The sequence below is a fragment of the Pteronotus mesoamericanus genome, unplaced genomic scaffold (assembly GCF_021234165.1).
Source record: "Pteronotus mesoamericanus isolate MK-2021 breed Mesoamerican mustached bat unplaced genomic scaffold, CSHL_Meso_final contig_32, whole genome shotgun sequence".
Lineage (NCBI taxonomy): Eukaryota > Metazoa > Chordata > Mammalia > Chiroptera > Mormoopidae > Pteronotus > Pteronotus mesoamericanus.
This window is the reverse complement of record NW_026555134.1, coordinates 10,128,120-10,381,028: the sequence shown is the minus strand read 5'-3', so window position 1 is coordinate 10,381,028 and position 252,909 is coordinate 10,128,120. Positions and strand designations below refer to the sequence as shown.

General features: G+C 35.6%; 1 protein-coding gene across 1 annotated transcript; it reads left to right on the top strand.

Moving 5' to 3' along the window:
- The first annotated feature begins 56,602 nt into the window (after positions 1–56,602).
- Positions 56,603–224,831, top strand: PDGFC (platelet derived growth factor C). Its single transcript, XM_054576081.1, has 7 exons — positions 56,603–56,656; positions 57,313–57,541; positions 145,575–145,770; positions 173,418–173,598; positions 212,208–212,415; positions 217,080–217,297; positions 223,233–224,831. The coding sequence occupies exons 2-7, from the start codon at positions 57,424–57,426 to the stop codon at positions 223,347–223,349; spliced, it is 1,038 nt and encodes a 345-aa protein (XP_054432056.1). The 5' UTR covers positions 56,603–56,656; positions 57,313–57,423; the 3' UTR covers positions 223,350–224,831.
- The last annotated feature ends 28,078 nt before the right edge of the window (positions 224,832–252,909 follow it).

The window sequence follows — 252,909 nt, the reverse complement described above, 5'->3', positions numbered from 1 at the left end:
TTTTTGTCTGTTGATGTTGTCCAAGCACCTGGAATAGTGGTGAAAAAATGAGTAACGCTTGGCCTAGTTACTTTATTTCTTTAAATTTCATGATTTTTGTATTAGTAAAATGAAAATGACTACATAATTCGCTTGATTGTTCTAAGAACTGAACGGGTTGATTTATGTTAAATATCTGGTATCAATACATACAAGAGGGGCCATAAATAATTACTTTCCCTCTTTTAATTTTTTTTCTATTTGCTAATGGAATGACAGATTTTTAATTAATGGGATCCTGATGTGCATTTTTTCTACCTTTTTGTTCCTTTATATTTATGTGGAGACACTCTGTAGGCCTATCTTAAGACACTCACTAGGAACCCTATTTCCTATGCACCCCTGCTTCCCGTAGTCTTTAATATATTAATTTTATTTTTCTTGTTCAGAAATTTAAACACTGTCCTAAATATCTTAGTAGTAGATTAAGAAATAAAATATTTTAAGATTATAAATTAGTCTCACCAAATCATTTGTTCATATGATATAAGCACTTACCACCATTGCTGCTTACTGCTTATATAGCTATAAAACATGTCTTAAATATATAAATTTACTTCTTTTCTATTTTCTCTATTTATGAATCATATTTATTCTTTAGTGAAAGCCTGAATTGTGATAGTTATTCATGAGAGTTTTCACTAAAACTTTAGTCCATAATGCCATTATAAGCATCAAATATGTTTTTTAAAAAGCATGTTCACCTGTTTTAGATGTTTTTCTCCAAATCATCCTCTTTAAAATATCTCAAAAATAAATAATTGAAATATAAATAAAGAGAAGATTACAGCTGAGGATGATTAAAATAATTGGTCAGCTATTTGACATCTGTTAAGTACTATTGATAAATTTTAAAAGACAGCAAAACTTGTATTGAGAAATGTTAATGACTAGCCCATCTTAATGTATTAGAATAATGAAAATAATATTTTATAACCTGAAATCAGTTCCATATGTTTTTCAGACACAGCATGTTATCCTTAAAATATTCTCCAATACCTAATTATTTTAAAACTAACTTTTAATCAATAATGGCCACTTTTTATTGATTACTTGTTATTTAAAAGAAATATCATTTATAATATACTTAAAAAACTTCAATATATCTTTGCAAGTTATTTCATACACACATTTTTTTATTAGAAATCAGAGGTCAAGAAAGGGAAGAGAAGAGATTTTTTTTCATTTTTAATGTCCTATCACAACATTAAGATTCTGGTTCTAGTTACACAGGGGAGAGTGGAAGCAGATTAGGCTTTAGACATGGACATGGCTTGTACAAAATTCTGGCTGCAGATTAGGATCTTGAAATCAAAGAGGCTGTTCTAGTACTAGATACAGGCCCTTACTTCCAATTCTAAGTTGATCCAAAAGATTAACTAATATGTGAATTATTTTTCACTTAATTTTTTCTGTTCAACATAATAATAGCAATAATAATTATTATCATTATTGATTGAGTTTATACTATTTTCCAGATACTACAGGAAACACATCAAATTTATTTTCTTCTCAACAACTTTATGGGGTCAATCCTATTCTTATTAAAATTTAACAATAAAGATCCAGAGGTGTCATGTAAGTTCTCCAAAGTCACTTTGCTAATAAACAATTGAGAGTGTTATATATCTAATTATTTCTAATTTGGGAAACTGGACTCTTAAAATATTTTTTGTGTGAATGCAAATTGTTTATTCAATAATATCTCATGACACCCATAAATACATTAATATACAACCTAAATACCACATTAATTGTAATAATATGAGAAGATAAAAGAAGAAATGTAAATAAGATATTCTGACTTATGAATATAAACATTATAGGAAACAGTTCAGAACAACCAAAGGCCCACTGTAATGTCTGCCAATCCATCAGCCCTTATTCCCATGGGGTGGAACTATCTGTGATTGGAGGTCTACGGGCTCAAAATAGACATTAAGATTTTAATATTTTATTCTGAGTATTCACTGCAAAGTACCTACAAGGTACAATAGAGCTTTTAGATAGATTAGACATATGTCATAAATTTTTAGCAAAAAAAGAGGGAAAAAAGTGACTCACCATAATGACGCAAGGCTAAGATCGACATCAATTATATCAAAATCACCGATTTCAGCCAAAACTCTTCACATCCAGATAGATATGACAAAGCAACTGTCATCCACAGATATGTTTGTGTGAGTTATTAATTCTTTTATTTTATAGTTAGCATGTGATTGTCAGCTCATTCAGGACTGTTTGAAGCCAAACATTTTCCCTGAAGCAATAACAACAGTTATTGAGGCAGAAGCAGATGACTAGTAACTCAGGGCCACAAATCGTCTAGTCAAACAGAAATCTCTTCCAAAAGTATTTGCAGTTTTTACCAAGTCTGAGCTAAGTTATAGTGACCTCTTTTGACAAGCTTTGAATCTGTCCATCGGCTTTGTTGCAGATCTGGGAAGAGGTCACATCCTCCCATAGCCAGGATTGGAAGGTTTATATGTTTAAGACAACATGCTCTCTTCTGTTGTTCAAGGCAGATATGTCATATCAGCTTAAAAAGCAATCCTAAAATCTTTCTTTTTTAAATCTTGTGAACAATGCCAATTAATTCAACTCAATTTACCATAGTTTATTTTTTTGAGGGGGGGGATTTTTTTTTTTTTTTTTTGCAAATTTATAAAAGCTAGGATCTCGTAATTGAAAGTTTATGAAGGTGAAAATGATAGCGTGCTAACAATAATATTAGACTATTTTTAAAGAAAATTCTTCATTAAGACTGAAGGACTATAACATAGTTTCATTATTATTTGAAGGAAATAAAGAATTTTTCTTTGATTAGAAACATGTTTTGGATGTCTATGGGACAAACTTTGTATAGGCAACTAAAATATAAAAACAAGTAAGAAATGGTACCTACACTAACGTGATCCAAAGTAGGGGGAATAGATGGATGTTCAAAATAATGTGATTAAGTGTTATCGCACTGGAAAGTACTGAACATTCTGGAAGCCCATAATAGCACTCTAGGGTAATCACGTTTTCCCAAATAAGGTGGCTGGGATGAATCTTGTAAAATAATTAGGGTTTAACTGGATAAAAATTCTTCTGGTGCAGAGATTTTTTTTCTAAACACACAGACTAGACTGGGTTGTCTATGGGCATTAGAACTGAGTGTGAGCTAAATAGGTATTCAAAACTTCAGTATGGCTGGATCACTGTAGGAACATGGAAGAAGATAAAACCAAAGAGGTAAATGAGATCAGGTAATAAAAAATATTGAATGCCATGCTAAGAGTTTATTATTACTTTATTCTGAAGACTATGAGAGCCACTGAAGAATTTTAAGTAGCAGATAAAACATGACCAGATTTACATTTTAAAAGTGTGATTAGCAAAAGAGCGTGTTGATTTTGAATTGTTTCCATATACTAAAGAATTTCATTAAACTAGATTAAGCAAACAATGCAATGAATTTGCCCTGAGAGTAAATCTCTTTCAAAGTAACTTATTGTGATTCTCAAATAACACACAATTGTTATTTCAATTTTGTGCTATATTAATTCCTTTTTGGTATTTTTATTAAACAGCTGTAAAACTGATTTAAATGGTTATTTGTGAATTTTTTTTTAGAAATTGAAGTTGCTCCATTAATGACATATTCTAACTCTATAAAGAAAGATTTTTAAAAAATTACTTCTTTTTTTCTAATATAGACTATAATGACATGTATTTAGGAAAATACACATAAAAAGAGGTGAATATGATACTTGAGTTTATGCCTCTTAAAAAAGTATGGGTTTCTGTGTTTTAGTGTGTTGTCAGAAGAAATATAGGAATTTCCAGGAAAAACCCTTTATCACCATCCCATTTTGGTTAGTATAATTCCCAGGGAAACTATGTACAATTGATTAGTTATTTACACTGAAAACCAAGACAGAAGGTGTCTCAACCAGATGCCAAATCAGGTACAGTGCTATTGATGGACTAGCTACAAGCAATAGTGGTTTTATGAGGCTAGTGAAAGAGTGTATTTTAAAATTTACAATAGATGGCATTAGGTTCAGTTTCACTGATTTCATTATGAACACTTAAATGCTGCTTTGAACAAATTTGTAGATCCAAGTGGGAATTGATATGGAAAAAGATGGAAAAAAAAAACAAGAAGGAGGGATTATGCCTAATTTAAAAAGGTTGAAAGAACATGGAATGTTAACATGTGAATAAACCTCAGTAAATTTAATATTATTTCCATTGTTTTTGAATAAATGTGTTTTATTATCTCCACATTGATAAATAGGCAAAAATGCATTTCAAGAATTCTCTTCATTTTTATAATTTATCAGGATGACATTATATTGTGGGAAAAAAGAGGGCATTATTGATTTGAGAGCTTTGCCAGACACAAAATAATAATTGAAGAATTTTTCTAATACGACAGATATAGGTATATATATTTTTCTTCAGCTAATTCAACCGTAAGGATCTCTTTTACTTATAAAAGAACAAAATATAAAAAAATTCTTCAATCTTGGGGAATACATTTCTGTATTAGAGTTATTTTGTCTCATTTTTGTTATTTGAGAAGATGGAAAAAGTTAATGACTAACAGGAAATTCTACAAACTTAGCTCCCAAGGTTACTACTAATGAATCCTCTTTCTAAAAAATTACCCCTTTAGTGCTGTGGACATGTGAATGCGCGTGCACATGCTGTTTTGAGAACTTAAGCTGAGGGCCTGGGGCCAAGGGGTACAGTTTAAAGAGAAGTAGGAAGTTGAATACTCTAGGAAAAGGATTGCTTTTACAAGAGGGCTCTGTGGGGAGCAGATTTTATCCTGCAAGACAATGCATCCTGAAAGGAGAACCTGCATGAGGAAATTGGAACGATGACACCCTATGCCATGGCTTTCATGGTGGAACTGTCCTTATGGGCTTTGTAACCATAATATGGGAAAAAGCATAGTGCACTTATGTCTTGTGTCCCTTTAAGGAAAAGACTGTGCCAGAGGAACAGGAAGCCAGGAGAGAATGCATCTTACACTCACTCTGTAACAGTTTACCATCCTGGAGGCTTCCAAACAGAGCCGCTCACTCTATGGGTCACAGCTTGCCAGGCTTACAGTTGACAGAATTCATTTTTAACTTCTCACTACCTTAGTAAGGCGTTCCCAGGTATGAATAAGGAAATAAAGATGAATTCTTACGATGACACAAGAAGACATTTCAATGAAATCATCAGAGAACAATAAGTTTAAAAATTTTTAAACATCAAAGTGGTTTTTTTGTATATAAAAGAGGAAATTTTAAAATAAATTGCTAAAAACAAATCATCAATTAGGAAAGTCAAAGGTCAGACTCCTCACTAACTTTCATGCATCAGATGCTAGAGCTAAGACATGTATAGCACAATTTCTATTAATGAAAAGAGAAGTACATAATTCTGTAATTATGGTGGGGGATTTTTTAACATACCTCTTTCAAAAATTGTCAGATCAAGTGGGAACAAAAAGTGAAAGATAGAATTTGTTGGCTTCTTCCCCCCCTTCTTTTTTTTTTTATTAAAAAGATATATGATTCTCTTTGCATCTGAGCTGATTAATGGCGACTGAAATATAAAGTAACTGAAAACACATCAGTTTTGTACCTCTACTTTCCTCCTTTCCACTTTCCCATCTCTGTCTGGTTTGGGACTACATGATGCTGAGAATAGAATTTGAATGACAGAATCAACACGTGACCTAATATAGAGAGAATATTATGATTAATAAAAGAAACCAATTTAAAATCCACATATGGTCTTATCTAAAACACAAATTCTTTGTTCCTGCAATAGTAGATAATGAATAGTTGTAAGGCCATAATGGATAATTTAACTAATTTCAGAAAAAAATGAATCTATAGAAGCTTCATTTTCAAGCTAAAATTTAATAAACTAAAATTTAGTTGTAAGTGACTGGAAACATATACACACATAAAGCTCTCCATTTCTAAAATTAAAAACACACTTCTAAATACAACTTGGGTTAAAAGGATATCAAAACTAAAAATATGAGCTTTAGGAATTAATTATGGATATCTATATTTCAAAAGTAATGGATTTAGACCAAAGCAGTATTGAGAAGTAAATTTATAACTATAAATGCATTTAAAGAACACAAGACTATTTTAAATAAATGGATTAAAAATTCAATCTAAGGAGTTACATAAAAATAAGAACATAATGAAATCAAAAGCAAAATGAAAATAAATAACAAATAAATTAAACCAGTTAAGTAAAATAACCTGGCAAAGTCTTAATTTGTATCAAAACAAAAGATATTAAAGACATTCCATATTATTAGTAAAAAAGACAAGAGACATAAAATACAAAAGATAAGGAATAAATTTATATGCAATAAATGACATTCAAGGAGATATATAAGTGACCACAATTAACTCCAGAAGATAGAAGACACAAAATCAATACCCACAGACTATATTGGAAAGCGCACTGGATTTTCTATTGCAGGGGTTAACAAACCATTTCCTGTAAACCATTTCTCTGTTGCAAATACAGCCATTCCATGCCATTGCAGCATGAAAGCAGTCATAGGAAATTATTGGGTGTGGCTATCTAAAAAAAGAGAAAGGGGCAAGAATATGGACTTGGCCTTTGAGCCCCTGTCTAATGTCAGTCAGATCATTGTCACTGTTTTCTAAGGTGTCCTCTGTATTTCAGAGGAGAAATCTGGGGTTGCATATTCCAGAATCCACCTACCAGTATGATTCTGGCTTAGAGTCTACCAAAGAGAGGAATCACATGAGAGAAATGGTGGAAGCGTAGCAGAAAGCCATCACTGTTCAGAGTAAATTTCAGACAGTCTACCAGTACTTGCGCCTGTGTGGGTTGTTTGCCATCTTCTGGGATTTAGGTAGTAAACCCATTCGGGTCTCTCAAGTTACATCCTCAAGCTTAGACATTTTCATTTTGAACTCCATTTTTTTTTTTGCTTTATTTTCTTTCTTATTTGTTTAAAACTCAAGGAAAGAAGAATGGTGACATTTCAAAGGGAGAACCTCAAGATATCAACAAGTGGCCTATTGAAAGGTGGCTGACTCCCATGTTACTAGGTACAAAGTCACAGCAGCATTCCCTATGTGCCACCTGGTTCCTCCATAATACAAGTGGGCATGCCTACCATTGTTCTTCCTTCTTAGGAATTTTACTGATATTATGGATCCCTACACTTTTGTGGGTTTCCTTTTCCACCCTTTGGAACATATGGGTTTTATCAAGGCTTCTGGATCATCCAGTCCAACTAGCATAATGACACTAATCTAGGCAACCAATGCAATGTTCTGTGGGATATCCAGAGGGTACAGACCTCTTAGGTCTATATCATGGTGTTGCACAAGAGAGTTAACCTAGATCTAGGACAAAACTCTAAATGTCTATAAATATCTATTCCAAATAAGTTTGAACTCCTCGTGATCCTTATTTCTAATAAAAATGGAAAAAAACACATTTATTAAATCAATTGCCACACCATGCACCTGTTATTCTATTCTAGCAAAGAGGACCACATCCGGGCCAGAAGCTACACCTTGGACTACTACTTGGTTGACTTTGCAGTCACCCTCTGTCATGCTCCGGTCAGGCAGATGATCCAACTCTGAAACTGCATATTAGCATCTGCTTTTTTGAACATTCCTGGCACAAACCTCTGCAGTTTGGCTTCCCTCTGAAGTCAACTCTAAGTTCAAGATTAGCTTGCCAGACGTTTGCGAAGTAGTGCTCTTGGGAACCCATGACTGTAGGAGAGAGAGAAAGGAAACAGAATTAGGCAGAGAGGGAGAAGTTAAGCTGTAGTGCTGTCCCAACAAAAGGATCTGTGGGCTCCATGGAGAGGTCTGGAGCTGGAATGGCCTTTCAGAATTGTCCTGATTTAGAGGAGACACTAGACCCTATTGCCCCTTTGCTGATCAATCGCTGGATACAGACTAACCTCAGAGATAGGTGTGATCTTGAATGAGCCAGTTTTCTTCAGTCAAGGCCAATTCCCATAAAAGGCTGAGAGTTGAGAACCAATCATTCCCAGAAGCTGAAAGAATGTCTCTAACTTATTAAGGTTAATGTGAATTGCACATCAGAGAATCCCTTAGAATCAGATGACAGTGTATGGGGGCTATTTCTGGGCTTTCTAGTCTGTTGCATTACTCACTTTTTCTATCTTTGCACAAATATCACATTGTTTTAATTACTGTAGCTTTATAATGGCTCTTGATATTTAGTAGTGCTTAGCATTGTTTTTATCTTCAGTATTGGTATTGTTGGTTCTTTCCATGTACATTTTAGGATAAGCCTATCATTTTTTTAATTTAAAAAAACCTGCTGGGGTTTTGGTTGTGATTGCACTAATATCTTCACAATACTGTACTTTCCAATGAACATAAATTATCTTTTAACTTATTAGTCTTCTTTAATCCTAATAAGAATTTTAGTTTTTAGTGTAAAGACTTTTATTTTGATAAATTAATTCCTAGACATTTGATATTTGTTGAAGTAATTGTAATGATGTTATTATTTGTTTCTCTTTTTTTGTTTTGCTGCTGTAATGCAAATAAGTTTTCTAAATAGGATACATATCCAATAATCTCATTAAATTTACTTATTAATTCTAATTGTAAGCTTTTTATAATTTCTAGGCACAGAATTATCCTGTCTATGAATAGTAATTTTATTTCATCTTTTCCAATTAGTATACCTTTTTTTTCTTGCTTTATTTACTGGCTTAATTTCCAGCACAATATTGAATGAAATGATAGTGAAATGCCTGTTTCATTTCTGATTTCAAGAAAAACAAATTTTAAAGACATCTTTTTAATATTTCACCATTGTGTAAGATGTTTGTGTGAGGTTTATAAAATGTTCTTGCAGATTACTTATAGATTAAGGTATTTCCCTTCTATTAGTAGTACTCTAAGTTTTAATCATGAATATGTGCTGAATTTTGTCAAATTACTTTTCTAAATCTATAAAAATAATTATGTGTTTTCTCCTCTTCCCCACTTTATTTTTAGTGTGGTAAATTACTGATTGATTTTTTTACTGTTAAATTAACTTTATATATGGAAAAACCCCACCTGTTATTGGTGTATGTGTCTATATCTTTATGTAAATGTATATCAATATACTGAATTCTAATTGCTGATTTTTATTAAGGATTTGCCCATCAATGTTCACGATTAGTCTATAATGTTCCTTTCTTTTAATTTCCATGCTAGTGTTTTGAATCAAGGGTTGGATTTTACACTTATAAAAAACACAGGGACAATTCCCTTGTTTATTTGCTGGAAGAATTTGTATCTGACTTGTGTTATTTCTTATTTACATTTCTTCTTTAAAAGTTTGGAAAGGTACACCAATGATACACTTATTCTGGGCCTGGGGTTTTTACTGTGAAAAGGGTTTTTGTAATAACATACTCAGTTTTAACTTTTACATTATCAAAGGGTAATATTCCATCCTTATCTATGGAGTGTACTCATGTTATCTACCAAGTTATGTATTGAATGTGTTCTATGAACCATGGTGATGGAGGTAGATGATACAGTGGTGATTTTGTGAGCCTAGAGGTGAGATGCGTGGGCCTACTCTTGTGGCAGGTATGTTCTAGAAGGGGAGATGAACTTTAGTCAGTAATAGAGCAATAAATAAAAATTTTCATTTTGATGACCTCTAAGTAGTAGCTGATTGTGCCATGAGAGTTGATTATGGGAAGATCTGATATCATCTAAGCATATTAGGAACAACTTTCATGAGGAAATAATATTTGTAAATAATTAAATATTTTAACTTATCTTTATATCTTTTAGTTATTCTTTTCATCTTTAAAAATATTCTGTTAACATAGCTGCTCCTCCACGTAACTGCTTCTCCCAGGTGGGCTGTAAATGCAGCCAACTCTAGTACTGTCTGAAATACATGTCTTAGAAGGAAAGCCCATCCCCCTCGCCAAAAGAAGGAAAGCCCAATTCCCCATAGGGGGTTCCACTTCTCCAGGCTTAAGTGAAAAAGCTGGGTTTCATATTATCTTATTGCCATTGCTTCTCCCTGCCACATGGTGTCTCTGTTGATAACCGGTGGTGTCCATGAATTCCCAAAGAAGGATTCTACCCTCTGAGAATTACATGAAAAGACCATCTTCACCCCTTCAGTTGGCATAATCCAGGTGCTGTGCTCCTTTCCCTCAGCCATATTCAGCCATTACCCTGACTCCGAGAGTGCTGTTTCAAAATTTTTTCAGCAACTCTCTTTGCAGTTGTGAACAAGTCTGGAACCTTCCTTTCATTACTTTAAAACTCGAAGGGCCACTTTCCAGTTCATCCACGCACCCTCATAAGCATTGTCAGAATAAACCTCCTGGGTCAACAGCATCCAAAACACAAAAGATGCCTGTAGAGCCCTTTTCCCAGATCAACGAAGTTACTCTGTTTTCTCAGAAAGAAATGGGCATCTATTTTCAGATCTCAACGGAAATTTATGTTGTGAAGGATTACTGAGGTAGCTTTCCAGCCCTTCTCTCACTAGATCAAAGAAATGGAAAAATAAGCACAAGTTTAATTAGGAGGATTATATATACAATAAAATGTTCTTTAATTACACACCTTTCTTTTGTTCTACTTAACATTCATGTGGAGAAAAAAAATAATAATCAGTTATAATCTTGTGGAAATACCTTCACGCATCTAATTACAACAATCACACTGCCCTCTGGGCTTTTCTTCTCTATTATGAGCAACACGATTCTTCAAACCTTTTTTTCAGGTTACTATTTTCTATTCCTTTATTCATTTTTCTCATTCTTTCATGATCTTTTCCAGTTTGTCTACGTCCTTTAAAAAGTGTAGTGACCAAAAGTAGCCCCGATATCCTAATAAGGAGCTCATGAATGCATAATATAGCAGAAAGATTACTACCAAATGTCCCATAAATTATTCTTTTAAATAAATTCCAGAATCATAATGGCTAGGGTTCAGCATCAAGACTCCAGATTTTTCTTTTATATTTTTGTCTACTTGGTTCATTTATACCTACTGAATTTTACCCTGCTTTAGAAACCAATATTTGTGTTAAAATCACTTTCATTCTTATTTTAACATTTCAGAAAATTGCAAGATTTCCAAATGCCATTATTCCACATTTCAATCCCTTTATATGCATTAGATTGATTATCCAGTAGTTTCTGTTTATTGACTTTTCAAATAACTAATTATGTACTCCTCTCAATATCCTAGCCTTTATAAATAAAAATACAATTTAGGCAATAACTGACAATAACCTTTTGATTCTGGGCAAATTTGATGACATTTTATCCAACTTTAGCAATACTGCAATAATTTTGTACCAAAGACCCATGTCTATTTTACTTCTATCAACAAAGTGATATTTCTAAAGAGAATCTTAGTCTTTAGTTTTGTATGCCAAGGCAGCTAAGGTATTGGAAGCGAGTAAGTAGGCCAAACAATTTCTTCATAATCTTTATAGCACTATCATTTTACGTGATATCATGTGTATAAATTCTAAAACATATGATCATACAACGCAGAATTCAACAAAACTTATTATATTGTTATTCTATATATTTTTTGAACATATGAATCATAAAATGACAGTAGAAATCATCAAATAGTGTCCTACAATGAGGAACATTAGGTCTAAGCAACTTAAGCCAAAATCAATTAGTGATTGAAACTGGATTAAAAAAGTTTTTGTTTTTGTTTTTTTTGATGCAAAATCTAAGGTACTTTCTTCTACATAAAACCATTTACTAAGTTTGCTATTTCAATAACTTTTAATGAAATACAGAGTTGTATATAAGTAATATATACAAGTTTTTAGTCTATGAATTTGAGTCTAACTTAAGTACCAAAGAGTTGTAACTTTACAGCAGGGAAAAATAAAACAAAACAAAACACTTTATTAGTATTGGTTAGTTTGTTGTAAATATTACTTGTAATTAGAGCTAGATGAACTTTGATATGTATACTCAAAGAATGTAATAATAAACATTGTAATTATTGGTTGATAGTTGGGGTAGTTTTTTATCTCAGTCCCAAATCGATCCTTCTGTAGTGAGCACTGTGAAGCTATAGCTGGAACTCTGCAGATTTTATGTCACTGACTTTTTTCTTCCTTTTTACCAGCAACTGCCTTTTAGTTTCTATGAAGAGAAGGGACTAGACGAAAGTTAGGAGCCGGGAGGTGGGCGGAGGGACTTCTCCACTGCTGTTTGCTTGCTGTGCCTGCCACCATCACCACGGCAGTGCCCGCTGGCTTCAGCATTCAGCGTTTTCAGCTTCTCTGCTCCTGCTGAGAGCGGTCTCCGCCACCAGGCAGTGCCCTGTCCTCCGCAGTCTGCCTCAGGGTTTGGGTACCACACTCTCTTTCCTTTGCTCCTCAGCTCTGGGGTGGGGACTACTTCCTGCTCTTGCTCATGCAGTTTGCTTTCCCTTCACTTCTAAACCCTCCAACACCGGGGCAGCAAATTCCTATATTAAATCCCCACTATTTAAAAGCTTCTAACCCCTGACAAGTAAGGTTACCTACATCAAAAAGAAGACATTTTTCTTAATTATTCCAAATTTATACTATCAAATTCAGAATTCTCTACCAGTAGAGAGTATGAGGAAGAAAGAGAGAGACAGATGATTGGAGACTTAATGTCTAAATTTCTATGTTCCTTGGAAATAACTCTGCTGCAAATAACTCATTGTAAGAAATAACATACTTTATGCCAGAATTAGATTCTAAAGTGTGGTGCAAAACAGAAATAAGGTCCAATCAAATTATTCTCAAGGAGCTCTTAATAGTTCATTAGTATATCACATGTAGTTTTGTGTAAAGTACTGTATGTAAAATATACATACAAAATGTGTATAAAATGCACAGTATATTTTAATAGTACCCATGCAAAATATAATTTAAATATTTTTTGTTTTTTTAACATTAAAGTATTTATATAATTGTGAGAGGATTTAAAAATTAAAATGTCATTATGTTCCCTAGGATATAGTTTTAGAATCCAAGAAGCATGTCAATTAGCCAAGTTTTAGTTGTCTATAAATATGACAGTTTAAAAATGCTTATCTAAACATAGAAGTTCTTGTACTAATTGGCAATGACTAATGTACTTCCTCTAGCATATGTATTTTGTAAGAATTCCCAAGAGAATTTAATAGCTAGAGTGAATATAATAAATGCATATAACTTTATATTAATTCATAAAGAGTATACAGTATTACTCTGGAAATGCTTATAAAAACACTTCTATTTTCAAAGTGTTGTTATACAAGTGTGCAACCCAGGCATATGCCCCGACCTGCAATCAAATCAATGACCTTTCGTTTTGCGGGACGATGCCCAACCAATAAAGCCACACTGGCTAGGCTGGAAGTTGAGTTTTTTAAGTGCAAGTTTTTATAGACAGGAATCTTTCTATATAGCCTCGAGTATGATGATATATATATTTTTATATATATTTCATATATATAAAAATTTTATCCAGGTGAATTTATAAATATAATTTTATGCATAATTTTTATAAACTATTTTATTTTCTCTCAGAATTTACTTCACTATCTGTCATGCTTTTTGTATGTTCATTTGATCATGTTATGCCTTATGCATTTATTTATATATGCTCTACTGTAAGATTATAGAAAAACTATTTTTCCAAACTAATAATATAACCAGTTACTGTAAATGGTTGTTTATACAAAACAGCTTGGAAAAGAATTAACATATCAGGACAGCATAAATTTATTTTCAATTATTAAAATGTATTCCTTTCCTTGATCTAATTTTCTTATTAAAGTGGTTTACTGTGATGTTTGTATTGGTGAGACTGCCCTGACTAGTCTATTAAATCCCATTTGTATGTGATTATAATCTAACTACTGTCCTGGACCATGAGCTTTGTTACAGTGAGGAGGGTATTTGAGAGGATTATTAGTAAATAATCCACACCAAAAATTCTCTTCTCACAAATACCCACAATAGAAAAAAAATAGAGTGGTTATTTGAATTACCTTTACTGGTATATAAAAAGTCTTTGCTGCTTTGCATACTTTGCTTGGCACAACCTTTGAATTAAAATGTCATGTGCTTAATTAATAAGCTTAGTCCTTAAAATTCATTAAGCTTCAGACTTGAAACACAGGGTCCTTGATTGATTAGGAAGCTCTAGCCCAGCTAATAGTCTCCCGATCTTACAGTCCTGGGAAAAATGTGACAGAGATGAGATCCAAGCCTTTTCCTTCACTTTCTCTCTATATTACTTTGCTCTCCACCAGGACACCCAAAGCACGGGGCAGCTAGACTGTGCTTCTAGTACTTCCTGGCCATGCCTATTGTCCTAGGTGGTGCTCTAGGCGCTGGCATGACCCTTCTGTCCCATTTATTCCCAGCCACATTCTTTAAAACTCAAGCAGCCTGTCACAGCTGGAGGTAAGTAACCTGATAAAAGAATTCATACAGAAGAATGTAGATGAAAACTACCCCAAGACTTTACAACATAAAAACTGATGTTTAGAAATATGATTTGGGATAAAGTAATAAATTCCTAATGGTGAAATTTTAGTTAGTACAGCATGCCAGTTGGAAATCAATTGGCAAGGAGAAAGGGGGACATTGTGTTTTTATCATATATACATATGCTTTTTAATATCCTGCTTTTGGGCTTTGAAAAGTAGTATCAGAGACAGCAAGAGGGGAAAGACCTCTGTGAGAGGGAACAAGAGGAAAGATCTTTGTGAGGGGCTATGAGCTTAGAGTTTGACATTTTTTATTTCACTTTGAACAGTTTCTTCAATAATTCAGGTATAAAAAGTGTCATCTTTTAGCTGAGGAAGGTGAGCCAGAAACAAAGTAAATTTAATATCACTTCAAAGAAAGACATGGACGATAGTCTTCACCATAAAATAATGTGATTATTTTTTGTTTGGCCACCACAAACCATATTGTGTTTTTAACCAGTTAAAGATGGAATTTTGGCATGATTTTATAAAACTTGGGCCAGATTAGCTTATTTTATTTGGATCCCTGGTTATCTCAAGAGCTGGAATTCAGGGACAGCCCATTTGTGAAACTTTCTAATTATCTTCAGAGCCTGAACTAAGCCCTATATATCTTTACGAGAATTGCTTATCTTAGAATCTTGGCTTTTTGTAAAGAAATGGATAGTTATCTTCAAGAACAAATATGTAGAACATAATTATATTCAGTAATCTACCTAAGACTCACAGTAATAATTCTGATGCTTGACATGTTAAGAATTTTTATTGTCATAAAATAATTTACTATTAATGTAAAAAGTGATGAGCTATCATACAATATATATAAAGCAAGATTTTCTCATTTTAAAGGGGGCAACAGTGAATAATTCTGCAACTTTGAATTTTTTTTAGGATTTTATAAAAATATTAAATGTTCCTGGGCTTGACTATGTAATGGTGAATACAGATTAATGATTATCTTTGTTTTTAAAATTGGATTAGCTCTATTACATTTTACCATTACAAGTGTGTATACCTGGTTCCACTTCCAGAGAGCTGCCTTTGTTAGGTGTTGATCAAAGTTATTTTTATGATTTAAGAAAGTGCCTCATCATAAGGAGGAATGCTTTGCCTGTGAGTTCCTTTTGCTGCATTCTTTTTTAGTTTCCTGAGGATCCCAATAAAAGAAGCCTGGTTTCCATGTTTAAAGGATGTGTGTGCTCAAACAATTATAGCAAATGATTAACTTGTTTAATTAAACAAAACAATTTGGAAAATCATTAATATATCATAATTATCTTTTCCTGAAAATAAACTTACAATGACTTAATTGTTGTTCTGGCATTGAATAAAAAGCAAAAGCTCAGAGTGCTGACCTCCACACCTCAGAAGTTAGGCACATTGTAATCAATGTTGCCCGAATAAATTTTATTAAAAAATGTAAAAGTTAGGCACATTTTGATATGATGAATCTGCAAGGAAGTAAATATTGAATTGAGGACTCAAAAATGACTTCTTTGTGGCCTGATGTGCCCTCATGTGAAAGCCCAAGTATCTTGTTGAAAGGGCAAATTATGATTGAGTAGGTTTGGGGTTGAGCCCAGGAATCTGCTTTTCAAATTAAAAAAAAACCATCTGAGCCCGACGTGGCTGATCCATGGAACACAGTTTGAGTAGGACTTTTTAGAACAGTGTTACCCATAGAAGTTTCTGCAATGAGAGAAATGTTTAATATCTGTGCTTTCCAGTATGATAGATGTAAGGCAGAGTTGGCAAACAAGCACTTGAAATGTGGCAAGTGAGAATGAGTTTTTAATTTTAGTGTAAATTAAATATAAATTGCCATGTGTGTCTAGTGACTATCTTATTGAACATTACTGTTCTAGACTTCCTAAGAGTTAATGTGATAACCCTAGACACCTCAGTGTCTGAAAACTGAATGAAGGTAATTCAACAAATATATGTGATGTCTCAATAATCGGCTTTCTCTGATAAGAGGCATGTCTTCTAAATTACAGAGACAAATTGACATTTTCAAAGTAACCTCTCAGAATAAAGTTTGTGCAATAAAAAATGTGCATTCTCAACAGGGATGATACTACCCTCAATAGGGTGAATATTGGTTTTTGAGGAGAGGCAAAGATACCATTTAGATATGACAATGATTTGGGACCCCCAAAGTTCAATCTTACCTAACAAAATCTTATTTCTTAGTGTTTAGTTTCTCTCATGAGGAAGAATTTTATATTGAATTTAATTTTTCTCTCTAGAGAGGAAATAGGTAAAAAAGATTGAGAAACTCTTATAGAGTGAAGATCATGGTTAACTGTACCTGAATTTGAATCAGTTAATTTATTTTACAAGTCTCCAAATCACTTATGAAATAATTTCACTCTGACTCTTTTAAGAGGCAACTTACTGTAAGTGGGACTTGATTTCTTTATTTCTTTAATAAAACTTGTGGAGAAATTCTCATTTTTTCCTTTAAAGAAACAAAAGATACCAGGGGCAAGAAGAATACTCCATTAGTGTAGTCTTTTGAAAAACATCATGATACATTAACAAAAACTTAAAAGTCAGTTGCAATTTTTTGATGCTTAAATGTACTTGAGAAGACCCAAGATCAGTACTAAGATGCTCACCTCCTTGCTTGAAACTTGGATTTTGTGTAATTGTTAGAAGGCCTACGTGCTCAGCCTATGCAAGCTAGAACACACTTAGTGACAGTCTCATGTGGAAAATACCTAAATTTGAACTATCAATGAGCTGGAATGTGAAGTCAATGTAGTGCTGTGGCAAAGAAAAAAATCTCTCATGCATCACGGAAAGGAATATTGAAATGTCCATTCCATCACTGTAATTGGATAGCCTGCTGAATGATATTTTTCTAACTATGGCCCAAAGGGAAAATAATTTCTAGAATAGGTGAGAATGTGACTTATTCTATGCAGATCATTGTCATCATGTTCTTATGGACATCTGATAGATATTATGACCTACAGTTAGTAGTGTGCTAGTAAATGTTTAACAACCAGCTCTTTAAGGAGGAAAGCATTCCTAACTTATAACATGTGCCAGCTTACATAAAAGAGTCCCGGTATATGCCTGGCATTACACCTTGATTATGGAATTTCATATGTATGGTATCACCAAATTCTATTGTATGTCTATCATATAGATACAATAGATACAAATCTACCATATAGATACAATAGATATAAATGATCTCAGAAGAATAAATAATGATGCTGGCAGTAAAATAATTAAAAAGGGATGAGTTATAATTATTTATTGCATTTGATTTTAGTATCACTTACTTACTTGTAAGTTTACATAAATTAGTTTTTGCTAATGGATCTGTTTAACAACTGTCTCACAAAATATCTGACAATAATTTAACAATCGGCTCTCATGAGTATGGGCTTCAGGATGCCACTGCTTATGACAATAATGAGAGGCAATGAATTGAGGATAGATTTACACTGAGATATCTGTAGGATTCATGCATCTCTAAGACTTTGTTTTTTTCATGGGAAAGGCTATGTATGAGACCCACAGATTAGTGGCTTTACCAACCAATAAACGTATTAGGTTGGCTTTATAATCATGATCCAGTCCCCTTAATATATTATTTATTTCAGCAGAAGAAAAATGTTATGTTTTATTTGTTTATCATATTCTTTAGCTTATTTATATTTTATATTTCTTTTTTGTTCTCAAAAGTTTTTAATGAAAAATGACTCTAGTTGTTCTCTGTATCATCAAATATATTATTAGAAATAGTTGTATCCAAAGTATAAGACTTTTTCCTGCATAGCACATAGAAAAAAAGCATAAGATCAAAATAATAGATGAGGTTTATATCATATTTTATGATTTACAAAGTGTATAGTTCAATGGTATACTATAGATAGTTCATTCAGATAAATTTTTATTTAAACACAGATCTCATATCCATTTTTAGTATTTTTGTCTTAGAGTGGGAAATTCATTCCCAAGCATATTTATTCAACATTTATCATGGGTAAAAACATGTCATATTAAATTAAAAAGGAGGAACGCTAATTATTTGTAATGTCACACAAATAAGAAAACAAGGAATGTATTTGAATATGGTCTATGTTTCAAAGTCTTGAGAGCCATAAATTTTAGGCCAGGAAGTTTTTATTTATATATTGAGGTGAAAAGAAAGTATAATCTGTCTTTCTGTTCCCCTCCCGCCAACCACCACTACAATTATCATTTGATAATAATGAGTTTTACTTGTACCTCTGGTTCTTAGGACAAATGGTGGTGATATAAAGAAAAAAGTCTAGGAAAGATTATCTTGATTCACATAATAAGAAAATTACTAAAAAGTAAATTTTAAAATAACAGTATGGAAAAAAAGAGAAAGGTTTAGAAGACTGGAAGGGAGTGTGGAGGGTCTCTGGAGAGAAAAAAGAAAACTAAAGACTTGTATAAACTTAGAAAATTTCGTAGGTCCTAGATGTTTTTCAGTAAAACTTCTTATGACTCTGCATTTTCACTTTTACAATTATACATAGCTTTCCTTGCATGTGTTAACCTCCCATGCGAGCTTTGATGGAAACGCCAGGGAAGGCAGATAGCTATGACATGAGCATGTTATGTCAATCTTCTCTAATTCTTTATCATTCATACCCATTGAAATCCAGAATTAACTCTCTTCTGGGATATTTGCAATCTGCGGAAAATTTGACTAAAGTAATTATCATTGAAAAAGATAAGAACTTTATTACACTGAGCTATAAAATAAAATACCTTAAGATAGTTCTATTCTTGTGAATCTTGCATTCTTAATAATTTTTAAATCTTCAAATAGCCCAATCTTCTGACCTCCCTCCTATTCTCCATATAGCAAAGGATTCAGTGTCAGCTGGGAAAATAGTAGCTAAGCTGCTGACTGAATCACACTGCACTTTAAAACACACTTCAGCAGTTTTGCTTTGTCTTTTGACCTAGAAATCTCTTCAAAAGTTTTCTGCTCTGATAATCTATTCCAAATTTCCTGCCTACCTGTGAAAGATTTCTGCAACATATTTTGCAGCCTTTTCCATTCATGTGTGAGCTCACAAAAATCTCTGTTTAAAATACGACACTGGTGAAAGCTATGAAGAAAACAGCTATTGTTTGGACTGGAAATGTCTGCAGCCAAGAATAGCAATGATGTCTCTGGTGCCGTTTCTATCATCAGTATTCTTATTCCTGGCAACATAACATCAGAATTGGGGGATTTTATTGAACAAAGGAAAATTGAATTAATGAGCCAACAAAAATGGTCAACCTCAGAGACTATAGATGTAGTTGGAAAAAATATACCAAAGAATAAATGTGTGTAGTACTGTTTGTGTATCACATAGCTATTCTAAAAGATGTCACTATCAACCTTTTGAATAAACAAAACACAGGTTAAGAGTGGGTACTACAACCGCCTTTTCTGAAAAGAGATTTGGACATGATCCCAGTGAATATATTGCCTAGCGAGAAGGAAGGATTTTCCTTAATCACTAACATTTTAAACCCAAAGCCATTCTACTGACTCTTCAGAGCCTTCTGATACCTATTTAATTCATTTATACTAGTTGTGATTGTGCATGCTGAGTGCACAATAGTTCTAAGTAGCATTAGCCAAAAGCAAAATGTTGAAAGATGTGTAAGTGTGCATTGGTCTACCTGATTGAACCGTAATTTTAATACTGATTAATACTGATTTTGCTCTGTAGTGAGTTAAGGAGCAGAAGACATAGGTATTTCTCAATAAGACCAAGCAGAACTTAACACTGGGAAACAGGGATAGATCTTCAGCTAGGGCAAATAGTATAGCAAAAGTCAGACCTGTGAAAAAGTTTCGACTGACTCACATGCATAACCTCCCCAAAATGGGTATAATACAGTATACTTTTGAGTGTTTAGTTTCATGCTTCAATTGAGTTGAGATACTCCAAAATGCAGTTCTGGGTGATTATGCATACTTTGTTGAAATTTTATAGCTGGGTTAGTTATACTTGAATTAAATAGAGCACCGAGACACTCTGGGGTTATGGAGTATGTTCGTTTCACGTGTACTTGCCCAGTTCTGTGCCTCACTGTGGAAACTTGACATAATGGTGTTGTTGGAAAAAAAGAAGAGAAGCGTAAACAATCCAAAAACAGTGCACATGACTAGCATTTTAGGAGCGTTGTAGTCTAATCCTAATTTTAGGACTCCTCTTATTTGAAACAATTCACATTTGCCATAGTTTTCTTCTCTGTTGGTTGAGGAGAATGGTGTCATCCTAAACTTAGCATATGAAACAATGCACCAAAAATGTAACAATTGCCACTGAAATTAGAATGTGCTAAATACGATGCAAAGCATTTGGACGTATTATTAATTCCTCTATTTTCACTTTAAGAGTTAAGTTTTCTATGAGAATAAATTTACACTTAACCTCCAGCTTTTCACACGTGTGCCTTAGCATCATCCAGAGGGTGAATATTAAAAATAAAAGTCTCTGAGCTCCATGCCTTAACGATTTTGACTTAGTGCATCTGAGATGAGCACCCTGAGTGGTTCAGTTGTAGACAGTGCACAGACCACTCAGCCAACACTGCACATTGACCAGCTCTGCTGCAGGATGTGTGCAGCTCATTTTCAGCGCAGCTGTTGCTCTCCATAATGGCAGGAATTACTCTGTAATGAGTGTATGTGTTAAAGGAATCACATTGGGATTTAATTAATCTGGTTTGATATCTGATAAGAATATGAAGCATTATGAGAAAAATTTTGCATATTGGTCTTACCATGGAAATAATTCTTTTTATCCCCATTACCAAGTTCCACCTTCTAGTACATAAAGAAAAAATGGATTAAGTTTGATGAATGTTGAAGTATTTTTATTGATAATATTTTTCTACTCAAGACAATTTTCTTGTTTTTTGAAAATGCTGGAAAAATATATAAAGATTATGGACTTAAATAAATCAACATCTGCTAATGTGTTCCCCTTATTGTCAGATGTGTGAGTGTGTATGTTAAAGAGAGATAGAGATAGAGATAGAAATGAGATAGAGATATAGAGATAAATAGAGAAGAAAAAGAGTATTCTTTGTTGCAACAATGGAATACATAGAGAATCATGTTTGGAGGCCATGCAGCTAGAAACAGTCCTCACATTCTAACATAGGACCACATCCCAAAATTTAGGAAGACCATCAGCAAATGATAGGTGCCACAAAGTGTAGCAAATGTTTACTACACAAATCTCGACAAATCAGTAAGAGTAGTTAGTCCAGCACGTAAAGTCCTCTCATGACTAAGTTTTTGCCAAAGGGCATTGATATTATAATACATACCGTATTACAAGGTTCAGTGCCCAAAGATGGTGCTATGAATATGGAAAAGGAGGGGTTAACAAGGTAATATAGAAGGAGAAGAATCTTAAAATTATTAAAAACCTCTGGCTTTTGTATGTGGTCCGCCTTTTGGCTAAGTGGAACTGTTCCATTCTATTTATTCAAGTTTAGCTAACTGTATTGAGGCTCCAGATTTTTTTTTCTTCTGGAATTAAGATAGAAACAGATCATTAGATAGTATCCTCATCAGTGGCCAATTTCTAAATCTGACTGTGCAATATTAATTTTATAAAACTTCAAAGAACATATACCTAAAGAACATACAACACTCTATCTGTTTAATATTGTGGGTATTATGTAATAATTTCCCGAATTTGTTGGTGTAAACTTATGCTGCTTTCCTTTTAGAATTTTAGGGACCAAGGGATGTCATGGTGTTTTTTCCTTTCATTACAAAGTCACATTACAAAGATATGTACAAGACTGTTATCTGCAATGAACATTTAAAAAACACAAATTCATTAGACACCAGAAGACTCTGCCTATAAGCTTTTGGGAAAATACCTGAGAATTATTCCTATATACCTCCTTCCCACCATTATTATTCTCCCACTTACATATGAACATCGTATACCACAGGGCACATACAATGTCTTCTGCAATCTTATATAATTTCCCTTCCTTGTACCTTTTTTCTATTGCCCTTTCTTGGCATGGAGACACAAATCAGTCCTATTATTTTCACTAAATATTTATTAATTGATAAATGTAATTTACTCCTTTTTAAATAAAAAAATGTGAAAGCAGTTATCGACTTTATAATCAGATCTTTAAAGACACATTTGAATATGAGATATTTATAATTTTAGAAGTCAACTGGCATTTTATAAAGTTAGATATGCTTTTCTAATTTGATAGCTTCCGGAGGAAAATATTTCAATTCATTAATTATTTAAACTACTGGCAGAAAAGTCTTATTTTTACTAGAAATGACCCCCTTCTCCCTCTCTGTTGTCTCTTCATTAAAATAGGAGTTTTGGTTGATTGTATTTAAGTTTGAAAGTATTTTTACTGAGTCATTCAAAAAGAATGTTGGACTCCTTTGAATTCTAACAAATTTAAATATTTCAAATATATAAGTAAACCATTAGTTTCCTTGTAAATTGGCAAGATTTTGATCTTATAATCTAAATATAAATGGAATTACACAAGTGATATACAAGATAGGGACAAAACTCTGTAATAATAAATTATAATTAGTAAAATAATAGAGAAACACTTTCTTTTTCACACAGGTCTGGGTATGTGTGGGGTGGAGGGGGGGACTGGTAAAATTAGTGTATGTAAAACCAAGAAATTTTCTAATAAAATTCATGAATAACAATGAAAGAGCTGCTGAACTATGTTGAAAAGACACATTTCTATTGTTATAGTGTTTTTAAAACAATTTATATTGTTTTATATCTCTTTTAAATGCTCATTTCTAACATTCTGAATAGAATTCTAAAGAACACTTTGCATATTAACATCTTCAGACTCTTGCCCAGGAAGACTCCATATAGAACGTAGTATCAAAGTAAAATATGTAATTAATACAAAGGGAAGGAATTTCTAAAATGCCTGGACTTTAGTTTCAAAAGCTTAAGCTCTTTCTGCTCATTCTATAGCTCCTTCTGCCATGGTGACGGGCAGCAGCAGGGTGAGCAAGTTCAGTTTTCCTCAGTCCTACAACTCACAAGACTCAGGTTTCCTTGCGTTTGCATGAATATGTGGACATAATCTTGGCAATTCTATTTCACATCCCCTGAGTTTTAAACTGATGCAAACTCAGAAGAATAAGCCAACATATTCACAAACTGAGTAAACTTGAGGGGAAAAGAATTCCTAAACACTCAAAAACTAAACTCATACTACTTTTCTCAAGAATTCTTAAGAGATCTCTTTTTCTTCTGTACTTCTGGCTATGCTAGAAAAAAAAGTTATTAGTAGACCATCTTTACTTGAAGGCATTTTTTCCTAAGCATCAATATTGGTACTTCCTACCCTTCCTCACAAACACTATTGACTCAAGGCAATGTCTATTTTAGCCAAAAGAGTGTATTTATTACTCTTTATATTGATATGAAAATTGAAAGGAAAAACTGGAACTTCCAGCTTTTTTCTTCACTATACCACAAGAGAAAACTTTTTACCCACATAAAAAAGAATTACTTACGCATTTACATTTTATGTTACTTTGGTAAGTTTTTAAGTATGACATTTTATGCAGGATATATATGTCTTCTTCATTTATTCAAAAAAGCATATCAAGCATCTAGAATCTAGGCACTGCGAAGTACCTTGGGAAAAATGCAAAGATGTATATGTGTTATTCATGAATTTATTTAGCAGTTATTACTGAGGGTGCATAATGGGCCAACTCTCAGAAAGAGGCACTAGAACAGATACCCAATTATGATAAGGAAGAGCTGCTGCTTGCAAGGTTTTTAATGTGTAAGTAAATTTTAATGGGGGTGTTAATTGATGTGGGTAAGTGAAAGAGTCCATTATAAGGGGAGGGGTTATGATTGATTAAAGATGACTGCCAATGCAAATTCTTTTTCAATCTTTCTTTGAGAAGTAGCCTTTACCACTTAGTACACATCCCTTTAGACTTGTACCATTAGTACAATAATGCAGCTCTTTCTTTCGGAAAGTTTGTTGGTTAATGTTTTATTCTAGGGCTGTGGCTCTGTCAAAATTCCTTTTGGGCCTTGTCCCTCTCCCTAGACTTAGTAACAAGTGCTTTATGCTTATCAGCCCTTCCTGGGGCAAAGTCCTTTGTCACTGTTCCTTAGACATTTATCCAACCAAAAAAGATTGGAAACCACAGGAATCCAATCAGAAAGCTTTACAAAATCTGTGATTGTCACAAACTTGATTTGTTTTTGCCGTAGGCTGTGTCATTAGCATTAACCAGCTTTTGTGGCTCAAGGGATTCCTCAGCTTTATCTTTGACTAACTAGAAATGAGAAACCATTTTATTTTCCAACCTTCCAGGTTTCCTTAGACTGTCTGTGTTCCCTCATGAACAGTATAGATCTTTTCTGAGCTTGTTCTTTCTTGTATTAGCTTTAGAAATATATCAAGTGACAATCAACTTCAAACACCAAATATGTTAAGTACATTCTCAGCCTCCCAAGTATTTTCATTCAAAAGTTCAGCCAAATATTTTCTTATTGCATAACATGAGCTGCCACTTTTCTAGCCTCTTATAAAAGTTTCTTTGCAACACACCAACCAGCCCCAAGCCAATGACAGAACTATCCATTTTTTGTTGTCATTGTGAAAAACACTTCACTTCTATTTACCAATATTTGCCAGCTTTAAGTAGATTATGCTCCATTAAAAAAAGAAAAAGAAAAAATAACTTCAAAATCTTAATGACTTACATTACAAATACTTACATCTGATTAACTTTTCTTGTTGTCAGCCCTGGATTGCATGCTCCAGCGGTATTTCTGGCTGAGAATTAGATGTGTCCTCCACAAGGTGGCAGAGAGTTGTAATGCCTTTGAAAGTTCAGAATTGTCAAAATGTCACTTCTGCCACATCCCGTTGCTAAAGCTAGTTTTATGACAAAGCCCAACATTGATGTAGCACAAAAAAGTCCTCTTCTCTCAGTGGCAAGAGGTTGAATAATTGTTTTAAAAAAATAACAATTTATCACAGTTATTAAACTTTATTTTCCTTACTAAGATGTGAATCAATGAAAAGTAAGGATGATGTATAAATATGCATACTATGTAACTAATTATTTGATGCTAAAATACCTTCTGTTTCTGTTTTTTACAGAAGAATTTAAATATACTAGTTATTATTTTGAAATCGAGCAGAAACATACTACTCCTTGCACTCCCTATAAGTGTCTTTATTAAAATAGTGTACTAATTTTCCTACTATACATATCCTGAAGTAAATGAACACGCAATACATGCAATAATGACATTTATATCTGGCACAACACAAGTCATGTGTTACTCATGATTAAGATATTTGTGAGAACACACAGCACTTTCTTGATGTATAATGTCAAAACCTAAAAAAGTGAATGTATCACTCCTTTGAACAAATTTTAATATAAGTAAATCACCAAAGTGCTGCACTGAAGTATATTTAGCAAATAAGTTGGATTTTACCCACCATAATATTATCAAGCTGCCTGTCAAAGGGGTGTACCCAGGCTTTCCTATTGAAACCTAAGAAAAACAAGTTTTCCTGCAACATGACCACTTCCCACCCTCCATCCTCTCCTCCCAGTGTCAGTAGTGGGGAGTTTGGAATTCTTTTGAATTCTATAAATTTTTAGTCTCTATCCTTCAAATAATATTTACATACAAGGGTCAAACTTAGAACAGTCATCCTGAAGCTTACTGCCAAAGAGGAAGTGTGAATCGCGGCAGAATGTGCTTCTCTGACGAGAGGAATTTAGCTTATCCGTTCTCAGCACCTTTAAAAATCTCACTCAGCACCTGATAGTCATTTCAGAATGTTAACAGATCTCTGGCGCTCTGCAGTGAGCAACTGTATCTGTGCCATTAGCCTTGTACATGTGTCCTAATATTCAGCCATTCTATGGCCATTATGTTATCCATCTGTCAGATCTCATAAAACTGCAGGGATAAGAGTAAAAGATTCAATGCTTCTGAGGAAATTTTATACCAGCTGCTGATGTCAGTTTTGCACCTGTTCACTTTATAACAAGCTCAAATTTATAAGGAGAGGTATGTATGACTACTTTCAAGGCAAAGAGTAGGGCCATTTGTTCCAGTGTTAGGATTGTCTCCTCGGTTCTTTAGGGTTACAGCGCAGTCTCGCTCACTCATCACAGCAGTTTGACCTGCACTTGGATGTGAGCCATAAAATAGTGGCATGAGGAATGAAGTCAATTGCACAAAACTTTAATTCTTAGAGACATGTCCTTCACCTGAAGTCCCTTCTTGTTCATAAATCAAAGTTAAGTCTAAGACCCAAAGGTGATCTAAGATCCAAATAAATTAAGCCTGGATTGTCAGACGTTAAGCCCAGTTTTCTGCTCTTTTTTCCATTTTCCTCATGTATGAAGGAGAGCTTCTGTCTAAAGACAAATGACTTTTGTCTGAAAACAAGTGACAGAATTAAGTACCATGAAATAGAAAAAAAAATTAAGAACAGCTGAATGCCTATTAGAATGGCTAAAATCCAAAGCACTGACAGTACCAAATGTTGACAAAGATTTAGAATAACAGGAACTCTCATGCATTCCGGTGGGAATGCAAAATGATACAGCCACTTTGAAAGACAGTTTGGCAGTTTCTCACAAAACTAAACTCATACCATATGATCCATCAATCTTGTTCCTTGGTTTTTACCTAAATGAGTTGGTAACGTATGTCCACACCAAAAAAATCTGCCCATGAATATTTAAAGCAGCTTCATTTATAATTGCCAAAATGAGGAAGCAACCAAGATGTCTTTTAATAAGTAATGGATAAACTGCCGTACATCTGTACAATGGAATATGATTCAACAATAAAAAGAATTTAGTTATTCAGCCACGAAAAGACATGGAAGAATCTTAAATACATCTTGCTAAGTGAAAGAAGACAATCTGAAAAGACTACATACTGTTTCATTCCAACTATATACCTAATTGGAGAAGGTAAAACTATGGAGACGGGAAAAAAATAAGTGGTTGTCAGGGTTTTGGGAGGACGTAGGGAAGGAGGGATAAATAGGCAGAGCAGGTGGAATTTTTAGGCCAGTGAATTTATTCTGTATAATACTGTAATAGTGAATATGTTCATAACACAACAGAAAGAGTGAACCCTAATGTATAACAATACAGGGAACCCTAATGTAACCTATGAAGTTTAGTTAGTAATAATATAGCAATATTGGTTCATCAGTTATAACAAATAATTATACACTTCTTACGCACTACAGCATTTGGTACACTAACGTTGAGATATTAATAAAAGGGGAAACTCTGGGGAAGAGGTATATGAAAACTGTACTGTGTGCTCAATTTTTCTGTAAACAAAAAATTACTCAAAAATCCATTAATTTAGAAAAAATAAGAAGATAGAGCTGTGCAGAAAATTAATGAATTAACAATATGTGGCATTATGAGTTAAACTTAATTGAACTAATTCTAGATTATATATGATGATAAATTTCATTACACATTACTTTTCATTTCATATCCATCTCAGAAATATTCATTAAAAAGTTTAAAAGTATGGATACTGACACAGTGTTTGCTGCATTTAAAAGCTGTGTATTTTGAAAATAGTTTGTTCTCTAAAGAACCATACATTTTGAAAAGTAAATATTGTTTTTAAAAATAATTTAAATTAAAGATGTCTTTAAGTAGTTATTAATACTGCATACTACCATTTCCTTAGTTAATGGTACCTATTATCTTTTGTCTAGACCACATTCACTTATTGGTTCAGCATACACTGATTACTTACTCTGTGCTAGGCATTGTCCTAGATATTTTAGTAGAACAAGAGATGGAGATAAATGAAGCAAGACCTCTGAGCTCAGGAAACACACAGTCTAATGAGTCAAAGTGGGTTCAATTTTATAATAAACAATGACAAAATATCAGCAGCTGAACACAACAAAGGTTAATTGCCAGTTAATATCCCAGCTAATGTGGATCAATGTGTATGTGGTAGGGTGTAAAAGTTCTTAAGAGGAACAATGCTCCATGCAGTGACTCAGAAATTAGTGCTCTTTCTAGCTAGTGGCTCTGTCATCTTCAACATGTGGTCTTAAAAATTGCAATAAATGGGAAAAAGAAAGATAGAATATGGAAGAATGTGCAAGGGATTTTATAGCCCAGCCTATTAGTTATGTACATTATATGGTCCCAACCTAACTACAAATAAAATCTTACTATTTGGCCAGGAAGAGATAAAATGGGTTGATAAACTATTTCCTCTGTCACATGGACCTATAAGGAAATATTTATAATACAATGTGGTATGTGATATGGCAGAGATATGTGTGAAAATATTTTATTCAGTAGGGGAATTCCCAAAGACTTTAAATTAAAACTCACATAATTCAACTAACTTTTCTCAAAAAATAAATATGTTAGAGAAGGTATGTTTTTGGAAATTGTAACTCTCCCAACTATTTTAGCACCATTTCGCTTGAAACTTCCCATTCATTTTCTCAACCTAGGTCCAATATTTTCAAATTTTCCCTTTTAAAAGAATTAGCAAGATAAGTCATATTGTGTTGACCTTCTAGGCATTTCCAAAGTTTGGGAACATGTTATTCAGCAAATGCAATAATGTCACACCTTCAAATGACCTCCGGATGGTACCATTAAAGGATGAAAAAATATCGGACCTAATAAAATTATGTGATCAAATACAGCCCCGTATCCCCAAATCACCCATAGGCCATAAGAAATTCATATGGTCCTGACTAAATATGGATGGATGGACAGCATACCTACTTGGCAGCCAAACCTGTGCCACCATATCGCACTGGTATTAGCATTCCTCTGCCTGATAGCTTTAAACTGTGTGACATTGATAAATATATTTTAATTTTTTTCAGATTCTCAGTACCTCAAAGTGTGACATTATTAATATTTTAACTATTTAAAATCACGTAATAAATTTTGCATGAAATGTGACCAATTTTAAGAACCAGTCAGGTTCAATAGCCTCATAAGCTACAGATCAACCTGTGACAACTTTTCTATGCTTAACCACTTCCAACTCCTTCCCCATATTATCCACAGAGAATTATAAATGAGAAGTACACATCCCATCATATTATTCCTCTAAGTAAAACTCTTTAATACCACTGGCTTTACTACCTGTAAGACAAAGATCAAACTCTAAAGATTTTAAATACAATTTCATACAGCCAACATTTAACTAGATGGCAAGTATTTGGGAGAAACAAAACTTAAAAACTCTTCACAATCTTTGCAAACCTTACTCTTACATCTATATTTTCTACCACTATCCACCTTTCGCTGCAGCCAAGCTAGCAGCTAGTTACTCCCTGACCATGAAATTTTTTTCCTATCTCTTTGCCTCTGAACATGCTGTCTCAGCCAGAGTTTAATGTGGTAAACAGATATTTTAAGTAGAAAGGGATTTAACACAGGAAATTAAGAGCTTACAAAATGATGGAAGGGCTGGGGAAGGAGACATGGGGTTGCTACTGGACTGTTGAGTTCAAAGACAGACCTGATGCTGTTAAAGCGGCCCAGGTATGCTGATCTGTTTCCTGAAAATACTCTAACTGCCTTTAGATCCACAGGGCAGTCTAGCTGCTACAACTCTCTTGTGCTCTAACCTCTCTGTGGCTTTCTTTGCTAGTTAACATGGCAGCAAGAAAACAGCTTCTATTGCAGAACTGTCCAAACTTCACATGAATATATCTCAAAGGCAGGGCAGCTGGAGCCATTGGTGACCTGTTCTCCTGGCAGCTGGGAGGTCTGAGCAGTGTGCCACCATGGATGCCACGGGCACCTTAATTCTTTTTATCTAGGAGGCAAGAGGACGAAGGCAGGACTCTGAAGAAGATTGTTTTTGTAAAGAAATAGCCATCTCCCATGTTAGTAAGAAGTGGGGTGTTTGGTGAATGTCTTTGGTGGCAGAGTCTCTTCTCTTGTCTGAGTGTTGTGTATGTAAATCTGCAACATCACAGACACAATGCCAGCACAGCCATTTGTCACTTTCTCATCACCTTAACAGTGCATTATATTACCTTATGCTGTCTTTGTGATCCGTTAAGAGGCCTTTAATTACTTAACTTACAGGCAATACAGTCTATTCATAAATGACTTACCAGCAGTTGATACTATGTTCTACCTTCCTCCTTGGCATCAACACATTTTTCTGATCAAATCACTTAATGATGCTCTGTTCTATACTGTCTGCCTATTCCAACTGGGTGCCTTACTCTTACCAGACCATGCTTTTGTTCACGTGCTTCCCTTGGCCTGAAATGGGCTTACCCATGTCATGCCTATTTGGGATTCTATTAATTTCTTGCTGATTTAACATAAAACACTAACATCAATTTTTTATATATATACATATATGTATATATATAAAAAATTAATACTAAGCCACTACAATGAGAGTATTGACACTGTAATAAGTGACATTGTAGATAAGATTTGTCCTGGTACAAGAAAACATAAGATGTCCTAAATATCATACAGTTTGTGGTTTGAAATAAACCGGATTGAGGCTTTCTCAAATATGACTGCAGTCCTAAAAATTTGCAACATATTTCCAAAAACAAGTGGCACAACTGAAACAATCATTTCTAAAACATTAATCATGAGAAATAAATTTTGATCCACCATGATACAGGACAAAATATACTAATTTTCTATTCTCTCTATAGCAGATGTTAATTACAAAATTACAGTTATATCTAAATGGCCCAGAACAGTCAGTGGAGCCTAGGCGACATTTTTGCACTTCACATAGCAGGGTGCTGGAACACCCAGGAAGGGTATATCCCGGTTCTCTAAAGTAGATTTCCTATATAGAAAGACCAGCTCTTTTGCTACAGCTTAATGGCCAAAATGTAATCACTTGGCCATAACTAGTTGCAGGGAAGGATGGAGAATGTCACTTGGCCATAACTAGTTGCAGGGAAGGATGGAGAATGTGTAGACTTTTTCCTGGACTATACTAAGCCACTAAACATCATGGTTGTTATTATTAAGAAAGGAAGGGAGACTAGATATTCATATACTGCTAGCAATCTCTGCAACAGCACATTCACCTTATCTTTTGAGAAACTATTGCTGTTATTACCCTTTATTTCCAAGAATTAGTTTAGGTCTTGGGGCTCCAGTTTCTTCCTGGTTTCTGCTCCATTGCCTTAACCTGATTTTTTGTTTGTTTGTTCCAAAGAAGAGCTTCTGGTGATTCTTTTGGACATCTGCCTTACTTCTGATTTGGCTTCTTCACAAGATGGCCTCTCAGATTGTAGCCTCATCTTGGCTCTGCCACTGAAGCCTCCAGTCAAGCGCTCCTGCTCCCCATTTCTACACCTAGCTCACTTACTTAATGCTTAAGCCTGCACCTACCACTTTGGCTCCCTTCTTTTTTCTTCAGGAGGAGAGATCATCCATTAATCATCTAAGCTTTTGCAATGCAAAGTGGAACCCTAATTTTTCAAGCCTTTTAGAAATTTTACACAAAATAACCTTTCATTTTTCAGAACAATTTCTCAGTGACTACATGAATTTATTCTTTCATCACTGTATCACAAAATATGTATTGAGGACCTACCATGTGCCCGGCATTGAATAGCAGAAGATTCGTTTTCCTCCATATTGCCATAAATTTACGAAACACACTCTCAGGATGCAGTGGCAAGAATGGGTTAGTAGCAGGTAAATTCTTTCCCACCAGCACACTTTGCCACGTGAAACAAGGGATCACTGTGTACTTTCACAGTGCTTCCCAGTCTAATATTTCCATATTTCAAAAAAGTTATAGCACATTTCCTTATTTATCTCCCTAACTCTTTCAACTCCTGGGTTTCAGTTGTTGGCAGGTATACTTTGGCACTTTCAGTGGGTAGTCTTATACACCTTCCAGCAGGAATAGCTTCAAAGAATTAGCCTATTTACTGTTACCGATTGTGCAACCCATCATTTTTGACAGCCATAACACTACTTCCTGGAATTATGAGAACACATTGTACTTAACTGGCAATTGATGGAAGAAATATAAAAACAATCTCCCAAGAAAATAATGTGTGATAAATTTAAAATAATTTTAAGTGTTTTTATATCAAATGCTATCTAAATATATTTCAATAATCTAGAGGATACAGTGGCAGAGAATATTTTTAGAAAGAAAAAGGTAACTTAATATAGGCCTTTGTTTCAATGAGGTCAAATTCTTGGCAAATCACCAAAGGTGTGAATTCTGATAAGTGCTTCCAACCAAATCAGAAGGTAAAGATTGGTATCTGCCGAAAGGGGTTCTTTTTATAATCTAAAAATCTAAAAGGTTAATTTTGAATTTCTTAACCCTGTTCTTTTATCCAAAGTTTAGAAAATAAAATAGAATATCAAAAACGTGCTTTCTCTTAGGACCTTGAAGGCTCCCCTCTTTTCCCCTCCTTTCCTTCATCATCAAATTTACCCTAACAATAATCTATACTTTTTTCACCCATTTTGTTATGACATTAATTTTTGTCACCTTTACAACTTGGTATGTAGTATCACCCAAATATTAGCTAGAGTAGAACAAGCTCTGCTGCAGGAATTAAATTTTTAAACTGTAGTGAATTCTCTCTCTCTCTCTCTCTCTCTCACACACACACACACACACACGCACACACATCCTGTATTTCTTGCCAAATTAACTCCCTTCCAGTGAGTCAGGGACCTAGAATGTTTCCATCTAGAATCTTTATACACAGCCACCACAATCACAATGGGTGGAAAGGTGTGAGCTGGAGCACTATGCAACAGATTTTCATTGCCTCATCCAGAAGTAATATGTGGAAGTCATTTCTGCTCAGAGTTTATTGGTCATAACTAATTACGTGGCTTTGACTCTCTGCAAGATATTTGGTAAGCATAGTGTTCCACAAATTCAGAAATAAAATAATTGAATATTAAAAAGCTTTGGTAATGTTTACCATACCACTGCATTGAAACCAACCTGATTATTTTTAAATATAACAATACTTTCCTAATGTCTTATATTTATTAATTTTATTATCATTGTCTTCCTGCATTTTTTCTGTTTGAAAATTTGGATTCATTCAGAAGTTCTTTCTAACCCTTGGCCAAAGTGGCAGGCTTATTTAAAAAACACCCTCACTCCCTCCCACCCCCCAACACACACGCATACACACACAGAGAAAGTTGCCTTGGCTTCTGTGGCCCGCACCTCATATAATTCATCTAGTTTCTTTTTCTGTCCCCTCAGTTCTAAACCTACTGGTTATCATTTGGTGTCTCTGGTTGCTATGGAGAACTGAAGCCATCTACCCTCATACTCAGGAAGAGTGCTGAAAGCAGAAACCACGCTCTATATTAATGACGATTTGCTAATTTACTGTCTTTATGATCCTTACTTTACTTCCTCTGCAGACTCTTATTCAGGCACATGGTCTGACAGTTTCATTACAAGAACTTTCTGAAAGACCCTTCAGCTTTTCAGTGGAAAGCACCAAGAGTGTGAGTCCAAAGATTCTTTGAGTCCCTCTCCTCAAAATCTTTACTTTGCTTTTTCCATTCATCCTGGACTAGCGTATGTGATTTTTACCCAATCCTAATCAAGATCCTGAATTGAAAGACGTACCTTAAACCAAATTTCTCATTGTCAGTAAACTCTGATCTTATCTTCTTCTGCCTCTAGACCTTCCCAAAGCTCTGAGGTGGCGAGGTCCTTCCTTACACAGTAAGCAATAAACACAGCCTTATTTTACCAAACAGATCATGTTGGTAATATTTGGAGAGCCAGGAAACTATGTATTTCTTATCTTGCTTCTGTCTCTTTGCCTCATTAATGTAGACTGAATCTTTGTTTAAAAGTGATTTCTTTATTTAATAATTTTAATTTCACTTCTAATCCCATCTATTATCTTTTTAACGTTTTTATCATCATCATCATTTTTGGCTCTACACTTTGTAGCCAAGAGTTGGTCTACTCCAGCCTCTACCATTCACAAATCCAGCTCTCAGAACTCAAACTTGAATTTACCTCCCCAGGTAATTGCTTTTCTAAGAGGACAGGACAGACCATTTATTTGCATTAACGATCCCATGTTTCTCCCTGTTACCTGTAGTGGGGTTGAATAGTGCCTCCTAAATACCTCATTCACCTGGAACCTCAGAATGTCGCCTTATTCAGAAATCATTATTTTGCATATAGTTAAAGATTGAAAGGAGATCAAACTAGATTAAAACGGGTCCTAAAATGCAAGACTTTTGTTATTATAAGAATAGAAGAAGACATTCAGAGACACAAAAGAAAAACAAAGAAGATAATGTGAAGACAGAGGCAGAAGTTGGAGTGATACATCTATAAACCATGAAACATCAAGGATTACCAAGAGCCACCTGAAGCTAGGAAGAAACTACTAAGTATTTTTCCCTCAAGCCTTCTGAAGGAGCATGGACCTGCTGACACCTGATTTGGAACTTCTGATCTTCAGAACAGTGAGAGAATAAATGTCTGTTGTTTTAGCCCAACAATTTTGTGGTAAGTTGTCACGACAGCCCTAGAAAACTAATACAGATTTTGACCTAAACTAGAAAAAGTTCCAATCATCTTTTTTTCTCTTCCTCGTCCATTCTCATCCCTAATTTCTTCCATGGCAAAAAATTGCTGCCAAATTGCATACATTTTACTTCTTAGTGGTACCTTCTTCTCAGTTTCTACCTTTTACAACATTCCTCATAGTTCTGTTAGAGTAAATCATAACCTTGCTCTTATGGTATAAGTAAAAATTTCAAAACTTCCCATGATTTTCCTTTCCTTGTGAGTTAAATAAAAATTCTTCGGTTGACATTCAAGATCCTTGAATTTCTCAGCAAGATTCCCCACTATTCTAACCTAAGATTGATTCTTTTTGTTTCCTTTTTATGAGTATTCTATACTCTGCTACAATTTGTGGAAATGTAATATGCCCATTAATTTATATCTGATTCTTCCAATATAAAATATTAGCTAATTTAAAAATGCAATAGCTTATTTACCTTTAAAGGAGTTTATGTTTTGCCTTGTAATATATCTCTATACATGTCTTCCCCTTGCCCTGTTCAACTAGACTATAATTTCTCTCCAAACAATTCTATATTTTTACTTCTTATTTTTCATGCATATAGCAGGTTTGTGAATTAAGCTGGAATTTGTTGAATTAACTTGAATTTGTTAACTGATTTGGAATTGTTAAACTTAAAGACTATGTAAGGTCGAAAACTTGACAGAGGTGGGAGTGAGGGAGGCAGCAGGGTTAGCAAGCCACTGACATCAATCTCATGTAAGGCGTACACACGGAGGACAAAAATACTCTCAACACTTACAATTTTTTTTTCTTAAGTAAGTTAAGGCAACCTCAGTGTTTACTGAGATATCCTCTTAATCTTTGCGAATATGAAGACACTTTTTAAAAGTTAAATGGCGTGACTTTTAACCTCTAGTCTGCATTGTGGAGACTAGAGGACACCCTCTGGATTACATGATTCTGATTCTACAAAAAATATGAGTTATTTTACAATTCTGTAATTATAGATGGCTGATAGCAATGCCGAATAATTTTATACATGCAAATTCTGTCTGTCCGGGAGACATTCAATTGACAATTGTCCACCATCATGGAAATATGAAGTTTACCTCCATTTGCAAATCATTTCAATATTCCTGATTTAATAAATATGTCTATTCTTTCGATTTGTTTGAACCAGTTATATCTGCCTGGTTTCCTTATTGATTATGAGTTTAATGAACAACATGTATTCGTGTTTAGGTCTCTATGAGACTCATGATTTTACCCTTGTTAGAAAATTAACTTTTAACTGAAACAAATACCTGTTTTCATTCTTTCTGGTGTTATTATAAATTCTGGCTACCATACTGTTAGTAAACATCAGAAAAACTGGAAATAACAAGAAAAGAGTCACTGAAATCACAAGAAAACAGCAAAGCCTGACATATAATGACCGCTTGAAAAATTTGGGGAAATTTAGGGTGGAGAAGAGTAATCTAAAAGTGAAATGACCCTTGTTCTTAAAAAACCTAAAGGACTACCATGTGGAAAAGTGACTGGTCAGGTTTTATGAGTTTCAAGAGGATAAATCTAAAAAATTGGGTGAGTGCACAGAGGTCAGCTTGGATTCAGTGTAAATTCAAACTTGCCAGCAATTAGAACAATACAGAAATGGTTTTGCAGGTTTGAGATATTGGAATTTCTTTTTCTTCAGGGTGTTCAAGCAGAGTTTGGACAGATTCTCATAAGGATTCTTTTACTGTTGATTAAGTTATTGGCTATAAAACTGGACAAGGTGCCTGTGGAGGGTTTCAACCCAGAGTTACTGTTTTCGTAATTCAATTCAATTCCAGTTGTATATATGCATTGGAGCTCCTGAAACACTAGCACCATCCCAACTATGCTCTTCCAAAGTTGCTGTAAGTCTTTTAGTAGCCAGAAGTTAAGATGAGGCTTTTCCTATTGTCTGGGAGTTTTGGCATAAGGACCCTAGATGGGGGGGATTTAAGATAGTCACTTGTAGAGAATGGAGTGCTTGTCAGCTTGCCAGGGACATAGAAATCTATCTCTGCACCCAGCTGAGAGCTCATGAAGCTACAGAAACTCAGGCCTTCTCTTCAGACCCAGTACCAAAGTTCTTGGGAGTTTGTGATCTCTGGGGCTTTGGGGGTGCGGGGTTGGTTGCGACAGGGGTGATTGATTCTTTCCTGGGAGAGTCGAAGTCCAGGATTGGAGTTACTTGAAAATCAGAGCAAAGATTGTGGCTGTCAGGGGAGGGGTCAATCCTTAAAGAATTTGGTGGGCAAAAAAAGTGTAATATTTCCCAATGCCAGAGGCAATAGCCTGGAAGGTAGCCAGGTATGAGTCATTGGGAAGGAACGTTACAACAGGGGCTGCTCCTCTGTGAATACAGTTGGGGCAAGAGTTGAGTGGCAATTGTAAGGAAAATGTGAGCCAGAAAATTCACTGCTTGAGTGAGGAAACAGCCGAATGCTTGAAAAGGGAGGCAGAGAGGGGAAAGGAGACTTCCCACATCCAATAGGAGAGAAACGTTATTTGGGCACATGCCATGACAGAAGGCCCATATTCCAGATTACAAGAGCACTAGTCCCTTAAGGGTATGTGCTTTCCCTCTCATTCCTCCCCCTCTTTCCTCATCCTGGAGAGCCATCTGCTACAAGGTGAGCAGAGGCAGTAATGCGGAAGCAAGTTGGGGAAAGAGTGGGGCACATATTTACCCCCATGCTAAGCTGCAGAATTCATGGGCTGGGTCTAAGCTGGTTCAGGGAGAGGCTTGGAGAAACTGAAATTATGACATGAGATTGGAGCAACATTATAAGGACTAAAAATGATATCGTACTAATATTTAAATGACTCTGCCTGAAATATTATGCAGAAGCAAGAGAGAGGAGTCTAAAAGGTCTCTAGAGCTAAAGTGGGAGACAAAAGTTGTTTTCAGCTCGCACCCCAACAAGGGCTGCTAATTTCATTAACCTGTTTTCAGTTGTCACAGCCAACTTCCCTTTGCAAATATAAGTTACTCATTCCTGGTCACTCTTCACAGTTTGAATAGATCTGGTGATAAAATGACCTATTTCATAATTTGAGTTTTTTAATCATTTAGCTAACACAGAACTCATAGTTTTAAATTGTTAAAGAAATTTTTTTTCATGGTCTAGTTTTCCCTCTTTTCTGCCTTTGTCTTCTCAAATATAAAGTGTCATAAATTTTGGAGATTGGTTACTTGAGTACATCAGTTCATCTCATGTGTTGGTGCTTGGCTAGAGGATTTTTTTCTCCTTGACCGCATCTTTCACCAGTGACACTCCACTCTCTCTCTGCTTCCAGCCTGGAACACAAATAAGGAGTTGGGAAGAAAAAATTAATATCATAAACAGGCTATTTTAAAAAATAAATTGAAGGTGGAGGAAGACATGTTTAATATAATACTGGAACCACACAGTGTAAGAGGTGTTCTAGTCAGAGGTTAAGTTTTCCGTTTAGAATCTCGTTTTCTTTGAAATAATCCATCTAGAGGCTTGATGACTTGGAAACCCTCAGTTCTAATTCTTTCCCCTCCCTCTCCTCCCCCTCCACCAGGCTGGGAGGCTGGGGTCATGGATTAGGGGAAGAGGTGGCTGAAGGCCAGGAGGGCTGCTGCTCGTGAAGGAACTGGAAGACTTAGGGAATACATGGGAAGAGAGATGAAAAGAGAGGGTTCAAGGGAGTCCTTGTTATTAGTTGCACCCCCTAGAACCAAGGCTCCAAGCCTGGAAACTGAACAGAAACAGTGTAGAAAGAAACTGGCACCGTCAAAAAGTCTCGGCCTCTTTTGGACTTTGCATGGGTCCCATCTGTCCTATCTGAACCTTCTCTGATTCGGTCTCCACACTACAACTGGCACATCTTAAAAAACATTCAAATTAAGCCATTCTTCCTACTTCTTCTCAAAAGCTAGTTTAGGTATGAAAATACTGTTTACCTTTAGAAAGGTAACCCCTTTCTCAGGAACCAATAATACTGCATATATTTGTCCCAGTACTCTCAACAAGCCATGCTTTCTTCTTGCCTCTGGGCCCTAACAGTATTTTTTTTTTTTTTTTCTGATTGGGTTTTTGCTTATCCCACCTCCCTCCCGCCCCATATTTCTTTATCTACCATAAATTATTGATATTTCTGTTTAGAGGCACCTCCGCTTGGAATACTACCTCTGCCCCCAATCTCAATTAAGTTTCCTTTCTGTGTTCTACGGTTGCGGGCTTCTTTTCTCTAACAGAATGTGATACATTATGCTAAAGTGTCCGAGTCTTCCACCTGCCCTCAGGCTCTGTAAGAGTGAGATAAGCTAGTAAGAAGCTAGGACAATCCCTTGGCAACTGGAATGGGGAAACTGAGACAGCTGCACAAACTGAGCAATTTACAGCCAGGTACAGAAGGTCACCCGCGTGGAAAGTCCCAGATGCCTAGCAATGGGCAAACTGGTGCCTGCCCTTGCCCCCAGGGTGACCTCCCCTGCCCTGGCATATCACTCTGGGCCAGCACAGTGCAGACCTGCTCTGGGCCAGTGTCCTCTTCAGGAACAGGGCAGGGAGCTTTATACCACTGGTTGGTCCTTGGTTCTGTAGGGGAGAAACAAACTTTCTTCTACCCTCAAGGTTCTTCTGGCTGCTCTAATAATCAAATAGATATAAGACGAATTAGCAAGAAAAAAGTAACCAAATATAATACATACATATGGATGGGAACCCCATATTCGTGGGAGTCAGAGACGCTACGTACAGAAGAAGTTCAGAGGTAGAAAGGAAACATGGGTATGTAAAATATTCTGAGCTAAGGAGGAAGGAAAGTGACTTGGGGCTTCAAAGGTTCATTACAAGATGATAAGAATAACAAAAGCTTAGTAAAGAGATGTTTGTCCTGCTCTATAGCTAGATCAGAAGAGGTTATCTCTGATAATTGCTTATTATGGGCAAGACCAATAATTCAAGTTCTCACAGGTAGTTAAGGGAGAGGCATAAGTTTCTCTTGGTCCTGCGGCTATAGTTGCCTTTAGCTCAAAACAATCTGTCATACCACAGAGGTGTATCTTGGGGTGACCCATTCTGAACTCCCACAGAAATTATCACATGCCTGTCACTTACTAGATACTCCCAGTATTATCAGTGAATGATTGAATATTAAGGTTTACTAAAAGACACAATATTTGTAAATTGGGTTTCTGGACCCATTTTTAGCAGGCAGAGGGGTTCTCCTGACAGCAACAAACAATTCTTGGAAGCAAGAAAGGTGACAGAGAAATCAACTCAATTTTGACACTCTTTACCTGGACATAAAATCATATTCCACAAGCTAAGGACTCAATCCTTCAAGACTGCGCCCCACTTTTCTCCCTTCCCCACACCCTTCAGATGCCAGTCACAATACCAGGCTATTAACAGTGCTTCTTACTTACCAGATTGTTAAGGACCCTATCCTTGAACTTCAGACTTTAATTTAAAGTCCAGATTCTGACTGAGTGGCTATAAATCAGAGGTTCTCGCAACCCCCTTCTTGGATTCGATGAATTTGCTAGAGTGGCTCCCAGAACTCATAGAAGCATTTTACTTACTAGATTATTGATTTTTTGCAAAAGGCTATATAACTCAGGAACAGCCAGAAGAAAGATGCACGGGGCTAAGTATGTAGGCAATGCTTCCATGCCCTATCAACATGTGACACTCTCCCTGCATCTCCGTTTGTTCACACTCAGAAAACTCTTCAAACCTTCTCCTTTTGGGTTTTTATGGAGTCTTCATTACATAGGCATGATTGATAAAAATCATTGGCCATTGGTCACTGATTCAACCTCCAGCCCATCTTCCTTCCCAGGAGATCAAGGGGTGGGACTGTTCATCCTTGTAATTATCAGTTGGGTTTCCTGGTAACTATCCCTCATCCTTAGGTGCTCCCCAAAACTCATCTCATTAGCATAATGGAAGACACATTTGTTTCTCTCAATACTTCAGAAATTCCAAGAGTTCTTGGTAGCTGTGAGATAGGAACTGTGGGTAGAGACAAATATCATAAATCATAAATCACAATTTGATTGTTAAAACTAGAATTATGATTTGTGGTTCTTGTCTTTTGAAACAGAATCAGTGTCAGTTTTCCAACAGTTTTTAAAAAAATTCTAAAGTTTGACCTCAGTATTTATTTGATCAGATACAAGGAACTTCATCTGTGTCCCTGCAATTGCTTATACTTCTTTTACAAACATCTACATTTTATTTTAAAATTTTAGTTGTGAACCTGTTCCATCACTAGACTTCAACACATAAGAATTATCATGTTTTCTTCACCCTGGTACTGGGCTATTCACATAGTAGGCATTCAATAAGTGCTTGCAAATGTTTAGGGAACCTCTTACATGAAATATTTCTTTCAGAAAAGTGATCCCTCTAGTGGTTAACTGATATCAGAACATGTTTTTATTTTGATAAAAACTCTGAAGTTACGAACCAGCTCAGCAAAAAATGTAAAGTGAGAATTAAATTTTGGCCTGTCTATCTTATTATATGATAGTAGCAATATCTTATCCTTTGTACACTTCTTTATAAATAAGAAATAAAAATGTAAAAATAATTTATTAATATACTTTAAAGTATTTTTTGATCTCTTAATATATACCTAATGAGCAATAATAATTCTTTATTTAATATTTAAAATGAAAAATTAAAATTTGTGGGTAAATTAATACATGTTTCAAAATAAAAAAAGCTTACCATCAAAATTTTAAATAATATTATTGTTTTTCATACATTATTGTGCCCCTGGCAACAGGGAGCATGACAGCTCAATGACATACATTTCCTATTTGGAATCTATTAGGTTTTGGATGCATTTATAAGATTTGGTCTGTTAACATTTGACTTAATGTCATGAGTTTAAAAAAAACAACATTTTAAGTCGTTTCCTGTTCATGTGAGCGGAGCCTACCAATCGCTGAAAAACTGTTATTTCATCAAAAACATTCCTGGCAATATTTGCATTGTCTACCTGGGGATAAAGGAGGTGACAAAACAAGAGAGACTCCTATTCAAATACGTGTTACTTTCAAGATATGCTATTTGGGTAGTTTCATGATATTATAATAATAATTTACATATCTAATACAACATGACTATAAATTAATATGGTAATTTTGTTTTTAATTAACATCTATCCAAAACTACTTTGTTATACACAAAAGTGTTCTTTAGATATGTCATGTATACTAATAGGGCTGAGAGTTTGCTCAAAACATACTTTTTAAAGCATATTATATTTGTATTAAAATATATATTTGGATATTAGCTCACATGTATATGCATTTATTTATTTAGCAAAAATTTAATGAACATCTACAATGTGCCTGACTTTGTGAGACAACTCCTATCTCAAGAATCTGGGGTTTAGGTTGGGTAAAAAAACACATATGCACTGGAGGTGTTGCTCAGTGGATTGAGTGCCAGCCTGTGAACCAAAGGGTCCCTGGTTTGATTCCCAGTCAGGGCACATGCGTGGGTTGCAGGCCAGGTCCCCAGTTAGGGGCACGTGAGAGGCAACCACACATTAATGTTTCTCTCCCTCTCTTTCTCCCTTCCCTCCCCTCTCTCTAAAAATAAATAAATAAAATCTTTAAAAAATATATAAATAGATAATCGTAACATAATGTGGTAATCAAAGTGATGAAGATGTTCACAAGCTCTTATGGGATCCCAAAGGAAAGTTATCTAACTCATAATGAGAATTTATAGACATGACCCAGGGAGGAAAAGGGGAGGAGAAAATTAGTACAAGAATGAGGGCAAGAAAGAACTGGATGTGTAGGAGAAAATACTTGCAGATTGATATTGCTGGAACCTAATGCCAAAGCAGCTGTGTTGAAAGATAAAGAAAGAGATAGACAAACTGATCGTGAAGATGATATCATATTATTTTGTAGTGATGGGGAACAGTTGAAGAATTTCAAGAAGGAATGACACGGTCAAATTTGGAAAGAAGTGTGAATTTGAGCAAGATAAGACCAGAAACAGTAAAACCAATTAAGAGGCAGCTAAAATAACTCAGGCAAAGATAATGAAGGCCTTAAATAGAACAATTATAATAGGACTAGAAGGGAGAGGTGAATTGAAGAAATACTTAAAAAATCAAATTGACAGTGCCAGAGCTGTGAAGGAGAAGGAGGAATTGAGGATAATTACTTAGATTCGAGCTTGGGTGATAAACCAGCTACAATACATTATTTTACAAGACAGAAAACCTGTTTCAAACTGGTTTAAAAATAAGTGAGATTAGTAAAAAGTTAAAATTAAAAAGTGAACTTAACTAGATCAACAAGCTCAATAACAAAAATTGACATTTTTATTTACTAGGAACACACAATTAGAAAAAGAATTAAAAAGATATATTCCAATAATTCCATATATAGTAGCATTTTAAAACAAGAAAGCATTAGTGGGAAATTTTACAAAATCTGTGTAAATCCTGTAGAATGAAAGCTACAAAACATAAATAGATGGAGAGACAGCATACTTACATCAAATATATCCATTGTACATTGCAATTCCTCTTTATGATTCTTTTTGTGTTAAGATGAAAATAAATATCAAATAAGTGGCAGAGCTACATGTAAGCCAGATGAGGCTGCCTCCACAGCCTATGTACTTAATAATGATTGAAGTATATTTAGAGGAAAACAAACATCGTGGTTTATTAGCCATAGAAACTCAGCTTATTTGTATTGTTGAAAATGGCAAAATGAGAAGCATATGACTTTAAACAGTTTTTAAAAATTTGATGTCTAATTTTCAAGAACAATTCTAAAAAAAGGTAGACAGTCATATTTTAAATTTATGCATAAATGATGGGTGCTCTCCTTTCTATATGTCTAGTAGTCACCATAGTAGCAGATTCAGGGTCTCCTCTATGAGCCTCCTGGTGTTATGAATGTGAATAAGAACACATTAGAGTCATAGAAAGGCAAAGAACAAATCCACAGCAGAACATCATGAAATATTTTAATTGTAGGGTTTTTAATTTACATTTAAACATAGGAAATATTAATATTTATTATATTATTATGTAATGATAAAGAAATATTTCCTTTTGTATCTAGAAAATATTCATATTAATATAATACAATTTGCATATGAATAGAAGAATAGACAGAGCCATCAATCACTATCCTTTCACAGCACTCTGTGGAGTTCAAACTATATAGTCTTGCCATTGCAGAATGACCAGCACAGCCCAAAGCCCAAATTGGCCATTGTTATTTTGTAACTCATTTATATAAAAGTCAATGACCAAAGGCAACATAAAAATCCTAAATTGTTAATCATCTGAAGAATAATTTGGATAATAGATTTTTCTAAACAAATGGATATTTTGATTATAAGATCTATGTTTTCCTCCCTAAGGAGCTTTCTCCTTTTCTTTCTTAGATTCTATGTTTTTCCTTCCCTTCTGAGTAAGTTTTTTTTTGTTGTTGTTTCTTTGCTTTATGCATTTTAAAATCGTTTTTACCATCTACTCTATGGGGCCTCCAGTCAGAAATGTCTTTAAGACTCAAGTAGAATATCTTTAAGAAATAATGTCTACTTGACGGTATATCCAGCTCTGGAAGGTATCTGGACTAAAGTTGGTTTCCCCTAAAGCAAAAAAATTCTTTAACAAACAATTCTTTCCCCACAAGAAAGAATAGGAAAAAAAAAAAAATTTCTGGCAGAGAGTAAAAGAATTAGATATTAAACCTGAAAATATTCCAAATGCAAAGAATCTTGAAATCAACTAAACTTTCATTTTTCAAGTTATGGAAACTGAGAATGAGAAAAGTTGACTGCTAAAGACATATATCTATTTGAGGTAGAACTTAGAATTTCTGATTGTGAGCTATTACCATTTGTACCACGATATTCTTAAATAAATTAACACCCTGGGCCAACGATTAATACATTTTAAAACATTTTAAAAACTTTTAAAATTAAATTAATAATGTAGATTCACTTCTAGTTTCAGAAATGTGTGCTGCCTTTCTCTTATAAAACTTTGTGCCTGATCAGATTAGGGAATGGCATTTAAATGGAGCAGTGGTTGAAAACTCCATACCATGTCAGCAGCAAATGCATTTCAGCATATGAAATGTATCATATATGCTACTACAGGACAAAAGAAATATCATTATAAGCTGCATTTTCATATCACAATACATAGAATCAATTTTTATGAGCTTGGAGTCATTAGAGTACTAGTTATATTTTATCTGAGATCATTAAAGCAGTTTATTATTCCTATGCTATCAATTAATTAAATTTCTTAGAATAAAATCTCAGTATTTATCCTATTTTTAAAGTAATGAAATGGTGCCAGATAAGAAAGAAAATATAACGGGGCATGTTTGGTTCATTTCATGGCAGTTTCTTCATTTTTTTAAGATAGTAATTCGGAGCTGTAGTCTAAGATTTCATAGTAAAGTTAATTGCAAAAAGCACGTGAGTTGCAAAATGAACTGTCAGTTCATTAGTTTACTTTGCATGTGAATATTCATAAAACAGAAACACTTTATGTCCCATTTTAGCTTAGTGGCTCTTAAAATTTCTTCTACCCAGGCAGCCGTAGTTGGCAATTATTATATCAAAACCACATGCTTTCACACACATACATATTTTAAACTGTAACATATAAATTTTAGAATTTAAAAGAAAAAAAGACTTGCATTTGACATCATATTTTCAAAATATGAAGAAGATGCTTTCATGGAAGTCATTTTCCAAAATGATGACATCTTGGATAGGATATAAGAGATTGACTATTAAATAGACAAAGACTTATGAACCATATGCTACGTAAGATTTCTCTATCAAAAAAAATTAACTCTATTTAAACCATTCAGGCAATACGAGTATGGGCTGTTTGCCAGGCCTTTGAAATAACCTTGTAATATTGGAATAAATGTTGTTGAAGTATTTTTGAAAAGAGAGATTCTGCATTTCTTCCATTTTAGAAGGTGCCTATCTGGTCTTTTCAGCTCATCAGATTAAAAAGAAGTTATATAAATAATTGTCACTTAGGTGTGAATTTAGAGATTAGTACAGCTTGACTGCTGTTCTTCATAATTTAGTGCTTCCTTTTACAAGATCCCCAACTTTGAGTGAGAGCCAAGCAAGAAAATGAACTCCACATGGCTCCAGTCACCCTAATTATGTCAGAAGTAGCTGTTCTTCCTTCTATTTTCTTCGATGAAGATTTATCATGGATGTATCTGCATTTGGCTACTTCACATTTTGTTAATGTCATTCAACATCTATTAAAAGATGTGTTAAACAGGGAACTCCACACATACAGAGGGAGTTACTACAGTCAGGATGGGGGTGGAGGGCAGGGATGGCGAACAGATAATAAAAAAAAGAAAGCAAAATTTCTGCCATCAAAGAGTACATATCAGCAAAACTAAAGACTATAGCCATTAATGTTGTCAATGAGGTTTAGGATTTGTCCTGGAAAATTTTGAGAAGGATGAGAGCCTGATATTAATAGTTAGTGACAGGGAGAGAGGGGGGGAGAGAGAGAGAGAGAGAGAGAGAGGTAAAGTCTTTTTTATCTAATCAAAAATTATTTAGTGTTATTTTCATTTTCAGACACCACTGATTATAAAATTCCTCCCTATGATTATTTGACATAACAACAACCTTTTGGAAAGAAAAAAAAATAGTTGCTAAATTTCTCTTGACATGGAATGAAAGACGTTGGAAATGTTAAATACACAGGCAAAGATTTTTTCATAATTCAGAAAATGCAATGACACAATTGATTACATATACTTCATGTTTAAGAGAAGCAGGACATTATGCCAAAGGCTGTACACACATTGTCTCATTTAATTGCCACAGATTTCTGAGGTAGGTTCTATTATTATGAATATTAGGAAAAAGAAGATATACAGTTGTTATATGGAAAATAATACAATAAAATAAATAATACAAGAGTGAACTCTCTGTTCCATGTTCTCACAGCTGTAAGCCTACTTTTGCCCCACCCTGTATGTTTCCTCAACTGGTAAGAGACTAACATGTTACCATTTATTTCTGACTTCAGTGGTTGGATCATAACTGGGAGTCAACGCTGACTCCAAATACTGGTTGAACACTATCTGAAGAAGAGCAATGGTCAAGGGCATGGAATGTAGAGATAGACCCCTTGAGTTTAAAACACAGCTCTGCTGCTTCCCCCTTGTATGGTTTTATGCAATTTGCTTAGCCTCTCAATATCTCATTTTCTCCTCTGTAAAATCTATTGAATATAACTATCTCATGGTTTTTTTTTTTTTTTGCAAAAATGAAGGAATGAATAGGCATAAAGTCCATAAAATAGTTACCATGATTATTTGTTAAGTGCTGTGAAAAAGATAAAAACTAAAGTCAAATAAAATGAGTTCTATATTGAGTTATGTATCATTGTGGAAGGAGCATAAGAAAAGAAGTGAAGGCAGCAAGTATGAGTCCATAAATTGAAGTGTGTCAGGAAACTAGAAGACACTTGGAGTGTGAAACCTGGGTAGGTAAGGAAGAATAGATCATGCCTATAGGAGTGTAAATTATATTCTACAGGCAAGGGTGGGGAAGCTAAAACTTTTAGAGCAGGGCACGGGATTGCGATCAGATTTCTGTGTTAAATACATCCAATTGGCTATCTAAGGACAGTTTGAGGAACACAGAGTAGAGTAGGCAGAGAGCAGCCAGAAGGCCTTTGTGTAAGGAAGAGATAATACAAGAAGACAGGGGTTATAGTTGAAGTGGAAACAAATGCAAATCAAGATTTATTGGATGTGCAAAATAAGGGGGGACTCCTCGAGGGCAGCGACCATGTATTTTTACTCACCTTGCAACTCCTTGGACACAACAGCATGTATTAATGTTCCCCATAGGTTGCAATTTAGGTCAAGTCCTTGGTAAATCTCTAAATTAGTGGTAACAGGAACTCTTGTCTCCTACTTCTTTCTCCTTCAACAAAAGGATAATAAGTCATCTCACTGACTATTTTTTTTCCTACTGTTGTCCTTCAGAAACTTATTTGAATACATATTCTGTGTTTTCTTCATCATAGGTTGTCAGAACCAGCAACATAATAATGGTGATTTTTATGGCAAGGTTTTATTGCTAAAAATAAGGGCAAACAGATCCTTTTTCCTCTATATAGTTTCAGAAGATTCATTTTTCATTCCTATAGCCACTGAATAGGGTATTCAATCTAAGACACAGTGACATTTTCATTGACTGAATGCCTAGTTCCTGTATGCTTGGGGCACCGTCCTTTTGATGTCAGATGAAATCAGAATGATTTACTATTAGTTGTTGTCAATAGAATTTTAAGTTACATATTTATGACTAGAATTCTGTGGAGTTATAAACACCAAACACTTAATGTGTTTTAAAAGTTTGTTTTAAAAAAGTGTGTTTTAAAAGCTTGAGATGTATTTCTTGAGTCACTGTACACTTAGCGCTGTGTTAGATGATATGGGGAAAAGAAAACATAATGGTTAAAATTGCCCACTCTGGAGCCAACTACCTACATTCAAATTCTGGCTTTAATACTTACAAATGGTGCGGCCTTAAGGGTGTTACAAAACTTTTCTGGGGTTCATTTTCTCATCTTTAAAATGAAGATTGTATTAATATATACTCATAGAGTTGTAGTTAATTAACTTAACAATAGTTTAGTAGCAGGAGAGGCTCTGCTATTGTACAATACTTTTTTTGTGAATATCTCAATTAAAAAGTTAGTAATATGACACAGCTCCACAGATATAAAATGAAAGCAAGGAGTCTGCTAGAGTTCACAGGATAGGTGACAGCTGATTCATATACCTGACTAAATAGATTCTGAGGAATGGGAAATTTTTCTCCCCAAGGAGGGTTTAGAATGCTTGCTGGTGTATACTGCGACGATAATCTTTGAACAAAAATCTAGAGGGGCAGGAAAAAAGATATTAGAAAGTGCTTTGTAGTCTTATTGTAGTGTTTTTGTTTGTTTGGTTTTGTTTTTTCACGAATGCATACTATAATTGTTACTGGCATTTGGGGTTCTTGGGTTCCACAAGCTAGGAATCATGAACCAGAAAATTTCCAGACAAATTTTATTAAGCTTATACTTGAGCACAGGGGAGGCAGTAGAAAGGGAAGGAAGGCTTGCAGAACTGACTCCACCACCCCAGAGACTTTGTTGGGCTGCTTCTATAAACTAAAAACAAGGCAGGCTGCAGTGACAAGGTGGGCTTGTGAAAAAAAGGCTTGAGATCAGTTCAGGGAGTGGAACTTCCCACCTGAGGGTGGGGCTGTTTCCTCCTTCTGTTGGGTTGCTTAGCAACTATCTCCCCACTTGCTATGCAAAGGCCAAGATGTGGGTGGGATTGCTCACTACTGACACCCAGCAAGGCCCTGCAGTGGTCAAACCTTGATCAACTGCTCATGCGGAATAGTGGTTTTGACATCTGCAAGGAGGTAAGCAGTTAGAAGGGAGGTAGAATAACTACATTTTTTTGTAGGGAGTGGAGGGGTGATCAGCTCATCTGGTGTTCCTTCTGGCCATCTGGCATTCCTTCCCCCCGGGGCCCAAATCCCTATGCTGTCTTGCAATCATTTGCTTCAATTAATATGAATGATAGTAGCTATAATATTTAGCTGTTTCACATTTCTCTATTTAGTTGTATGTGTGTTTAAAATGCCATTCGTGAAAAAAAAGGAAGTAAAGAGTTTTTTACACTTACCGTCCAGCAGGACATAAAAGACACCACGAGAGTCTTTTCATAGAATTTCCATTGATGTCTTTTGCTCGCCTGAGGGCTTAACAAGCCACTAGCTAGTTCATTTAGCAGTCTGTGCTTTGAGTAACTCCAACCAATCTTAAAATTTTTGTAAAATTATCAATGAAGATGCAAACAAACCCACAGACCAGGAATTTTAAATTAGAAACATGTGGAATTGATATGCAATGGAATTGTATAAAGAAGAGGGGCCTAGACTCTGACATCTATAGTTAATCAAAAATTGATTCTTCAAAGGGAGCAACTGGGAAAACAGTGTATTTCTTCCCCGCCCTGATGCTTTAATTCAGTAGCAATTATGAGTGGGGAAGGAGGAATGATAATTCATTCCTTTTGTCCTCAAAGACAAGAAGATAGAATCTTTGAAATAACTGCCCACAGATGATCGAGACTAAGGCATCAGCTGGATGACTAACTTTGGCCAGCATGAACAGGAGAGTCATGCTGACCCACACTTTGGGTGGGCTGAGACCTCACAGCCAGCTCTCCGATGCCTTAGTCACCACCACTGTCTCAAGTAACCCATATTCTCTATGGCCCAAATATTTTATTTAAGCTCTTCCGGGAAGAGAGCTGTCTAGTGTTGTATTTGTGTTCTGGAACAAATGGAAAAGTCCATCTGTGTACCCCATAATATCCCTCAAGTTAAGCACAGGGGAAGGCAGTCGTTGTAAAGAAAATTTAGAGGAGAAGCAAAAGAAAAGCTTCAAATAAGAATGTTTTTGTCCAAACTCTGATACTTCAAAGTGTCAAATTAAAAGCACAAGAGTAGAAGTGGAAGACCTGGAGTCAAACATTAACTATGACTGTCATTAACAGTGTTGCTCTTGGGAAAACTCAGTCTCCTCTTTGAGCTTCAGTTTCTCTGATATAAATTGGGGGAAGTTCTGACCTTTCTCCAATGTAGGTGGGGATATTAATTAGGAAAATATATTTAAGTTATCTAATATTTCTTGCAACATGATAGGTGCTTCAAAAAGTAGATTTGAACATGAATGATTCTCCCCTCATTTTAACTTTCCTTAGTTGACTTTTGTTTAACTATAAGTCATTTTGAGTTGCCTGCCAGAGGAAAAAGGTTTTTATCTTTTAATTTCATGGAGGGTAGTGAAAGAAGATTCATATGATGAGAAAAGAGACAATATAATACAGGGAGATGAGGAAAACATAAGAGCAAATTGAGATGATAAAAATAAAATTTTGGAAAAGAAAATGATGCCTAATAACATTGCAAGACTGTTTTAAGATAAAAGAGAGCAAGCACCTTTCTAACTACAAAGATGGTAAAGACAGCAAATAGAGCAATAATTATAGAAAAGGGCATGAACATATATTGAACACTCTGGAATTTTAAAAGCAGTTGAGGGCGCCTTTAATGTTAGATTAGTTAAGTCTTATTTTTCTTTTGGCTAACGAACAACACTTTTTGAATGTTCATTAAGTAGTGTGCTGAAACTATCCACCTCGTTTACAAAGGGTAGTGCCAAAGGAAGGACTGCATTTGAAACAATGATCACAAAGTGAAAGGGTCCTTCTCCCATGACCTTTGCAATAAGAGGGTCACTTTCTGAGAAAGGCAGATCTGTAGCTGTGTCTTGACCTCTCAACTGTGATTTGTCACAATGCGGACAACAGCTTTCATATCCTATGCATAATTTCAAGGGAGAGAAAAATGACATCTTATTGACCAGAGGATATGACCAAACATAGTGTCTGGTTGCTGTCCACATTTTTAGGGATGCCCCTTGCTCTTAGGGTTGTTTCACATTCCTCCTGTGTGATCCTGTAGAACAGTAGGAGATTGGTCATCTGTTCTTAGCTCTTAACAATTTCATTTCCTTATTCTTTACAACTAATTTATAGCTGTTTTCCTTACCTTGGGACCACACTTTGCCTCTTATGATGTTGTTACCATGATACCAAAAAATTTTAAAAATTAAAATGTGAATGCCCACGCATAATTTATTTAGTTCCCTTGAATTCAATAAACGGAACTAATACTTGCTCTAATCAGTGATTTCTAAACTTGTTTTCCTCTCCTCCTTTTTGGTTATTAGTAGAACTTGTCTTTCCATACCATAATAATAACAGATAAAAGGCTACCTTGACTGGAGAAGTTTAGGGAGAAGTTCATCACCTTTGACAGCCACCAACACACCTTTAAGTTGAGGTTGGAAATTGTTGTTCTAGTCATGTATTATCATAGAGGCATAATTAAGTTAAAAAATATATTGCCATCATTATCTGTAATAGCTCAGAGAATTAAAAAATTCTGTAGCTGTAAGAGGATTAAGACCAAATCCTGCGTACCTTTCTCCTGGAGAGGAAAGAGGCAGAAAGGGTTTCTAGATCAAGGTTGTTGTTTTTGTTAGTGGTAAAGCCATACCAAATCCCTGGTCTTCCATTTCCCAGTGAAACGATCTTTTGTTGTGGTGATGGTTCAAAGGTTACCAGGGCTCCTCTTTCTTTGGGGCTCTTTCTGACTACTTACTCCTTCTGAATTCTGAGTCAGACATGCACTTCCGAGATTTTGAAAAAATTGTTTTGCATATTCAATCATGCTTTCCGAAAAGAAGCAGTAACTTTGCTTCAATAGGGAAAACCACAAAGGGCCACATAAAGGCCAGTCCTTGTCACCCAGTTCTCCTAACCACACATCTCTAACTTCTGCTCCCCTAACTTTCTCCCTCCACAAAGTCAAAATTAAAAGTGTGTCTGCTCCTTTGGAAGCAGGGCCTGCCTTTGGCACAGCCCTTTAACATTTGCCAGAGCAAGTAAGCCTTTTTCAGACTAGGAGCTATTACATTGGGAGGTAAAGATGACTGATCTAGAAGAATAGAACATAAGAAAAAGAGTGTTTTATTATTTTTAGGTAGGAAAAACAGACTATTAATATATCCTAGATGGAGAGATTGCAAAGCCATACGTTTCTCAAGATGGATTGGTTGGAAAGGGGAGAGAGAAAAAGATAACTCTAAGAGAGACTCTTCATATCTTTTTTTTTTTTTTCCTGGAAGAGCTTTTATTCCTGCTGTGATCAGTGGGCACTTAATTTGCTTACTAATGCTACCCCCAGCCTCATTTAAATATATGTATAAATGTTGCTTATTAGCCATTCTGGAAACGTAGTGGACATTAAGTAGATCAGAACTTTTTGAACTTCAGAAACTCATGCTTAATTATCTCCCACAAAAAAACTAAAATATCCTAGAAAAAGTCTTTAAATAATTTTGCACATATACTTTGTGAGTTTGTGCGTGTGTGTGTGTGTGTGTGTGTTGGGACTGAATCAGAAGAAGAGAGAGCCAGAAAACTTGTAACATCTGATTTTCTGAGGGAAAAATACGTTTTGGCGATTCTTGCCCTCCTGGGTGTTAAAGGACTACCTAAATGAGTACTTTGCTTTAAATCTTATTCCATTTAAAAAAAAAATTTAGTAGTGACACCACCCACCCTCCCCAAAATTATTGTTAAGAATGAAATACATTCACCATGTGCTTCAACAGAAATTTGTAGGTAACACTCTTCAGGCATTCAGCCAGAGTGGGCACTCCTTCCTAAGGTTTCAGAAAACATGAAAACCACAAAGAATGTTCACAATTATTTTCTCTTGGTTGGCAGAACAGATGCCTTTCCTCAAGGAAAGTGCTATATGCCAAAACAAAGCCATATTCATTAAAAATATATTGTTTACTAATTGCGCAGACTCCAAATTATATAAAATTTATTTTCAATTCAAGGGGCTTACTTTTCTAAGAAAGTTTTATAAGCAAAATAGTACAGGAAGACAGGCAGAGGATAAAGTATTAAAAGAAATCAACTATACTAAGAGCTAGAGCAGTTTAAGAAACAACAATGCAAGTGCATTGAAAGGAAATCAGGCAATGTGGACGTGATTTTGTCTAGACGTCATGGCTGGCTTTATTTATAAGGGGATTGTCAAATCAATCTGTAGAATATGGATGAGGTAAAACACAGAGATAGGGTATTATTCTAGATCATCTGTAACTTTTCAAATACAACCTTCATGCTGAAATTCCAGGGAGAATGTAAGTGACTCCAATAAAGAAACCTGTCAGTCAGTCAAGGGTATTTATTTATTATCCCCCTGGGCTAGGCACTATTCTAGCTAATATGAGGCGATACAAAATAAAGAGTAGTCGTCATCCTTATAATCTTTTATGAACAAATGGATTTAATCTACAGACACACACACACACACACACACAACACACACACACAAACATTCTATGTGGGTGGTAAGAAACTCAAGCATATGGGCATACCATAGTCTTATTTAGAAAAATCCTGATTGAAAAATTAAACTTACAAAATTAGAAAATCTGGGGAGTAATTAATTTTATTACAAATTGGTCATGCCTTGCATAAGGATATTTGGGTCAACGATGGACTGGATATATATGACAGATTATAATGGAACTAAAACATTCCTATTGCCTAGCAACATGGCAGCTGTTATAAAGTCATAGGAAAATGCAATTATTCACAGTTTGTAGTGATGCTGGTACAAACAAACCTATTGTAATGACAGTCATAAAAGTATAGCACATACAATTATGTCCAGTACATGATACTTGATGATGAAAATAAATGACTATGTTACTGGTTTATGTATTCATCATACTACATTTTTATCAGTATTTAAGAGTTTGCTCTTTCTACTTACAAAAGCCAAGTTTACCATAAAACATGTTGTGCTATGAGGGCAGCAGCCTCGTAACGTTTCTGTTTACTGAATTTCTTGATTGCATCATTTTCTCTTGTATTTACCTTAATGTCCATTCTTTTGTACAGTAGCATGCTATACAGGCTTGTAGGCTCTACCAGTAGGCTCTAACCATACAGCCTAGGTGTGTAGTAGGCTATATCATCTAGGTTTGTGTACGTGCACTCAATGATGTTTACACAGTGATGGAATTGCATAATGACTCTTTTCTCAGAATGTATACTGGTTGTTAAGCGGCACAGACTATATACATTAAAAGGCATTCATGAAGCATGTCTTTTATGTAACAAGTCGAATTCTCTGTTAAAACTGGAAACACTCCCACTCTCCTTCACAAATCTACAAAACGCTTTTGGAACACATTTATTGCTCAAATATGGATTCACATTGATGTTGAGAAGCTGCAAAAGTGAATAAAATAGCAAGGCTGTGTCCTCTAAACTGCAGGTTCTTTGAGTCAAAGACTGGAACTTATATATTTGCCTTGATATCCTGTGCTCTGTCAAGATAGAAATGGTAAGAAGAAGAATGTATGAATGGGATAGATGAGTAAAGGTTTCAAATTGGAGCTGAGCTTGGTAGAGTTTTAAGAGGAGAAAAAGAGAAGAGGATGTCACAAGCAGGGCGGTCAGGCTGGTTGGTCTTGGTTGGGTGTTCAAACATAGGAAGAAGGTTTGGCGTCTTGAGCAAGACCGAGGAAGGGTCAGCTATTGGTTTGGTACAGTAAGAGGTGGCCCCTGCCTAAGCATCCCTGGATCCTTTTTCAGCGTAGTTCTTCTCAATACTCAGTAAATGACCTTGCAAGGTCAGAAAGGGCAAATCCTTAAAAAAGAGACATTGGTTGGAACTCCACCCCTATTTCAGCATATATATCCTTCCTTCCAACTCCTTCTGGAGCACCATCCCTGGTAGAACTGTTTGCATTGACTTAACCAGGGGTGGGGTGATATTTCTGATTTCCCTGACGTAATTTTAGTGTGGCCCAGCTAGAACGCAAATTTTAGAGGACAGGGACTTTTCACTCTCACAGTCTCAGCTCCTAGGAGTGTCCCATACATAGGCATTCAATACACAGTATTTGTTAACTAAATGAACGTTATTATTTTGGGCGTTCGTCTTTACTTTTGCTTTATCGACCTTAATGCAGAGAGCTGGACACTAGAGGGAAATCTTTGAATTCCAGTTTTCATTCTTCCTTTGGCGCAGAAACTCTGGCCAAGCCCTTTGGGAATGGGGATCCCCTTGGAATTTAATGACAAGTCTCGGCCACAGGGGGCGGGGAAGAAGGAAAGTTGCAGAAAGTTCTTCCTCGGTTCTTTTTGCTTTTGTAGCACCCTTCACCATCCATCTTGTTCTTTATTTGGGGTTAGGGGCGTCCTGTATAGAAAGGAAACCAGGGGCCACTGTTCTGACTGCATTCTTCTCCGGGACCCTTTGGGTTCTGCCTGCAGGAGCCCCGCGGTAACCCCTGACCGTGCCAGCACCTGTTGGACGGCCACTTGGTGGCCCTAGCCAGTGCCAGAGGACGCGACCCGGGGGTCCCCCCACCCCTCTCCGTAGGCGGCGACCCCCGCCCTTCCCCTTCGGCCGCCTGCCGGAGAGCGGCTCAGCCTCCCGGCTCGCCGGCCGCTCACTCCGCCCGGGCAGGGCCCACCGCCCCCTCCTCCCGACTCCGCCGGCAGGGGGAAGGTAGAGAAGGGGAGGGGACAAGCCGGAGCCTTGGCCCGCCCGGCCTTCTCTCTCTACCCGGTGCTGAGACGCGGCACCGAGCCCCGTGGTTTGCACGGAGCCTGAAGCATTTGGGGGAGAGCGCCAGGAACTACCGGAGCCCCGCCGTGACCCCGACCTGCCGAATTTCCCTGGGCTTCGAGAAGCGAGGGAAGCACCCCAAACAAGGTGAACTTTGATCGCGGAAAACTCAAGCCAGGTGCCGGGATCCGTGCTGCGGAGGTCGGGGCCGGGATCAGGCTGATCACGGGGCTGGGAAGCGGGAGCCCCGCGGCCTCCCTCCGCCCGCGCCCAGGGCGGCCTCGGCCCGGCGGCCCCCCCACCCCTTCCCGGCCCCGCTCCGGCTCCTCTGCCCCGGGGACCCGCCGCGGCGCTCTCGCCTTGTTTCTTCCCCCTCCCCCTTCGGGGGTGGGGGTGGGGCGGGGGAGAGGGGCGCCCGGAGAGCCGCATCTATTGGCAGCTTTGTGATTGATCAGAAAGTGCTCGCCGCCAACTTGGCTTCGAGGCTGTCTACGCGCGACCCTTGAGTTTTCGCCTCTGTCCAGTCCCCCAAACTGACAGGTGCTCCCAGCAACTTGCTGGTGACTTCTTCGCGCTGCCCCGGCTCCCCCGCGTCCCCACCCCCCTCTTTCCTCCCTCGACTTCACCCCCACCCCCACTACTTCGGCACAGCTCAGGATTTGTTTAAACCTTGGGAAACTGGTTCAGGTCCAGGTTTTGCTTTGATCCTTTTCAAAAACTGGAGACACAGAAGAGGGCTCTAGGAAAAAGTTTTGGATGGGATTATGTGGAAACTACCCTGCGATTCTCTGCTGCCAGAGCAGGCTCGGAGCTTCCACCCCAGTGCAGCCTTCCCCTGGCGGTGGTGAAAGAGACTCGGGAGTCGCTGCTTCCCAAGTGCCCGCCGTGAGTGAGCTCTCGCCCCAGTCAGCCAAATGCTCCTCTTCGGGCTTTTCCTGCTGATGTCTGCCCTGGCCGGCCAGAGACACGGGACTCAGGCTGAGTCTAACCTGAGTAGTAAATTCCAGTTCTCCAGCAACAAGGAACAGAACGGTGAGTCTGTCCCCCCAGTCTCCCCCTTCTCTCCCCCTTCTCGTGTCTTGCTCTGTGTGTGTGTGTGTGTGTGTGTGTGTGTGTGTTACGTTGGCATTGTGCGTTGGTGTGTGATGTGCACCAGCCTGCGAGGGTAGAAGCGTTCCGTACCCATGCAAATACGCGCTGCGTTCATGGGCACGGGCTTTTAGAGGTTACGTGCAGTTTGCAACTTCGGGAGCTGCCACAAAGCTCTAGCAGGGCAACAGGAGTGCCAGTGCAGCCCCAGCGAGAGAGAGGACCTCCTGCGAGCGATCGTGAAGTTCAAACGCACACTGCAGGACCTCTCATTGCCAGAGTTATAAGTTCAAGAACTGCCTCTAAAAACGAATCCAAAATGAATGAGTCTTGGCATGTTTGACTTTACTCGTTTTTTTTTTTTTTTTTTTTAAATTCGGGAGGGGGCTGTTTCAGGAAATGTATCAGCCGCATTAATTGAAGCACTTTTAAGTAGAAAGGCATCAATCAGTAAGTAGATAGGAAATATAGAGGTCAAGAGGCCGAGTGGACGCTTTTAGGGAGAATTTTAAAAAATGTATTTCTCTTGTGCTTCTTTTTTTTTTTTTAATGTGCCTTTGTGTGTACTCTGAAGTCCTTACGTTACTGGTGGTGTGTTTTTATATGTGTTAGTGAATGACTGCTATTTTGTGTGTGCGGGAAACGACTTAATCCTGCATAGGAAATGAGAATTACTTTCAGCTTTCAAGTGTACCTGAAATGTTTAGAAAACTCTCAGATGCAAGTTCCCTTGGGCTGGGATTGCACAGAGCTGGAGAAAGGCTCCTTTCATAAAGCCAAGGGCAGCTTCAGGGTGTGTAATTTGCTTAGCCTCTGAACCCATATGATTTACATCATTCAATTTCTAAACTCTTTTTCTCTTGATCTACCATTATGAAGTCATTTTTGAGAATACCTTGTAAATAGAAATTTTATACTGCACATGAAACCGCAATGTTAATGTAGCCTGTCTAAAATTAGAATATTAAATACCCTGTTTACAAGTGGTGGCTCTTAGTGTTATTTGAAAAGAAATGTACATGTGTTTAGTGCTTTGTGTGTCATCCATTGCAAGTGCAAAAATGCTGTCACCTCATTAGCCAGGCAAAATGAACACAAACAGCATACCTAGAAAATCAGAATGGTGTGTACTGTATTTTTAAGTCACAGAAACTTTTTCTTTATGTATTGGGGTGTTTCCAAGTTTTAACTTTGAATTTAAACTCTTTAAAGTATTCATCTTTAGGAAAGCACAGGAAGTTCTAGAGTACAAAAATAAGGATTCCCGGGACCTTTGTACACATTATTTGTACTTGTTGTATGTGAAGCAATCTATGGTGTCACATTTATCAGACAAGTTAATGTGGGTGCGTCTTACAACTTGCTAATATGATGGCACATGGCACCTGCAGGCTGCTTGAGTTGCTGATCAAAGGGCAGCCAAAGGATCTATCTCTAATCACAGGAGCTGCAGAGGACTGGGAGAAAGTGATCAAAGGAGCCATAGCACCAGCTGTACCCTGGCAGGAAACAGATCAGACCAACCTTTGTTCTTTCTCATGTAAAATAAATGTCCAGTTCAAAATATTGCTTCTTCCTAGACAAGTGTCTCCTGGATGACAATGCCCAACATTCCTGGCTTCTAACTTTTATTTTTTTATTGTTCCTGTCCCATATCATTTCTCCTGCTGCCCTGACTTATCAAGCCTGTCCTGGCATCTGTCATCTTCCTGCTGATTCCCTTTGCTACTGTGCCTCTCATTGTCCTTTCTGTGTCATTATTTCTTGTTATCCACATAGCATGATCACTTAGTAATAGGCCCCAGAGCTCTCAAGTGGTCATTGGCCGCTTTATGGAGTAGGTTTACGCCCTTCCGAGAGGTGAGTTCATTAAGCCAGGCCACACACATTCTGTTGCCATCAGAGGCTGGGCCATTGCCATTCCTAAGATGCACGTGCTAAAAATAGCCTGGTTGTTTCCTAATCTGTGGGCAGAGGATTGGGCTATGTTTAGCTCTTAGGAGGCTGGCAGCAGGAAGTAACTAGAAGTAGAGAAACGACTCACCTTGTAGTTTTTAGCCTAAGGAGAAGTGGGGCAGCCCAGCACTAGGGGGCAATAGAGAGCTATTTTCCTGCACATGCTCAGGTTGATTTTTGTCCCTCAAGGTACCAAGATTTGAGGATAACAAGTAGGTGCTGAAGAACATCCCCTTGGAATGGGAATAAATTTGCTAGAACCTCTCTTTTTGTGTGTGGCTTTCAAATTTTCCATTCCTTTATGTGGGTATTTTTTGCCTTCATATTGAATTATGGTTGATTTTTTTAATGGAACTATTTGCTCTCCTCACTTTAGATTGTTGGCTAATTCTCTAAGTACAAACCCACCTGAAGATGTCACATAGAAAAATTCTATTAGCTCAGTTTGTGCATTGCATTATTCTGTGAAAGGTTTTCTAAGTGCTAAATATGAAATGTCCACCTCGATCATTTGTGACTGTAGTTCATTCCCGCTTTCAAGGACTCCTCCCCAATGATACTCTCTTTCCTAGAGCATTCCAAAGTCTTAAATGATGTTGACTCAATCAAATCCCCAGGTCTGCTCAGTTTCAATATTAACTTGGTATCTCGAGTGGTGTTATACAATATAAATGAACAAACAAAACAGAAAGACTGGTAGATACAGAGAACAGAGTGATGATTGCCAGAGGGGAGGGGAGTTGGGGGACTGGGTGAAAAAAGGTGAAGGCATTTAAAAGTGCAGATTGGTAGTTACAAAGTAGTCATGGGGATGCAAAGTACAACATAGGAAATGGAGTCAATAATATTGTAATAACTGTGTACGGTGCCAGGTGGGTACTGGAAATATAGAGGGGTATATTTTGTAGAGAGTATGATTATCTAATCACTATGTTCTACATCCCAAACTAATAGTAAAAAAAGAGAGGAAAAACGAGGTGTTATAAATTAAAATTGATTGTTATAGCCAATGTTACATATTTGGATGTAGACTGGAATATGTGGCGGTGCTTCAGAATTAGTTTTGAGGGATGTGTCATTTATTCTCTTATCAGTTACCTGGGTTTTGATGTAATACTGTATTGTGATTCCTGCCACTTTACTTTAAAAATAACTTTATTATATGACATTATAAGTTGTCTTTGTGTCATTCATTCTCAACCTTACTTCCAATCCTGAGTCTCACATATAAACCAATAGTATCCAGATTTAGCTTAAAGAAGGAAATGAAAGAAAAGGACACTTACTTATGATGGATTTTTGGTCTGCACTTCCTGCATGACCTTGGGAAAAACGACTGTTATCCGGGTGCACTCATTTTAGAGGAGAGTGCCTACCATGAAACAAGTTAGTTCTAGGATGACATTCTGAGTTGCAGCAGAAAGAATCACATACATCAAAAATAAAAATGATCCAACGCTTACTTAATCTATTGCTTATAGTCCAAATGAACACCAATCACAAAGTTGTTAATGGAGTCAGGCCTCATCTACCTTGCACTGCTGGTGAGTGATTTTAATTTACCAACAGACCCAAAACATGCTTCTCAGCATTCTTATTTTCTTTAACCATTTTGAGTGAAGATTCGGAATACCCCTCTGTTAGTTAGGGTTGTCTTATAAACATCACTTATTGTGTGTGCTTTTTCCTTAAAGACTTTTGTGGCCTGCCTACCGGCCATTGGAGACAAATGGACCCCTAGTCGTGCCTTTCTGAGGACATGTGTTTTGTGTTTATGGCTTCTCTGTCTCTTCTCTTTCAGTGCCAGCCTTCTCTTTCTCCCACTGCCTATGTTTCTGTATCTAACCAGACTGCACCCATTCCCCAGCCCTGTTTAGGTGGCAGCTCCGTTTTACTGAAAACCAGATAATTACAGTTCCTAGAATAGTGTCCAAGAGTAAATAGTCTCTGACTGAGGACAAAAGGGACTTCCCTATCAATTAGTCTATAAGTTGTACTGTGTGACCTTTGTGACATTTATTTTTGTTGTAGAGACTGTTTTTTTGGTCTTTTTTTTTTTTTATGAAAAGCAACTTCCTCCTTGTTCTCTGCTCTTTTTGAGATAGTTGAGGAAGTTGAAGAAATAAAGCGTCATTATATAATGAAGATTTTTTTTTCAGGATAGGTGGCAAAAAAAGCCCTGTTGTATTTTATGGTAACTTTTTCTTCCCTTCTAATTGTTTTGTTTTACATGTAATCTGATATACTTTGTATTGCCCTCTAAATGGTAACCAGAAAGTACAAAGGTCTGGAAGAAGCTTCAGGGACTAGACTATCATGTGTTAAGTAGCTGTAGATAGATGCTAGGGTTCCATACTAAACTATTTGGTAGAGCTCTGTCTCAGGCACCAAAATTCTAGCTTTGTCTATTCTTATCTCATCCTTCATGAACCTTATTTCTTGCATACCTTTCTTATATTCTCTTTGACTGCATGGTTTTTCTAACTTTGTACTGCTAAACTTATGTTTTATTTCCAAACTTGCACAGTTTTTGTAGAAATAGAATTCTAATGATAATGTGACATGTGTTAAAGAAATTATAATTGAATTAATGGATTCATAACGTCTACATTTCCCTACCCCACCCTTGGCAAATGTTTTGAAGACTGGTAAAACTTTCTTCATGGGTTTCTATTTGTATCAAACCAAATAGTGGAAGTCATAATAAAAGTCATTTCATTTACATAGTCTAACTTTATGTTTCTGCTTGTTTTATTTGAAAACATTATACATAGCCAGGATATCTTCATATAACTTTTTATAATTTCTATATAACTCATTTATTAAACAACTAATGTGCATTATATTTCCACAACTGCCTCCAACTGCTTTTTCTTTTTCAAACTTCTCTTTCCTGCCACCTACGGACACCTCCAGTGGTTGAATTTCAGTTGGTTTGCCTGTGGCTTGAAGGCCATGGACTAAGGAGGGGTATGACCTCTTTCAAGCCTCCTTCTTGCAGCTTCTTTGGGTCTAGCTCTTTTAAGGGTATGTGAGATGGGGAAGGGGGACATGGCGCACGTGGCACTGAATTGCAACCCTCAGCTGATTGTTCCTGCTTCCCTGGGCGACACCAATCAGCTCCTTTTGCATAGGTTGCACCTTCCTGTCATTTAGATTAGATGAGTCTCCTTTTCAGAAAGGTCTTTTTTTTTTTTTTTTGACCACTTAGCCTAGATTAGCCTCTCCTCGCTATCCCATAAAGGTTAATTAACTACATAGCACTTACCATTCTTTGATATTCTCCTTGGTGTTAATTAATTAACTGTGAACCTACCTCCACCGCCACCCCTATAGAATGTAAGATGGTGCACTGTGTCTGACTTGCTTTCTGTGGGTGCTCCAGAACCCAGAACAGGCATTTGTACATTGAATGCACCCAGTAAATACTTGCTGAATGGTTCTGGTTGTAGTGCCTTATTAGAGTAAAATTATGGTGTTGATGAGAATGGCAGGCCATCCTTGAAGGTCTCTTTTTGGTCTTGGAACTTCTACATTGTTCTGCCATTTTCATAGGAAGATAAACTTGTTTATTTTGCTTGTGGTGAGACATGCCAATCAGAGTACTACCTTAACATCTTATTAAATACAGCTGACTTTTGAGCAACATTGGATTAAGAAGCATGGATCCACGTATATGCAGGTTTTGTTTCTTCTTTTTCTTATTCTTTTTCTGTAAATTCAATAGTCCCTTCATGCCCCAGGTTTTGGCATCTGCAGATTCAATCAACCACAGACAGAAATTGTATTTTCACATTCCCACCAGAGGATTCCCAACTGTGGATTGAAAATACTGTTTTTTGAATTTGCAGATGCAAAGGGCCAACTGCAGTTAAGTTTTGGAGGAGTCAAAATTATGCTCAGATTTTTGACTGTGGGGGGATTGGCACCACCAGCCCTTCCAAATTGTTTGAGGGTCAACTGTACACCATGTTAGTAGGCGAGTATATACCAAGTGAACGGGTAGGTTTCCTAGAGCTGGTGCTAGTCATTCTCTTGAAAGTGTCATTGTTGAGTGTACCTCTGTATTTTCTGAAAATGACGTTGATATGAAATGGACCAAGAACAATTAAAAATGGAGAATTTTGAATGGCTGACATGCCTCCAAAGTCAGTGCGCTTTCCATCTTAGCTTATGGCCCACGGATAAGCTGCAGAGGTGAGAAATCAGCAGTAAACAATGGTGTGTGTGGAATTGTAGGACTGGAAGAATCCCAAAGAGCCTATCCTCACCCATGTGTAAAGTGAAGCCTAGAAGGCTGAAGTGACTTTGTCAAGGTCACTATTGAATACGACAGTGTTAAGTTACTAATGGGGTGATGTAGGTTCTTTATGTGAAAACCAATTAGGCAAAAAGAATTCTAGTTTTAAAATTCCAATGCTTCCTATAAAAACATTTCTTTATTATTTTAGGGGTTTACATGCTTTGCAGATTGTGAAAGGAGGTGAAACTCCCTAGATTCTGAAACATTCTTTGCAAGGGCACTAAGGAAAACAATCTCAAAATACATTAATTAAATAGAACAGATAATCAGAATAATGTATATTATAATACTTCTGTTGGGGTAGAAATCTGACAATTTGGCAAAAGACTTGAGATACTATCTTTGGAATTGTTACTACTACATGTTAGGGCATTATTTTAAGTAGGTGTACCAGGTCCAAGGATGTTTATTTTAAAATGTAGGCTTATTAATTGATGATAATAAAGAATATGGTTGACATTGGACCATATAGTTCCATGAGGCACAGTTTTTTTTTCAAGGATAATTTTGAACGTTTGATTTAGTGGATATCTCAGTTATGAAAATACTGTAGACACATGTAAGAAAGCAGGGTCTGGAAAGCACGCCTGCTACTCTTTTGAATGAGTTTAATGAACGCCCTTAATTTGTATTTATTCTGTATTATGTAGGATAATCTATACAGAGATTCAGATTTCTCTTTAAAGCCAAAGACATCAGGAGAGAAATTCATAGCTGCGGACTTGAATAGATTGCCCAAAACAGGAATAACTTACCTTTTTTAAAAAGTTCTCTTCGTAAAGTTGCTAAATTTGTGGACAAAGGAGCTAAAAACTATAAAGAGGAGTTAAACTCATTACAGTTATCACTAAAGCCAATTTATTAAGGGTGATTTATTTTGGTAGCAGTAGCTCATTTTGTCTTTTACTTCATGAACATGCATTTTAAGTTGGGCTTAGCTAATTTGATCAGTTATCTGACTTCTCATGAGACCTCAGGTGCCATTTTCAGGGCCCTGGGGACTGAGTAGCTTCCTCCCGGGACATTTGCCTGGTTTCTAAACTGAACCATCTTTGCCAGGATGGCTTCAGTAAATTTGCTTTCTTAGTGTTAGGCTTAATTCTGCTTTTATTTTGAAAATATATATATTTTTGTACTTGATTGAATAGTATCTGAGCCATTTCTTAATCAAATAAAGTATATTGGGTTGATGCTAGATTTTAGGTGGCAGAGGCAAAGCAGATATCTGGTTTCTTGAGGGAAACCAACATCCTCAATAAGCACATGGCACATTAATGGTAAGTACAAGGATCTCAGTTTGCATTGCTGTTATAGTGGAAGTTGGGTTCTTGTGACATCGTGAAGAAAAGAATTTCCTGATACCTGTACAGTAGGATGGGGTTTTGCGATGAACTTCATTAATGATGTAAAATTAAGGCGGTTCCCCTCCTGACTTCACAATGTCCCATTTCTTCCACCATGATAAAGGTCCAATCTTGTCTTCAGTAGGACCAGTATAAAGGCCATTGCCCACAGTTTTTTTTTGTCTATATTGAAGTTTAGTGCAGTCCTGCATCAGGCTAGTGTAACATGTTCCCGGCTCCAGTCAGTTTATTCAGGCCCCCGCCGGAGACTGTGTGTGGAGTCCCTATGGCCATTGACCATGAGGCTGCTAAGGCCACATGGCTGTGGGGCAAGTGCAGGTCGAGAGAGAGAGAGAGAGAGAGAGAGAAAAGAAGGAGAAGGAGAAGGAGAAGAAGAAAAGAGAAAGGGAGGGGAGGGAAGGGGAAGGGAGGGGAGGAGAGAGGGGAGGAGAGATTTTTTTGTTCCCCAGAGGTTGTAACCAGGAGCTTTGGTTTGGGATTAATTGGGTACTTTTCCAAAAGAACCAATCAACTGCCCAGGCTTTCAGGGGCTTGCATGGGTTTATACCCCCTAGTTAGACTGACCTCCCCCTGTGCTCCCTAACAATCTGGTACTGGAGGGGGAAAGGGAGGAGTGTGAATCCCCTTGGCAAGACAATGCTGACGTTCCCTGGAGTGTGAAGCTATTAACTTTCTGATAGAGCACACAGGCTTATGCTCCCTAGTATATTAAGCTCAATGTCTAAGTCTCCTTGCTCCCCTTTTCTTATTAATAATTAGTTAAATACGGATGATAACAGTAAGCGCTCCTAGGAACGACAGAAAAAGGGCAGGATTTGGATGCATTCTATGGGGAGAGTTGAATGGGCCTAAAGAGCTCTTAGTGAGTCTCTGGATTTATAATGCTAAAATAATGACTCTTCAGGAGTGCTTGCTAGGTGCCACATTGTGCTCGATGTTTGCAGACAGTATACAGTTATCTTTATACCCTCCCCATGAGTTACTAGGAGAAACAGCAAGGCTTCACTGGCTCAGGAGCCTAGCCAAGGTCCCACAGCTGGTAAACGTTTGGACTCAGGTCTGACTCCAAGCCAGGACTTGGAGCCACGTGCCTCCTCCTTCGTGAGTTAAATGGTCTAATGTTTTATTAGAACATTGTTTTTTATTCAGCAAATATTTATGAGCATCTGCTCTTGGCTAAGCTCTGCCCTAGGTGCTGGGCCACGAAGAATGAGAGTCAGTCCCTGCCCTTAAGACATTCTGTTCAAGAGGGATGGCAGAGCCTGTTTTTTAATCTCATGGTCTATTAGTTCTGCACTCCAAGTGCTATGGGAACACAGTTGCTTTAGTTCAATTCGAAAATTCTCTACTGATTGACTAAATGGTTGATTCTGCCGGGGAAAAAAAGTGCAAGGAGTAAAGTTCCCACAGAGGAGATGACTTATTTTGAAGTAGGTCTGAGAGGGAAAAGTGGAAAGCATTCTGGGCAGAAGGAATAGCCTGCAACAGAACAGAGGCCTGCAAAGGCCCATCGTGTGTGAGACGCAAGGAGAGTCCAGTGTCCAGTATGAGTAGAGGCAGGAAAAAGCTGTCCTGGGTGTGTGTATTCAAAGACCCTGATGCTGTTTGCAGGGCGTGCTTCCTGCAGCATTTGCTGTTAACAAACAGAATGAAAGATAATGGTGCTTTCATGTTTCAGCTTTAGTCAAAACCCTGTATTTTCAGTTATTTTTCTAAGTGGGCATGTAGTAGCAGAGTTCTGCTTTAGTGTGTGTATAACTACTTATTGTTGGAGTTTTCTCCCAATCATTAAGCATGTTTGGAAGTTCTGAACTGGTTAGAAGGGCAGGCTGCACGGCCTCAGTTACACTCAAATGAGCTAAGCCTGTGTCCACACTACTCTCTATTGCCTTCTTTATGTAAACAAAGAGCTATTTTCACACTTCATTCACAAAATGGATGGCATGCAGAATGAGCCTGGCAGAGGGATCAGGAGATTGTGATAAAAGGGAGGCAGCTTGCAGTGCGCCGAATTAGTGTAATGAAGCTATTACATTGCGAGAAGTAAAGAGCCTTAACACTTTTAAGGGAAAGAACTTCAAGTTTTGTGGAAAACTAATTCCTTTTCATTGAGTAACTTCATCATTTCTCTAGTGAGGTTCATGCTGATCCCTTGTATACAAGGCTAGAAATATCTTGTGGTATTTAAGGATTGGAAATGAATGGATTCTCTGGGCGGATGTGGTATCTAGATGGCCTGCCATTTCTTTTTTTTTTTTTTTTTTTTTTTGAAGCTATGCTCTTTGCATTCTAGGAAATCCTTGTTCCTGAGTGGATACTATTTTGAGCTTTTCGTTATTTGCAAGATGGAGCTATGCTTCTGTACTTAAATACGCCCAGCTGGTCGTAGCCACCTGCTTTTTGAGTCACTACAGAGATCAGAGACTCTGGACAAGAGAAGTCGGACTTCTGTGGTACTTATGTTGTTTCTGGCAGTTATTTTTTGTTGGGTACTTATAAGGACATCTGCCTACAGAGAGTCATATTATTTTTCTTTCTCCCCTGCCCCCACTGAGGCATAAATCACAGCTTGTTTCCCATACTGCCACTGACATCCATAGTCTGAGGTGATTAGAAATGCAAATTGAGACTCATTAAAACATTATAATTTCTTTTTTTATGGCAGTGGGCAATGTTTAAAAGCAATGCACTAAGGAGGAACATTTGCTTAAAATGTGGTTAAATTGTGAACAAGCAGGAGGAAAGCAATATTCTGTTGCATACTAGACATTTCTAACTGAGTTTGGAGAAAGGGAAACCTGCTGGGCTCATTTCTGATTTATCATATTTTCAACTGTAGACACGACGACAGGTACGGTGCAAAACTGTTGAAGAACGCCGGAAGTAATCTCTAGAGTTTTCAGATTGGTGTATGGAAATAAACTAAGGGCTCCGTCTTACTACAGTGTGATCTGCTATCACACAATCATGCAAAGGACAAATATGTGAACACTATAAAAACAAGATGAAAAATTGGCTGGTGCTAGCATCAGAAGCATAGATCCTCACCTCCAGAGCCAGAGAAGGGGTGTATGAGGGGCAGATCTCCTCTGCTGGAAATGTATGTATGGTGTAGGTAATAAAAGGTATTGGGGGATGCTTCCTATTAAGTACGTATTTTATTACTGGCTTTTACTTTTATTTATAAAGAACAATATACTCTATTTTTAGAGGCCTACATGAAAATGAATTGCCTCTATAATACAAGAGACTAGATCTCATAGCACACCAGTGCTTTGATAGTTTCACATGCAGTTTTATATGTTATAGATAATGTAGTATGTATGGGCTCAACTGTATCTTTACTTTGTATCACAAAACTGTCTGACTATTTCTAGAAAAATCAACAATCTATAAATAGCAGGTGGTTCCCAGGTCAAAACTGGCCAAAATATTGGATGTTGAGGGAGTCTACATACCTAACTGAGAAATGCTAACCCTTGAAGAACAAGTTGGAATCTTAGTTTTCTTGAAAACATTAATAGGCTTGAGGTTTATAGGCATGATTGAGAATATAAAATAAAAAATTACATATTCTGTAGGCCTATTTTAAAATGCTTTTTCTTCGTGGTAGAAAATTTATCTTTAATCTGTACCGATAACTTTTAATAGGCATCAGTTGGGCACCCCATTAAACTAACTGCTTTAAAATGGTTTCCTTTTAGAACTAACATTTACATCCTAGGAAATCAATTAGGGTGTCTGGATTTCACATTTCCTTCAATCTTTGCTTGCAGTCATTTCTGAATGGTCAGCCTACCAAAACACAACACTCAGAGGTGTAAATCTTCTGGAAGAAGTGCAAATGCCACACTTTTGCTTGGAAAAAATGGAAAAACAGGACTTATTTAATGTATTTGCCGAACATTTAAAACTGCATATGCCACAGGAAATATTTTTGGTGTGTGGGAATGTGTGGTGTTTCCAAACTACAAACATTGTTTTGAAAATTTCCCCGGCAGTGGTGAATTATATGAGACCATGTCCGTCTAAGGAGAGCTTGTTTAACGGGCGTGTGGTTCTGGGGCTCGTTCAAACACTCTTAAACAAAATAAAGGGAATGGATGTAATAACTTCTTTATAGAAAAGCCATAAAAAGGTACAGGGCCATGTAAACAAATTGGGTCATTTACTAGATGTTTAAGTGATAGATTTGCAGTCCAAATTCAGGGGTGTGTATTATGTTTTTTAGGATTGGGATCATGTTTTATCTTGACAATGAACTTACTAGCTTAGTTTTTGTTGTTTGTTTTTCTTTACTGCATGAGAGCCCATTATTGCTATTTTATACTGCATTTTGAACGCCTACCTAAAATTTTGAGCATTTACATTTGTGTTTGTTCAGCACTGGACAATGGTTAGAAACTCACGTGTGAAGAGTTGGATTGACCTGACTTTTGGTAGCACTGGGTTCTGTTCAAGGGAAATAAAATGATTGAAATTGAAATTTCCCTTCTGGGTTCAGACATGTCTAAACTAATTGTGAAATAATTGTTTTGGCTTACAAGACTAGGCTCATAACTACAACTATGTAAAGTATAAATCCAGCAACAGTTATAATTTACAGTCATTGTACCTGTGCCAGTCTTACAATAAAAATGCTATTATAACTAATCTATTGTGACATTCATTTGTCTTACTTGAGATATAGATAAAAAACTCCTATTCCAGTTATCTTGCTTTAGAAAGCCTCTTTATTGCATTAGGATATTAATTTGCCTCCTCTGAAATTGGTATGAGGGTGTAGCCAGATATTCCAATGAAGGGGAGGCGGGAGGGTGGGGCTACAAGAATATGTGGCACTGAGCATTGGAGGTGATGACTAGTGGCAGTGGAAGCCCAAAAATAAATTTGGAAATTGAAGTGAGGAAAGGAAACAAAATAATTTCTATGTTGATATCATAACATTTATTCATTCTGTAATTTCTCCCAATCAGGGTTGGCTCACCTGGCCTTAAAGGAAGTGGATTGTGTTAAAAAAAAAAAAAAAAAGAAAAAAAGAAAAGAAAAAACGAAAAAAACACCCAGTAAAAATCAATGAGCCTTTCTAAGTTTTAAAAACTGATGGCATCATACCATACTGGCAACTTTTAAGTGTTACTGCTGGAACTTTGGCAGCGGAAATAACTGCTCTAGCTCCACAGGCCTACAAAACAACGAACAATGGTAGATATTATAGTTTCTGTGTAATGTGTGACTTGCTATTTCCATTTTTTCCCTTTAATGAGCAACTTTGGGCTAGATGTCCTTAAGTCTGTGAAAGGCCTAAGATCTGCCTTTAAATTGGATTCTCTGTGATCTTGAAAACAACAATTCACATCTTTCTGCTTTGTTATCCATTCATCTCTTTTATATAGCCCAGAATTCTGCATAGCTGTATACTATCTAATACAAACTCTGCAGACAGGTGTATATCACAAAGTGATACAAATACCTGCCTGAAACCGTGAGGCACTGTGGAAGACACAAGGTCGATTTAGACTGAGTTGCTGCTTTCAAGTTGTTTATATTTAAAAAGGGGACATAAGACATGAAGCTAGCTATAACACAGAATAAAATACATTGTTTGGTAGGAATTCAAAGAAAGGCAAGATTATTTATAGGAAAGCCATTAGGAAGGCTTAGAAAAGCTGTTAGAAGAGAGGGGCCTGGAAAGATGAGCAACAGGTGTACCTTCAGAATCAAGGGCAGGGTGGGGTGGATTTTAGGAGGTGGAAACTGGTGAGTAAGTATGCAGAATAAAGAAGGGTGAGAAATTCATGCAGTCTATGTGTATTTGGTTTTGACTGAGAGCTCAGAAATAGATTTAGTGAATAAGTCATTAGAAAAGGAAACACAAAAGGAAGAACACTGCTGTAATACTTAGCTGTGGTTAATTACCTGAATGACTCTTCGGGCTTTGCTGTGAACTCCATTTTGGCCCTTTCACCAAGTTTCAGGTTACAAATTATGAATTAAATTTGATTCCTCATGGTGTGTAGCAGAGAGAGACAGAATGATCATTGATAAAGGATAAAGAGTAAATAATAAAGTTAGAAGGAATAGGAAATCCCACACTTGTGAGCACAGAACCATGAGGAGGAAGCAGTGAAGGGAAGAGGAGGAAAAAAGGAGAAGGGAAAAAGGAGAAGAGAGGAGGGAGAGAGAGGGGGAGACAGAGGGAGCGAGAGACGTGCGCGAGCCTTAAGGTGGGTGGAGGAGGCTGCCACGGAAGCGAAGGGAGAAAAGTCAAGGAACCTGGCCTACTGTATAAAATACAACAGATTAAAGAAAATGAGGTTCAGTGAATAAACAGCCCATGATATTTCAATGGTGACAGAAAACAAAACAGAAAAAAAAAAACCCTTTGGTGTAATGAGGGGTAGAAGTGGGAGGAAGAATGGTTATGGAGTAAAGTGAAGGAATTAGATACATTGTTTACGACATTTGCGAAGGTTTTAGTGTTCAAGGGAAGGAGATTTGGAAGTGGCTCCAGAATGGATAAAAGAAAGAGGAAAGAAACATGTCCTGTTTCTTTGTTTACTTGTTTGGGGAGTATGTGAGAGATCCAGGGGAAAGGAGAAGGTTAAATATGTAACACGAGATAAGACTCGTGGAAAGTTCTGGACAGTTGCTGATGGAACACAGGTGAAATGACGGCAGAGCATTAAGCAGCATATCAAGGGATTGCAGTAAGAGGAGAGCACACTTGGTAAAGAAATGGGAATTCATCTGTGGAAGCAGTGAGCCCGGAGACAAATTGTAACCACATGAGACAAGATGCAGGTGCAATTTTAGCAATGGAGTTGGGTGTTTTGGCTCAGTTTTGCATCTAAAGTAGAAGTGTAAACAATATTAGAGTAAAGGTAACAAAAATAGATGTCTCTGCTTGGTCAGTCCATGCAGAGGTGAGAAGTTTGGGGATGTGGAAGATAAAGGGGTGTTGGTAGGCAAACAAGATTCCTGGATGCAGTGGCATGAGTTGGAATCACGCAGTAGCAAACAGCAGCAATGGCGAAGGGAGAGATATGTGGAAAATGTATGGTAAAAAGACACATCTAAACGAGAATTAGCAAGAACTTTTAGCCCATGATAAAGCTGCAGAGGTTTTTAAAAAGAACCTTGGAAGGCCATGGCCAGGTATCTCAATTGATAAGAGTGTTATCCCAATACACCAAGATTGTGGGTTTGATCCCTGGTCAGGACACATATAAGAAGCAACCAATGAATGCCTAAATAAGTGGAACAATACCTCGATGGTTCTCTCTCTCAAAAAAAAAAAATCAATAAAAAACCCCATTGAGATTCAGATTAAATGATGACTTTAATGTCCCTTACTTTATGTTTTTGGCGCTGATGCCCTTAAAAGTGTGCCCTTAGAAATCATAGAAGGTGGGGGAAAACCAATGTAAGCCAGTGTGTTCTATGCTATGGAACTCTAGCATCTGTTGCAAGCACTACACAGTTGTTTGTTTTATTGTTTGTTCGTTTTGTTGTTTTTGTTTGTTTTTAGCATCCATTAAAGTCACATAAAATTTGTTGGAGGTAGGGTCAGGTTATAGTAATTGCTTGCTCAAGAAGAGAACATACTTTATTATGTATTTCCCACACTTCCCAAAGAGGGCTGTGTTCTGTGTATGTTTGCAAAGTAGGGATTATATGTGCTACTGTCATGGGCAATCCCTTCTTTACGTTCCTGCAATCATGGGCGACATGTACATGGACCTGGTGTGATGAATAACCATGGCACTTGAGTCTTGATCAAAATACAAGTTTTACTTTCATTGCTCTTGAATTTTACTGAGCAGAAGGGAAATCTTCCCCTATCCCAGGATGAGTATTTTTGCAAGAACATGGGTTTCAGCTCACTCACAAGACACAGAGTTCTGGAGTAACTTCAAATATAAACGCCCTTAAGATTTAGAAATGATTGCACAGTCCTTTGGAATAATTAAAACTCCCAACATGACAACTTCGGGATCTCTTCAGTCCCTACCCAGGCCTGCTTCTGAGTGGCAGCCTGCCTGGGAAAGGAGGTGAGGTGGTGGAGGGGGCACGAAGGAGCCTTGGTGTGTCTAGGGGATTCACCTTTCCTGGAGTAGCCTCTTACTGCCTGTCTCTTCAGTGTCCCCATAGCTATCTTGTTTGTACCTCAGTCCCATTCTAACATCTAGTTACACGTATGGTTAGAGGACTCCTTATTTCTCATAGTCAGGCTTGCTTTCAGATCTCTAAGTCTGAGTATGCAACTCAAAACTAATAGTTTTTGTTCCATTTAAACATCATTCCTTTACCTAATATTTATTTATTTATTTATTTATTTATTTATTTAGGAGCAGGGAAGAAAGGGAGAAAGAGAGGGGGAGAAACATTGATGTGAGAGGGAAACATCAGTTGGTTGCCTCTTGTGTGTGCCCTAACCGGGGACTGAACCTACTACCCAGGCGTGTGCCCTGACTGGGAGTCAGACCCACAGCCTTTCACTGTGCAGACGTCCAACCCTCTGAACCACACCGGTCTGGGCCCTTTACAAAATTTTTAAAATGTATAATAAAAAGATTAAACAAGCGCAGAATTATTGGCAAACTAATGAATGAACATTACATTTCTATTTTTGTCGTTATATTTAGATTTGTAATTTCTGCATTCTCACTATCATTATCCCAAGCCAGATGCTGCTGGTTACCTACACTGTGGCACAAGTGTCCTTATTCTTTTTTTCCCTCTCAGGCTTTTCTCATGCCCTCCCATCCCCAATCGATCATATGTAGGAGGTAGGTGCCAGATAATCTCCCTAGACTAGAGTTATGATTATGTTTACTTCCTTCAAGCTTAGATTGGTGCTTTTCAAACTTCAGTATTCATACAGATCACTTGGGGACCTTCTTAAAATGCAGATTCAGATTTTGTAGGTCATTGGTGGTGCCAGAAAATTTGCATTTGAGCAAGTTCACAGATACGCCCATGCCACTCTATTGAGGGCAACACTTAGGGTCAAGAGGGGCTGCTCTGGTTTTCTCAGGGTTTGCTGTGGTCTCACCTTAGTCTTTCTGACAAAAAGATTACACAAAGCTGATCTCTGTTCACCACAGAGATGACTCCATACCTTTGCTCTTGCAACTTTTTAACCAAAAAGTTACTTCAAGCCGATAAACATCAAGTGTCTTGTATTCTAGGTACCATGTCACATCCTGAAAAGAAATGAACAAAATGCAATTCTTTGCGTATTTGATATTGACAATCCATGTGGCTTGGGCTATACCAAAGATATACTTGGAATACTAAAGGAACCCAATATATTCCACTTCCTGGTCATGACAGGCTTCTCATGAAGCCGTTAGTTAAGTTGGGCCTTGAAGGATAAAGAGAATTCACCAGAAAAAGAAGAGAATTCTAAGCAGAAGCAGAAGCTTGTGAGCAAGCACAAAGTCTATAAAATATCAGCTCTGTTTGGTGGGAAATAAGATGGAAAAATATTCATTAGTTTTGAAGAACTCTGTCTGAGATAGTATGGAGCATGTTTAAACATTATCTGTGGGTCCTAGGGAGAAGGTCGTATGTCTTTTGTACTGGTTCCTAATGGTAAAAACCTAGTGGTAAGGGTAATTTCCTCCATTTTCATATTTGTACGCCTGGAATAGATCAGTAACTAGTCATTGAATGATCCAATTTGGATTTATTTTTTCGTTCTTTGCTTTCCGAAAACAAAGGTAATGAGGATGATTATAAAGGACAGAGAAGCGAAAGGCAGGGATGCCAGTTTCAGGGCGCTGGCAACAGTTCAGATGCCAGGTGATGAATAAAGGGACCAGTTGCTGCCTGTGGGGAGAAAGAAAGGGTAACCTTCATCTGTCCTTTCCTCTTTGCAAAGCCACGGACTGTATTTAGGGCCCAGCCTGATGGGTGCCCCCTCCATAAAGCCTTCCTGTGTCTCTCAGTCTGGGATGTCTACCTTGTCCAAACTCCCAGAATAGTGCAGAATTTAGCACTTTCTATCTTAAATTCTAATAATGTGGGTCTTACCGCCATAATTTTTAAGTGTCAGAGAGTAAAATGTGGAATAATCTTCAACTTAGTGTCCCAAAGGATGGTAAGTCTTTTAAGTGAAGTGAAAACAGCCCACTTAGACCTGATGCAGCCAGTTCTGTTGTACTGTTGGCACTTGTCCTCACAGGTCATCAATAGGCTGAAGAAGTCATATGCCTTATTTCACAACCGAAGGATGCAGCTAATGTCTGGCTTCATTTTGAGGAACTAAAAGGGGACACACTTAATCTTTCTGCTTAGCCCGAGTAAAATGAATGTACAAAGGACCTTATTGGCAAAATTATAATGATGACTGCTTAGAATGCTATTTCCTCACCAAGAAAAAGAAACATATCATTTCCAGGAAAATAATTTTTAAACAGAGAACTTTGTGATAGCCTTTATTGCAATCAATTTATTTTGCAGATGAGGATGGCTATCATCCTCGTCTCATTTGCAGAAGAGGATGGCTATCAAAATCCATTTTCAATTGTTTTTTAATTATTTTTCCCTTTTCTTTTCAGTTAACATAAGATATATTCTTTAGTTTGTTTTTCCTTTTTTTTGCTTCAGGGTTTTAAGATTGACAACAGTGACTTATCCCATGGAAGGCAAAAATCTTGAAAAAGCCATTATTTCAAAAATCACTCAAAGGATGTATTTTTTTTTTTCTTGGAAATAAAGTCGATTTTCTCAGCTCTCATCATATGAGATTATGGGCAAGTAGTCCTTAGTTCTGGCATGTGGACAAAACAGAAGCAGACTCTGGAGAGAGAGAGAGTTCAAAATTCATGGCAGTAAGCACATGTTCAGTATGCCAATATTTATGGTGTCACAACCAAATTAAAACCATATCTTCTGCTATTTACATAAGTACAATACCCAGACTATACAAGTTTATGCCCATGTTTCTCAGTAGATTTAAGACAATACAAATGTTTAGGACTCTGAGAGACCAGACTATTTATTTTCACATTCATTTTATTCCACTCTATGAGGGAGAGTGGATTGTCTTCACTTATGTTCGTTTTGAAGTCAGTCAGAATTAGAAGGCATGCTGTTTAACACGGGTGAAGACTGACTGTGTTTCCATATGTGGTGTATTCAGGCAGTTGCATCTGCTACTCTTAGTGCCTGTGCTGGGGGCCCTTAACTGTATTGGCTCCTGAGAGTGAACGTGGACTGTTTCTTAGATAGATGGGTAATTTTCAGTCTTTCATATCTAGTGTTTTACTCATGCTATGAGACAACCTGTTTTGAAAAAAAATAACAATCACACTTACTTTGTGTATAAAGGACACGTTTTATGTCTTTTTGTGGCAACTTTTAAAGTTGGTACATTTTTAAGAAACAAAAAAATTTCAGAGGCATTGTTGGAAATATATCTCATTTCCCTACTTTTACAAGACAAAGAAATTTAGTAATTTAAAATATAATAAGTATCACTACTATGAACTTGTAAAACAATGTTAAGTGACAAAAATAAAACAAAAACTACAGAGGTATCATGGGAAATAGGTTTTGGAGAAAATAGCACATCACATTTGTTTGTGGCTATGACATCCGAGTGTGAATGTGTCTTTAATGACCCTTTTCAGAGCACTAAGTTCTTGATTCCTTCTAATTCTATGTTAACTGAGACTCTGTCATCTAGAAAACAACCTGGACAGTAACCAGGATGATCTACATCTTTCATAGATTGTCAGTTTTGTTCTTTGAGACATAGTCTTTTGACTTAGTGTCAACTGAAAGTTTTTCACAATTGGTGATGCAATCTTTTGTGCACAGGGTGGGGTGGGGAGAGATTTTCTTATTTGTAGAATAAAAGAAAAAAATTAAGAGTAACTCCCATGTGAGCAAGTCAAGATTGACAATGTAAATCTTTCTTCTACAATGGGATAGAATATAAGGTATTCAAGAAGTTATTTTATATTTTTAGTTCAGTAATTTAAACATTGTGCTTAGGCTCTTTTTTATGGTACTCCAAACATTTGTTATGAAGGTTTCCTTTGGTGTCTCCTTAAAAAGACAAAATTCAGCATGTTTTCCTTATAAACACTCATTTTAAACATAGACAAAACAGAAAACAAACTTTATGATTTTTTTCAGACTAATTATTCAATTGTGTCATGCCCAAGAATTTTTTAAAAAAAGATCAGATTTTTGCTGATCTTCTTTTGTCTTATTTTGATGCTGAAAAACAACAACAACAACAACAACAAAAAGTTGTGCCAGGTACTCTGTGTGTTTAAATCTTGTGCTGATTAATAAAAAACACCAAGGATATTTCCTTGGCCACCTATGAGAAGGTAGAGGGAGGTCACTGGCTTTTGCAGTCCATTCCTAGGTCAGTTTACTGGATGGTTAATGTTAGATGATCTCATTCGCAATGTCTTAGGCATTAATGGAGGAAGTTCCAGTACTGTCAATAATTTTAATGAATAGGCAAAAGTGCACTTTAATTTAAATGTTCTTGAAGGTTTCTATTTGAGTTTCTATATAGTAATAAATATTGGTATCTACTTCAGTGATAATTGATAAATAAGTATTATACTCCCGAAGAAAGTTGTCCGTATATTGTATGTCTCTCTGTGATAATAATTTATAATTTAGTCTAACTTTATCATTATTTTGTCACTAAAAATTCTTTATTTCTGACTGTTTCCAGACTCTTCTTATATTTTATAGGAAATACTATATTTATTTAAGTATATAGAGGATGTTGATAAAATCATTTATTTAGTAAATGCTCTAGAAAAAAGTTTTGCTTATGTGAAAATACCCAGTATCTTAAAATCCAGCAAATCTATTCTTTGCCTAAATACATTGTGTCTTATGTTATAAACAGGATTTTTTTTTGGTTTAATTTCAATGTACACATTAAAAGAGGTTACACAGTAAATAAAATGTGATCAACACTTGTCATTTCATTATTTTGGGGAGAGGAAGTCTGAGGCAGAAGAATATTTCTGAGGATGGATTTGGGTTTTTCTTTGCCAGTTTAGACATTTCACTATCTCTTTGCTTCTAAAATTCATGCTAGAAATGACCCAAAGTATTTAAATGTGGAGCATTTTAAGGGCCTGCATATATTTGTGGAGTTAGAAATGACTGACTTTGAGTCCTTGTGCAATGAGTCTGCAGTAAATAGCAGACTCATCTTTCTTTTTGTATCTTTCCAAGCATAGAGTGTGGATCTCCAGGCTAGGATTTTGACTAAATTGAGGAAGACCTTTCTCTGGCTAGATTAATATCATAAAACTAAGGCAGGCTCAGGAATAGAGGCAGAGGTTGCCTTCTCTTCACTGTCCAAAGCCATTTGGATCGTATTTGATAGATTAGTATGATGACCATGGATGTAAAACCACTCAGGAGTCCTGGTTAACTTCTACCCCGTGAGGCAGTTTCAGAAGAAAACTGCCTTTTCACAAGATTGTTCAGTAAGAAATGAAACATTGAGAACCCTACATTCATTAATCACAACTTGCATGGCTAATAGTGACTTCAAAATTAAAATAATAATATGTTGGCATAGTCACAAGCAAACATATATAAATACAGAAACATGTATATTGCATGTTCCCTTTAAACTGCTTGCCTGTATTGATTGTGACAGGCACTCAGAAGTTGAGAGAGCTAATAAATAAATTTTTAAAATTATGAAAATGTGAACTGGTGATTTTATTTGTTACAATAACATATTAATTGGCATTTTTGCTTTGACATTTTTTGCCAATTTTTATCAATTTTACAATTCTGCATTCTTCAAAATTTTGGAGTCATTTAGCAATTATAAACATTTCAGAGATCTGTGATTTTTGAGTGTAACTAGGATTTTCCAGCTCAACACTGTTACAAATTTCCTCTTAAACTGTTGGGGAGGAGAAGCAAAACTCTTTTCTCTGCCTTTTTCGGTTCATTTACCACTGTGTGTGAATTAAACTGACAAAGATAAATAGGAGAAAAGAAATACAGGTTTTATTAATATTTTAAATTGTATGTGCACAGAGCCTTCACAGAACGTAATGAAAAATCCAAAGAAGCAGTTAGCCTCTGTGGCTTATGTGCCACTTTAACAAAGGGCTGTAAACTGGGGGAAAGTGACTAGGAACTACATGCGGGAAACTGATGGAAGATGGGGTTATCTTCGTACGGTCTGTCTATGCTCACTCATCTCGGTTTGCGCGCCATCTCTGGTGGTAAGGGTAGCTCTTCTCACCCTGGTACTGGAAATGAGGGGATATTTATGCCACCGTCACAAACAGAAATTTATGCTTTGCTTCGAGGCAGATGAAGGGCAGGGCAGAGAATTTTTCTTTCATCTGCTGAATCTCAATTGCCTTCAGCTCGAAGTAATTCGTATGCCAAAAGAGCGTATTTTGGGTGACGAGTACTGGACCACTACTTAACGTTGGTCCAACATTTACTCTTTCTAATAGTATGTGTTGCCTAGAAAAAGGGTCATATGTGATGCTGGTAACAGTTGGGGACACTGGTACTTGGTTACCTCTGAGTAATGCCGCTCTTATTTCCTGGTCCGTTCTTGCTCTTCCTGTAGGTAAGTAAAGCTGAAAGTTACAAAGAATATGGCATTGGGTTTTGGGTTGCTTTCACCAGGACTACATCTGTACCATCTCATGTATTTCCTCAAACATGGCCATAGGGTGGGGCAGGGAGAGCAGTTACACACCTCATTGGTGCCATTCCTGAGTTCCGTAGAAAATCACATCTCACTCTAGTAATACACAGTTAGGAAATGTGAAGTATTCTGACTTGTTTTATTCTGGCTTTACCCAGTATAGAAAATTTCTTGGCTAGGAAGGAATTCCTTTTCAAACTGCCAGTCCTCCCTGAACAACTCTCCCCCCTTGAATAGGTAGTTCTCTCTTTGCACAGACATTCTTCTGGGCTTAGCTGCTGTGTCACCTCCTAACCCCTCATTAATAATTTCCTGAGGTTGGTTTGTTATAAAGAAACATTGCAGCTCAGACAGTGTGTGCATGAGTGTGTGTGTGTGTGTGTGTGTGTGTGTGTGTGTGTGTGAGAGAGATTACTCCTTAATGACCAGCTAAAATGGTATTAATGCTCTGAAGGAAAAAAAACAAATGAGCGTTAGATTCTTTCCCCATTATTTTGCACATTAATCAAGGAGATCACACACTTAGGCAGAAGGTAATGAATGCTTTTTCACCTCTTTCCATTATTCAAATTAAATAGTTCATTTTCTATATTGTACACACATTTAAATGGCTTGAGTATTTAAAGAAATAATCCTGATTTTTTTCAAAGGCTCCTTAACATTAGGATACCAGAAAATAAGTTTGTTTTTTTAATGTCCATAACAAAAGAGATTTTTCTGTCTCTCTCTGGCCTTGAAGAAATCACCAAGGAACCGAATGTGTTTGGAGATGGGCATTTGGGCTTCCAGTCTTCTGTATCGTAATCCGTTCTCACCTTTCTCATATTTCAGCTACACACACCATCAGTGAATTTAACACTGGTACCATGGTGGTCACTAGAGCAATAAACCTTCCATGAGAAATGCTGTCAATTATACAGAGTTGTCATTACTCATGGGATATGGGGTAGTGATCAAAATTTTCGTGTCTCCCCACAGGAAAATGCCCACACTATAATGTTAAGTCACAAAGCACGGCAAAAATAAGATTTAAAATGTTTTTATGTACTGACTCCCACATACATTTTTCCATATGTGTAGAAGGGCCAGAATGAAATATACTAAAATGTTATTAGCATTATATCTACAAGGGTTAGAGGGAAGCAGTGAGGCTATTGATATTTTGCTTCCTAAAATATATTTAGTATTTTCTATATGTTCTATACTGATCTTATATTACTACCAAAGCAGAAACAAAACTTGCTAATTTTTTAAACCTAATTTAAATAGCAGGGAAGGGGTGGAGGCCAAACACAAACAATAGCATTTTATCCTCTTCTAAAGGAAAGCCCCTAAAATGCAAGACTTGTTTTTAGAAGCCTAGGAGAGGGCATTCCTGAAGGTGGCCCTTCAGGGTTAAGAATTAAAGTCGGCTCTTATTCTTTTATTCTAGGGGCTAGATGTGGATACACAGTCAAAGCAATAAGGCTGTTGGACAGTCAGCAAGGACAGTCAGCAAGGGAGAGCCATCACGACAATTATCTGTGTTGTTTTTGGCACTTTCCAAGAAATGTTGTTTTTGCAAGCCCTATGAGTTTTGTCTGGGAAGAACAAAGATAGCTGCCAACATTTGGCACCATATGGGATTTTCTCCTTTTTCCTTTTTATTTTTTTAAACCTAGTGTGTAGTCTGTACATCCTGCTCTTAAGCCTTAAAGATCAAGAAAATATTGTGGGGGTTTTTTGTACACTTATTGGGAACATCTGGAGCATGCCATTAGGTTTCATACCATGGGCTTTGTTTACAGGCAAGTGTGTGATATAAACCATGAAAAAAAACAACAACTTTGTCTTCCTTTGCAGCTGCATTTTATAGCACATAGTGATCCAAGGTCTGTATTGACCTTATAGACTCCTGCTCATCACATTTATTGGATGAGTAGATTGAGAAACCGTATATTACTAGCATAGGGAGTATGGTCGGTAATATTGTAATAACTATGTATGGTGCCAGGTGGGTACTGGAAGTTGGGGTGGGGGTCACTCTGTAAGGTATAAAAAAGGAATAGCACATTACTGCCTAAGCACAGAGCATCGTTCCGGCATCCAAGCACCTGAGGCTGCCTACCTTCTCACTCTTCTGGGACTACCTTTTAGAAAAGCAAGAATAACAGTTATGTCAAACTCCAAGGGTAAAAGCATGTAGAAAATTATTCTACAAAGAGTATTCTTTGGCTTTTGAAAGAAACACTACCTTTTGTTATGAGGACATTGAAGTTTCAGTTAAGGGAAAGGAGAAAGGAGGCTAATAGTGACGACTTTGTTTTTATGCCCGTGATGGAGATTATACCTTGACAAAGGCACTCATTTTGGGATGTAACCCCTATCAGTTTTCTAACACATAAATAATGGAATAAGTTACACATTAAAAAAAAAAGCAACAAAATTCCTCACAAATGTTGTTTCCTGAACCTAGTTTTTTCATGCGTCCTCTATCCTTCATTGTTATGCCATTACTTTCGTTAATTATTATGGTTCCGTGTTTCAAATGAAAACTTCTGTCTGCAAAGTGTGGAAACCCTCCAAATGCACTGACTTGTGAGACTAGGCCATCTTAGGGAGAACTCTAAATCAAGAGAGTTTTGAATAAGGAGGTTAAATCTGGAGGGTTTTTTCTTTCTTTTTTTTGTAGGGAAGAAAGTGCCAAAGCCACCCTCTCTGCAAACTGTGGATGGGGTCCAGCCATGGCAGAGGGCTAGGGGTGCACAGTTGTGTAGACACACAGAGCCTTACAAAGGGATCCCTAGTCAGTGGGTTATGTGTATTCCTTCTGTCTTTCCCCATTGGTTTCCTATCCTGTTACTTCCTAGTGGCAAGAACTGCAAGAGATCAGAGGCCGATTCCTTTTGTCGGTTCTGCTGGCCTCCTTCCCTCTTGTGGTTTAAGACTGGGAATGGTGACTCATCACCGCAGCACTCCTGGGTGTCGGAGCAGCGTGATGCACACTCTGCTTCCAGTCTTCTCAAAACTGAAACCATGATTATTCTGGCCCTAAAAATCTGAGAACAGGCACTGGCAGTGATGTAGGCATGGTCTTGTCAGCCTTCCTTGTCTTGTTTTCTAGCCAGTGAAGTCACTTTCTTAGTCATGGAGGTCTCCGTGGCAGGACTGGAACACAAGGCGAGCCCTGGTGTCTGGGCTCTGTCGGCCTCGCCATGATGTGCCTCTCAGTTTGGGTTGTCTTGATAAATAGTGAGCTCTTAAGGAAAGGCAGAAATCTCTTTCTTCAGTGACCTTAACAAATTTGCTCTCACTGTTGCCTTAAAATAAGATTTTTTTTTTTTTTTTTGCTTAAAAAGATACCACGCTTATTAAATGAAGAAATAATACCAAGGCCATTTTTGAAAACAAGTGAAAACCTTACTCTGATGTGCTTTTTATAATTTTCATTGATAAATAAGTGGTATCATTTTGGTGAAATATTGTCCGGTAGATTGCAAAATGGATTGGTTTCTTTTTCTGATTTATACACTTTGGATTTCTGGTAAGTTGTTTTTACCATAGGCTGTGAAACCAAAATTATTATTTTTACCTCTATTAGAATACACATATTCCATATTCTAGGTGGTTGATAAGGAGACATTTCAGAATTTCACCTCATATTTCTTGATTTTTAACATTTTTTCTCTGTATCTTCTCTGTCAGATGTGAATAATTAGTAGGACTTTCCACTGGAATCACAGCACTTCTTTTTGCTTATACTGTAGGCTGTTTTAATAGGTAGGACATAACCTATTTTTTACCCATTTTTTCATGAATATAATTAATGCTCTATACTTTACAAGAAGAAATACCAAGGCTAAAGGATCCTGTTGTTGGAATGATAAATATTACCCAACTACATATGAGAAAACAGAATATAAACTCTCATTTCTTAGTGGTCAGCAGTTGATTTGGACAAGATGTAATTAGCATGTGGCAGCAGAGGGCTGGACTCCTTCTGACAATGGGCCAGGTAATTCCGGAGTCCTGCTGAACTCGGGAGTGGATCTCATCATAGAGAGTGGTACAGTATTGCATATTTTCCAGATTAAAATTGAAACTAAACTGCTGAGTCTATGTAGTCATTTAAATTCCCAAGGTGCTTTTTGCAAGATAATGTGTTGGTAGCCAACATGCTGGCCAAGTGAGTAATTGCTCTGTCAGTCGGGCCCCATAATCTCATTTATACAAGGTCATCACATCCACTTCCTGAGCTAAACTGTCACATTAAGGGAGAGTGGCCTGTTTTACAGAAAGGGGTGATCTCTTTTAATTCACCAACTCATAAATTGATCAGCTTTTCCCTCTGTTTGCACAAAGAGACATGAAGCGTTTAGCTTCTATAACTTTGGGGGGGGGTATTGTTCTTTTTTTCATTTAAATCTTTGGTTATTGATTTAGATTTTTGTGCAGAAGAAAGCATATCATGGCCTTAAGTTTTCCTTACTGAAGTTTTATATGAATGTGTATGTTGTTTATATATATGAGTATATTTACACATATTTTATATATACTTCTATCTAGGGGATGTGTAGACTATTCATTAGTCTAGGGATGAATAATATGTGAATAGAGGTAGCTTATTTATTTTTTCTTTGAATAAATCTAAACCAAACTCTTATCAATATATATGCAGCAAGATACTAGACATAGGTGATACAGCCATGACCAGAGCACATAAAACCTCTGACCTCATGGAGTTCACACTCTAGTGAGGAGAGAAAGATGACAAACAACACACATAAGAAAACTGTTGGGATGATGGAACGTGATCAACACAACATATTGGGAGAGATGGTGAGTGTGTTGGAGGATGTTGTAGTTTACAGTAGGCCATGGGGGGCCTCACTGAGGTGGCTGAGTATAGACCTGAGGAGGCGGGGGAGTAGGCCTCATAGGCAGGGCCAGTAGGAGAGGCGAGGCCCTTGGAGAGGCGTGTGCCTGGCACGATTGAACTGCAGAGGGAAGAGCTGGAGTGTGGTGGAAAGATCAGTGACGACGCGTTTTTTAGGGATTATTATTTCTGCTGGGTTGAGGCTAAACTGTAGAGGAGGAAGGGAAGAAATATCATCATGGAGAGTTAGACCAGAATGAAGTAAGTAAGTAGTCGGATTTTGGATATTCTGAAATTAGAACTTTAGAATTTGCCAGGAAACTGAAAATTGGGAGCTGTGAATGGGTCTTAAGGAGGAGGCCTGGTCTGGACACAGATCTTGGTGTCTGGCCTGCTGTTTTTCTTCAGGCTACTGGTTAATTGCTCTAACTAGGGACTGGTAGACACATGAATTGATTGTGACAGTGAAACAACATAAACGATACAAATTGGTGATTCATTTCGAATAAATTGAATAAAATTGAATATATTTTATTCAATTTTAATTGGATAATAAATTATAAACAAATAAATAAAAACAATAAAAATTGGTTTTATTCATTTTTAATACTAAGTGATCAATGTATGTGAGGCTAAGATCAATAAAAGAGAACGAAGCAGGTGTTGTATTGATTTGGAAGAATATTACCAACGGCTTAGCTAAATGGAAGACTGGCTTTTAAAATTACTATTATTTTTAACAGAAGCAGGTTGTACCAGCATAAGAAATTCCATTTAATAATAAATGTAGTCCACACCTACAGAGTGCTTACTATGCACCAGACATTCGTTAGTGTATGCTTTGCATACACTAATTCCTTTAATCCTTACCGGAAATCTGTGAGGGCAATTACTAGTATTATTCCCAATTTAAGGAGAATGTAAGCCACTTGGCCACGGTCAAGTGGCTGAGCAGGGATTCCAACAAAAGCAGTGTGGTTCCAGGGTGCATGCCCTTAATCATGACATTATCCTGCCTCTAATATCCACTTTAATTTGTTAGAACTAAATCTCATTTGGTTACGAGCTGAGCAGGCTTGCTCAATTTATATCACTTCTTAGATGTGGAGAAGTCCGTGAGGGCTCTAAATATCTGGGAGTTTTTCCTTGCCAACACCACATATTTGTTTTAAGGGAAAGCTTGGACATTTGGAGTAAGAATCCATAATGGAAGCAGAATGTGAAATATGACTCAGTGAAGCTTGGAACTGATTTAAATCCTGGTTTATCCACTTGTCAGTTATGAGATCTTAGTCACTTAGCCTTTCTGAGTGCCTGTGTCTCCAATTTATAACATTTTTAAATTAAGAAGTACCATACAGAGTAACATTAATGAAAACTCCTAGCAAAATGTCTCATTTGCTTAATACATTTGGCTTTCTCTGCCCATCTTCCTGGATCAATAGCCTGAAAATGAACAAGGATTTCTGAAAACAAATTGAATGGAATGAAAACAAAAAAGCTTGATGCAGGGAGGCTAGCAAAATGATCTAGCATAGCTCTACAGGAGAACATTAAAGAAATAATCTGCATACATTAACTTAGTTTAGGGCTTGCCTGACTTGAATGTTCATTTCTGTTTTCTGGGATCTTATTAAAATACAGATTCTGCTTTAGTAGTCTTGGGGTGAGGCCTCAGAGTCTGCATTTTTTCCGAGCAGGTGTGATGCTGATACTGCAGGTCTGCATCTATAGACCATACCTGGACTAGCAAGGATTTATCAGAATAGACTCATGGAGTACCATGGTTACAGGTACTACCATTTAGGTGAATATGGATGAAACATTTTATCAGAGCTTCTCAGAGATGAAGTCAGCTGCTTCGTACTTCATAGGTGTTTATTCCCCGTGGAAGGCTGTATTTCACTCACTGCTGATTTCTGTACTACTGATTCACGTGATACTCTGGAGATTGAGCCAGACTTGCATTCTTTCTTACCTGTTGGTACCAGTTAAGCTTAAATAGAGGTGGTAGAATATTTAAGCATTCTTGGATGTTTGGGTTCTTGGAGAAAAGATTTTGAGTCTCTCTGGACTGTGATACCACCAAAGCACAGATATTTTATGGGCAATTCACTCACTGGAAAGATAATCATATTAAATGACTGCTATGATGGGTCTTTAAGTCAAACACTAACTCTAGCTGAGAGCAATAATTTGAGGTCTACATGGTGTCTCTTGAACATGCATTACCAAGCTGAAATCTCAGAATTTCCTAAGAGTTTTAAATAGAAACTAATCATTGTATTCATAGCCATAGCCACTTGTTTGCTTTCCGATCACAGTATTGTAATTATTCATGCACACACACTGAATATTGTGTACTTACATTGTGCTGTTCCTTTTATTTATTGCTACTTTTTTTTGTGGGGGTTCTGTTTCAGGTCACAGTAATTTGTACACTTATTGTTTCTCCGAAGTTTTCAAACTTTAGTCTTTTAAGCTACTAACAAATATAAATGGACAGGGCATTGTTATTAACCACAAATATATTCTTGTTACTCCTCAGTTTTCCCACAGCTGTAATGTTACTAGGAAAAAAGTGTCTATTTATGGGAAATGTGCTTTCTGCCCTCCTGCTGAATCTGAAAGGCTTATTTTCAAATATGTCTAGAGCTGCCACCTGTTAAATTGTAGTGATCTTATGCTTTGTAGATATTTTTATCGTGAAAGAAGATAAGCTAGGAAAAGAAAGTGCATTCAATGTTGGAAAAATGTCACAGGCTTTCTGAATCCAGTTTTCAGGGAGCCCTTCGACCCCACTCTTCTGGCTGGCCTTCGGGAGCTCCTGTGAGCACAAAGGAATGGCATGTATTTATACTTGTGTAAATAAGATCCTGTATACTTTCCACTGAGAACATGCAGGCAGCCCTTTTATGGTCAACAAGGGGCTTTCCCTCTGGCCTTTAGGCGGACCACAGGGTTAGGTGCTCGACAGTGTATTTTTGATACCCTTTATAAAGATGGTTTCACAAGCTCGTTACACAAGTGGTTTTATTATACTTACTTTCTTTATTTCCTAATATGTAATCCAGGAACTTTCGAAAGTTTTATGGAAAAAGTCAAAGTTTATTTTTTCAAAGTTAGCTTTGTTCAGATTCAATTTTTAGTTTTCTTACAGGTTCTGCTTGGAAAACAATTTCAGCTCATTATTTCGATCGCATCTTGTTATGTTCAGAATTATTAGTGTTCCTTTAAGGAATATATGGGATCTTATTTTATCACTTAAGTAATGTCAAAATTTGTCTTTGATGTAGAGTATCATGCATTCATATATCCCAAGAAATTATTAACCAAAATGAAAGTTGAAAGAAGGATAATGGGTGAGTAATTTTTAGAAAACATCATTGAGCAAGCACATGTTTGATGTTTTGACATTTTTAAGAGCAGGTAATATTAAAGTTGATCATAATAACATTATTAAAACTGATGCCTTCTAGAAAATTATAAACCTAATGATAAGCCACCCTCTTTTCCTCAGCCTAGTATTCCTGTGAAAGATGGTTAGATGTCTAGCTCTGAATCCAAGATTTTCTTTAGCACTGCAAAAATAGAGTAGTTGGCCCCTCATCTTGTTCAGTTTCTCTTTTGGAAGGAAATACTTCATTTTTAATCATTTTCTCCAAGCTGCTCAACTGCTTGGAAAATATTTTAAATAGCACTATTTATAAACCATGTACATTATTAAAACAAAGTTCTTTTCTTTTCCAACTCCCCTTTTTCACTCACCACACCCATCCCTTCAGACCCCAGGTCAAAAATCTCTGTGCTATTATGGGTTTCCTTATTAATTCACGATTCAGCCCTTAACTGAGCACCAACTGTGTGCTATGCCGTTGGTCAGTCTCAGTCTTCTGGGTCTCAGGATCCTTTTATTCTATGAAGAGTGTTGACAATGCCAAACAGCTTTTGTTTGTGTGGACTATATCCATTGATATTTATCATATTAGAAATTAAAACTAAAGAAATTTAAACATCTTTATTATTTCATGTAGAAAAGCTGTGATAAACATAATAACATTAACATGTTTTATGAGAAAAATTATATTTTCCAATGTAAAAACAATCAATAAGAAGAGTGGCATTGTTTTCCATTTTTTGAAAATCTCTTTGGCATCCAGCTTACTAAAAGACAGATGAAATCTCCTATCTGCATCAGCACTCAGTCTACTATGATGTCACGTGAGATAACCTCAGGAAAACTAGACTGCACACTTGTGAGAAAATACTTGGTTTCACAGACTCCTAAAAGGTTCCAGGACCAAACACACTTTGAGAACACCTCTGCCAGGCCATGGGTATATAGATCGGTGCTCAAGGAGACGCCACCTATGGCATTTCCGGACTTAGCCTATATTCTCATAGTTCTGTGTAATTTTCTTCTTAATTAATACTTTCAACTCTCCCACTACCGTAACGTCTTTAAAATGGCAGAGACTCCTTGTTTTTCATTCTCATTCATTATTTTATTTTTCTGGTTTACATTGTTAAACATTTATTGAGGGAATAAATAAAATTAACCATTCATAGTGTTGAACGTATATTTTCCACTGTATATTTAGGGCATTCACTCTACTAAAATAGACATCCTTCCAAAATCTTAGTGAAGACTGACCTTAATCTCTCTGAATTAAGTATTATACTTTTTGAATTTTTTCAGGATACTTAGAAATGTATAGTAAGGTACTTAGGAAGGAAATGATATCTTCAAATGGGAATAGAATTGATTTGCTGTAATAGGGTGGTTTTCCTTATAGTTCCTGGCAAATCAGTAGTTTGATTCTTTAAATATGTAATTTTAGTAACTCACGCTGTTCAGCATTATAAAGGCTTTTCATATGTGAGGAATCTATCTGAATTATTGTTAATTGTTTCAGACATCTTGAGGAAATGAGAAAAATCAGTTCTTTTATCTTTGCATGGGGTTTTAAGTAGGGAACAGTGATTTTAGAAAGTAAGGTTGTAGACAGTCCGCAATCGTTAACCAGTTTCCTTGACTTTCATTCTAATAAGCCACTAACAGCTTTATATGTTGTGAATCCTAGTACATAAAGTTCTTTATTTTGCTTTCTGTTACTTGAAACTAACATGAAACTGGTGTCAGTGTTAAGAGTTTTGTATCATACGGGGTAATGTCTAAGATACAAAGTTTGAAGAAGGATCAGAGTTAGAAATCAAAGTTATGCAAGTGCTTAGAATTAATACTTCTTAGAAGGATATGTTAATTTGGTTTCTTCTGAAGACACAGTGATGTAATAACATGTTTTTGTAAGTATTTTATTTAAACAAACTAAGATTTAAATATACATTTTCTTCACATATTTTATTTGGCTCATAGTACAATTCCGAAGTGAATTCGTCATTGCCATTTAAATGAAAAATGTGTTTTCTTACATATGAGATTTGTATAAACTCATCTTTTCAAGCTCTCTTTTATGAGCCTAATTTTATTTTTTTAGGTTTATGAGAGAAAATTCAGTAAGTGAGAAGAAGGCCTTGCTGATTATAGGATTTTCTTTGATGCAGGGTTGAACTTGCTTGTTATTTCTTGTTTCTATATCTGACTCACAGAGTTATTTTTCTAGTGCATTCATGCTATTCATGATGTCAGAATTACAAGTTTACACATATGTTGTTGTATAATATAATTCAGGATAATATTTGGAACCAGGAAAAAGAATCACTTTAAAGTGGTGATGTAGTAACTACAGTAGAGGTTGGAGTAGGCTGTGTGGCTTGGCATACTCTTGAGCTTAAAGAATAATGATATGTAAATTAAATATGAAAGGATCTTTGACTAGTTAATAATGTCGGCCTAGACCTTATTCTTCTATAAGGCTGAGAGAGAAGAGGTTATATGGTTTGGGTATATTCGTGGGCAGTCCTGAATCACAAATCCCACATCCTAAGGCGGTGTATTCTGCATTGGTTTTGACATCTATTTAATAATTGGAGGTGAGGGTGAAGGTTGTGGCAAAGAAAGAGACAAGAATTGTGGTGGAAATTGTCTTCCAAGGGTTCTACTTCTCCAGATTCTGAATTATTCTTGAGATACAGTCAAAGCTTGGTTTATTCTCGAGGAAAACAATGCCCATCCCAGACAAATAAAAGACATACTTTTTGAAACTCAGCCTATGGAGATGATGGGTGTGTATGGATTTAACTAATAGACTGTGACGGAAAGTCATAGAGCTAGGAAATAAGCCAGGAACTTTTAGTATTAATTGGGTCTAGCCAAAAAAGAGGTAATTTATATTTTAATATTAACCTCCAATGAGTTGATGTTTATGGATTTTACATAATTGGGAAAGGAAAGATACAGATTATCTGTTTATATTTTAATGTTTTACAAAGTGTGTTCTTGACCTTTTCATTTCCTTGAGATCAAGGGCTTGTGTTTTTTAATTGTATATTCCTGTTGTGTAACATAATATGTAGTATATGCAGTCAATTCTTGTTATTTGTGGAAGTTGTATTCTATGAAGTCAATGCAAACACTGAATTAGCAAATACTGAACTATTGCTCTTAGGGAAAATACAGGATCAGGTTCCTGCAAGTCCCTGGTCACAACATTTTTAATAAACCATCAATGTATCACCTGCTTTTATGTGTGTTTCTGTTTAAGGACACCTTGCGTAATTTATATTGTCGATTCATTAACAGCGAGCTCATGGCCAAGGGCACTATAATTTATGCCTGAATCTAATGCTTATCTAATGTATAGTTTCTTCATAAGGCACACCACAGACCTCTTGTGCTTAAGAACACTAGACGGCACTTCAACCCCTCGCTGGGGACTATTTAAAACAGTGAAATCACCAACAGAAAGCACAAAAAAGTGAAACACCTGCCACTAAATACACTGCAAAGAGGACAGTAGTTTACAGTGTGCGAGCTGAAACCAAAAGGCAGAATGGTGCCCGGCACTGCATCAGCTGGGAATGTGCATCTTGCGTGACTCCAAGGTTTTGCCATTCTACATGTGTATATGGCTCTGTATGGCCACAAAAGTGCTGCATATTGATTTGGGGGTAGGCAAACTGGCAGATATGGAATCCACAAATAATGACAATCTACTGTAGTTGGTTTCGGTATTTTTTTTAAATACACCAGCCATGTTTTATTTTTTGAAAAGGGTATGCAGCTGTATCTAGTGACGTCTATTGTAGGCCAGCATTTTATTAGTTTTCTTTCATTTGGGTTTTTAAACAAACTGAGTGAGCTGACTTTTTTGTACAGCTGAGGCAACTGAGATTCATAGAAGTTATGAAACTTATCCAAGGTCTTACAGTTGTATATGAAGTGGCAGAGTTCGGATTCTCAATAGGTCTTTCTGACTCTACCAGGTGATGATTTTGATTAAATATTAACTCTCATTCCCACACTTTTTCCTTCACTCCTGAGCACAGATATAGCATGCCAGTTCTCGGTTTACTTCCTTTAACTAGATAAAGTAAATATTATGCTTGCCTGCATATCTGAAAAGTTAAACCTAAGTGCATTCATTTATTATTATTATTTTTTAAATGTTACCCTTTGAAATGTAAATTGTAGAAAATGTGAGGAGGAATTTAATGCAGTCAGCCTCCTGATCAAAATAGACTCCTTGGCAAATTAAAAGTTCTAATAATAAAGTTACCATTACATTAATTAAGTAAATGTCCCCTCCTTTTGTTTATACGTTTTCTAAAACAGCTATTTTTAAGCCAAATCATATTATGTAAACATACATCCTAACCAGGTATCATAGTTACTTTTTAAATGTTGCTGTAATATACTTTTAATGAAGAATGTAGGGAACAATTTTCAAGGGAAAGACAAAATTAAAGCACACTCTACTACCTGAGAATTTCTGTTCAACAGATGTTGTTAAAAAAAAAAACTCCAATAAATGTAATGTTTAAAATTCATACGAAGATATGTTCCGTTGTAAGTATAAACCGTAATTCTGAATAAATATCTCCACTTCAGTGTAAGAGGATGGTTATCATAGCAAATGTCTGGGTGGTCCAAGGTTTCATGGGCCTGGTGCTTTCTAGAAGTGAGGGCCAGCAGCTTCATTTCTAATATTAACGGCCTTGCATTTGTCCATTGTCATGCCCTCATTGTCCCAGTTGAAATAAACAGGTAAGGTGTGACGTGCTTCAAGATTACCTCGGGCTATTTTTCCTGGGTGGCAATAAAAGAATCACTGCTGACCCTCCTCCCTCATAGCAAGCCAGCCTTGTGATTGTCATGTGTCATGAAGTGTATTCACTAACCAAAGAGGTTAATCTGATCCTGGGCAACTTAAGCCTTCATGGATCTTTGTCTATAATTTAAGTGTTCTCAGTGGTAATATAATACTCTTTGCCCTGCCGCTTAGAAGCACATTTAACAATTTTTTTATTGTCACTGTGCAGTTACCTTTTCAGAAGCTCTGCGTTACTCTTGGGAAGGTAATCCAAAAATATTTTAATAACAGGAAATGTTTGCCATTTTACTCATAATACAAAAGAATTCATGTGCATTGGGGAGCTGAGTCATACATCTGGTTTCAAGTTCGAAAGGTCAGAATTCTGAGGCTGTCACATCCTTTGCTTTTACAATTCTTGTCAATTTTTCTGTTCAGTATGACTTCGCTGCATTCCTCTCTTTGCTGCCCACCTACCCCCTTTCCATAAGTAGCAGGGATGGAAAGTTAAAATACGTTATGGGATTACTGAACAGGGAAATTAGAACCATAATAAGGGATAAGAAAAAAAAGAAGTGAGGCTGAATTTCTTACATAATAAAAATATAAACCTAGATTCTTTATTGTGGTTATTATCGTAAGGAGTCTCAGCTTTAGAATGGGATTTCATTTTTGTTTACAGTTATGTGACTGCTGTGGTAATGCCTTATTTGAATACAATGTCTTTTAAGATAATGGAAACGATTCATCCTGTACATTGCCTCTCTCCCCAGAAAAGCTAGTAGTAGTGTTTCCGAGTCTGCGAAGCCTTCATTGGTCAAGCTCAAATGTCTTATTGCCTTCATCCATGCGCCTTAGATAATCTTAAATCTCAGCTGTTCTGAAACCCTTTCCATTCCCCAGATTTGATTTTTGGACGATTTTGTACACGTTCTTCCTATTGCCAGAAATTCTTTTTCCACATTTCTACACAGAAAAGTCATCTGGCAATAAGGGTGAACTATCTAGAATGTTTTTAGTTTAATCTGCTTTGAACAAGTGCATGTCTTAAAATGCAACTTTAAGGAATATTTACATACAAATTATGTACGTGCCCCAGTATTTGCACAACAGCACACAGGTGAGGTAAAAATTAAAATACTTTTGGGGGTGTTAGGAATGTGAGTTTTGGGCAAGTGAACTCAGTTCGTAACCCAGTTTATTTTGCTTCAATCCAAAATCAAATGGCAGCCATTTGATGTTCTAGCATCTGGCATAGACCATCCATGAACTGAGGGTTTTTCATCGTTTCTATTTGTGTGGGCTTCCTGAGCGGGACAGTACAAGTTCTGGCCTGTCAACATAGAGATCTTGAAAGGGCCATTTGAAAGAGGGAGAGGTAACTTGATGTGAAATCAAGTATTTAAAAACGTTATCAACTATTCCTAATATCCGTAAGTAACTGAAGAATCAGTGACCAGGGAAAATTTTCTCTTCTGCTCTGATCTGCATAAAGGTTGAACACTAGCTCCTTTTTTCTTTCTTTCTCTTTTTTTTAAAGATGACCTGAGTTAACCCTTATTGAACAGTAGATCATTCACTGAAGGGGAAGAGGGAAATGAGGAAAGATTTTTGTCTCTTTGGTGATTCTTTTGTGTTTTGATGCTTTCTGGGAGGATGGAAGAGGAGAAATTACATGCACAGGTGCCACAGGGCCAAAATCAGCTTGTTTTTTCAACTGGAGAGTAGCTCTATTATTAATTAATTAGTGCTACGAAAAATCATATGAACTATAAATTTTTTATGACATGATACTTTTTTTTTCATTTTATTTCTTTTTTGTTCCCTTCTAGGGAGCTCAGGAGATAGAATGTATTATACTTTCATGATTTCTAAATTTTGAACAGTGAAAAATTTTCTTTGGAAATACAGGGATAATTATATGTTGGGTTAACACATTATGTGGTGTTTTTTATTATTATTCAGCCATTTTCCAAAGGGCTCACTGATTTGTATGTTGTATTTTCTTGCTGGTTGTCATTTTGCACACTTTTTTAAACTAAGGGTTTTCAGGTTGTCATGAGTCTAATTTTAATGCAAACATGCCACTATTCCCTTGTCTCTTGCTTCCAGCTGACCCTCCTAAATTGCCCATCATGGATTCATGTATTGCAATTATTTCTCCTAATTTTTTTCCTTTTCAAAGAGTTCATGTCCATTCTTTGAGTTTATCATTTCTTTGCCTGTTGTGTTTTCTTTTTGTTGCTTTGTTTGGCTTTCTGGTACATGTAATCATGTATTGTGAGCATGACAGTGCTCTTGAGAACCACCATAAACATAAACACTGGGTCCTTCACTAATTATAAACTTTATTCTTTTGACAAGAAATATGAGAAAAAGGGGACTCTTGTACACAGTGTTCTTCAAATACGGGTAAATTCTGTTCTGTAGGAGCTGTGTGCTAAAAAGTCTTCAAAGGCTACCATAAAAGGATGTTTCTCATAGTCTCTTAAAGAAGAGCAAAAAGAAACTGAACTGATGGACTTAAAATGAAGCCTATCTACAGAGATGAGTGGAATATGGAATATTGAACATGGAATGGGGTGAAATACTTCTTTGTGGTTCATGTATTCACCTATCCATTCTGTTGGTCATTAGACCTCAGTAATTCTTCCCACCAGCATGTGCCCTCGTACTTTATTACTATTCTTTACCTGTGCTTCATCTTCTTACCCAGCCCAGGTCTTTTCCTTTGCCTTTATACTGACCAATAGCTAGTTCTGACCTCACAGATCCAATTGCAATGCATAAGTACTTTGTCTTTGAAGGACAAAACAGATAGATAGATGGAAAAGTTGCTATATATAAAATGATCTTCAGTGTGGCAAAATATAACCCAATAGACAAGATAAGTGAGAAGTGAATTTCTAAATGTGTAATCTTGCTCTTGGTACATTAATACAATGGGAAAAATATTCTATAAGATGGAATTGAAATGAAATTATGGCCTTTAAAATTTTTTCTTAAACCCAACCAAATATATATTTGGCACCATGGAAAGTGAATTATTTTCTTATGTGGAACACTTTCAATACGTATTTAATGAATTTGGTTTCTAGAAAGAGCCACCATTTATCCCATTCATATATTGTATCATCTAGCAAATTGAACTTGTTAAATGAACTCCAGAGTTTTTACTTCCTTCATTGTCTTGTCTCTGTGGTTTTATTCTTTAAGTCTCTCACTCTTGAAATGCATCCACTTCCTAAGCGTTTACAGGGCAAGTTCTACAAATTTGAAAGAGCTTTAAGCCCCAGCTTAAATGCTGTTTCCCATTGAAAACCTTTTATGATTTTGCCAGGTGGAAATAATCTCTTTCTCTTCTGAGTCTTTTTTCTCTATATCTCTCAGGACAATTACCATGGTCAATCTTTAATCTTTAATGGTTTGTAGACGCTTAACCCTTAAAAATGAGGATTAATGTATGAGATATCTTGAATTTCCTGCAATTCTCAGCATAATTCCAAAAGTCTATTCTACGTTAAACAAATATTGAAAGAACAGAAGAGTTGACTGAGTACTGAGGTACATTTTACTGTGATACAATAAAAGATTATTGGCATACATGGTATTATTTGACCCATTTCTTCTTTCCATATAATACTGCCCCTAGGTAATGTCCTTGAATCTCTTGCCTTCAGATGCTTCATATGTAGATCGCACTCTTATATCTAACTCTGGTTCTCACGTTTCTCTGATTCCAGGTTTCTCTATTTATCTATCTGCAGACATCTAATAGGCATCTTAACTTTAGCATGACTAAAACAAACTTGATTTTTTTTCACTAATATACCTCTACCTTCGTCTTCTTCCTTCTTAGTAAAATGCACCACTGCCACTACCACATACAGAGTTCGCTAGTGATGATAGTATGAAGGATTCTTGACTCCACCTCTTCCCCACCCCTTTTTGCACAACGAAGGCAGCAGCAAGGCAGCGTTCTCCTATCTCCCGCCGCCACCACCGCGACTCCACTGCCGCGGCGGACTGGGGGTCTTGTCTACGCTTGTGACCTTGCTATTCATTTGTCGCCAATGGAGCAAATTTTTAAAAAATACACAGATAAGATTGTGTTAAGCTTGCGCTCCCCACCTGTGTCCTCCTAGTGGAACTAGAATAAATTCCAGGCATTTTATTCTGGCTTCCAGAGCCCTTTGTGATCTGATTTTCTACCAGTCTTTCCCTTTGCTCCATAGAATTTAGCCAGATGGTGCTCAATAAGCACATCAAACTTATTCCTGTTCTAGCAGTTTCTTTTATCTGGAAATTTTTAGCCCAGATCCTTCTTTCCATTTAGAGTCCAGCAACAATGTCTCTTCCCTGAGACTCCCCGCAGGCCCACGCAAAGTCTCTGCCCTCGGGCTCCAGCGCCCAACTGCAGCCCCGATGCATGTTTCATTGCCCGGTGCTGTCCTTTCCCCCAGTGAGCCTCTCTTCCCTGCCCAGAAAAACGGGCCTTCATATCTGCAGTTCCTCATCAGCAGATTCAACCAATGGCAGATCAAGAATATTTGAACAAAAATGTTACAGAATTGCTAACATGTAGCTAGAGCCCCAGTGGTTGCTTTTGTACTGAACATGTACAGACATTTTCCTTGTTATTCCCTAAACAATACAGTATAATAACTGTTTACATAGCATTTGCATTATATTAGGTATTGTAAGCAATCTAGAGATGATTTAAAGGATGTATGTAGGGTTACGAATAAGTACCACACCATTTTATGTAAAAGGCTTAAGTGTCTCTGGATTTTGGTATCCATGGGGTCTTGGAACCAGTCCCCCATGAATACTGAGGGATGACTGTACTTGGGAATTGATTCTTTCTCCTCCCTTAACTCTCAGCCAATGGCTTTTAGGATTTCATATACAGTGTAAGTTACCCATATCCCTGACCCTCAGAAGGGAAAGTCAGAAGCACCTGTCTATGTTCATTGGATCTCAGGTTTACCCAGTGGAGCTACTTGATTTCCTTGTCTCAGTTCCCCACCCTCGTACTGATGTTCCCTCCACCTCCCAAATTAAATTTTTGCCCTTAGGTCCTTGGCCAAAGGTCTCCTTCCAGGGGACTCACAACTAAGACATTTTTTGAGACCACCAAATCATGCCCCTTTTGTCTATCACTTTGCATCATGCTAATTCTCTACAGAGTGCATATTACTAGCTGATATTTTCCTTGCTAGATAAAAATTATTATTTGTTTCTGCACAGTAATTTAAGAAATGGGAAAGCAAGGTATTTTTCTCCTGTCAGTATACCCAGCAACTAAATGAATGTCTGATATGTCACAGGTACAAACAAATGATTGATGAAGAAATGAGTAGTGATTTTAGAGGAAAAAAACAGCTCCAATTTCAAGAATGCAGATTGTAGGTTAAAACTGTTCTGCTGCTTGTGAATAGATACTTGACTGCACACTAATGAAGTTTTGAACTTTTATATGAACCAGCTTTGCAGAGGGGGAAAAAAATGGCTATTCATTTGGCCAACACTTATTGAGTGGCTCTCCTGTGCATTTTAGGCTAGGCTGCTTGGCTGGGGTAGCATATTAAGCAAGTCCTTCAAAGGGTAATATTTCATATTTAAACTGGTGTAGTTAAGCATGAAGGAATATGACACCTTTTTTTCTTTCTTCTTCTTTTTTTTTTAATAAATAAGCATCAGCCATTTCCAACTGTGCATCTTTTCTTTAACTTTTCTTCCTCGCCTTCCAGCTGTCCGTCTTCCTGTTGGTTTGTCTGACGCTCCTCACATCCATGTTTTCTGCTTTTCTGTGCTGTATCTTTTTCCAGACCATGGAATTGCAAGAACTGATTTTTTAAACCTCTTTGTTCCCTGTTTCTTGTGTGTATTAGTAAATGATGAATAAATATTTGGTGGCTGATTAGAGGTTATATCTGGTGGAGTGTGGGTTTATGTTGCACGGTCTTTTTTCAAGAATTATTTAGGTTATTTTAAAAGAAACCAATAGCAATTGTTGGTAATTACAATGCCATTGAATAGAATTCAGAAAAAGAACCTTTGCTTTTATATTTCTTTTAAAAAGATGGCTTGAAGAAAATGGCTTTTGAGCTTTCTTTGAAACTACTTCTTTGTTTATTTACAAATTAATTGCTTTCTGCAGCATTTCCCTTTAGTGTTAGTAATGAAAAGTATTTAAAAATAATTAGTAACCACATCCAGTCCTGATTTTCTGTCTATTCAATGACTAAAATTGAATAGAGTGGTTGTTTTCTCTTTATTGTTTTTGAGCTAGTTTTCTTAGCTTGCTTTCCTCCTTTTTTTTTTTTTTTTTTTAAGGCTCAGCGCATTGAGTTTGATTCATAGACTTAAACTAATCTTTATTTAGGTCTAGCTGCTGTGTAACTAGGTCTAGCTTTTTAATAGTATACTATAATTGTAGGAGAATGTGAGATGTAGACATAATGAGTTAGTAATTATATGTTATTGAATATATGTTAATTTTCTTTATAAATTAAAATTTTATATAAGGATGAAATTAATTATTCTGTAATTCTGTTGGCCACATGACATTTCAAAAGTCAACAAAATCAACATATTTTGGTATATCTTTAAACAAATGTTTTACAAGGTCAAAACAGACAGCAATGGCCTGAAATTTCATGTCCGATGTACAATATTACCCTTAGGGAGTTTTTTATGTAAAAATCTAGAAAATTCAAAGCTCAGTTTGACATTTTATCATTAACAAAAGCGATTCTCTAGGCTGACTTTAACTTAAGCCATTATTGAGGAAAGTTAAATGGGTAGGCCTTGCTATGGGAGACATTACCAATAACCTTTTATACATTTATTGAGTGCATTATTTGATACTTTTTTCTGGACATTATCGGCACGGGGTTAATAGGATTTTTCTGTGCTTTTTTATTATAAGAGCGCCATCCTATTAAGTTAATGGAAGTAAAACTAATTCATGGTATTGCAGTAATTTGTTATGCCTGTATTGAACGTTTGTAGGTCCTTGACTCTAAGATGCTCAGTTTTTACAGTTCCCCATTGCCAAAATTGTATACCTTAGAGTTGGAATACATTTAGTGTCTTCTTTTTTGCTTTCCTTGTGAAGTACTCATACATGCCAAGGTATGTTGGAGCTTAATGGTTGGAGAGTGAAAGTTAAAATTCTCTGCAAAACAAAAAACCAAAAATGTGTAACTGTGGGGAGTCAGAGCTTGAGATGGAAGATGGATTCCAGGAGAGAAAGGACCTCTGCCCGAGACAGTAAGAACATGACTGGAAGCTGGGAGAAAGGAATAAGACAACTGATGATAGTTCCCGTGAGACAGGCATGAGAACTTTTAGAGTCCTAAGAAGTTTTAAGTTGTTTTCTTTCCATACTATGGTGAATCTGCCCCTCTTACTTATGCCCGAGACTAGACTTGAAGACTGTAACGTATAACAACTTTGTGCTAGTAAAAAAGAAAGGAATTCCCCCATATGTGGAGCAGAGCTACTAAGGCAGGAAGGCAAGGAGAGGAGCTGTAATCAGGAAACCAATAGCCAAGTATTCAGGGGAATACAAGGGTGAGTAAAAGCAGATTTACAGTTGTGAGTACATGAAACAGGGTTTATTCTCAGATTACTATTTATTATTGTATTATTGATTACTGTTATTAACCTACTTTTAACCCACCACTGTGGAAAATCTGAGAATAAGTATATATAATCCTAACCTCAAAAGTACTAACAATGCTTCTGAACTTCCCATAATAAATGGGAAGGGACATGTTTGGGTATTAAGGGAATGTGATTCAAGAAGTCTGGAGAACTAGGTGGATAGGTGTGAATTTTGAAAAAGAAAAGAAGAGAGGGAAGGGAGAGGGAAGGCAGAAAAGAAAGGGAGGGGGGAAAAAGGAAGGAAGGGAGCTCAGAGGCAAACACAAAACTAGAAAGATGTTTCCAGCATGATGCCTGAAGTATTACATTTACGGTGATGATCTAAACTGAGTATTTTTTACTTCTTTGATCAAAGATCATGGAATATTAAAGCTTGAAGAGTCTTTGAAGTCCCTCCAGTTCAATCCTCCCATTTTATAAAAGAGGAAAATGATGTCTTATGCTCTTTCCTGATAATTTGGAGTCCTATTCCAATGTTCTTTTCTTCCTATTACTTATTTTTTGGAAGCTTATGATTTTAAAAAAATCACTTAGGAAAAACTCTCTCACCTTAATGCTTACAAGCTTGTTAGGGAACTCAGATATGAAAAGAAATGCAGACAGCCATTTCCACTGAATTGACTTTCCTTGGTTGATTCCTAATTTTTCTAACACATAAGCTGTCATGTCAAAATACTTCATCCCCAGCAACTCTCTTCATATTACACACACACACACACACACACACACACACACACACATACACCTTAATACTTCCAGGACAGTAATTGTTACAATTGCCAATTGATGCAATGAACTGCTAATTGTGTTAATAATGGGTTTGAGACAAGTGTGATGAACCTGACCCAGCATAAGCCCACATGGGTCTTCAGTTTATCAGGGAACCAAAAAATGAAAATCAGTGTATGAAAACATGTATCGTAAGGGATCCAAAGAAGAGACATCTATAGGACCATACCTCTCTCACAAGGATACATCCTTCTGTGGTGTGAGGGGGGTGTGTATCTGTGTATGTGCACTCTTCTAGTTTCTAGTTCAGTTCCTATCCAAAGTGTATTTTCAGTGAAATATAAGTCACAAGCATGGAATTTTAAAGGACAGAATCTTTTGTTTTACCCTGTCTACATTCTGGAAAATTCATTCATTTATTAATACAGTGTCTCACATATCCAAATGATACAGCAGACATTGAGAATACATTGAACAAAATTCAGGTGCATCCATTCTTCTAGAGATTTCAATATACTAGAAAAAATTTAAAGCAGTGTATAATTATCACATGGTGTGATGTGTTACTATGACAGCAAGAAGCAGGGCAGAGGCTAGTATGATGAGATGCTATGAATCGCAAAAGACGAGTGGTTTTCAATAAAGGGGTAAGTGTCCTTGGGCACCAATGACAATGACTATGTTTACATGCAGAGGTGTGGGAGAGTGCGTTGCAGTACAGGTGAGCCAGTTAATGCAAGGAGGCGAGGGAACATTCACAGAAGAAGATGGAGGGGAAAGAGTTTGAATCCTGGTAAAATGGTGCTGGGAAGGGAGTGCCCCACATGGACCAGGAAAAAGATCTGGTTGGAAGGGGAGCATTAGGAAGTAAAGAGAGAGGAAGAACAAGAAGCTACAGATAAGAGTATGAAGAAGAATACATCATAGTCATTCTGTAAGTGAGAAAATGTCAAGCAATTCCATTCACCTAACTACTTACATATAAGCCGTCCCCTTTCTTACCTAAATTACTTGGTGGCCTCCTACCACCTGCTCTGCTCTCTGCTTTTACTCTTGCCCTCCTGTTGTCTATTCTCCACACACAAGGCAGATCATTTTATTAAATAGATCAGATCATTTTACTTCTCTGTAAAACCCTCTAGAGGTTTCTTACCACTCTTAACATATGATCCAAACTCTGTTTTCATTATCTGCCAAGCTGTCCCACATGCTATGGGTCCTTGCTAACCTTCCAAACAGATTGGCTTATCCTGCGGCCATACAGGCCACCTTGCTCCTCCTTTAACAGACCACACTGGTCTCTGCCCAGGGCATTAATACTTCTTTTCCCTGCCTAGAAACTCACCTTTTCATCATTCATGTCTCCAGCTTTAAAGGCGACTGCCTGAAGGATCACTCTAATAGAAGTAGGCTTCTGCTAGAACTTGCTGGGATGATAGGCCTCTCTGCACTCTCCAATACCACTATCCATATGTGGCTATCAACTTTAAGTGACTACAGCAACTGAGAAAGTTAATTTTTAAGTTTTAACTTAAGTTTCTTTTAAGTTTAATTTATTTAAACTTACATAGCCACACGCGGCTAGTGACTACTGTGTTAGACTGCACGGTTAGACCACAGCTCTGGGCCAGGCACGCATGAGTGGAAGCTGGTAGATAAAAAGTGACATGCCTGCTTTCTTTCCCACTGACACTGAAAGATTTTCCTCCAACCCAGAAAGGCAGTTAAAACAATGTAGTATTTGTAAAGCGTTAGATAATCAACATTATTACTAATGACCCCTTATTCTATCAATAAATGTATTAGCTGTTTCAATAATTCTTTTAATTTCTCTGGACCACAGCTGCCTTATCAGTAAAATAAATAACTGTGCCCCAGCAGTCATTTGATACCTTAGCAGGGGAAACTGGCCCCTGGGCCGCGTGGCTGTGATTGCAGCCCAACACGAAGTCGTAAATTTACTTAAAACATTATGAGATTTTTTTCTGTGATTACTTGTTACAGAGAATTTAATGTGTGCCCTAAGACTACTCTTCTTCTTCCAGTGTGGCGCAGAGATGCCAAAAGATCGAACACCCCTGCAGGTCTTTTCCCTCTCAAATACATGCGTATAAGAGGTTCGTGATATTTTCCCAAACAGAACATGCACTTGAGCATCTACCAGATCATGCACTTTAAGAATCAGAAAAAATTAGGAAATGGTTTTCAATTACAGGTTTTATTTAAGCTGGGCTAGAGCGAAGTCTTAGTCAGAACTGTTGCCCACCCATAGGACAAGCTACAGGGGTATGCGTGTGTGCATGTCTGCATTTCCTTCCTTTTAAGCTTTTCTAAGCACAATTTATATACTCTCAAAATACAAACACTTTCTCTAATCATTTGGTGATTCTTTTAACTGGGGAAGTCTGCTGATTTAAGGTAACTTAAATATTATCTTGACACTAAGACATTTTCCTCAAGGTAGTGCCAAAGTTTGGAGCGGGTGTAGACTTTGGAGTCAGACTCCTGTATTCAAACCCCTGTCTACTGTTTTTAGCAATTTGATCTATAGCTTCATGGGTTTATGTGTGAAGAATCCACCTCACAGAATTGCTAATGAGACAATGTTTAGGCAATGGCCTACTTTCCTATGTAATGCATTTTTTACATGCATTAAAAATTCAGAAGAAGGAAGTTGACGATAGGCCTTGCATGTTAATAAGAACAGTTGTTTTTAGAGAGCAAAGATATTTTGAAATTTTAAGTGAACTTTATTCAAGTAACTCTGGCCAAATTAGTCCTCTGAACACTATTCAAATGACTACAGGAAATCACAGTTGACTGCAGTCTGCTTCAGGTGCAGGTGGCTTCTCTGTGGCGTTTTGCACAGAGGGACTAAGGATGTGTCCTGGGAAGCCAAACAGAAGTAGCATATCATCACAGTGCTACTAAAATCTGTTATTTTGTTTAATGTTTTTGTGATGACAATTTCCCATGCTAATCAATTTTTGTTCATTTTATTGCTTGAAATTTTTTTTAAACAACACTGCACCTCTTGTGTTTCTAATGAAAAGTTTTTCTCTTGTGCTGATTTGCAGCTGGCATCATTTTATACATATGTTAACTCTAAACTGGCATGTCTAGAATGAAATAAAGAAATTATATTCATATGAATGAAGAGGATTGAGAGTTAAATTCTTTAATAAATTACCTTTAATGAAATATATATTTCACCAACTACTCTAGTATTAGAATAATGTTGTGATGACAGTATGTTATAAGCCTCTTAATATTTTATTATATCTATTAATATTTTATTATTGCCTTAAAGCTAAGCTTTATTTTGTGACATGAGATATAAAGGAATGAACTCTTCAGACATTAAGATTAAAAGTTGCAAAGTAAGAAGAAAAAAAACTTCATTTCATCCATTTAAGAGTACAATATCCCTGAACCTTTGCTGCATTTCCCTGGGTACAGATTCCTAAAGTAAGCTTTAAACATACTTGGACTTTCTTTAAATGGGCATTTTGGTTTGCATTTTATATTACATAATTTTACTTATATATAGACAAATGTGTAGTTTATGCTTAGAGTGAGGTGCTGGTTTAATCAAATCTGGTTCCATGGTAAGAGCTCTCTTACTGGCTTGCAGATGGCTGCCTCCTCACTGTGTCCTCTTATGGCTGCGAAAGAGCTCTGATCTCTCTGTAAGGTCACTAATCTCATCATGGGATTCCTACTCTCATGACATCATTTAAACCTTATTGCTTCCCAAAGGCCCTACCTTCAAATTGTATCACTGAGGTTTAGGGCCTCACCATGTATTTTGGAGGAGATACAATTCAATCCATCACACCAACTAAAAATACACTTCCTACTACCAGTCAAGTTTTCTTTTAAGTGAATATAGAGCATGTTAGATATCCTAGAAATTAACAGAAAAGCATGATTTGTTTTTCAAAGTCCCATTTTACATTAAAATCTAGTAATATATGCACTACTTAAAATAAGTATTATCAAATTCTACTGAGATATTATATGGACTCGGGAATATCCTTACAACTTGGGAAAATAAATTTTGAGCAGCATAGTTTTTTACATGAAGATAATGTAGATAATGAATTTCCTAGTAGTATGATGATAATATTTTTACAGCTTTGATGGAAAATGAGACATTTAATTGTGTTTCTTTATCAAAGCCTTTACTTTCCCCTCACTTGGTTTACCTGAACATGCTATCTACCTCAAATAAAACATAGTTTCTAATGTGGTTTGTTTGATCAACCTGGCAAGATTATTGGGAGAGATGCCAAAAGCAAACTAGGCACATGGGAAATTTACCATATAACCCTGAGCCCTCACTCACTTATACTTGGTTGAAGAGAATAGATTTCTGAACATATAGCTCCCTGAAATTGAGCCAAAATATGATACATGGCAAAAACAATGAATACTATAATGTTTACAGGTCACATGCTATTTGTAGGGTATATATGCATCATGGGATAGATACGCTGATGGATTTAGGGATGGACCACTACTCTTTGATTTCAGTGGAGAGAATAAATGCATGAAATAAAGTGTGAAAGTGTATCTGATGCCTACAGCTTGGTGAATTTTTACATGTATGCCCCCAAACAGTCAAATCTTACCCCTACTCTAACCATCATTTTGACCCTTATTGTTATTATTTTTGCTATTCCTTGAACTTCATACAAATAGAAACATGTATTAATCCACTATTTAAATGTCAATAAAGTACCTTTAATGTTTCCACTTTGAAATTATTGAATTAGACTGAATTGCTAATACTTCAAAAATTTCCCTTAACTGATGTGGACATATTATGTGTACAGACAGAAGCAATCATGGAAAAAAAATATACTTCTGAGTGCTAATAAATATTGCTTTATGTCAGTCATTTCAGAGAGTTGGGCCGGTTTTTATCCCTCTAATTGTTACTACATAGAGTATTTTTCTATTTAAGTAATACATTTAATGAAAACTTTAAATTTGTAGATTTCCAATGTAATTATGGAAAAGTATTTACGTATCTTCTCATATATGATTTTTAATTTGGTAGCTACCATGATCACTAAGTAAAGTAAAAGTCATTGATGCTAGAATTTTGAACCAATTTTTATATAGTTATTTATATTATTAGTATATTTTTATGGAATAAAGTAGGAATTTATTTAAATTACCTGACTATTTTTTAAAAGAAGTTTTTAATGCAAGCTGTTTTTTTCTTGTAGAATGAAGTTTTCTACCAGGTTTTTGGTATATATTAAAAAGTTGTTTGTATCCATTGTATTTTTTAAATAAAAGTTATAATCCCCAAGAGATTAAAATTGCTTGAAGTAACTTTAGAAGTGGCTTTAATAAAATACTTAGCAAACCCATGATTTAAACTGGTGTCTGTGAGTCTATACTGATACAAACAAATATAAATAAATGCCTGAATAAATAAATAAATGAGGAGGATAGACCCATTTTCCATGTGGAAGAAATCCAATAATTTATGTAGAGACTTTGCCCTCAAAGAGGTGAAACATAACTCCCCAGTCCTTAAGTGTGAGCCGTGCATCATAGCTTTCTTCCAAAGGATACAGTAAAAAGGGGAGAAAGAATAATTTTGCAGCGTAGAAATTTGACACATACTATCTTAGCCAGGTGACCAAGAATAACATCAACAGTAATAAGTCATGTTGATAACATGTGTTCTTCATATGATGTAATAAGAATGGCATTTTCTTCTGTGGTCTTGCTCTTCAAAATTATTAACCCCAGTCTAATCATGAGAAAAACGTCAGGCAAATCTCTATTGAGGGACATTCAACAGATACCTCTAAACTCTCAAGGTCATCAAGAAATAAAGAAAAAGAAAGAAAGAGAGAGAGAGAGAAGGAAAGAGGGAGGGACAGAGGGAGGTGGGGAGGAAGAGAGAGAGAGAAAGAGAGAGGAAGAAAGAAAGGAAGAAAGAAGAAAAAGAAAGAAAAGAACATCTGAGAAATTGTCACAGTAAAGAGAAGTCTAAGGTAGTATAGCGACTAAATGTAAATGTGATATCTTGGAACAAAAAAGGAACTTAGGTAACTTTATTCTAACTTTAAGAATAAAATACTGACATTAGTTAATAATAATGAATCAATATTGGTTCATTAATTATGAAAAATATGTCATAGCAATATCAAGATATTAATGATAAAAAAAGTTTAAGTTTTATGGGTACTGTGTATTATTTTCACAATGTTTCTGTAAATCTAAAACTTTTCTAGAATGAAAGGTTACTTAAAAATTACATGCGAGTACATGTAATTGAGGAACTAATCCCAGTTGCCAAATTTAATTGAGCTATGAGTAAAGCCCATTGTGTACCCCCCTTCCTCACCTTGAGACTCCCTCAGAACAGTGCCCAAAGAGAGCCAGAAACCTGTCTGCAGAGAGGAAATTATAAGAGCTTTATGAATCAGAAGTCTATTTCCACTTTAATTATATCCGCAAACTTCAAAGATAAACCTTTGTCCATGCTTAGAACATTTTAAAAGTACATCATAAATCTTTTTTTTTTAATTGTCCCCCTAAGCTACCTTCCAAGAATTCTTAATTACAACTCAGTGAAAAACCAGGAAGTCAACTCCCATTACTCATCTGTCTACTCTGAAGATTATAGTTTTACATTCCATTGCATCACATGTTTTACAAGTGATTATAAAAAATACAGTAAATCAAAGGGAGAAAGTGATTAGCCCTACTTTACATGACATAAAGGAATAGGCCAAACCAACCCCTCACCATGAAGCATAAGCATTCTAGAATTTTAAGCAAGGACATTGAAATTGAATTTCAATTATGATCTTTAACAATGGATATACCTTGCTTGAAAAGAGGAGCAAATAAAAGTAAGTTTACCATTTTCAAAACCTAAAAAATCATAAAGAAATCTAAGTAAGCAGTGTCTGGAAGTGTTCATATTGTTTGGGCACAATGGGCGTATGAAATGCTCTCTTTGTTTTATAATCTCTGGCCTTATAACTCTAGAAGTGCCAACATGTAAAATGTATTTTAAGTGTATATTACATGCATACATATAGACATAAACATACATACATGAGTGTAAATTATAAATGTATATCTTTATAGATACTTACACACAAACAGACAAACCGCCCCCCACCCCCAAGCACAGGCAAACAAAAGAGGGAGCATCTTTCTCCCAGTAACACTGAGCTTTGTGTACTACCATTGGTCATTGACACATTTGTATGCTGGATATGTAAGGTGAGAAGTGTGTATGTTTGAGGTGATATATCTGTAATATATTAATTGTGAGCCCACATAGGACAATTATGTTCCTTTATTCTATTACACAGGGAGAATGTATGATTTGAATACCCCTTGGGTAATACAGAAAGGCTTTTCTAATATAATTGAGATAATGTTGAGCTCTAATGTTGAGATTTATTTGGTATCTGGACAAATAGTATTTTTTTCAATAAAAATCAGAGATTGGATGCAGATATTTCTAAATAGTTAATGGACAAGGGAGAATTAGATATGTATTTTCTACTCCAAGTTGAAACACTTGATGATTTTTCTGTTCTATACAGATTTGGAGTGGAAGTGTAGTATTTTAGACAGAATAAGAAACTTTTATATCCCTATTCAACTTTTTAAATTTTTCAATTACAGTTGATATTCAATATTATTTTATATTGGAATAATAAGCTTTTGATGTCTTAGGCTCAGGTATGAATCCTGGCTCTGGTACCTGAACCGCTGTGTTATTTGAATAAATTTTACTAATCTCTTTGAGTCACATTTCAGTTACACATTAGCAAATTATGGTTAACTATCTTATCTTTGAGAAACAAAAATAAACGAACGATTGTGTGAAATACTTTAGCAGGGTATCTGGCGCATAGCAAGAATTCAAGAATGATACAGGAGCCACTCAGGGTGTTTGCAAGGATTTAATGAAATCATCAATGTAAAATATCTAAAACAATGTCTTGCACATGGTAGACACTCAAACTAGGGTCTTTTTTATTCAGCAGGTGCTCTCAGATTGCTATGTTCTTATTCTCTAAGAAACTAAGAAGAATTCATTCAATAAAGCTTGAAAGGTTACATTTGAAATCACTGTTTATTTCTGGTTCTGAGCCTCTTCCTAGACTTTGCTAGCTCCAGCGTCCTGATCCTTTTATATTTCACATTTATATTGATCCTTTTATATTGTAAAGGAAGCAGAGAATTTGGTTCAGCCAGCACCACAGGGCGCAGATGCTGCTGCTACGATGTGGGAATTTAAGCCAGGCTGATTTTCCTCTTCCAGTGTTCAATTTGCTTTAAAGATAACTTTCTTTTTAAGAGACGGTCTCTAGGTAATTTTCTTTTTAACTTATTCTTTTATTCAGCAAATATTTATTTGTTATCTATTATACCAGCAATTCTGAGTTGAAAAGCACAGATAAATGCCCTCATTGAGCTCATTCCAGTGAGGATAAGCAACCAATAAACATAAGTGTAGATAAGCCAGGTTGTGAGGGGAGCTTAGAAGGAAAATAAAGCAAGAGTAACAGATTAGAGAAAAAGATAAGTAAGCTGTTTTGCAGGTGCTATTTTAGTATCGAAGGAAGTCCTTTTGAGGAGGGACATTTGAGCTTCAGGTTAGAGTAGAGAGTTGGAATTATTGTAAAACACATGCACACACACAGAGAATTTTCTGAAAGCTTGTTTATATCTTCTAGAGTTTATGCCACACAGCAATCTTAAGAAGAATTAATTCTTATTTGGATCTAATATATGAGGGAATTAGTGTGTCAAGAAATGCATAAATGATGGCTATTTTTACTAAGTAAATGATGAGTTTTTATGAAGGGAACTAATAAGTGAAGGGCACTTTTCATGTGTTATTTTATTTAATGTTCACAATGGTTTAAAAGGTATAATTAGCTCTGTTTTAAAGGCAATAGCAGCTCAGTAAAATTAAGTGATTTCCCTAGAGTCACCATTAATGGGTGATGAAAAAGGACTTCAATCATTATCTCTTTCCTTTGGAGAGCTTTCATCTGTGACTTCGCATGATAAATTAGGAGCACCGCAGGCATGAAAACATGTCAGTTGATAAGGAAATCAGTACTGTTTTCAGATAAAAAATAATGATCCTCAACTAGCTTCCCCATCCAATTTAAATTCATATTTAATTCAATTTTCCATGTAGATTATACATTGTGATCTCGTTGCAATAGTATGACAGTTAAGTTCCCTCTCATTTACAGAAGTGACTGTTACATTTTTGGTAGTTACTTTAAGTTTATTGGGTTACCTGGTTTTGGATTACTAACAAAGCATGCTTGAGTCAGATTTCTTAAAGATGGGTATCACTTTGGATATTAAATCATACTAGTGAGATTAAAGTTGGCTTACAAAACTTCTATCATCTTTGACTTTCGTCTTTCCTTTCTCTTCCTGCCAATCCTAATGTAATTGTTTATTTTCTCTACCTGTACTTTGCTATATTTTAAAATTAATGTTGAAATTATGTCAAGAGATCCTCCTGAGTTATTTGTCTTCCAGAAGTGAACTGTCTCGTCTGTTTGCTGGATTTGGTCAGGCACATTATTTTGCACAGTTGGATTTGTTTCTATTTCTGGTAATTTGACGAGCATATTGTCTTGAATTGCGATGTTTATTCCATTAGTTTTATCACTCAAAATTCATTTTTTCATTGTTTAATCACTTTCATTCTTAATATCTGTTTCTGAACATGCAATGTATTATTTTTTAGTTTTATATTTAGTTGTATTTTTCTACTGTTCACAGGCAAAAATGTGTCATGTTTACTTGCTAGTGTGTATTATGTGTGGTAGGTATTGATGTGGAGGAAGTACTTAATTTTACTATCTAGGAACATTGTAAATTTTTATAATAAACTCTTACCACTTTTGCTTAGTTTGGTCTTCTCCTTTTTTTTTTCTTTTGGTGTGTGTGTGTTCACTGAGTATGTGTCCCTCCATTCTGACTTAAATGTATGTATACATAGGATGGTAAGGCAATAGTGTATTTTACTGGTTTGGTTTTGTTTGTAATTTTGATAGATAAAACTTGAACATATGTAAATGCCAAAGAGAAGAAATCCCTAGGAAAAAAAATTCCTTCAGCGTCAAGAAGGATTGGGTGTTATTGAAATCAAGAAGAATGGGAGTGAGGGTGATTATCCTGAGCTGGGGTAGAGGAACTTCACCTTGAGTAGGGGAACAAATGCCTCTTCGTCTGGAGTGAAGGGAAAGAGGAAACACAGGCTGCAGCAGGAGACAATCTTGTGAAGAAGAGTGAGCGAGGGATATAGAGGCTAGAAGGTTGGTTTGTACTTCATTTTTCACATAGAGGTCTATATATTTAGAGATTTCTTTATTACTGGAGAGGCGTGTTGACTGGGTTTCTTTATTGTAGATATTAAATTATACTTCTTACAGAGTGAATGACATCATCGCTGCCAAAAGTGATGCCATGGTTTTAGCAGATGGTCGATAGACACATTGTTAGTGTCTTGGCTTGATTTCAATTCTTAATAGATCTTTCTTTCAAAAATAATTGAAATATTTCCAGATAGGGTGCTGGGTGGTGCATAAAACTTGCATAGTTTTCTCATGAAGCATCATTCAGTGGCTGCCCTTTATTTCATGAACTTCATGTACCTGGATGGTTAAATTACTTTCTGCCTTCTAACTACTTTGGTTGCTTGCTGTTCATATAACATAGTAGAATCTGCATAGTATTCTCTGTATTTTCACCTCTTAAAGCATACCTGATGTGTTATGTGTGTCACTTTTCCAAAATATGTAACTGACATTTTGATTTGTTCATATTCAATATTGTATTAATCTATTAGCTGATTGAAAATTGTGATAAAAGTTTGTCTGGTCATGTTGGAAGTGGTAGGTATGATATAGGGCTGGAGGAATTCATGTCAAATGGCATTGCTCTTTACAGCCCTTCCTGCGGACCTTTGTGGCCAGGAGCATGTAAACCCCTTGATCCTTGGGTTGCTAAGCTGTATAATAAAAATATAACTCACCTCTTAAGTTGTTTTGGGAGTAAATGAGATTGGATGAAATCATCCAGCACTCCTCCAGTCACAGGTTTGGTTGAGAGTTGTCAGCTCTCAAAAACTTTGAGACAACAATGATTTTCATATCTAGTCTTTAGACGCTCTATGGTTATTAAGAATATTTGAATTATGCCAAAAAAGATTAAATTATACCCTATGTATTTCCAATTGTGTATTTGGTAAAGAAGTACCAAATGTTTGGTATATTAATTGCTTTGGTTAATATTTAATTAACTAGATTTCCTTAATCTTGACATCAGGTTTTCATTACTATTCATTTTCCTTGTATTCTATAATTGAACTACTATAATCATTTCTAATCTTATATGATTTTTGTAAAGATTTACATGTTACCTCCTTTTGATTCACTCAGTGAAAATGGATTATTACTATAGACGATTCATAAATGGACGTAGTTTTATACTAGTTTGCATGCAGAATTAGTGAAATATTGTGATAATTCCTGAGGGTAGTAATAAGAAAAGAAGGTTGATTGAAAAATATGGGAATGGATCAAAATCTAGAAAAATGGGACAAAAATTAGTGAAAACCCTATTACTTGGTTTTTGTTCATTTTTCTATTAACTTTTCTGATAAGCCTCTGTCCTCTGGCTTGTTAACAACGGGGCCCTTTTCATTTCCTATCTGATGAAGTCCCAAGTATTCTACAACCTCATGCTATCCGTTTCATCTTCTAAAAACAGATTTACTCTTTACAACCTGCCTCCGAACTAGAGAATTTATCAACTTGGGGCACAAGATTTTGGAGGTTGAATTACTTATATATATTCTATGAGATTCATTGATTAGCTGATGAATTTTTAAAAACCTATGTTTAAATACCTGCTGTGTGCATTACAGGAATGATTAGACCAGCCCTTCCGGAGCAGGTTGTTTGTGAGGGGCAGAACTACAGCATCGTGTTGCAATGGGTTATGTCATCTTTATGGAGAGTCTTAAGTCCTAGGGTATAGCATGAATTTTGGGGGAGAACTAGATGATTAAGGTGCCCAGGTAGAATGTTACAGTGATAATCTAATCTATGAGATTTTACATTGTATATTTAGGCTATTATTAGGCAACATATTTCTCAAAATATTTTAAAGCAGCCTTCGAGAAAAAAGGTGAAATTATACTTATTAAAGTAAGATAGAGTTTATGAAAATTATAACGGGGAAGTTAATGCAACATTGTTGCTAATATATTTATGGCAATAAAGTAATAAATTTGGCCATGAAATAATAGATGTGAATAAATACTTAATTAGTTCAACAATTGTTTTTGGACACCTTTTATATATACAGCACCTTGGAAGATGTTACGAATAAAAGGTGAATAATACATACGAAATTGTGAACCTCAGGAACTGCACAATCTAAGTGGAGGCCTCAAAGTTTAGTGGTATGAGAACAAAAATTATTAGAGAAAAAATTATGTAACCTTTAGTATATTTTATATGAATGCCTTTAAAATATAGTATTTATATATTTTTATTTAGTTTTTTAAATCAAAGATGTTAAAATATTTTGAGTTTCTAAATTACATTTGTTTTGCTTGGCCCCTAAATATTTTAGTGTACCTCCCTGCTGGATAACCAAGCTTAGAATCCAGCTGAGCAGTGAAATACAGTAGTTGTTCCCACTATTGCTTCATTAGGAATTTTTTTAACAGTGATAAATGATTTCATAAATAGATCTGGTAGAGATTTTTTTTTTCTTTCTTGTATCTGTAGAGGCATTCTCACTATAAATCACAGCACTTAAGTTTAAAACATTTATTGTTATTGCATTATGTAATGAACAGAGTGGCTCTTTTTTACATTAACAAAATTGCACTTTATCTTAATTTTTTTCCATTAAAATTCTTTCATTGACATGCAAACTATTTTAAAGGAATTATGACAAATGCTGTTATTCTATTTCTAAGAGGACAGTATTGCAATACAAAATATTGAGAAAGCATGTTATAGTGTCCTTTTAACACTTGTCTGATGTTACCTAATAAATCTGTGTGGTGGAGCGAGCAGTAAGGACTTGGTCAGGCACGTGCCAGGTATGTACAAGGTTCACCCCTAGGCCCTTAGAGGGAAGGTCAAGTCCACTAAACATGCCAGCAAGTTTGTAGCTGTGAGAGCCCAGAGCCCTCCTCTAGAGATGGCACTGTAAATAAATAGCTCAAGCGATAGCAATGGGGTGCTCTGACTGTTAACAAACAATACCACTGTCCAACGTGTGTGTGCAATGCAGTTTACGTCATTGACATCATCATCTGCTGAGAAATTATAAATTCAGCTGAGACCCTTTGGTTGAACAGTTCATTATGGAATCCCTGTAATAAAAACACTATTATGTTTCCATCCGTGTTTCAATTTATTATTTATTAATAATTTTCTCCAACTTCCCCTACCATAATAGTCCCTTGAGATTTTCATATCCTTTTTAGGGCCTCCAGTTTACCATTTATGAAAGATGAAGACAGTATTATGTTATGATTATATTTTGTTTTGTTTTTGAGACTTATAGTAAGAGAAATAATGGCGCCATCAGAAAAAATTAAATACTAATTAAAAAATTACAACAAAAATTAAAAATAAACCCTGTCTAAGAATTGCTTCTAGGGAGGAGACCATTAAATCTCGTTTAAATATGTTGCATTATAGCTGCTAGTAGGACTTCAAAGCTCAGGAGAAACATATATCACTTTTGTTAATTGTGCCTCAGCTAGAGTCTGATCTACTTAAAGAGAGTTACTATCATTATTGTCACAATATCTGCCACTAATGATGTCTCAGTGGTTTCTGACATTTACTGGTGCTTTTGTGTGTGTATTTTTATTTACCTTTGAGGTAAGTATTATTTCCCTTATGTCATAGATAAGGACCTTCAAGTTCAGGAATTTTAGTTGTTCCTGGGTACATAGCTGATAGAGCTGGTAGTAAGCCTAGTCTTGATTGTGTTCAGAGCTTGTACAGGACTTCAGAATCCCCACAGTCAATGCTGGTTTGATAACCAAGCAGCAGGTACTCCGTGTCTAGGTAAAGTACTAACCTCCATTCATTGCGATAGTGCCATTTAGAATAACAGTCTTAGTTTCTGTTTGTGTTCAAATATTTAAATTATCAGCAGCTTTAATGCACATTGATGCTGATGAGACATCCAGTTTTAGTGAGAAATGATCAAATTTTAATTAAAGTTTTTCCTTTGGTGTTCAAATTTTTAAATTATTAACAGCTTTAATTACATTGATGCTGATGCGAAATTCATTTTTTAGTGAGAAATGATCAATTTTTTTAATTAAAGTTTTTCCTTTGGTGAAAATAAATGGTGAATTATTCAGCCGTAAAGCCAGCTACTTTTAGTCATCACCATGCTCCAGAAGGGAGAAGGGCTTATATTGTTTGTCTGAATCTGCACCTAACTTATTTAACTGAACACTATAAAAGTCTGCTGAAAGGTTAATCTGAGGTCATTTCAATTTGTCTTTGGTTACTGGCCAGGTGGAAATCACTATTCCTAATGGAATGGTGACTCTGAGGGAGAATGTCCTAAGACATTGAGGGGTACTGTCCCCAGCTTTGCCAATCCTCAGTGAAAAATGTGGTATATATGCATATGTATCACCAAATATATATATGTGATAAGAAGAATTTAAGTATTGAAATAATACCTTTAAGAAATGTTAGGTTTATAAAAAGTATTCTTTAAATTTATATTTGCTCTTATGTTGCTTTAGCAGTATTTACATGAAACATTATATAGTTTATTGAGGTTTTGTTTTTAAATTTTTTACATTACCTTTTTAGTTAACACATTCAGAGAGCATGTATTTTCTTTGCATCATAAACTGAATAAAGGAGGCTGAAAGATCTTGCTCCTGCTTTAAGGAGATCTCAGTTTAGTGACAAAGACGGACAAAGGGAGATGCATGGGCTTTGGTAGCTTGGGAAAGAAGCCTTAACTCTCAGTAAGTTATAAATACGTGAGATGGTGGGGCAAGGGGACAATTTAGGCAGGACTTTAGAGGAAAACTGAGACGTCAGCTTGGTCTGGAAGGTGAAGAGGAATAGGTTAGTTGGAAAAGGACAGTCCAAACAGAGGCAGCAGCATGTATCAATTGCTGACACAGGGTAGCCAGAGATTAGGGGGTCCCAGGAAGTTGGCTCAGTTGGATTATGGTGCAGGAGGCGGATCATCACTTTCAGACTAGCAGAACCTCAAACCTTCCAGGGGAACACGGTCCTTGCAGTGGTCAACCCCCTGCCTACCCGGTCTCTCCCCTCCCATGTCTGGATGAATGTGCAGGCTCCTCCTCTTCCTTTGTGGTCAGTTTCCTGGCTGCTTGTCTTTGTTACATTCTATGGGTCATTACTTCTAATTGACACTACCCCCTTCCTCTATGTTTCAGGTACCTCACTTGACACATTAGTATCCAAAGCAGTGACCAACCTCCTTTTTACCCCAGAAGCTAACAAAATGTAGACCACTCAACAAGTATTAACTCAGACTACCTGCTTAGGTAAAAATAAATTAATAAATAAAAATAATGAACAATGAATCAAATAACTAAGAAAACCCACATGCTTACTTCTAGGTACCATATACTTTTTCCTCTGATAAACCAACACTTGGATCTTTCAACATTTAAAAAATAACTATTTGCGTACAACTTTATTAAATCTCTAGACACAAAGTCTATATGGCTATTATATAAATGAACAGCTGAAATAGATTCTATTCAGAGAGAAAGCCAGTTGTCTCCGTTGAGAATCAGGCATACACCAAGATTAAAGAAAAATACAAAATACTTGTAAACTTCAGATCTCCTTTTATTTTTGAAGTTTGGCATATTAAGATGGACCCTTCCATTCTGTGGAGTCATGTGGACTAGAATTCTGTTGGCGTAAGTGACCATGCCAACGAATGAGACTCCAGTTTTACATGTGAACTCCAAGTGATTATACGGCAGACATCTGCACAGGTGATGATGAATGTTATAGGCAGGATTGCAATTAAAAGCATTGGCTTTGAAAGTTATAACAGCTGTAAATCCAGTTTTAACACTTGGGCAAATTATTTAACTCTATTAAGCCTAAATATTCTTGTATGTAAAGTGGCAATAATATCAGTTATTTCTCAATAATCCAGGAGCACTGTGAAGATCAGATGACACTGTGTGTCTTGGAAAGTATAAAATGCAATATAAATTACATTGGCTGTATTATATGAAATTATGATATTTAGGGAAACTGCTAGGTCTATATATAAGATTTTGTAGTTGCAACTGGGTATTTGCTTAGATGAAAAGATGAGAAAAAATAATAACTATGAATAGAGTTAAGTAATCATGGTTGAGGGGAGCATAGGCCTCTGTCTGGGCAGGAAAACTAGATTTCAGAAGATAATAGCCTTGAGTGAAAAATGAGAGGTTTGCAGTCATCCAGAATAATGAGTGTCTGAGTCCTTCATCACGCAGTAGTAGACACCCAATGTGTTTGTTCTCTCAGAGTTCCGAGGGAAGTTCACAAAGAATTCAATACACTCCATGAAGTTCAACACTAGGCTACCCTTAAGAGAGAGTAACTCAGGAAACTTATCAGATCGACCTTGAAAAAGGGTTTTCTTTTTCTTCAAGCATGTAGTTCTTGGTTAAATGGTTCTCTCTCCAATTCTATTAGAGCTATATGTGCCCTTTTTCTTCCAACATACTGTGAATACTTAATTGTAGGAGCTACCAAAGATTCATGCACCAATTGGTAAAGAATGCAAAATTGACCAAGAATAGCTATATAGTATTATGTATGTGGGTAGCAGGGAGATGGGGAATATTGGAAGAAAATTAATGAAACACTAAGAAAGAATGTGAATTGCAAGAAAAAAGATGAAGCAAGATTAAATGTTAAGAGAAGAAATCAAAGCAACAGATCAATAAAAAAGTGAGGGAGAATATGTAGGAAGGGGACTTCTGAGGAAAGATTCCTGGGTGATGGACCAAGAAGAAAAACATAATGTGATGGCGGCTATTTTGATCTTAAGCCTAATTTTATGAAGGGATTTATAATCAGAAAAGAATTTGTTTTCTTAAGGGAATTCATAAACTAAATTAAATTATAAATATTTGTATAGTTTAAATATGTGCACCAAGTGGATTTCCAAAACAATGTTTGGGTAGCTGCCAATTAACTAATTGCAACCTTAAATGACACATCACAATGTAAGGTTATACTTATACACACACACACACAGACACACACACACACACACACACACACACAATTCTGTAAATACCAGGCAAGTGCAATGTTTCTGTAAATCCATAATGAAAGAGACAATATACAGAGTAGGGCCAAAGTAGGTATAAGGTTGTTCATATGGAAAATAATAAAATAATTTATAAATGGTAATACAAAAATAAACTGCATTTTCTATACTCAGAGCTGTAAACCTAATTTGGTCCCACCTGTACCATTGGGGCAAAAGGGGCAGCACTGCATTTTCATTACTTCTTGACCAGCTCAGGGGCCTGTCCATGGATCCCTCCATAATGTGATATGAATTTAAACTATTGTAACCTCTTAGGATTTTTTAATCTATAGTGCACATACACATGATAACAAACAGGAAATTCTTTGCATTTCCTGTTGATATTTATCAAGAAGAGATTTGTAGAATGGTATTATTTCTAAGGGAGATTCCTGTTAGAAAGCTTTTGAACTATTATAGGAATGGGTTGTAAGTTTCCTGCTTTCTTTCCCTCAACCGGTTTAATCTTGAACACACATTCTTCTATTCTTGTCCTGTCATCAACATGGACTCCTAAATTTTCTTTAACAGTTTATTGATTTCTTTTTGTTTTTTGAAGAATTTTATTACTTTTGTGGCATTGTCAGTTAACCCATTAATGAGAAAAAGTTAAAATATGTGACCTCAGATGGGATAGTAATCTTGTATTTAATAATCACATACCTAGCTGTTCTTATTCCTGCAAAAGAAAGCGAGGTTACAAGTGAAGGAGACACAATAGATTTGAAATGAGTAGTTCAGTATGTTTTCTGCCTTGTTTGTTATTAAATAGCAGAGTTAAAGAAAGCAGAGTCTTTCTATCAAATTAACAGTTAAACTTTATAATAATCGATATATACATTCCTAACTCAGATTTTCACATCTCCACTCACCTATGCTGCAACAAAACATTCTTGCTGATCTTCTTCCTCACATTTAAAGAATATATGCACTAATGAATGTTCGAATACAGAAATCAGTTTCTCAATAGTAGGTCATATGTCTTTGTTTTAAGATGCATATTATGTGATATTCCTACAAAAATTCTAATATAGTGTCCTCTCTCAGGATACTTATAGTATACATCACTGCAGATTAATAGAAGGCTCCATTCATGGCTTAAGTGTTGTGTATTGTCTCATCTAGCAAAGTTTAGAGTTGGGACAATTTCAAATTTTCTTCATTCAAACGCTTGGTGATAGCATCACCAGGTTCTGTAAATCTTCTTTTTCCCCCCCTCAGTCTATCATCCCCAGCTCCTCGGCCTGTGGACTTTCCTTAGACTTTAGGCTTTTCCTGGCATCCCCGCCTCACATAGCTGTGTCCAGACACAGAAGAGGGAAGCTTCTCTGCAAAAGTGCAGCTCCCCTTTTACTACCCAGAATTGAGTCTCATGACCCTGCCTAGAACAGCTGGTAGCCATGAGACAATGAGACCACCATTAATTATATTAGTTCATTTATAATTAGCTGCTGGGCTGGAGAGGTGTTAAGTCTCCTTTGAAGGACCTGGTCACTTTGAGGGGGAAGAATAAAATCAAGCCTCTGCTAACAGAGTGTAATGAGTGTAGAATGACAGTTGGGTTGTTAACAAAGTTATGCCTACCAAATGTCAATTCACAATATTTTTAAAAACCTGCTAAATAATTAAGAATCCCAAAACACCAATTCAAAAGAACCTATGCACCCCAATGTTCATAGCAGCACAATTTACAATAGCCAAGTGTTGGAAGCAACCTAAATGCCCATCAGTAGATGATTGGATCAAAAAACTATGGTACATTTACACAATGGAATACTACGCAGCAGAAAGAAAAAAAGAACTACTAAACTTCGCAACAGTATGGATGGAACTGGAGAGCATTATGCTAAGCGAAATAAGCCAGGGGGCGAAAGACAAATACCATATGATCTCACCTATGAGTGGAACCTAACCAACAATACAAAGATGCAAGGAAAATAAGACCAGCAACACTGAAAGGAAAAGAAATCAACAGAGACAAGAGGGAAGGAGGGAGGGGGGCCGGGGAGAAAGGAAGGGAAGGGGAAAGTCAAGGAACATATAGCAAGGACTCATGGACAAAACCAAAGGGGAAGAGTTGAGGGAGGGAGCAGGGGAAAGTGGTGGGGGGAAGGCAAAGACAATGTATTTGAAAAAATAAATAAATTAATAAAAAAAACTACTTTATTTTTTTAAAACAGATAAAAACCCATCGGTCTCACTGCAAGTATATTGAAAACAGTCATTAAGGATGAAGTAGAAGTTAATCTTTTGGTCTTTTATGAATACTCTATTCATTGCAAGACAGATTGGCATTGAACTGACATACAAGTGATATCTATAAAGAAATTACCCTCCCCAAATATTCTTAGCTCAATAATTATGATTTTTTATGAGACTTTACTGTAAGTTACCTTTTTTCTTACATGAACTCCCTCACTTCTTATCCCCATCTAAGTGTCTATTCCTATTCTACCCACCCCACGTCTCATTACCTGCTCAACCTGCTGTAGCTTAGCTTTTGCAGTGCAAAATTTTGATAATTTAACAAGCATTCTAGACTATGATTATAAAGCTAGGAGTTGTGAATTGTAATGATAGGTTAAATATTAGTCTAAGTGTGCTAAGACACCTAAGAAGAATTTCCTAAATTATTTTTCTATATTGGAAGCTGAAAATAAGGACTATAGAAGTGTAAGTTTTATTACACAAAATGAAATGGCAGCAGTTTGATAATAGACGGCAACGTTTATATTTTATGTGGCATTCATATTTAAATTGTTAGAGATGTAAAATTATAAAATATATACTGCTTTTAAAGGGTGCACAAATAACCCAGGCCTTATTAGGTGCATTTTCAATGATTATTATAATCTAGAAAGTGTTGAAACTACATTTTCATTGGTCTGTTTATGAAATGTAATTCCCATTCTTTGCTTTAGGACATACGGGTAATGCAAGATTTCATTAGATGTTATTAAAATTAAGGAGAAGATAAGCACACATATTATCTATTTATAGAGCAGAACTGGTGCCCAAACACTTAGATATTGTTTATGTAAGGTACATGCATGTGTGTTCATATGAATGCACACACATATGCATGTGCACGCAAGAGTCCATTTTTCTCATATTCTATTTCTGCTTAAGTTAGGACATTCATTCTGAGATGTCTAACTCAAGAAATATTATCATGATGGTCTCTCCAAATATGTAACACCTGAAGCAACAGTGCCAGTGATATTACAAAAATGTTTTTCATCTAAAAGTTTATAGTACACATATCGAAGCTAGAGAGGTTCCTTCTGTGAGAGGTCTGTCTAAGCCAAGCCTGAACTCCCAGCAAGTTGAGGCCCACAGCTCCCGTCATTCTTTTCTAAGAAAAGTTGATAAGATTCTACTTTTGTAGAATCTTAGGTGATTTAGTGTGTTTTGTGACAGCAAGGTAATAATTTTGTACAAGTACATATGTAAAATCACTTTCGCATAAAATATTTGCTGCAGAGAATTTCGGTCCCCTGTTTGCTAAGCCTTGGCATGCCTGCATCTGAGGTTTAGATCAGATAAGCATCTCTTTAGCCTCTGCATGAAAGTACTTGTCTAACTCAGCATGACTTTTAACAGTTAAATCAGTGGGTTCTTTCTCTCATTTTTTCAGAGAACTGGAACTTTTAAATTAATCTGGGGTAGACGTTTTATGCAGCTAAAAGCTGTACAGACAGAACAAAGCCATCTACAATAGCCATTTTCTAAATGCAAACACAAACCATCTTTCTGTAGATGACAGACTTCTGATATTAAAATTATATCTATAAAGATATATGTACATATTTAAATCAGCTACATAGACAAATATTTGTGCCTAAAATATAGTATAGTATTTTCATATATTCCTAAATGTATATGCATTTTAAATAATTTCAGTGTTTGGTTTCATGACCTATTTTTATTACTAGGAAAAGGGGAAAAATAAGGATGAAGAATTCTTCAAATTTCAAAAATGTTAAATATTATTTCGGCTGATTTTTTCTAATTAATGTCAAATAATAAGTGTGACATTGTTGTACAATCTAAGTATATTTAAATGTAAAAGATACATGAGAACTAGGGAGCATTCACTAACTTCTGAAATTAATTAATTTGCAGTTGTTTATATAAAGAATTTTGATCTGTATTCTCTTATGGATGCCCAGACTAAATTTTGATTAGAGTCAAGAACTTACAAGTTAAATAATGAGATTAAAATGAAAACAACACTGAAAGGAAAAGAAATCAACAGAGACAAGAGGGAAGGAGGGAGGGGGGGGCGGGAACAAGGAAGGGAAGGGGGAAGTCAAGGAACATATAGCAAGGACTCATGGACAAAACCAAAGGGGAAGAGCTGAGGGAGGGAAGGAGGGAGGGGGCAAGGGGAAGTGGTGGGGGGTTGGCAGAGACAAATGTATTTGAAAAAATAAAATAAAATTAAAAAAATAAACAAGCAAAAAAAAAGAAAACAATGATAACAAAAATCAGACAACTACCTATGCAAGTAATAGGTTTATATTTATTATATAACTTATTTAATAAAATAAAAAGGCAAAAATGGGAAATTTACCATTTTAATGATTTATTTTATCAATTTATTGGTTTTATGGAAATAGAAATGAAGTGTGTAATAGATTAGATACCATGTTACAATCTATTTATCATTATTGATACTTGTTTGAAAAGAGGGTTGAAACTTTATTCTTTATGGTATAGAATCACATATTGATTGATCTGTTTCCATATTCAATAAAATGTTTTGCATTGAAATAGCTTCCTAATGAATTTATGGTATTGGTATATTTGGGTATTAACAAATTGAATGCCACGATGTGTTTTAAATTAAATATTAAAATTTCACTTCATTGCAATAAATAATTAACAAATCAGTACACAAATGTTCAGATTAAAACACTAGAAGATACTTATGGACAAATAAAAATACAAAAAAGTTAAAATTTGTCTTTACTTTTACCTTTAAAGGGGAAGTACGATGAAGCAAAATCTAATGGCTGTTTTACTTTTTTGAATCCAGGCACACCTTTCACTGGTTATAATTAGCCTTATTATTGTTAAAGATATTACATGTTGGAAAGAAAAGTGGCTGGAAACTTGTATTTTCCTCTATGCTGATAAAGTGTAAATTCTGAGGCATCTGTTGGCAGTAGGGCACTCCAGGGAAAATAGTGCATCCTTTATTAGCAGCCCACGATGACTTGGAAACCATAGAAAGCCTTTCCCACAAGCCTAGACTAGGGCTGGGTATGGGAATGGTGGCTTGTCTCTTTAACCGTAGGATCGGCCCTGGGGTTGGCATTACAAATTTTTATCATACTAGCTGAGAAAGAAAGAAGTCAGGTGAGAAGATCAGAAGTGCCCTTTTCAAATGAATAGAGAAGGCTCAAGCTGTCCTTGCTGTTTGCCTTCCCATAGGTTTCCTCCTGACCTTGGTTTGCTTTCCTTCTTGGAGGTAATCCCCAAGCAGACATGATCTTAAGGAAGGAAAGGGATCTTTAGGCATCCACAATAGAATGCATGGCTTTAATGTTTCAGCTAAAACTCAGGGTGGTTTAATTCCCCATGGACATGGAGATGGAGATACTTAACTTTTCCCCCAAGATAGGGGTGTGAGTACCATTTGCCAAAAGAGACCTTTCTTACCTTTAGGTGTGCTTGGATGCTGGTCGGATCCCCTTAGCCAGAGGGAAGGCTGGTTGAGAAGCAACACAGGCTCCTTAAAGCACCCTGTTCTCAGATTGATGAGATTGATGATTAAATTTTCAATGAATTGAAATAATAGTTTAGCAAATGATAGCATTGATAGCTACATGAGGTGTTATTTTATTATTTTTAAAGAAAAAGAAGCCTTAGGTCATCAAAAACTTCTTTTTTTAATTTAATTTAATTTTTTTATTTTTTTTTAAATTTTATTTTAATTTATTTTTTCAAATACATTCTTATCTTTATCAAGAAGAGAGTTAAGAAAACATATGAAACAGATAATATGAAAAATAACATTTTTATATTTTAAGCATTTAATATTACAAAGTTCTCACCCGCAATCCTATATTATGAAGAATTATGAAGAATGTTATAATCCCATATTTAAAGAAGAGTTACACAAAGAAATAAGAAGACATCTTGGTAACCAAAATTCTTAGCCATGTGAACAATGACTAAAGTTTTTTATAGGCTTTCTCAATCTTTTTTCTCTTAACACAATATATATAAACCCTGACTCTATGGTTATGTGTAGTTCTCTGTGAGTCAATGTTCTCACCTATAAAGTGGGAGATTAAATAGTACTTATTATTCTAAAAGTGTGTTGGGAAGAGTAGACAGAATAAGTAATCTGAAGTTTACATCAGAATTTTTTGCTAATAATTTTATAATCTAAAATAGTGAGAACATGATTAGGAATAGATCTTCTTTCATTAAGTTTGTGAAGGACATGAGGATATCTGCTTGTTCAGGTCATTGTTTTTTGTTTTGTTTTGTTTTGTTTTGTTCAGCACAAGAAAGTATTTGTGTTTGACTCTGTTTCTGTTTCAACATTTTATGTTTTCTTCTTTGGGACTGTCTATCATTCTTGGGTTGACTCTTTATTCTTTGTGTTCCCAATCTATTAACTTATACATCTCAGGGTTCACAGTTCCTTAACATTTCATTGATAATGTAAAACAGTTTTAAAATTATTTTTTCAAATTCTGTGCTAAATCACTCTGAGATACATTTTTTCCCCTCTGATTTGTCAGGCTATTATTACCTTTTACTTGTGCTGCAGTATCTTATTTTCATAGTTTCCATAGATTTATTTTATGATTTACCTGGTTTGAAGAGACATCTGGTAAGATCTGGTTTTTACTGGAAAACAGGGTGTTTGGACTTCATTACTGGGTCATCACCTTGAATACTGGTCATATTCCCCCTTCAACTCTCTAACTAGAGGGAAAGTTGATATGCTTAGATGCAGTCCAGTTCCCAGTGAAGTGGGTATTTTTAACCTTTATTGTCTCCAATTTTGTTATTTTGATCCCAAGGAAGAGTTGAAACATCCATAAATCCCATCATGCACAGTTACCAAACGCATTTGTGAAGGACCTCTGCTTGTAACAGTTTACCTGCTGCACTGCAATTTAACACCTGTCATTGCTCTTTCTTCTTGTACTCATCAATTATTTTTGCTTTGTTTTCTGATTATTGCAGTATCTGAAGGGTCATACACGTAAAAGGCTATGAATATACATAAAATGGCTCTGGCCATTTAAAAATAATTTATGAATTAAAGGAATGTTTATTTAGTCTGGCATATATCTAGTGTTATTGACACAGAAGAAGCTGAAAGAAAGATACAGTATCTCACCCCCTTTTTTTCAGATGGATTGGCTTTTTTTGTTCATTTGTTTCTTAAGCTAAATCATAGGTAAGCTACTGATTTATTTTTCACTTCAGATGTTTTGACTTTATCAGTTGTAGAAATTCTCCATAGATTATGTAATATTTGTTTTGTTAGTCATAGTTTCCAGTTATATTTGAGTTTTCATCATTTTCCAAAGTCTGTTTTAGAAACCACTTTAAACTGAACTCACTCTTATGTTTAAATTTTCCAATGCAAATCTGGCTATTTAATAATATTTAAAATTCAAATAAATGTTGATACATATCCAATAATCTATCATATTTTATTTTTTGAATTATTTGAAAAAAGGTAATCTTTATGGTACATGCTAATGTTTTTCTGTGTTTATTATACTTTGTTATCACCTTTTGTGAACATCTTGTAATTTAATGTCTCAAAATCTGAGATAATGTTCAAAGGCTGTTATATAGGCTGTTGATTTTGACTTTAACATGGAAGATATTTTATATCTAGTATTAGACCATGCCACAAGTTTATCAGTCTCATAGTGCTGTCTTGAGAACTATTACTGCAAATGATGATTTATGCATATGTAGCAGTAAACACAGTTTGGCGTATAGTTGTAACTCAACTATATGAATTACATGTAATCCATACATATGCCTGGGTCTTCAGTGTTTTGACCTTTAGTGAAATGGCTTATGATAGTTTCAGACAATTTAAATAACAAAAGATCTTTGGAGGACTTGGACTTTAGTATTCTTTGAATTACTTTGCGTACAGTACTGTCTTTTGCTCCAAGCTTCTATTTTTCATTTCTATAAACCAAATTGGAAGACCTGTCTGTTGTACAAATTCTGCAAATGTTTCCTACGAGCAAAATAAGTCCAAAGAATGTGCTAGGCCCTTAGGATAAAACAGTCAACACATCTGCCTTGGTTTCATCCTGAGGACCTAGTAGCATTTATTCTAAGCTTGACATTGCATTACATTACATAGCTTCACAGTCTTTTACCAAAATCATATTATCCTGTGCTATTATTCACTAAATATTTTTCCATCCATGGAAGAATGTTTTTCTTAAATAAATGGATTTTAAAAATAACTTGTAGGAAATGCCCGTGGAAACAAAATATAATTTATATATATTTAATAACTATTAAAGTGAATTATAAACTGTTAAAAAATCTTTATTTTTTTTCCCTAAAATCGAATTAAGAAAACTAGTGGTAAAATTGCCACAGATCCAGAAAAAGCAGTCCAAAGCAAAATTCTGACCCGATAGCTTGGCTGTTCTAATCCCATTAGGAGGTGGGAGCGAGGGGAAGAGGGCAGTAGCCAGACCGTCCTTCCCGCCCTGGCCCTGCTGAGCCGCTCCTGTGGGCAGGCAGGAAGGGGTCTGAAAAACACGAGCCTTGGAGGGGGATTGTAATAAACAGTCAAAGTTTTGGGTAGTTTGTAAATTTTATTATGGATTTAGCTATCTCTCTCTCTCACACTCTCACAGTAAGAGTTTTCTTTTTAAAAAGACTGGGTACAGGTGAATTTTTAATTTAGAGCAATCCTAAAATGCATATGTATTAAATGCTTATTGTGTACTGGACATTTCTTATCAAAGATCAAATCATTTGAAATTCTATATTCAGTAGTATTAACATGGATCGTTGAAAGGAAAAAATAATATTTTGTGGCCTTAAGTAATTCTTGGTGGAGTACAGGAGATAAAACTTAAAAATATCCTTCAGTTAAAAACAGTGAAGACCTATAAGCTTCAATGGCAAAATGTGTAGTCTGACAGATGTGCCTCAGGCATTCAGACAAGATGAGATCACTGTGTGCTATAGGTCCAGAGGCTTTGTGCAAGAAGTCAGACTCTGGCCGGTCCTTTGAAGCCTTGAGTCAACAGGGTATTCCCGTTGGAGTGCATCAAAGCGATACCACCAGTAATGTTTGCTAATGTATGTGCTGGAAAAAAAAAAAAAACCTTTATCAGTTTTTTGGATTAGGAGATCTAGTCATGCATGCATTTTTTCCTGGCCATAGACTCATTGCCCGGGTTACCCAGAAATTCACACCTGTACCATATTGTTTTACATTTGACTTTAGTGATATGTATGTGTGTGTACATATACACACAGTTATATGTGTATATATGTACCCATATATTTCATTAATTATCATATTATGATATATAAAATAAGTGCAGTAAGTTACAGTAGCTGTGACTTGTGTTAAACTTGTACAGTTATAACCAGAGTGGGCAAAACTATTATTTTTAATCTATAATGGTAAATTAGAGTTTTAGTGGTCTTACGTGTGGTTCTTCTTAAGAGGTCTATATTTGCAATCTTAGGTTAGAGTTTTTGTTGTTTGTTCTTTATCAGTCTTTTCATTTAAAATGTGACTTTGAATCTTTGAGACCCTCAAAATGTGTAGATTTATTAGAAAAGTTATTTGAGATATAGCCCTCAGAGTTGTATAATAAGTGGTAGTATTGCACTAAATTATATCAAGATATCTGGTTGATATCTTTTTGTGTACAAGATATGATCAGGATTCGAATGTTTATTTATAATAATACTTATATGTAACAGGCTAGCCTATAACTTTTATAAATAATCCAGAGTCCATTGAATTTGGAATAATAACGTCCTAGCTGGTGTGGCTCAGTGGATTGAGCATAGCCTGTGAACCACAGGGTCGCCGATTTAATTCCCAGTGTAGGGCACATATCTGGTTGCAGACCAAGTCCCTAGTAGGGGGCATGTGAAATACAACTACACATTGATGTTTCCCTCTTTTTCTCCCTCCCTTCCCTTCTCTAAAAAAAAAAAAATCTTAAAAAAACTTAGAATACTATTTTTTTAATAGTTTTCATTTAATCTCATGTCTGAAGTACTTAAGCAGTATATCTAAGAAGTTTATTCTACTTAATAAATTACTTCCTGTAGTCTGTCTGAATTCATTTGCATTTAAATTTAATATTTCAAGCACTTTATATTTAGTTCTTATACAAAAATATAAATTTGTTCCTATTAAGCAAAAATGATTGAAAGCTTTAAATAGCTGAGAGTAAGTACTAACAGATGACATCTCTTATGTACGGCTCATTAAAAGAGTAGATTTCTTCATTTGTTTTAATTTTTGATTCTAGCTGTACTATCACTTAACTTCAGTCAAACTTATTAACCAAAAACTCAGAATGACACAGTAACTTTTTAGTTAGACTCACTGGGTCCTTGGGATCGCTTGTTTGTTTTCTTGATTTCCAGTCCTTGCTGGAAAATATTTTTAAGTCTAATTCTTCTGTAGGAAGGTTCATCTGTAAATTGCCTAGATTGTTCCAGTTCCTGCCATTTGTCTCTTGTTTTAGTCCTAATATTTGCAAGGAGTTTCTTGTGCACTTACCATCATAAGCTGACTAAAACCCCTATGTTGGCATCTACCTAAGAGAAGTTACAGCTGCTACTACAAACTGAGAGGTTAGCAGGAAGGAGCCCCCAGGATTAGGGCCTTTTCCTTCCCACATTGATTTTCTTTGCACCATACACTATACACAAAAAAGCTTCTGCTTGGAAGTAATCGTTCTGTTTACCTATAGGATTATCCCTTCACATTTACTTTTAGTATTTCAAATTACTCAGCATTCAAAGTTTTCTGATATCTTTTCACCTTTACCATATCCTTTGTACAGTCTTTTTTTAATGAAAAAAAACCTTTCAAGGTTTTTGTTTTTTTTTTTTTTGTTATGTAACTAGCACAAGATATAATGTACAAATCAGTTGTACTGGAGTTGGGTTAACCTTTGGAATACTGTGTGAATATATACTGGTGAGAAAGTTACCTAGTTACCCTTCAGAAATGGCTCTGCATTGAAAGGGTTTCTTTATTTTCATGATGTTTAGGTATCAACTCCATAGGGATTGAATGGTCTTTTGAAGCACTCATTCCACATTTCTTTTTTTGTTTTTAATAAGTGTGAATTCATAAGCCTTGTGGAAGCAATTTTGTAATATCAATTTATTTATAGGTGAAGAGGATAAAAGCCTTGTAAATACAACAGGGATAACCCCTTCTTCAGGGAGATTATGGAGAAGAGTTAATTTCACAGAGATAGAATACTCGAAACTGTCTTATAAGTAGAAGATAAAAATATGTCATGCACTGATCTTTTTAATTAAGACTTAAGACAAAAAATTTCTTTAAGTTTGCTTTAGCTTTGTGGTTTTATAACATTACAAAATATTCTTTCTTGAAAACACTTCAAACTTTAGTTCTAATGAAATTCCTTTGAGTGGGTTAAATGAGTAGGAATTGGGAGGAGAGGAAAAATGTAATTTAATTAAGGTAAAATAAGGGGGAAAAAGACTTGTTCAGTTGTAATTAATGTATAGAAAAAAGTGAAGAGAAGAGGAAATAGAGACTGAAATGGGGAAGTCAGCCATTTTTGTTTAGTAGATGCTTCTAATTTATCACTGGCATCTGGTTATGATCCAGTTCTGTCATATTTTCTTTATGGATAACAGGATTACAAAATCATAAAGCAGTTAAGACAGTTTGACTACTATATAATTACACTTAAAGCATATCACCAGAGAAATATTTATTAATTCAACAAATATACATTGCACAATTTATATGGGCAATGTACTACTGTAGTTGTGGGGAATGCAGAATAAACAATACAGACAAGATCCCTACTTTAAAGGAATTTACCTTCCAGAAGAAAGAGAAGGACAATAAAGCAAATGTATGTTATAGAGGATGAAATCGGGGAGTTCTCAGTACAGTTGACCCTTGAATAGTGCAGGGATTTACGGCACCAACCCCCATGCACAACCATCCACATGTAACTTTTGACTCCCCCATATCTTCGCTACTGTCATCCCTTGATATCCATCGGGGATTGGTACCAGGACCACCCAGTTCAGATATCAAAATCCTGTATGTTCCAACTCCTTTGTACAAAATGAGGTAGAACAATGCCAACAACTGGTTTTCCCCAACTGTAGATTCCAAACTGTGGATGAAAAATATTGTTTTCCACTCATGGTTGTTTGAGTCTGCAGATGCACAACCTAGGGTAAGGAGAGCTGACTGTATTCTTATTGGAGAAAATCCACATATAAGTGAACCCACACAGTTTAACCCTGTGTTGTTCAAGGGTCACCTGGGCTAAGGAGCAACTTAAAATGATGTGCAAAATAGATAACCTTTTAATTCATCCAAAACTGTGTGCAAGATCTTTGTAAAGGTAATTAAAATGTTACTGAAATTGGAGGTGGAGAAATGTTCAAGGCTATGAATGTGACTTGAAGTAGATTAGTGCCAAAAAATGTATTTTTTGGTGATGGGTGAGGGAACCAAGATTTAGAAAATGTTAACATTTGACATTTTTGAAAGATATAGCAGTGGTTATTTTTCCACTGTGCAGCAGTTTTTATTTCTTACCCTTGAATTTGGCTTTGGGATGTTGTCATAAATCCGACATTGGCATTTTCCAGTTGACAGGGGCCCAATGGGATGGACATTGCTAATTGATTGTCATGGGAAGGTTTATGCTGGTTGCTTTATTAGTAACTATTTTTGGAGTTGTTTACATAGCCTGAAAAAGAAAAAAATGCATACAATATAAATAACTGAACAGAGGAATATCATGTTTACTGGTGGGAGAATTGAATGTTACAGTTGTGTAAAGTATACTCAATTTTAGAAATTGAACATACCTTTCTAAATGTTTTAAAACTTCTCTTATGAAGTGCAAAGTTGGGGAAAAGATTTTACTTATATTGTTATAACAATTCTTTAAGAGCCCCCAAATAGCAGCGTATGCAATCTTTCTGTTTTTCCAAAGATGGGAAGAAAAGCAATTTTCCACTGTTTTTCCACCTGATTGGAAGGGGTTTTTTGCTGTGAAAAAAAAGGGAAATTTTTAGTGTTCCCCTAAGTATCTTCTGAAAATGAATCACCATCTATTCAGTCACAAAAGACCTAGGATCAAATTAGATGTATTGTCTGCCTACTCACCTACCAGTCTCCAGAGAGCCACTGTCCATTTTAAAATGCACGCCCTGCAGCTACTCGTCACCATCTGGGCACCGTTTCCCTGTCACCCGAAGGGAGCAGCCCTGGTAAGAATCCATGCCTGTGGTTTGGTGGGGCTTACGTTTGTTATTATTTTTTTGTTCTCTCTATTCATGATGTCTCAATCTAGTTAGATGTTTTTTCCTTGGTGGAGTGGTGATGATTCAGCCTTCCTCAGTATTGCTGTAAGGTAGTTCGTGGGAGTGTCTAGTTGTTGCCAGCCCAATATTGGTGCTCGGAAGTTGCACTTAAAAACTATTAAGATAAATAAATCCTTGTGGAACTATGGGAGTGCAATGGAATTATCTGCTATCTTTTGTTGCATATTCATTTTTTGATAACAAATCTTTAAAATTTTCTCCAGAAAAGACATTTTTTAGCAAGTATAAAGAATCCTTAGACTGTTCTAAATTACACATACTAGATACATTTTTCCCCAGAAAATAGAGAATTGCATTGGAATTACATGAAATATTATCATTATTTTATGTAAATATCATGCTATATTTATTATATTACTTTACATATATACAATGTATATATGTTTGATTATATATGTATTTCAGCTCCAAATTTAAAGTTAGTCTTTCAAAATTCACTTCTTTTTTAATTTCTGATTGCTAAATTGGTTACTGTTTTACTCTTGATGTTATTTTACCAAAATGGCCCTGTAGGCCATCTGATCATAGAGTGAGGAACTCATTGTTTGTTTTGCTTTATAATGGACAAGTTATTTTTGGAGAAATTGTTCTTCCCCATGGTTTTATAGATAAAATGGTTCATAGATAGTTTCTGTGGGCTAGATGAATACTCCACAATTGCATGCTATTGTGTGAAAAGTATGAGCATGTATTTAGATATATAATTTTCTGGTTTGAGCTTTCATACCTTTCATCAGATTCTCAAAACTTTCTCAAGCTTTTGGTTTAAAAGGATAAAAAAATAGCTCTTGTTTCTAAATACTAGGTTCAGAAGAAGTTTAACATACTTGAGCAGTTCTAAAGAAGCCTAGTTTTATAATTGGAGAAATTATAAAAGGACAAAGGATTATAGACGTTATTTAGCAAATCATGTCAAGGTTTGTTTTTGTCTCAAAAACTTCCTACATTATTATAATTCTTCTGTCCAGATCATCCTATTGGCACGCTCTTTGTCATAATGATGCTACTGTATTATTCCACCATTTATACTACTTTTAATCAGTTCTGAACATAACCTTCTATACCTTTCATCTGGCACAGAATAATTAAAACATTAGACTATCTAAAATAAGTTTGCAGACTCCACACAGACAGTGGCTCCAACTAGGAATCATTTTTTCCCTTATCAGCATAATAGTGAAATGATGTTGAATAAAATGACATTATTTGTGGACCTGAAGTACTTGACTTTTGATTTGTTGAAGATCCTGGTGAAGTAATTTCAAACATCAACTTAACATAATCTAATTTCATAGAAACATATTTTATGACATGGCAATAGGTTACTGGTATCTTTGTATATAATGTGAGGGATTTTGGTCCATTTTTAAGCCAGCGATCTTCAGAAAGCAATGATAGGCTAGGAGTCAACCCATATGTCATCCTTTTTATCTACTAAGTTTTCTCTGTAATATGTTCGCAGGTGAAACATGCACTTTATTCCTAGGCAGATTAGCCAGTCAATTTTTACTGTCAGTTATGGGTAATGTTCTGTGTTATGCTTTGGGGAAGACAATAATAAAAAACAAACAATGCGAGCAAAACAAAACAAAAACTTAGGCAGAATGCATGATCTTTTAGAGTTTGTTAATTAAATTACAGGAATTTTAAAGACTAAATAATCAAGTAAATAATGAATACATAGACGACACTTGCATTTATTGTGAAGAATAAGCAGTTTTTACTTTGAGTACAGTTTTGTTTTTCCTTATCTGTTAACCCTAATCATTGAATGCATTTCAGAAGATCTTTTATCTTCTCTAAATTAATGTGGAATTTATCATTTTTAAGGAGTACCAAATTCAATGAGAATGTTTACAACCGGAAGTAGAGTTAATGTCAGCCCTATTGTTCCAAGTAGTGAAATGGAGCCAGAATCCAGCAAATGTGTAGTAATTGGTAAAAAAGCCTGCTTGCTTCAATGGTAGTATTAGAAACACCTCACAAATAGACCATTAAAATGCAGTTAAATAGAAAAAGCAAGAAAAACTTGCTCTTGTTGTTTTAACCTATCTTGAAATAAAGTTCCTTAAATGTAATAGATCTTATCACATTTATGAAAACAGAGAAAAACTTATACTCACTAGGCTGAGTTGAATAAGGATGCTAACAGGAATATATGCACTTAAGAATTAATCACACGTATCCAGGTTGAAAGACTTCCTGGAGTAACTAGATGTGGTAGAAAGAGAGTAAGATTTAGACTAAAAAAAAATCTGGATTGTAGATTACCCTTGTCATTTGTCATTAGGGTAACCATATGTTCAAATTTTCTGGGGACCATCATGATTTATGTCTGCTGTCCTGACACAATAATACCACCTTTTTCTTTTCTTGTAAGTGTATTGGTTTGGATAAGAAATTTTATGGTCAACTTACTATAGCAGCCAACTCACAATCATAAAGTTTGCGTAATACATTTGGTTTTTAAGGTTGTGATAATGGGAAAAACCCTGAACATCATTATAACTATAGAAAGATATATAAATATTATCGTGTTCATTTGACAGGGTGATTAAGGTGACTGAATAAAAGAGTGGTTTATTTTAATCAGTCCTTGTGAAACAAAATGATATTGCTCTTATTTAGGTAGCTGTATGCCCAATTTTTTTGTTGAAATCAAGTCATCTACCATGACTCTAGGAACACTGGAACTTCGACTTTTTTGTGCTAAGGATAAGAGATAGATTCCATTTAATTAAAATTTCAAAGGTTTTCTTAAAATAAGAAGAATGGAACCAATTATTTCATAGTTCATCAACATTCAATTCAGTTTTGAATGTTCTTAGCATTTGCGTTTTAATTATTTTCAAGAGGTACCTATATGTCCTCCTTTCAGCTTCAGAAAATGACAATTTTATTCTTTTATAAGCCATTATAAGTAATCCCAAATTTTAATGCTTATTCCTATGAATTTGATCTTAAGTGTATAATTTCTCAAAGAAAAACAATTTCATGCAGTGCTGTTCTTGAACCCCATTTTATTTCTGATAATCTAGTTAATCTCTATAGAATGTCTTCCCTTTAGTCTTTTGAATTTCTTTTTGGATAGCTGTTTGAAATAAAATTAAACAAAACCAGCCTTTTATCAATATGAGTTTCCAAAAACTTCAAGGTCTCTTAATCAGTAGGAAGAAGAAATGAATTCTCCCTAAATTTGAGAAGCCATTAACTGAACACCAGGAGGACTACAAAAACTTGGCAAGCAAGTGTGAGCTCACCATATGGAACTTTTAAAAATATAGATTCTGGAACAAGATGTTTGGGGATAACAATTACTACTTCATGGGGTTGTTAAAAAAAACAAACATTAACTAGATAATTATATGAAAGCATCTAGCCAGTAACCTACAATTTTGAGTAGATACTCAATTTGTATTTGTTGAAATCTGGGAAGAATGAAGAGTCAAGGGAATATATCCTACAAAATAATGCTCTTTCTTTTATTTTTTTCTATGCCAGCCAAGACCCTCTTTCTTAAAAAGTGGTATCAATGACCATGAATAAAAGTTTATTTAACTCAGATAATCATTTTTTACAAGCTTTATGTGTATTTTCAATCACGCAAATTATTTTTTACTTCCAAAATCTGAAATTGAAGATTCTGAACCACCTAGATTAGGATTTGAGGTCACCAAAAGACTCAATTTTACTATCTCCATCTACTGGCAGGGAGGAACTATACCCAAGCATCTGGACTGGCATAGAAAAGAGGAGAAAGAACATTTAAAAGGTAAGCAAAACATATATTTTTATTTACTCTGAATTTTTAAACTTTTCTAACCATACACTTTAATGTAATTTCACATACTTAAGGTTGATATCATGAACCATATCAGAGATGAGAATTTGTTAGGTGGTACAACAGTCTCATCTGATTCTTCCACATGAACAAGTGTAAGCTCCAATGCCTTCCTGTCACCATGCAAGTCTTTTCTATCCTTGTGCTTTTAATTTTCTATTTAGTCACTACAATACTTCAGTGCTGTTTTCATACTCCTAATGATCTTCAAACTGCAGTGTATGTACTGAAATATCTCTAGCCTCATTTTTGTATTCTCTGATATGTTCAAGCAATTCCCCCTGGCATATTATTTTGACTTAGAGTGTACAGAGAGTAGAAGTATGTTTCTTAAAGTATAATTGATTATTCTGGCATTTCTTAACCTGTTTTTCCATTCTTGATTTATAAACATTTCCTCTTGGCATATAGGAATGAATAAAAGTTTCTTGTTAATTAATAAGTAATGGTTTAATACATTTTATATGAGGGTTGTTTTTTTTTTGTTTTGTTTTGTTTTTTGTATTTTGCCTCACACCACAAATCTTTTGTTTCGGTTGACTTTTAATAAGAATATAACATTGCAAGCAAATTTTGAGGTCTGATAACTGCTATAAAATAAATATTTGGAAGGTTTAGAGTGTTGTGCCGAAATCACTGTAAATTTAAATCATATAGTTTGAATTATTAGTATAGTTGTTTTTAAAGCTTATGTTATGCATATTTTTTTTTCTTTAAAAAGCCCTACCTCAACTTGTGAATAAGAGTAGTGGCAATTTCTCCAGATAATTAGTATTGTTGCACTTACTGCAATTAAGTTCAACTTACAAACTTATTTGTACTTTTTTCTGTTACTTTTCTGCTGCTACTTCTCACTCCTTGGTCATTTGTTTCCTTATCTTTGTTCCATTTGAGGGGACAGTCTTCTATTTCTTTCAAGAAGAGAAATGGGTTGAATTATAAGAAACATAGGTGAGAGTTTTCAATATCAAAACTGGATTCCATGAGCAAGAATTTTCAAGGAAATGCTCTGCTCAAACAGGTCTGTTCACTTGCTGGGAGGTCGCAAATGCAGCTGGTGCATTTGCTGTCTGGGGGATTACACTCATATAAGCAGCGCAGATACCATAACGAAGGATTCTCGAATCGTGTGGCCTCTGACAATGTCCAATCTGACAGACATATCCTCAAAGTCTTCACTACGATCAGAAGATAGTGAAGTAGATATTTTTGGATAACACTGAATAACATTGAAGCAATTAGTGACAATGAGATATTAGACAATAAACTTCTGGTGGACTTTGTAAAGTTCAATTTCGTCCTTATTTGAATAAAAGGATGTATCTTCTTGAATCTGTTCCATCCTATATTTCAGCCTCTCTTTTTAGATCTCTTGTCTCTGGATCTCTGGTTTGATTTCTAAAACTATTGTCTTAAAGCTACCTGTTGCTAAAGAGTTCTGCTAATGGATATATTTAAACCAATTCCAGAATAAAGTGTATTTACTATCTTCATGTTGATACTTATTTACTCTTTTATAGTAACCAGCTAGATGGCAAAATAATCTAAGCTGTGGTGAAATAGCTTGGCATGATTAAGTATTCTCATTATTAAAAATATACTTGTTTTCAGAAATAAAATTTAAGCAACCTATTTTCCCACCAAAATTTTGTTTTATTAGTACTTTATTGCTTTCAGTTCTCTTAAAAGCCTGATGTTTTACTCTATTCATTTTTTAACATTATGTTAAGATTGACAAGAGTTATTGAGCTCAGAGTTTGGGGAAGGAAGGCAATGTTTTCCAGTGGGGTGGAATGGCTAGAACATTCCTGAGCATATTTACATTTAATCAGGCCTGTAAGGGCAATCAGGTCCCAGTATAATTGAGCTTCATGTGTTCCTGCTTCCATTATGTGGATTTACTACTGAAACCAAAGATTTTGCTACAAATATAACTTGTAAATCTCAGGTATTGCTTGTGGAAATGCAAACACTTTGTCACTTATTTACAGCATTTAATGACATTCAAAACATAAGCTAAGAGAATATAATTTGTATAGTACTGACCCAATAAATTATTTTCCTTTCTTGAATATTATTCATAAGAAATTCATAGACTTATTATACATAAATTTGCCTTTCAACATAAAATGTTAAATATAAGTAGGAAGTAGTAAAGTCATTTTTTCAGCACTTATGATCCCTGAATGTATGACTGAAATACATATATTTCTATTTCATTATTCCTTAGGAATTACTTATTTTGCCCACTTCAGAGGTTAACCTAAAAGAAAAATTAAACATATCTTAAGTATTCATTGAAGGCATAAACTAGTGGTCTAATTTGAACTTTACTCTGAAATAGTAGGTTTGTATTGATTACCTTTTAATTATTATTTTCATGGATGAATTTTAAATATCAGTATTGTATCTAGACATTATGTGCTCACAAAAAAATAGGTAGCTATTATCCATATTTGAAATTGCTAGTAAATTCCATCTTGAATGTTGTAAGTTATATGTCCTGTGCAGATAAAAAATTGACAGATGTTGAGTCTCCAAAACAGATGAGGTTCTTTGCTAAACATGTTTTCTCTTAAATAAGCTTATTCATTTGATTAAAGATTGTATACTATGAATTTGTACTTAATGACATTAGCCAGTTTTTTTATCATAATATTGCATACAAATACATTTTACCACTTAAAATATTTCAGAGCTCTTACTATTTTATGTAAGCTTTCTAATTGAGTAAGAGTTTTAATTTAACAAAAGAGCTGAATAAATATTGAAAACAGAATCAATAATAAATCTTTAAAGTGAATTTTTTTTTTGTAATGTGAATTACTTTTAATTTATCTCTATTTTACATTATGGTTTTGTTTTCTTGTGATACTCAAAATAATGCACAATTTAACACAGAATAAAAAATAATAACATTGCCTAAACATGTTTCACTATAGTGGTATGTGTAATTGTGTGTATACAATTATATTCATTACCAATTTGTGTGTGATAAAAACTTTAAGAAGATTCTGTGTTTAATATACTTGGATATTTATTGTATAGCATAATAGGTAAAAAGATTATTGCCAGTCTGTCTTTCATAATTGAGCCTCCACTTAAGACATTATGCCCTATCGTATACAACAAAAATAGGTTACTTTTCCCATTACCTTACAGCTAAAATACCATGCAGTCAAGTATTTACTGTTTCTGTATCTCATGCTTCAAAACCAGAAGATTTTGATAGATCTTACTGCTGTATCCTTTATAATGCAAATTCAGATATTTTAGGGTATGAGAGGGAAAAGTAATAACAATCATACCAGCTAACAGGTCTAAATCAAGGCCACACCAGGCAAACCCAAACGTGTTCACTTTATAAATGATTTTGATTGTATGTATTTAAAAAAACTTAACTCTAATTAACTTAAATGTAGTAAATGTGATTTATTTAGTCATGTGCCTGAGAAGGCCAGAAATGGAATGAATTTATATTGCAGCCTGAGCTGGAATGTAGTTCCTTTTTTCAATATTGCTATGTATCTGCCTACTTCTGTGCATTGACTTTTGCATCAGACTGGATTCTGTTATGATGGCATAATGGCTACAGTAGTTCTGGGCCTTACTTCTGCACACGGAATGGTCTAATTCCCACCTATTGGGGGCGGGGAAAGCCATTGGATTCACTCTGATTGGTCTATTAGAGCCAGTCATGCAGTGAGGGAAATGGACTTACGTTGCATTTCCAAGAATACTTTTGCATAGGGTAAACTTTGCCTTTCTTTGTTCAGTGGATGTTGCACAGTGGTGATGAGGGATGCTGAGAAGATGCTCACTATACGAACTTTCTTTCGTTGCACGTGGAAGTTTTGCTTTGAACTCTCTGAGGACTGTTCTTTTTTTTCTTCCTGTTGCTCATTGATAGGAGGCTAATGGCTAAATTCTTATACTTCTAAGTAGGTACCAAAAAATAAAATAAATAAATAAATTCAAACCTTTGTTAAAGACAGTCTCAGGTAAAGAATGGCAAAATGTTTACTCTTACAAAGTTGCTCTTTTTTCTCTTTTTTAATTCAACCTGTTGAAGGAAATCAGAAATTTAGAATCACTGCCTAAAAAACAGTGGGTCTTGCTTAATCAATTTGATGTTCGTGAAAATGAAATCCTTATATATATGACCAATTTTGTTTTATTTTGTATAACAATCTCCTATTCTCTGACCTCAGAAAAACTTGATACCTGATAATAATTTTTTTTCTCTCATTGTATTTAAATTAGAATGTGATGGACAAAGTTTCTCCACATATATACGGATTTGTAATTAATAAAGTGATTAATTTATACCATTTTCACTTCATTGATCTTTAAAGTAATTTGTGACTATCTCTAGGTTATAAAATATAAATAATATCAAATGTCTGTCCTAAAATAACACGTTTTATCACCAATTGATTTATATTTCATAGTTAAAATGACTATAAAAATGTTCTATTTTTTAAAAATAAGCAAACATATTAAGAAAATGGCAAGTTTCATTAATGAGTGCTCTAGTACCTATCCCCTTAAGCTGAAAAATACATGTAGGTTATAATAGATGAATTTTGAGTAAGATATCAAGTATAAATTAAGGGACTTAATTTAAACTCATTGATTTTGATGCCTTTTAGTGCTTCCGCTGTTTTTTGTCTCACCTCTTCCACATTGGCAGAACTTTGAGGACTTTTTTCAACTGGGGAAATGCATAAAAGTAGCTCTGGGCAAAAGTGGGTGAATAGGGAGGGTGGGGCATAAGGATCAGGCCACATTTTGTCAAAAACTGCTGAACACTCAGCATGGTGTGGGCAGGTGCGCTTGTAAATCACTTACTATTAAATGAGCAAACACGTTGAGTCTTCAAGAAAACTTGCTGAAGCTGAAGGTAGCCTCTAACAGTAACACCAGCTGGTACACTGATACAGAGGGGTTCCTAGAACACTCACCTAGTAGGGGAAGCCTATACTACAAGGGGCCTGCCCTCTAGAAGATAATTTTGTTGTTTTTTTGGAGTGGTCATATAAATTGTAAAATCTCTTTATATGAATAGTCTCAGGAAATTTAGGAATGAAGGATGAAATTTTAAAATATACATAAAATTGTTTTCTTCTGTGTTCTGGTATATCAAGTTTCTTTCTACTATCGCTATGTATGAAGTAGTGCCATGTACTGAGCACAATGCTAGATACTGGTTATGGACTTCAATAAAAATAGTTTTGTCTTTTAGGAGTTTATCGTATGGTAGAAAAGAAAGAGAGATCATCCCATGCATTATGATTAAAATGTGCAGTGCTAAAGGACTGTAGGAATGGCACATAAGCTAGGTAACACCTGAAGTGGGTTTTGATAGTTGAATGTTAGTTTATCAATATACTTAGTTGAGTAATGATACTCAGTTAAAGTCCCACAAGTTGTCGTATTAAGAAGACAAGGCTTTGTTTTGTTTTTGATGTCTCAAGCACTTGGGACAGTGCAAGAAACATAATAGGTTCTCAATATATGATTTTTGAGTATTCATTTCCTTGGAGGTATAAAATGATTATCTTCTAGAATAAATTCACGAACCTCAATTGAGCACATAAATATGTTGTTTTATGGTTTACTTAATATAGCAATCCCTTATTTTTTTTTCCTTAGTGAACACTTATTCATGTAATTTGTAAACAGTTTGAGGTAAACACCCACTTTGTTGATTATCTTTGTTTTATTTTTCTCATGTTTTAAAGGTATGGTAAATAGTTGAACTGATGGAGTCTGAATTTTCTGTCTAGTATATTAGACTTTTGCATTAATAGTCAGAGTTTAAAATACTAAACATGAAAATGGGACACTTCTATATCATATGGAATTTATGGAAAGATATTTGTGTGTTATGTGGAGCTCAAGTATATCTTCTCCCTATGGAATCAAAGAAAATTACAACGAGATTACTCTGGATCTCCAAGGCAGAAAGGTGCCAATCATAGAAGCAGTAAAGCTAGCTTTTACGTGTATAGGCCGTATGATTTTAACTATTGCTAAAAGTGAAATTTGTTAATTGAGAGTTAATGAGAGTGGAAAAAGAAATAGCTATTATAAACAAAGTAACAAGATGAGGATAAGGAAGAATTATCACAGGAGAAAAAACAGTGAGCACATCAAAGCACAAATAAGACTAGTGGATATGTGTTATTTGTCAAGTAAGGATTTGAAAATAGATGCAACTATTACAGAAATATCTTTTTATACACAATTTGAAATTAACATACATTTGGAAGTAACACATCAAACATTGCACAGAACATCTGTGAAGTCTCCCAGTGTATGCGTGACATGTAGCCACAACCTTGACTGTGTGCAGCAGCACCCAGAATTTCTCAGCACTCTCACACTAAAACTAAGATTGGTGACTCATTTCTTTTTTACCTAATTCTCAGTATTACAGGTCTTTCCTGCAAAAAACAACTTAAAACATTGGAATAGAGAAGGAAATGGATGATTTATCTTTCTTTATGAGTTATGTATATTATACAGAAAGCTATTTTTTAGTGTTATCTTTTTAATAGCATAGAATTTTCAATTATTATTTTTATCACCTTTTATGATCCTCTTATTTCTCTTCTCTTTCATCTCTAATACGCATAGCTTCAAAGGACCTAATAGCATGGCAAACATTAGAAAGTTATTTTGATTTAAACCCTCAACTTATTGAATACAATAAGAATATACGATGATTCTATACAGTTGAATTGTAAGTGTACATACATGATCAACAATTTTATAGTATTGGCATCATTAACATCTCTTCCTTTCCTTTTCTTCTTTTGTTTCATTTTAGTTTTTGATACTTCTACCTTAAGAGGGCTTGTGCAGGATAATGTAAAATAGTGTATATTTTTAATTTAAAAATTTAGTGTTTGTACACATTTTCCTTTTCATGCTAAAATCATCTATGACGAATAATTTATTCTTGCTTAGGATACATTGAAAAGAGTATGTTGTAAATATTTTAATGACTTGACTATAAACAATTGTTTTATTTCATTGGTATTTTCTTTGTGTATACTGTTTATTGGATATAGGAAAAGCAGACATTCATTAAAATAGTTACAAAATATGTAATAAGCTCATCACTAAAATAACTAATTTATATATTTGGAAAGATGATTGTTATAAGTAACAGAGCTACAAAGGCAGAGTCTTAATTTGGTAGAACTTTTTGTTGCTTTTTTTTTTTCTTTTTGATTATGGGGCAGTTTGAGATTTACATAAAATTTTGACAGTTGGGCAGATCATATGTGTTTGGTGGCAAACCTCACAGCATTTTGAGATGAATTTTTGTAAGCAGCAGTTTAACTTAAGAAGTGTGCAATTCTTTTACTACAAATAAGGCCTAGATTTTCAGTTTATAAATTATATTTAGTTTTAGTTGAAGGGAATTGTGAATAATAAAGTAAAAAATGATATAAACAATTTAAGTACCTACATTATATGAGTTTTTTGACTGAAGATATAACAATGCAATTCAGATCTTTTAATAATTATTTAATTTTCTAGATTCTATATGAAAGAGTATACATTGCTATATTTGTGAAGAGTGATTTGGGATTATAAAGCATTTCTTTTGAGACAAAATGGGGCAAATATTAAATTTTAGTAAATCTGATTGGAAAAATTAGTTCATTAAAAATATTAGTTGTAAAATTAGTTGAAAATACTTTGTTTTTAAAAGAAATCTTTGAAAGCGCACAATTTATTAAGTTTATTTAAGAATAAATTATTATTTTCTTAATAGCAATGTCACTATAGGGAAAAATTCATCTAACTTGATAGATTCTGTCTTCTTTGTAGATATACCGGTGCTAAATTATGTGCATAAAGTTATTTAAAATTTCGTATGTTACTGTAGCCAACAACAGTATCAATATCATCATCCAGTAAGAGGGAACATATTTCTGTGTAGGTTACTGACTGCTGAGGACAAGTTTAGGAACAAATTTAGGCACTTAAAGCACTAATATGATGGTATTCCCCATAATGTGCACTAGGTATACTCAAAGGACATTATATTTGTCTTTATCTTGTCTTTCTAGTTATGTTAGAAAATATAAAATAATATTTACCAAACTGATTGTTGAAATAGCTATTTAAGAGAATTAAAAATCTGCTTTAAGAATCATAAATAAACTTGTTAAAATTATTTTGATTTTTTTAACCATCCAAAGGTTATTCTTTGACCTAAATAAGATGACCCTTCTAATACATGACTTTTATACTGTCTTTTAAATTCAGGAAGTTTTAGAGTAATATTTTTAAATTACACTTTATCAGGGTACAGTGATGTATTTTCACTAACATAAATACTGAATGAAAGAATGAAAAGTTGCTGCTGTTACTGTTTTTGCTGCTAAAGAACACAGGCAAAAAGAAATTACTTGCCATCCAAACAGCTTTGTGCCCAAGAGAAGATGTATGTTCTCCTAATGGTTATGCAAGAAATTACCATAAATTAACAGTTTAAACCACACTTTATTTATTCTTAGATCCGTAGAGCAGAAGTCTGGGCACGGTGTGACTAGATTCTTGCTCAGAGATTTACAAGGCTGAAATCAAGATGTCAGCCAGGCTTCATTCTTCCTGGAGGCTGTTGAGAAGGGTCTGCTTCCAAGTCCCTTCAGGTTCATTGAGGTTTTAAAAGTGAAGTCCCATTTCCTTGCTAGCTGTCAGCCTTAGGCTGCCTTTGGCTTCTGGAGGCTTCCCACATCCTTTGGCACATCGCCTCCTCCACACTCAAAGCCAACAGCAAGGAATCTCCCTCCTTTTGAATCTCTCACACTTTGAATTTCTCTGACTTTAGGAGGGAACCAGATTCTTTTAGGGGTAAACCTTATTACATTAGGCACAGAGAGATAATCTAGGTTTTGAAGAACTGAAGGTTATCTAACCTAGTCATGATTAGGGGATATCAGTAATAATTTGTATTTTTAAAACTAGAGTTATATCAAGTTTCTTTTTGTTCTGATATGCCTCATATTTGATAAGGTCTTAGAGATTAGGGTGTTAACTTTATTGTGATTTTAGGACTCGAAAAGAATCGGATGTTTGAAATTTTAGTAATTAGATTTTAAAAGACTAACTTCTTGGAAGTATAAATATAAACATAGGTTTTTATTCAGTGGTGTTAAAACAATCTTTTTTTCTGGATACGTTCTGAAAAGAGTGGTAATTTATATTGTATAAAGCATATCCAACATTTTTGGGGGGTAAAAGGTGGATGATTAAAAAAACATTTTGAAACCTATACTTTTTGAAATGTCTGTTCTAAATGTAAGTCTATGCCTATGTTTTTGTTTTAGGAGTACAAGATCCCCAGCATGAGAGAGTTATTACTGTGTCTACTAACGGAAGTATTCACAGCCCAAAGTTTCCTCATACTTATCCAAGAAATATGGTCTTGGTATGGAGATTAGTAGCAGTAGAGGAAAATGTATGGATACAACTTACATTTGATGAAAGATTTGGGCTTGAAGAACCAGAAGATGACATATGCAAGTAAGTTATCATACTTGAAATTCCAATAGATTGTAACAACTGTTACAGTTTTTTAAGTCACTTCATTTTGATGATGTAGTTTTAAATGGCATCTTTTCTTTTGTTATGTTTTTTCTGGTGATCCAAGAAATTTACGACCTTGTTTAAGCTATGTTTCATTTAAAATTAGAAGATATATATACATTTACATATATATGCAATCATTAGTTTCTATGTACTTCTAAAAATAATTTAAGGTAATTTATGGTAAAATATACATATAGAGTAAGATATTTTAAAATAAAAAATAGAGAATAAAAAGCCAAGTAAAGGAGTGCAGTTGTACTAGAATACATGTTACCATTAGTGCTAAAAATTTTACATTTGAGCTCCCTGATAGTCAAATCAATTATATAAACAATAAGCTATTAAAAGAAAAATCAGCATCTATGGATACATATTACCCATAGTATCCAGTATTCATTAGTACACATATAGATACATACACACACACATTGTGATAAGAGGCTTAAATATTTCATCACACACAAAAAATACAATTTTGAAAACGAACTAGAAATTTAGGCTAACATTATGATCTGGCTGGTAGAAATTTATCATTATTCTCCTAGAAGCATTCATGAACCAAAGTCAGCTGGAGTATTTCATCCACGCAGAAGACCACCTACTGTATGTCATACAAATATTACTCTTTAAATCCTATGTGAATACACTTGTCAAGGTTGGGTGGTCTTATTGAAGGTTTTTCACTTCAGTGGCATTTGTATATCATAAAAATATTTTACTTGAGCTTCTTTGTGGGGTTCTTTATTTTTTCTTTGATATACAAGTTAAAAGAGAATTTTCATTTCATGGTAGATTACAGATAAATATTTCAATACAGATGAAATAAACTTTGCACTTGCTGTCATCACAATTTGTATCTTTCACATTTATATGGTTAGATTTTTTTCACATTTCTTCATTCTGCAACTATGCATTTCATGTTATATTTTCTTATGTCTATAATCTTAGACTTTGAGAACAGAAGCTGTCCTAGCTATGTATAGAGGCACAGAGGAGTAAAGCAGCTGTCCGAGGTGTTATTCATATTTTTTACCTAAACCAGTGCTAAAACCCATTTTCCCTACCACCCATATTTGATGGTTTTTCACAAGGCTATATGAGTACACTGCACCTCTTGTCTTCTTTTCGTATATAGAATTTCATAATGTTGTCAAAAACTGAAAAGTTTATGATTTTGTCCTACTTGCAAAGTAGCAAGTTAACTACTACAATTTCATAGATGCTGAGAGAAGACATGAGAATCTTGGGTCAGAGATGAAGGACCATATTACAGCAATAGCAGTAGCCTGAGTTTTAACGCTTTCCTGTGCCTCTTTCTCTAGTTCCAATTTCTACAGGCCAGTGCCAAGAGGGCTACATGATACCTGCACACCTAGTGGGTTGTGTTATGAGATAGGTAGTATTATATGTGCCTGTGTGTACATAGTTATGTGTGTATGTACATAGTGTATGTTAACAGTTAAATAATAAAAATTAATCATTCAGCATGCTTAATCTAGGTTGTCACTCAGTTTACTTAATATGAGACTAAACTTAAGAAAAATGACTTATTAGTTCTGAAGTCCCCTCTCTTTGTTATTCCCTGATTACACCCTCTTAACTCTGCAAATTTAATCATTGTCTTAACTTTTTTTTACTTCACCTCCTGACTTTCTCTATAATTGTACCATGTGTATGTATTTCCCAATGCACTATCCTATAAAAAGTAAATTATTTTTTGTATATATGTATACATATATATATATATATTAGTGGGATAATACTGTTTACTTTTGTGACTTGATATACATTTAAAAACAAGCAAAAATAACAATATGATGTTTTTAAAGTTAGTTCATGTTGATGCAGTTAGCTTAGATGATTTTCTTACCTTGATGTATAGTATACCATTTTATAGCCTGCTTTTAATGGTTACCTTAGAAATGCATATTTAAATTAATATCTAAAGCTAATCAATGTTTAACTCCTTCCCAAAATAAAAAATTCTCTGAGATCATTTTAACTACTGTGGAGTGCTAACTCCCAAGGTACCGCCACACTGTGTTGATAAGACAATGCTGAGTTTATCACTTACTGTCGTGACAGAGAAGACCACCTTGATAGCTGTAGCAGAGTCTGGGGAGAAAAAACACAACCAAAAATGGATCTTTTATTGTGGAAACTCAATTAAGAATGGGAAAGCGTCATTTAGTAGTTTAGAATTGGTGGAAACAAGGCAAGGAATTTTAGGTAAAGACTTCAGCAATGTTAGATAATGGACTGTTGATACTTCAGTTGAAGGGGTTAATGGTTATTTTGGGAAGTTCTTGTAATGAACAATAAAGTTATTAGCCTGAGCAATAATAAAGACAATAAAATAGTAATGTCATGTTGCTACAAAGAGTTCACTGGTAAGTGGATTTGTCCTTCTGTCCAGGCTAATTTGGTTCTTACTACAGTTAACCCCACTTCTTACTAGTATGGAGAGGGTAGTGGATTTTAGTTTTGAATTTTTTAACTTCACAAGCGAGATGTTGTTTTTGTTATTTTATGTAATCAATAATTCTACGTATGTGTCTACTTTTTGTGTTAACCATGTCTTCCTGCAGTATAGTCTTTAAAAGTCTCTCAGGTGAAAGCCTGTTGGTAGTAAATACTCAGTTCTTATTTATTTGAAAGTTCCTTTATTTCACCTTCATTCTCAGGAAGAAGTTAGTCAGTCAGGATATAAAATTTTAGGTTGTGTTTATTTTTTTCTCAGTACCTTAAGGACTCCATTCCACTGTCTTATAGCTATTGAGAAGTTAGCCATCAGAGTAATTGCTGACAGAGGTGTGTAGCCTTCCACTGAGCGGCACATTTCGCAGAGGGAGATGTGAATAGCTGGGGTGGGGGGAAGGAACAGGGTTAGATCCAGCTCCAGGCTTCTTCTACAGCACTGTGGCCTGTTAAACCCCCACTCCCATATTCCCGCAGCAGGGTTCAGCAGGTACCCCCAGGACTCCAGACCACATTCCCTCCACTGAAATCTTGATTTCTTGTGCTTATTTGCTCTTCAAAGAGTTCCTTTTATTTCCCTGACAATTTAATGACATTAAAAACAATGGTTTCCTTTTAATCATTTATCCAGCAATTTTGGTTGTAATGTATTAAGGGGAGTTTTCTGCCTAAATTTGTCCACCATGTGGTTTGAATGTAGACCATTGTCATGCAAGATAAAGTGTTTTGTTTTGTCTTTTTTCCCCTAACAGGCCTAGTACTCTTTAAGTTCACGCTGAAAAATGGTAAAATCAACACTTCTCCATGATAGTGCTATGAAAATAAAATACAAATATTTCCTCCTCTCCCTTAAATTCATTTTAATAATTTAATCTGCCCCATTTAAAATATTTCCTCCAGCCTGAAACATAGGAGTATCTAAAAATCCTGAATGATTTTTTTCAGTTGTACCTTTAAAAGAAGATAGCCCAGATAAGATATTTGATTTTTTTCCAAAAACTTTAATGCTGTTCTGAAATTGTCTTTTATATATGAAAGGATAAAATGAGTTTTGTGTTTATGCTTCTGAAAGTTGATATCATTACAAAGAACAAAACATGGTAAGATATGTAGGCAATATGGTGGCGAGTAGAGTGGAACTAGATGAGGAAAGATGAATGGGGGTGTGTGTGTGTGTGTGTGTGTGTGTGTGTGTGTGTGTGTGTGATGAAGGTCTCTGATGGAAGAGCTGAGAAATGGGTATTATTTGAATTTTTGTGCATGTAAATAGATAAATAAATGTAGAAAAAGTCAAGCATGAATATATGATTAGGTTTCTAGTCCTCTGCTTGGCACAGTTGTATCTTGTTTATTATTTGCTGATTGTGTCTTCTCTAAGACTTCTGATGGTAGTGACATATGGTATCTTAGGAGGGCACATTTTTAATGGAGAAACTCTTTTTTCAGTTCTTTTTAATTTGTTCCTCTTCTGAAGCAAAGAATCTACTTATTATATATAATATTTTACCAAAAGAAATATCATAAGAGACAGCGTTTGAAAAAGGATGGATTGATTAATCCGTCCAATTTTAAATAATGCCTCTTCTTCACAAAAACAACTGAGTCTAGTATAACCAGTCCAATTAGAAAAGAAAATTAATAATTTATAGAAATGCTAAGTATGCTAAATTAAATAAAAAGATATTTTGCTATTCCGAATTTAAAGTGGTCAAAACTTAGTTTTTTTAATTAAAAAATTGTTTTAATATTTTCTTCTCTTCCTGCTATGTATAACAGAAGTAATGTGGCAGTGGTGTTTGTTCAGTTACTTACTCTTACGTTCAACAAGTACTTCCTTAGCGTGAGCACCACGGTGGGTAGCAGGGCGACAGCGGGGACAAGGGAAGGGTTCATGCCTTCGTGCCGTTCAGCCTGGGCAAAGAGGCGGACAGACCAGGAAGCAGGCAAATAAAAGAAAATCCCACCAATCCCAGGACATGGTAAATATGGAGTTCAGTTATTACTGCAACTGATTACATTAAGATAGCTTTGTTGACCATGTTCTAGCTCATACCCTAACTGTGTATCTTGTCAGTAGCGTATGTAAATAATTGTTATTAATTTATCTTGGAGAATTGGGGGTGGATACAATTACTCTGCCAGGCAGACGTCAGGAATTCAGATATTCATTGTTTTTACAGGCTTGTCCAACCCATGGCCCACGGGCCGTGTGCAGCCTGTGATCGCTATGAGTGCAGCCCAACACAAAATCATAAATTTACTTAAAACCTTTTTTTTGCTCATTAGTGTTTGTGTATTTAATGCGTGGCCCAAGACAACTCTTCTCCCCGTGTGGCCCAGAGATGCCAAAAGATTGGGCACCCCTTCTAGGTACAGTTTTCAAGGCTAGCGTAAGTTTCTTATATCAGTTTTACAATGTCAGTATAGGCAGTGGGTGGTATAAGGAAACAATTGTTTTATGAAAACTATTTAAAAATGTTCCTTGGTTGCTTGACCAAACAACTGAAATAAGAGAAGACGATATTGTTTACTCAGCTGGTAATGACCTTGGAGACACGCAAGTTCATCATAAGAATTTATTTTCCAAGAACTAAGAGAAGTAAAAGGTTCCACCAGTCGCTATTGGCATGAGTGATTAAATTTTAGCCCTGAGAGACCAAAGGTGTCACATGAAGCCCCTTCCTTACATATTAATTCCCAACCTGAATCTGCAGAACTGAGCCTGAGAATAAGCAACTGGGGTTCGGACTTTAATTCAGAATTTTGGTTCTGTTCATGATAGCACAAAAAAGATAGGTTAAGCAAAAAGCACCTACCTTTTTAAGGTAGACTTTGGAACCTTGCTGTAAGACCAGTAAAGAGGGTACACCTGGTGTTATGGATGATAATGTGGCCACTTTCTGTGGTATGCTTACCTCAACCGCTGGCAAGGCGAGGGGGAACCAGATTGGCTTTGGAATTCATTATTTACCCCCAAACTTTTTAAGCCCCCTTCTGTATTGAACCACTTGTAGGTTGGTTATGTAAACAAATCACTTCTGTTTCAAGGAAGAAGGGGAGGGTGCATTGTAGCTGTGTAGGTAAACAGTAGGGTCTGCTACAGGGCTCTGTTATAACTAAAAGTGATGCAAGTATTAAAACATGGAAAGATTGCTTATAATTCGGGAAGTACAGGACTGCAATGAGCCTCAGGCTTCAAAGAATAAGTGAGAGTTTAGTAGCTGACTAGCACCGAATGTATTCTCAGTATAAGTTAGTGAAAATAACAGTTGGAGTAAAGAGGAATAAGCACTCCAGACAGAGTTAGACCACAGATGGGGTAAATAGGAAATAGTTTGCAAACGTTGACTTTCCCTGGAGCACGAGATGCGTTGGAGCTGTGGTAAGGAGTACAGCTGTACTGGAGGATTGGATCAAATTGTGAAGAACTTTAAATACTAAACTGATTGATTTGGACTTCCTTTCTTATGTTCTCAGAAGCTAATACTTTCAAGAAAAAAAAATAGCTAGGGGTTTTGCTGCTGCAGAACAAGGTCATATACTGGGTCATATATTTTTAGGGAAAAGACTACAGATAGAAGCTTGCAGAATAGACTGGAGGAGAGTTTGAAGGCAGTTGGAATATTTGGGGGAATTTTATTATTTCTCATACACAAAATTTTACAGGTAAACATTTTTTTCAGACTTATACTTTGCCTAACTAACTATTTTGTGATTGATCCAGTAACAGAAAGCATATTGCCCTTTTACCATTACCATTTCGTTGTTAACAGGCTGTGTGGCAGTGGGGATGGACGGATGGTTGTGTGGTTACCCACACACATGTGTGTACCAAGAAAATCTACAGATATTCCAATATTTTTAATTTCTAAGTAACATTCTCTTTTGCCCCAAAGGACAACTTATAGGCAGAACGAAACAACCACTTGTTCAATGTTTCTGACATTAGAAATGTTTCTATTAGACAACCCAAGGAATAACTTAGGATGTTAAATAAATGGTCATTATGTAGTAGAGAACAGATGATGTTCCTCTTTTCTCTGAAGCTTAGCCCAGGTTTACGTGAGCTTTCAGAAGAGCAGATGATGCAGCACGATGTTGCACCAAGTCTAGGACTATTACAACTCTGCTACAGCACCACCTTAACAAAACATTTCCCTAATAGGTAGTGGCATAAATTGAAAGATGGTGGGATTTATACAAGGATGTGTAACTTTACAACTCTTGGTTTCAAAATTAGCCCGTAACTGTAACAAGCTTAAAAAGAAAATGTTTGGATCATACTACTAAAATTTTCAGGAGTAGTCTCTACGCAGATTCTGAATGATGCCATCAACTCTCTGTTGCTTTTTCTCTGCTTCCCTGTGGTTGACTTCATTCCCAATCCTTCCCTCTTCATAAAATGGCAGGGAAAGCCACAGAAGTGCCAAGATTTTAGCACTTGCAATCTTTGAAGGAGAAAGGAACTTTTCCTATGAAAGTTCTTGAAAGAGTTTTAATCGGCCTGTTTTGAACTAAATATCCATCCCTGGGCCAGCTACCACAGGGGTGGGGGTAGGATCCGTGCTACTGTTCTTGTCAAGATTTGGGTCATGTGCCCATCGTGAACCCAAGTAATGAATTGTGATTGGTGGAGAAATTGTCCCCAAAAGCAAAACATTTTTTTTTCCCATCAGAAAGAGGAAGAGGTGCTGGTGGTAGAAAAATAACAATCTCCACTGTTGGTGATAAGAACCAAAAGGAGTTGAAGTGCAGCTTTCAAATTTGTACTTACTGTTTTTTTTTTTTTACTACCTGCACTTTTGGCCAGAAAATAAAGTTCTCCTTACAGAGATTTTGCCAGTGCCCTTTTCAGCAACTTCTGAGTGTAGTGAGCTCAATGGCATAATTTATAGTTGTGTTATCCTTTGCCTTCTGTAGAAATTACTTTTGTAATGTAAAAAAAAAAAATTTCCCAAGAGGGCCTAAAATGAAGGGTGGGGATCTGACCAAATCTGAGATCAAGCGACTCTGCCCTTGGCTAATGAGATGTTTTGGTTTTATGTTTTGAAATGTTCAAAATCAACATTTCAAGTAGAGAAAGAATGTGTCCCGTAACTCCCAAAACTCATGTCTGATTCACCCAGTGTTTGTCTTCTCATGAAGACTTTACCTTATTTTCTTGCATGTTGTTTTCTCCTCTTCTTCCTCCAATATTGTCCTCTCTTATTTGCCTTTCTTTTCCCACCTTCCCTGTTTGGTTATTGCCCAGAGATACTTTCTCACATTGATTCAAAAAGAGTTTCACGGTTTGTCCTTTTTGAGGATCTGGGCAATACTGTGATGCTGTTCTTGGGTCATGCCTTCATTTTCAGTTGTCTTGCTCTCACTGGAGTAGTGATGGGGTCTCTTCTTTAGGTTGTCCAATTGGCACAGTTTTTGAAACACATTCTAGGACCAAAGAAAGACCCATACTACTAGCTAGCCAGCTGGTTATCTATTTATACCATTTTACCAAAAAAGAAAAACCAAGCAAGAGCAATAGAGTGCTAATCAATAATAAAAGACTTATAAATATACACATTTTAAATTTACTGCAATTATTCTGCATTGGGCTTTGTTTTCTCAGCTTCAATGTTGTGTGCAGTTATATCTCCAACATCATCTTAATAGTATTTTGCTGTATGAGCTTTCAAATAATACACTTTCTTCCACTCACCTTGCACTGAATCTTGGAGAGCTAGATTCTGTTCAGATCCTAGCTCTTTTTATTGACCAGCCTACCTTCTAAAGTTGATCTTTATTTTAAATAAGCTACCTCCTCTGGCTTTTATAAATTCAGGCAGATGCTGACTGAGGATTTATTTCTAAGTGATGGTGAAATTGTTTTTAATTATTATTTGATTTCTCCTCTAAGGTTTTTGCCAGAGTGACTAAAAAAAAAGTCTAAATTTTACCAAGGGGTTATTGTTTTACAATGTAATGAGCAGAGGTTAAATTAATATATCTAATAAAACCCTTCCAAGTTAAGCTTGAAAGATTTGATTGCGTCTGATTCACCTGCAAAGGTACAGAATGGCCGTTAAGGACCACCTTGCCTACTACATTGGCAATACAAAATGAACATGCATAGGATATGAAATTTATCTCCTATTCCATGTTTACTGCAGGGAAGGTAGCATAACTGAGGACCAGTTGACTGATTCTGTGAAACTAGACACAACTATTTTCATTCAGTAAAATGTAAAGAAAAAAACAAGAATGAAAGATTTCTCATAGAAATCAAGGAGAATGTTCTTTTATTTGATTAAAATATTTAAATACAAATGGTATGAAAAGGACATCACTTCAACTTTACATTTCAGTAAGTCAAATCAAAAGAACCAAATCTTAATTCGTGGCAGTAAATTAAGGCAGGGGTTTATGGTAGCTATGCCTTGCCTACAGATTAGTTGAAACTGAATATTGGTTATGATGGATGCCTATAGAAGGCATTTCATGGCTTAAGAACCATTGTCAAGACCTCTGTGTATTCACAGATACTCACTCAGAGGTGGCCAATGAGTAACTACAGGTGAGTAACTACAGGTATCCCCTGCCTTTCAGAAGTCTGTGTTGCCCCACTTTGCTTTTATGAAAGACCTATACCGGTACCTATTTCTGCTAACTGGAAAAAATATGGAGAGGATTTCTGCTTTTATGAAAAAAAGGCAAAAAATAGAAAATAGTGTTTAGCGTCTGTTTTTCAGCAAGTGTTACAGAGGCAGCACGCAAACCAAGCAGCTGTGGCAAACCTCCAAGCTCCTTCCTTAAACAGCATCTCAGCCTTAAACCGCTATAGCTTTGAACTGTGTCTGGGGCACCTGTGCTTTATCTCAGTTTGTTTTTATGCATCCGTTAACAAGATGTGTCCTAAGGTATAAAAAAGCCTAAGAAAACTCCAATGGTTATTAGGCTAATTAAGACTTTCCATCAGTGAACAAAATAAAGACATTGTGTATATATTGAATTTGGAGTCTGGGAATGCTCAAAAAAATTTCCATATAAATTAATGGTAATTGTTTCTTTGCTTATGCAATTTCAGCTCAAAGTAGGTTTCATAGCAACACTCTACTTTCACATAGTGAGGGGAACCAATGCTAATTTGGGAAATGAGAATTTTCAATCGTGCTGCGCTCCAGGTACCCTATGCATCACAGATTTTTTGGTAAGATGAATAGGCAACTTGTATGAAAGACTTTAATTTACTAGGAAGAATCTTGGCTTGGAATGCATAATAAGTTTTAGATTCATTTCTGTCATTTACTACTAGCTATATGGCCTTGGTGTAATTACTTAGCCTGCTTTACCATTATATGCTTAAAATATAATATAATTGAGGAGGGGCATTGGGTTTCAAGTGAAGATTTAAGTCTCTTTTAATACTGAATGGTCTGTGTAGACGCTAACATTTGTTTTGCCTCCATCCAAACAGGCAATATTTTTATAAAAGTTCTTTGAAAATATTAAAGTTTAAGATGCTATAACTTTTCTGTTTCTTTGAAAAAAATCACTTCAGATTTCTTAAGCTGTTGATTTATACATGATCCTTTGGATTAAAATCCCTTTTTAATTTGATACTAGTTTTAAATGATAAAGTCTTAAAATTTTGATAAACTCCAAATTGTAATCAGTTCAGTAAAAGCAACTTCCTGGAAATACCGCTATTATACCATACTTTGGTTCATTTTCCTGTCACTCCCCACCTCCTTTGAGTGAGTAATCTAACATATTACCTGTGTCTTACTTGGTTCCATTCCTTTCCATTTTTGAGATTTAAGAATGTTCTTCCTTTAAATTGTTTAATATGACAAAAATATCACTGCTTGGAAATCCATCAGGGGCTTAGCTGTTTTTTGGGTGTTTGTTTTTTTTTTTTTGTCATTTTCAAACCTCACTGTATGACTCCAAACCATGAAGAATTCCTAAATGGAATGGAACCAAATCCATATTTTTGAGTCAATGTGCTGCTTGCAATACATTTTGAAACTTTATTGCCCAAAGATATTTTTTCCACAAAAAAGTGATTTCTCATAGCTGTTTCAAGCACTTGGAGAATGTTTGAATGAATTTTCAGCTCAAGCTAGGCTCCTTTCAACTAGGCTCCTCATCTGACGAGGGACACAGGCCGTTTCCCTGTGTGGCAGCTGATTTAACCCCCTACTCCTTTCTCCCCCGAAACCACATGCACTGACTTCAAAAATGTCATCTACTTCTTGACCTTTCTATCTGCAGCTCTCCATCTCAGCCCCTCGGTTAGAACAAGCAAGCTAGTTCATGATATCAAAATATTTGTGTAAAAGGAACCAGTCGTAATTTATTGCTTCTAAAATTATTTCATGGGATTGTGGTAGCCACTGTTTTTGCTGAGGCATTGGGGTTAATCTCAGTGGAAATGAGGCCTGCACTATATGTTATCCTAGGGTATTTTGAGGGGAAAAAAATCTGTCTGATCAGTTTACCTACTATATATCAGGATTAAGAACTTCCAAATAACTGACCGTTAAGAGTAGGACACCATGCTGCAAATTGTTTCTTTTCTTTTGAACATAGCAAAATTCAGTTACTTGTTTATATGGCTCAACAATTTTAATATAAAGAATTTCTTGGAAGATAAAAAGGAAGTTTCAAAGTCTATTCAAAGTTTTCCAGGTAACATGAAAAGAAAGGGAAGAAATAAAAAAAAAAAAGAAGGGAAGAAGGAGAGTACAGAGGGAAGGAGGGAGGAAGAAAGGAAGGGAGGGAAAGGAAAAAAACCTCTGAGTGTTGCAGGCTATCTGCAGATTGCATTCTTTTTCTTTACTTAGTTTTTTTATTGATTTATTTTTAGAGAGAGAGAGAGATAGAGGGAGGGAGGGGGGAGAGAGAGAGAGACATCAACTTGTTCCTCCTGTCATTCGTACGTTTGGTTGATTCTTGTATGTGCCCCTGACTGGGGGATAGAGCCTACAATCTCAGTGTATCGAGACAATACTCCAACCAACTGAGCTACCCAGCCAGGGCAGTATTCCTTTCCTGACGCCCTCAAGTTGCTGAGGACCTGGGAAGAGAAACCGAGCAGAGAGGTGTCTCCTATTTGAGTACCTCCTATTTGCCAAGCCCTGGGGTAGTTAGTTACCCTCATGAACTCTAATCTTGCAGCAATCCTTCACAATAGGTATTATCTCAATTTTACAAAGGAGAATAAAGACTAAAAGAGGATATGAAAATTGTCCTGATATACAGAGTGGTAAATGGTAAAGATGGTATTCACAGCTTTGCTCTCTAAGGTATAACATTAGAGCATTATGCTAAGTGAAATAAGCCAGGTGGTGAAAAACAAATATCATATAATCTCACATATGAGTGGAACCTAATCGACAAAACAAACAAGTGAGCAAAATATAACCAGAGACATTGAAACAAAGAACAAACTGATGGTAACCAGAGGTGAGGGGGTTGGGGGTAACGGGGGAATAAAAGGGAAGGGTCATCAAGGAACATGTATAAAGGACCGATGGACAAAGCCAACTGGGAGGTAGGATTGAGGATGGAAGGTGGAGATGGGTGGGGTGGGGTGGGGGAAAGTGATGGTGGGAAAATGGAGACACTGTACTTGAAAAACAATGAAAAAAAAGAATACAATTCTCACTATCTCTATTAGCTGTTAGATTATTTGCTAGGCAAGAAAAACATCATTATCTGTCTTTCCTGTTCATCCTAAAACGAAATAAAAACAACGCCTTGTAAGAGAGTGTAAATCATTAAGTAATAAAGTCGTAATCACTTGAACCATATACTTCCTTTTTGATGATTTTGATAATAAAGTAACTGGTTTACAACACATGATTCCATCCCCAAACTATTTGCTAATAGTTTGTTGGTTTGTTGCAATAGGAGTTGGTGGTCATCAAATTTTTAACAATTGGTGCAAAGTTCAAGTAAAATTATGCTCTGGTTTACGGTGCTGTGGTTAGATGATGTGAATTTATGCTCCTTTAATTAGATACTTAATATGCACTTATTGAACACTCATCAAAGGTAATGAGGCCTGAGCAACAGAGCAGAAGTATCAACATACTCCTTTCCCTCGGGGAATATCTACACTAGCCATAGATACCTGTGCTGGAAAGAAACAAGGTAATTTGAAATTAAATGTTAAATTGTGAAGAATAGAGCATATTCACAAAGTATAGAAATCTGAACAAAAATGAACAGCCAGGTAGGAGGTCATTAGCAGGATGGCTGCCAAGAGATGTCAAATATTAATATTTACCTTCGTGAAATCGCCGCTAGAATGTGGCCTTTAGGTGAGATAACTCAAACTCTGAATTGAATGGCACATTGAACTGCGATCAGTTTCTCAACAACAGGTTTATAGGAATCCAACTCTCAAAATACCAATTTATAACCCAGAATTTTATGTATTCAATGTAAATGAATAATAGAATGTCCAAAGTTCTGAATTAACAGAGAACAAAAAGTTACTATTGATGGTTTTGCATGCAGCCTACGTGTCAGCGTATGTTTTGTGTAAATGGCATGATAAAGGAAGGGCTGTTTTTAAGGTGAGAGGCCCCGCAGGGGTGTAGAGAAATGGTGCTTGGAGGGTCAAGGAGAGAGTGTGGGTTAGAGAGACTTTCACAGAGGCTATTGGAATAATCTGGATTTCTGTACAAAAAGAAGAAATAACACCAAAATATTTTGAAATAAACAAAAATAAGTGAACAAACAATGTGTAAGATGGACTGTGTGTGATGAAGAAGAGGAATTAATCATAGAACACTTCATATCTCATTAATCTCCTGTTTAAGAAAGTAGGGGGGCAGAATTTAGAAAGAAAACTCATCTTCTGTCCTGCTCATTAGTTCCTTGGAAAAGGGACAATGTTTAGTCAAAGAAAATGATTGATGACAAAAATAAATTTGAGTTTACTAGAGAATAAGTAGTGAATACTACTTTTCTAACCTTGCTTCAGTTCCGCGACCACTACTGAGGATAGGGAATGTGTCCTCAGCTGAGCTTTCTGTGGGATCTGAAAATGTTCCTACTCAGGGGAGACACGTTTGAAAAGAAATAGTAAGATACCTAAACTGTAGAATTAAATCACAGCAAGTTGCATAACATGTATTAAGATAGTGTGCCAAGTGCATACAGCAAATGTGAGTGCTCACCATAGAAATGGCTAGTATGTGAGAAAATGAAGGATAACATTATAATGAATTTCCAGAAAACAGTGCCCAACTTACTACTTTGAATGAAGTCTAGTGTACTTTTTAAAGGCGATTTGCATTTTTTGAGAAAATGAGTCATGCTAATTTGTGAGTAGCCAGAATTCGAGAAAAAATGTTCAAGAGTATAAATATTGGCTATATAGGAACACCAGGTGTGTATTCATGACTATTTGGTAGTGTACTCCGTCTACATATATTTATATATATGTGTGTATGTTAGCGTGTCATGTATGTGTAAACTCACTCATTCATCCATCCATCCAATCACACAACAGTCAATTATTCCCTCCTCTGTATGCTCCAAATGCTGTGCTAAATTGGGGAATAAAAAAGATTATTAGACAGGCTCCTGGACTCTAGAAAGCATTGGCTCATAAGGGGACAGGCGTTTAAAAGGTGTAATTCACAATTGTGATGGGTGTGGTGTGGACCATACTGCGAAACACTACAACCTTTGCCTGTGGAACTCACAGACATCTTCTCAGAGGAGGTCAGATTTAGCTCAAACCTGAAGAATAAGTGAAAATGTGCCAAGTGGAGTGTTGCAAGTAATATTATGGATAGTAAGAGGTTTAAATCAATCAACATTTTAAATATTGAGCACGGAATCCTTTGTTTTAGAGGATTTCATGCTTAATATTTAAAAAGTTGCCATTATGCAATTTCTTAGTAGATCCAACGAAATGTACCGCCGTTATGTGCTTGGAACCCATTAGTCATAACATGGTGATGTAAAGTACGTTCTTGACCTATGACAGGACTATGATTGCTGGAGTTGCTGTACTAAAAAATGTGATCACATTTGCCATCTGGTGAAATATGCTGTCTCGCCCAGGTTGAGGTTCACAAATGACTAAAGCCCCAAGTAGCCCACGATTACTCAGTTGCCCAAAGGCCCACAAGTAGAATGGAAGTTGATCAGTGTTTCATCAGATCCCTGAACTGAAGTTTTGGGGTGGGAGCCAGAGAGAATGCCCATGGCTTTATCTTTTATTTTGCTTCATTGTTTGAAATATTTTGGTCCTTGTACCAGCCAAAGGGAATGGGTCGCTGTTCATGCCATGGTGCCTCATAGTAGATAAAGTCTGGGGACATGAAGATTTTAATAAATGCAGTTTCTGCCTTTAAAGAGCTTATATTCTAAATTTGTTTTTAGAATTGCCCTATGTTATACAATATTTAAAGACATTTAAGTGTGTATTTTCATGTTTTAAACTCAAGTTTAAGTGAACATGTAAACTGCTTTGTAATTGATGCCAGAGCACATAAATTGCTGCAAGTGGCTACTTGCTGGGCCTCCATTTTGTCTGTATGTGTAATAATTAACACAGCTCTTCTGAACTCATGAAATCTAGTTTCTGTGTGGTTCTATACAATTACTGAAATAATATTAATCAGAGATTCTCACATTACCAAATGACTTGGTGTGTCTCTATTTATTTTTATTATATTTTTGTTTATCTAAGACTAATAAAATTAGGAAGTGAAATGCATGATTGGTTCTTGGCATTTTCAGAGAGGGAAATTGAGGTAATAAGTAGGTAGATAAAAACTTCTGAATATATGAATAAAAGTCATGAGATAACACCAAAAAGTGGCTATCCTATTTCTGTCAAGGAATGAGAAATCTAAGAGAAAACATCTGTAGCAAAAAAGGGTATGAAGGGAGTGATACATTTGAAACTGTTAAAAACGTCTAAATTTTCTGGTAGCATAGGAACCTATTAAAGGCTATGGTAGGAATCCTGGCTAGTAAAGCACCTTGAAGGGGTAATTTTAACAGGAAAAGGAAAGAAATAAGTACAGAGCAAGAGGAAAATTTTAAAAGTGAGAAGAGGAAAATACAACAAACGTAAGGCCAAAAAACCCAGCCTAGGGATATTGCCCAGGAAGGTGCATTTAGCCAACTGGGCACAAAGCCTAGTAGTTCTTATTTCCCTTTTCATGCTGCAAAATATGAAGTAATCGCCTTAGCAGGACTTAGTACAGTGATCGAATCACCTAACAATCTGAAAGGTTTCCTTTCTTATGAAGATTTTTGTTTTGTTTCGTTTCTTGAGAAATGAGGTTATTTTTTGCATCACTCTTTAATCAGGTTCTGTAGAAAATATAATTCCACAAATCTTTTGTCATGGGGAAAAAAGTGAACACAAAAGTCAAAAAGTTGTTTTCATACTTTTAACATGTGGTATGGATAGGATGAATGGTTTCTCTAACTTCTGATATTCTAAATTTCCCATGAAAGAGGTTAAATTGTTTTTCTTTTGTCAAGATTTGAAACCTCAGAGATGTTATTAATGTCTATACTTCACTAAATTTCCATTAAATGGTTTATTTAAGTCTCCACAGAATCCGGTTTTCTAGTGAAGATTGATTGTTTCAAAATTGTTAAGTAAACCTTTTTTTTTTTAATTGAATTTATTTGGGTGGCATTGGTTAATAAAATTAAAGGTTTCAGGTGTACAATTCTGTACCACATCATCTGTGTATTGTATTGTGTTCGCCGTCCCGAGTTAGGTCTCCTGCCATCGCCATTTACGCCTGCCTTTACCCGCTTCTACTTCTCCCCATCCTCCTTTCCCTCTGGGAATCATACAGTTATCTGTGTCTATGAGGTTTTTGGGTTTTTCCTTCTTAATACTTTAAAAGAAATTGACACCAGCTTGAACCTATTTCTGTCTCTGGAGTCTGCATATTTTTTTTAATGTTTTTGGAGTGTTCTAAGAGATTAATTGCATAGATTGATAATTAACATCCTTGAAGTAATTATATACTTCCTTCCCTAAGCAGTAATATAAAAATGAAAGCAATATAAGTATAATTTGAGATATTATATCTATCCTATACTCTTAATTTTCATTTCCTAAATATGCACATATATACTTATATACCCATGTGTATATTGGGTTGGTCAAAAAGTTCATTTAGTTTTGATCTTTGTTTTTTCTGTATAGTGGCTCTAGCAGTGCTTAGTTGTCTAATTTCATTCAAAACAATTTTGTTAGATCGTATTGTGACAGCTGTCATGTCAGCATGCTTTTAAAAAAACTTATCAAAACTGGTAAATTTGTGTGCAGCCATTTTAGTATTGAAGATGGGAGAAGATATACACTTTCAGCATATTATACTTTATTATTTCAAGAAAGGTAAAAACGCAGCTGAAACGCAAAAAAAGATTCATGTGTATATGGAGAAGGTGCTGTGACTGATTGAATGTGTCAAAAGTGGTTTGCGAAGTTTCTTGGTACTATTGACATTTTGGCCAAATAATTCTTTGCTGTGGGGCTGTTTTACACATTGGAAGATTAGCAGCACCACTGGCCCCTACCTGCTAGAAGCCAATAGTGGCAGATAGCCGACGTACTCAAAATATCCAGATCAATAAAGTTATTGGTGAAAATTAAAATGTGTCTTTTGTTTTATGGTAAAAACTAAATAGGTTTTTTGGCCAACTCAGTATGTACCCCATATATATGTAAATACAATATACATATATTCTATATAGTGATCACAGAGAAGACAGAAATCATACAAAATAGAAGTAAAATTCCTGTTAATTGTTTGAAATATTCTTATAACTTAAATTAGACAGCATAGATGAATTAAAAAAACAGAAAGTTTAGAAAATTAAGAATTTTCATTAGATAATAAAAATGTCTTCCATTTATTTAGCATTTTCATTATGCCAGATCTCATTGTCTATTATTACTGGTTCTTTTGGAACCACTCTGATTGGTAGGTATATCTGATAAGGGATAAGGGATATATTTGTTATCCAAAGAGTCACATGGAGCTTATGTCAAATGAATTTTGAAATATGATTTTATGTTCTAAAGTCTGACTTTTGCAGGTGTGATATGTGCTATGCAGTGAATAAAAAGGATTTTTTTTTCCCTTGCAAGACAGCACTTGAGTCTATGGTAGCTGTAGGCTTCCCCCATTTACCAGTTCACACTTTGGAAGAGTTTTGTGAAAGAGACTTAATTATAACATTTCCGGTGGAGGTGGAGTCACTTCCCTTGAGGGGGTTAGAGCTTCTAATTTTGGGCCTGCATGGTCAGAGGGTAGTCCGTGCACAACTCAGCGCTGCAGTGGGGAGTGTATTTGCTTAGCCTCTTAACGCTTTCATTAGTATATATTTCACAATGCATTGGTGTTTATAAGTTGTTTTTTATGGATATTGCCAACAGATAGTTATGATAATTTGATGATAACAGTATATACATACAGACCTTGGAAAATAATAAAAGTTTCAAGAATATATTGTGGTCGGTAATGTTTTAATAAGATGCTCTGTGTATAAGCTGCATATTTTTTGACATAGATACACACTCCAAAGGAAATGTTTTTGGTTTTCAAAGCAGAAAAGAGAGGTTAATATTTTAATAAATAACTTTCTATATTATCTAGTTCATTTTTTTTATTTTCCCAAGGAGGAACTTGAGGCCTAGAGCCATTTTATATTGAACACCTATTTCCTTAAAATAATCTGTTCATCACTCAGAACTGAAATGCTCTATTCACCTATTGGTGTTTGTTGAAGTACTAGTGTTTGGATCTGTTTTACTGATGTCAAAATGTTAAATAATTAACTAGGCTAGAATGCCTAAAATTTCTTGTAAACTCTGAGATTTTTTTTTTTTTTTAGAATGTACTTAGGAGAAATTACTTCATTATAAAATAAACATTCAATAAATATAATGCTCAGAATAAATATTTAGAGTTTTTTAACACTCATATTTAAGATTTGTACCTGAAGTTCTACGATATCCTGAAAAGATTAATATTTACATTTCACTTTCATATATTCTGAAATATATTCATTTTATCATTTTCATAGACATGGTTATCAAAAGGTAAATCTGTGTATCTAAACAGATGAGCTTTTTAAAATGTCTTATGCTGCTGATCAGCCATTTAAATACTTTCTTTTAAAATCAAGTCTGAAAATGTGATAATGTTTTATAAGTATTGCATGAATCACGCCCAAATTTTATCACACTACTCAAATGTTTCTCTTAGCCTTGGATAAATTCATGTGTAGAGTGCCTTGGTATTTGCAAGTGTAGCAAGGATGCAGCATAGATAAAAATGGAAGAACCTAACCTATAACAACTCTTCAAAGAGATCTTGATTAATGATGTCATGACCTTTGATAACTATGTTTAGGCAGTGACATTCAGCTATTCAAAGACTGCATGGAAGGAGCAGCCTGTAGGAACCTTTCGGTAGCGGTTAATTTTCAGTTTCCTATGCCTGGAACAGTTTTGAGGGTGGGTAGATGAGAGAGCATATTCATAGCCCTTCCTTCTTAACCTTAAATTTTGATATCCTTTAAGTAAACCTTGATATGTACATTCCCATTTTAATATTCTTAGATATCCTAAGTTCAATGATTGGGGTGCATTGGAGGAGGTCCTACCTTTTTCCTATACCACCTACCTCTACTGGCACACTCTCCCTTTATTATTACCATATGTGTTTAAAGTAGAGTGGAAAATGACAAGATGATAATTTATGAGAGAAAAATTTGCTTTAGTCTAAGTAGAATGTGTACTTCATTCTTTAAAGTTAGTTCCTCAACTTTTTTTTCAGTACTGCAGTGGTTCAGTTGTTGGCACATGCAATAAAGGTATATCGGGGTGGGCAGAAGTAGGTTAATAATAATAGATAATACAATAATTAATAAATAATACAAGAGTAAATTGTTTCGCATACTCACAAATGTAAACCTACTTTTGCTAACCCCTGTATTGTCGATCATTCATGTGAGTTGTTAATTATTACTAATTTAATAGTGACTCACTCAATATGCACTTAATAGTCACATGTCACAAAGCATCTCACTAGGTAAGCTTAAATGGTAGTGAGAATTTTTTGTAAAACAAATTATGAGATAATAATGAAGAGTACTAAAAGTGGTCCTTAGGATACAGAGGAACATAAATATACCAAATCTCTGAATTGACATAGATTAGTTGCCTAAATATAGGCATTATTTCCTTAATAGTACATTGATATAAGGTGGTGTTTTTATAAAAACACATACCTACACACAGGTAGTAACAGACAGAGAATGGATCTACATATCAACTGATCAGTTTTGGAAAAAATGCTGAGAAAATGCTTTTTATATATTTAATCCCTATAACAATTACAAGTCAATATTATTATTGTGCCTTTTGAATAGGATATAAAATACTGACACAAAAAATAAGTTTTCATCATTTTTGCAATCGATTGATGAACCTATCTTCTACTACAATGAAAGGAGTAATCAATATATACTTATATTGTTCCAAGCAGGATAGATTCAGGGCAGATACTCCCACAGGGAAAAATGAGCAAGGAGGCTGGGGTCTGCCATGAGCCAAAAGCAGTGATCCACACAACTTACGGCCATATGAGGGGCTCTGGGGTCCACTTTTTTTTATTGGGTAGAGTCTCCCATGGGTTGCATATATATTTGCAATGGTAGTAATTATTTAAAAATGAACAAAACAACCACTTATTGAGCAGCTTATTTGTTAAGGACTATTCCAAATACTTGATATGCATTCTTTCATTCAGTTCTCACAACAACTTTGAGAGTTTATTAATAGTTTCCTCATTCTAAAGAAGTTCTGGAGAGTTTAAATCAGAATTCTCAACAGTGGATGATTTGAAAGTTTTCTGCTATCCAGTTAACTCAGTTTCTATCTAAGTAATTGATTTTATCATGTTGTTTTAGAATCTATTAATATGATCACATAGTTTTAAAATTCTAGAAGGTCATTTTTACATCCTTGTGTTCATGAGCTAAATCTGTACTCTGTCATGAAGTACTATATCTTTTAATCCAGTGATAGATGATATTTGATTAAATTTTATTGGGGATTTTTGTATTTCCCTCAATTTATGAGTGAAAGTTTTAACTTCTAATGTTCAGTATTGACATTTGAAAGAACTTTGATACCAGATTTTTTCCATTTATTAGAGATTTTTGTTTTTCCAGTTTTGTTGAGATATAATTGACACCTAACATTGTGTAAGTTTAAGGTGTATGTGTTTATTTGATATACTTATATTTTGCTATGTGATTACCATGGTAGAGTTAGCTAACACCTCCATAATGCCACAAAATTCCATTTCTTTGGTGTGGTACAAACACTTAAAATCTAGTCTCTTAGCAGCTTCGAAGGACATAATACAGTATTGTTAATTGTATTCACAAGATTTGGGCCAATTTATTTTATTGTTAATTAGGCAGATATCTGTTATTTTTAATTTTTTAAAAATTACCTATATAAAATTGGAATTAAATGTTCTTTTAAAGTCAAAAGGAACTGTCATATAAACCCCACACTATTCTTTTTCATTCATCAATGTTTGACAATCATTTTAATTTCTTTTAGCATTGTTCACTATTTCTGCATTGTTAGTCTACTTTGATAATTTACTTTTATAGTAAGTCACCCATTTCATGTAGCTTTTCAGATTTAATTGGCATAAAGTTACATAAAACATACTTACAAATTTTAAATACATTTTCATCTATGATTATATCTTCTCTCTCAGTCCTCATATATACATTCTTGATTCATATTCTCTGTCTCATTCACTCACTTTCACTGTTCTTTCTGTGAACCAGCATTTGGTTTTAATTCTAAATTCTAATTTTGTTTTTGAATGTATCTTATAGTTTTTGTCTGTTAATTTTCAGTTCATACTTTGTTTTTCTTTAATTTTTCTAGCTTTATCGATTGAATTATGAGTTATAAATTTGAAGTATTCTTATTCAGTAATAAAAGCTTAACATATTTTCCATTCTGTACCAATCCACCATGTATAACGTAACTGTGCCTCACAGGTGGAACGCCCATATTTCCATGAGAATTATTCCATCTTGTGTCATCATTCGATCCTCTATGGTGTGCTTGTTGGTTTGGCTTACACATTTCCTACATAGTTTTACAACTCTCCATAAAGAAATAGAGTGTCTATAAATAAATATTACCAAATTAATTAAAATAAATATTTGTAAAATATACATGCCCAGATTACCAAGTTGACAGATTAATTTTACTTAAATGGCTCTTAATGTTTCTGCAGCCATTGAGCAAGACTATTTGGCCAGTTTGAACAAAGGCACACAGTTGGGCCTTAAAATAAAGCAAATATCATGCGCGCATATTTTAAATATAATACACAGTGTCACTTAGCACTTTAGACCATGGACTCTGGATTTCACTGTCAAAATTGAAGCCGTGGATGTACATTTAGTTGCTATGACCTTGGCCAGGTACTTAGCTTTCCTGTATTTTATAAACTATAAAACGGGCACCATAACAGTATCAATTTTTTATGATTGTGGTGAAGATTAAATGAGGTAATGTATAAAAAGCAATTAATAATATATTTATTATTTTTAAAAATTATTTTCAATGTAAGTGAAAGCATGGATAAACACTGTGGTGTCCAAAAGGGATCTAAGATTTACATTCTGTATATGAAGGGTATTCTGCTAAACTGAAGTCTAAGCCTATAAGCACTGTAGAATAACTGTCATCCTATTAATTTTATTACCTTTCCCAATAAGCTCAGACTCCAGCTGACACTTGCAGAGTGAGGCCTTTTTAAGATCCACATCTATTTGTTGGCAGGGTTTCACACTCCTCTCAGACTCAATAGTTCATGAGGTAGATTTAATTGACAGAGCTTTAGTTAGTATGAACTGGAAACAGCCTGTTTTGCAGGGTTGGTTTATTTTTGTTGAAGGAAGCTGGGTGTCTGACAATGATGTTTACCAGTGAATTTATTTCTCTGGTATGCTCCTTACAATTCTTAGGGGTACGAAAGCAGTCCTCCTGGCCTCCCAGTTTTTAAATTCCCACATGAGAATGAAAATTTTGTCTACAATACCAGACTTGTTTGTTAAACATAAAAGAACATAAATCCTCCTGGGTCCCCAGGGGTATGTTAGAGAAAGGGAGTGATCATTATAAACCACTTAGCACTGTGTGCTGTGTATCATGTTGCCGTGAGAAAGTGATGTTTGATTGGCTCATAAAATAAGTTTAGTAAATCCTTTAAATACTGATGTGAGCAATTGTGCATGTTGGAAATTAATACCTAAGAGTGTATTTTAAGATTACCATGTCTCCAGAACAGTCAGTCATCTGGGAATGCAGAGATTTCTGTATTTAAGGATGATTATGTTTTGTGATTTCACTTTTCTGTGTCAAATGGTTTTATCACCTCCCTTTCATTTGGCAAAGGCCTATAGAATAATCTTCTGTCATTGGTTTCTCTCCATTTTCCCCTTGATGATTTGGACTATGTTATAGTATGTCAGCCAACCAGCTTCTGTATTGAATCCCACATTCTGCAAATGGCATTCTATCAGAAAAAAAGAAAAAATTCAAATTGTTAAGGATGGTGACTGGATTTAATTCATTAGTCTTTTTCTAACCACAGTATATTCTCAGACAAGTTAGAATGAAATACAATATCAAGTGTCAATGGTTTTTCTTTTGTTCTTTTGTATTTTGAAGGCTCAATAGCAAAAATTAGGCCTGCAAATACTTTTTGGTAGATCTTCATGTGGACCATTTTATGTGATCTTGAATAAAATCTAAATTAAAAAAATGCTATTTTTTGTAACTATGTTCTTTGGCAAGAAGATTTACTATTCAGATTAAGAGGGAAAACATAAGCTTAGTAAATAATGATATGATTAATAATTTTCAATTCCATAGACATCTAAACAGGTATTGGGTGTGATCATAAAAATTAATGATAGAATAATTGGATGATTGTTACATGATACCACTTCTGAAAAAAATTTTTAAATGCCTAATTTACTATAAAACAATTAGTAGTATATGTTAAGTTCTACTGTTTTATAAGCAAAGAATGCAGTACTTTTTTTAGAGGTTCATTTCATTTAACCTTCATGGAATGAAAAACTAGTTTTTAAAGCACTCTGATAAATGTATGTGCCAGACTTGTAGGAGCATGTAGAATTAATTGCCAGCTGTCTACCTGCAAATCCAGAAATTGTTATAAAGATTAGTGGGTTTTTTTTTAAACAGCATTAAATTTAGTAGGAAACTCCCTGAAAAAATAACACTCTACCTGTCCCTCACCTCTGATTTGCAGGACAGTGGTTTTTATATCAGGATATAAGTTAGATAAGACTAACTGTAAGACTTATTTGTTTCTTAATGAACTCTTAACATTTATAACCCAGATATTTCCATATATTGTCAAAAAATCCTTTTTAATTTACAATAGTAAAATAAATAGTTTTGGGAATTGTTAGTTTTTGGGTTGTTCCATATGGTACACTTTTCTTTTAAAAAAGCCTCTATTAGAAGGATTATAGTAGTTATTTTGAAAATGGTGTGAAGAAAAATATTGGCTCTGTGTGTCTTGCTCAAGCAGTTTATTACACATGACTTCGTAGTGGCCAGATCTTTGGTCTCTCTTCATTGCCCAGCTCTGCTCACGGCAGGCAGCCACCCTTCGCCCTGTGCCACCACTCACGGTGGCTTTCTTCCTATTGCCCTGTTCTCCTCTTCAGGATGTTTTTGTAAAGGATCTTCCCTTTCTACCCACACTTGAAATATTGGTCCCTGGCATTTCTCAAGCATGTGATGATTCTATGTTCCTCCCTTGTTGAAACTTCATTACTATGTCTCATGTGCTGCCAGGGTGATGAACTTAGATAGATGTCTGCGTGAGCAATTAAGGTAAATAAAGGAAGACCTGGGTGTTTTTTTTAAAACAGGATAGAAAGTATATGGGGGTCTTTAAAAACTAGAAAGGGTATGTCCCATCAAAAGTTATTTCTCCTTGGTTTCAGCCTCAGTTGGTATGAAGAAAGGAAAGCTCAGTGTTCATTCCTTCATTAACTAAACACTTATTCAGTGTTTACTATGAGCCCGGCACATCAATGCTCAGGATAATACCGTAAATTAAACAATATACCTCTTCTCCTGGAGATGACACCATTTCTGGAAATCTGATCCCTCCTGGTCACAGTAGATCTAATGATATTCACTATTTCTATATTTTTAAAATTTAAAAAAAGCCAGATTTTTCAGTGAAAGTTTACATTTTTAAAAGTTGACTTAATTTTTTTAAAACATACTCCCTATTAAAACTGTGCTTACCTGTTTGCAATATTGACCTACAAAATAATATTCAAACTTCTGACTCTAAAATACCTTCTCACCTACACCTATTTTTCCAGCTTGATCTCCATCTACCTCTTTGTTTCCTATCCTCTATTCACAATTGACCAGGCCTGGCCCCTTCTTTCTTCTGTTACATCTTAGGTATCGTACCTTTCGCTAGAATGCATTTCCATTTCCCCGCTTTTCACCTCTGGTCAGTCAGTACTCATTGACAGCCCAAATGTCTCCTTGTAAACTGACCCTAATCTTGGTGTATAGAATTACCCTTACTCTGCCAGTAGTCCACAGGTTCCCTACATTCGCTTATTAGAGCACTCACCGAAGTGTTCTATGCACCATGAGCCCACAGAAGCTATAATTTCATCTCTATAGCCTGAGAATCGAGCACAAGCCCTGTATACCAAGTCAGGGCTTCTTAAATGTAGAATGACTGACCAGGCCTGAAATTTGGCTCTCTGCAAACTCAGCAGTGGTGGCAACCTACATCAGGTGGGCACAGAACAAACAGAGAATTCTGTGAACAGAAGCCTTATTTCACAAGTAAACAATCTTGACATAAAAATTACCCTTTGGTTCAAAATGGTAGTTATCAACCTCTGTGCCAGGTATATCTGAAGTAACTAGTTACGTCTGTTCCGTCCAGCTCTCCTTACCCCTGACCTCATTCCCCTCTGGCCCCACCACTCACATACACCAAAATATCTGAAATGGTTATATTGGCTAGCTGATGCGTCTGTCGCCTATAATGCCAGCCTTGTCGCATGGTGTAGCAGAAATAACTTCTCCCCTTTGTACTCAAGTTTTCTAATTTATTTGCTTGCAAACTCCCAAGGTTATATTAAAAGAGAGGTGTGGGGTAGGGGTAGCGGTGCGGTATAGAGAGGAGAAGCAAACTTTACTGAGTAGCAGCCGAGTGCCAGCAATGCTTCCTGTGCTGCACATGTACTGTCCCATTTTTCCTTTTTTAAGGTGTCTCTGTGAGTTATCCTCAACGTAAGGATGAGGAAAATGAGGCAGAGACAGGTGAACTTATGTGCTATAAGAGAAATATGGATATTTCTTTAGGACAATGAGTGAGAAATATAATTGGTTCATTATATACGTTGTCCTTTTTCAACAATTTTCCTTCTGTTAAATTCAGTAATGCACAAAATATAGTTTTTAGTTGTATGGTAGCTACTGAATTTAGTCTTTTAAAAGAACCTACCAATGGTTTTCAACCGTGGTCAGACTTGCTTTTTAACAAAAGTTTTGCCCTGTTCTATTTAGTATTCTGAAGTATAATTAATACAAGTAATAATCTATTTATGTGTGCAGTCATTTTTAAAAATAAATATAATAGCTTATATGCTATATAAACTGATATAATAACAAAATAACCTATGTTAAAATCATATATTTAAATATAGATGCATAATTACATTAGAAAAATAAAAGGAAGTAGACATATATTTGTATCTTTTATGTAGATTCATTGTTATAAAGGCAGCAATTAATATAGACTAATATGGGTGTATGTAATTGTGTTAACTATGATGCAAGTAGTATAAGGAGAGTACCTGTTACTGATATGTTTTTTTCCAAAATAGTGAGTAACTCTTGGTAAAGTTCCAAAGTATTGAAACTTTCTTCTGCTTATTTGAATCTCTGGAAAGTTGGCTTCAACTAAAACTGCAATACATATTTGTGTTTATATGTAAAGCAGTATTAGGTTCCAGACTCAGATGAACAATAACAGAAATATGAAGTCCTTGAAAAGCATGGAAGATGTGGGGCAAACACTCCTTTTGGGGACTTTCCATTGTTGAACATCCATGGACCTTGCCCACTACGTTTCAAATGCCCTCTTCACCCCAGTCATTGAGATGACCCAAAATGCCTGGGCAAACTTCTTAAACATTCTCTAAAGGGAGTACTGCTCTTGATGATTACCACTGCTCTAAACCTTCCAAACCGAAGTTAGCATTTGCTTAAAAAAAATAGATCGCTATTTCTTACTTTTAAGGTTCTGCGTGTGGTACAGTGTAACATAAAAGTATGTAAGGACTGATCTCTTTCTTCAAGGATTTGACAGCCTAAGTAAGAAAATGGATCAACATTTAATATTAAAAATGTTTCTATCAAAAATAGAAAGAGGATGGGTGAGCCGAGAACACCCAGAAAGGTCCCACAGAGGCAGCTCAGTACCAGCTGAGATTTGAAAGATGCGTCTGTAACAAGGTGGCTCTGAAGAGGCTTGAATCGCACTGCGCCACAGAGGGGTAGAGGGAGCCAAGGAGCCTGACTGGGATGAAAGAGCTACTGTCAGAAAGTAGTGGGTGGTAATAATAGGAATTAAGATTGGAGTAAGGCTGCCATGTCCAAAGGGAAATGAAATTGAATAACTCATGAATTGAATATCAGAGATGGTTGCTCCATACAAAATATTTAAGTTTGCAGATGGCTATTCAGTGAATTTGAAGTTCATTAATAGTAAAATGAGAGGGCTTAGAAGAAAATATTCGTATTTCTTTAATCGGGATGCATTTTTAGTGTGTCTCCTTTTTGGTGGCATTTGATTACATCTACCCAGTTAAATGTGAGACAACTCATAGCTATGGTCCATAGACTTACTACACCTCAGACATGGAATTTGAATTGTGAAATGGACAAATTATGACCTTATGTCTCTCTTCTCTTTTTCTCTTTGCAGGTATGATTTTGTAGAAGTTGAGGATCCCAGTGATGGAACAGTATTAGGGCGCTGGTGTGGTTCTGGGACTGTGCCAGGAAAACAGATTTCTAAAGGAAATCAAATCAGGATAAGATTTGTATCTGATGAATATTTTCCTTCTGAACCAGGATTCTGCATCCACTACAACATTGTCATACCAGTAAGTACCACTCAGTGATCTGCTTATTTAATTAGGTCAGTCATTTGTTTACTTTTTTTTTCTCTTTTAAACAGGAGAATCAAGCAAAACAAAAACTTTCTCTAGCTTGATTTTTTAAAAATAATTGTCACTCTAGTTATCACAGGTTGAATTTCATCACTGTAGATCATTAGTCATGTTAAATACGTTGTCAATAAATAAAATATCTTTTGAACATTTAGAAGATTATAACAAATTTGTCATCACCCAACTCACTGTCTGATATTTCAATGTTGATGGTAAATTACCCAGGGTAGGTAGAATTTTCTTTGGAACAAATGAAGAAAATCAGTGTATTTATTACACTTATCACTGGGATCACCATCTAATTTTGGAATACAGAAAGTCTTCCTGAATTAACTTTAAGTATGGTCATATTAAATAAAAATATATGATTTGTTTTCTAGCATTTTTTTGTGACCCTGTCTTATATGATAGTTTTCTTCATTTTGGTAAATGTTACTCTTACTTTAAAAATGGAAAATTTCAAGCTTACACAGAACTCTGATGATTCTTCTTTTTAAATTTATATATATATTTGTAATGAATATATTGCAAAGCTAGAAAGCCAGCACTATTTGGTATTAATTCCATTTTAATAAAATTCATGTCTGTATTGCCTAAAAGTCCATGCTATTACATGTTTTACTCCCCATCGGTAAGGTAGCATCATACTTCTCTGCATCCACCAAAATTTAGTTTTTAGTTGTGTTGTTTACAAATATGTACAGAGCATGCTTCTTTTTATCTTTTTCTGGAGAAAGGTAGACTTATTAAGTATGAATTCTTTTCAAATCAATGTTTCAGTATAAATACATTTTAAAAAGTAGATAGCTTGATCTTCCTATTTATCTTACTATTTATTCTGATTGAGGAATATTTATGGCTTTTTGTGCCTCTCACACAAAAAGAAGAAGTTTGGAATTTCTCACTGGGATTTAAGAAATCTATTTTTTCTGATTATAACAGTTATATTTTTAGTTGTATCATGATTGCTGTACCTTTTATGTATTATTTCAAATATTTGTATCTCTTTGCTGCACCAAGAGAAATTGAAAGCCCTTTTGTATTTTTATCCCATTCTGCTTATAATAGTAATTCAGAAGTACTTATACAATTATGATGCTGTCATCTAATATAATTTTAAATAAAATCAATTATATCACCATTTAAAATAATATGAAAATTGATATCTTTAATGATTTTAGAAATCAGTAGGTATATTGGGAACATGACATGGTGTGGGTTGCATGCATTAACATGTAGACTTTTGGATATAAAACATTTGCATGCAGCCTGCTAGTAATTCATGAAAATTCATGATTCAAATCAGAAAATATGAAATCAGTGCTTAACTTTCTTTATCACATTCATATTGTAATGTTAATGGAAATTTCCATTTTGATTGCCCAAACTTGGGTCTATGGAATATTTTTTTAAGTAACTGATCGATAAATGTAATTATTGTTTAAGATGCAGCCAAAAGGCAATAATAAAATGCAAACTGAAGTTTGAAAATGATAATTTATTAATTTGCTAACAGTATAACTGTTTATTGTGCACAATCGAAGGTAAGGGAGAGATCTCTAAAATGTGTGCTATAAAGTATATTGTGAATCTTGATCAATATCCTTATATAGGTTATTTTAAATAGATTTCTATTCCATTGTGAAATACTTTTGCCAGTATATATAGATTTTCTACCATTTTCTTTGTTAATTTCCACAACTTTTCTTAATATTTTAATCTAAATGTAATAAAATCTAATATTTCAATTAAAAAAGTGGTATTAGTAGACAAGGATTTTTAAAATATACAATCTCTACGTGATTCTTTGATAATGATTATTTGTTTGAATAAAGCCATTGCAAATCTACTTAAAACATTTCCAGAGTATCATGCTTCACAGAATTTATGTTTTATTGTTGTTGTTTGTTTGTTTTTTAAAGTCTAAGATGGCCTTGGGAGCCATCGCTGTCATTGTAGAGTCTGTATTTTCAGTGTGGGTTTTAGCACATCCAATGTCCTTAAATACTTAAATACAAAACAATTACATTTTACCCTAAAACATAATGGTAGGCCTTGTGTCACAGAAAAGGTTTTATTTATCCCAAACCTGTGGCAAAATAAACTTGAAACTGAGATTTTTATATTTTAAATGAACTACTCTCTTCCTATTATATTAATTAATTAATTTATTTTTAGAGAGGGGAAGGGAAGGAGAATGACAGAGAGAAACATCAATGTGTGGTTGCATCTCTCATGCCCCCTTCTGGGGACCTGGCCTGAAACTCAGGCATGTGCTATACATGGGGAATCGAACCATCTATTATATTAATATAAATATGTGTAACAACCTATTATCATGTTATAGAATAAGACATGAAAACTAAAATTTAAATATGCTGACACCAAGGGTTGTTCTTTTCTGATTTTATGACCGTGTGGATTATTTGGTATGAAACCCAAGAAGTTGTGAGGATTAAATACAATAAGTAAAAATAAAGAGAATCATTTCATATTGCCTAGGTTAGTTTTAGGTAAAGTATAGGTTCTGAATAAATGCCGGAATGCTGGGTTGATCATACAATTCACTCACACCAGTTTAACTAACAGAAGATTCACTGACACTGTTTTTATCGGTATGTGTATCAAATTCACGAGCCTCTAGATGAGATAAAGACCATAAGGATCTAAGGTAAGGTAAGTGCCATCCATCTCTTGAGTAAGAAGTGCCCTACCACCTCGTTTTGACCTGTTACCAGAGATTTACTGCAACTAACACTGGAAACTGCCTGCATTTGAAAGACTTTAGGTGAAATGTGTATCACTGATTATGCCATTGAAATTAAACTCAGTGCGCTTGTAAGTAGTTACTGAAATAGTTTGATAAATTATAAATATGGACTTGGTGGGCTGAGAATTGACATCATCTTGGCATCTGTGGAAACAGGCTTTGCATGGCGACTAAGTCGACCTGCGACGGGCTGCAGGGAGTGGAGCCATGCGGGGGCGCAGAGGACAGCTGACACTGAAGTGCCTTATGCTTAAGAAAGCGGTAGATTGTGGGCTGCAAGAAACCAGAGACCATGACAGCAAGGTGCCACATGGCATAATAAGTATGACTTGGTGACTTTAATTTGCCGGATTGCTTTTTGGAGTACTTACCGATACGTGAATTTCACAGTCTCACAAGTTTCCATTCTTCTGGGTTTAAATGAGCTTGGACAATTTATCTCCCGTTTCTTCACCTATCCTCGGCCTTGATTCTATATATCCGTCTCTCCTCCCGCACAGTCGCTGTCATTCTATACTCAGTAACTGCCCACAGACAGAGTTGATGAGTGAAAATTTGAAGTGTGATTCTGCTTTTAAACCTTGCAGAGTGTTTTGAATTATCATTGTGTATTGCTAAATGACACCCTTGCCTACACCCACTCCCCCCAATATTATTACTATCAGGACAGCAATCCATCAATCTTATCTGTGTATCAATGAGTGAAAGCCTAAGGGAAGAAAGTTCGCCTTTTAGAGGAGACTGAAAAGTTCTTGTGTCATTGGCTTAGGGGCAAGTGCCCCACCAAGCTCCCCCCACCGAACCCCTCATCTCTGAAACTTTTTTTTTTTTTTAGGCAAGGATGAACTCCACACTTAGTACACCCGGTTCCCCAGAGGCAAAGGTCTCAATGCAAACCCACCATGGCAAAATGGGACCTTAGGGGCCCCTAACCACAATGGTTTCTTAATTTTGTAACGATAAAAATGATATTAACCACAAATTATTAATGGACTCTTAACTTTCTACTTTGAGGTTTGTTACAGAATGCCTAGTACAATACTAGATACACATTGCAGCTGCTCGTTAATATTGCATAGACATTCCGCTGTTTTCCTGTGGAGATGTCTGAACCCTAGTGGAGCTGCACTAAGTTCTCACCTACTATGTTCCCTTTGTTGCTATTGCATAATAGTGATGATACATAAACTAGAGAACGGAAGAATCACATACTTTCCTGGTCCTGTTATATTAGGCTCTATTATCAGGAGCACATTCTTACTCTACTTAAAGAACTGAATTGTTTGTTTGTTTGTTTTGTTTTGATCAGGAGTCCAGATACCTAGACTACTTAAATTAGTGCATACTTAATGACATTGTAACTATTAATGCATGTAATAATATTTACCTGCCTTTTATAATGAACTTTATGAATATTTTGCACCTATTCATATGTAGAAAAAACTCTGAGTGTAGTCAGTTTTTTGCTGGGATAATTATGGAGAAAGTTGATTTTAATACTTTCTGTATTTTCCAAGTAAAGGAGATAACTCTGCAGCCTTCTTTGAGAGCATACATTTTGATTCTTCTCAACCTTTAAGGCTCTGTGATTCTGACTACCGTACATTAGTTAAAATTCTCGGAAACAGCTTTTGCATATGGTTGCCATTAAAAATTATGTTCATCTTTCTAAAATTATTTACTCTTTTTCCTTCAACTAATGAATGAGAGAGCATATAGTTAAACGAGGGATTACATATTATTTTGAATAAAGTGATGCTAACCTAATACTGAAAAGCTATTTGTATGTTTTATATAAAGATATGCATTCCTCAGTAATGTTATGATTTCAGTATCATTTTCTTTATTCCCAGGCACCTTAGATATAAATAAAATTTATCCTTCAATTTTACTACTTCAGGTTGATGTTATAGGCAAAGTTTTATTTTAGAAAAAACTTTAACATAAGATGTTTATATAAAATTATAGCAGTTTTTTTGTACCTTAAATATCGTGCTAGATTTACTACATTAATTAAAAATTTTAGTATTTTAATGCTGTTTTCGAGATTTATGGAAATACATGTATTCCGTAGTCATGCTCCATTAATAAATAATGAAAAATAAATCCATGTAAATTGATGCCAAATGATATATATTCAGGTTTTATGATTGTGCATAAGGAGTTAATAATGTCTTTGATTTTTTTTTTCCTTCATGCTCAAAGAGGGTAAAAAAAAGACCTGGTAGATTAGCAGTGAGAGATTGTTTGGGAAGAAATGAAGCAAAACTGAAATAAAACAGTGCAAGCTTGTTTCTGTTTGGAGGCCACACACATTGAGAGCCCAGCAGATCTCTTAGAAAGAAAAGAAAATTTCTTGTTTAATTTTGGAGTAATTTATAATAGATTGTGTATGTTTTACTCTGTGTACTGTAGCATAAGCACCATTATTTAAGAATGTTAAGAAACCTACAAAGGCTGAAAAAATAATTTTTTTCTTCTAGTATAAAACCTTATTAAAAGTTTTATTTTTTAAAATTTCATCCCTAATGGAAAAACTATTGCATATTTTTGTCAGTTACTTCAAAAAATTATGCCCATTTTTGAAATAAAAATATATACCCAAATCTGAACATGTTAGTAGTTTTACTCCCTATTTATAGAACTATTCTTCTTGAGTATAAAATTACTTGTATTTACATATCTTTTAAATAGTTATACGATTTGAGGATTTTCTCTTTCTCCCTCCAATCTGGTTAACATTTTGAAGGATGGTTAAAATACCACTGATTTCTTTTAAAATGGATTTATTGAATTTATTTATTTTTTTAATCTGAGCTTTCTGATCAGAAACAATAACATAATATTTTTAACAATTTATTTACTATTATTTTCCATTTAGTGAATGGATCAGTTTAGATTAAGTGCAATAGATGTTATAGCCACCATACCAATTGCTCCATATATTTTTATCTATTTTTTTATTCCCTAAAAATGGGTGTAGGGTGATGAATGAACTAAAGACTAACTCACAATCATCCAGTGAAACTCATCTTTTAATTATTTTTATAATTTTACCTTTTCTTTTTTAATGTGTATAATCAGTGACACTTGTTTGGATATCACATTATTTTAATTCTTGTCAGTAAAAGTATTTTATTTAATCTATAAAGAAATTATATGATATTTGAAAATAATATGTAAGTACTGTAGCTACTTTATAAGCCGAACTGTGTGTTTTCCTTAATAGTGATTTTGTAAATGACTTGTCCAGAGTTAAGTCAGTGCCCAGCCAGTGCACACTGTAGAAGGGTGTATGGTTTCTGTGGGGGAAGCTTACAAGGACACTTGATGCCTGAGGTGCCATTAAGGAATGCATGACTGATTGCCAAAGTAGTTATTAATTATGCAGGATACAGAGAACAAAGCAGCTCAGTGAATGTAGAAGTTGGAGGGAGAAAGGAGGAGGGCAGATATTTTTTCCATCCCTTCTAGTATTTGCCAGGTTATTTTACTGTTAATATCATGTAAAGAAAAGTCTTAACTGAAGGCCAAATTTGCTTTTATGTTCAGGTTAAGAAAAATTCCAACTAACTCTCATACAAAGCATCAAATTTATTGGTTTACTTTCTTGGGGGGGGAAATGGCCTGTCTGGAATAAAAATACCAAAAGCAATATCAAAAAACTAATCCTATAGAAAAAAAAATCAGTGTCAAAATGTACTCAAGGTTTTAAAAAATGTTGTAAATCTTTATAACACAAAGTACGGCATTGCTATATTACTACACTAAACTGATTTGAGCAAGTGAAAATTTGTTTAAAACTTTCAAAATAAATTCTTATTTACTTTAAAAGAGAATTAAGAGAAAAATCAGTTCTTACAATTTTTTTTAGTGTTTAGAGAATGAAAGAAGTATTTCAAGTACTGTGTGTCAATACTATAGTAGAAATACTTTTCAAATGATTAGATTTTTATTAAAATATACAATGTACTTGTATATTTTATGCAGGATGTCTTGAAATGACATTATTTTATTGCATCAAAGAAATTATACAATTGCTGCAGAGACTAAACTCTTACTTGGCTGAGAGCTGTTTAATATATTTTTCCACCTAACTTCTAACCCATGGATTCATTGCTCTCTTTCCTGTGAAGATCATGGTCCCTCTTCCATTTCTCCTGATTTCTTTTTGTTCCAGTAAATCCTTAGCTATCTAAGAAAGAATTCACAGATGGTATGATTTGTAGTTAGGAAGAAAAAAGCAGTTGATACCACTGCAGGAATGGTAAAAGGCAGACAGACCATTTTAAATTGATATCCATGGATGTTACAAATAAGAATTTAGACTAATTGAAAGCTAGACATTTTATTGATTCATATTTTGTATCTAAAGCCACAAAGATTTAAAACCTTGACTTAATGTGATTAGCAACCTAAACCTAATGGAGAGAATTGTTCTCCAAAGGTAAGTTGGTTGCAATTTAAAATGATAAAATAATACTTTTCCTTCAATGTACCCATCTATTTTCCTGTTAATTCTCTCAACATATACTGAAGAATATTTAATGAGCCAGTTTGTTGTGAAAATACTCCAAGATGTATTTGATGTTGCTCTGGGTTTCTAAGAACTTAACCTTGTTTTGTAGGAAAATATATATACATACCTATATAAACACAGGCTGTGAATAAGTGTCATATAAGTGGTTTGGAAATATTTTGAGAAGAAAGAGAGGCAATGCTTGAGAGCAGAGGGATGTCATAGCTCAGATTAAAGAAAAAAAAAAAAACAAGTAATCAAACAAACAAAAACCCTGGGAGTTAGCTAGTATAAATTTGATATCAAATATATTATAAAAATCCTCTCAAGAGATTATTAAAAATGCATATTATCAGATGTCAGAGATTATGATTCTCTTGGTCTGGAGTATTGCCCAGTTATCTGCATTTCATCAAACGTTCTTGGAGATGCTGATACAGAACGTTCCTACATTGAATTAGAATTTGCTCTAAACTATAAACCGAGCAAGATGCAGAGAGTTTTGCTACAAGATGTTGGGGAAATATTTTTCATATTCAAACAAACATGAGTATTTTATGGAACAGATTGGAGACTGCGTGCATATTTAACAGCTAACGTACCCATGTGTTCTCTATTTTTCAGGATTACAAAAAGAGTAGGACTTTCGCAGAGAATCAGATGGATAGATTTCAACTTTTAGTACTTGCATTTATTGTACCGACTTTTCTAAGCTATATATTAAAGCCTATCAATTTTGTCAACTGTCAGTGTCTGTTACCCATGGAACTAGGATAAATGACAATCTGCCTTTTCTAGTTCAATGCCAAGCTTGTCTGATAATTCACAGATGGCATAGTTCCAGCAATGAGGCACAGTTCTAGACTAGATACTCATTCATTCTACAGTGTGTTAAGGCACTGTCAGTAAAACAAGACACTTCCAACCATCAAGAAATAGCCTTTATTCTCTTCACACTCTTGTTTTTTTACCTGTAATTTCAATTTCTGTCAGAGTTATAATTGCACATAGTTTAAAAGGCAAATATTTTTTAAGGTTTACAAAAATAGAGCTTGCCCCTGCTTTCCCTGCCTAAACTCTTTTCCTACCGCAGAGAGGCGAGCACGTCCAGTCCTTTTAACTGATTCCTTCAGAACTGACCTCTATACTTTCAGATAACATGCTTTTGTTGCTATTCCTTGATTCCTAGTTTTAAAATTACCTATGAACTTCACTCACTACGCACCCTAAAAGGTGAAGTTTTCACTTTCTTTTATCGTCTTGCCTTTACCACACCTGTACTGCCCATCAGCGCATCCTCTTTTAGGCCCTAATTACATCAAGATCCAAACTCACTGTATACATTCTGGTGGCCCTGTGATCGTTTTCCCAAGCTGAGCCATGAAGTATATACTATGACTACATTTCCTTTCCTGACCTATTTTTTTTTTGTTTTGTTGGGTTTTATTTCCCCTAGAGTTGTGTGTGTGTGTGAGTGTGTGTATTTTGTTGGCTTAGCTTTATATGTTTATACATTTATATATATTTATCACTGATTCACCCTCATTCCTCAAGTTGTATGACTCGCCTCTCAGCACAGTCAGACACATTAGGATTTCCAACGATTTCATCTTCCGCAAGCAATTTCAGGTGAAACACTCTGGTTGACTGCAGTTTGGACTGGTTGCCTTTTAGACCTGCTGCTCAGCTGTCATCCTCAGTATTTCCTTTGCAGTTTTTTTGCACTTGATTCCTTGTTTGCAGGATTTTGGGTCTTGCTCGCTCTTCGTTTACTTCCTTGTTTGAGAAGAGAGTGAAATCTCCATAAACTCACTGAGATAAAGGAGCATCAGAGAGAAAGATTTTGTGACCTTGCGTAACTAAAAATACTTTTCTTTACCTCTGAAACTTCAAGGAGTGCTTGGTTAAGTCTAGAATTTTTGCTGGCCACTTAGAAGCTGACATTATGGAGAGTATGTGCATGCGGACGGGTCTTGCTACCCATGTTCTTTACTGTATCATGAGCTGCCTGGATCAATTCCCCTAAGATCCCCTGCTTTTCTTACTCTCTTTTCTAAAGGCAGAATCCTGCTTACTGGTTCTCTAAAATGAGAGCTGGGTGGATTAAGTCGGAGAGTTTCAGCGTTAAGTATAAAACCCCACCTCTTCCATACCCCTCTGTTCAAAATAATAGCACCACTCCCAACTCACTTGGGTTCCCCAGTCCTTAAATCCTTGGTTTTATTCTGCTCAGGAAAGGAATCTGAATAGGAAATGTCAGTCTACTACAACAGTGGGAAGTAGATTGTGGGTGTCTGAGAGCTTCATAACGTTCAACCAGTCCTCCTGTTCCTAGCCCCGTGGTCACCCCCACGTCCTTAGGTACATAATACGTGATGCCACGAGACCCCAGAGCTTTTTGGTTGTTCTTTCATGTAAATCAGGTTGCTTTTTGGCTTTGACCCCTGCTGAACTTTGTCAGGTCCACAGATTCAATGATTACATATCCACCTGCTTTTCATTTTCCAAAATTTTATCGCTGTTGTCTCCCATCCAATTTCTTTTGGCTTTAAAGGACTATGCATTTAAAAAAAAAATATTTTTAGAATCAATCATTTAGGGAGGCAAAAGAACTAAAGTGATCATCTTTTCAATTTTTTCCTTTATTCATATAGCAGTGTCGTTATTAAACGCTAAGTTTATATTTGACTTAAAAATATGCAGATACTTTGCAAACAGTCGAGGATGTGGTACAGTAGTCCCCCTTATCCATGTGAGATGCTTCCAAGACCCTCAGTGGATGCCAGACACTACAGACAGTACTGAGCCCTACATGCTATGTATTTTTCAATACATTCATACTTGTGATACAGTTTATAAACTAGGCACAACGAGAGGTTAACAACAATAACTAATAATAAAACAGACAATTATAAGTTATTATAATAGAAGTTACGTGAATGTGGTCTCTCTCAAAATATCTTACTGTGTTGTCTGTATAGCATAGATACTGGACAAAGGGAATGTTAACATCCCAGGCAAAATGGCCTGAGATTTCCTCAGAATAGCACACAAATCAAAACTTATGAATTGCTTATTTCTGAAATTTTCCATGTAATGCTTTTGGGACTATGGTCGATCGCCAGTAGCCAAAACCACTGTAAAGGAAACTGCGGATTAGTGGGCACTGGAAGTGCCAGGTGCCATGCTCTGTCATTGGCTTTCAGGAGCAACTCTCCATTATTCGCCCACGTCAGATAAAATAAGTCCCTAGAGAAGCGGTTTTGCACAATTATAGTAATATTATGTTTTCTTTTTAAATGTCAAGATGCAGAGCAATGACTAGATATTGAATAATTATTTAACATATCCTGAACTCTGTTTTAGCATCATGACGAGTAATGTCCACGAGGACACCAACCGTGATTCATTCATTATACATGTTAGTTGTAACCTAACAACCTCCATGTGACCCATACATTTGAGAAAGTGACATCTTCATAAATAGTCTCCATATATTGATTTATTGAGTAATGCTATTAGTTTATTAGAATGCTTTGAACATTAAAACTAGAGCTTTCAAAAATTTACCTGTCTCTTTAACTAAGATCGCATACTACCACTGTATATTTAAGGTTACTTTGAAATCAAATGAGTCTGATTTTATCTATAACCATCAATTTTACATCTTCTGACAGTCTGAGGAAAACTAAGTGGTAAGTGCAATTAGTGTTAGGTACTTCTGAAGAGGCTAAATTTTGAAAGTCAAGTATATTCTAAACATATTTGAGAAAGGAAGTGCTTAATGATTTCAACTTGGAAATAGCTGAATCAGGCAGAATAGAATGAACATAAATGAAAAGAAGTGCTAAATTTGGTGGATGCTTTCATGCCATTTCACCCCACCCCCATAATGCAATATTATAACCATTTTACAGATTAAAATACAGAGAAAGTCACACACTTAGAAGTAAGGATATTAATTCATGTTTTCCTGTTTATTTAAAGCCAAACTGCCTCTGCATTAGTTTGGGAGATAGGAAGATCATTGAGGAAGGTAAAGCAAATATAAGACTTTATCTCACCATCTTTGTTTTCCTTTTTCCATACTTAAGAAATCATATACTTAGGTATGAGTTCTGTTGATTGTGATATCATAGACACTTGAGAAACTTTGAGAAGTTGGTGAACTAAATTTGAATTTACGTTTTTATTTTTTAGTGATAATGGTAATAAATATTGACAGTTATATTGTACTTTCTTCATTCACCTGTAAAATGCAAACAAAACATAAGCTCCTCTAAAAGTCACTTTCAAAATAAACACAATGTTTTAAAAAAGAATTCCTATAGTCAGTATTTCACTGATAATGTTTCACTTATCAGTCAAATGCTGTCGCTATTGAAAAATTACAGGGTTATTTATGATTTTTCAGCTTCAGCTTCGAAGAATTCTTTGGATTGTGTCATTAAGGAAAATTGAAAAAAAATTTATACAAGAAATAGGAAAATAAAAAGGAAACAAGACTTAATTGGAAGTCTATTAAGCATCTACTTAATGTGTCACTGAAATACAAAAAGACCCACTGCATCTTTAGTTTGAAATTATGCCATTTGTGCAAAGAATCTGGAATGTAATAGGCACTCGATCATATTTAAAGTGAATGGAAGAGAAAACACACATCTAAGGAATAATACGCATGGGGAATGTCATTTCACAGGTGTTTGCAGGGTGACTGCCTGTAGGCCACCAAAGGGCCCCGTGAACTGAGCAAGGAAATTCCTGCACCAGGTTGTCCTTGTGTCATGGCTCCAGGGCAAAGGTCCTGTGTCTGCCTAGGTGTTTCCAACTCTAGCTAAGTCAAGTCAGCTTTTGTTTAAAAGTGAATAAAAGCCATTATGGAAATACCTGGCTAGTACCTTTCCCTGCAAGTAGTTATTCAGAAGAGGGATTAAGCTTGTCATCCTTGCTTTAAATGACTGTATGAATTATGTTTAAGTACTTCCAAAGCAGGTTTGCTTAAGAAAGCCAAGGTTTATATTAAATTTTTTTTCCTCTGTAGAAATAATAGGAAAGCATTGAAGTGGCAATTATCTAAGACTGTAAAATAAAATCTGAGATAGGAAATGGAAGTAGGTGTGGAAAGTGGCTATGCAGTGTCTGATACCTCCTCCGAGAGCCTGCTTTTCAACTTTCAAAGCATTGCTAAAGAGGAAATGCCTTTTTCCAGAAGAATAACATTCTGATAGGGCAAAAAAAAAAAATAAAATAAAATAAAAAAAATAAAGGCATTTTCCTGCTGGGTATAAGTTAATGAAATAGCATTGAATGTAATCAGTTGTTTTAGGTAAAGACATGCGAAAGACACTGGGTTGTTAGAGGAGAGACACTGCATGCCAAAACTTGACTTCCAATGCCTGAGTGAAGCGGGTTTTAAATCATGACACATCCTTTGGATGAGATTCTTTAGATGTCATCTCAAATAATCTGACACAAATATTTTCCTTTCTTTTTGGAATATGGTGAGTGATGCTTTGTGGTGCTCCAATGCCATTACTGATAAAAGGAATAAAAGAAACTCCCATGCCTACCCAGGCATACAGTGCTTGGTTTTAAAGTCAGTTTCCCTTTCAGACTGGGTCTTCGGCAGAGTACTGACTTCTCTCTGAATTTAATGTTTATGTGCTGCTTAGTCACTTTCGAAAACACCAAAATAGTTTAGTATTTTATGCCTACATGTCAAGAGGGGTACATTTGACTAAAGTGTAGAACTGTAAAAACACTGATTTGAGGGAATGTATTCTTATCGCATATTTAAATCAATTGGTACAAATCTTGGGGTCATTGCTTTTCATTTATCCCCAGGTTATGTTTTCTCTTCCAGGAGAATTCCTAATTACAGAAAGGGCTTGGCGGTTTCCTCTGGCTTGCCTTAGTCTTTATCTGGCATGAATGGCCTGGCATAATTCCATGTCACTGAGCAATTTAAGGGTATTAAATCATTAAAAGGACATTTGATCTTTTGATAAGATCTTGGACCTTCTGTTGTGTTGCCTTTTGCATCTGGTTTTTACTTTTTTATTTATAGTGCCAAAACTGGCAAGATGCAATTTAGCTTAAATGAGTATTCAGTTATTTGACTTGGAGATATATGTAATTTCGTATTTTAATTGTAAGTGACAATAAAACCCCCAAAACATAACACCCTAAATCAGCCTACCTGCATAAATAACAATAGTACACACCATTCCTTGAACATCTACTACTATATTGTGTTCTTGATATTTGTCATCTCATTTAGTCTTTACAATAACTCTATGAGAAATTAATACCATTTTACCTAGGAGGAAGTATGCTCAGAGGAAAAAAAAAATGCAACTTGTCTGAGTTTTGGAGTGAACAGGAAAAATTATAGTCAAACCATGAATTTCAAACATGCTATATAATATCTTCTAATCAACTTTTGCTCAGTAAGAACATTTTTAACATTTCATTTTGAAATTATTATAAATTGACATTCATTTATAAGAAATATCCAGTGTACCCTTTACCTGGTTATTCCCAGTAGTAACATCCTACCATAACTATATGTAGTACGATAGCACAACCTAGAAATTGACATTGATATAATCCACCAACCTCAAAAAGAAATTTTGAGAAAATAAAAATGTACATCATAGAAGATACTAAATAAAAGCACTATGTGAAAATACTTCTATAAATAAAAGTCAAGAGGGTGTTTAATTAATATACAGTTTATTTTTTTTATGGCATAACTAAGAATAACAAGAGCATGCATTTTGTATCAGGAAATAGCTTCAGAATATCAGTTTAGGTTAGGAGGGAAATTCTTAACTAGATGAGCTTAAAATCTTCTTCATCTAATATTTTAGAGCATGGTGCAGAACAATTTTTGCAGCTTAGAGTAGAACATCTATCATAAATTAAAGATTACAAAATCAGAAATAATACCACAAATCACTTTTCTTGATGTGGGATTCATAGTGGATATGTGAAACATAAATAGACACTATAAATAAATGCATGAATAAGACTTTGCAGCTTCTGGGACAGAGATTAATGAAGTTTTAGGATGCTAAGAGCTCAAGATACAATCTATAGCTTTAAACTGATGTCAAGATTTAGAACTGATTGCTTAAAAAGCCCTTCCTTTCTCCAGAATAGATTGATGACTTTAGTGCCATTAAATCTCCCCTCATGCAAAATGTATATAATTTGCTTCCAACAGGTATAGTATGTAGGAATATTTACAAATATTGTGTGTAACTATAATATGTAAAAGTTAAATTATTTCAAAAGCAAAAGATAGTAATATGTGTGATTTTGTTTTCAAGCGTTTTTTTGTTTGTTTGTTTATTTGTTTTTTTACATTTAGAATTCAGTGGAAGCCAGCTCATGAACATATTGGGGATTGATAACTGGTTTGTTAGTTGACTATTCAGGTAGAAAAATTATAAAAATGATACACATACTCTGTAAGCATTTAATTAATTTTAATGCTTTTTAGTAAGGACTAAGACCTTTTCTTTAAGTAGGGATATGCTGATTGGAGTTCTGTTGTATTTCTTCCAAAAGTCGTAGCCATAATGCCTTAATTATGAGATTCAGTTTAGGTTTCTTTAAGTAAAAATGAGAACTGAAAGATACCTATTAAAGCAATCTCAGCACAAGATTCCTCTAGGATTTTATAAGATTTTCCCTCCTATATTTTACAATTGTCTCTCATACCTAAGCAGTTTCTTTTTTAATAACAACTCATTTTCTATGGAGTCCTTCCAAAGCAATCATCTGTTTTCAAAAAGACAACAACTCATAATTGATTAGATTACATAATATTTAAATAATATTTAAATTACAGTAACAAATATACTGATATAAGTAGTTTGAGGGACAAATATAATTATGTCTTGGTTAAGTGCTAAACTCAGCTGGTGGATGCAGGAAAGGTAGCATTCATTGGGTTGTGGGTATTGTGGGTCAGCATGCTTTGCATCTATAGGAAAGTTACCGAACCAGGAGGTCAGTTAAGTGAAGGTCAGTTAAGATAATGGCTGTTGTCCTTTGATCAGTGTTGATACTGATACTTCCTGATAGTGTGTCACTGGAAAATTGTAAATTAAAAGCATATGGTCAGTAGAAAGGTAACTGGTAACTGCATTGGTATGTATATCAAAGTAGCTAACAATATGCCTGGCATGGTAGACTTTAATATATTTTTATTCTCTTCCTATATAATTTTTCCAATGATTTACTTGTATTATTTTTCAACCTATAGACTATAGTGTGGCTACCTGGAAGTTACTTGGAGTTTGGGAGAGTGAGTTTTCTACTAGTGGATTATCCTTTATATAGAATTCCAGATGAAAATGTATGAAGAGTTATTTTTATCTTATTGAAAAAGAAAAATGGCTTATGAAAAACATTTAGAATTCACTGAAGTAATGGAGGATCAGGGTCCTTTCTTTCCCTCATTCCCTTTCCCATCAGTCTCTCCCTTCCTTTCTCCTTTCCTTCCTTCTTTGCCTCTTTCCTTCCTTCCTCCCTTCCTTCCTCTTTCCCTCTTTATTTATTTTTTCCCTAAATATTCCTTATCCTAATCTACTTCTGGACTTGTGTTGTTTTGTTTATACTTTACCACCCCATGCTTACTTAGGGAAATGCCTTGCTTTTTGTTTTTTTAATTCTTCTTTAAGTTAACTTCAGGTATTTTGCTATTAAACAGCATCCTCTTCTAACAGTTTCTGCTCTGATTTGACCATCTTCTGCACTAAGGGTAAGGTATGGTCCAGTTTGTAAGCTATAAGCAGCAAAAGCACATCAGCTTTCCCAGTGTATCAGCCCTCTCCCCGCCTGCCACCCCTATGACCATGAACAGGTCAAGCTTAAAGTGAGCTTTGGTTTATTTGCCACACAAGCTATCACAACACACAGTCATGAAGGCTTGAATATAAGTTCTTTAGGATACAAATTATATCTTCTATGTTATCAATAGTGTTTACTCCTGTAAGATCTTGGTCTCTACTGAGGTGTCCTTAGCTTCTTGATTATTGACCTTGACCAAGGTCTGTTACTGAGGCCTCACTTCTATTTTTCTGGCCTTGAGTGCTCCAGATCTGACTTGAATCTCACTCTCTGCTAATCTACCTGAACAACCCTGGGCAAGCTTTCCTAACCACAGACTCTGAATGACAAAAGTTTCTGCCTTACAGCATTGTTGTGAGGATTAAATACCAAATGCTTAGCTCAGTGTTTGGCAAGCAGTAGTGAAAAAATGTTACCTTTTTTTAAAGGTCAGATTTACTGGCCTGTTCTGATTCCAAACCCTCTCTCCCTAAATTAGTATTTTTAAAACTTTCTGACCAAGACCAAGACCCCACCAGAAGAAAAAATGTTAGTATGATTATTAATGCATGTGCACACACACATTCATATACACACGATCACATTTTAAAATGATATATGTGCATATGTGTGTATTATGAGATAATACTTAATATATGAAATCAGTGTTATTTTCTTTTCATTTTTTTTTTAAAGAATGCTAGTCACAATGTATTAGATTGATTTCATAATCTACTAAGTATGTCATAACTTCAGTTTGTAAAGATCTGACCTAGATTGTAAAAGATGGATCATTTGTAAATGAACGAGTACATATTTTGTCTATTTCACTTGCTTTTCTGGAAAAATATCATATTATACTTAAATATGTAAAAATTCATTTGTAACAGTCCCCCAAATTAATAGTTAATATACTTTCCATTATAACCTGCAAAACCTAAAATGGATTTTAGAAAATCTGGATTGAAGGTCTTCTACCTACATTGGCCTATTCAGAGCTTACTCCTTTTAAGAGCTTGTCCTTGATGATCAACTTTCAGAATTGTACTGATGTTTTAATGATCATAAAAACTATTTATCAAATGCTTACCTCTATACTCTGATATTAAAACGGGCAACTTGTTTGCGATGAAGCATTAGTGGTTAAATTTGCTCACCCACCAATCTTTTGAAGACACACCAACTTTTTAGCGCAGGAATTAAGGTTCAATTACTGGTGTTTGAATCAACAGCCAGAGCCCACCTGCCCTCATGACTGTTTGGTGCCAGCGGCCAAAAGCAAAGGTGAAGGAGGTTGCTTCCTGCTGGCCCTCCAGCTATCCTTACATCTTTTGTGAAACCAAAGAAGAGGCTAGACAGTTTATGGATAGTTGTCTCATGGTGGTGCTTATCAAACGCAGGAGTGTGAAATGTGTTCTCTGTGCTCTCCATGGTATAAATGGAAACACAGATTAAAGGGTTTAGTAAAGCACTTCTTCATTGTTTGGACAGGTCTCTGGGCTTCCTGAACTATGCACGCTACATGAAATGGGGCCTTTAGCGGTATTTACTCTCTGTGTACTAATGACATTTCTGCCTGAAGATAAAACATCTTTGGTAAAAATAACTTGTCACTCAATTGAGACATTTTGCTTGAGAGATGCTGTAGTTTCAAAATGTTTCTCTGCTCGTGCATGCTCACCTTTTCCCCTGTGCTCCTTATGTTTGCTGATCTTGACATGTTTGTTTTTGTTTTTAAAAATCTGCTGTGATTTTCACCTTTGTATTGCATCTGTGTAAGGTTACTGCTACAAACATGTTTTATTACTTTTAGAACACTTAAATTGGGATATACGTAATGCTAAATTAGTAAAGCTAAATATTTTCCATGGAGTGCTACTTTTTAGATTTCAATATATTCCAAATTGGTTCAAGTATCTCACAAACACACTGCCATTTTATTCATATTATGAACGCATTGTATTAATACATTTGTATTTTCCTTCACATATTTGGAGGTGGCTGCAGTGAAATCTTTATTTTTTAATCTTTTATACAAACTGTAAGTTATTAACATTTATTAACATATATTAACAGATATTAACATGTATTTAATTGTTTCCTCCCCACCCACCCATCTCAAATGTTCTACTTTTGAGAGCTTTAAGAATTTCAGTCTGTTGTCACATTTGTTTTAAGCATAGACAAAGACGCTAGGCTTTTTTTCTTGACCTGCGGGATTGAGAGAAAATATTTACAGATGTTAACCATAGTGAAACCACTTTTGATATATCCCTTTTGATCTCTATGAATAATAAACGGGAGGCTTTCATTAGGTATATCAAAGTTTCCAGGCCTTCCCAAAATAGATTGGAAAAAGTTGATGGCCAAATGGAGATTAGGCTTTCAGGTCCATTCTGAGCAGGTGTTCCATCGTTGCTACCATAGCCATATGTATTATGCAGTGCATACATGTTTTTAATGTTTTAGGACTTGCTTCTGTGTTGCATCTCTGTAACATTACCGCCCCTAACATATTTTATTACTTTTAGAATAATTTCGTTGGAATATACATAATGCTAAATAATTGATATGTGGAACTTAGTTTTAAAGCCTCATATAACTAGTAGGAAGTGTTTGTTCGCCCCCCTTTGTATGTGGCAAATTTTCCCCAGTTAACACATGAATCAGTTCTTCATTATTCAAGCTTTATTTAAAATAACTCTTTTTTATGAACATGAACATAAACAGTAGTAATTATATTTTTGGCAGGGATGGCTGCAGTTCATCTGCATGCCTTGCAATGCAACACTGTCTTCACCATTGTATTCTCACTTCCTAGCAGAGTACCTGGCACATAGTAAACGCTTCAAATTTCAAGCAAATGAAGGAGTGCTAAATAACTTCAACGGATGCTCTGGGGGCAGACAGATGTTCCTGTGGCAGCTAATAGCACCGTCTTAAGTAGCACTGGCTGGAAACTTGCCAGCCTTTGCATTCTGTGTGGTAAACCGAAGTCCTAACGCCCGAAGCCAGGAGCGGCAGCCCTGTGCCCAAGTGAATGTTGATCCTGGGAAAGCCCTTGGTGGTTTGCCTGAGAAATCGTTGCCACCTCCATGATGTAAAATTGATGCTTGCATAGGAACTGCACGTTAAATGTGGAAAAAAGAACTCAGGCCGTGTGAAGTAATAAAAAACGTCCAAGTTCCCACCCTATTAATTAATTTAATTACCCATTTCTTAGCATCACAACATAATATCTACACCTAAGTTTATATCATGCCTTTCAAATTACACGTACTTTCATGTGCATTACATGTTTATTTTAATAGGTAATTATGGTACAAAAACTCAATAAATAATTAGTATAAATTTCTGTGTTTAATGCTTGAAGTTACTATTTTTATTTAGAAAACATGGGATGGGTAAAATTTGCAATACACAAAGCAGTGGAACCTGGTGGCCAATTTAGGGCAAAGATTTTCTTTGTATTATTGATACTTGAATATTTTCACTCTATTAGAATCTATAGAGTTTCAAAATTGGAAGAAACCTTTAGCTTTGCATTTTTCCCATCTGATTCACAATCCGTTTGCTTTTCAGACAAAATAACTTTGTGACTTTGGCACAAAGCTTATGAATTCATTGTCTTTTAGCTATGGAGGCCACTCCATATGTAACCAGTATTGTTTTTAGGAATTTATTTCTTGTATTAAGCAGAACTCTTTCTTCTCTTAACTCCCTCTTACTGGTCTTAATCTTTCCTTTGAAACTTCATACAATAGTTTTATGACTTTCTTTTAAAACTACATGCCGTTATTTTGACATTCTCCATTACTAATCACTCAGTACCATATAAAATGTATTTATACATATCATCTAACATTTTTGAGCTTCAAAACAGCCATATAAATTAAGTAGCTTACATATTATTATCTTTGTCTTACAGATAAATACTCTAAAACACAGAGAAAATAGGTAATTTGCCAATGATCACACATACAAATAATGATTGGTGGATCCAGGGTCCCTGCCCAGATCTCTGATTCAAAATTCTTTCCATGATCGCACGTTGCCTCAAAGTATCCTTTTCAGTTTTAAGTTCTTGATTACTTTAAGCTATATACGCTCAGTTTCTTCAGTTTCTCCGTTTTGTCAGCTATTCTTCAAGTGACCTAATTTTCAGTATGAGGAACTGTTGTGGAGGGGGGCGGTGCACATGTCCATATATGCCCATGCAGAGCTTAGAAAATGTTCATAGTCTCTGCTGGTTACATTCATAACCTATTTTGTAATTATAGCCAGTCTTTGCACCCCCTCCAATAAACACTTTTGTTTTATCTGCATCTCCCTGTCTGTAAATATTTACATAATTTGAAAAGCAAACTTGTATTATCACTTACCATTTCAGAGTCCATGCTTTCCAAGTGAAGAAATGTGGGACTTGTCCTTATTTTGTACATTATTGTTTAGTGAAATCAGAAAACCTTACTTGCTAGACAGCTGTTTAAAATTCAGAAGTTTTTCTGTCTGCCCTCCATATTTGGTTAAAGGGAGAACCTCACATCTTACCGACTTCACCCAGCCTGCTAGCATAGGAAATAAATGCTTTCAGGTTGTAGCAGTGGACTCAGTAAAAGCTAAGTATTTTCAAAGTTCACTGAGAAACTGCTTTACCCAGTTGACACAGGATTATACCATGTGCTGAATATCAAAGAGAGAGGTTAGCCCAGCATCAACAATTATATAAGTCTGTACTTTAAACCCCAAAACAACACTAACCACTTCCTAGACTGTGAAAAGCAGTAACACAAGCTGAAACCACAGTTGATCAGAGCATATAAAACCACAGTTGTGCTGGTACTAGTATATAATTATTTCCATATACTCTGCATAAAATCATCAGAAGCCAGAAAGTATTTCCACAGCAGTGAATAGAAAAGACACTTAGAAAGATAAAGTAACCATTTCTGAAAAATAGTTTAAAAAATGTAGCATTGTATTTATTGCACGAATTTTCATGTTATCAGAAGATTAGTTAAGTCTGATAATAATCTTTAAAACTGTGCTGCTTGTGCTGAGAGTTTCAAGTTACTCATGAGGTTAGTACTTTTAACCAAATATTCTTCTTTCAGGCTAGTGAGAATTTTAATTTCAGTTGTTTGGTTTTTTTTTTTCCACATTGAATAGGAAGTAACATATTGAATTCACTGTGGAGACTAAATTAGCCAAATGCTCAATTCAAACAAAGATTTTTGGCCTGGCTGAGTTTCTGATGTTGAAACTTAACTTTTTTTTAATAACAATTTTTTGTATCAGTTTGTCCTTTAAAATCTCTAAAAGAAATTAATACAGACTCCTGTTGAATCTCTCAGTCAGGTTCTCAAAGGGTCTCCACAAGCCCCACTGATCTCAGAACCCTTTGGAAATCCTAGGGACTCTATCGGTCCTGCCGTAGTCTTCCCTGAGCTCACCTGGTAGCTTGTGCTCAGTGTTTGCTCTGGACTTTTCTTTGCCTCCATCACCATAGCGTTTACCTACTTTGAACCCTCAGTTTTGGGTCTCTTCACCTGAGATTACCGGCAAGGTCATCAGAATTGTGAAAGCTCTGGAAATACCCAACCACAGAGTCACACCCCCACACCGTGAGTGGTGTCCACAAATGAAATCCTGCTGTCGCTGTAACGGAAATTGCATTTATTTTAGATTGAAACATAGCGTGGGGCTGCTGGGCAGTCATTCTACCATTTCTTTGTCCATCCTCCTTCCTGCTCTCTGAGACTAATCATTTTACAGTTCCCTCTCTCTCTCTGCAAACCTCTAGAATGATTTCTCCCATCCCGAGTCTCAGATGATAATGTTGCTTCCTTTATCACAAAGATACAAGCAATGAGCAAAGGACAGACACACGCTCTCACCATGCTCTTTTCCCGCTCTCTCATCTGTGCCTGAACACTTGACCTTCCTCTCTGCAACCTTGAGTGAGCCTTGGGGAATGAGCGTTCCTGCCTAATTTCCTCTTTTCATTCCCTCTTGCCTACTTCTCCTCAAGGGGTGCTCCACTCTCCTCTCTCCTGCATCATCATAACTTTTTTTTGGCTTTCTATCTATTGGTCAGTTCCCCTCAGCATACACATAGGTTGTGATTTCTTCTATCTTAGAGAAAAAGAGGTCCTTCTCCTGATCCCACAGCCCCATTCTACTACCATTCCTGTTCTCTGCTCCCCTTGTCAGCAACTCCTCAAAGAGCTTTTTTAAAGTATGTTCTCTGTCTCTAATTAGTCTCCTTTTATTCTCTACTAAAGTCATACTCATCAACTGTTAGCTCCCACCGCCCCACCAAAATTGCCCCTGTCACGGTGTCCAGTGATGGCATACCTCTGCCAGACCTGTCACCGGTGTCTGACACAGCTGATCCTTTATTGCCTCCCACTGAACACTTTTCCCCTGGTTTCCAAATCATCAGCTCCCTCCGTTTTTTTCCTAGCTCACTGACGCCTCCTTCCCGGCCCCTTTACTGAGTTCCTCTTTCTTCCTCTGACCTGGATTTATGGGAAGGTCCCTAGGGTTGTTCCCTTTTTCAATCAAGACTCCTTTATCTAGACTTGGAAACCAGGGTACTAACCTCTTCTTAAATTAACACCCACTCATTTGGTGATCTCATCCAATTTCTTGGCTTTTTGTACTATCCATAAACCATTGGCTCCCAGGTGCATATATTCAGCCCTGATATCTAACCTGAAATCCTCGCTTGAATATCCAGTTGCCTCCTCAACCTTTCCATTTGTATTATTGCAACTACCTCCTAAGGGCCTCCCTGTTTCCACCATTGCCTTTTTGCAGTCGAATTGCCAGCGTGTCAGTTGGTGGGCCCCTTTTCAAACATAAGTGAGATAATATCACTCCTTTGCTTAAAACTCTTCAATGGTTCCCCACTGGGGTTGCCAGAGTTAGCAACTAAAAATACAGGATGCCCAGTTAAATTTTAATTGCTGATCAACAGTGAACGATTTTTATATCTTTTGGACCATACCTATACTAAAAAATCCTTTGTTATTTACCCAAAATTCAGATGTAACTGGGCATCCTGTATTTTATCCAGCAATTTTACTTCCAACCCACCCAGCTCTCCGTTCTGACCATGACCCTGAAAGGTCCCACGTTATCTGGCCTCCTGCTATCTCTGGCCTCTGATCCTGCCACAAGGTTCCTTCCTTGCTGTTCCTCCAGTGTATCAGATACACTGTCTCCTCTGGTTATTGGCCCTGCAATTCCGTAGGTCTAGGATAACCTTCCTCTGATAGCCTCCTGACTTACATTCTCATATTTTTAAAGTTTTGCTTGAATATCACCTCTCTCTGAAGTCACCTATGTCTCTCTTGTCCCCTACCTGCTTTACTTTTTCCTATAATACATTCTGTATGTTTTATTTTGTTTATGGCCTTTTTCTCCCCAGTAGCACATACACTCCGTAAGAGCAGAGGTATGTATTGACGTTCCCTGCTGTGCTGGGCCCATCTTACATTCTTGGTACACTGAATAATTAAATGAATATATATCATGCAAATGACCCTTGGATAATTAAGAGCCTATTAGTTATGGATGTATCTACTTCGCTATAAGGTAACGGTTTCACATTTTTCCCTCCTCATTACCCTCCTTGAAATCAGGTGAAGCAAAGAGGATTTTTAGAGAACAAGGTAGGAACGGGAAATAAAAATGATTCCAGAGCATTGGACATTTAGAACAAAGTATGGCAGAATACAGGGGTAGGGTAAAGAGCAAGGAAAAGGGAAAAAAATGTGGAAAGGCACCTATAAATTGACCTTGAGCTTTAGTAAACTTAATTGTGACTTTGCATCTTCTGAATATTTTAGCCTTCCCTGATCTGTGCTTTAGATTCTACATGCAGAAAATACTGGTTCTTTTAATAATCTGATTAGTTGATTCTGGTTGGGAGAATTTTACCTTCTGTTTTTAGAACCATGACTTTCACTTGTTCTGAGAAAGCTGCCCAGTAATCCCTTTACTAACGCTAGTTGTTCTCCATCAGTTGGTGCCTGGAATATCAGAGAGAGGACTGAAGGGCCTATTTTTAGATGTTTATTAACCTTAAATTAAGGAACAACAAACAAGACCTTAGGCTGGTTGTGCTTTAGTCTCTTTCCTTATGCACGATGTAAATGTCTTGTTAGTTTTATAATTTAGCTCACAGGGGCAATAATATCTCTAAGCTGTAGGAAGTCATTCCTACATTGTTCTCATGTACACGGGAAATCATTGACAGTATAATGAACCGTTGTTGGTACGTACAATGTAATCATTTATTTAACCACCTTCCTTTTATGAACAGTTAAATTTATTTTAATTTTACTCTTCTCTATTAAGAGTGTTACAACGGATATTCTCGAATTCTACCTGTGATTATTTTCTTAGGATAAAGTTCTGAATATGAACTATAAGAGCTTTGAAAGTGGGAATTTTTAATGTTTGTGGAAAATATTGTCAGGTCGTCCTTCAGAAGTGCTGTGACATTTTTCTCTTCCATACAGTGTACAAGCAGGACATTCTCGCTGTACCTTTGCTACAGTGCTTATTAACTCCCCTCTGTCTTCGAATTCCTTTTCTTCATTAGGCTGCTTCTTTTCCGATTGCAAATATACACAGATTTATCCCCTTATTATATTAAGCCTTCTAATCTTCCATCTCATTAACCCATTATTCTTTTTTTCTTCCTTTTTCTCCCTGTCAAACTTAATGAAATAAGCTCTACTCACTTTCTTCACTTAGCCTCTTTTTTCTTAAAGGCCCTCTTTCTTCCTTTTCTACTTCAATGAAACCTCAATATATCTAAGGGCACAGAAGACCCCTCATAGTAACTACAGTGGCCTATTTGTGTCCTTCTCCCTTCCCGACTTGTCATCGCTCTGATGTTGCCATCCATCTCCACGTCTCAGAACGTACCTCTCTGACTGCAGACTCACTAATGCTCCCAGGGGCTGCGGGCTCTCCTCTAGCCACTTTGATCTGTTTTGGGCACCAATGCCGGCTCTTTTGCCTCGGCCCAGTGTTTCAGTACTGGAAAACCTAAACTTCTTCTCCTTGACTATCTTCTCACATTATTTGGACTCTTAGTCCATGGCACTGAGTAACATATATATGTTAGTGACTATCAATCCCTCTCCCTAGCAAGTCCTCAATATTTAATACTAGGAAAGTACTTGCAGTTGTCCACTGGACATAGCCATGTAAATTCCCCACAACGCTCTACCTCAATAACCCAACTTGAACCTTTTTCCTTCTTCCATACTTACTTATTTTGTCTATATTGTGTAATTATGTCACTGTCAACCTATTCTCTCATATAATGTCGTGCTGGAGTCTTCTCTCCCTTCCTCTGTAGTCCGTCAACCAGCGATTCCTGTTGATTCTACCGGCAGTTACATACTTTGGCACCCTCCTCATGGTGATCATACAGAATACCTTTTCAAAAATTTCATTAATATTTTTCTGCCAGATCCTAAAAGCTAGTAAAGATGAAAAATGACCCAGGAGATGTAAGACTTGTCCTCTGCCCTGAAAGATCTTACAGGCAAGTGGGAGAGAGATGTACAATGAATGATTTCAATACGAGGTAGTGCTAGAGATATCAAACAGAATTATATAGAATCTGAAAAGATTAACTAGTTGGAGAGATAGGTAATTTCTGACAAAGGGAGGAGGCATGGCCAAAGGTTCAAATTCCAAATCTTTATTTATGGCTCCCACTAGAGTTTGCATACCCTTTTTTCGTAATCTAGAACATGTCATATAAACTAGATATAGGGAGACAAAAACATAAATAAAACTTGATTGTATCCTACCTTCCTTAAAATTTCTTTTGACTCTCCTGCTGCTGTGTGAGTAAATCCTAATTCCATAGTTTGGCGCACACAAAGCTTCTGGGCAGACCCCAGTGTGTCTCCTCAGCCTCATCTCCCATCATTTGCTCTCCCAGCCAATGGCAACGCTTGAGCCACACTCTTCCTCTTACTCCTAATTCAACCCTGCCCCCGCCGCCAAATTTAGGTTCTTTGTGAATATTTGAAGTGCTTCTCCCTTCTAATCTGTATAAGTACTTTCTAGTTCTCTTAAGTTCTAGGTCACCTTTTACCTCTTCTTTGTGAAGTCCCCTAAGCTCTTCCAGCAGGATTCGTTGCTCTCACAGCACTGGCACTTCTCGCCACTGTTGTAGTCATTACCCACAGGGCACAGCTTGTCCAAGAAGACAGAAGAACCTCACAGTGGGTTGTTCACCTTCACCACCTCAGTGCAAGCATGTAACAGCATAATACAGTTTACAGAATGATTGTACTTTTGTCTGCCCCTGTTTTACAAGCCAACCTTGCTTATATGAACAAAAGAAAAGCACGTCTCAGGTGTGTTTGTGGATGGCAGCCACAACTCTTCACAAAATTATTCTTTTTTTTTTTTTTTTTTGCACCTTAGGGTTTTTTTTTTTCCCCACCTGCCCAGGATTCTGATCATTTGGCACAATTTTATTTTAGTGTAGCAGCCAACATGGAAAAACATTGTGAAAGAACATATAACTGCTTACACTTTCAGTTTCTGGAGGTGGCTCACATTTGTGGATAAGCACTGAAGACTTTCTGGCATAAAAGGAATATCACAGAGTGATTAAAAATGTAAAAGAAAATGACCTAGCACCTGATAAAAAAAAATTGTCATTCTTATTTTCCTCCATCATCAAAATGAGCACTGCATGCTGACAGTTACTTTATAGAACTTTATTTTAGCACAATGCCGTACGCTGCAATTAAAGTGACAGTTGCGCATGAACCTGACTATTGCCATCCTGTTATTTTGGTGGGGTTTTTGTTTGTTTCATTTCCTATAAAGACTTTCTAGGTAAGGAATAAGAATTTAGAAAACAAATTAAATATGTGAGCTAAGGATATTATTATACTTTTTAAAAAGTTCCTCAGCATAGCTCATTTTCAGCATAGAGATATTCATGGCATAAACGTACCTAGACTTGCATTTACTGAACGTCTTGTTGTGAAATGCTCATTTCTCCCCCCAGAACATCTCCTGAATATAAATCTGTTTTAGCAGAGAAAGAAGTTTGAACAAGGATTTCCCCTGTGGGGCAGGACAAGCTCTGATTTGCCGTATCAGGGTTAGAATGTTGGGCGGGGATATCAACCAACACTGACTAAGTAGGTAATGTCACTCCTTGCAGCGCAGAGCAACATCAATCATGAACTAGATTCTAAAAAGTAATTTTTTACCTTGACTAAATTTGATATAATGGGGATAATGACATGTGTATCATTCTTGTGTATAATGCTTAAATGTTTATTAAAATATTCGATTATAATACTTTACTAAATCTTTAAAAAATTCATTCCCTCAGTTTAAACCATCAACCATCATTCCTACTTTAAACATATATTCTGACAGACACATGTACATGAGGTATGTATCATGTAATGTACAGAAGTGCTTAGCTCACCTTGGCCAGTGGGCATGGCTCTCCCCCTCTGAGGCAGACAGCACCATCAGTGGCATCTGTGCCATCCGCGGGCTGAAGGAGGGCTGGTGGGGCCTTCTGGCCACTCAGAACGGGCCCCAGGGGAGAGGGGTGGCAGAATTCAGAAGGCGCAGGGTTAGCAGAGATCTATCAAATCTATGCAAACTTCTTCCGTCAGGTTCCATTGTGAGTGAGCTACAGAATGTGTAAAATAAAGATCATTTTCAAAATGTGTAATGTTTAAAGACACATACAATTTTCTGGAAAAATTAAACAAGTTTTTATTATACCTTCTCTACCACTTGCGCTAGAACGTGTAAAGTTCTATTATTTCACTCAGCAGAGGCAGAAGCAAAACAGGGAGGCAGTGAGAAAACTATTGCCGATGGTGGCTTGCACTGTAATACAGTGTCAGTGAGGTGGTGAAAAGTTGTCAGATTCTCTTTTCAGTGTTCTTAAACTGATGTCAATGTCTGGGGCTGAGGTTAGTGTTCCCCTACCAACAACAAGCACATCTCTGGACACCACCAGCTGGGTGCCTTGTGATTCAATTCAATTCGGAGGACTCTCTCTACCCAGAGACAGTCTGAGATTCCACAAGCTAAGGATTCGATCCTACCGGACTGCCCCCTCACCCACACTTCAGACCCCAGCCACAAGCCCAGGCTTTTTATCTGGGCTTCTGACTAACCAATTACAAACTGGGGGTTCCAGTGACCCTCCTCCAACTCAGGAGGCCCCTCACAAAGTCCAGCTTATTACCTGAACTTTTGACCGACTAGCTGTAAATCAGAGGTTCCCATAACCTCCTCCCTGGGTTTGATTAATTTGCGAGAGCAGCTTACAGAACTCAGAGGAACATTTGCCTTACTAGATCTCCCATTGATTAGAAGAGGATAATACTCAGGAAGAGCCAGATGAAAAGGTTGCACAGGTATGGAGAAAGGATGCAGAGCTTCTGTACCACGCTCAGGCACGCCCCTCTCCGCAAGTCTCTACTTGTTCACCAAGCTGGAAGCCCTCTGAACCCCATCCTCGTGGAGTTTTCTGGGGTCTTCGTTACATAGGCATGATTGACTCAATCATTCGCCTTTGGCATTTGGTTCATCCTCCTGCTCAGCTCTCCCCTCTGCAGGTTGAGGAACACAGAGAGTGCAAACCTTTAGTGTTCAGATCTCTGGCAACCACCATCTTTAGGTGGGGTCCCAAAGCCACCTCATTAACATAACAAAGGCCATCTTTATTGCTCTCATCTCTTATGAAATTCCAAGGGTTTTAGGAGTTCTGTGTCAGAACCAGAGACAAGACCAAATACATATTTCTTAATATAAATCACAAAGTCACCGATTTCAACTGTCTTCTGAAGGTAGAATCTGAAGATAATTTGGTGTGGGATGTGGGGTGTGAACAAAGGAGATGAATAAAGGATGTCTACAACTAATGGCATTGCCATTTACTGAGATAGCAAAAAACGTAGGTTATAAATAGGAATTTGATGGTTGTCAGCATGCAAATCACGTGCAATGCTTTGAAACTAGATGAGATCACAAAAGAAAAGAATGTAGACAGAAAATAGAAGAGGTCCAAGCAATCAGCATTAGATCACTCGTGCTTGTAGATGGTGATCAGGAGGAACAAACTATCAGCTCAGGAGAAGTGTCTGTGGGGGTAAGAAGAAAACTTGCAGAGTCACTTATCAGTTAGAATACAGACTAAGAAAATGAACCATACGATTCACCCACAGGTGTGGTGCGGGGGGAGCAGTGGTCACCTTCATACCTTCCGTGCATGCAAATCATGCAAGTTACTGCCATTAGACTATCTCATGTTTCTCCCCAAAGGAATCTCCTGAAGGGTGTTCTGTTACTATCCCCAATTTCAACTGCTTGCTCCCACTCTTTTTATACTGTCGAGCCATTTAAAATGAACTCTTAATTATTGTTTCTTAACCAAAATAAGGTCTTTCATACATTCAAAATTTGAATGAAGTTGAGGATCTTATCTGACTATTAAACTTATTGAACACATATTGAAAATATCTACCAATGTAGGCACCAATTCTTGGCTACAGCACCTCCCCACCAAAAAATTCACAAATTTCCCTTAATGGCTGTTGAATGATACACTGAATAAATATTGAACCATAAGGTAAATTTTTGTAAGAAAGAGCGCTTAGGGTTTCTGGTTCGAGGTACACATTAATTCAAGTGTTATGTGAAGGTGTGTTTTTCTTCCAACAGTTTACATTCCCTTTCACTTAAAGTTCCTGACCATTGATCATTTCCTTAGCATTGTAACAAAGCGAATCTGCAAACATTCAATATAATAAAATGAGGAAAAAGTCGTGTGATGCTTTTGTGTCACACACTTGCAGCTACTAGACATTGTTTCAGCTTGTGAATGCCCTTGTCACATTTTCGATTAGAGGAATCATTTTAAAAATCTTGGTAGGAAAAAAAATCCCTTAATTTTGGCTTCCCAAAGATGCCATTGTAAGAAATGTGCTTCTTGGGACTATGTTATTTAGTTGTCTCATGAATTTCAGTCTTCCATATAGGCTATTACTGCTAATCCACAATTTTACCTGGGAAGTGGAAAACTGTGGAGACTGATTCAGCAGCTCACACTCAGCCTGCGCCCTTGATAAAAGGTTGGCTACTTCTCCTTTGAGACCTTCCAACCTAAGGCATTGGCACTAGGGTGAAAACTGTAACTGGGGCGACTGCAGACCATTAACACGTAGATGTGGAGGATCTCAGGGTAGCAATATCGTAATTTATAAGTGGAGTCAGATTGAAGGAGTTCTCAGGTTTCCTGCTGATAGGAAAATTGAGCCAGTAGCAGTCGCTTCATCCAGTGATTTAGGAAGAAGCTGTGCTTATGAACATAAATACTATTTTTTTCTTAGGGCAACACGTTTGGCAAAACTGGTCGTCTCTTTTTCCATATTTGGGCCCAGCCAGCATACTGCTATTACTCAGGGTTTTCCTGAGACCATGAAACTCATGGCATTTGAAGTTCAGGTTCAGGTTTGAGCCTTGGAATTACTGCTTTTAAGTGCTGGCTGATAAACACTGTTCACTTTTAATACTGGACTGTCACGGTGATGGGTTGCATAGATATGTCAAGTTTTATTCAATTACCATGCTCTTTCAGCAAGAACCTCTCAATATTAAGATGCGGTATGAATACAATTGGCCACCTTCCCTAAGATTTCTCACTTAAATATATAATCCGCATTACCCACACAGTATTAAAACATCTGTTCTTGAGTAGGAATGCAAGCATTTGCTTTTCTTTGCTGGCTTAAAAATAATTTAAAAACATAACCCAGATAACTTTTTGGATGAATCAGATAAGAGCAGGGGGAAGGACAAAGAAGCATGTTTAAATGAATTGTTCCAGGGCATTCTTGTGTCTTTACAGAACCTCCCGTCAGTTGTTCCTGGCAGGCATTTCTGTCTGCATGCCCTGTCTGCTTCTTCAACTCCTTAGAAGTCACAACTATGGACAGTATATCAGCTTGACATTATATAAATGCTATTGGAGACACCTTTAAGAAGTGATGTAACATAAAACTGGACTTCTTGTTTTTCCTTTGCTTACAATACCTGGATTATTATTGTGTTGTTCTTTTATTTTTAATAACTACAATGATAAAACCTAGTCTGCATTCCTAAACCTTCTGATAGGTATGAATGAAGTGAAAGGCTCCTTATCAGTTTGAAATGTACTGTATGCATTTGGCCAAGAAAACTGAAACATAAATCTTTGTAAGCACTAGAAGTTTTGCAACAGTTGCTATGCTACTCAAGGTAAACATTTGTATGTGTATATTTGTCCGAAGACGATTCATTGTAAATGTTGTATTTTTAAAATTGCACTCACCACAAAAATTCTAATAAAAAGAGAAGCTATGGATTTTCAGAGATAACTATTTATTGTCAAATTTTAAGCAGTTCAGATAGTGCTATTCCGAACAGGAAGTCAACTTCTCTTTTTCTAAAAAAGGGAAATTTGGTGATAAGTGCATAAAATATTTAAGGTAGGCATAATACAATACAAAAACACTAAGAGGTTGGTCTTTTTAAAAGTAGCACTGCAGAAGTAAGTAAGGGAACTTACTCTTGCAGTCAACCTTGCTTTCTTGAGCCTGTAACACAGATTCATGTGGTTATGATTTTGTCCGAATGCATAGGCTACCGCTTATTTTTCAATAATAAAAGTATATTTGTTTTTCAGTTATTCTTTTATATTAAACTCAACTTTCTATTGTCCGCACTTATCAGGATTTGTGTGATACTTGGGTTACTTATGTGATTCATAATAGCAAATTCTCAGTTTGGCTTTGTTTTTGGCCAGGGGAAAAAAAATCTCTCCTTTGATACAGAATACTTGATTTTTAAAGGCAAAGCTTCACAAGGGTGGCAATTTTGGCCTGTTTTTTTCACAGTACTTACCTCATGGGATTTGCAATAAATGTTTGCTAAATGATTTAACAGGCATAGTATGATATTAACCTTTCTTGCTGCTGTAACAGATTTTAAGTTGAGAAGTCCATGACAGCATTTATTAGTTTGCTAGGGCTGCTGTTACAAAGTACATACCACAGACTGGGTAGCTTAAGCAGCAGAAATTTATTTTCTCAAAGGCCTGGAGGCTAGAAGTTTGAAATCCAGGTGTCAGCAAGATGGACTTCTTCTGAGGCCTTTCTCCTTGGCTTGGAGGTAGCTGTCCTCTCCCTGTGCCTTCACATGGTCTTTCCTTTGTTCTGTGTCTGTGTCCAAATTTCTTCCTTTTACAAGGGCCAGTCAGATTGGATTAGGGCTCATCCTAATGACCTCATTAGACTGAATTACCTCTTTTCATGTCCTGTCTCCAAATACAGTCTTATTCTGTAGTACTGGGGGACAAGATTTCAACATAAGAATTTTAGTGGGACACAGTGCAGCCCATTACATGGCATGTATCTATATGTATTTGAAACATGGTGATATTAATTCTCTAAGCATGAACCTGTTTTCTTCTGATTTTTTGAAACACATATCTTTCATTCATAAGCTAGATATGTCTTTCTAGGGATACTTGTATTCAGAAAAGGTACGGTAAACTTTTATGCGTTCTCAGGACAGAAAGAAAAAAAAACTGTTGTAGTATGTTAGTTTTACCAGATGATAGTGTTTCCCAAAATTCACTGATAATCTAAAGCAACAAAGAAAAAATAAGGGAAAAAATAGAGAGACCTCAGCCCCACCAAAGGCTTACTAAGTAGTACATCTGTTTTTGAAGCTCCAGAGTGTGCTGAAGCTCTGTTGGACCCTTTAAAAAAATTGAGATATAATAGAAGTATAACATGTAAATTTAAGGTGTAGACATGTTGATGTGATACATTTATATATCGTACCATGGTTACCACTGTAGTTAACACCTCTATCAAGTCATATAATTGTAACAATTGTCAACCCTATTTTGCGTTGAGACTGTTTAAGATCGAGCCTCTTTTTGCATCTTTGAAGTATATAATACAGTGTCGTTGACTCTAATCACAATCCTGTGTATTAACTCTCCAGCAGTTTTTACCTTTGAACTGAAAGTTTGTACCATTTGACCAACATCTCCCCCATACCCCACCCCCAGGCCCTGGTACCACCATTCTACTCTTTGTTTCATGAGTTTGGCTCTTTGAGATTTTACATATGAGTGAGATTATACAGTATTTGACTTTCTCTGTCTGACTTATATCATTGAGCATAATGCCCTCAAGGTTCATCCGTGTTCTCATGGCTGAATAATATATACTATGCCACATCTTCTTTATTTATTCATCTGTTCATGGACACTTAGGTTGTTTTCATATTCTGGCTATTGTTAATAATGCTGCAATAAAGATGGGCATGCAGAGATATCTTTTCAATATCCTGTTTTCATTTCCTTTGGGTATATATCCAGAAGTGGAATTGCTGGATCATATGGTAGTTCTAATTTTAAATTTTTGCAGAACTTTCATACCACTTTCTATAGTGGCTGAATAAATTTACATTTCCACCAGCAGTGCATGAACATTTTTTGGAAATGACACCAAAGCACAGCAATAAAACCAAAAATCAAACAAGTAGGCCTACATCAAACTACAAAGCTTTTGTACATCAAAAGAAGCAATCAACAACATGAGAAGGCAACTTGGGGAATGTAACAAAATATGTGCAAGTTATATATTAGATAAGGAGTTAGTAGCCCAAATATATAAAGAATTTATACATCTCAATAACTAAACTGAATAGAAGTTTTTCCAAAGGAGACACGCAAATGGTCAATAATATGTGAACGTGCATGAACAGATGCTCAACATCACTAATCATCAGGGAAATGCAAATCAGAACCACAGTGAGATATCCGCTCACCCTTGTCAGAATGCTGTCACTGAGAACAGGGACAGAGTGGTGGCGGAGATGTGGGGGAAATGGACCCTCTGGTGATTACATAAGATGACCTAGAATTCTGAAATTTAAAAACTAAAAAGAAACTTAGCCACTGTGTTTAGCAGCCAAGATTGACAGAGGAGGAAAGGGAGGCTTAGAGGGGTTACAGTATTGGCCCAAATTTTCTTCCCTGAATGTGAGCAGCTCCGGGATTACAGTGCAGGCTCCGTGACTCCTGATCTGGGTTCTTCTCTCACACGGTGCTGTCATTCATAATGAATTTCACCAAGGAGTTTATAAGACCTCATTTTGTATAAGACCCTTAACACATGATACTGACAGTTTAGAATTGCATGGTTTGAGAGGGCACTTCGTTGTGCTGAGATTTCAGATTCCTTTTCTGCTCTTTCCTGATCTATCCTTCCAAAGTAGTGCACCTGAGAGGCCTATCTAGCTGAGAACTGGGTGATCCCCCCCCCCCGCCCCCGTTCTGCTACCCTGAAGGTAATAGCAGAAAAGCTTTGTTTCTGGCTTACTAAAGTAGGGGGTGTTGATTTAGTTGTTTGCATGATAGAACACAAAGAAACTGCTTTTTTTACTGACCACCATCACCCACTAAATAGTCTTAGAGCAAATCATGACTTAGTAATAAGTACCTATTTTCAGGGTGAATAAAATAGACAGGGAATGGGGGAATGTGAAAATCCAATTCAATGTCAGGCATTTAGCCCAATCATAAGTATTGTTAGAATTTTCTAGACACTTAAATAAGGGGAAAAAGCTTTGAGCCTGTACTGAAAAGAGTTTTTGCATAGAGGAAAGATGAAAACTTAAAAAAAAAGGAGGACTTTTTGTCCTCTAACCTTTTTTTTTTCCCACTGCTCTTCTTCTTCTTTGAAAATCCCCTTAAACAACTTTGAAAAGCAGAACTTGGAAAGCGAAGGGCTTGGTTGTTCCTTGAAATGACGGGTGGAGTGACAGTCACGAGAAAGCCCTGAAATAAAAGCGCCGCTTCCTCTGCGCTGTCCAGGATCGATTCTTTGAATCTAGGGGAAGTGAGTTGGTTTTTCCTCTTGTTTTTTGGGTGGATGCAAACTGCTGTGTGTGTGTGTATATTTTTTTAATTTATCTTATTTTAATTTAAGTATGTGAAAGCTTGCAGGTTTATAATATCAACTAATATATGCATGCTGAAACACGTGCCAAGTTGTTTTCGCCCAGAGTTTGTCATGTGCGGGGATTGAAATTCTGATACTTCATTGAACCCAAGGTGTGCATATTTTGTTTGTCCAATGTTGCTGGCCTATATATATTGCTTTAGTTTCTTTTATATGAATACTTTAACCTGTATCTCAGCAATATTGATTTCAGCGGGAACATTTTATTGCTTCAAAAAGAATGCTGTACACAGAGTCTAAACACATGAAACGCAAAAGAAGCTTGAAAATAGCTTAAGTAACAATTTTACATTACGTCTACCTGTACACTCTGACACTTTAATGAAGAACATATACTTTCTGTATTAGCTTTCTATATATATTTATTCTCTGTGCAGATTATGATACATTCAATTTGTTTTACATTGTCATAGTCATGCGTAATACTTAGGTAGTCCTTGAGTACTACTGACTTTTAATTTACACTTTATATAAACATACACATTTTGGCTTATTTTTTTTAAGTTGCAAATATTTTGCATTCATGTTTTCATGTTATAAATTCAATCAGTATTAACTAATTTGGTTAAATTAGCAATGGGAATTCTTATTAGATAATTGTTCATTTATGTCTGTAATATAGTTACCAATCATAATTGTCCTCTGTATAAAAGTAATTTTGCATTTCTTGAACAATTTAAAAAATAATGGTAGTAAATAGGAATGCATTTTATTTAGTTTCTGCTCTCAAAACTTAGATAATAATTGGAAGCATCTTGTACTAATATTTTAGCCACAATCTCAACATTATGGAAATTAGATCTTTAAAATAAGGATAAAATCATTCTTGACCTGAGGCTGCCACATTCATTTCTGCCAATTATTCTTTATAAAAGTGCACCCTTCCACCCTCTGAGTACAAATGGGTCGTTACACCCGCAGAGCTGTGAGCCTCAGAGGGGCTGTGCCTGCAGATAGCGACTGCCCTTTTTCTAATTTACGGAGCAGCTTCTGCTTTTCGAGCCATGCGCCCACAGGACAGCCCAAAGAGGGCATGTTTTTCAAGTTGACACATTTGAGATATACGGGACAATGATGGCCCTGTTGTTGAGGAAGTTTTCATGGATGAATTGGGTTTCAAGAAAAGCCATTAAAAATGGTACAGATTTATTATGTGCATCACAAGAGGGAGAGTTTTGCATAGGGGAGAAGGGGAGCAGCGATGAGCAGGGGTAGAAGTACAAGGTCGGAGGGGAATATGACATGTGCCATAGTTAGTGAAGAGTCGAGATTGATTGGAACAAAATGTGCCTGTCTTTGATGAGTAGAGGATTAGAGGAGAAAGTTCAGCAAAGATCAGATTGTAAGGATCCTGAGTACAGTGTAAGGAATTTGAATTTCATCCTCCAGATGAGAGATCACTTTAGGCATTTATCCAGATTCATCACATGATCAGTGATAACTTGTTTTAGATAAATTAACCAAGGGTTATGCTGAATAGAATAAAAGGAATAAGAGAAGATTAAAGGCAAGGAAACAAAGTTTGAGGATGCTGTATATAGTACATGGTTTTCTGCATCTAGCCCGGGTTCCAATGAGGATGAAAAGAAAAAGTTGATTTGATAGTTTTTTTTTAACTATAACAAATGTTATTATTTTTAACTGATCTCCAAAAGGAGACCATGTTTATTATAGTAAAATGTTGAAAATATGGTTATGTATATGAAAGAAAATTAAAATCACCCATTCTCATTTAAATCATAGATGAACATTTGGCATTTTAGGCACTGTTGATTTTTTGCTTTGTTTCAATTCATGTATGTTGAAATTATAGTATGTTAACACTATTTTTATGTAGCTTGTTATTTTTGTCATTTACTACATAATAAGCATTTCTTTTGTTAATAAAAATGTCCAGGGGACCTCATTTTTTATGGCTGTACACTATTTCAGTTCATGAGAAGTGTAATGAACTATTCCATCTATTGTAAATTTTGATTTTTTCCAACTTTTTGTTATTATAAATACTACTACAGTGACAATCAATTGACATAAATGTGTTTTTTCATACTCTTGCTCTCCTCTTCTCTGCAAAAATTATATTAAAAAATAATAAAAAAACTAAGTTGAACATTTGTTAATTTATTTATTTTGCCTATTTTGATTTCTGTTCTGATCTACCACTTAGTACATGTTGAAAAATGGGGGGAGGGAGTTCCTTCTTGAAGATTTATTGAAATTATTGTCCCATTTTGTTACTTACTATTTAAAATGATATATCTTGATGCACTGTTCTACATACGGGCATTTAGGTTGTATTCAATTTTTTTTTAATTTCAAACAATACTGTGATTAATATCATTGCATATGTTTTCATGTGCAATAAATGAAAATGTAAACCTTAAAAGTAAACTACAGGGATTTGGAATATATACATCTTCAACTCCAGTATCTTACATAATTTATTACCAAAGCAATTTATACTCACTTTTGCGTGAAGAGCAGAGAAATTCCAACTTACTCACATCCTTGGAATCCTTTCTTATTTAAAACTTGAAATAGTATCTCATTTTGTTTTGCATTTTTCTAACAACTAACAAGTTTTAGCAAGTTTTTATGTCTGTTGGCCATTCAGGCTTTCGGTCTGGAATTTGCCCTTTTTCTGTTTAGTTGTTTGTCTTTTTTCTGTAAACCCTGGACACCAACCCTGTAATAGTTATATAGTTTGCCAGAGTGTTCTTTCAGTATCTGTCTTTTAAAACCCGTTTATTAAAAAAAAATAGGCGAATTTATCAAAGTTATTGTTTATAGTTGGGTGTTTTCTATCTTGATTAACACCTTTTCCATTGTCAAAGGCATTTCACCTACATTTTGTGGCCATGCTTTTTTGTGTGAAATTTTTAATTCATTTGATACTCATTTGCATAACTACATAGTGTTTCCAGATTAAGAAAATTAGAAAGTGAAAAACAAACAAGACTTTAGTAAACTGTATTTCAGTTTCCATTGTAAGTCTGTAATTGAACCACAGAGATTTTTTTTTTTAATTTAAGTGACATATTTTGTTTTCATTTTGTTTTTATTTAAGCAACACATCCACCATAGCTTGTGGTAATGATGTTAATGTCTTTCTCATTGACTACACAGAAAACCTATCAAGAGTTCATCTACATGAAGACTTGCAAAATAATTTATTTTAACTGGAGTTGAACCCAATTTGACATCCCATGTATTTACAACCTTAGTCTATCTAACTTCTTGCATAAGTCCAGAAGGAATACAGTCATTTGTAAAACAGTTAACATAGTATTCCTTTTACTTTCAGCAATTCACAGAAGCTGTGAGTCCTTCAGTGTTACCCCCTTCAGCTTTGCCACTGGACCAGCTTAATAACGCTGTCACTGCCTTTAGTACCTTGGAAGATCTTATTCGGTATCTTGAACCAGATAGATGGCAGTTGGACTTAGAAGATCTATATAGGCCAGGTTGGCAACTTCTTGGCAAGGCTTTTGTTTTTGGAAGAAAATCCAGAGGTAAGCTCTCTCTTCAGATTAGAATCTTATTTAATTTTCTTAGCAGCTAATGTTTCAGATGATTCTGCCATAGCTTCTAATGAGAAGAGTTTAAAATTCTGCAGTAATATATTGAAATAATCCACTTTAATAACATTTTAGCATATTTACATATTAAGTAAGAAGACATACAAAAGAAGTCAATTATAACTCAGTGGGTTTGGAAGGTTAAAAGAGATACTTTTAAAATACATTTTTTTAAATTTAAAAATATCTTTTTTATGAAGCCCTCTATTATATTTCATAAGACTTCATCATTGTTTAAACCTAGTATTCATTCGTCAAACCTAATATTTTGGGGTATATTGATACAGAGATTCAAGAGAGATCATCATAGCTACTATGAAATCAGGTTTGAGACTAGAAAATGGGAAGTTCTATCAAGTTTACTATTTACCATGTCTCTTAGCGTCAGGATTATATCAATTTTTATTTCCAATCCTAGAAACTTTTCTAAATAACATGAGAAATTACACTGGCTCACCATAAAATAAAACTAGTAGTTTCCAAGATAGAATGCATAGAAGAAGGATATATACCTCCACCATATACTTTTTCTCCATATAAACTTACTTCTGAAATTATCCCTCTTTACCATAAGAGCATATCTGCCTTCAAGAGTGAAAGTGTTGATCATAAACTTAATTCCACATGGTGAAGAAATTGAAGATAATGTTAACTGGGTCTGCTGTAAGGTTAGCTAATTTCCCAATGATATAAGAATTGGAAAGCATCCATATCAGACACAAATGAAAATGTAGTAGAAATAACTGAATAATTATAATGCACTCCAAAAAAATCTGTTGCAGTCTGTCAGGAACATTGAAATCTACCCAGTGTCACTTTAGAGAATGGAATGACGGAGAAGGAGCAATATTTAGTTAATTTGAGCGATTCACAGGGGCAGATTGCACCAGACTTGTTCTTCTAAGTCTTGTCAGGAAGAAACCTGATTCCTGCCCTTTCCTGCTGAGAGTTGCAGCCCTTCAGGATGAAGAGCTTTAATCTCAGCAGGTCATGTGCAGACTTGCCCAACCATGGTATTTTGCTATGCCAACAGACGAGGTTTCCTTTCAGCGATATTTGAAAGCGGTGTTCAAGTCCATGGGCAGCCGAATCTTGTCCAGATGCTGAAAGCTGTTACATATTTATAAGATTTGATCTTGATGAATAACTGACGAACAATACTTCCCTTCCCTCCCACTTCGGAACAGGAAAATGAAGATCTACAAGTCTAGCTGAAACACCCATGAATAGAGCCTTTGTTAGCAAATTTGAAGTAGGTTATCATGTTGATCTGTAAAAAGCAGAGGGAGTAAACCAGGTTCTAAGCTCAAGTCTAGTTTTTTGACAGCTGATCTCAGGATTTGAACCTAAAAATCCTCTGCCTTTATATCCTGTACCTCTCCATGTGGCGATCGATGAAGATCTGGCCAGCGGCTAGCAGATATTTAAAAACATCCAGCACCGAAACATCTTTCAAATATTCATTTAGCACTTTCCAAATTGAAGCACTTTGCAGTTTGCCAAAACTATTAACTTTTTAAGCATACAGTAAGTGTGAGAAAAGCAGTGTATATTTTTGGAACTTTACATAAACTAAAACGCAGGTGTGGGATAACATCTATATAGACAAAACCAACTTCCCTCCCAAGAGTCTTTCTACAAAGGAATGAGGAGTAAAACGTTTAAAAGCTTCTAATTAGACATCGAAATAGATTTTCCACAGAATAAACATATCACAGTGTTACCACATTCATCTTAGAGAGACCACCCTCAGATTGCATTACAGTAATAGAATATTCTTGGGCTGAATATCTCAAAAGAATGAACAACTAACAAAGTTAAATGTGAGCATTTTTTTTTCCAGTCAGTACTACTTTTGTTTTTCATAGAACTTACACTATTGATGAATCTAAACAAGAAGATTTGCATTAGAAAAACTTTCATTGGTGTCATGCTCAAAATCATCCTTCTGAAAGACAAATTAAGAGGTAGTTTTATAAGAAAATAGGAATTTGCTGAGTTTTACTTTACAAATATTTTTCAGAGGGAAACTTCCATAATATAACAGTTAAGTTTAAAAAATGTACATGTTGGGGCATGATCTTTCTTTCCCTGTTCCTTTTTTTTTCTTTTTGCTTAGAAATTCTACACAGTGTTTAGAGAATGTGTGATCCTAATTTATAACCACAGGACTTATTTTAATGAAGCTTAGATGGATTTGAAGCCTTAGAAGTAGGAAGCATAGCTTTCACTTAAGATTACCAAATTTAAAATCCTTAATGTATTTTCAGCCCAGAGTGGACAAGACTAATGTTTTTATGTTTGATTATTTTTCCCTTTCTTCTTCTGGTTCAGGCTTTTCATTCATACCATGCTACTACAGAAAAAAAACACAACAAAACCAACCATATTTTCTAAGTCAGGCTTAACTAGTACTTGAAAAGGGCTTTTGACTTTTGTGTCAAACATGATAAATGAGTGGAAGCTAAGTTGAAAGTGTGTTTAAATTTTCACATTGTAGCAGGTATCATAACTTAGTTCACTTGGGAAATCTATCTAACCTTTTATTGTGGTTAAGTAAACATTTTAAAGCGAACATATACAGTCTCATTTTCTAGTTTCATGAAATAGTGTGTTTAAAACTATTTGAGGTAGACGAATATCCTTTCTAAGCTAAGAGCTTCATTCACATTCTAAAGCAGCATAAATCTTAAATGAGCATTGCCAGTTTTGGCAACTGACTTGTGTGTGTGTGTGCATGTCTTAGGTTTTCTTCCTTCTTACCCAGACAGGGACTTCTACGGAAGAGATTCAAATGAGCTCATGTATAGCTTAAATAATAAAAGAGCAATATGCTCATGTTCCGTTAGTTCAGCAAAATGAATTGGGTAAAATATGTGACATTTAACCTATTTATCTCATTAATTTTATTAAAGATAAATTGGTCTTTTATAACACTCAAAAGAATGAACTCATTTTCCTTAAATATTCAAAAGCTTTACTTTCATAGTATCATTTTTCAGATTAAAAGGAAACCTTTAAATACTCAAATGAAATAGTGATTTTTCTATTGAGTCGGAAAAAATAATTTTTAACTAAATAAGGTGTTGAAATGAACCTATTGAATGAGCATTTCTTGGTGTTTTCCTAAACTTGACCAAGGTTTTAGTCAACCGTATAGTTTATATGCCCTATAATTTATGATTGCATATGCATAATTTAGAGTACATTTTTTTGAAAATACATCAGCTTCCTTTGATATTTTAGAAAAACTTGATCACATACACAATATAACATAGCCAAGAAAAATAAGCATTTGATTTGTAATTACCTAGTGATTGTAGAATTGTTTTAAAATAGTGGCACAATTTTTAAAACTGAGTTACAAAGTTATGATTATTATTTGAGGCAATCTGTAACCAGAAAATAACTTTTATTTTATTTCAATTTATGTTATAATTTGTGTTATTAGCGAAAGGTATTTAAATAGATTTATTATATTATAAATGATTTCCTAAATTTTAATAAAACCTAGATTTTCTGATGGAAAAAAAGCTCTGATGAATTATTATTATCCAAAACTCTTCAATTTTGTTGGAATTGTTTTTATTTGGCTATTTCCAGGGGGAAAAGGGCAAAGCTATAAAGCAGAAATTAAAATTATATTAGAGATGCTTATCCTAATAACAAACTACTATTTACATATTATATATTAATTCATATTAAACATTACATGTTATTTTGATATAATTTAACTAAAGCAGTATCATTTTGTAGTTAAAAACAATGGTTCTTTGAGAATTTACTGCGTTAATCTGATGAAAGGATATTTTGTTTGGTCTTGACAAATAGGTATTCTTTTAAAGAATAAAGCACAACATAGTTAGCCAACTTGTTAAAAGAATAGAGACAATGGTTATACATTAGACATTTCTTCTGTCTTTACTAAGAAGAATAGAAATCTGAGTTAAATTTCAAAGACCAGAAATTCTTACTGCACCAGAAACAGTACTTTCCAACAACCTCTGCTCTTTTAAAATGTTATCATTTTTTTTTTCATTTCATGGTCCACTCAGCTGTCTTCAAAATTTCATTTTCTCCATTTCCTTTTTACATTTTATAATTCTTTTTGTCAGAAAGATTTAAGAATTCCTGTTGACAAGTTTCTGTAAGTTGTTCTTAATTGCATGAGCTCCTAATGCCTTTAAAAATTGCATTTATTTGTTAATGAAAATACTCATCATTTTGCATTCTGTTCTTCCCTCCAATAGCCTCCTTGTTTACTTTTTTTTTTTTTTACTAAGGTTAAAAGGTGTAGCCCTCTTTTTCCTCTGTAGTTTCCTATTTATAGCTTTCAACTGTTTTGTTGGCTCTGTTCTTAATGTTGCACAATGACATCTCTTTATTGGTCACTAAGTCATAATGAAGCTTTGTTTACTATAAAATAGAAGGTCCAGCTTGCAAGCTGCATAGCTTCAAAACTTAGTTAAAATAAGGAGAGAGATTGTTAGGATTATTTTTCATGAAATAGTTAGATTTCTTTATGAAAAGAGCTTAATAGAATACATTCAGCCTCCAAGCATAAACATCTGTTTTTTCCTCTCTTCTATGCCATGTAGTGGTGGATCTGAACCTTCTGAAAGAGGAGGTAAGATTGTACAGCTGCACACCTCGTAACTTCTCGGTGTCCATAAGGGAAGAACTAAAGAGAACCGATACTATTTTCTGGCCAGGTTGTCTCCTGGTGAAACGCTGTGGTGGAAACTGTGCCTGTTGTCTCCACAATTGCAATGAGTGTCAGTGTGTCCCAAGCAAAGTCACTAAGAAATATCATGAGGTAGGTCTATCACATTCTTTTTGGGTTCCTTGGGGTGATTTGTTGCTTTAAAAAATAACAAAACAGTGTATATGAAATGGATCTTTGAGATGATGTAGCAGTCATAAAAGAAAGGTTTACAAAATACTTTGTTCATATTTTTTTAAAAATACGACTTTTAACTCAAAAACCCAGATATTAATGGTTTTGAAAGCTTATCCTGTGATAGTACATGATGGAGGGTCATTGACGTTCTTCTCTCTCATACAAAAACCAAAATGTATCTTTTTATAGGGTGAAATATGGGTGAAACTTTTCAACTTTTAAAAATATGAATGGAATATTTTAAAGAGAAACTTGAAGATAAATTATTGTCTATTTTGGAGAAAGCAGATCTTTGATATTTATTTTTCCATTTGGGGCGATGTGGGTCCATAAATCCCAAGAAGACATATTCATAATTATACCAGTCTTTCTATAAGTCATGTTACCCCAAATAATGTATTAAACCTTTCACGGATTTTTTTTTCCCCTTTATCTCTTTACAAAATCAAGAATAATTGAATACTTAATCTTAGTCACTTTTCAGAGCCTTGGGAACCTTAGAACTTACATACTCTAAATTTTCATGAGTGCTAAATTATCCCAAATTCTATCCTACCTTTCTCCAAGAGCACCGTGTAGCATCCTACATCAGGAAGCATTCCCTTGCTGATGAGTCGCTTGGATTTTTATAAAACATTTACATTAGCAAGCCAAAATCTGCTTTCCTGACTTTATTTCAACAGAGCTTCATTTCCTTAGTTTTTATTTTTTTCTACTAAATAAAAGAATAATAAAAATAAATATCTGATTAATGAATAAAATGACTATTTTTGTCATTGCATAAAGATATCTGTGAAACCCTTATCTGTTAGGAGATCTAAATATGGACAGTATCATAAACTGTACTGCATATGACATGATTGTCCCGTCCTTCAACAATACTGTGTTGGCAGCTGATAAAATGGAAAATGGAGCACTGGATTCCAGAAGACAATGGACCCTGTTTCCATCCTAGATCTACCATTAACTTGTTGCCACCATCAGCAAGATACTTAACCTCAATAAAATAGTGTAAAATATGATAATTCTCTCATTTTTTCCTTGCCATTTTATTCCACAAAAATTACTGGATAGCAATTTTTAGTAACTAACATTCAAAACTAGAAGCCTCTGATGAGAAATAGGATGACTTACTGCCATTACTCATGTTCTGCGTTTATTTCTAACTACATTCTTCTAAAGAGCCTTGTGCTGGGAATAGCCTCCACTCCAGTTTCATTAAGTAGGTAACAGGAGCGTAGGGGCTGAAGAAGCTCTGGCCAGGCCATGCCCAGAGGCCAGCCTTAGTGCTACTCCAGGAACTGAGATAGCTAGTCAAGGAGAATCTCTTAATATAGTAGTTTGAAAACAGATTAACTTAAAATACCTTAAAGGCTAGACTGATATTAGAGTTGAATGGTCTAACATAAGTATGTAGTGAGAATAGGAATTAAACTTGAGTGATCCTTTCCCATATAAAAGCATTCAATTTTGAACTTTCTAAAGCAGGTCCTTACTAAACAAAGTGTATTTGGAGACCAGATTTAGCCAACAAGTTTTGGGTCTATAACCTTCGTTCTGAGAGCTATAAACTCCAGTGCAGTTGTATCGGCTTTCTTAAACCAGCTTATCACATGCTATTCCATATAATGCTTTTTATCAGATAAATCGGTCCTCAGGTGAAGCCAATCCTCCTCCATCCTATACTTGTAAAAAAAATTTTCTAAATAACTTTAGTTTTAAGGTTATGCAGGAAGTTGCTACAGAATTTGTAATATCTGGTTTAAAGTCTCAGGTAAGACTCGTGTGGGGAAAGGTTGTGGGCACCGCTTGTGGCCTCACTGGCCTTCCTCCAGAATGACATTAATCCAGTACTCTCTCATCTTTGGGTGAGGCTGATCACAGTGCATTATATAGATGCACACAGATACTTTAGACATGTAATTATATGGCCATCTAGTGCAAGCTTCCGACATCTCTAATGTAGGTATGTAGAAATATTACACAGTTACCTACTTCACATTTCTTACAAATATCTCCAATAATAACCATGTCTTCATTTTTTATCATTAATTTTTCCATTAATGATCAAAGTAACCTGTAAAAAAAAAAAAAGGTTTCTTATTTGGTGTAATTCATAATTTTGGAGGCCTGACTTTTTCCCAGTCTTATATTTTGGAAATAAGTTCTTAGTCTAATATTACACCTGAATAAATGAAATCATTTTTAAACATAACTTAAAATATTACCAAAGGCATTAGATCATTAAATTCCTTTAATCTGGATCTAAAGATTTAATTTATTTAAAGTGATGCTCATCTTGGGCTTTAATTCTTTTTGATGAGCACTGTTTCCATTTTCACTTGAAGATCATTCCATCTCAAAGAGAAGACAGAAACAAAGACAGAGCTTAAAAGTCCTAAGTTTTCTCTCCTTAACCTATCTCTACTGTACCAGCTTCCCTAAATATTAAGCTAAAAATGTATGTCATGTTCCGACAAATATAACTGAATTAATATTCTCTTTTGGTTTCCTCTAGCATTGTCATTGGGCTTTGTTTAATCCTGTATCAAAAATAAGTTTAGAAAATTAAAAGGCTCTACAATATAAGAATATTATTGATATAATGTTTTAATGTAACATTAAAGTATAATAGTATTATTAGTGATTCTTAACTGCTTTTGCATCAATCACCAGATACTTTTTAATAGAAGACATTTTAGCATACATAATATATGTATTTCCTTAACGGTTTTGCTATTTCCTGAATAACGTTTTTCAGAAAAGCAAGACAGGAACTTTATATATGTACAAACCTAGATACTTCCTCTTCCTAAAACATTTTTTTAGTTTCCTTCCAACCCCAGTATAACTAGTCCATTCATCTTCAGGCATATGTTGAATTTTAAAGATCTCTCTGTTAGAGAACTTTTACTACTTCATAATTATTATTTTTCTTTGTTACTACCAAATTGAGAAGTAAGGAAGAGCGAAGATCACATTGCAGTGTAGTGCTTAAGAGTGCAGACACGGAACCAGACTTCCAGAGTCTGAATATGATGTTTGTTAGCAATGAGACTTGGAGCAAATCCTGAATCCCCTGGGCCTCCATTTCCTCACCTGTGACGTGAGCTTCCAAGCCTCATTCCTTATTGTGAGGATTCAAGGAGTGATATTTATAAAACACTCAGAACAAGGTCTAGCACATCTCTAGCCCTTAATATATACTAGCTTTTCTCTCCTTCATCTTATTTTTTTTCTCTATGCCTAGCCTTATTCTTCAGTTATAGCAAATGATCTATAAAGACTTAATGAATTTTGCCCAGAGGTAGGAAAGGTATTCCCTTTCTGGCAAAATGATCAATAAGGGACTCTGATAATAAGCCCTATTTTTTTCCTTTTTTCATTCTTAATCGGCCTAATGATTTCTACCTTGTTTTTCTTTTCATGTACTTAATTTCATTTTTTCATAATATCAACTACAGTCTTACTACTTTTTTTGTTTGTTTGCATAGATCTTTTCTTTTTGGAGGGATATATACCATTTAATTGACTTATTCTAGTAATGAGTCCTGTCTATGGCATCCAAAAATGTAAGGGCACTTTGTACCCTTTGGGCGATGGTACACACACACCTATTCCTGGATGCTCTTTCTGTACCTAATCTATTCTTTTCCATACTCTTGAGGTTTAGCTTTTCCCTGGGTTATTTTATTGTGAACTTGCAATTTTGGTTTGAACTTCTCCCTCAAAATTTTGTGAGACATGTTTTTTTCCTGGTTTCTTGTCTGGTGTCATAAACTACATCCTGAAAATCAAATTATCATCTTTAATATTATCCAGAACTAAGTCTATGTTCCAAATCTAACTTTCTCCTCTGAAGTTAACCTGTTTCAAACAGGTTTAAGAAGGAAAACAATTCTTATGGTCCCACCACCATGTCTTAGAATTTCTTATTCAGGACTTCGACATCACTAGAACATAAAAGAGATTCTTCGGCTCTTTGTAAATCTATACCAACCTCTGTGGACAGAGACTGGAGGATGAGAAGGGGGTTTTATTTGGTGACTGCATCTTGACCTAAGCGCTGCTAGAGGAAGAAAGGGTTGTAGGACTGTAGCCCAGCAACACTGACAGGGCTGTGTCTGATAGCCTCTCTAACTTTTACATTTCATAGTGATTCCTTTTTAAATTAAAGGCCTTTAAAGCCTTTGGCTATGCCAGTATTGCAATTTATTTGTTTATCTAGTCTCATCCCAGAAATAATTTGTAACAACAGTGTGATTATAAGATATAGCACCAGTATCTTAGGAGCAGTTAATTTGGATGACATCTCAACTTGTGCCAAAACAGTAAATACGTACTAACACATTAAAAAAAGAAGAATATTCGATAATCATTGGGTTAAGTTTCACATTAAAATAATACATTTTAAGTAATTTTTATCCTGGCATTATGAAATGTAATAGAGAATCTAATTTAAAAGTTGACTATTTGTTATAGTTATTGCAAGACTTTTCAGTTTATCTTTTTACAAAGAAAGTTACTAAAGGAATAGAATGTATGACTAGTAAATGTGTATTTTGAGTCTTTATATAATTAGTATCTATTACTCTAATAATTCATATGGGGCTGAAGTAAAAATACTGACAATGTCACTTCTCTCTAAGCTTCTATCCACTCGTGTAAAATAGGGGGAGTAGTTGTAAATTACTCCATAGAATGCTTGTGAGTTAAAGTATGTAAAAACCTTATTATAGCAGCTAGCACTCATAAGCATTCAAAAAATGTTAGCCAATTAACCTTTGATATGCCCACATTCTCCAAATGAGGTATACATTCTCTACTTTTTAAAAAAATCTTCAAGGAAAACAGTCATAAGACTTGACTCGTGCCTTTTTAGATTAATGAAAATTTTAGGGAACTTTTAAAAGTTGCTCTATGAAGTTATCTGTGTCATACCCAGAGAGCCAGCAAACAAGACAACTTCATGTTATTATGTACTCTAGTGTTTGTTTATAATCCAAACAATTTATCATTTTGATTATAAGAAATAAAACATAATATGCATTAAATAGGTAGTTCTTTTCTAGTACATCAGATAGTCTTTTATAGAATGCATAGCTATGTCCTTTTGTCACACTGTCGAAAGGAAATTTTAGCATCATTGTGTATTTTGCTATATATTTTATTAAAAATCCCAGCAATCCAAACTGTAAGAAACTTCATAAAATAGAGCCATTATTGTCATTGCCAAATCTCCATAGACTGCACAGTAGGATCCAGCTGCAGAAAGTTAGCTGTGACGGAGGCTGATGTCTATGAAGTACATCTAATCCATCTCATCAAGTTTATAGAGGACTTGAAGTATAGCCAAGAAAATTAATGAGTGGCGTAATTGAGCTAACTCAGCTGCAGAGTGATCATGTTTCTTTTCACAGTATAGCAGTACTTGCGTGTATTACTTCAAGTATAAATATTTGTTAAATGTGTGAATAAATGAATGAGTGCAAGAAACTAACAAACAGAAAAATTAACAGTGCAGTAGTGGTTCCAAAATACTTAAGGTGAAATTCTCTCTAGTATTGTTAATTGAGTAAAATAAAGAGTGTATAGTGAGTCTTTCCATTTAAACACCATTCTTTATTCTGAGGCATCATCCTTCCAAGTTTCTGGTATTAAACTAATCTTTTCTTTCATGAAAAAAATTTATCATTTATGATTTTTTTGAGAGGTGGGGGAATGTAATGTCTTCACTAGGAAAAAATAAAATGTTGGGCCTCACATTTGTGTCCTGAAATTATACTTCCTATGAAAACATAAATGATAGACATGGGTTGGTTGTAACAGTGGCTTCCATTGTTTCCTTCAGGTCCTTCAGTTGAGACCAAAGATCGGTGTCCGGGGATTGCATAAATCTCTCACCGACGTGGCCCTGGAGCACCATGAGGAGTGTGACTGTGTGTGCCGAGGGAACGCGGGAGGATAACGCATCCCCACACGCAGGCTTCCCCCAGAACAGTCCGGCTCAGCGGCTGCTTCTGTCAGAGAATTGATGCGCTATCGCCATCCGTAATCTCAGTTGTTTGCTTCAGGGACCTTTCATCCTTCAGGATTTACAGTGTGTTCTTAAAGAGGAGACACCAACCGGAATTAGGAGTTGTGCAACAGCTCTCTTGAGAGGACGCCCAGATGACAGGAGAAAAGGTCTCCGGGCGTGGAAAAAATATTAAATGTTTTAGATCACTAGCTAGTTACAGAGTTACCATGCACTTACTCAGCTGGCTGTGTTCTATATTTCAGTTGTCTTGATATGACTTAGGTTAATGTCAGTACAGGAAAAAAAAAAAAAATGTGTGCAAATGAGCACCTGATTCTATTGCCTTGCTTATTAACTCTCCAGCTCCATGTTCTGGGCCTAAAATCACAGAAATCTGGAATTTTTTTCCTTATACTCACATATATAAACAAGAGTGTTCTATGGTCTACAAACCTGGTTTAAAAAAAAAGAAACGATGTTGCTATAAATCAAACTTGTGTCACGCTGATAGGAAAGACTGGATTTTCCATATTTCTTATAAAAATTTCTACCATTTAGAAGACAAGAACTACATTCAGGGTTTGGAAGAGACAAACCTGAAAAGAAGAGTGGCCTTATCTTCGCTTTATAAGTTGGTTTATGTGTTTTATTGTGTACATTTTTATATTCTCCTTTTGACATTATAACTGTTTGCTTTTCTAATCTTGTTAAATATATCTATTTTTACCAAAGGTATTTAATATTCTTTTTTATGACAACCTAGATCAACTATTTTTAGCTTGGCAAATTTTTCTACACAGAATTGTTATAACCAGAGGAACAAAGATGATATAAAATATTGTTGCTCTGACAAAAATACACACATTTCATTCTTGTATGGTGCTAGAGCTTAGATTAATCTGCATTTTAAAATATTGAAGTGGGAAATAAATAGAATTTGGTGAGTTGCAAAGGCTTTTGAAAATAAGTAAGTTATCATATCCTCCAGTCCTATTATTGAAGATGCAAATAAAAAGTGACGAATGAGAACAGGCATTCAGATCCAGTCATTACTAACCCCTCACCCTTATTGTGGGAAATGTGAGCCTAGCTCAGAAGAACATGAAGCACCTTGAGAAAAGAGACTTGACAGCTCCCTGACAAAGTGTGCTCTGCTGTCCTGTAGGAACACATCCTATTTATTGCGATGTTCTGGTTTTATTATCTTCAAACTCTGTTCCACACACTTGTATAAATACATGGATATTTTAATGTACAGAAGCGTATCCTTTAACCAATTCACTTATTGTACTCTTTGGCAATTGAAAAGAAAATCAGTAAAATACTTTGCTTGTAAAATGCTTAATATTGTGCCTAGGTTATGTGGTGGCTATTTGAATTAAAAATGTATTAAATCACCAAATAAAAGAATGACGCTATTTTGGGGAGAAACTGAGTGTGTGTGTGTGGAACATTTTTCTCTTAAACTCCCAGCAAATGAAAAGTAATAAAGTTTTGTGTTACCATGAATTTTCATTATGCAGAAACTGATGTCCATTTAAAAGACAGGTAGTAAAGTGAACATTTCTGTTGAAGATTCTCTGCCTCTTGTCTCCAGTGCTTTTGAGCAGTAGTTTTCTTTTTCTCACTGATCTGGACACTGATTTCTGGTAAATTAAATTGCAAATGACTTGAAAGTTGTTATGTGATTTATGAGATGCTTAATGATAGATTACATGATAGTATAAAACAGGGGAAAGACAAACTGTAACTTTCCACTCATGATTCATTTTCAATGGCAAATACTAAATGGGGTGAGCCTAAATTGATTTGGCATATGGATTAATGTATTTTACATAAGACACTTCAAGGTGTGAATCCTCAATTTCAATTGTAAATTTCTATCCAGAACTGGTGTCTTATCTCTGCCTTTCAACTTGCCTGAGACCCTAGGGCCCAGGGCCATGCTGTCTAAGACACTTCTAAGTAGTTCTTTTTTGGGGGGCGGGGGTATATTTCCATCTGGAAATCCTACCTCCCGCCCATCACATGAGAAACAAATGAATAAAATGAACATCCATGTTCTGCGCTATTGACTTACCTTCTCATTGTTTTGTCCCAGCCTTATAATGCCTGCTAGATACATCTAAAGTGTGCACCTCTGAAAATACAATACCCTGGGTCTCCCTCTTGGTAATTCACAACTCTTCATTAGCGTAGTAAAGACTCTAAAAAAATCTTAACAGTAAAGGACCTGCATTAGCTGTGTTTAAACCAGCATTTCCAAACGTTGAATGGTGCATCTTCTTTCCCTTTTATTTTTTCAATATTTATTTTTGTTTACTTATAAAATGTTGAAAGCCAGAAGAAATTACTCTATAAAGCTAGCAGCCCCACACACTATTGCCAGTCAGTGAGTGGGAAGGGTGTGCGGCTTAACTGCTTAATACTTACTCATAGTTCTTACTGTGCATTTTACTAAAAAAGTCAACCCATTGATGGCACATGTGATGATAAATATCTCAGAATTCTAAAAAAAGTATTAATTATATTTACACCAAACTGTTTTGTATCTGTGATATGTGCCTTCGTCCCTGAAGGATGAACTGTTTTGCCTAGTGATTTTTAAACAATAAAAGAGGAAGCTTAACTGGCATAAGGCAGACTTTCCAGTCTATATTTTTCATTTCTGTGTCTCATTTTCTTCCTCATCTAGTAATCATATGCACAAAGAAAAGGTACAAATAACAGTAATGAGATTATACACTGTGAAGCTTCACTCTATTTCTTTATGCTTGTGACTGGATTTAAGGAATGGCAGAAAATACAAGTCTTAACATCACTAAGTATCATGCATTTAACATTATGTAATACCCTTACCTCCAGAAGGATTGTGATATTTTTAAATATTTTAATTATTTATTATAAACACATTTACAACTCATAAATATTATGATCCTTTCATTCATAGGAAGAAGCAGAGAACCAAAATATTGTGCATTTGCTTTACATTCTCTTTTCCCTTTGTGCTCCATATGTAATTATTCAGCAAGTCCCATCGACTTTGCCTTTTCAGTTTCTCCTGTATTTGTGCCTACCTCTCCATTTCTGTAGCTGCTGTCCTGATTTAGACCCTCATGGCTCACCCTAATTTTAATGCAGTAACCTTTTTCCAGTCTTCCTGCCTCTAACGTCAACTCCCCTCTGACTGACCGTCCACACTTACTAACAAAAAGGAAACAAATCCAGTTGTGTCAGTAGGGTGACACCTTACAATGGAACTCTATAAGATTAAAATTTATTTTTATTTTTTATTTTTTTAATCTTTAAATCATATTTATTCTATTAGAGTTGTCTCAATTTTTCCCCCTTTGCCTTTCTACACCCATCCCACCCAGTCCCCTGTACCCACAGTCAATCCCCACTCTGTTGTCCATGTCCATGGGTCATTTATATATGTTCTTTGTCTAGTCCATTCTCCTTCTTTCCACCATTGTCCTCCTTCCCCATCTCCTCTGGTCACTTTCAGTCTGATCCATGTTTCCTTGCCTGTGGTTCAGTTTGTTCGTTAGTTTATTTTGTTGATTAGATTCCACTTACAGGTGAAATCATATGGTATTTGTCATTCATCAACTGGCTTCTTTCACTTAGCATAATATTCTCCAGTTCCATCCATGTTGTCACAAAAGCTAGGAGTTCCTTCTTTCTTTCTTTTAAATGCAGATTGATTTTATTTATTTATTTTTTAAATGTCAAAATCCATTATAAATTATTAAAAAATTTAAATCTACTATAAAGTCTTAGCAATTAACATGACACCAGCACAGAAATAATCAAGTAGATCAATGAAATAAAATGAGCACTCTAGAAACAAATATATATATATATATATGTCTAACAATGTAATATATGATTAAATTGATATTTCAAATCAATGGGGAAAATAAGGCTTATTCAACACATAAGGTGCATAGACCACTATTACTTGAGATAAAACAAATAGAGCCCTATTTCACACATTATACAAGAAATATTCAGGTGAGTTAAAAATCAATATGTAAAATCTAAGGAGTTATAGGAGAAAATACAGAATAGTCTTTTTCTTACCCTGAAGTAAAATCTTCAAACCTAGAAGCTGTAAAGTAAAATATTGACAGTATGACTGTATTAAACATTTAAGACTATACAGTTATATATATATAATAAAATGTTATTATTGTATATTATACAGTTATATATATTATAAAATGTTAAAATGTTTATATTATATATAATATGTTAAAGGACAAGTACTAGAATAGGAAAGTATTTGCAACACATCTATAACAGGGTTAATAGTTTTTCTTTTTAGGGGAAAAATTCTACAAACATTTAATCAAAAAATGGATAAAGAACACCAAAAAGTCATTTAAAGCTTTTTAAAAATAATAGAAATTAGCAAAAAATATACAAAAACAGGTTTAGTTTCAACAAATAATAAAGTAACAAAATAACATCATTGTCACAATCAGATTAATAAGTATTAAAAAATTGGCAATTTCAAGTATTGGTGACTGAAAGGAACTGGGCATTCATAGACTCTTTTTGTTCATCTTCTTAAAGCAGTTCCTTTAGCATATCTTGCAATGCTGGTTTGGTGGAGATGTATTCTTTTAACTTTTGTCTATGAAACTCATTTTGCCTTCCATTTTAATTGAGAGCCTTGCCGAGTAGAGCAGTCTTGATTGCAGGCCTTTGCTTTTCATGACTTGGAATATTTCTTGCCATTCCCTTTTGGCTTGTGGTGTTTCTGTTGAGAAGTCAGATGCTAGTTGTACCGGGGCTCCCTTATATGTTACTACCTCTTTTCCCTTGCTTACTTTAGGATTCTCTGTTTGTCTGATATTTGCTATTTTAATTATGATGCATCTTGGAGTGGGCCTCATTGGGTTCCTCTTGAATGGAACCCTCTGTGCTTCCTGGATTTGTGTGACTTTTTCTCTCCTCCAATTAGGGAAGTTTTCCATCATCACTTTTTCAAACAGGTTCTCTGTCCGTTCCTCGTCTTGTCCTTCTGGTGTCCTTATTATATGGATATTATCATGTTTCAGGTTGCCCTGCATTTCCCTAAATACCTCTTCATTTTTTTTTTAGTCTTTTTTCATTTTCTTGCTGTTTCTGGGAGCTTTTTTCTACCTTGTCTTCCAGCTCGCTGATGAGATCCTCTGCTTCACCTAGCCTGCTTTTGATTCCTTCTACTGTGTTCTTCAATTCAGAAATTGTATTCTTCATTTCCCCTTGTCTCTTACTGATAGTTTCTATGTCCTTTTTCATGCTGATATGGTTTGCTGTAAGTTCCTCATAGTTTTCCTGCAGTCTTTTGTAATTCTCTCTTAGCTCACTGAGCTCATTGAGTTTCCTAAGAACCATTGTTTTGAACTCAATATCTAAGTTTACTTGCCTCTATTTCATTTACATCTCTTTCTGGGAATTCCTCCTTTCCCTTTGATTGGGGGTGTCTCTTTGTCTTCCCATTATTTGTGAAACACCTCTTTTTTGCTTCTGCATCTTAAATTGATCTGTCTTGATTTCCTGACTGTGGTGTGAACTTGTATGATAGGAGGCTGCTGTTTTTTCTTTCTGGATCTGCCCCTGATGATGTCAGATGTTGACCCCATCTGACCTTAGGCAGACTGTTTGAGACTTCCAGGAAGCTACTGTTTGTGGCTGTCTCCTTCAGTTGTTAATCTAGTTACTCTTCACTCAACAGTCAGGCCTAGACACCACAGGGTGGAGCAGAGTCACTCCTGGGGTTGGGGTTATTGAGTTCTCTCATGCTGCTGTGGCTCAGGGGAATGGTCTGCCTGAGCAAGATGGCTGGTGCCATATGGGGGATTAGTCTGCACTGGGATCCCTCTGGCTGCTTTCTCAGTCATCTCCACAAAGCCTCCTTGCCGAACTTCTCCTCAAGTGTCTCTAGACCACTCTGCGCCCTGTTTAGCCAGGGATCTACTATCTGCGGCTGCCACTCTGTTCTTAGCAGTCAGGCTTCAGCACCACTGGGCTTGGGCATATTCTTTCCTGGGGGCGTGGTTATTGTGTCCTGTCACACTGCTGCTGCTCAGGGGAGTGGTCTACATGAGCAAGATGGCTGCTGTCATATGGGGGATGAGTCAGCACCGGGACCCCGCTGGCCACTTTCTCAGCTCTCTCCCCAAAGCCTCCTTCCCCAGTTTCTCCTCAGTCGTCTCTAGCCCACTCTGCCCCCATCTTTTCCAGAGACCAGGGTAAGTGGCTACAAATAAAAATGTATGTGTTGACCCTTTAAAAGGCTTTTTGTATATCCAGCCGCCTGTCTCTGGCAGAGAGCAACCCTGCCACTTTTCACCTCTGGTTGTTATCTGTGTATCTTTTGGGCTCTGGTGTTGTAGGCTAGAGATCCCCACTTATGGTTTAGACCCCACTCTTCTCAGGGGGTTCCAAATGGCCATTTCAATATCATTCTGGTGCTGCCACCCATGGGCACCTCGATCACCTTCTCGAGTCTCTACTGCACTCCTTACGAGTCAGGTTGTGCTAAAGCTGATTTTTCTGTCTGAGTTTATAAGGCTCCTCTCTCACTATTGTTCAGTTGTTTGTTCCAGGTGATTTCTCCACAACTTAGTTGTAATTCCAGGTTGGTCCTGGGAGGAGGTCAGTGTGATTTCCATTGACTCCTCTGCCATCTTGATTTTTCCTAAAATTTAACTCTTTGCATGGCACTCAAAATCCATTAAATCTCATTTCTGCTCAGTTACACCATCAAGCCTAATATGCAGCACTGGTGATGCTTAGTTTCCTGAAAATACCGGCGTTCCCTCATACCCCTGTACTGGCATGTGCTGTGTTCTGTGGAGCACTCCTACACTTGCCTACATAGTAATTGCCTCTGAAGTCTCAGCCACTCCTCAGTGAAGCTTTTCTTCCTTATTCCCCACCAGCAGCCTTAGGCACCATTTCTTATGTGCTCCCAGAAATGTATCAATTGTAAATATGTCATACTGCAATATAATTTACCAGCCCTCATTTCGATCTCTCATTAAACTTCTAGTCTAATGAAATATATGATTAAAAAAATACAGCACTGAATATGACATTAGAAACACTGGAGTTTCTCATCAGAGACACACTGTCTCTGAACTTCAGCTACCTAATCTGTAAAAGGGAGGAGTTAGTGGATGGGAGCTGGGTACACTTGTAGTTTTAATCACTTCAATCTACTCCAACATGACAAAAATATCTATTCCTTGTGATGAGATACAGTGTTTTTCCTCTTTCACAGTGCTTTGAAACTAAATGTTAGGTTTTCCAGTTAATGGCTTCCCTACCACCAACTGTATCTCATATATCACTTCTTTTCAAAGTTAAAGAGATTCAATAATTCATTTATATTTAATCATATTGGCATAATTATTTAATGATATGATTAAATTCTGAGGCAGAATTTAAAACAGCCTTTAAAATGTGAACATATACACATATCAGTAATTGATGATTCATAATCTCATTTACATCTGGACTCATTGTGCATCATCAAACTTAACATAAAGTTCTAGTGAACACTCAGAGTTTTCTGGAAACACCAGTACAGTACTCCCACACATCCCTGTGCCAGCACATACTGTATTCTCTGTTATGGAGCACTCTTCCTATATTAACCTATTTCAATCATTTCCTCCCTATTACATTGTTAATTATATCTTTTTTGTACTCTTCCTTAGCATTTGCACAGCCACCTACACCAAATCCACTTTGGTTCATTTCTGGCAAGCCATTAGAGTAAATCTATTCAGTATAACCCTACATAAAATTTAAGAAAGAGATTAGTATTTTGATAGAAAGTATACCTTCTAAAATTAATAATTTTATTAGTTTTTAAAAATTATACATTTATTTCCAGTTAGCTTTTCTAATGAAGAAATTGCAAAGCTGATCTTAAAATTCATATGGAAATTCAAGGGGCCCAAAATCGCCAAAAAAGTCTTGAAAAGCAACTACAAAGTTGTACGAATCACACTTCCTAATGTCAAAATTTATTACAAGGTTATAGCATGGTAAAGTTAATAAATTTAAACATTCAGAGCAATGGAATAGAATTGAGAGTCCGGAAATAAACTCACCATTTGTGCTCATGGTAAAATAATATTCTTTTCAACAGAGGTTGCTAGGACAACTGAATAGGTAAAAGAATAAATTTTGATTCTATCCTCACACCATATACAAAACTTAACTCGAAATAAATAAAAAACCTAAATGAAAAAGATACAACTGAACTCTTAGAAAGACACGTAAGAGTACATAGGTTCTTTTGAATTGGTGTATCAGGATTCTTACGGTGTATTCCCAGCAGTGGAATCACTGGGTCAAAAGGCAGTTCCACTTTTAGTTTTTTGATGAAATTCATGCTGTTTTCCACAGTGGATGCACCAGTCTACATTCCACCAACAGTGCACCAGGGTTCCCTTTTCTCCACATCCTTTCCAGAACTTGTTGTTTGTTGATTTATTAATGATGGCCATTCTGACCAGTGTGAGGTGATACCTCATTGTGGTTTTAGTGTGCATCTCTCTGATGGTTGGTGATGTTGAGCATCTTTTCATATGTCTATGGGCTTCTGTATGCCCTCCTTGGAAAAATGTCTATTCAGGTCCTTTACCCATTTTTTTCATTGGGTCGTTTGACTTCTTGATGTTGAGTCATCTGAGTTCTTAAATATTTTGGAGATCAAACCCTTGTCTGAAGTAGCATTGGAAAATATGTTCTCCCATATGATTGGCTTCCTTTTCATTTTGCTGATGGCTTCTTTAGTGTACAGAAGTGTTTTAATTCAACATAGTCCCATTTGTTTATTTTTTCCTTTATTTTCCTTACCTTAGAAGATATATTGGCAAAAATATTGCTGTATGGGATATCTGAACTTTTACTGCCTGTGTTTCCCTCTAGCACCCCTATCTTCATAGTAGTGCTATTTACAATAGCTAAGTACTGCAAACACCCTACATGCCCCTCCATATATGAATGGATCAAAAAACTAGTGTATTTACAGAATGGAATACTACTCAGCAGAAATAAAGAAGGAACTCCTACTTTTGCAACAGCATGTGTGGAACTGCAGAATATTATGCTAAATGAAATGTCAGTCAGTGAAAGACAAATGCCATATGATCTCACCTGTAAGAGAAACTTAAGGAACAAAATAAACTAATGAGCAAAATAGAACCAGAGTCATGGAAACAAGGAACAGGATGACAGTGACCAGAGAGGAGGGAGAAGGGGGAGAAAGGTGGAAAGAAGAGGAAGGGACTAGGCAAGGAACATGTATGAATGATCCAGGGACATGAACAACAGGGGGGGAGTGACTATGGAAGGGGAAGGTGGGCGGGGCTGAAGAAAGCAAAGGGGGAAAATTAGAACAACTGTAATAGAATAACAATAAAATATTTAATTAAAAAAGATATGTAGGAGAAAATTCTGGTGACCTTAATTTAGGCGATTATTTCTCAGATATGACATCAAAAAGAAAAAAAAAACTGAACACCATCAAAATTAAAGACTCTTGTGCTTCACGAACACTATCAATAAAATGACAAAGATCACCCACATAGCCAGATAAAATATTTGCAATTCATATATCTGATTATAGTCGTGTATCCAGAATATATAAAGAACCCTTACAACTCAATCATAATAAGGTAATTACTCAACTGAAAAGTGAGCCACGGCTTCCAATTCCCTTGCAAAGATGCATTAGTTCCCTTTGACTCCTGCCATCACTGTGAGAGGAAGATGCTGCAGAAGCACACTGGTCTCAGAAAACCCAATAATGCCATGGACTCAAATCCTGCTGCACCCAGGGAACCCCACGGATGCTTGGGTGAGAAATCATTGATTCATGTAGTATGTTGTTATGATTTTGAGGGTGTTTGTTACACAGCCTTGTTTGGTAGTGGTTGACAAGTAAGTATTGATGCACTGAAAATGAGGTCCTATCATACATATTATTCTTTAGTGAAACTTTTCACTTTACTTGGAACTTATATATTATTGATTTACTTTTAAGAAAAGAAAGGAAATAAGCTTTCTGAAAATTTAGCCCATCTTTTCAACAACCATCCTCCATGTTGTTTATTATATTATATATTTGTGTTTTAATAAACATTTAATTAATGTAAAAACATTAAAATAGTTCATTAAAATGTTTTATGTTTCTATTTTAGTAAACTCTTTTTTAACGTGAAGTACATTGGTAATGTCCTTGTGTTCTTTAGGCTGTTTTTCTTTTCAAGCTTTGTTCTCTCTCTTTCTCTTGTTTACTTGCATAATTTTCATACCTTTAATTTTTTTCTGATCATTTCCATAATGCATGCATTGCTGGTGTCCAGGCTACTGTTTACTCTGATGTGAGAAAGGTAAATTCTAGATTTCCTTTTCATTTTTCTAAAACTTGTTTACCAAGGGGAACTACAGTATAAGGATTAGATAATATACTCTATTTAATTTTCTGCTTCTTTGTAAGAAGGAATTTGAGAGCACTTGTATGAATATTCAACCTTTGCTGAAAGAAATGTGCTTAGCTGTCTTGTTAAATGTCTTTTGCTAAGATTCACTCTGATAGAAGCATGTAGCTATTCTTCATGGGGTGGAGAAAGGGGACAGAAAAAATAGTTTTCAGATCTGACTCATAACTCATTGTGAAGACCTTGAGGCCATACTTTCATTTCTGGGCATCAGTCTCCACTTCTCAATTTCCATGTTTCATTGGAATCTCCCAGAAACCATTTTCCCTTGTCCTCCTACTCACAACAAAGACAAGATAATGCTATCTCCTCTGAATGCTTCCCTTCAAAGTTAGACATACTCATGAGGATGCTTAGAATTTTACTTCAGTATTATATCCAGAAAGAAGATGGGAATGAGGATTATCCTAAGACCTCCTCTGAACTATTGTTTTATTCCTAAATTCTCATCCTGCAAAGTTTATGGCATAAAGTGTGTCCCTTCCATTAGATGTTATAAGCAAATGAACTTTAGGTTAGAATTTTGTTTCCGTGATTTAGCTCACCCTCACTATTTTATCCCAATATTTAGAAACTATTTTAATGTCATAGGTTGTTATGATTCTACTAATAATTTCCATTTTGCTTGAATCATTATTCTTGACTACTGAAATAAACTATTTCCATTTTTACACTTACAAATTAAATATTATGAGATTCTATAAAAGTGTTAAATCTTGTTACAGATTTAATGTGAAAGTTACTACGACTATTCAGCACCAGGTGGGTCGAAGAGATTCAGCCCATTTGTAGAGAAAGTTAAGTTATTTCCCTGCTCTCATTTGTTGTGAGATAAGGCCTTCCACAAAACTCAGGTAGAAAGTGCAATAATTTCTTAAGCTAAATTTAAAACAATTCTGTACAAGTTTGTTTTTTTTTAAATTTTCTGTTTTGGAAAAAATTAAAATTTTGTAATGGTCTTAAATTTGTTTAATAAGTAAATAGTTTACAAGATGTACAAAATTTACTATTTAAAGAACTTAGTATTAGTCTCTTAAGTGATAATTCTAATATAACTCAAAATTATGACAGCCCAGTAAACACTATTTGAGTTTCCAGTTAACCAAAAGAGATCATAGAAAAAGATGATCAGCTTAATACAGTTATTGAAAAAAAGTTCCTGATGGACTTACTGATAGACAACCAGCTCCAACGACATCTTCAGATAGACAGATGTATATATAAACTATATATTGTATGAAGTAACCTAGTTTCTGACATAATGAAATGTCTACATATTTAATAATAAGCAATAAGCAGTTTTTGAGATACAACCAACCCTTTCCAAAATCTAAAAAATAAGATGTATTCTTATTGTTTCCTATAATTTGATCAAGGAATAAAATCAACATCTCCCCATCTAGATTTTTTTTCATATTTTACCTGTTGTAGTGGTTATCTTACAAATTTCCAGACTGGAAGTCTGAATTTCAAATGATCACTCACAGATCAATAATTACAAGTTATATGTATCTATTATAAGGAGAGTAGAAATTACATGAGTAATTTATTGACTGGAGTTGAATTTACTTTGTTTTCTGTCCTAAAGCTGTGATCTAAAAACTTGACTTGCCAGAATTTGAACGCAAGCATAAGGGAGGGGGCTGAGTGTACTTTTTCAGCTTAGCTCATCAGAATCCTGGAGCCAGAAAGGTTATTGTACTTTACCACTGTGAGAAGAAACTAATCTTAAGCAAAAAGTACAAAATGAAATAGCTTAAACTGACCAATTCTATGTTGAATATCTTTGGAAGTCTTCTGAAAGAGACAATAATTCAACCAATGAATTTTGATTACCATATCTACTCAGATTACTTAATGTGATTTGCAAAATCAAAATCTTACTGTATTACATAAGAGTTATCTGTTTATTGTGTCATCATTGTAGAATAAAGGCATCAAATTATTCTTAACAAGACTTAAGTCTTGTTGCCATCTTAACCGGCATGGTAATAAATCATAGTGATTTGTTTTTAAATGGCTTTTCCAAAGATATTTAAATACTTTGTAATGATTACTTTTGTGGGAAGTTTTTCATCTTAATTTTTGCAGCTGAAGATTGAGTCAGGAAGTGGGAATGTGACAGGACTGAATAATTGCTCAACATCACACACAGACATGTAAAAACATTTGAAGGAAAGCATGAGGTTCATATTTGGTTTCTTTTCAAGGGAGAAGGCAAACTATTCTGCATGCCCATGCATCTGCTTTTAGGATTAGCCTATAGATAAACAAAGCTTATGTTCTTCTTTCCATAAAGGCAAGCTTCATTTTCTTCTTGGACCATATCAAAGGTGTTTCCCAATATCTATTTTGGAAACCCTAGACCATGGGTACCCAGCCAAATCCTGGAATCAAAATAAGTCAGGAATCCTTCTACCCTCCATCCCCAAACCAACTTTTTTCATCAGGCACAGTGAAATGTATCAACCTGTCATCTTGCAGTTAAAATTGATCATCTTTGATTTCAAAGATACTTAAATGCTCTGACAAGGAATGACTTGAACCTTTCAGCCCACCCCTCTCCTCCTCAAGTTTCATAGGCAGACCTCAGTTCCACAGTCATCCCATAGAGGTATATTCATCAATAACCAACCTAAGATCTCACATTCAATAACTGTTCAGTAAATTTTGCATAAATAAATGTTAAGCCAATATCCAAATTACTTTTCTAAGGCCTTTCAAGATTTCTTGGTCAATGAAATGATTTGAAATGATCTACAGCTATTTAGTTCTGGGCAAACCATGGTTAAGCACCTGGATAGAGTCCTGATATCATTATAAATGCAAATTCCTGATATGTCTTAGAGCCCATGACCATGGAGGGGAAACACTAAATTTCTGTTTTGTTTGCTTAACAAGTTGACCATAAAATTAACCTCTAGAATTAAGATTTGTATGTAATTACTTCAGTTTATGAATGTAAAAGATAATTGCAGTTAAAAATGGCAATCATCAAGGCTTTAATGCAGTAACCAGTTTTACAGTATAACCTTAGTGTTACATATACATTTCTACCTCTTTTCATCATCTGTTACATCAGTGAGTAGTTTAAACCAGATGATCTCTGAGATTCCCCCAATACTTACTTTTAAGCCTTTGAAAACATTTGCAGAGAGGGGAAACACTAATCAATGAGTCAGAATACTATTGAACAATTCAAAGGACAAGGCTGCCTTCCTATAACTTGCATACATCAGCCCAGGTTTTGACTTATGCAACAGTTAAGATTATCTTCTTCGAATATTAGAAGGCAACTTAAAATTCCTTTATGTGTTACCTTTTGCAAGTAAAGCTTACCAGTGTCCATCCCCAATTTCCTATGTCATGGCTTGGTTATTGTGTGCTGTGTATTGACCACTTCTCTTACAATTGCATTGAAAATCACAAAGAGCACCAAGACTAGAACCTCCTTTGATCTGCATGTGGTGTTCTTCTTAGGGCAGCCTATGTTTGCATTAGCTGGTCCCTCACCTTGTAATAAAATGAGATTCACCCATTAATATCAGTATTGCCTGGAGTTTATTAGATATGCAGAACTTTTGGCCTCATCACGGACCAACCGAATTGGAATCTGTATTTAACAAGCCTCCTAGTGATTTGAGGCCAACTTAAAGTTTGAGAAACACTGATAGTGTTGGTGTACACTGAGTTTACAGCCAATTACAACCACTAGCTATTTTACAAGTCAGAACTCTGTAGTCCCTTGCTGATAAAACTGACAAAGAAATGTATGATATTACACTGTATGATGGTCAGTAAATGTGTGCTGCTACTAGCCACCTTTTCTTGAAGCTCTTTCACTTTTTTGTTACCCAGTGTGCCTTTATTCTTGATTCTCTTCCATGATTGGAGCATTGCATTTGAGTCTCCTGTGCTGATTCCTGTCTACATACTCTCGGTTTGTTGTGTGCTTCTCCTGACTCAACCCCTATACTTCCATGACTTTAACTGCCACTCATAGGCTGGCCACTCCACACTCCCAAACTCCAAGCCCACTCCTTTTTCTGAGCTCCAGCTCTGTTCAACTGAACACCTACCTGAATACTTTATAATTAATAGTAAATGGAATTCACCTTACCTACTCCCTCTCTCACACCTTCTGTTAGTTAATGGTATCTGTCAAGTTAATAACTTGGGAATGATCCCAAAACTCCATCTCCCACCCCATTGTACATCTTACCAACCACCTAGCATTGTCAATTTCATTGTTGAATCCACCGTTTCAGTACCCACTCTTGCTGCCTCAGTTTAAACCAGCATTGTTTCTTAAGCTTTGTTATCGATTTCTTAATTGATCTTTTTTCTTATTATTACTCTCTCTGCACTATCTCTGTCCTTTCTGTACTCCCTTCTCCCACCAATCACACAAAAGACTTTTTATTTTTATATACATGCATCTAAAACACATTTTCTCTCCCTTTCTCAAAAATCTCCTGTGTCACATCATGCAACATAGCTTTATGCTGATCCTGGTTCCAACACTCTACTGAATGTACTCTCAGTTGCTTCTTCAACCATGTGTTGCCTCAGCTCAGTATATTCATAGGGTGCCATTTATTTAGACTTAAATGCTTCTCTTCTTTTCTTTTATTGCAAAAATTGATTCATCCTTCCAGACCTGGCTAAAATGTCACTTCTGCAATGCCTTCACAGGTTTTTAATGCCTCTATTGAGTGTATGCTTCTTGCATGGCCTTATACAACAGTTGTGTTGTTTTGCAGGACTTTGGAGTAAACTCTCAGTTCTGGCACTACTTGCATGACCTTTGGCCATTTGTTATTCATTTTGATTCCCCACTTTACTCAAGTGTAACACAGAGATCAGAGGACTACTACTGAGATTAGATTACGTAAGTAAAGTGTTGAGTGAAGTGACTGGTACAGAGTAGGTGTTAACTAATCATTTGTGCTTCAAAGGTACCTGCATCTACTATATTAAACTTTTTCTCCACCTAGCAGATGCTGGCCAGTCTCAAGGAGGCACTGGTCTTACTTTATGTGTAACATTTGCAGCTAGGTGGAAATGAGCTTACCATAGATTACGTACCCAGTAAATGTTTCTTAAATTCAGATCCTCCTCAAATATGTTTTGCCTCAGTGTCTATTTAGAAACTATGTAAGAAAAACATTTCCAGACCTTTTAGATAGTATGGTAATCTATAGTACAGTCCAGTAGCATGTTTCTTTTGATCTTCTTTTATCTAAATACTCTGTCTTTTTTGCTTCTTTAAACAAAGTATACCCTTGCATTTTCATGCTCTCTCATCAGTATCATTTACTCATTGTTGACATGGTATTAGAATTATTTCTCAGTCTTTCATTATTTCAATCCTCATTTTGTTTACTGACCACATTCTGTGTATTCATGTGTAGATATTTCAGTTGTAAAGATAGTGTGTTCCTGAGCACTTGCTCCACTGAAGTTTTTTCTAAGCTACACCTACATTTTTCAAATTAAATGTAATTTTTCAAATTACATTTTCTATTAAATTTCCTGCTCTCTCACATTGCAGCTATTCAACTGTATTGCCAAATTACCTGCCAGAGATTCCTTTCAAAACTTGTAAAAAATACATATATCCAGATGTATTTTGAGATAGATTTCCTAAGAGCTATAGGATGAAGAATGAACAAACTCAATTTATTTTTTTTAATCTGTGGAGAATTTCTTCATTAAGATAAATTCCCCATTTTTCATCTCAACAGGGTTTATTGTTTATTGATAATGTGATACTGGAAAGTTACTATTTCAGGGATGTTCATGTCTGAGTGCCATTTTATTATATCTTTCCATAAAAAATTAAATAGGTATCTATGAAATTGCAGTGTAAATTAATGGAAAAACAGGGTTTAATTATAGAATTTTCTCAGAAAATCAGCATAGCTCTCAATTAGAATGTGTTACTATTCTAAAATTCTACTACAGAAATCTGCTTGTATATATTAGTACTTAGGGCAAGAGCTCTTATCCTGGAGTATATGGATGCACTTGAAATTGTGAACTTTATGATGTTGTATGTAGACATTTTGTAAACACAAATGTTGGCACTTTTCTAACACTGTAAAAGAACTTGAATCCCCAAAATTTAAGACTCTGTGACACAACAGAGGGAACTAGAAGGCAAACAATGTGGTAGTGATTTTTTTTTTTTACATTCTAGATTTCTAAAGAATAGTTAGTTATAGGAAGAAGTCTGAGTATGTGGCTAATGCATGCCATCTACTTGATATGTCAGGAAGGGCCACACAGCAGGAAGTGGGATGTTTTACTTAGAGATCATCTCTTTTATCAGCACTGCAGTTGTTAGCTTGTATTTTTCATTCCAGTGAAAGCAGTCCCTACAAATCAGAGCCCGTGGGAATCAGGCTAGCAGCCTAACTACATTTAATATTTAAAGTTCAAGAATGCTTCAATGCAAGGTGAATTTGACTTACAGAACTCCAGGAAGATTCTCATGGATTAAGTTGCCAGATGTATGTCAGTGATAATTACTAAGACAGAAAACAGAAACTTCTTTGATGAAATTATGGGAGAGATGACAGAGAGTACAATAAAAGCTTAAGCACATTAACCTCTGGTCAATTTTGGACTCACCTCCAACATTGCGACCACCTAATTTTTATATGTTGAGACTCTTTTCTTCCAGCCTCCCCAGATCCTAAGAAAGTAACGCTCACGATGTGCTCAGAGAAAAACCATATGGCTCAGGCAACACAGTCCAGGTTTAGAACAGGATAAAACAGAGAAAGTATTCTTGCCTGGAACATGACCCCCATAGTCTCCTAACTTCTTAGTAAGTTGTGTCCCTGCCATTATGTTTTTGAACTTAGAATTTAGTTTCATATCTGTCTCCAAAATTACCCACACATCCTTCAAACAAACACAAACTGTACATGTGATATTTCATTTCCTGACATAGGAAGCATGTATGAAAACAGAAGGAAGAGTCTCCCTTGATAAAGTCTATTACTAACTGCAAATTTCAGAGGAGTTTTGAGTAGATTTTATTTAATAAAACATTTTCCCTCATGTTAACTCTTGGTATAATTCTTTCCCATACCTCTTATAAATTTGTCTTATAATGTCCCTTATTTTTTTTTGCTATTAATATTGTATGATGATTATTTTCCACATGTCATTAAAATTCCATAATTTGATTTATTTAATCATATTCCATTGCATGATTTACCATGACTTAGTTATATCTTCTGTTAAAATTTCATTTATAACTCTTTGTTATTAGGTAAACATCTTTTAATCTATTGATAAATTAACTCCTATGATAAGTATAATGATGACTGGTTAATATTTTAAATTCATTCTAAGTAAATTATAGCAAAATATATGTATGTTATTTATTGGTAACAATAATGATACAAATAATGCAGGTACTTTTTTTAAAAGATGGGGTGCCTCTTATTTTACTGAATGTTTTATCAATCCAAGGCTATGTTCTTTATAGGCAGAAACTCTTTTTCTATAACCTGAAATGTGCACAATATCAAGACAGTGTCAGGGAGGCAATAAAAGTTTAATCTTTTTGAGGGTCTTTATTACACAAAGATTCCATTTATATCAGAAGTCAATGTTTTAAAATAAATTTATAATAAGTGCATAATTCACATGTTTCTTGTATGCAGTATGTTAACTTAGATAAATAGTTGTCTGCTTTTGTCTCATAATAATGCTTTAGTTCAAGTATGGAGCCTATTAAGCTTCAGGTTTATTTTGCTGATTTTTAACTTGATAATTTTTTTTTAGTATTTTAATAAAAGTGGGTTAATTAAATTATCTGATGATATGTATCACTTTGTCATACACACTAGGTTTTCCTTATTTACAGGGGATATATTCAAGGACCCCCCAGGGGATGCCTAAAACAGTGGATAGAACCAAACACTATATAGACATTTTTTCCAATACATATATAACTATGATAAAGTTTAATTTGTAAATTAAGTGCTGTAAGAGATTAAGATCAATAACTAATAGCGAAATGAAACAATTATGACAACATATTATAATAAACATTAAGTGAATGTGGAATTAGTAAAATAAAATTGCCCACAAGCAGTGTGATGGCACAATGGTCTATCTGACGGTAGAGATGGCTGCAAAATGACTAACAAATGCAAAGCATACAAAGCCTCAAGACACTGGGATGAGTCTTGTGCCAGGCTGGATGGCTGGAGACAGTGCAAGGTTTCATCACGCTACTCAGAATTGAGAGCAATTTAAAACTTGTGAGGTGCTTATTTCTGGAATTTTCCATTTAATATTCTCAGACTGTGGTTGACCGCAGGTAACTGAAACCACAGAAAGCAAAGTCATGGATAAGGGAGACCACAGTTGGTTGTACTTAGATATCATTAAAATGGGAGCAAAACTACCTGTATTGTTACAAGAGTTTAGTGAAGATCTTTTCTTTTTCTTATATGTCATGTAAGGAACTAACTCTGTGATTATGTAGCTTATGCAGCAATGGATAGGCCTAACCTAGCCAATAATACTGAAGACTTACAACATGAACTTGAGGGAGCTATCATAGCTTACAAGAGAAGAATTGTAAAACCTCAAAGAAAATGAGGAAAATGATAGTTCAAGCCATAATGAGAAACAGACACTGGTTGTGAAAAATTCTCTTCTAAATTTTGGCAATTTTGGATTCGTAAGTTGTATTTTTCATGCCAAGGACATCTCAGTGTTTTGCACAGGCAACAGTGAAGAATAAAAACTATTTTATGACTGTATGGATTTACTAACATTCCATTCATAGAAACTGACCGGGCACACACATACACTCGCACACATACACATAGCATGCACATACATGCACACCGTATCAGAATACGCATAGTGTGGAGTGTAGAAAGAAGGGGTTTAATATAGAATATTGTTTCTAAAAATGCTAAATACATTTTGGAACTGTGTATCACACTTGAACATTCAGTGAAAATAGGTTGTGGACTGGATGAACAAATATTTGAATACATTAAATATTAACATATACTGAAAATATTATGAGAGTTTAAAAATTTAAATACCCAAGTAAATAAATTAAATGCTCCACAACATTCACATGTTAAAAAGTGGAGAAGCAGGAGGAAAGTTCTGAAGCTAATAGATAAGCTTATTGTTTTAATGTGGCAGTGGTGTCACTGGTATATGCCCATGTTCAATCCCATCAAAGTATATATATTAACTATGTGCAGTTTTGTATGTCAGTTACAAAAAGATTGTTTACAAAATAAAAAATTTAATACCCAAAGTAAATAAATGTAATGCTCTAACAGGGTGTCCAACCTTTTGGTGTCTCTGGGCCACACTGGATGCAGAGTTGTCTTGGGCCATACATTAAATACATTGTGACACCTAATCACAAAAAAATCTCATAGTATTGTAAGTACATTTGGGATTTTGTGTTGGGCTGCATTCATGGCCATTGTGGATTGCATGCAGCCTGTGGGCCATGGGCTGGACACCTCTGCATAAAACACTCATGTTTGTTTCCTTGACAAATCCTCTGGATTCTGGTTTAATCTTAAGTAACTCAATTTTGCCATGGATCAAATGCACAGATTAGATCAAGTATTAGGATACATTTTACATCCAAGATCTATCTATTTGAAATTTTTCATGTTGTTTTCCACAATAGCTACCATCCTGTTCTGTAATATGGTTATATCCAATATTAAATTCTTCTAGCACATTCTACTTCTAAGGCTTCTAAAAAATCAATTTAGTTTTGTATCCATTTTTTTTTAATTCCAATTTCTCAGTGCTGTATAGTATGAGAAGAGACATTTTCTAATTAGGAAAACCTGATATATTTTTTTCCATTATAGCCATTCATTGTACATTACCACAGGGAATGAAATTACTAATACTGTATTTTAAGAGAATTTCTTTTTCTTCTTTGTACCTAAACAAGAAGTGGGACTGCTTCGTTTTCTTTGACAAAAGTTTGGAAGCCAGAAGAGCCTCTGTTAAATAGTTTTCAACTTTGAAATTTACATTTCATGTATTAAGCTGCGTTCTTAATGTACTTTCATGAGTAAATTAAGCTATTTTGCTTTTGTCTAATGGCTAATAATTTCCATAAAATTGATTTCTAGCATCTGTCTATACTACTATCTAATTATTATATTTCTGAGAATGTGTTTCTTGTAGTCATTTCTGCATCCAAGAAGGTATTTCTGGTGACAGTATTTAGAGGCATTGTGAAAGGCAACAAAGCATAGTGGTTTACAGTGAAGTGCTATAGGGTCAAAAAGTAGTTTAAATCTCAGCTACACCAGTTACCAGTCATGTTACCTTGGAAAAGTCTCTTAACCTAAGCCTCAGAGTCCTCAACTAGAAAAAGGAGAGGTATAGCAACAATACCTATATTGTTTAAATTGTTTTAAGGATTAAGTGAGAAAATCCACAAGACACATTTAGCCTAGTGCCTAGGACACTGAGTATACATAATACACATGAGTTATTATTTTTGTTATTAACTGGATTCAAATTGCTATTTTTATCCTGATACCTAACTTTGTATCTCCCTAGTGTATTATACTTAAAATTGCAGATTCCCAAGGCCGATCGTTTCATTGCTTGCTCTTCTCACTGTGAAGTGCAGAACACGAGGTACTCTCACTGAGCTTTAGGGTCCTGGTATACTGAATGCTGGGGCTTCTTGTCTCTACATTCTTAGAAGGGATTTCTTCTGATCATGAATGGTAAGCCACCTGCCCATATCTACCCAAATCTGCAGCATCTGATAGGATGGTATAAGTTCCACATAATGGAACTTTCATTTCAGGATTTTTACAGGTTTTAGTTTATAATCAGTTGTGTCCCAAGTAGCCATAGAGCTATTTGGTCATGTTGGGGGAAGACATTCCAAGGCAGCAATTTGAAGGGAGAAATGAGGCCTTATATCATGAGTTTTGTGTAAAGGCATATTTGGTGCGAGGGAAGGAAGTAGAATGTGGATGAACCCTAGAGAACTCTATACAGTTGTTTCAAGACAAATTGAATATGGAGAGGGTGTCTGGCTCTGGGCTCAAAGAGGAGGAGGGGGAAATGTGAGAGACTACAAAACACAGAAGTTGGTAACATTACCAGTCATGCAATGGTTGGCTTTCTAGAGAACGCGTATATTCTCAGAACCCATTTGAAATATCCCTGCTTTTAACATTATATCTTATTACAATTTTTGGAATTGAAACATAGAGGGTTTCTGGAACAGGGAATTTCTTTAACTAGGACACATAAAGAAAAATGTCAAAAAGGCTTATTTCCAGAAATAAGGAGGATTCAAATTGGAAGAAGCAGTCTAATTTTTTTTAGATGAGGATCATGTGTTTTAGCTTACCTGATCTTTCAGTCTTCAAACAGTACATGATCTGCATGATCCCATTTTCTCCTTTAGAACATTCTGTGGCACCCATTTGTTCTCATGATGCATCCTTTTTTATATGCAGATTTTCTTGAAATTCATTTCTAGGTCTTATTCCAAATGCTGGTCCCCAGTGCCTGGCATGAACTAGACAGGTGGTAAATATTGAAAAAAAAAACCCCAACAAAACCCAATAACTTGAAATCACACTTTGAGTTTTACTCATTAAATTATGGAAAATGCCTCTTCTAAATTTATGATCTTAACATTTCCAACAGTTTAGCTCTACCTTTTGAAAATTCTCCATTCCTGTATGCTGTTGAGTAGATATGTTCAATATATTGTACTGTGTTTGATACTCTAAATGTTCTCTGACAAAAATCATAAAGTTAGAATTAAGTTCAGGATCACATCTTCTTAGGAAACCTACATAAGAAGCCTGGGGTTTCAATAGCAGTGCTGTAGAAACTTACAATGGTGTAAGTCTACAATCTCTTTTCTAAACTACAAGGAGCTCCATATGTTTTGGAATTCTGAATAATTTTGATTTTCAGAAGGCAAAATGATGCAATATTATGGATATTGCAAACCATCCCCATTGGAGGCAACACCCCAGACTCAAGCATTTTAACATTTCTGTAGCAAAAATGTATGAATAAGTATATAATAAATTCTATAAATACCATCACGTAGGCTCACGTTATGTGTTTGTACCTATTAATCTAAGTTCAAGTCAGGTAGCCAAGTGAATTTAAAAAGGTTTCTAGGTTTCAGATCATTTTGGATTTAAAAATTAAAGATAAGATAAGGGATTGTAGACCTATAACGGCTTCTTTGCATAGCTTTTTGTTTTAAAATCTTTTTTCCCCAGAATCAGTGTTTCTCGATTAGAGTAGAATAGTTAGTGCTCTTTTCTAATGTGAATAATTTATAATGTTCACTGTATATGCCTTAAATAAAGCAGAGAAAATAAATCTATCTACAGGAATAATAATAATAAAAAAAACAACCCACCAATGCAGTGCCCAAGTATATAAAGATGAAATAAAAGGTAAGAGATGCATAATAAATTAATGTATGTAACAGCATGTAAATGTTCAGATTCTACATCACTAGAAAATACAATGAAGCAGCCCAATATTTGCCCTTTGGTCAGAACCACTATGACTGTGTCAGCTATAAATGGAGACAGATAAGTATATTTTATTGACTGTGCTTATACCTAATTAGCGTTCCCAAGGGCATGTTTTCTAAAATGATAAACAAGTCTTGGTAAAATTCCTTTAAAAATATATATATTTGTAACAGCTGTTTACTTAAACAGTTTAATATTTTATAAATCAGTTTTTTTAAAAAAACTTTGCAATTGTTTATCAAATGTTAAATATTCTAAGGTCAGATAAATATAAGCTGGCTTTCCCTCCACGTGGATGAGTGGCAGGAGGCTGGACATTGCATGGATCGAGCAGTTCTGCGTCCTGCAGGATTGCTCTGCCTTGAACGCTGCTGAACAGTTCTCATCTGTGGCTCTTTCCACTGATTGTCATCAGTGCTCCCCTAATCATATGGACAACAAAAATCGCCACAACACATTTGCCAAATGCCCTCAGTTTCCCATAAAAACCACTGACCCATCTAATCCTCACAACCACCCAGTAATCTCATCTTCTTGCTCTCATTTTGTAGGTGAGGTAATTAACTTATGAGGAAGAAAGCTGTTAAACAAACGATTGTTTTTGAGTGACAAGGCAGGACTCTACCTAATGTAGACATTTTAACTTCAAGTCCAGCTACCTTTGCACCATACAGGCCCATGCTGATGAGTTTCCATTGCTTGTTCCTTCTCATTTTCACATGCATGCATCTGTTGCTTTGCACTTTCATATCTTCTTCCTGAACATAATTAGTTCTTGATGCTACCTGTTTCAGGTTTTTTAGGTGGAAAAGGAGTTGGTACTTGACTGCCGGTTACTAGGAATGCTAGAGTTATTTGTATTTTTGAGGATTCAGCCTATTCTTGCCTCTATGTTGTATTCTATTTGGAAATAAATGACCTAGCAGTTGCCTTGCCACCTAAAAGAAAGCCAGGACAACCAAGAAAAGACTGAGTTGTTGTATTAATTATCTACTCTTGTGTAACAAATTATCCCCCAAACTTAACACCTTAAAAGAATGAAAGTTTGTTGTTTCAAAAAAATTTCTGCAGGTTAGGATTCCAGGGGTGGCTTAGCAAGCGGGCTTAGGGTCTTCATAAAGTTTTAGCTGGGCAATTGGCTGGGGCCGCATCATCTGAGGATGTGCATGGGCCTAGAGAATTCATACCCAGATTCATTCCCAGGGACACTGCCAGGAGCCCACAGTTCCTCACCAGGTGGCCTCTCTTCAGAGAGAGAGAGAAGCCGTTTTTGCCTTTTCTGACCTAGACCCCAAGTCACAAGCCATCAGTTCTGCCTTATTTTATTTGTTCAAACGAAGTCACCAATTCCTAACCATACTCATAAGAGGAATTAAGCCTTCCTAAAGGAAGGAATAGCAACATTGCGGACACTTTTTTTTTTTTTTTACCAACATAGCAGTTATTTCAGTTCTGAGAATCTCCTCTGGTAATTTGTTTCAGTAGAAAAATAGTACCTCTTTATGTCCGACTCAGAAACCCTCAGTTCTCTCCCTTTAGTCATGTGCACCCTTCTCCAGCTTTCGCTTGGCTGCTAAGGGCCAGCACGTGTCACATTTAGAGTTTGCTCTTGGCCACTGAAGTGCCTCATGCATTTGAAAGCCAGAATACTGAGCAGAGGATGTAGACTGGACTGATCTCTTAGAAGCTGACTGTAAGTGAGATCTCCCGGAATAGGGAGGGAAAGAGGCTATGGCCAATAAAATCAGGACTGATGGAAATTCAGAAAATACAAATTATTTTAATAAAATAATTTAGGAGTCATTATATGCATATCACAAAGTGAGCCTTAACTGAGGTTCAGCAAATTTAGAGCATAAAGGTAATAGCAATGATGTGCAAAGTTAACTTATACACTAACCATATGATCACAGCACACTTGAGTTAAATCCTCATAAGTCAAAGCATGCTTTACTGATCCAAGATAAAAAGGATCTTTAATTTAAAATAGCTCCCTTGGTGCTTGCCCCTTTAAAGCACACTAATGCATGTGCTTGCCCCTATGAAAATGTTAAGCAAAATGTTTGTTTAAAGTACATTTTAATTCCCTTTACCATCATTTTAAGATGGCACTTAAAGAGGTAAGTGCAGCATTCCTTCTAGTACGAAAGCCATGAACAGGACTCATTGTATAAATATTTTGCTCTATGGCTCTAGCATTAACATATCGCGGCTATAAAAACAACACTCAATCATCGTGCCAGAGTTTGGGTCCTGTCTTAAATGTGGTAGCTGAGGTTTAAATGATTGTAAACACAAAAGGATTCCCTTGAATGATATCTGGGAAGGTATCCTTTCAATGTACTTTCTTTCTTCATTCTCCTGACTCAGGAGGAAAGGAAGAGAAACAAGTCTATGAAACACTTCCACACGCATATCCAAGGTGGTCCACATGCACACTGAGTGGTCAGGCCTCCACATATTCTGAGATCTCACAGAGGCACTGTGTCAGCCAAGGTTCTTCCTTGCAAACCACAGGGTCCTTTTTGACTAGCCTCAGTACAAAAGAATTGAACGGAGGCATATTAGGTTGTTCACTGACCCTCTGGAAGGGCCAAAGATTCATATTCTAGTCTTCAGCTTGCTGTTATTGTCATATTTTCTTCTGCAGTTAGCCTGCAGTGGGAGTTACCAATCTTTCTAAAAAGTGAATTTGAGTTATTAACTATGATACTTATTTCAATTCTATTTGTGTTGTTATAGCAATTGTTTCACACACAATCCAAGGGCAATAGTATCTGAAGTATTCCCTGTACAAACAACCTCTTTCTTTTACTTATTTTTTCACAGATTTTTCTTTTCTTTTTTTTTATTGTTCAAATACATTTGTCTCCATTTTCCTGTGACCACTTTCCCCTGCCCCACCCACCCCCACCCGCCCACCTCAATCCTTCTCCACTTTGGCTTTGTCCATGGGTTCTTCATAGATGGTCCTTGTGCTTCCCCTTTTTTCCCCCATTACCCACCTCCCTCTTTCCCTCTCATACCTGTCAGTATGGTTTTTCTTTCAATGTTGCTGGCTATATTGTTTTTGCTTGTTTGTTTTGTTGATTAGGTTCCACTTACAGGTGAGATCTTATGATATTTTTCTTTCATCACCTGGCTTATTTCACTTAGCATAATGCTCTCCAGTTTCATCAATGCTGTCACGAAGGATGGTAGCTCTTTCTTTCTTTCTGCTGCGTATCATTCCATTGTGTAAATGTACCACAGTTTTTGGATCCACTCATTGATTGGTAGGCACTTAGGTTGCTTCCAGCACTTGACTATTGTAAATTGTGCTGCTATGAACATTGGGGTGCATAGGTTCTTTTGAATTGGTGTTTTGGGATTCTTAGGGTATAATCCCAGCAGTGGAATCACTGGGTCAAAAAGCAGTTCCATTTTTAGCTTTTTGAGGAAATTCCAAACTGTTTCCCACAGTGGCTGCACCAGTCTGCATTCCCACCAACAGTGTACTAGAGTTCCCTTTTTCCACAGCCTCGCCAGCCCTTGATGTTTGTTGATTTGTTTATGATGGCCATTCTGACTGGTGTGAAGTGGTATCTCATTGTGGTTTTAATTTGCATTTCTCTGATGGCTACTGATGCTGAGCATCCTTTCATACATTTCTAGGCCCTGTGTATGTCCTCCTTAGAGAAGTGTATGTTTAGGTCCTTTCCCCATTTTTTAAATTGGATTGTTTGTCTTCCTGGGGTGGAGTCATGTGAGTTCTTTATATATTTTGGAGATCAAACCCTTGTCTGAGGTTTCATTGGCAAATATATTTTCCCATACACTTGGTTCCCTTTCCATTTTGCTGATGTTTTCTCCAGCCGTGCAGAAGCTTCTTATTTTGATGAACATGACACTGGCACAGAAATAATCAGGTAGATCAATGACGTAAAATGAGCATTCTAGAAACAAACATATATATTTGTCTAACAATGTAATATAAGATTAAATTGATATTTCAAATCAATGGGGAAAATAAGGTTTATTCAACACATAAGGTACATAGACCACTATTACTTGAAATAAAACAAATATAGAGCCCTATTTCACATATTATACAAAAAATATTCAGGTGAGTTAAAAATAAATATGTAAAATCTAAGGAGTTTTAGGAGAAAATACAAAATAATATTTTCCTTCCCCTGAAGTAAAATCTTCAAACCCAGAATCTATACAGTAAAATATTGACAATATGACTATATTAAACATTTAAGCCTATAAAGTAATGTACATACAAAAAAGTAAAGGACAAGTAATAAAATAGGAAAGTATTTGCAACACATCTAAAAAAGGGTTAATAGCTTTCTTTCAGAAATTCTACAAACATTTAATAGAAAAATGGAAAAAGAATACCAAAAAGTCATTTAAAGCTTTTTAAAAATAATAGAAATTGGCAAGAAATATACAAAAACAGGTTTCATTTCAACAAATAGTAAAGCAACAATTAAAATAACATCATTGTCACAATTTAAAATTAATGAGTTTTAAAAATATGGGTAATATCAAGTATTGGTGACTGTGAAAGGAACTGGGTATTTATAGACTTTCTTCTTCTTAAAGTAGTCCCTTTAGCATATTTTGCAATGCTGGTTTGGTGGAGGTGTATTCTTTTAGCCTTCTTTTGTCTGGGAAACTCCTTATTTCGCCTTCCATTTTAATTGAGTGCCTTTCTGGGTAGAGCAGTCTTGGTTGCAGGCCTTTACTTTTCACGACTTGGAATATTTCTTGCCATTCCCTTCTGGCTTGTGGTGTTTCTGTTGAGAAGTTAGCTGTTAATGGTACCAAGGGTCCTTTGTATTTTACTACCTGTTTCTCCCTTGCTGCCTTTAGGATTCTCTGTTTATCTTTGATATTTGCCATTTTAATGATGACGTGCTTGGAGTGGGCCTCATTGTTTTCTCTTCAATGGGACCCTCTGTGCTTCTGACTTGTGTGACTTTTTCTCTCCTCCAATTAGGGAATTTTTCCATCATTACTTTTTCAAACAGGTTCTCTATCCCGTCCTCCTCTTCTCCTTCTGGTATCCCTATTATATGGATATTATTATGTTTCAGGTTGTCTTGCATTTCCCTAAATGCCTCTTCATTCTTTTTGAGTCTTTTTTCATTTTCTTGCTCTTTCTGGGAGCTTTTTTCTACCTTATCCTCCAGCTCACTGATTCGATCCTCTGCTTCACCTAGCCTGCTTTTGATTCCTTCTACTGTGTCCTTCAATTCAGAAATTGTATTCGTCATTTCCTCTTGTGTCTTATTGATAGTTTCTATGTCCTTTTTCTTGCTGATATAGTTTGCAGTAAGTTCCTCTTAGTTTCCCTGTAGTTTTTTGTAATTTTCTCTGAGCTCACTGAGCTCATTGAGCTTTGTAAGAACCTTTGGAACTCAATATCTGATAGCTTATTTGCCTCTATTTCATTGAGTTCTCTTGTGGGGATTCCTCCTTTCCCTTTGATTAGGGGGTGTTTCTTTGTCTTCCTATTTTCGTGAGACTTCTTTTTTGCCTCTGTTTCTTAAATTGACCTGTCTTGACGTCCTGACTTTGCAGTGTGAACTTGTATGATAGGAGGCTGCTGTTTTTTCTTTCTGGATCTGCCTCTGATGATGTCAGATGTTGACGCCATCTGACCTTAGGCAGTCTGTTCAAGACTTCCAGGAGTCTACTGTCTGTGGCTGTCTCCTTTAGTTGTTAGTCTAGTCACTTTGCACTCAGCAGTTAGGTTTAGGAACCACAGGGTGGGGCAGAGTCCCTTCTAGGGGTGGAGTTATTGGGTCCTCTGACACTGGTGCCGCTCAGGGGAGTGGTCTGCCTGAGCAAGATGGCTGCTGCCATATGGGCGATGAGTCAGCACTGGGATTCTGCTGGCTATTCTCTCAGCTCTCTCTCAAAAGCCTCTTTGCTGAGTCTCTCGTCAACTGTCTCTAGACCACTCTGTACCCCCTTTAGCCAGGCATATACTATCTGTGGCTGCCACTCTGTACTCAGCAGTCAGGCTTTAGCACCACCGGGCCAGGGCAGAGTCTCTCCTCGGGGCGGGGCTATTGTGTCCTTTCACGTTGTTGCCACTCAGGGGAGTGGTCTGCCTGAGCAAGGTGGCTGCTGCCATATGGAAGATGAGTCAGCACCAGGATCCTGCCAGCTATTATCTCAGTTCTCTCCCCAAAGCTTCCTTCCCCAGTTTCTCCTCAGGTATCTCTATCCCACTCTGTCCCCGCCTTTGCTCGAGACCAGGGTAAGTGGCTGCAAATAAACATTTATGCATTGGCCCTTTAAAAGGCTCTTTGCATCTCCAGCTGCCTGTCTCTGGCAGAGAGCAACCCTGCCGCTTTTTTTACCTCATTGTTATATGTGTATTTTGTGGGCTCTGGTGCCGTAAGCTGGAGATCCCCACTTATGGTTTAGACC

Excerpts from the sequence above, each read along its gene's own strand:
- PDGFC (XM_054576081.1), top strand. The coding sequence starts at position 57,424 with ATGCTCCTCTTCGGGCTTTTCCTGCTGATGTCTGCCCTGGCCGGCCAG. Across the intron at positions 173,599-212,207 it reads ACTACAACATTGTCATACCA|CAATTCACAGAAGCTGTGAG; the intron begins GTAAGTACCACT and ends TTTTACTTTCAG. Across the intron at positions 212,416-217,079 it reads TTTTGGAAGAAAATCCAGAG|TGGTGGATCTGAACCTTCTG; the intron begins GTAAGCTCTCTC and ends TATGCCATGTAG.